Source organism: Sorex araneus, chromosome 3 (genome assembly GCF_027595985.1).
Source record: "Sorex araneus isolate mSorAra2 chromosome 3, mSorAra2.pri, whole genome shotgun sequence".
Classification (NCBI taxonomy): domain Eukaryota; kingdom Metazoa; phylum Chordata; class Mammalia; order Eulipotyphla; family Soricidae; genus Sorex; species Sorex araneus.
Window position 1 is genome coordinate 158,379,400 of NC_073304.1, and position 285,740 is coordinate 158,665,139.

The window sequence follows — 285,740 nt, forward strand, 5'->3', positions numbered from 1 at the left end:
GCTGACGCCCTGCGTGCCATTCCCCTGCCCCGCTCCAGTCCCTACCCAGCCAGCCGGGCTCTCTGGGCTCTCTGGCCCGCACCTCCCCTAGCCCTGTGCTGGTTCTCAGAACCCACTCCCTGCCAGGCAGGAAGGGTCCCCAGAGGGCTCAGGCTGGGCTCCTGGCTCCTGGGGTGTCTGTCAACAGTCCGGGAGCCACGGAGTGGCTGGGGCTTGGCAGCCCGCACTGTTTGTGCCCCTCTGGCAAATGGTTGATGTCGAGAGAGCGGGTGGAACAGACCCCAGATTGTCCCCGCCACGCAGACCTTTCACCGTCATCAATGAGCCCCTTTGTGCAACAATACAAACTTTGTGGCTGCTTGAAAAATCCATTTTTTCCCCTTGAAAAGAGTTCCTGCAGCGAATGAGCTTCTCCTCTGGCGGCCTACAGCTGCCAGCCTGCCGCCCGCACCGGGGCGCTCCCCAGCCTGCTGCTTTTGCTCTGGCTCAGCCAGGCCCCCGCAGCGTCTCCCACTGGGCCCCTGTAGGCTTTGTCATCCAGAAGGTTGCCCCCTTGCCGCCCGCCCCCCCTCCGCCGCCCCGCGCAAGGAGAGTGCTTACTGGGTCTGCGAGAAGGTGCAACTCCCTGGTGCCCGGCCCCTGGCGGCCCCTGGAGCCTAAAGTGCTTTAGTGGGACTCTGGGATGTGGCCAGGCGGCGCGAGCGCGTCTAGCGTCTAGCCTGGCCGAACTGGAGCCGGAGGCGCTTCCAGTGGCTGCAGTCCCCTGGCGCACGCCGGGCCTCCCACGCCCCGCTGAGTCACTGACGGATACTCCGATACACTGAAATCGATCAGACCATGCGTTGATTTCACCCTCTTTCTGTTCATTGATCATTAAACCGATTAAGTGCCACGTCCGGGACAATCCCCGGAACTCGGGGATCCCCAAAGGTCACAAGAGCTTCCTGCCGGCCCCTGGGGCTGGGGCGTGGGTAGGCTGGGGGGGCTTAGAAAGAGGTGTTCTTTTGAGACAGTTGGCGGGGAGGAAGCCTAAGTAGCTCTGCACCCCGTCCAGGGCCCCACGTGCCAGCAGGCAAGACCCCCAGCTCAGGCGGTTTAAGGTGGGCTACGTGAGCTCGTCTGGGGCGGGTGGGGGGCGTGGGGGCGGAGTTGGTGAAGGAGAGGGCGGGGTCCTGACCTAACAGGGTGTGAGGGGTTGTAGAAAGCTGGGGATCCTTCCTCCTGGTTACTGGGAAAGGTTGAGACAGTCCCGCGATCCAGGCAGCTCCCCAAAGACCCGGGGTCACGCCGAGAAGGCGGGAGGACCTGGACGCTGTCTCCACCCCGGGGCAGGGCAACGGGGTGCGCGCCCTCAGCCCCGCCCCGCGGGCGGATTTTCATTAAACGTGTAACCCAGATGTCCTGGCCTCGGTTTGTTTACATTCTTGGGAACTGTTGTGGAAAAGAAGAAAAAAAACCCTTCCACATGCTGTCAAAGAGAGCAATTCTGCGCTTTCCTGGGGCGTGGGGGGCCACGGAAGGTGAGGTCCCAGCGCCCGGGGCTAGGGTAGGGGGAGCGCGTGGGAGAGGCAAGTGGCGCTCACACACAAACCCGCTTGCACCCCTCTACGCACACCTGCACCGTCACGCACTCTCATCTCCCCTGCACACACCTGGAAACCTGGGGAGCGGCCGTGAGCCCCCGCCACAACCCCCCCCCCCAAGCCACGGCAGCGCAGAAATCAGGGGCGCCCTCCCCCCTACTCCGGACGCACCCGTTTTCCAACGAACAACAGAAGCGCCTCAGCAAGAGCTACTCCTTGACCCAGGACTCCGGGCGGGTCCGCGCCCCCTGCCCGAGGTCCAGAAGTCCCGGGAGCCCCAGGCGCTGGGCAGTGGGGAGCGGAGAGCGAGTCCAGAACCATCCCGTGGGCTTGGTGGGGATGCTGGCGGGGGAGCCAAAGAGACCCGAGATGGCTGGGACCATTACCTGCTGAAAGAGGTCGCCAGGTCTTACCTTGACGTAAGACGACGTGTCGGGGACTGTCTGAAACATCCTGGGTGGGTGAGGAAAGGCCCGGGAAGGTTTCAGCACCGACCTGGGTGGGAGGGACGTGGGTCACAGCCAGCCGTGGAGGTGGGTCAAGGTGAGGAAGGCGGTCGCACACGGAGATGACAGGAGTGCTGCCTGGCTGGCACCGGGAGACTGGGTGCCAGTCGTGTAGGACTGGGGGGGGGGGCGAGGGTGGGGAGGGGGTATAGCAATCCCGATCCAGAGCCTCCCAGAGGATGGAGCTGGAGGAATCCAGGTTAAGGGAACTGAAGAGTGAGTGCCTGTGTAGGTCTTGGGTATCCCCCCTCCAAATCCTCACAGCAGGTACTGAGAGCCCACTCTTCCCCTTGCACCTCTGGGCAGAGACTAGGGCCAGGGCAGAGGTGGGCCAACATCCCCCAACCCCCAACTCCAGCAGGAACACATATTTATAGCATGGCATAGCTAGCTTTAGCCTGACCATCCCTCCCCAACACCACTCACACACACACACACACACACACACACACACACACACACAGCATCCCCGCAGCCACACTAGTGAATGCAGATACTTCCCCCCCCACCCCCACCTCGGCCAGGGTCTAGCCTAACTTCTTGCTGGCTCACGGTAGGGAGGAAGATGAGCTCAAGCCCCCGCACCCTAAGTCAATGGAGATCGCTCTCCCAGAGCCTCCCCCTCCCCCTTGCAAAATAAAACAGGTTTTCTAAAGGGGCCAAGGGACAGCCTGGTTTTTCGGGATCCGGGGACCTGGTATCCAGATCTGTCTACTTGGGAGAAAGGTACAGGAAGCACCCCCCTGTGCCAGGTGCCTCCATGGGAGGCCCCTCCCTGTCTGCCCCCCTGGCAGCCCTCTCTCTCCTGGCCCCTGCCCCCCTTTCTTCTCCATCTTTATCGAGGCCTCGCACAGTTTCCCCGGCAGCCAATGTGTTTCTGATAAAGCACTTTTCTCCTCACTAACAAATTCCAGCTTTTTTTGGCTCCTGAAGCCACAGCGAGCCCACAGGAGTTCAGGGACAAGGCACCTTTCTGCGGGTACCACATTCCCGTGCACAGTGGCTGTGCCCCTGCCCGGCCCCCCCCCCCACCGCCCCATCCCCTTATTTTCTCTAAAAGTTCAAGAGAAATTGTAAAAACAAATAGACACGGAAATAAACAAAAACAAACACCGGGAAGGAAAAAGATGGTTGGGGGGAAGAAACCCCCGGAAGGAAGGAGAGAAAGTTTCCCCAGAAACCTTGTGTTTCCCCGAACAAACAAGAGAGTGACCCCATCCTGCTTGCCCCCAGCCCCTAAATATCCCTCACCTTCCAGAGGCAGCAGAGCAGCGAGGTAACTATAGCAGCAGTTGTCAGATGTTTGACTTTCTTGATGCAAATTTTTTGCACCCCAGACCTAGCAAGGGAGAAATTAAACCTGCGGCTTCCTGGAGTCAAAGTTCACTTTTCTTCCTAGAATGCCCAGATAGGGGCTCTTAGTCCCTGCACATCTTGGGGGTGGGGGCACAGGAAGCTCCCGGTCCTGTTTCTCCAGCAGCCTTGCCTCTCCCCTTCAGCTTTCTCTCTCACACACTCTCTCCCCACCCTCTCCCCACTCCCTCTTCCTCTCTCCTTTCCCGTCTTTTAATGCCATTTCCGTTTTCTTATCAATTTTAAACTGCTGTCTGACGAATTGTTCTAATAGCCCCCTTCTGCCCCCAGTTACTTTTCCAGAAACTTCCCTGGGCTCCCAGGAAACGTCAGGGAACCGTCAAAACCACTCACATAGAAATGTGAAGCTCACCCCTAGGTAAAGCCTGGCAGAGGCAAAGGAGGCTTTGGGAAGCTGATGCTTCAGAGAATCATTGTGGGGGAAATCAGCCTTCCTCGGTGGCCACAAAATGAGTGGAGTCTTCTTGGAATTTTCAGTATCTTACCTTTTGTCTATTTCAAGGTTGGTTTCATTATTCTGCGCCCCTTTCCCCCTTTTGGTCCCCTTATTCGGGGTCTTCCCTGGGAAGGAAGACCTCTTTCTGACCAGGTTTTCTAGGAAGCACCTATCAGTCAAGTGGATTGCAAATGTCAGAGAAACAACCTAACTGCAGAGTTTTCATTCCAACACACACACACACACACACACACACACACACACACACACCTCCCACACAATGAGCACTCTCAGTCATTTCCAGGTTCTTGAATTTGTGCCTTGTGGACATTTTCTTGATGATCGCTGTGTATCACTTAGATTTGGAATCCTGCCCTTGGTGGGCGTACCAGTCTCTGCATCCACACTCAGCTGCTGTGTTTCCGGAACCCTATCCCCTTCAGCAGTGTCCTTTTCCCCAGGTCCAGCAGCCAGGGGGCACTGGGAAGAGCAAGTCTAGACTCCCTCCTGGGGAGTGAAATGCCCTCCCTGTGGCCTTTCCTGGTCCTCAGTAAGGACAGCTTCTTGTCCGGTCCTGTCCCATGCGCATCCTAGGGACCAGATGAACCTGGAGGGGTGTCCTGGGAAGAGGAGGTGACAGGTTCCAGTAGAGAGGGGTGGATGTGCCTTTGGAAGCAGTGAAGTTCTGTGTAACTCCAAAATTTGACCTCCATTTCTGAAATTTATCTCCCACCCCCTTTCTTTCTTGGGTACCAGACATCTGGTGCTTAGGAACTGGACACTGAGAACACACATTTAATACCGCTTCCCCCTTCCCCACCCACCAGAAGGCAATTGTGAAAATTCCATTTCAGGAGAAAGCACACTTATCACCCAGAGATCGCCCCACGTGGGGGGTAGGAGGAGCCGTGATTCCTTATTTCCTTCTCAACAATATCCCGATTTTTCTCCTCCTCCCTCCCCCAAAGCTCCACATATTGAAACATTTTGCTCCTTAATAAGAGCAGCCTAGAGAGCTAGAAGGTGAAAGGGCAGCACCAGACCGTGACTGGGGCTGCCCGCTCTGCGCTGTGGGCCACGAGCCCCCCGCCCAGCACATTCCTGACCACAGCTTAGGAAAACAAGAGCAAGACTGGCTGGGAGGGGAAGGGATGCAAGTCCAGGAGCCCCCGGGCTAGAGGTGGGGGTGCCTCAACCCGCACCCCATCCCTTCTGTATTTTTGTTCATGTGATTCTTAGAGACATCCTCTTCCAAAGGCAATCAGTATACTCTTCCCAACAGCCACAAATAAAAATGAAGGTGCACATATATCAGATAGTGCATCCTAGACTGATTTCATGCATTTTTAAGTCAAGTCCTTTCAGAGAAAGTTGGTTTCAAAATGAGGGCCTCAGCTATGTAAGAGAGATACACGAGAGAGAACCCAGAAAATGGTCTTATAAATAGTCATCTTTCAGATGATGGTTTCTTGCCTCTACATTTAGTTTCTTTCCTTTAAAACAAAAAAGAAGGAATAAGGCATTTTTTCCCTAATTTTATTGAGAAATAATCAACCTACACTGCTGTCTTTCTTTTATTTTCTCCTTTTCCTTTCTCCCTTTTTTCCTTTCCCCCATTTTTCTCCCCCTTTCTTTCATGTCTCTCCATCTCTCGCCCTCCTTCCCTCCTCTTCTTTCTCACTTTTCTTAATGGAATTTCTAAGAAATCACCATGTACCCTTCTCTATATTTTGAAAACTTTCTCCTCCATGTTCCACAGTGACTGCAATTTCTGATTTGAAATGCTGCAATGTGTCTTCCTGCATGGAACAGTGGCCTTGGGTCGTCAGTGTCCACACTGGAATTGTGGACAAGCTACAAAACAGTGTAGTTGCATCCCTTCTTTCTGATCAATACTGAAGAGAATATAAGACAAACCATGGAGATTATTATGGAATAACCTACAGGAACATTTCACCTGGGTGAGGCTGATTCATTTTCTGCCTTGCAGGAAACCAGAAATCGTGTTGTTATGAGGTTTATTCCTTAAGCCTGAGATCATGCTTCCTCCCAGGGACCCCCCAATTTCTCTACCAGACTCCTCGGGAGTGTGCGTAAGTGTGTATGTGTGTGTGTGAATGAAGGTGTATTATGAGTATGCATATGTACATATGTATGTGTATATGAGTGTGTATGTACATGAGTAGGTATGTGGGAATGAGTGAGTTGAGGGTGTATCAGTATGAATATGTACAAATGTGTATGAATATGTATGAGTGTGTATGTATCTGTGAGTGTGTGTATGTATGTGCCTGAGTATGTATGTATGAGAGTGTGCATAGGTGCATGCTCCTGTGTCCCTGTTCTTCCTATGATTTTAAGACCAAGAATGGGTACTCATTCCAAGTCATGCAAGCCATAAAATCTCAGTGACCCTCCAGAGAGAATAATCTATCCTAGATGATGATTATTATAGCCCCTTTCACATAGGGCTTCAGGACTGTGTCTAGCCCTCGTAGGCTCCCTCGCTTATATGGCCATGGGGAGCATTGCAGATGCCCATTGGGAAGAGCCTCTAGCCTTAAATACCGAGTGCAGGAACGGGGTGGGAAAGGGAAGGACCCAGCTCTTATTCTCCAGGAGGATGTGGCTAACTCTTGCCCCTGGAGCTTCCAATTTGCCAGAAGAAGATGGCTGAAATGAGGGACAACTGCCATAGGGAGGAGCAAGAGAGAATAGGGTGGGGAAAGCTCAGAGAAAATTTGTGAATGCCTTCTTATCCCTCCAACTGCTTCCAAAGCGTTTGGAAGAGAGAGCTGTGGGGCCGTCTTGCTCCCTCCTCAGCCACTAAGCTCCTTCTTGGGGCCCTACATTTGCAGTTCAGCGCCTGGGCAGTCAATGACCCTGATATAGGTTTGGAAGGGCAGGAAATTAGAATCTGAAAGAAGTTACCATTTGGGGAGGCAATTAGACTCTGTTTCCTTGTTTGGCAAACAGGATTCCACTTAGATGACAATGATGGCAAAAAATGGCTAGCACTTACCAGGCTCCTGTGAGATTATGTCACTCACTGGCTGGCAAAGTGGGTAGAAGCAAATTAACATTTCTGACATTGAAACTTGGGGTTCCAGTTTTGATTCTGCAGCTTCAGACTGGCTGAGCTAAAATTCATATAATAAACCTCTACCCCCATGATTCTGTAATGTGACTATTTGGAGATGGGATCTGGAAAGAGATAAACAATGTCAAAGGTAGGCCCTCAGCCAACATGACTGGTGCCTTTGTAAAAGAAGAATTGAAACATGAAAGTGTAGTAGCACGGTAGAAAGACCACGAGGTGCACCTGGAGTACAGAACTGTGGGTACTGAGCAGAGAGGAGAGTTGGAGAAGGAAGAGGCACCCTAGTCTTAGGGTGACATAGGGACAGTGGTGGAGGGTCTTGACACTTTGGTGGGGATTGTGGTATCTTTGTGCACTGTAAATATTAGCACTGTTCATTAACCATGTTACCCAAACTATAATTTTTTTTTTGCTTTTTGGGTCACACCCGGAGATGCACAGGGGTTACTCCTGGCTCTGTACTCAGGAATTACCCTTGGCGGTTCTCAGGGGACCATATGGGGTGCTGGGAATCGAACCTGGGTTGGCCGCATGCAAGGCAAACCCGCTGTGCTATTGCTCTAGCCCCCCGAACTATAATTTAATCAATAATAAATAGATGATCTGGTGAGGTAACCAGCTATAAAGAGAGAGGCCAGAGGGAAACCCAGACTTTCACTATGATCCTAACAAATGGATACAAGTTAGGGGGCTATAATTTGGTTTCTCTAAACAAGTAACAGGGGATTAATAATGCTGATTCATGTTCTTCAGCTCTGCTAGAAACTTCTTTGTTGATGCCTTGTTGCCTCTCTATCACTTGTTGCCTCTTCCATGTTTCTGGTTATGAACAGCTTGTGTATAAAGCAGTGTCCAGTCTTTGGTATTCTTTCCACCCTAAAAAAAATCCACAGTCACGCTGTCTTTTAGCTATCTTCTATGTGGGTTTTCTATTCTTCTCACTTTTATTGATGGGGAGGGAGGAAGTTGCTTTCTGTCTTCCAACAAGCAATTTCAAATTTTGAAGGACAGCCAACACGGGGTCATACTCTTGATCTCTCATTATCTGCATCTTCATGCAACCCCCCGCAGACTGCAAACTTCGATTGCACTCCTGGAAATTATAAGAAGACAGATGGAACAGGAAATCTGTTCTGGGAGATAAGTCCAGGAAACAGACATGGTCAGTGGAACAGAGTCCAGGAGATGAGTGGGCAGTGGGTCTCTTTGGCTTCCAAGACCCGGTTATGACCTGATCAGATCTTTGATGCTTGCCATGTGCCAACACACATGTACACAGCACACAGACACATGCACACCTACATATAAACCATACCACGCAGCACACACATAGCTACAGCCACAAACACACATTTCAGTCTCAGTGTCAATGGCATCTTAGGCCAGCTAATATGGAAAACAAAATAAGGAGCATTCAGAACAAAGAAAGAAACTTGTTGGAGCAAAAGATTTGGAATCCAATAACAGCAGGAAGAAAAGGCTCCCATATGTATCATACTCACCCTTCAAGACTCATCTCTTACCCCTGTAAAGACTTATTCTTCACCCCTGCATAAATTCATCCCTTGCCCCTGTATAGACTCACTCCCCATCTCTGCACAAACTCACCTCTTATCCCTGTATAGACTCACTCCTTACCCCTGCATCCGTGAATACACTCACCCTCACCCCTGCATAGACTAAACCTTCAGTCCTGCACAGATTCACTCCTTCTCCCTACTCATGGATTAACTTCTCACCCCCCCCCCCACATATAAATAAGAATTACGAAAAGTTCCCCAGTACTGGAGTAGGATTACTGAAGACTAAATGAGACTGTATGAGACTATACATGAAGGCAGTGGGGAGTTGTTTTTGTAGACTAGATCATCATGCCTCCAGCTCCTTTAGCAAATGTCTCTTCTCCTTTAGTTGTTTTATTGGTGTCAGTTAATTAATCCTTGAGGTCTATTCTATATAGAGTGTCATAATTCTAAAGAGACTGTGACTATCTCATCTACAGTTATAATTTTCCAAATTATTGGGAGGTGTTCTCCACTCTTGTTCCTGTTTAAAAAAGATGGAGTAGATACTTTATAACAATTTTAGTGTGGTTCCAGAAAGCGTGAAGTTCTTTCTAATGAAAGGAAATCATTCCTTCATGCACAAATTCCTTCATTCATGGGCCAGGAGTGGGAAGACCTGTCTGAGAAAGGATCTGAGTAATATCACTTTGCTCTTCCTGAGAAGGCAAGCTCGGCAGTCTGTGTTATCTTGGCTTTATCAATCTGGACTTACTCAAGCCTAAAAAAGAAGAAAGAACAGAATTAAAAGAAAGCACCAGGTTCAGGACCTCCTGTCGAAAATGTTACCATCAGTTTGAAGGGGAACGAGTCTGTGACTTTAAAAACTTTACCACTTAATTGCACAGAGTGGGACAACTGGTCTACCGTTGCAATTTAGAGATGTAAGTAAGATTGTGCTTAGATGTAAGATTGTGCTAGTTGAAAGAAAGATACAGTCCTTTGGGATCCCAATAAGAAATAAACCAGAGAACTAGAAGCATATTTCCTCTGGTTACCGCAGAGAATAGTGGGCAGCTTGCTCTAAAGCACAGATCCATGGTGTTTGCCTCCTTCCAGTCCTCCTGATCCTAATTTCTTAAAAAAGATTTTTAAAAGGGACAAAAGTCAGGTTATGTCAATGCCTTGAAATGTGACAAAGTAGGCATGGACCTCTTTGAATGGCAATGGCTGGAGTGGCATGAGATGTGGGAGAGAGCGGGAGGATGGTACTTTATATGTAAAGGCTGATGCTTTGCACTTTACACTCCACAGCTTTCAGACCTAGGCCTACTGGTAGTCTTCAAAGAGCCAGAATGATTTTGTACAGGAGGTTCCAGTTTCTAGAAGAAGAGGCTGACGAGATACTTACCAGATACTGGTCTGATGTGTCCTTATTAATTTGATGATGTTCAACTTTGACAAGTAGGACACAATAGGGTCCCAGAAAGTAGCCACAGAAGATCACTTCAATGCATTTCCCAGCTGAACACAAAACAATGCATCCCCCTTAATACAATAAACAGTGGGGACTTGCAGGCTTGCAAGCCCCTCTCAGAAGGAACCTGGCTTCCTCAGATAAGAGATCAAAGGTGCTGGGTGTGTTTTCATTTTCTTCCTATAGGTTTTCAAATCGGACTTAGTGAACTAAGGTGTCTCCTAGACTTGTGAGGGAGGGATTAAGAGGACATGTGCTTATTGTAAATTTCATTGTTTTGCTTTTCAAAATGTCAGACTGTGAGCAACACAGAGAGGAACTGAGCGTTCAACTCTGAAATTCTTTTTACAAAGTGTTCGCTAATGTGGAGCTGGAAAAGGTAGAAAATGATATTTGACTATCTGCCCAGCCATATGCTGCTGTTGAGGCAGGGGGGCAGGGGGACATGACTTTGGTTATATTTACAAAGTTTGGTTAGAGGAAAATGAACTTAAGAAATAAGATTCCCCTTGGAGTGGGAAATGCCCCTGTCCCCCAGCATGACCCTCTGCTCCCTTCCTACAGTTCTGCCTGAGCTCTCAGAGTAGCTGGGATTTATTTATTTATTTATTTATTTATTTATTCATTTATTTATCTTTTTGGGCCACACACAGGGGTTATTCTGGCTCTGCACTCAAGAGTTAGTCCTGGCAGTGCTCAAGGGACCATATGGGATGCTGGGAATCAAACCCGGTCGACCACATGCAAGGCAAATGCCCTACCTGCTGTGCTATCACTCCAGTCCCCGAAGCTGGATTTTAAGTTGAGCCACAGCTAATGTTTGTCTTTTGAGTTTCCCTACCCCTCTCATCCTGCTAAACTTCTTGTCAACATAACAGGAAAAAGCTCTGTGCCAGGGAGCTGCGTGCCTACTGCAAAATTAATAAATGGGCAAGTCAGTTGAGACAAGAGCTAAGTCGTTTGCCATGACTTCAGCTGCTAGCTGTGAGGACCAGATACAGCCGCCCTTCCATACAGCACTGCTCCCAGCACCTGCCTTTCCATCCCACGCACAGCTCTGGTGGATTGTAGCAGCTTTTCTGAATTTGTTAGGGAATTCCCACCCACCATGGGGTCCAGGCATGAAAATTGAGGAGGTTTCGGGTGTGCTTTCCTCTCCAGGACTGATGGAAGCTGGCAGGAGCTCCCATTGAAGGGGGCCGTGGGGTGCCCTGATGGAGAAGCAAACTGAACTTTGGCCTGGCCCTCGAGCAAATAAATGGGTCCTGACTGGGGCGCCCAGAGCCTGAGAGATGATAAGCACTGGCAATCTTGAACACTTATCTCCTCCTGTATCTGGCCTTCTTGCATTTATAAAGTAAATCGGGAAATCTCACCGCAACAGGCTTTCCTGTGAGAAGGCTGGCATTTCCTGCCTGGCCTACTGGGGCCCAGCCAGAGGGCACACATGGCTCAAACGTAGGTCTCTTCCAGCTAAGAGCTGAGTAGGAAAGAGGCAACACCACCCAACCACAAACACCCATTGAGGTGCGAGTTAGAACCCAAGAGGGAATATTTCCTACATACATTTTTAGCCTTCCTTCCTTCCTTCCTTCCTTCCTTCCTTCCTTCCTTCCTTCCTTCCTTCCTTCCTTCCTTCCTTCCTTCCTTCCTTCCTTCCTTCCTTCCTTCCTCCCTTCCTCCCTTCCTTTCTCCTCCCTTCCTTTCTGTTTTCTTCCTTTCTATTTTCCTCTCCCTCTCCCTCTTTCTTTCTCTTTTTCTTTCTTCTTTTTTTCAGGGATATGAAAATTTAGTACTACTCTTTTTTCACCATCAAGACACGATTTTGGTCAGAGAAATAACACACGGGTTGAGACATTCACCTTGTGCTCAGCCATCTCCAATTTGATCCCCAGCACCTCACAAGATCCCCTGAGCCCCACCAGGATTGATCGCTGAGCACTATCAAGTGTGGTTAAACCCTTCAAAAACAAAAATATTTTTATCTTGGTTTTTCCTATTGCCTCTCTGCAATGCTGGAGAAACAGTGGTTATTTTGACAATCTTCAAGCAGACTCGGGGACATCACAGCAGCAAGCAGAACTTCATCATTTTACTCCATAAATTTGAAGCAGCAATCACCGGGGTACAAAGGCTCGGAAATTTATGCCAATCTTCCTTTTTTTTCTTTTTTCTTTTCAGGGTTGGAGGTCAGACTTGGCTTACTCCTTGGCTCTGTACTCAGGGGACCACATGTGGTGCCAGGGATCGAACTTGAGTTGGCCGCATGCAAGGCAAATACATTACCCTCTGCCCTATCTCTGTGGCCCCTTTTTGCCGACCTTGATCAGCTGGGTTTGGACACACTTTGGAAGAGCAGCATTCAGCTCTTGAGTTTCAACCGGACTTTCCCCAGCATGACTGTTCCCTCTGCTGCCTGCAAAAGTGCTGGGCTTCAGGGCTGTGTCCTATGGGGTTTCGGACTGTTTATCTTGCCACTCTGATTCTGGTGGGTGCTGCCAAGCTTTTGGACAGTATGAAGTGCAGAACACTCGACCCATCCTGCTGCCAACATGGGCCTAGGGAAAAGAGCATTACACCATTTGCTCACACGGGAAAGGAGTGTCAACCCTAAGTCACTTGCTTAAACACACACACACACACACACACACACACACACACACACACACCTTCAGCATCTACGTCCTGCATATGGGATCTGGGGCTTGGACTGATGGCATTTTGACAGACCACTATCACACTGACTGGATGGAATGAGGTCAGGTCTCAAGGTCCCCCAAATTCCAGGGCTTTAAAAAATTTTGTAAAAAAAGTGATTCTTCTGTAGAGAGAATTCCTTCCCTAACTCTCACATTGATCTTTAGGGACGACTTGACTCCAATTTTATTGCATGCATCATTGAACATATCTTCCAAGCTCAAAGGAAAAAAAAGGAATTCAGGGACCAGAGAGATAGTACAGTGGGTGGGTGCTTGCCTGGCACATGGGTGACCTAGACTTGATCAATAGCATCCCCAATAGCCCCCTAAACCCGTGGGAATAAGTCCTAACTGCAGAGCCAGGAATAACCCCTGAGTATCACTGGGTGTGGCCCAAGACAAACAAAAAATTTATTCTTGCTTCATCAAAGAAAAATAAGAAGGTATAGAGCAATGCCCCTAGTGTCTGTAGATGTGTCCAGGAGCATAACATTTGTGTGGTACATTTTAAGCAGCGTTTGGAATTTTGTATGAATTGGAAAGGGCCTTAGAGCACATTTTGTCTCAGTTTACAAATGAAGAAACAGAATCTGAAATAGAAATGACTTCTTCTTTTTTTTTTCTTTTTGGGTCACACCTGGTGATGCACAGGGCTCACTCCTGGCTCATGCACTCAGGAATCACCCCTGGCGGTGCTCAGGGGACCATATGGGATGCTGGGATTCAAACCCGGGTCGGCCGCGTGCAAGGCAAACGCCCTACCTGCTGTGCTATCACTCCAGCCCCAGAAATGACTTCTTGTCTATTTGCTTGAGGAAGAGGTTCCTGAACAATTCTCAGGGGGCGCTGGGGACCCCTTTGGGCAATGCTCACCCAATCAGCCCAGCAATTTCATGCAAGAGTTCAAGACGCAGTGCTGATCAAACCCTGCAGTGCTGGGGGTTACTTAGGTCACTTTAGTGGTGCTGGAGCCTCCAGGGATACTCCCAGTTATGCTCAGGGGACCATGTAGTACCAGGGATCAAATTGGGTCAGCTGTCTGCAAGGCATGCACCTAAACTCTTATACTATTTCCCAGGCTGCTTGTTTACTTTGTTGTTGTTGTTGTTGTTGGCCATTTCTGACAGTCCTCTAAGGCTCCCCCTGGCTACAGAGGTAGCTCCTTATCAGGTGACTGTGTAGTGTCTGGGATGAGAATCATATGCTCAGCCCACTGAGCTCTGTGTCCTGCCCAGAAATGACTTCTCTTTTTGTGCTGACATTGATGTCAGATATGCTATTTCAGTGGGCAGCATGATTATGGGCATCACTCTCTTTCAGTTGGTAAGAACCAGTCACATGTGAGAAACTCCCGAGTTAGCCCTCAGACCTTATCTGAGTTTTGCCTTTCCCCATTTCCTTTCCCTTTTGTTGGTGCTGTTATGGCCATGAATGAGGGTTTATTAAGGCACACGCTTGGCCGTGGCCCACAGAAGACAGCACTAGTGGTGCCACACCAGAACCGCAAACAGCTGGGTCACATTTGGCATGTGAGGTGGTGCCAGGAGCAAAGACCGAGCTTCAGGGCTGTAAGGTGGGAGTTCTCCCACTGAGCCACATGCCTGGCCCTCCAGAAATGCTTTTTAAATCTGTTGCTTAGTTTGATGTTTAGCTAGACATCTCTAAGGGATGTATCGAGCTTAGCAGAGCAAACTGCAGGTTCTGGCAAGAGCCCACATGGCATCTCCTGACTCCCTGTTGAGTTTCTAACACCGTGACCCTTCAAACTCACGCATGCGCCATCTCTCTTAGATGGTGGTGTGTTTGCTCACTGTCAGCACCAAGTCCCTTGTGTCTCTTGTCCATTTGAAATATCCGACTCTGTCTTCTGAGGGGAGAGGTGCAAAGATGCTAGAGATAGTTCCCACAAGCCCTTCACGCCTCTTCCCTAGGTTGCCCCACTCTAGAACTATGATCTGACCATCTGAACTTGGTGGCTAGTTCAGAGCTCTGACCCAAAGGACAGGCCCCTCACATTTTATCCCACTTCCTGCCCTGGACCTACCCGCTCTAGGTGTCCTGTCCACCTGAGGCAGGAAGGACATATACTATCTCCTTGTTGGGCCTGGCTCGGCTGCCCCCACTGGGAATTGGCCCTCCTCTTCTCTACAACCCTGACGTTTGGGGAGCGTGTCAGGCAGCTGGGGGTTGTCTGATTAGACCGGAGGTTAATATCCCAGAGGAAAAGTCCTCTATAGCCCTTTGTGTCAGAGGGCCCATGAGGTCATCCAGTCTCCTGACACGCTCTCACTCTCCTGGTGCTGACCAGGTATCCCAAAGACAAGTTTCTTTTTTTCCTGTTGCAAATTAGCATTTGAGGCAGACATTTTGTCATTTGGGGAAGTGCTTGGAGGCTTTGCATATGTCCTGGTTCCCCTTACTCTTATTTTGCTCATTACTTTCAACATCCATTAATAGATCTCACCTTGAGTGTGACTGCCTGAGATGCCCCAATGGCAACTCTTTGGACTCTTTCTACTTGGCCATTTGGATATATTTAGTGAGACAATGGTCTCTTCTTCTTCCTCCCTCCCATCCACTTCCCTAGGTCAGTGTGGACTCTTGGATATTTTGTTTCTTTGTGTTGTAACCCATTACTGGAGTTAATTTTGTTGCTCTATTTGGGCTTTTGCAGCTTTTTTAAAGTTGACACCTACATTCATTTTTTTCACTGTATCACATCCCGTTGCTCATAGATTTGCTCCAGCGGGCACCAGTAACATCTCCATTTTGAGACTTGTTACTGTTTTTTGCATATCAAATACACCACAGGTAGCTTGCCAGGCTCTGCCATGGGGGCAAGGTACTCTCCGTAGCTTGAGAGGGGCGGAAGAATCGAACCTGGGTCAGCCTCGTGCAAGGCGAACACCCTACTGCTGTGCTATCACTCCAGCCCCCCAAAATAAAAACAAAAATATTCAGATAATTATCTCTACAATATTTTAAAAATTCATTTTTTTAAATATCAAATATGTTTTATTTGAGTATGCATTCTTCTCAAATTATGATATCAAACCATCCTGCGGTTTTTCTTTTTTTTTTCTTTTTCCTTTTTCTTTTTATGCAGCATACTACACTACTGTTAATAATAGAATTTCAGGGATGCAATGTCCCCATTCTATACCCATCACCAGCTGTCAGTGTACCTCCACCAATGTCTCATGGTCCCCTGTCACACTCTAACCTCCTTGACAACTCTTTCCTTAAACATTTTTAATGGTGGTAGCTTGAGCCCCGGACTGAAGTGATAGCACAGCGGGTAGGGCGTTTGCCTTGCACGTGGCCGACCTGGGTTTGATTCCTCCGTCCCTCTCAGAGAGCCCGGCAAGCTACTGAGAGTATCCCTTCTGCATGTTAGAGCCTGGAAAGCTCCCCGTGGCGTATTCAATATGCCAAAAACAGTAACAAGTCTCACGATGGAGACGTTACTGGTGCCCGATCGAGCAAATCGATGAACAATGGGGACAACAGTGCTGCAGTGCGACAGTTTGAGCCCCTTGCTTAAAACAGCATTGACACTTGCATTCTCACACTAGGTCGGAGGGTTCCATTTGCTCCTAATAATTACAAAAGCTTACTTTTAATATGCATATGCCTGGTATGCATATTTCATAAACGTGCTGGCATCTATATTCTTTGCTTTGAAGAAGAAAAAACACTAAGATCTTTTCTGCAACATTTATATATTTATGGTGGGTGGTTTGGGCCACACCTGGCAGTCCTCAGAAGACCATATGTAGTGCCAGGGGTTGAACTGGAGCCAGCTGCATGCAAAGCAATTGCCGTAACCTCTCCACTGCCTCTCCAGCCCTCTTTGTCCAATAATTTCTTGTTTTTCTTTCTTAGGTGGAGGGAGACAGGGCTGGGCCACAGTTGACAGTGCTCAGGACTTACTCCTAGCACTATATGCAACACAACCACCTTTACTCTTGCACTATCTTTCTGGCCCTTTTGCTTTTGTTTATTGTTAAAGAGTTTTTTCTATAGTAAGGAAATGCACCTTTTATCAGATTTATGTGTGCAAGCATTTTCTTCCCCTTGTGGCTTGACTTTTGATCATTTTGACATTGTTCTCAGCAGAACTTTTATTGGAAAGTTTAATGTATATGTTTTCCTCTGCTGAGTCTTATCTTTGCTGTCATGGCTATAAACTTTTTATCATGCCCAAAGTCACACAAAGAGTCTCCAATGTTTTCTTCTAAAAACTTGAGCTTTGTAATTTTCATTTTGAGAAAAATTTCATTTTGAGTCTCAATTTTTGAATTCTTATAGATTCAAATTGTTTAATTTGTGTGCAAAGTATAAGATATTTAAGTGGTTCTCTTTTTGGTTTATTTATTTTGGTTTTTGGGCTACACTCAGCGATGCTTGGGGGTTATTCCTGGCTCTGCACTTAGAAATTACTCCTGGCAGTTTTTGGTCCATATAGGGTGGCAGGGGTAAACTTAAGTCAGCTGCATACAAAGTAAGCTCCCCACCCACTGTATATCTCCACAACCCCCTCTTAATTTATTTTCTATGGAATATGCACATTAGGTTTGGGGAACTGATAGCTCAGTAACAGTAAGAGGGATAAACATTTGAGGGCATCTTTCAAAAGCGCTCATGGGCAACTTTGCTGTTTACTGTTACCTCTTGCTGTGTCATGTGGGTTTTGCTCCACTTTGTCAGTAATGGCTGGGAAGAGCCACAAATACCAGTAATTAATGTCATATAAATGGTTGAGTACTGAGACACACAATATACCCATATTTTTGGCCTGAATTAGTAAAGGATTGGGGGGGATAAGCCCCACACTGAAATGCCAACTGTTGTCTGATCATCACTACACAAAGACGTACTCTCCTATGTTTATTCCTCCCCCTTTATTTACACACCATGGTTTACAAAGCTGTTGATGATTGGTTGCAGGCACTCAGGAATCCAACCCCAGTCCCACCACTGTCACCCTTTCTCCACCCTTGTCTCTGTTCCCCAACCACCCCTCAAGCCTGCCCCCTAGCAGGCCCACAGTTCTTTATTTCACATCACATCACGACAGGGCTAATGGAATGATCAAAACATATTTTAGTGAAAGAAAATGTGTGAAAGCTGCTGTATCTCACCATGGGGATAGTAAGTCCTTGTCTGAGGGTTTACTAAACTGCTGTTGCTAGTTAAGCCTCCGTGTTAATGTTTTCTGTTAGTCAAGATCAGTTGGCTTCTTCGTTACATCCCATCTAGGCTGGTGTGCTCCTACTGGGATGTAAGCATCATAGTAAAACTCTCCTTGTTTTGATTACATTTAAATATAGACAGAGGGTCCTGTAAGGTTACTCTGTACTCACTGTTAGCAAGCATTTCTAAGCCTCAGTTTCCCTCTTATTTAAGTAAAGAAAGTGACAGTGAGGGGGTCCAGTATCTCAGGGTCTTAATATTTTAAAGGACCCCAAATTCATACATTAAAGCACCTAACATAGTGCTTGGAATTTAATTTTCAATAAATGTTGACTATATTAAGAAAGTATTAATATTATATGTCATATGCATTGTTATATCACACACAATATTGGTATATTATATAGAAATTTATATATGGTACAGAAATGTATATATGGTATATATTGCATAGATATAATATTGATATCATTTATATTATATAAATGATTTTACTTTAAAAATTTCAAAGATATTTTGTTAAAATTGATAAAATATAGTTTTACCAAGATCAAAGAACTCAGTAGCAACCATTCCATGTGTGCCTATTCTGAAATAGAATAATGTTTCTGGAAAAACTCCTAATTAAAACAAAACCCTTGAATCATTTTTATTGAAATAAGAGGGTTTTTTTATACATATACATATGAGTTTTTTAATAAATTATTTTATACATATACATCTGAATTTTTTCATAAAGTATTTTATGTGAAAACTAAAGATTTTGGCCCGAGATTTATTTATTTATAGTTTGGGAACCATTCTGGTGGTGCTCAGGGCTTCCTTCTGGCAGTGCTCAGGGGTCGCTCCTGGCAGTGCTCAGGGGCCCACATGGAGTGCCAGGAACTGAAAGCTGACTGGCTGCATACAAGGCAAGTGCTCAACCCAAAGTCCTTTCTCTGGCCTCATTTATTGATTTATTTACGTAGGTGTTTGGGTTACAACTGGCAGTGCTCATGGCTCTGTGCTCAGGAGTCACTCTTGGTGGGGTTCCAGCTACCGTATGTGGAGCTGGAGACTGAATCCTAGTTGGTTGCATGAAACTGCGGGTAAGTGTCCTACCCGCTGTGCCATCTCTCTGACTGAGTTTGATATTTTATCTGTTTGTTTTTTGGCTTTTGGGGTCACACCGGTGATGCTAAGGGGTTACTCCTGGCTCTGCACTCAGGAATCACTCCTGGCGGTGCTCGGGGGACCCTCTGGGATTCTGGGGACCGAACCGAGGTTGGCTGTGTGCAAGGCAAATGCTCTGACCGCTGCACTATGGCTCTGGCCCCCAAACAGCCAGATGGTCTGCTGGTATTTTTGTGCTAGTGATGATCATAAGAAAGCTTGAGACCAGAGACCTGGCCCAGGGACTGAGTGCAGGCTTTTCATGTGGGGGGCCCAGGTTCCATCCCTGCCACCACAGGGCCCTCCGGAGCATCCCTGGGAGAGACTCTCCCCAGCACGGAGCAAGGAGTAGCCCTTGAGCACTTCTGGGGTGTGGCACTAAAATGAAAACAAAAACAAGCATAAAGTTGAGATCCAGTTTCTAGGCACAAGCAGATTGACAGTTGTGTGGGTTGGGAAGGGGTTGTTTTGGTTTTCGGAGTTGGCATAGCTCAGTTTATAAACAATCCTGTTCAGCTAAAAATACCGTTTTTGATCTCAGTGCTCTTGCAAGCTTCTAAGAGAAGGAGCCTCTGTTGAGCCCCAAATCTTCATCCTTTAGGTGCATGGTGGTTTGGATTGCAGAGGTTCCCTGGAAACAAACCCCCACCACCATCGACACGGGACTCAGCACTTCCTCCCTTCCCACCTATGACCACACAAGAAACATATGGACACCCGGTGCCAAGGTGAAGTGATCAGGGTTTTCCTTTGGCGTCTGCATGGGACTGGGCTCCCTCACCCAACTCATGACCCAGAATCTGGCACAGAATCTACGCCCTCAAGCCCACGAGGGCTATTTCAGGAAGCTCAGGGCCAGCAACTCTGCGGCTCCAGATGCAGAGTCCCAAACAGCACAGGAAACGCAACAGGCCGTGTGAGCACCTGAGGGTTTGTTCAGGTGCAGACTCGGCCGGGAGCAGCCCGGGAGCTGGGCCCTGGAAGAGCAGACAGCCCTCAGCTCTCCATGGTGGCTAAGTTTCACTCTCTCTGCTCTGGTTCCATTTCCTGCCTCTAACTGTCACAGCCTGATCGTTGAGACTTAGCCACCCGTGACAGTTGGGGGAAATAGAGGGAAAACTGAACCTCGACATTCATCTCCTCTCTTGGCGTGGGGGTGGAGAGTGGGGGGGGGGGGAATGCAGGGCCTCTGGGAGAGCCCCCGCCTAAGGAAAGCCCATTAGTCACAGTCATCTGGGGTTTCAAGACCCTTTTCTTGGGCTCCGGAGTCTAGGATGTTAAGAATCTTCCTGGTTTTCCCTGGGAGCTTAGGGATGAAAAACCGTCCGGGTGGTGACAAAGCAATGCACATTTCAAGGCCTCCTTGCTTTGTAAGGAGAAAACTGACAGGCTGAGGAAGTTGGCCTGGTAGAAGTTCGACCACAGATGACACCTCTACTCATCTTCCCAATGCAAGCCGCGCTGCTTCTCTGCTCTTTCGGGGCGGGGGTACCATCCCTATTGGAAAGGAGGTGACGATAGCCAGCAGTCTGGAGAAATGCACCCCAGGTCCCCGTGTGGGGAGCACGCCAGGCCCTCAGACCTGACTCTAAAAATCCACTGATAGCTAAAAATACCCCGTTGACACAGGCCTGTCTGCACCCCCTGATTTTTCATTTTATGTTGCAAAAAAATGTATGTTTTTCCATCAGCATTGGCCGGCCTGTGGCTATTTGAAGGTAAGCGTGGATGGTCCTTGGAGGTTCCATGGGGGACTGGGGAACAGAGATAGATTTTCTCTCTAGAAGGAACTTTCATCGAAGGTTTTTTTTTCCCCCCTTTTAAAAAAGAATGTTTAGGCTCCGCTTGCTACTGTAACCTCTAGTCTTCTGCCAAATGGCAGGACAACAAAGAAAGCAGCCTTTTCAAGTTTCTGGTTAATAAAACAACACAACACAAGACAAATAAACAGAAACAGAAGGCTTGATCGCATCGCGTGGGGAGCACATGTGGAGAGAGGAGGAGGAGGAGGGCTCGGTCTCTGGTCCACTGCGCTGAACCCCGTGCCTTGGTCTCTGGTCCACTGCACTGAACCCCACGCCTCACCCCAGCCTCCAGGCTTGCTGGGCCCCTCAGGATACTCAACCGTGGACCCGAGGCCATTCCCTGCCACCAGCAGCTCCTTTCTGCTGCCCTCAGGATGCCCCTTCTCCTGCTCCGTCTAGGATCCTGGAGCCCTGAGCTGGGCAGTGAGGGTTTGGAGGTTGGGTCTTCACCCGTGCTGCTGAAGTGGGTCTGGACTTCTTGCTAGAAAGAGAGGAGGTGACGGAGGCGGGGCAGGGGCTGTCTGAAGACTTTGGGGTGTTCTCCAAGGAGATTTCTAGAGACTGGAGATATAATACATTGGATAGGGTGCTTGCCTTGCATGTGGCCAGCCCAGTTTCCATCCCCGGCACCCCGTGTATCCCCTGAGCCCCGCCAGAAGTGATCCCAGTGTCTTAGGAGTAAGCTCTGAGCACCCAGAAAAAGAGGCCCAAAGGGAAGAACTGAGATTTTTAGGGGCTGGGCGATAGATGGTACAGTGGTTAGGGTACATGCCTACCATGTGCCTGATCCAGATTTGATCACTGGCACCATACAGTCCCTGAGCATTATAGGGTGCAGCCCTGGAGACCTCCAGCACCACCGGGCTGTCCTGGGGGTCCCCAGCAGTGCAGGACCCAGGGAACATACCCTCCCTGGGCTACTAAATAAATGGCTCAACTGCCTGAGAATCACTCAGGCACTATTTTGGACTTACAGTTGGGGGAGGGTCTCTCAGCATCTCCCCTCATGCTCAGGAGCCATTGTGGGTCTGTGTGGGTCTCTTAGCATCTCCCCTCCTGTCACACGCAGGGGCCATTGTGGGCCTGTGTGTGTGGATGTCTCTCAGCATCTTTCTCCATGCTCAGTAGTCATGGTGGGCCTATGGGATGTCTCTCAGTGTCTTAGCCCTTGCTCAGGGGTCATAGCAGTCCTGTGGGGGTCTCTCAGCATCTCCCCTTGTGTTCAGAGCCATTGTGGGTCCGTGTGGGGATCTCTCAGTGTCTCCCCTCGTGCTCAGGGGCCATTGTGGACCTGTGAAAGGATCTCTCAGCGTCTCCAGTCTCCACTCATACTCAGGGGTCATTACGGGTCTGTGTGTGGGTTACTCAGTGTCCCCCTCGTGCTCAGGGGCTGTCTGCAGACCTTTAGGAAACAAACTCCGGCTCAGCTGCTGCTAACACCTAACATCTACACCCAAACCCCACACTCACAAAATTGCTCAGGATGTGTTGTGTTCCAGAGGAGAAAATTGTTCCTCCGGAGCCGCATAGCCAGCAGCAAACCTGGGGTGCTGAGCTGCTCTTCGCTCTTTGGAGCCCACTCAGAGGCAGGGAGAAGCGTGGAGCCGTTGGGGGGATGTCTCAGGCTTTGGAATTCGGCGACATGGAATTTCCATCTTTTTGGAGAATGTCACGCATCGCGTTTCTCTTCATTTAGACCACTCGCTTCCTCTATTCTTGGGAAATATATCCAGGAAGTCTCCTGGGCATCTGTCAGTCCCCCAGAGCTCTCAGACCCATCTCCAAGACCACTTTTCTGTGGCAGTCTGGATTAGATTCTTCTAGAAGCTGTTAGGGCTGGTCATCCGAGAGGAAACACAAAGGTGTTTTTTTTTTTTCATTTTGGGTCACACCCGGTGATGCACAGGGGTTACTCCTGGCTTTGCACTCAGGAATTACTCCTGGCAGTCCTCAGGGGATGCTGGGAATCGAACCCGGGTCACCCGCGTGCAAGGCAAACGCCCTACCCGCTGTGCTATTGCTCCAGCTCCCATCCTAGAGGAAACAGAGAATGCACAATGCCCCTGCCCTTTCCAGAAGCTTCAGTGTTGAACATCATCAAGTGCTCGATGGCCTACCTACTTTCCCTTCCTTCCCGCCTTCCCTTCCCTGGACGAGCAGAGTCGATTTTCCCTGTGCTGCCTCTGGTCCTCAGGGATGACTGAGTCCTCCTCAGCGCAGGACTGGGCTGGGATTTGTGATTTGTTGATATCACTCAGGGCACAGAGCACCCATGTTACCTCACCCGGCTGGAGGCCATGTGTGTAGGAGTATCCAATATTTCTTTCTTGTCATCAATTGCACACACCTCCCCCTCTCTTGCCCTCTGCCCAGAAGAAGGCCGAGATCATGTATCATGTGGCAAGCATAATCTTGTAAGATGCCCAATCTTTGGACATCCAGTTGGATGAGCAAGTGAAATTCCAGACAGTGTACACCCAGAGTGATCTGAATCACCCTAGAGACTTTAGGGTTCTAGACACATTGAGCCTGGGGTAAGCTGGACCTGGGGAAAGAGAACTCAGGTAGGGCACCAAGGATGCCGCCTGAGCATTAGTGCACCAGTGTTGCTCATGTCATGGGGAACAACCTGGTCCATGATTAATCCCTGGTACAAAGAGGGTGAGTTTCCCTGCATCTAGGGCATTTGGCTGAGTGAGGGCCACTGAAGAAAACTGCAAAGCGCCCAGAGTAAAAAAAAAAGAAAAAAAAGTGGCTCTTACCTCACGGGGTGGTTCAACCCATGATTCCGTCTCTGTGAAATAACCAAAGCTCACTTTACCTAGCGATAGCCTAGCAGGTAGGGTGTTTTCCTTGCACACGGCCAACCCAGGTTTGATTCCTCTGCCCCTCTTGGAGAGCCCGACAAGTTACCGAGAGTATCCCGCCCGCACAGCAGAGCCTGCAAGCTCCCCGTGGCGTATTCGACATGCCAAAAACAGTAACAACAAGTCTCACAATGGGGACGTTACTGGTGCCCACAAATCGATCAGCAATGGGATACAGTGATACAGTGATAGAGTGACACTTTATCTAGAGATCATTGGTGGGTCAGCCTGCTATGATCGAGCCCCTAAAATCTGCAGCAAAACCCAAGGAAGTGTGTGATCAATCCATCTTATAGACCAAAGAAAAAAAGCATTACAAAGTCCCTTGAGGCCTCCATCTGGACTTTGAGGAGGCAGCTGACTTGTGCCTCTTGGAGAGGAATGAGCATAGCCCGAGAGTGTTTTTGAGAAATTGTCACTTCCCTCCAAATTGTCACCAGTTCCGAATTCTGTGTATGGCGTGTGCCCGTGCTCAGTGCTTGATGCTGGCACCGTCAGGATCCAGCTGCCCCTGAGTCTTGCCACTGACAGAATTCCCTTTGCAAGCAGTCACTGGGCTTCCTTGCTGCACAGCAAAGAATCATCTGCACAGGAACGGGTTTCCACCCGTCCTCTTAAGGGGTGTGCATGTGTGTGTGCGCATGTGCACATGTGCATACGTGCGTGCGTGCGCATGTTTGGATAGCAATGGAAACAGTGGATGCTGCAAATGTTTGAAGACTGTTGGCACGAACACTTACTTTGACAGGACACGAGCATCTGAGAAAGGAGCTCCTGCCCCGCCTTGCAGAGCCCCATGTCTTGCCCTAGAACATTGAACTTGCATATTGTCAGTGTTCCAAGCTTGTCTCCTTCCTGTGCCCTGTATCCTATTGGTTGGCCCCTAGTCTGGTGCTGTGAACCCCCATTTATGGATTTCTCATTTGTGGCTCCTTGGAATATCCTGGACCCCATGGATCTGTGCCAGGCTAGAGAGGTGCTTCACCAACAGAGGCAGGTTGGCAGATTTCCCCTTCTGAGAGGCCGTTGGCCAGATCTGGAGATGTTTTGAGTCAAACCTCTTATTTGGGGGTGGGGTGGCTCTCAAGCAGTGCTCAGGGAGCCCCTCCCGGGGATTCTCTGCCAACTGGACTTCTGATTCCAAGTGAGACCCCAGGAATGTGGTGCCCCTCAGAACCTGTGGCACTGTGGGCTACCCACCCCCCAACCCCGGAGTTTCTGTACTGCAGAGCACGGTGTTGGATGCACACAAGACTTGTGCCTTGGACTGGAGTGATAGTACAGTGGGTAGGGTATTTACCTTGCACGTGGCCAACGCGGGTTAGATTCTCAGCATCCGATATGGTCCCCTGAGCACTGCCAGGGGTAATTCCTGAGTGTAGAGCCAGGAGTGACCCCTGTGCATCACCAGGTGTGACCCAAAAACAAAAACAAAAACAAAAGACCTGTGCCTTCACCCTTGTACTGTCTCCGGCCTCGAGAATCACAGCCATCAGCATGTAGTGGGAGAGTTGAGGATACCGGTGAATATCCTTCAGACACGGGGGCCAGAGTGATAGTATAGTGGGCAGGGTGCTGGCTTTGCATGCTTCCGACCTGGAATCCATTCCTGACTCCTTGCATGGTCCCCCAAACACTGACAGGAATGATCCCTGAGTGTAGAGCCAGGAGTAAGCCCTGAGTGCTGCCAGGTATGACCCTAGAACAAAACCCAGCACAGTCCCCCACCCCCAAGGAGTGACCCAACGCCAACAGTGCTGAGGCCGAGAGACCCCAAGGGCAGAGTCTGGGCCGGCGCTGGGCTTTGCTGGCTCACCAGTGCTGCCTGGTGAGGGGGCAGGCGAGGCCACACCCACTGCAGTGAGGCCCAGAGGAGCCTCCTCCAGGAGACTGGGATGGAGGCACTGACCTGGGAGAGCGGGGACCCCCGTGTTCTGCCCTGCAGGCACAAGGGGACCCCACTGCCACTCGCTCTTCAGTAGGAACATTCCTGCTCCTCCCATCCCCCACCAAGTGCTGCAGCTTTATTGTTTGGACAGGCCCTGGCCTCAGAGCCTCTACCCCTCCTCAGACCCCCCCCCCTCCATCTACCACCACTTTTCCTGGGGCAGAAGCTACTCAGCTCCCCCCCTTCCGGTTGATTCCCACATGTACTGTGGCATGCACAATTCTTTTTGGTGGGGGCACACCCAACAGTGCTCAGGTACTCACCACTCATGCTGGAGGTTCCTCTTGGTGGTGCTAGGGGACCAGGTGGTGATGAGTATTGAACCCCCCACAGGTAAAACCCGTACTGCAGCCCTTTGAGCAGTTGAGCAGTGTCCCCAGTCCAGTCGCCCAAGTGACAACTGCCTGCATACTCGTCCTCTCCTGCGATTCCCAGGCCCTTTGGCCGGAATTTTAACAGTGCTGAAAGGGTAGACTTACTTTTCGCTTTCTTCTTTCCCTTTCCCTTGCAGTCGCTGTTGTTTAAGAGGGGTGTGTGTGTGTGTGTGTGTGTGTGTGTGTGTGGTTGGGGGGGCAGTACATGCCACACACCTCCTTGAGGGGCTTTGAGGTGTTCCCTCTCCATTGCAGTGCTCAAGATGTGCCACTGGGGGTCGCACTTGCTATGGTGCCCTCCCCAGAGCTCAAGCTCAGTCCTGCAAGACAAGAGCTCAGGTACCGTCCGGCTGTGTGCCCTGGCCCCGAGGGTCCTTTCTTGCCAGGAGGAACCATGTTATTCTTTACAGTCACGTAGAGACCTCAGACCCGTGAAGAGAGAGTCGGGACATGCAACAAAGAAAGGCAGGGAAAAAAAAATCACAGAGATGAATATGTGAGGATCCCATTTCATGACATCTGAGATTTCATAAGGCCCCCCTGCACTCTGGAGTTCGGGAGGATAGCTTTATGGGCTGAGCCAGATGTTAGGGACATCTGGCGACTGGATGTTTGTTTCCTAAGCATTTCTGCATGTCATTCATGCTCTGGGGAGGGCCATGGGGAGTTGAGTCGTGGACCCCTAGTGGCCAGTACTGGCGTTGAGCGTAGTAGCAAGCAGAAGAGAGAGAGGGGCTGGGCCAGGCAGAGGTCATGCTTTCCTCTCCCAGGGTCTCTTGTTCCCTTGTTGTCGCTTTTGTTTGTCTGTGAGCAACACCGGGCAGTGCTCAGGGCTTACTCTGGGCTTAGGAATCACTCCTGGCTCCGGAGACCATATGTGGTGCTGGGGATTGAACCCAGGTCAGCCACAGGCAAAGCAGGTGTCTTCCCTGCTGCGCCATGGGTCTGCTTCCTTCTCTGAAGGTGTGTCTGCCTGTCCCTGGCGTGAAGCATCGCTGGTTTTTGCTCTGACTCCCATGGTGCTCAGAGGCACCATCTTAGACTCCCGGCCCACGTCTTCCTTTTTCTTTTTTGGGTTTTGGATCACACTTGGCAGTGTTCAGGGCTTACTCCTGGCTCTGTGCTCAGAGATTACTTCCTGGCAGTGCTAGGGATAAAACCAGGGTTGGCCATGTGCAAGGCAAGCACCTTACCCACTGGCAAGATTTCTCCAGCCCCATGTTTTTTGGTTTATTTTTAAATTGAATTTATTTTTTTTTCCTTTTTGGGTCACACCCGGCGATGCACAGGGGTTACTCCTGGCTCATGCACTCAGGAATTACTCCTGGCAGTGCTTGGGGGACCATATGGGATACTGGGAATTGAACCCGGGTCAGCCGCGTGCAAGGCAAATGCCCTACACGCTGTGCTATTGCTCCAGCCCCATGTTTTCTTTGTTTAGACCCATCTTTCTGAGCCCAGAACTGTGAGACTGGAGAGCTGGCTCTTCACTTGAGAGAATCAACATTCTCCTTTCCTTTTCCATTATTCGTTTTCACATTTAGAATTTCACTGTCACTCACCCCAGAATATCTTTCTTTTTTTTTTTTTTGGTGGGGAGTGGAGGAATGGAGGCTGGTTAATTTTCTATATGATATTGATGAGTTGTCCTCAGTGACCCACACTCTTCAATGAAATTTTCTTGGAGAAGTGGCGAGATTCGTGGCATGATTTGTGGCTGTGGGGGTCTGTGTGTGAAATGAACTTTGCCGTTTCGACGTTAAACCTTGGCACCTTGGTTTCATAAATCCCAAGTTCCCAGGAGGTGAATCCATTGATGTCTTTGAAGAGAGAGCTAGGTTTTCTGGAGGATATAACTCTTGGAGTTGAGCCTCTGTGCCATCAAAGGCAACCGAGGAAGGCGTTTGGGCTCAGATATGCATATGGTGCTCAGATTCAGACTTTAGGGCCAGACACGCAGCCACGGAAAGCTACATGCAATCTAGATTTGAGGGCTGATGGGAAAAGATGGGCCACAGAATTCTACCTCGTCACCATCTCGGAGGCCCGCAACCTGAACCTGTTGGCTCAGGCAAGAAAGGTGACCCATAGAGGGAAATTTTCTAGCAGTGGTGAAAAGGAGAAAGTTCCAGGGGAGGAAATAGTAAAGAAATAAAGAGGAAGGACTTAAGTTGAGAGGATCAAACAAATGCAGAGTCTTCCGAGGAAGAGAGCACTGGGTTGAAAATGAGTAGAGGAGAACAATCAAGGCATTGGGAGGTGGGGAAAGCTCTAGATGAGTGTTCTAGTCATTCTAGAAATGTCCGGGGGAGCCAGAAATGCATGTGTGATGTCCCACGTTGGATTCCTGACACCATGAAGGAAAAACAAGAAGAAAAAAATATATATATTATATGCAGATATATATGATATATACATTCATTATATGACACATATGCATAAATACACAGATATATATTAAAACAATAGAAGAAGATGGGAGATGCAGGTTCAGAATAGAAACTGGTCAGTGGTTAAGATTCTGCAGGCCTTTCAGAGACCTCTCCCCAGCACAGCTGATGCAGTGCCATCACTCGGGATGGGGTCGGTGCAGGACTTGGTAGGGAGCAAGTGATGCCAAGGAGCCTGGCTAGGCCCTGATGCCCATCCCAGGCTCTTTGGTATCACTTGCCCATTACTTGCAGACCAGAGATACCACAGCTTAGAGGTGTAGCAAAAGTTTTTTACAACCACGTATGAGCAGGTTGGCTGCTTTGCCCAGACAGATGCCAGAGGGTTTGACTGGCCAGGACCGACCAGGGCTTCAGAGAGTGGCAGGGCTGCAGAGGGAGTGAAACAGAACTAGGACAGTTCCTAAAAGATGCAATGTAGTCTTGAAGTTTCTTCTCCCAACATCATGTGTGTCCCTCTCTGCCTTTATGGAAGAAAGCTGGTCTTTAAAAAAAATGGATAGGGAACTTGCTTTATACACAGACAACCCTAGTTCGATCCCCATATCCCCAATCCCTCCTGAGCTCTCTCCCGAGCCAGGAGTAAGTCTTGAGCACCGCAGGAGGTGACCCCCAAACAAAAGTAGCAGAGGCTGTCTTGAAAATATAAAGCCACTCTGAGATCTAGAGACCCCAAATAATTCACTTCTACTTCTGTTTTGCTAGGACCCTGGTTTTTCTCAGTGGAACAGCCAAAGATGTGAGGTGGTCATACCCTATAGACAAAGTTCTTCAATAGTGTGGAAATCTTAACAATCCAAAGAATGGTTTGTGAATGGTTCGTCACAACAAAGGAAAATAGAATGACGTCCTACCGCGGTATCAAATTTCACATTCAGTTTAAAAGATTCTTACAACTTCAGACCAGCTAAATATTTTCAACTCTATAAAGATTCCAGTATTCATGCCAGAGAAAACTACCAACTGATACTGTACTGCACCCAATGATATTTTAACTGGGACGTTCAATGTCTCTCTAGTTCAAAGAGATGATAGAGTTCATGGATTAATACTTTTCTGCAAGAAATATGGATGAGTTTCAGGATTCACTGGGAATTCTTTCTTTGTCTATTGGCTGCCTTATTTTAGACCCCTGGGGATGTGCTTGCAGGGGAGACCACTGCCCTTTGCTCAGTCTAAAAGGTTCTAGCATCTTTCTACTCCCAAAGATCATTGAAGATGAAAAGCATTAAAAGAAGGTAGACTTAGTTGTCCAAGCATGTTGAGTACAGACCCTCTCTCTCTATTACTTATTTCTGGTGTGGGGGCATCAAAGAAAAAAAAAAAGAAAAGTCGGCACTGTTCTCTTAAAAATACGCCCAGGGCCTCCAACTCTTCGACAACACAGGAAATGTCAAATATTATATGGATATAAATAACTCAGTAAAACAGGGTTACAAGCACATCTGGCTTTGCACACTTCCACGCACTGGGCTAGCGCAGAGATATTTCAGTAATTCTCTCCAGTCCTGAGTTTGTGTGAGCTGGTGGGGCACAGAGGGAATTTAAGTGCCGAGTGAAAAATGTGCTTGTAAAAGGGGCTGAGTTGTTATCTGTCTAATCCGTCCTAATCTGTTCAGTCATTTGCTCTGGGGGTTCTGAAGACGGAAGACTGACCCCCTCTGGGCACTGCTGGAGTCCTAGGGTTAGGAGGGAGGGCAGAAGGTTAATGCCCCTCCAGACACAGGCGGCCCCAAGGATGGCAGGAGAGCTCATTTTTAAAAGGGACGTCTCAATTTTCCGAGGACCTTGTAGTTTTATTTCAGCTCTAACTTGCTGAAGACCAGTTGAAGGAGGAAAGGGGTTCGGTTTCCTTCTTTGTTCTGGCTTCTACATTTGGGGTCCCACTGATGGGTCTGGCTTCTCTGCTCCCAGTCTTCTGTGGGGGCTGTTCATATTCCAGCACTACCTTCTCGGGCCTTGGGTAGAACCCCACTCAGGAAAGGTGATTTGTGAAATTCTGTGAGCCTGGGATTCCTTCTTTTTGTGCATGCTGCCAAAATGCAAGTGGATGCACCAAAGCAAATGCCTATAAAACTGTCACACAGGCATATCAGTGTTTTGGTATTTTCCCTATGTTTAAAGGTCAGTGTTCATCTTTCTGTAGAATAAGGAAAAGTGATCTCTATCTCCAAGGAAGATGGATCCAATACAAATGTGACTCTCGTCTTGGCTCTTTCTGGCTCCTTCCTGAATGGCGCTTTGCCCCCCAATCTAAACACTAGTTGCCTAGCGCAGTGGTAGGTCAAAATTCAACACCCTTCCTTGCCTTCAGGGACCCCACAGTCCTCTGGGAAGGCTCACAGAAAAATTAACAGTTATGATAAAGAATAATGCTATATGGAATGTTGGAAACAAGCCATTAAAAAACAAGAAAGGCCACACTTAAATATCTCCTACCCATCTTTGGAATATGTCTTTATATTGGTACCTTTTCTCCTCCTCAGAGTCTTTCTGGGAATCACGCCACCCTGTTTTTAAAAACCAAGTCTTGGGGCCTGAAGTGATAGTACAGAGGGGATGGTACTTGCCCTGTATACAGTTGTCCTGAATTCCATCCCCGGCATCCCATATGGTCCCCTGGCACCCCTAGGAGTAATTCCTGAGTGCAGAGACAGGAGTAATCCTTGAGCAGTCCTGGATCTGCCGGATGTGGCCCAAAAACAAACAAACAAACCAACAAAACAAGTCGTGGGACAGTTAGGTCTTCAATGGCCTGAGCTCATGCTTCGCATGCAGGAGGCCTCGGTTCATCCCTGGCATCACAGGGACTCTGAGAATCTCCAGCAGTGATGCTGAGCACCAAGTCTGGAGTAGCTCCTAAGCACCGCCAGGTTTGGTCCCTAAACAAACACAAATCAAATCTTACTGGGGCTGGTGTTAGAGAGCACAGGGAGCTGAGCAGCTGCCTGGAGCAAGACTCTTCCGGCTCCAGCACCAGAACAGGAAGCAGAGGTGAGAGTGGTTCCTCTGGGGGTCAGCTGGGGAGCCTGGATGGCGCTGAGGGGAGCCCCTCTACTCAGAGTGTGGCTGGTGGGCAGCTGCTGATCTGGTTCCTGCTGTGTTTCCCGGAGCCCCCAAGGTGCTCCTTTAAGCAAATATCTGGTATGCTTTCATCTTCATCTAGCAGGCTAGGTGTGTGGGGGTGACAACTCCTTGATTTTAAGACCAACAGCCAGATGGGTCTTTCTACAGACGCAGCTCCAGCTAGAAGCAGCGAGGGGTGTTGGGATTCCGCTCGGACTCTGCTCTGCAGTCAGATCGAGGCTGCTGGGTCAGGCTGGTCAGGCGTCCTCACACAGGCCAGTCACCACTATTCAGATGGTAAATAGGTAAAAGGCCTGTCCCCTCCCCAAGGAGGTGGCTGCGGGATGACTGGAGCTTCCCTGAGAGCACACAGTTGCAGGGCTGAGGTGCCCTTTGGGGAACACAGCGGGTGGGGTGCTCTTGCAGTGGCCCTGGTGCTGGCAGAGGGTCCTTCCTTCTTACCCCTGCTTCACCCTTTTCATCTCGGTACAGCCATGGATGGACTCACCAGGGTCCCTGCAGTGCTCACACCGTGCTCCCCAGAGGTAGCATTTCCTGGCTGGGACCCTCATGTTTCTTTTATTTTTTTCTTTTGTTTGATTTTTTGGATGGCTTTGTGGAAATCCCAGCAATTTTAATTTTTATTGTGTTGAGATACTGTGATTTATAATACTGTTAATGATGGGTTCTCATGCATATAATTCCAACACTCCCCCTCCCCCATGCCCCCTTCACCATATACCCACCTTCAAGGAAGCCAGTGTCCCTATTTCTCAACCTCCCACCCAACTCAATTATGTGGAGCAGTTCTCTGATAGTGTTGCCTTTGACCCTTTCTTGCTCCCTTGCTGTGTATCTTTAACTCCCACATGGAGAGACACTTTCCTGTTTTAATCTCTTTATTATTATAATAATATTATTAAATGGACTGGAGTGATAGCACAGTGGGTAGGGTGTTTGCCTTGCACCCGGCCAACCTGGGTTCGATTCCTCTGTCCCTCTTGGAGAGCCCGGCAAGCTACCGAGAGTATCCCGCCCGCATGGCAGAGCCTGGCAAGCTCCCCTTGACATATTCTATATGCCAAAAACAGTAACAACAAGTCTCACAATAGAGATGTTACTGGTGCCTGCTGGAGCAAATTGATGAACAATGGGATGACATTGCGATGACAGTGCTACAGTGCAATGATAATAATAATAATAATTATTACTATCATCATAATAATTTTTATTTTGGCTTTTGGGATCACACCTCTGGCAATGCATAGAAGTTACTCATGGTGGTGCTTGGGGGACCATATAGGATGCTAGGGATTGCAGCCTGATCGACCATGGGCAAGGCAAACATCCTGCCCTCTGTAATATCTCTTTCTGACTGACTTCACTCAGCATGATCTCCTCTAGATCCTTCCATGTTGCTGCAAATTGCATAATTTTATTCTTAGAGCTGCATAGTATTCCATTGTGTGTATGAACCACAACTTCTTGATTCATTCATTCATAGTTGCACACTTAGGTGATTTCTATATCTTGGTTATTGTACTAAGTATGGTGATGGACATCAGTGTGGGGTGTGTGTGTGTGTGTGTGTGTGTGTGTGTGTGTGCGTGTGTCTGTGTCTGTGTGTGTGTGCGTGCTTTGGAATGAATGCTTTTGTGTTTAGGGGAGAGATGCAAGAAGTGGTATCACTGGGTCATAGAGAGTTCCATTCCTATCTTGGATAGACCTCCATGCTGCTTAACATAGAGGTTGAGCCAGGTGACATTCCCACCAGTGCCATAACTGTGAGTCCAAAAAGTGTGGGCATGCAGGATGCGTGAGTTCGGTGGCAAGAACTGTTCCTCTGGCCACAGATGGATGAGGGATGGAGAATGGGGGAATGGAGGAATAGGGCCTCAGGCTGGTTGATAGTCAGTGACCATTTATTTCATCCTCACCCTCATCCTTACAGCTTCATTCTCCTACAGCGTAGTTGTTTCTTCCCCAGCGTATTTTCCTTCACCAGCATAGTTAGATCTCTTCCCCCTTTACAGCATAGTTATTTCTCTTCCAGCATCGTTATTTTCTTCCCTTTTAACAACATAGTAATTTTCCCCCCAGAATAGTTAGATCTCCTCCTACCTCTCCCTCCTTACAGCATAGTTATAAGGAAATCATGAAGGGTGGGGGTACACATAGTTGGGGTTGAACATTATCATAACAACAAACAGAGGTAAAGCCACTCCTTCAGGTGAAGTTCTCAGAAATTAACTCAGGGACAAAATCTCATCTGAGGGTTCAGCTCTCTAGGTTATTAGGAGATCTGGTCGAGGAAAGGATTCCATCTAGGGCATTGCTTTCTCCTTTCCTCAGATATTAACCCATTTAAACAATCAGAGTAAATTTACTTCTTACTCTATTTCTAGTCATTTTGTATGAACACAGTAAGAGATATATTAAGCTTTAAGGATGACTCTTTCTGGGGACATCTCGCTATATATCCCAGACTACTGTCCTCAGGCCAGGTTAGTCTTTCCTAACCCCAGCAGGGTCCTTATTCAGTTACTTCTTTCCGGGTCATGACAGAGTTTGTTCCATGACTGTGCTCTTACTTCTTATGGCACTTAACTTGCTCCTTTTTGATGCCAGGATAGTTTACAGCTTGCCCTTGGTCCATCCTTGTCCCTCGCCTGGACCCTTCTTTTGAGAGTGCTAGAAAGTAAGGACAAATGAGACTTAAGTCAGGTAAATATAGTGGATGTCCAGGAGTAAATATTATTTGGAGTCAATTAACTCCCATGTTGCAAAAGCATAGCATCAACTGTCTTCCTGTGTATATACAAAAAGGACATTGCTAAACCATGCAAAGGACATCAAAGAAAGAGAAAGACAACATAGGATTATTAGTGCCTGATGGAATTGGGTGTGCCTCAGGAGTGGGAATAAATAAATAAACCTAAACTCCTTGCAGGAGGAGCAAGGACAACCCAACGTTATTCAACAGGAACCTCACCAACAATGGCATTTCCAGACATTTTGATATGTGTTCTTCTCACTGACATGAAATGACATCTCAGTGTTGCTTTGATTTGTGTTTCCCCAATCACGAGTGATGATGAGCACTTTTTCACATGCCTGCTGGCCATTTATATGTCTTGTTTGGGAAATGTTTAATCACTTCTTCATCCCATTTGTGGATGGGATCGTTGCATGTTTTTTTTTTCTTGTTGGGTTTTGGTTGTTTATTTTGAGTTGTGGTGCTCACCTGGAGTCACAGCCCTTTGTGGGGTGCTCACTCACACTCACAGTGCCGGCAGTCGAAGACAGCGGAGCTGCCAGGACTGAGCTCAGTACAGAGAGACACCTGGCATTTGGACCCAGGACTGTCTGCTTGCACAGCAGGTCCTCAGCCTGTGCGCTGTTCCTTTGGGCATGAGAATTCGCATTTTCTTCCTTAAAAACTACCCTGATTGGTTATACTCCTTGATTCCATTATAAGTGGGCAATTTCCCAGTTCCCTTTCACCGTGTCCTCAGTAGTCTAGTCAGTTCCTGGAATCTGGGACACTACCCACACTTCTTCAGCACCTCACACTGAGAAGGTGCCTTCTCAGGTTTGCTTGCTGATGGGGGACCCCTGCCACATTGCCCGACCCCCATCTGTAGTGCATTGCCCTCCTTGCCAATGAGGTTCTTCTACCTGGTTCTTGGCTCTCTGTCCACTTTTTCTTCCTGTTGGCCCCAGGGATTTGGGATACAAAGTGTCCAGATGGGTCTGGGATGCTGACACAGGTCAGAGCCCTCCAGGAAATGCAAGTTGACAGACCCTGCTGTAACATGGCCACTGCAGAAGCCGCGTGGTGGGCGAGAGGCTGGCTTTGCCCCATGGGCTGCCACCAAAGTTTCACTTGGCAGAGATGGGAGTCTGGGAAGTGGGCTTTGGCAGGCTGAGATCAACACTATGTGGAGACACTTGGCGTCTGTGTGACCAGGTGTCATTATATTGTCAAGCATAACTGCATCACTCCCAGGAAGTGCCATGTGTGCTCAGGCAGAGTGGCCTGGAGCAAGAGCTGGCTTTCTCCTGTGACGCATTTCCCTGAGGTGGGGAAGCCAGGTGGCGGCTTTTTCCGGGATGAAGGAGACCAAAACCTCCCAGAGTCCCGGGAGATGATTCTAAAGGCCCTTCTCGTAGCCCACATGCCTGGTGGTGGGGAGAAGTGGAGGATAGACATCATTTTGCTTACAGCCTGTGAAGAGGACTTGTCTCTTGGCTGCCTACAGAGCTGATCCCACTGGTGCCACAGATCTGCCACAGAGTTGATTCTATGGAAATAACCCTGCGTGACTGTACCCACACAACTGATCCCACAATGTTGATCCTATAGAGTTGGTCCCACAGGGTTGGTCCCAGGCAGTTGGTCCTACAGAGCTGGGCCTAAACAGTGGATCCTCCAGAACTGACTCCAGAGTTTATCCCACAGAGTGGATCCTCCAGAGCTGATACTATTGAGTGAGTCCTATAGAATATATCGGTAATGGTCATTCTATTGCTCTCCCACTCTACTTTTACCGATTGATTTCTGGAAAATGACAGTTTATTTTTATTTCTTTTTAAAAAATAAATAATGGGCAGGGCTAGGGAGTTGGCTCAAGAGTTTGGAGTACATGCTTTGCATGTGGGACCTCCAGGCTAGGTTCCTAACACCACATGAGCTGAGCACCACTGGGAGCAACCTGTGAGTGTGGCTGGGGGTGCTCCCTACCTTAAAAAAAAAACTTTTTTTTAAATTGAATCACCGTGAGAACAGTTACAAAGCTTTCCAGTCTAAGTCATACAATGATCAAACACCCATCCCCTCACCAGTGCACACCCTCCACCACCAAGAACCCCAGTATACCCCCATCCCACCCTCCCCCACCTATGTGGCAGATGATTTCCACTTTACTCTCTCTCCGCTTTGATCACATTCAATATTTTGACAAAAGACCCACTGTTATTATTTGGAATTTCCCCCAACATTCAGACCTGCTGAAAAGGCATCATTAGATAATTTGTTTTCTATTGCTGATATGAAGAGCGTTTTGGATTTCTGATATTTTAGTAAGAAGTCTGGAGGGATTTCTGCCAAAAGCCACTGGTTTTCGAGATTGGTCTGTGTGCCTCTGGGATCATGGCCGTTCAGGAGCCAGGAGCCGTTTGTGGGTGGCAATTCGGGGTCTATTTGGGGCGGGGAGAGGTAAAAACAATTTTAATTGATAGCTTATCAGGTCTTTTGCTAGTTGAGTTAAATGTAACAGTTGCTTATTACTGAGAAAGCTCCAAGTTAGGTAAGCTGGGGCTAGGGAGCTAATGCAAGTAATGGATCTCGTACCTGGCGTTTGTGAGGCCTGAAGCCTCTGACATCCTCCCCTGTTCCCCCCTTACCTCCCCCTCCCTACCCCACCCTGCATCACACCAAGCTCAGGACCCAAGCTCCGAGACTCCCAAGAGTCATGCCTATACAAGTCTGTCAGGTAAGTTAGATAACTGGCCAGTCCATTCCACAACAGCCTGCGTGGTATCCACTGGTGGTAATTGCTATGAATCACCACTTTAGAGAGAGTCACCGCCTATAATGGTATGATTATTATAGAGATAAAAAGAGATAAACAATGGATCCTAAAAAGCACCAAACCAGTATTCTGTCAGTGAGTGTTTTATATGTACTCTGCATTTCACACACACACACAAACACACACACACAAGCCCTTTTTGTTTTAACTGTAAAACTCTATGATGTAGCTTTAAAAATGATATAGGGGGCCGGAGCGATAGCACAGCGGGTAGGGCGTTTGCCTTGCACGCGGCCGACCTGGGTTCGATCCCCGGCATCCCATATGGTCCCCCAAGCACCGCCAGGAGTAATTCCTGAGTGCAAAGCCAGGAGTAACCCCTGAGCATCGCTGGGTGTGACCCAAAAAGCAAAAAAAAAAATGATATAGGTATGCAGAGTCTGAGCGATGGTGCAGCAGGTAGAGCACTTGTCTTGTACACTTCTGACTTGGGTTCAGTTCCTGGCATCGCATATGATCCCCAAAGCATCGCTAGGAGGGTCCCCGAGCCCAGCCAGCATGGATCTCAAACAAAGAAGCAAGAGTTATGAAGGTGTTCTTATTCAGAAAATACTGAGTGGTGTGTAAGCTCTTACTCATTTCCTCTCCCTCCCTTCTTTTTTCTTTCCATTTTTTAAAAAATGTAGGCACCATGCTTGTAGTGATCAAGTCTCATGCATACAACATTCTGAAGCCGCACCCACCCCCAGAGGGGATGATGGCCTCAGACCTTCACTGCTCTCCACCCCCCAGCCCCATGGTCTTCCTCCTTCACCTCCTGCTCTACAGGTACTGGGGTTCCTCTTTACTAAGGAGCTAGAAGCCTGCATTGGGCTCCACCTCCCCTTCCCATTGCCCCTCCTAGGGGAGCTGATGGCTCTCTCCCATCAGTGTTTCAGAGGAGGAAGCACACCCGTGACATCTGTCTAGTATTTTATACTGATACTTTGTTCAATGGCTGGAGTGATAGCACAGCAGGTAGGGCATTTGCCTTGCACGATGCCGACCCCGGTTTGATTCCTCCATCCCTCTCGGAGAGCCCGGCAAGCTACCGAGAGTATCCCACTCATATGGCAGAGCCTGGCAAGCTACCCGTGGCATATTGGATATGCCAAAAACAGTAAGAACAAGTCTTACAATAGAGACGTTATTGGTGCCCACTTGAGCAAATCGATGAATAACGGGACGACAATGATACAGTGTTACTTTGTTCAATATAAATATATATTGTAACAGTGGCATAGTTTGAATTCTTATCTTTTCACTTGAGGTTCCCATGTCCCATTTTTCTCCTGTTCCATTTAATTTAACTTAATTTAATTTAATTATATTTTATTTTTTGCTTTTTGGGTCACATCCAGTGATGCACAGGGGTCATTCCTGGCTCATGCAGGCAGGAATTACCCCTGGTGGTGCTCAGGGGACCATATGGGATGCTGGGATTCAAACCCGGGTTGGCCATGTACAAGGCAAATGCCCTACCCGCTGTGCTATCACTCCAGCCCCACCTGTTCCATTTTAAATGCACTTTATTTCTATATTTTATTTTGTGGGGGGAGAGGGCTTAGGGTCACACCTGGTAATTCTGGGGTTTAATCAAAGCTCAGTGCCCAAGGGTCACTCCTGGAGGTGCTTAGAGGAACTTGCAGTGCCAAGGGCTGGATTCAGGGCTCCTGCTGGAAAGGCAGATGCTCCCTTTTGAGTCATCTCTCTGGCCCCTAGATTTTCTTTTCTTTATAGCAGCTCTAGATTGCTAATAACTCTGGGTTTTATATACATATATATCACAAATACATACATACACATATGTAAACCTTAGAATCAGATTGTTACCATCCATGGAATAACTTTGCTGGCTTTTTTTTTCTTTTTGGGTTACACCCAGCGATGCACAGAGGTTACTTCTGGCTCTGCACTCAGGAATTATTCCTGGCAGTGCTCGGGGGACCATATGGGATGCTGGAAATCGAACCTGGGTAGGCCGCGTGCAGTGCAAGGCAAACACCCTACCTGCTGTGCTATTGCTCCAGCCCCTTTGCTGACATTCTGATGAGGATTGCTTTGGATCTACAGACAGAGTTGGGAGGAGTTGTCATCTTGGCAACGTTGTCTTCGTGTCCATGTAATTTAACTGTTTTCATTTCATTCGAGTTTATAGTTGCTAAGAGTTTCTGAACTTGGTTTCCATGTGACGATAGATAGAGGCTTCCCCATACCCACAAGCAACTCCAAGACAGCTCCTCGGAATTCAGAATCCAACTCAGCAACTCCGGGCTGATGCCAAGAAGCAGCGTGAGAATCTGATTCAACAGATGAGCACTCAGTCTTCCATCACCACTCTCCAATGCAGGGGCCAGTGCCACGCCAGGACTTCTGGCCAGCTGGATAGATGGGTCAGGGAAATCCAAGCAACTGACGGATAGTCCAGAGTGCCACAGACCACTCTCGATTTCATTCCATTGTTAGCATTTCATCAAGAAACACTGGGCTATCACAAAGAACAGAACTCAGAAACAGGCTCAGATAGAGAAGGGAACAAGTAGAGGATGTTGGGAGGATCTATTCGGGTTGGAAGATGCAAACTAAAAGTAGACTATAGACCAAACATGAAGGCCACTCAATACCTCTATTGCAAACTACAACATCCAAAAGGAGAGAGAACAAAAAGGAATGCAGAGGCAGGGTGGGCTGGTGGGGGATGGGGTGGGGGTGGTGAGAGGGATACTGGGATCATTGGTGGAGGAGAATGGGCACTGGTGGAGGGATGGGTAAATGATCACTGTATGAGTGAAATGCAAACACAAAAGTTCACAAGTTTTTAACTGTACATCACAGTGATTCTCTAAAAAAACAGTCTAGTGTATAAGCCCAGGGTGAAGGTGTGGGTAATATGCAGAGTTTCCGTGGTCTGATCAGGGCCTCTACTGTCCCCTTTACTTGCCAAACTTTCTAAAGACCCTACTTCATGGTGTTTAAGTGGCACGGGCATGGTTGGTCAGTTCCTTGACCCTTAGCAATCCATCAACATTCAGCAGTTCCCGCCCCAGCCTGGGAGACCTGCGGTGGCATTGGAAGCCTCAGCCCTCTCCTCACATGTTAGGAAATTCCAAGGTTTGGGGACCAGTGAGCCCGGAATGAGGAATCAGGAAAATGCCTTACATGCATGCATCCTGGGTTCAACCCCTGGTGTTGCAATTTTTCCTCCCTGAATAATAAATAAATAAAAGTGCTGCTGACACTTGCTTTTAATTTTCTAACCACAGTTGGAAGCAATTATTTGCGCTTGACTATTTGTCATTCATGTCAATGCTGCTGGCCGTGGAGATGGGTGGAGGAGCTGATACCACAAGAGCCTGTTCCTGGAAAGTTCGCTCTGCTCCGAGAGCCCCCTCTGTGTTCGGGTGAGGACCTGCCGCCGCCGTGGCTCTTGTGGACACGGACTTTATTCCTGTGGGACGGGAGTCCACACTCAGAGCAACTATAAAGAAGAGATGGATGAATTCACTCCAACAGCATTTTACAGGGACCGGGACTATGGCTCAGAGGGCTGGAACACTGGCGGGACCCTTGAGTTTCACCCTGGGCACTGCTGGGAGTGACTCCTGAGCACAGCTGGGTGTACCCCCCACCCCTTGCCCCCCTCCTCAGGTAGAAGCGAATCGAAGCACACAGTGGCCCCATCAAGCTCTTTGACTTCTTCTGGGGTGGGTTGGGAAGGGGGCAGGTGCCTCTCTGTCCTGCGCTGCCCAGGACAGGGACCACAGACCTGGCTGCGGTCTTCAGCCTCTGTGCTCGGGAATAAGTCCTGGCAGGACTCAGGGGACCATAAACGTGATGCCGGGGATCAAACCCAGGTTGGACATGAGCAGGTAAGTACGACACACTGTATTATAGTTCCAGCCCCTTCTTGGCATATTTCTAGGGAAGGATTTGGGGATGGACTCAGAGGGCCTCTGGACAGTGACCCTGGAAGCTGGGGCCCCTGGGGGAGCCCCGGGCCCTCGGAGCTGAGTCCCTAAATCACAGGTGCTCCCCACTAAGTCCCAACCCAACAACCCGGCCAGCAGGCGCCCACACACACAAGCAAGGGGAGGGGCCAGAGCTGTGCTGGGGTGGAGGGGCAGAGGAGATGCTCAGGCATCCAGAGTCCGGCTGCCCTGAAGGGCAGGAAGAGCCCTGGGCAGCGGCTTCTGGGCACCTGCCAGTCTCTCTCTGATTCTCTTTGTACTGACGAGACCCCTTGGGGGACCCCGCCACTGGCCACTAGGGGTGCTAATTTCTCTGGGGCACTGGCTCAGCCGGAGCCCCCTCCTGTGAGTGCTGATTATCTGCCCCAACCTGCCTTCTTCTTCCAGACGTTTCCTAGCAAACTTCCTGTTTCTACCTAGACGGCCATTCCGGGAGACTCAGGGATGAGCGGGGCTGCAGGCACGTCGGCTCAGCGGAACCCCAGGGGCTTTCTTCTCTGTTTTCCTTCCTCCTGCACCTTATCTCTGGGCTCCATCCTCCACGTGCCCCCAATCCTCAGACTTCCTCTGCAGGTTGTAAACCAGGCTGCCAGACTCCAAGTTCCAGGGCTTGAAGGAGGCTCAGGGACCCCCTCCACACCCCCCTCCTACGTCATGCAGCCCCATCACTCGTTCAGCATTGAAGAGAGTCCTGCTTTGGGGAAGCGGGGCGGGGGTTGAGGGGGCAGGCTAGATTACTTTACAACAAAGCGGAGCTTTAGCCTAACTGGATGCTGAAATTCCCACATTCATGGGGCCGGAGAAATAGAACAATGGGCAAGGTGCTTTCCAACTGTCTGGATCCAGTCCCGGAACCACAGGAGAGATGCCTGAGCATCACTGGGGGTGCAACCCCCCAAATTCTCATGTTATCTCTGTGATGGTGACTATTGGCCCCAAAACTGCCACAGGAAGTTGCCTCTCAGCTGCCCCCACCCCTCCACGGGTGCTGAGAGCAGGAGACCCCAACTATGTGTTTTTACAAGCGTGGAGGAATTAGAGGAGGGAGTTCTGCTTGTTTTGCAACCATGAGTGTGGTGTTGGGGGGAGTGTGCAGTTCCACAGGTTGGACTCAGAGACCCCCACGCAGAGCACATGCTGCAGCCTTCGAGCCCAGGTTGGGGACGCGGGGGGGGGGTGGGGACAGGGTCAGAGGCCTGGGACAGGGGAGGGCCCTGCTGACCTGAAGAAACGGACACTGGTTTTCCTTTCTTCTCCTTTTGCCCCTTCCTTGGCCCTGGTTGTGATGGCCACTGTGACGGCCAGGAGCCCACAATCTCAGTATGGTGCTCACACACCCCTCTAAGATCCTTGCTCAGGCTCACATTGCTTGCTTGCACGGACTCTGTTTAGAGTGCTCACTAAACAGGGTCACTGCTCACTAAACAGTGTGGTCTCCAGTGGCTGTGCCCTGGAGACCACACAGTCTGCTGCAGTGCTAGAGATTCCAGCTAGCTCAGCTGCTGTGGGTCACGCTTGGCACACGTGGGTGGCACCGGGGATTGAACTTGGAACCTCATGCTTGAAGGGTAGGTGTTTCCTGCCTCTGAGCATCTCTGTCTACATAAACAGGGAACCCAGTGCATGCTCATTCTTATTTATCTACTTATTTACTCGGCTTTGGGCCCACAGCCGGTGGTACTCAGGGCTTATTCCTGACTGTGCTCAGAGGTCACTTCTGGCGAGGGTCAGGGTGGTGCCAGCGAGCGACAGAACAAGCACTTGAATCTCTGTCCTATCTCCCACCTCCTCTCTAGGTTTAAGGTAAGGACCTGGCAGGGGTGCAGGACAGGGTTCTGCGGAGGCCAGGTGCGGGGGGGGGGGGGGGGAGAGGGCTGGAGATCTCTGGGTGGGTCTGGCACTTCCAGAGAGCAGAGGGGCCGGTCCAGCCGGGGGCTCTGTCAGACAGATCGAAGTGCCCGAGTGCCCGCTCACCCAGGCCCAGGCCCAGCCTGGAAGGGGATACTGTGGGCTCGGTGCTGACCACAGTGTGCCGAGGTGGTGTCTTCGTCGCTGGCTTGGCCTCCTTGGGGTTCACTCTGCAGAAGCGCAAGAGCCAGCGGGGAGCCAGCCGAGGGCCACCTGCATGCCTGGTGTGGCCGTGGACCCTTTCCCTTCGGTGGCAGCGCGGCTCTTCTCTGGGTGGGGTGTCTCTCCTGGTCTCCCAGAACCCGGGGGAGGGAAGGATGCTTCCACGTGTCTGTCCCTGTGGACCCCGAATGTGCTCTCCGAGGGCCGGAGGCCGAGGCGGCCGGAGCACGCGGCGGGCAGGGCAGTGGGGAGAAGGCAGCGCGTGTGGGCAGCCTGGCTTTGGGCATCACCAGCCGCATCCCCGCCCGGAAGGGACGCTGGGGGACGCTCAGGTTGCCGCCGCTCGCTGTGCTATTTATTTACTCTCGGACCGCAGCGGTTTCCGGGTCCCGGAACCAGGTGGGTGGAGAGAGGGGAGAACGGGGTCAGCGGCTGCCAGGTCCGCCGCGCGCGGCGGACTGACCTGCGTTCCCACCGGCAGGGCTGAGGGCTGGGGTGGACTTGGACGCTGCAGGCAGAGCACATGGCCACCAGGGGGCGGGAGAGGGGCTGAGTCCTGGGACAACCTCTCGTGAGGGTTTGCCAAGGGAAAACTTCCTGAAATGCATTAGGGTGCCCTGGGGAGGGGGTGAGCAATGCTTGTTGGTGGGGCTAAGAGCGCGTTCCACAGCCTATGTGAAAGGGGCTCGGGTCTCAAGTTGCCCCCACATTCCCAACCATTTAAGGACATTGTCTCTGGACGTGCTGCGTCTTCCCCCCCTCTCCCCCTAGCCTAGCAGGATCCGTAAAGGCCTGTGGGGGCTGGTAAGCTTTGAACCACCCGAATGGCCTTTTGCACCGATTCTGAGCTAGTGCCAGTTTACCAGCAGGCTGCAGCATGGGCTAGTGCACCTGTGTCTTCCTCCTGCGCCAGGAGCACTCACGGGCTGGGGACAGAGGTGTTTGCAGGGTGGCACATGGCGGTCATGACCCAGCCTTGCATGTGCCTGAGCTATCCTGACCACCAGAACTCCAAGGGTTTTGTCCTGGGCCCCAACTTGCCAGTCTGGTCCTGTTCCCAGCGAAGATCAGGCCGTCAGCACAGACCCTGGGGACGGAGGATGGACAGGACCAGAGCCTGGAGTTAGAGCAAGCTGATTTTGCTCTGATGTCTGTTCTTTGGGCAAATTTCGATATTGGTGGGGAGTGTGGTGTCCTGAGGCATCACCAGAAAGGCAGACCTGGAGCCAGAGAGCTAGGAGAGCAGGTACGGTGCTTATGTGCACAAAGTACCCTGAGTTGCATCCTCAGCACAGCATAAGGTCCTTGAGCAGCACCAGGAGTGATGCCTGAGAGCAGAGCCAGGAGTAAGCCCAGAGGACCACTGGGGGTGGGAAAGACAGAAGAAAGAAAGAAAGAAAGAAAGAAAGAAAGAAAGAAAGAAAGAAAGAAAGAAAGAAAGAAAGAAAGAAAGAAAGAAAGAAAGAAAGAAAGAAAGAAAGAAAGAAAGAAAGAAAAGCAAGCAATCTCTGGGGGAATTGGGGGAATCCTTCCTTCCTTCACTCCCCTCCCCCTGACCCCGACCACCTTCCGGCCTCAGTTCCCCCTGCTCCCCCCGCCCCGCCCGCCCTTGCCCCAATCCTGGGCACCCCCAGGGCCTCCCGAGTCTGCCCCTCTGCCTCTGCGTTCTCACTTCTGTCCGCTGCCTTTCCCCTCTCTTAGGCGCTCTACACTTTGGCAAAGCACCTGCGCCTGCCTGATGGGCTGAGACCACCGAGGCCGCTCTGAAGGGTCCCCGGACGGCACAGCTGACCCCGGCTTGGTCCCCTGCACCCTGCTGGCCCTTGGGCTCCACGAGACTCGGTGTTTGTGCGCCTGGCCCAGGGGGAGCCCTGGCGCCTGCAGAGACACCTGCAGCGCCCGGGCAGTGCCGCACTACCGCGTCTGGGCAGAAGGGGTCGCTGCCGCGCGGGCCACAGTCCCAGGCACACCGGCACCTCCGGGGGAGGGGGCTCCTGCACTGCGGAGCTGCCCGCCCTCACCAGCCCCAATCAGAGGGAGCGCTTCCTCCCCAAGCGCCCCAGATCCGCTTCATCTTCAACAGATGGTTCAGGAAGACCACAACCGGGTCTTTCCCCTCCCGGCCCCCTTTCTTACCCATTTTTGTTGTTCCTGTTGGTTTGGGGGCCACACCTAACGGTACTTTGAAGCTACTCTCAGCCCAGTGCTCGCAGGTTGCTCCTGGTCGGGCTGGGGATGTAATCCAGATCTCCAACACGCAGAGCCTGGGCGCCAGCTCCCCCCACCCCCCTGGGCTTTCCTTCAAGTGTGAGGAGTTTCTCCTTGTGATGTGTGTGCGCATGCATGTGCATGTGTGTGTGTGTACATATATGCACACACATGTTCACGCGTGCATGTGTAGTGTGTAACAGATATCTCTGGGAAGTTCTTCCTGTGATGCATTTCCCTGCCCTCCCCCCCATTGTCACAGAGAGACATTCCACAGGCCAGGCACAGACTTTGCACCAGGACTCTGGGTTTTCCCCCTGGGCCACATGCTGTCTGGAGCCTGGCTGAGCACACCTTTGGCAGAGCCAGAGGTAAAGCATCGCTGAGCACGGCCCCCCAAAATGTGAATCCGTTTTAAAGATGCTACTATCCACAGTAGGACCGTATAGTGTGCGACTCTGTTCTGCTGTGGACTCTCGGCCGTGGTGTGTCTTTACTCCTTCCCCTCACGGTTGCTGAATGCCCCAGGGGTCAGGTAGTGCTTGCTGGGAAGTTCCCAAGACACGGGGTTCGAGTCTGCTCTCTGGGGCAGCACTTCTGGCCTTGATGCTTGCTGGGGTCTGGTACCTTCCTTGTGCTGGGCCATGTGTGCTGGACCTGGTACCCTCTGTCACGATGTCCAGGGGCATGTGGGCGGCACCGGGGATCGGATTCACAGCCTCGAGCTTTCACCGTTAGCTCCACACTCTCCTTTCATGCTGTGCTGACCCACAAGGAGAGACCATCTGACTTGGACCTGCACGATCATTCACAGAGAAAGCAAAGACAAGCATTGGGCAGAATGTAGAGAAGTAGAGCCCATAAATATTGCTGGCAGAGATGCCAAAGAGGCCTCCCGTGGGAAACCACAGTGAACCATGGGAATATTAACAATAGTGGTGTTCTGTGAGCACTCAGGATCACACATGGGTGTAGAAATAACACTGAAATGTGTGAGCCCACAGCCAGGGTGGGGAGTGCAGAGCTGAGGGGAGAAGCCAGGCTCTGCGTTTTATCCCTGGTCCTGGGTGGTGGCTATGGCTCTCCGGGATCAGCAGAAATGGGTGAATGACCTGGATCTGGTGGTCTTTGAGACTCACCCGCCACTGCCATTTGCAGCTGAAGAAATCCTCAAAGGGCTCATGATGGACTGGTAGATCCAGTGAGGTACTTAGTTTAGCATGGAAAAAAAAATGCTCAGAAATTGCTGAGGATGGCGACACTTCCCTAACACAGTCTTCCAGTGGGGAAACCGAGGCACAGAGCATCTGTTTTGGATGCAGCTAAGGAAGGGAATTGCAGCTGCTGGCTACAGTGCAGTATATGGTGTGGAAGCCAGGCCCAGCGCCAGAGTGCAGGTGTGTCCCTCCCATAGCCCAGACCTGCAGGGACAGACATGGCGGGAAAGCTTTGCCCGGTCTCTGGCCACAGTTTTCTCGCTAGCACACACAGTAGTCAGCTTCCAAACCTCTCACTTCACATCCGATACGTCACATAAAGAGAAACTGAGTCAGGCAGGCCAGGTGATGTGTCTGTGCTAGAGTCAGAAGCGCTTGCTTTAACCGTCTCACCTCTGGGCCTGGATACTGACTTTTCTGGGCTGTTCTAAGCCTCCTACTCCCTCCCAGTCTGCTCTTCCGTGACGTTCTCCCAGTTTGCCTTCAGGGGGCGCCATTGAGCCGCAATCTCCGCGTTCCAGGCGATAGGACCAGCCTTTGAAACTATTAGCCATGGAGACCAAAAATATAAAAGAAGAACCGCAGGTTTGAAATTCAAACTGCTGAGAATTTTCTCTTTATGAGAAAACAGCTCTTAAAAATAAAATCGGCCCCCTGCAGGAATGAGAGAGTTTCTCAGAATCAAAGTTATTTCACTGGGTGCTGTTTCTTTTCTTTGCCCAGAGTACTTTTGCAAGAATACTCAACAGCTATTTTAAAACACACACACACACACACACACACACACACACACACACACACACACACACACACACACACACACACACACACACACACACACACACACCCATGCACTATGATTTTTTTTTGGCTTGTATTTTTGTTCTGGTTTTGGGGCCACACCCTGTGGTGCTTAGAGGTGATGGGCACTGAGCCTGAACTCCATGCCAGGCGTGCCCCCCAGCCCTGCAGGCCGCCTCCCTGCTTCCCTGCTGCCTTGAAAAAGCTTTCTTTCCAGGAATGGGGATTGAACTCGGGGTCTCACGGCTGCAAGGCAAGTGTTTTGCCGCCGAGCCAGTGCAGCCCTAACCGTGTCAGAGACGGTGCTCCAAGGCCGGGCTGCACCCCCGCTGCCTGAAACAAGTGTTTGGCTGACGCTGACGGGAACCTCACACGTCAGAGAGTGGAAGCCTTGGAAACTAGTTTGAGGACTCATTTTTCCTTGACTTCTTTGCCAAAGGTTCTAAATTGGGAGCCTTCTTTGGACGCTTGTAACAGGAAAGTCCCAACTGGGAGCCTTGGCCAGGGCCATCCGGGGTGGCATTGCCACGTCTGTCCCCTGCTCTGTGTCCTGACCCCATCCCAGCCTCACCTTTGGCTTTGTCTTCCCGGGGTCTTGGTCTGAGCCCCTTTACCGGATAGCTGACCCGCTGTGGGGGCTTGCTCTAGCTCTGTCCTCACAGACCCCACTGGCGGGAGAGGCCTGAGGGTGGCCTGGGCTGTGGGTGGCCCTGACTCACAGTTGCAGGTGCCGGGCTTGTGTCCCCCTCACTGCTGTCCCTAGCATGGTTCCTGTTGCCTGCCTGGGTACAAAGGGTACGAAGGCACGAGGGCCCAGCTGTCACAGAGTCATTCCGGGGGTCCTGGAACTTACTCAAGTGCTGGGCCTCAGCCTCTGGCTGAGCAGAAACCAGGCAGAGATGGGGGTCACACAGCAACCGAGGGGCACCGGGCTGTCTGCAGGAGCGCCAGGGCATGTGGCCCTGGGCTGCCCCTCTCCAGGGCCGTGGACCTGGGGTTTCCATTTCCAGGAGTGTGTGGACCTGGGCAGCCCCCAGGGAGCCTGTGGTTCTGGGGTGTCCCTCCCCTGGAGCGCGTGGCCGTGGGGTGATCCTCCCGGGGGTGTGGTCAGTCCTCTGGCCTGGCTCCCCCACTGCTGCCTCCTTCTTCACTGCCACTCTGAAGCCCTCAGCTCCCTCTGGCACAAGGACCCTTACACCAGGGGCTCCCCACAGGCCCCTCGGCCGACTCTCAGAGTTACCTCAGCAGTGCGGGGAGCCATGAAACTGCGCCCCAACCCCCCCCCCCCCCCGCCGGGACTCTCCGTGAGCTGGTCTCCAGGGGCTGCGGGGAGCAGAAGCAGCACCTTCTGGTTGGTGCTGTGGGAAACCCCCAAGAAACTCACAGACAATGGAAGCCGCTGGTCTGGCACCCCCGGCTCTGTTCTCAGATGCTTTCTTGGAAAGAGGGGCCACACATACAGGGGCGGGGCCCAAGGGCTGAGCACAGGATTCACTGGCTGGAGGCCCCAGTTCCAGCCCTGGAAATGCACGGTCCCTGGAGCACTGAGCTGGGTCTCACCTCTGAGCAACGGTGGGTGTGACCCCCAAACAAACGCAAAACCTTGAAGGAATGCAAAGGGTGAAAAAGCAAACCTTTAAGTTTCTCAGAACTCAGCTCCAGTCCATCGGCAGTCTCGAAATCATCCATGACAGAGTTAATGGTTCCGGGGGTGGTTTGAGCTGGGGGTTGGGGGGGGTCCTGATGTGTGCTCATGAGAGGTTTCTGCTGCCACCTTCCCATCGCCCCTCTGCAGCATCGGACCCCGATTTTCCTCCCAGCTCATCCCAGGGGCGCTGGAGGGGGTGTTCCCACCAAATGCCATCCTTCCTTTTCTAATTTTGCAGGGCTGGGGTCTCCCAAGCAGTGCAAGGGTGGGGTCCGGAGCTCCCACATCTGATTCTGTGCTCCAGCCCTGAACCTCTCCCTGGCCCCTCAGATGTATCTTTAGGACTTTCGTCTTTTAGAATCTTCTAGCAGTTAAAAAAATAGCAATACTCCTACATTTTAAAAAAAAAGAAGGATCTTCTAGCAGCAAAGACCTTGCTGTCCATCACTACTCCCCAAAGCTTACCCTTGTGCAGGCCATTGAAGCTCTGTGTGCCAGGGATTGGATGGACAACCCCCCAAATGTAGCCTGGTCAGGGGGTGACCAGGGATACTTCCCCCCTCAGGCCAGAAGCTGCTGGACTCTCACTTTGTCCCAATGACTCTTACTTAGAATCAGTCCACTCCCAGGCGGACTCTCCTTTGCCTCCTTCATCCTGGTGGTCCTGGGGACCCAGAATCCCCTCCATAACTGCTCGGAAGGTGGGGGCGGGGGTCCTGGCTGTGCAGCTAGAGCCACAGAAGCCCCAAATGTGAAGGAGATATCCCCTCCTTCCTCCTCACCCTCTTTCCCACCACGTGACCCCCTTTTCCTGCAGGCAGAGGCCCCTAACACCCCACTTTCAGTAAGGACAAAGGAGAAACCGCCCCCTCTTCACGTCCAACCAGCAGGGATGGACACGCACGTGCTCTGCCTGGCCAGGCTTAACCTGTCACCTCCCCCCATCACCCTCACGGTGGTGGGAGGTACCAGTAGCACCAGCAGGGCCAGTGAGAGTGGGCCGAGGCAGAGGGCAGGCTGGGCAGGGGGCGGTGCCCGTTCCTGGGTTGCTTCTGCCCATCTGCGGCGTCAGGCTTGGCAAGCAGCCCCGCCCGCAGAACAATTCATGGCATCTGATTGCTCTTTCTTTTTCATTTTCTTTAGCAACTGGGCTCAGCCCAGGAAACGCTGGCTTCCAGTGCTCGAGTGTTTTGACTCGCAGGCCGTAAACTGTCTGATTTCTTGGACAAACACAATCTTGAGGAATTTCTCTTGCTACACAATGGCCGGGCTGTGAGACTGTCACGGTGCCCATTCAGGGCCCTGGCAGCTCCCCACCCCCTTCCTCCCCACTCAGGCGCCTGGGTTTGGGGGCCCCTCCCTTTGGAGCACTCGCCCTTTTCCCTGGGATCAGGGAGCAACGGGAAACAGGGACAGGGCCCAGCGAGAAACAGGAGCTAGAACACCTTGAGAAAGCCTGCTTGGAGCTGCTGGGAATCTGCTTCTAAGTGGATGGTCATGGAGAGTATCATGCTAAGCGAAATGAGTTCAAAGACAGGGACAGACATAGAAGGACTGCACTCATTTGTGGAATATAAAATATCATAATATGAGACTGACACCCAAGGCCAGTAGAGACAAGGGCGAGGAAGATTGCTTCATGGTTGGAAGCCTGTCTCATGGACTGGGGGAGAAGGCAGCTGGGATAGAGAAGGGATCACTAAGTCAATGATGGGTGGAGGGATCGTTTGGGATGGGAGATGTGTGCTGAAAGTAGATAAAGGTCCAAACATGATGGCCTCTCAGTATCTGTATTGCAAACCATAATGTCCCAAAAAAGTAGAGAGAGAGTCTGGAGAATATTGTCTGCCATAGAGGCAGGGGGAAGATTGGGAACTGGGGGGGGGCGATACTGGGGACATTGGTGGTGGAGAATGTGCACTGGTGGAGGGATGGGTGTTTGATCACTGTATGACTGAAACTCAAACATGAACGCTTTGTAAATGCATCTCACGATGATTCAATTTAAAAGCTCTCAAAATTGTCAAATCTAAAACCAAAGAAAGTCTGCTTGGGCCTCCAGATGCTGCTGTTGAGAGTGCGCAGCCCTGGTGAGGTTCTGAGGTCAATTTTCACATCTCAGAATGAGACCCCCGAGCCCTCCACCACTGTGGGGGCCCCCGGCATACAGCAATGACAACTGGAAGAGAAGAGGAACAAAAGTATATGGACGCAAGCTGACTTTTAACTTGCAAAGGAAATCAAGTGTCTCCATGGGGAGGTTTGTGAGGCTGGAGTTCACCCCTAACAGTGCTCCTGCACCAGTCTGGACGCCCCTGCATCTTCTGGTCCTCTCACTGTTCCCAGCTCCCACCCCTCTCCTATGGGTCCTCCTGCGGCCACCCGAGTCACTTGCTGGAATGTTCTCTTCATATTCCTACCACAACTTCACTACCGGGAACCTCTGAGCACTGAGATCAAGTGCTCCTACCTGGCCAGGCACATGGAGCACCTCACAGAATAGAGCACCTTGCATAAGGGAGCACCTTGCAGAATGAGGCACCTACAGAAAGGAGCACTGCATTGCTGTGCCACTTGCATGTCCTCGTGTCCTGCTCCTGTGCATGCCACTTGCATGCCTCACTGCACTCACACTGCATGCATCACTGTGCTCTTAATGCACACTGGAATGCATGCTGAGTGCACAGCACACTGCAGCATTGCTGCACAGCACACGGCAGCCTCACTGCACAGCACACTGCAGCCTCACTGCACACCACACTGCAGCCTCACTGCACAGCACACTGCAGCCTCACTGCACAGCACACTGCAGCCTTACTGCACAGCACACTGCAGCATTGCTGCACAGCACACGGCAGCCTCACTGCACAGCACACGGCAGCCTCACTGCACAGCACACTGCAGCCTTACTGCACAGCACACTGCAGCCTCACTGCACAGCACACTGCAGCCTCACTGCACAGCACACTGCAGCCTCACTGCACAGCACACGGCAGCCTCACTGCACAGCACACGGCAGCCTCACTGCACAGCACACTGCAGTTTCACTGCACACCACACTGCAGCCTCACTGCACAGCACACTGCAGCCTCACTGCACAGCACACTGCAGCCTCACTGCACAGCACACTGCAGCCTCACTGCACAGCACACGGCAGCCTCACTGCACAGCACACTGCAGCCTTACTGCACAGCACACTGCAGCCTCACTGCACAATGCACTGCATTCTCACCGCAATGCTGCAGCCTCCCTGCACACCACACTGCAGCCCCACTGCACACTACACTGCAGCCTCCCTGCACACCACATTGTGGTCTCCCTGCTGCTACACTGCACTTGCACTATTTCACAACAACAACAAGAACGGCAGCAGCCGAATATGCTAATTACAGTCTCCCTGGGAAATGATTTTAATTTTCATTTTGGAGCTACACATTTAGGGGCTACTGTGGGCTTGTGGAGCAGGGCCAGCCACACGCAAGGTGAGCGCCTGAACCTCTGTGCTCTCCGGGCCTCTGGGGGGGCTGGCATCCTAGGAGAAGGAGGCCCCCATGCGGCATCCCCAGCTGTCTGCAGTGCACACACAGGCGGAGAGGCCCAACTCCTGCAGGAGTGCGAGGGGAATGGGACACAGCACCAGGAAAGTGACATAAATGTGGTGTGAAGGAGGGACAAATGTCAGTGGGGATGCCTGAGGCCATATCGTCCCCAGGCCCTGGGGTGCTGATGGACACCCCGAGTGGAAGGCCTCTTGGGTGTGCGACAGACACTGCCCGCGGTGGTCTCCTGCTCTTTGTGGCATCCCTTTCACCTAGACTCAGACTCCCAAGAATCATTCGTGCAGGTTCATCAGAGCAACTGTCTGTCTAATGGGCCCAGGGCAGGCACGACAGAACCACCAAGGAAAGTTCTAGAAAAGAGTCATCCCGGAAGGAGATGCAACAGGCGCCTGCCCGAATCCCTTTCACCAGCCGATGGGTCACTCCACTATGTTCTGGGGGTAAGACGGAGGAGGACTCACTGGCAAGCCACTCAGGTGGGAGCTGTTGGGAGAAAGCAAACAGGGCAGGGGACATGCAGCAGAAGTCAGCGGCTTCCCCACGGCAGAAGCAGAGGTGGCCTCGTGGGGCAGGGCCCCTGCTGACCCCGAGTCATATGCCAAGGGTGCCCGGCTCCCTGGCAGCTTCTCCTCAGACTCATGTTCATGCATGCTGCCAGCATGCAGCTGGGTCTTACCCAGCAAAGCCAGCGGGCTCGGGGCGATGTGCTGGGCCATGGCTGAAGGCCACAGGAAGAGAGTGGACACTTGTGCCCGGACACCGCTCAGAGCCTGGGTACCTCCAACTGTCCCCATTGCCCAGTGCCAGGTCTTTCTGTGCTGTGAGACGCGGAATAAGCCTGAGAAAACCAGCTCCCAGCAGCCTCTGGCCGCCAGCTTGGCCCATGTTTCAGATCCCAGACGCTGCTCTAAGCCCGGGAGTTGGTTTCAGACTAAGAATGGCCAGAGGAGCCGGGCAGCCTCTGCACTGCCCAGCACCCCTCCACGGACTTGACCCCTAGGCTGGCACCCCCCTCTTGCCAAGGCTCCTGCGCCAGGACCGTTGAGGAACTGCCTGACAGTCGGGGAGGAATTCTACCTCACTGTGTCTGCCTGGTTCTGCAGGAGTCGCGGCAGGTTTGGTTGGTCAAACCGACTATTGCCCAGAACATTCTCTGAGCTCCCGCCTTCCCCTTCTGTCCACCACAGGCAGCCAGCCCTGGCCTGCTCCGATGGGCTGCTGCAGCCCAGGGATTGGGCCTCGGGATGAGCCCTCGGGATGCAGCCGGGGGGGCAGGGGGGGAGTCAGACAGCTCCCTGGTTCTCCTCGGACCCTGGATTTCCCTCATCCCTGAGTTCTGACGGGTCTTGGGGAGAGTGAGGAGCTGAAACGCGGTGGGTTTAGGGACTCCCTTCCCCAAGATGGTGGAGGGGGTGGACGCCTGCTGGAAAGGAACTTCCTTCCTGGTCTGGAGGACTTCTTTTTTTATTTATTTTATTTTAGTTTAGTTTTGGTTGAACCATTGTGAGATAGACCCTGCCAACGCTGTTCATGGTTTGGAGAACTCCTGGGTGCGGGTTTTAGGAGTTTGGTTGACCAGAGCACAAGCGGTGCAAAGGCCAGGTGGGAAATCCTACGCAAACGCCAGGTTTGCTCTTTCATTTTGTGGAAAGCTGATGCGTTTAGGGTGGAGGTTCCACCCAGAGGTGCTCAGGAGTCTGTGTCTGCTCAGGGTTGCTCTGGGTGGAGCTTGGCGGGTGGGGGGGGTCCATGTGGTGCCGGGGAACCATCAAACCCAGGACCCCACCGTGCAGAGTCTGCATCCAGCCCCCTGAGGTGTCTCTCAAGCCCGGGAGTTAAGGTGAGAGGGGCGGGTATCGGGCTCTGGGACAGAGACACGAGAACTCGTGGGCCTGGGGAACAGGGCGGGAAGTGGGTCCGGAGAGCCCTCTGCAGTGTCCGGGGGAGTCGTGAGCACTGGGCCTGAGTCTCTGTGGCTGAGTGCATGCCGTCCGTGCGTGAGGTCCTGGGTGCGATCCCCAGCACAGAGAGAGGGAGAAGCTGCATGCCAGGTCCCCGAACACACCCCAGGAGCTCCCCCCAAGGCATCAGCAGGGTTGCCCCACCTCACCTGCCCTCCAGCTCCCAATTGCCACCCCTTCCTCACCCCAGTCTCTGTCCATTCGTTCTCTCTCCTCTCGGAATTCCTCCTGTGGACAAGAAGGGCCAGCAGAGCAGAAGGGGTGGGGACCGGGAGCCAGTGGGTTCCTTGGTTCTGCCACTGGCTGGACCTGCCCATCCCCACCGTCCCCCATCTCAAGGTGACCTGGGAATGCCCCTCGCTCTGAAGAAGTGGGTGGAGGTGGAGGGAAGGGAGAGGGTAGCGGGAGGTGTTTTCTGCGGGTGGGCTCTGGGCCTGGGACCCCAACTCTTCCTGCGGAGATCACCTGGGTCAGAGACACTCCCCTAACCTTGTCTGCCTGAGACCTTCTCAGTGACTGCCTGTGTGAGCCTTCATGGGAAATCCCACGGGGTATAGCGGGTGCAAAGGTCAGGAAGTCTGGACTCCTTGTGCCAGGCCACGGATGGAGTGGATGTGGGGTTTCCTCCCAACCATGCTGAGGGTATGAGCAGCCATCTGGGGTCTGGGGGTGTGTTGGCTGCAAGGTTAGAGCACACCGCGGCGGGGACCCCCCAGAACCCCACCGTGAGCTGGGAGACACGAAGGTTCTCAGGCTCTTAGGGCCTCTGGGAAGTGGCGAAAAGCCGGCGCCTGGGAAAGTGACTCAGAGACAAGAGAGTGACTAACGTCCTGGGGGACCCTGGCTGGGGTCAGTGTTACAGCTCCCCTGAGAGCAGCACCCCAGGGAATGCCGTGTCCCCTGGAAGGAAGGGACACTCTGGGCTGGACTCTGGGGCACAGCGCCCCACCCCTCGCCCCGCGGTGGGCTGACACGTCAGCTCAGATTTTCTGCCGGGAAATCCTGAAGGCTGGGGGACTGTGGTGGAGAAAAGGAGAGGGAGACGGACAGATGGACGGACAGACAGAATCAGGAAATGGTCCTGTAGAAGCTGGGGGGTTCTTCGACCGCAGAGACAAGCCAGGGCCTGGACAAGGAGCTCAAAGGACTGCGAGGAGGCTCTGGGTGCAGGAACCCTGGATTTGCTCCCCAGCAAGGGGTGGCCTCCAAGAGCACAGCCGAGAGGAGCCCCAGAACATTGCTGGGTGGGGCCCCCCAAACAAATCAGCAGCAATGAAAAGGACCCAGTCCTATTTGACACCACACAACAACATTCCATTTCATTTGATTATTGGGGGGTCACTTCCGGTGCTGTTTGGGGGAGCACGCCCAGTGCCAGGGACTGGAACTCAGGGCTTCCACCTGCAAAGCCCTTTGAGCGTGTCGCCCGGCCCCCTGCCCTTTACTCCTCATACTCTGAATAAGGCACAGGAGCAAAGTCGTGTTCTTCCCTGCGGGGTGCTGGTGGCATTAGCCGGCTCCCGCTCAGAGGTCCAGGCTGTCAGGGTGCCGAGCTCGCACCCACTCAGGCTGGGCTCAGATTGGTTTTCCCTCCTCCCTCGGTGCTCACACACAAGGCCTCGCTGCACCCATTTCCTGTGGTGCTCACGCCCGCCTGGTGCTGTGCGGAGAACACACCCTTTGGTGCTGCGCCCGAACCCCAGGTCCCAGGATCCCCTGGACGTGGGCGCGCAGCAGCAACGCAGAATTGGCGACTCCACACTCGCTTTCCCTGCCCCGAGCTCCTCCCACCCGGGGCCCTGCTTGGGTTTTGCGGCCCGGCCCTGCCGGCGTCTCCCAGTCTCTGACCACTGCTGAGCCCTCGGCACGCTGAGTTTCCCAGGATTCGCTGCGTCCCTGACACTCAGGAAGCTGACACGCTGATTCGCAGCTCCTGGATGGCACCAGCAGCTGCAGCTCTGAGAGCCCAAGACCCGGGAAGGGGGTGGGGGGCGGGCGGGGGCGGAGAGCAAGGGCAGGGATGGGCCAATGCAGGAGATTTCTAATCCTGACTTCCAGGAAATTCGCTAATAGATGGATGAACATGGAGAGCATCATGCTGGGTGAAATGAGTCAGAGGGTGAGGGACAGACACAGAATGACGGCACTCATTTGTGGGCATAAAAAAAAAGTATGAGACTACTTTTTTTTTAATGATTTTTTTTAATGGTTTTTTTTTTTTCCAAAGACAGTAGAAGCAAAGGCCAGGAGGTCTGGTCCATAATTGGAAACTTGCCACAAGTTGGGGCGTGGGGGTTGGTGGCAGTTAGGACAGAGAATGACCATGATAGTTGGAGATAAGCACTCTGGTCAAGAACTGAGTGCTGAGAGGAGGGAAAGTCACATACTTTCAGTGTGTGAAAGTATGTGACATTTTTTTAAATAACTTTTTAAAAAATAACTTTTTAGTAGCTGTATTGCAAATCATAATGCCCCAAAGGGGGGGGAGAGAGAGAGAGAGGGAGAGAGAGAGGAGGAGAGAGAGAGGGAGAGAGAGAGAAAGAGATAGAGAGGGAGAGAGAGAGGGGGAGAGAGAGAGGGAGAGAGACAGAGGGAGAGAGAAGGGAGAGAGACAGGGAGCTAGAGAAAGGGAGAGAGAGAGGGAGAGAGAGGAGAGAGGGAGAGGAGAGAGGGAGGGAGAGAGAGAAAGAGATAGAGAGGGAGAGAGAGAGGGGGAGAGAGAGAGGGAGAGAGAGAGGGAGAGAGACAGAGGGAGAGAGAAGGGAGAGAGAGACGGAGCTAGAGAAAGGGAGAGAGAGAGGGAGAGAGAGGAGAGAGGGAGAGGAGAGAGAGGGAGAGAGAGAGAGGGAGAGAGACAGAGGGAGAGAGAAGGGAGAGAGAGGGGGAGCTAGAGAAAGGGAGAGAGAGAGAGGGAGAGAGAGAGAGGGAGAGAGAGGAGAGAGGGAGAGGAGAGAGGGAGGGAGAGAGAAGGAAAGTGTCTGCTATACTGCTATAGAGGCAGGCTGGGATGGGTGGCAGGAGGGAAGCTGGGAACATTCGTGGTGGGAACTGTACACTGACAAAGGGATGGATGTTGGGACATTGTTTGACTGAATCCCAATCATGAACAAGTTACTCATGGTGAGTCAATAATAAATAAATAAATAAATAAATGTCAAACTTTCAGACTTAGAAAAAGACTCTGACTTGCTGGTGCCTGACTGCCCCCTTCGCCCCCTGCTCTCCTTGCCCGAGTGCCCACGGGAGCCTGTGCGCCGTTGGCTGTTGAGCACAGACGCCCCGGAGAGTCTAGTAGAACCATCTACACCTGTGAACCTGGAGCCTGCCCGCTGCTTCCGGCAGACGGGGGTTTCTGGACAGGCCAGGTGAGCAGAGTGGACAGGGCACCCAGGGGCCTGCAGCACAAGGCTGGGTGCCTCTCCGGGCCCCAGGGTCTGGCTGCTGCTCTGCCCTCAGCCCCCCAGACAGCTGGAGGGCTTGCATCTTCTCCCCCCTCGGAGAGTTCTGCTGAGTATGGGATGCAGGTGCAGAGAGAACTACCCGGGGACTGGGGACAGGGAGGGCGGAGGGCAGAGGGATGCGGAGGGGTGGGGCTGGGGGGGCTTTGGGAGGGGGGTGAGCTGTCTGCTCCTCCCAGCAGAATCTGAGCCTGGGCAGGACTCGTGCATGAGCTCCCCGCCCCCTTCACCCCTGCAGGCCTGATGGAGGGGGCTGATAAGCCGCCTTCAGAGATGAGCTGGAGCGGTCTGCGCCTGCTTCCTTGAAAACTCCTGACTCAGGAACTCGTCCACATCCTCAGGATGGCACGGGGCTAAAAATAAAGCGTGACCAGAAAGCCCCCTGGGGCTGGGGGTGGGGACGTGTCCATGCTGGAGGCTGGGAGGTGAGGGGGAGGAGGGGAGGCCAGGAGGCAGGAGGGAGGAGGGCAGGAGAAAACTGCATGAGCCTGTGAGGCTGAAAGGCCAGTCCCGTGGGGGGTGGGTGGGTTGCATGTGGCTCTCCTCACTGGGAGAGACCCCTCAGCTCCCCGCAGGCACAGGCGAGCCTCCCTGGGAGAAGTCACAGGTGTCTTTTGGGCTGGGCTGGGGACCCAGAGGTCTTAAGCTTGACTGTCACCCAAATTTGCTCCATTGCTTTCCTGCACTGCATTGCCCCAACTCCCCTCCCTGCCCCCAGCTAAGGCAGAGTGGGAAGGGGGTGCTGAGGGACTGAGCTTCCCTTCTCAGGCAGGATGTCGGCCGAGCCACACGTACGGCAGGGCTCAGGGGCTACTCCAGTCTTGGTGCTTGGGGTCTCTGCTGGTGGTCCTCAGGAGAACACGCAGAGCTGGAATCAAGCCCAAACCCAAGTGTGCCTCCTTTTCAGTTTATTTTATGTGTTAGGTTTTGTTTGATGCTTAAAAGGAGGTGGCTAGCAGGGCTGGAGAGAGATCTCAATGGGCGTATGCTTTGTATGTGTGAGGGTCCAGGTCCAATCCCCAGCACTGCTTGGTGCTCTGAGCAAGACAGAGAGTGGCCCCTGGGAACCCAGATGGCAGTAGCTTCCCCCCGAAACTAGGCAGATATTGGCTTTTTGGGAGGGATACAACGGATGGTGCTTAAGGCTAACTCCTGGCTCTGTCCGCAGGGATCATTCCAAATGGTGCTTGGGGGAACGTGTGTGGTGCCAGGAGTTGGACCCAGGTGGACTTAATGGAAGAGGCCAATTGGGAACAGGGGCTAGAAAACAGCAAGGGGAGCTACGCAGCCCCCAGCAGCAGGGTACCCCCTGGGAAAGGCAGAGGGTCACAGCCTGGGTAATATCTGGAAGGGAGAAAGAAGAGGTGGAGGGTTAGTGATTTGTCTTGGGTGACTTTGATGCAATTGGTTTTCCACATGCCCCCACATTGGGCGTGGTTAGGGTCTCCCAAGCAGTGCTAAGAGGCCCCGGTGGGGCCACCCAGCAATCCTCATTCATCTGGATCACTGTGAGTCCCCAGGATTCCTCATAGCTCAGCGTGGTGTTCACAACCCACAGTTTTCGGGGGACACTGTGATGCTGGAGATGCCACGTGCAGGGCATGCACCCCACCCCTGAACGAGCTCCTTTATGTGGAGACTAACCGGGTTTAAACACATGGACCATCCTGTTGGTCTCAGCAACTCAGGGCTAAGTCCTTGGGCAGATCAGGGATCGGGGAAGGCTGGTGAAGGCAGATTCCCAGGGAGGAGGGGAAGGACTGGGAGATGGCGAGGAGTCTGGCATTTACAGAGCTGACAGACAGTTCTCTGGTGACCCAACCCAGGACAGAAACATCCGAGAGACACGCTGGTCAGTCATGCAGGTTTGGTCCATCCATTCTTCCATTAATCCACCCATTTGTCTACTTACGTACCCTCCCATTCACCATGCGTCATTCATCCATCCACCCTTCATTCATCTTTCATCCAGCTCTCCTTATTCCCACTCGTTATCCATTCGTTACCCACCACCCATCATCCATCCGTTCATCTCTCCACCCATCTCTCCTACTCACCATCCACCCATCCAACCCATGCCCACTGCGTGTGAATATCCTTCCTGTCCTCACAGCTCACCATCCAGCCAGGACACGGAACTCCTAAAGAGGTCAAGAGACTTCAGAAGGAGCCTGCGGGAGGGGCCCGTTGCTCAGGACCTGCAGACTGAGGACAAGGACAATAAACAGTGGATCATCAGGAGTATCTAGTTTCTGTATTCCACCCTCTTGGGTGGGCCTCACTCTCTCTCTCTCTCTCTCTCTCTCTCTGCTCCCTTCCCCTGTCCTCCCCTCCCCTGCTTTCTTCTCCCCTCCCCACCCATGTCCTCCCCTCCCCTCCCCTTGTCTCCATCTCCTCTCCCCTCCTCTCCCCTCCCCTCCCCCCCTCCCCTCCCCTCCCCTCCTCTCCCCTCCTCTCCCCTCCCTCCGCTCCCCTCTGCTCCCCTCCCCTCCCATCCCCCCCTCTCCTCTCCTCTCCTCTCCTCTCCTCTCCTCTCCCCTCCCCTCCCCTCCCCTCCCCTCCCCTCTCCTCCCCTCTCCTCCCCTCCCCTCCCCTCTCCTCTCCTCCCCTCCCCTCCCCTCCCCTCCCCTCCCCTCCCCTCCCCTCCCCTCCCCTCCCCTCCCCTCCCCTCCCCTCCCCTCCCCTCCCCCTCCCCTCCCCTCTCTCTCCTCTCCTCTCCTCTCCTCTCCTCTCCTCTCCTCTCCTCTCCTCTCCTCTCCTCTCCTCTCCTCTCCTCTCCTCTCCTCTCCTCTCCTCTCCTCTCCTCTCCTCTCCTCTCCTCTCCTCTCCTCTCCTCTCCTCTCCTCTCCTCTCCTCTCCTCTCCCTGCCCCATGCTCACAAAGTCAAGACCCTATTTTCTGCTTCCCAGCTTCTCTCTTCTCCCTGTGGTCCTTGTCCATTGTCTGCCTTTGGTTTCTATTTGTCAGAAGGTTTGGAAGCCCATTGGCTTTATCCAATGACAGCCTGGAGTTCTAGGTCTGGGCCATCCCCCCAAGCCAGTCCTAGACTTGTGGGCTTTGAAGATGCCTGAAGTGGAGGAATCCCAGCGCTCTCCCTCCCTTTCCCTCTCCCCTTCTCCACGTTTGTTCCCCCACCCCCACCCCAGTCCTTCTCTTTCTCTGTCCTGCAGGATGCTGGGGGCAGCCCAGTGCATCTGGAAAGCCTTGTTCTAATTAGCACCTTTTTGAAATGGGCTGGGTTGATTTGCCACACTTCCATGCCTGTCACATCATCCTTCCCGCTCTTGTCCCATGCTCTTTGTTCTCTCAGACTCCGGGAGAAAGGAACCGGGCACTTCACTTTTCCTTTTCTGGAGAAGGGAGATACGGCCAGGAGGAAGGATCGAGAAACATCTGGCCCGTGCTGCCCACTGTGAACCCCCTTATCTTTCTGTTCTGTTGTTGTTTTGTTTGGGTTTTGGGGTGTAGGGACCACACCAGTAGTGCTCAGAGATTGCTCCTGGCTTTGTGCTCAGGCTCACTCCTGGTGTGCTTGGGGGACCCTTGGGTGCCAGGGATTGAGCCTGAGTCTGCTGCATGCAAGGCAGGAGCTTTGCCTCTGTCCTCTCCCTCTGGCCCTTTTCCTTTGACTCAGGAGCAGGCACTTTGCCAGCTGTGTGGGAGCACCTGTCCCCTTCTCCCCTGGCATCGAGGACCAGGCTTGGTGGGTGCCCAGGAGTCAGTGCTGGGTGGGGAGCACAGGGGCTCTGATGGGAGCTGTGCAACCTGGGGGAAATGGCTTCATCTCTCTGGGCTTCCTTTCTTCTTTGTGCAAGCAGGGACAGAGGGGATGCCACTTGGCAGGTCGTGTGTCAGGACGGACTATAGAAGGTTCTGGAGTTCTGATTGAGTGGAGGAGGGAGAGGTTGGCAGTCTGACCCCTCCCCTGGAGCAAGGGTGCATCTGACACCCCTGCCCCCCCAGTTCCTCAGTCCCAGGAACCTGTGGCCTGGCTGTTTTAGAGCCTCCATCTGATGTTCCTCCTGCTCAGCTCAGAACCACTGAAGGACCAGGGAGGGGCTCTCCTCTGTTCCCGATCCCTGGTGCCCTCCCTCTCTGCATCAACACCCGGGGAAGAAGGGGGCCTGGATGCTGCCCTCCACAACACACACACTGCCCAGCGTCGGCCCACGGGGCAGTGCCAGCTACTGACAGGGCAGAATCCTTGTCCATCACTTCTCCGAGTCACTGTATTTGACGCCTACAGCAGTCCTTGAGTAATAAGTTTGTCTCCCATCCTTGGGCCCGGGAGAAAGTAGGGATAAGATGCTTGTCTTGTACATGGCTTACATGGCTGTGGCGGGCTTGGTTCCTGGCATCACCGATGACCTCCCGAGACACATCAGGAGCGTTCCATGAAGAAAGTGTTACATGCTGGGTGATGGGTGGAAGGGTAGAAGGAAAGGAAGGGGAGGCAAGACCAGGTGAGGGCACGATGGATTGCTCTGGCTTTGTTGGGGTTCAATCCAGACCCCGCAGATACGAGGTATATGTTCTCTCCCTGGACCACATTCCAGGCCTAGCACCTATCTTTTCTGAATTAAGTAATTTAAACTCAGAAAGATTAAGGAAACAGCCCATAAGTTAGGGCGCTTGCCTTGCCCTGGTTTAATCCCAGCATCACATCTGGTCCCCCAAGTATCATCGAGAGTGATCCCTGATCCAGGATCTCTGAGCCAGGACTAGCCCTTGAGCACTGATGGGTGTGTCCCCAGGATAATAATAAATAAACAAAATCTTGTTGGAGAACCATGGGGGCTGCTATGAGGAAAATTAGGGGGACAGGAACCCCTCATTCAGCCCCAATCAGACCCAGAAAAGCCAGCTGGGCCAGTGGCCGTGGCCCCTACAGTAAGGGGGTCTAATTCCAGATGAGAGTAAGAGCCTGGGTTCCGCCAGCCTCCGAAGCACACAGGATTTGCCTTCCTCATGGATTAACAGCCCCCAGGATGTCCGTAGCAGCCCAGACCCCAGACCCGGCAGATGCTCTGACACGCAGGCGGCACTGGCTTGTGAGCTGTGTCCAGCTGTGGAGAAAGACTTGGTGGAAGGGCGCTCATCTCTGGTCTCCCTAGGAAGCTGGCGGAGCGCTAAAGAGCAAGTGAAAGGAACCTACGTCCCAACTTTCCTTTCTGAAAGCGCCCAGGTAGGTCCAAGGTCATGGCCACTATGGCAGGCCAGGCGTGTGCTCTTGTCTCCCTGCGGACAGACCCACTAGCAGTAAATCGTCACCCAGACCTGACTGTGTCTGGGGTTAGAAAGAGTGGCTGCAGGCCTTTGAGGGAGACGAGAACTCAGGAGTTGGGGGCACTGATCAAGCTAGTCACCTTGGTCCCTACTCAGCTAACACGTAAACTCTCATGCACACATGCAGGCACACTCACAAACATATACACAAATGCATACACACACAAACACACATGCACACAAATGCACATGTACACATACCCACACACATCACTGAATTTGCAACCTGTGAAGCAGCCCAGGCACGTTCTGCTATTCTCTCAGTGCCTGTGGTTCTATAGAAACGGGTTTGCATTTGCTGTAGACGGTGACAAGCGTGCAGACAGAGCTTCACAAACAAGCTGGCATGTCGGCTGCTCTCGCCCCCGTGGTTCAGCGGAGGCGTCGGCCCGATTGTGGGTTTTCAGGCCAGTGATATGAGGGTTTTACCACAGTGTGAGGAGCCTTTTTCACTTTAACTAGTTTCTGACTTCATTATTGCCGTCGTTTCTCAGAATCTGTGTGATCTGTGTGTTCTACTTGGTATTCTAACTGGCATTTGCTGAGAAGAAGGGCGGGACAAGAGAAAAGACAAAAAGAAAGTAAGGGAGTGAAGGAGAAAGAAAAGAAGAAGGAAGGAAGGGAGGAAGGAAGGAAAGAAGGAAGGAAGGAAGGAAGGGAGGGAGGGAGGGAGGAAGAAAGGATGAAAAGAGGGAGGGAGAAAGGAAGGAAGGAAGGAAGGAAGGAAGGAAGGAAGGAAGGAAGGAAGGAAGGAAGGAAGGAAGGGAGGAAGAGAGGAAGAGAGGGAGGGAGGGAGGGAGAGAGGGAGGGAGGGAGGGAGGGAGGGAGGGAGGAAGGAAGGAAGGTCTACCCTTTGGCTAACGTCAAGGTCAGTTCTCAAACATGAGGACACACTGGCCCTTGGTCCACTCTGGTCAAACTGGCAGCCACTGAGATGCCTCCTGCTCACCAACCTCCCTTGCCCGGAGCTCCCGCCACAGCTGGGAGGGACTGACAGGGAGACACTGGTTTCTCTGCAGTGTCGGGGCCTCGTGGACTGCAGAGACAGGAAGGGCCGCAGGCACGGCGCTGGGGCTTGGCTACTGGTCCCCGACAGCTCTGTGCCAGTCAGAGTGTGGCAGCTCCTCTCTGCTCATGCCACACCCACACCTGCCTGGGGCCCGGAGGCCGTGGCCTGCCACGCCAGCCTGGTAAGGGCACCTGGTCTGCCGTGATCGTGGGCCTCATCCGTGCAGGCCAGCGCCGGGTAGGAGCAGCCCTGTGTCTCGAGAACCTCAGCTTCCACGGCTCACTTTGCCTAATCCGCCATGGCCTCCCCAGGCGAAGAGGCCCCAAGGCCTTCTCCGCCTCTGAGGCTGACCAGAGCCAGGCCCCAGGCTGGCCTCCGTGCAGAGGCGACATAGGCCCAGCGCAGAGCTGGCCCAGGCCCAGGGCCTGGGTGGGGCCCTAGGCCTGCATCCTCTGCCACCTCCGGCCCATCTCCCAGGCCACACCAGACAGAGCTGGTGACACAGAGCAGTCACAGCTGTCGGGGCCAGCAAGGGACCTGCTCTGCCAAGGCTTGGGCGCCAGCTAGCTGGATGTCTGCACAGAAATGAATGCATCTCTAGCTCTGTGTGTGTGTGTGTGTGTGTGTGTGTGTGTGTCTGTATCTGTGTGCTGTCTGTGTTTGTGCGTCTTTGTATGTGTCTGTGTATGTTGAGCTTGTGTGTGTATGTCCTAACCCTAATTCGTTGTGTATTTGTATGTGTGTTGTGTTGTGTGTTTGTATGTGTGTGTTGTGTGTGTGCACTTACGTGTGTGTGTGTTCGCACGAGTGGTGTATATGCATGTTTGTGCGTGTTGTGTTGTATATTTGTGTGTTATGCATATGCACGTGTGTTTCTCTAGGGACAGCAAAGGTGGGGGGTCTTTGTGCACCACACGACCAAGAGAGAACCCCACGAAGAAGACACAGACCCCCCAGTGAACCCAGTCAGACCACCCACCCAGCCCCCAGAGCTGCCCCGTCTCTGGCTCTTGCTCTCGGCACATGGGCCCCGGCTTGCAGGTGCTACTTTGCATGGCCCAGGCGCCCTCCCTGAGGTTTTGCCTATTGAAGTTTCTTTTCTGTTCTGAAGAGATGACTAGTCTCTCTAAAAAAGAAAGAAAAACACGCATCCCTGTCTTCTCGGACACGGGCCTGAGGTGTTTCAAAGCCGCGGGGGCTATTTCTGGCCCCATTGTCGTCGGGGGTCTGGGCGGGAGGTCCTGATGGCGAGTCTCTGCTTTAAAGGCAGAAACAGAACATTGTTTCCCGGGCTTTGATTTAAGGGCCAAAAACAGTTCGAGGAAACTGTTGAGCAGATGTTTCACCAAGCCCAGAGCAGATCGGGCCTTTGAGAAGGGCTAATTTTAGACCCAGGCTTCCTATCACGGCGCTTTGGTGCTCCCAGAAGGGACAGCCGGCGCAGAGAGGGGCTCCGGGCCGCACCCCACGTTTCCATGGTCCCCTTCCCCTTTTGCTCCCACCTTCCGGCGGAATGAAACAGGGATCCGTGGAGTACGGATGTGGAGGGGGCTGCGGGGGCCGGTCCTTGTCATTTCCTTTCTAGAAGGAAGGTGGGCTGGGTACACGTGTGCAAACACCTCTTGGTTGGTGTCCCAGCCAAGGGGCTGTTTGCTCCCTGGCTTCTCTCCTTTCTGCCTTTCTTCTCCCCCTTCTTTTTATCTGCCTCCCTCCAAGCCTTCACTTGTCCTCGGAAGAGGCTTTCTTCCTCCGGAAAGCCTTCCCTGAATGCTGTAGGATGGACTAATGTCCCCTCACCCAGACATACTGACCCTGTTCTTAACACGGTTCCCAGCACAGCCATGGCTGCCCTCTTAGGATCCACTGACGTAGTTGGCCCCGTGGTCTGCTCGAAGCTCCTCGGCACAGGCGAGTGCGCCTCGTGCCTGCTCCTCGTCACCGTGTGATGCAATATTGGAATGGAAGAAAAGCTGAGTGATGGTTGGAGGGGTGAATCAACCAAGAGTGTGCTTGAGGGAATTCTAGACACACCACAGACAAGGGTTGGCATCAGTGGCAGGAGCAGAAAATACTTTTTTTGTCCTTAGTCTTCAGACCAGATTCTGTGACTATTATAATAGTCAGCAGATAGTAAGAATTCGACGCTCAAAGGCAGATGACATTATTTTGAGGAAACTATGGCCTGTTACTGTGAGTGAAAGCATTCAGATTCAGAAACAAAATTACTTGATCTGGGACTCTAAGGAAGTCCTGGGTAACACCTTCAGCCAGGAAGGAAGGGGACACAGGAAAGGAAAGGGCCAATGAATGTTGACTCTTGACTGCTTTTGGGGGGTTCATTTCCCACTGGAGGAATGGCCAATGACCTCAAGTGGAGAGGAATGGGACACAGGCTCATCCTCTTGGACTTTCTGGGAGGTTCTGTGGCTCCATGGAGGGAAAATGACGCGCTCTCTCTATTGGGTTCTCTTCTCTCACCATCTCCCTGGTTTCCGAGCCCTGAGCACCCTCTGAAGGCTATTGACATGGAAGGAGTAGCCCCTAAGTACTACTGGGCGTGACCCAAAGCCCACCCTAAAACAGACATTTCCTACTGAAGGAAAGTGGCCTCAGAGTGGGAGAAATCCCACCCGATATAGAATGTTTGTGCCTGTGGGGGTGCTTTCTAGAAACAGGATTAAGAGCATGTGAAAGAGAACTCAAATTGCCTGGGGAGCCAGCCTCTTCCAGGGCATTGCCAAGACCATACCTGGCCTCCTGCTTACCTGCTAGAATGGAGTCTTTGCCCAGAGCTCAGCAGATACCTGTGGGCCCCTTCTGTGGGCCGAGCTGGGTTGGCCCAGGCCATGGGACAAGCGCCAGGCTTCCCGCTCCTGGTGCACAGATATAGCAGCTGAACAGGGGTTTGGCTCCCTGAGGTGTCCGATACAAAGCCGCTGACACCTGACCCTGGCCACGAGTCCCCAGAATGGTCAAAACTTGTTTCCGAATTCTTCAGGCTGTTGCTAGAAAAGCTTGAACTGCATCTGTGGTAACAGCCTATGATTACCCCCTTGTTCAAGGTACGAGACATGCGATCCTGCCGGCAGCCCAGTTTGGGGCAAACTGTTTGGTGGGCAGATGTGGCACGCTGGCCATCGGGGTGGCACCCTGGGACAGACAGAGCACAGAGGCCTCCCAAAGATGAGGATGGGGAATGGGGCCCTTCCTACACATCCCATGGTCGAGAGCCCGGTGAGCTGGTGCGAAAGGACAGAGCTTCCAGACCAATAAGGAAGGCACTCAGGATTCCACATTCCAAGGCAGCAAACAAGCAGATGTGCAAAAACAAAACCAAAAAATCCTGAATGAGGTGAGGGAGCTGAGACACAGAGCCAGGCTCCAAGATGGGAAGGGCCCTTAGAGAGGATCAGACTTCTTTTCCCCAACCCCTCCATCCAGCACACGTTCCACACGTCTGCCCATTGTAGTCCATGCTCCCAAAGCTCTCATGAACAGAACTTCCTTTCTCTGGGAGTCCAAGTTCTTATCAAATGTCTTGAGAGCAGGTATGGTGTGAGTTGTTCAGATGAGCTAATCTTCAGAGTCATTTGGAAACAGGTTTTCTAGAAGCAAGAGTTGAAGACCACCCAGAGAGGGTCTCCAGCATAACACTGAACTCAGGGAGCTCCTGGCTCTGCAGACTTGCGGGTGGCCTATACCTCATGGTAGTCTCTTATCCTGGCATCTGAACCATGCCTTCTGCTTGGCCTTCCTGGCCTTTATCAATGGAAGTTGTAGAATTATACATTCCTCCCTCAGATCAGACTCTGAATGGCCAAGAACCCCAAGAATGTTGATACTTCATGTTGCGGGGGTTCTTTAGGGACCTCAAGCCTGTTGCTGTTGATTCCTTTGCAGAAATTAAGATCTGAAGTTCTTAGGAGATCCTCCTAAGATTTTGCAGAATTCACCATGAGATCCAGCCTAGACTTCAGTCATGTTTTACCGTGTCTTCTATTTAGAGATGCTCATTTCAGTTCATACTTACCGATAACTTTACATTTCTATGAAGTCGGTGTTTAAAGCAATAGTGAAATGACTCAATCAAATAAAAACCTTGTGGTTTGCATGCAAAGAAAAATCCTGAGTCTCATATAAGTGAGAGCTGGAAAATCTTATCTCACCCAGAAAACATCACCTTTACAAATGACTTCAGCGTTACCTGGGGAGGATCCGTAAGTCCCGGATGGAGATCTTTATATGCTGGGAAAAACAGGCAAAGCTCTGATTCTCATTATAGGCTTCTGCTGTTTTGTGGAAACAGATGCCTTTTGAAATCAAATAGGATTCAAATCCTGGTCATTGGTGATGTCTGAGCTTGGGTTTTGATATCTGTAAATCAGGTTAAAGAGTTTATTTGGCCTGGGCTAGATGATAGTTTCACCTATCTGAGAAGATGGCAGAGTGAAGGTGTCAGATGAACATCAGCAGATGAGTATTAGCTGTGTGAGGCCTTGATCCGCAGGAAAAAACAGCCAATGGAAACTTGCCCTTGGGCCTTGAGGCCTGGCTGGTCAGGAAGTGTGTCATTTGAGGTCATCCCTGCTCCACACCTGAGAGTTCCTCATCAGGAGGGTTCCGGGGGGAAAGAGGGAACCTAGACAAAAGAGGAGTGAGCCAGGGAAGACCCGGGAAGGGGTCTAAAGGGTGCCAGGGAAGGCCCCTCTCTCCCTGCTGTGAGGATAGAGCTAGTAGCACCTGCAATAAACACGGTCTCTGGGAACAGACCAGGACTAGACAGCTAGTAGGGCGGTGAGGTCCACCTCTGAGCTGGACTTAAGAGTGAGACCAACTGGAGCAAGTCCAACTCGCTTGTTGACTTCAGTAAATCATGGAACCTCCTGTAGCCTCATATTTTCCCTTTCAGCTCAAGAGGAATACTAAGTTCAGCACCCTTCAGAGGCATTTTCCATGCTGTCCAATTTGCTCAGAGTCAAGCAAGCCGAGTGTTCGAGAAGAGCCAAGTGTCACCCAGGGAACACTTCCAGAGCTGTAGCTGAGGAGTCATTCACCCCTACTCATTCATACAAATGAATTCAGGAAGCTGCATGTATTTTTCTCCCCCACCCCCAGACCAATAAACTTAGATTCCCTTTTAAGCCCTTTTAATTGAGTTTTAATTGACCTGGCAGGGCTTGAGAATGGTGCAAGAGAACAAATAGTTGACCTTGTTCAAGGCAAGCAACTCGCCCTCTTACCATCTCTCTGGACCCCCCCTTTTTCAATTTTAATTAATTACAATTTGGCCGAGGAGTGTTGATTTTTTTTTTTAATATTTTCCCTTCCTTGTGTTGTACCCACTTGGTTTCTGTAGAGGGATGGGACACTCAGGGGGAGGCCCTGGGAATCCCAAGAATAAGAGTTACTGGGACCACACTGGGACCACAATGGGGCATGAAGGGCACTGCTGGGGATTGAACTTGTAGCTTCTCACTTCACACAAGGCAGGTGCTCTACTGCCTCGCTCTCTCCGGGGTGGGGCGAGGGGGAATGGAATATTTCTGAAATGCCAGGCACCATTGAATGAGCCCATCTGTCCACAACTTGATCAGTGAATTCAGTTCAATATGAGTCTTGCAAGCCCTCATGACTGTCTGAATTTCAACCGCCTTCTGGATCGCAAGCATAGGACAGACCCTATGCCCAAGAACTGGCACAACCTGCCCCAGCTTCAGGATCGTAGAGGAGGTTCCAACACAACCTCATATGGAAGTCCCCCTTTTCCAGAACACCACCCCGACATTGTTCTAACGGGCATCCTAATTAATTGAGATGAGACTTTATTTCCTGTTTTGAAGCCATCTTTGCTATGACCTTGAGTAACCAGTGTTTGCAGTGGTCCCTAGACCAGGAAGCACGTTTAGGGCCTATATCCTGTCCTGGCAGGGTGATGGGGTCAAATGAGCTCACGGGTCTTTCCATGGTCAACAGCTACTGCCACCACCACCATACTCACTCGTCGTGGAAACTGTCACCGCCCAGGAGCACAAGGGGGACTGTTGGTGCAAGACCATGAGCTCTCCCTGTTGTTTTTGTTCCTGTGGAAATCACAGTCAGAAGAGGGTGTCACTGCCACCCACCTGGTCTAGGAGTCATGACCAGAGAGGATAAGGAACAATAACCACCACAACAAACCAAAATAAAATATACTAAGAACATACAAAGAACCCTCTTTCCGGGATGTTTTAAATATCCAGGCAAAACCTGGCCACCCACACATTCCTGCTTGGTGGCAGCGTTCCATGAGAGAGATCTGATGTCAGAGAGGCTTGGCCAAGAAGCAAAGGCAAGAGATGGCTGGGAGGGGTGAAGAGTTAGCTCAGTGGTTCTGTCCAGGGAAGGCTCTCTGTCTCCCCACCAAGCAAAGCGACCCTGAACCTTAATGTGTAGCCACATGCCTGGAACGTCTCTGGCCAAGGTTCTGTGAGCCGATCAGGAAGACCCTTGACCAAGAAAGCCCAAGAGTTAGAAGGCGTCCTATTGAAACAGATATGAACCTTCATTTCCTTGCGTTATTAAACAGAGTCAACAACGGGCCCCCTCCCCGCAACTCATCTGGAGTATTAGAGGCAGGAGTGTTTGAGACTTGGAACAACACGTGTGTGCCTGAGAAGGCTCCTTCGACCTTACGGTCAGCTCCTCGGCTCAAGGCCTTTGCTGGCTGGGACGGCAGAATTTTCTGGCTGTCTTCTCCAGCTACATTTTGGCTGCAGGAACATTGGGCAGGGCCAGTTTGGCGTTGGAAGACAGAACGGAGCCCCTGGTCGTGGGTGGCATGTACCAGAGCCTGGACAATTACGACTTTGCTTGGCTGCTTGGCTGTTCCCAGCTCCCGCCATGGGACCATTTTCCTTCTGCTTTTCCAGTGCGGAATTGGGGAGTGCCTGGGTTCCGCAGAGACCTCGCTCCTTGCAGGAGGCTGACCACAGCCCCTCCAGCTGTGTGGCCATGGCTTCGGACTCCCTCTGACCCGGGAGGGAAGAGAAATGGGTGTCAGGCACCTTTTTAAAAGCCATTTCTATAAAAAGCAGGAGGCTTCAAGTCAGCTCTTAGCCTCCACTCAGCTTTCCAGGCAGGGTTTGCCCGAGAACAAAGGTCTGATTCATGCATCTTCATTGACTGCTTTATTCGTAATTTCCTCTCCCTTAATATTATACATACAGGCGAGCAGGAATGTGGGCTTCCCCGATCAGGACCGACACAAATCATTTTTGTTTCCCACTTTCTGTGTGCTTCCTGTCCGCCCCCTTCCCCACCCTGGCACACCATGGAAATGCCAGCACGTGGGGAGAGGAACTGCACACTCCTTTGTTGGGAGAAACAGAGTGAGTGCCAGGGCATGGGGGACAGTGTGAGGGGCACAGACCACTGGCCCCCCACGATCTCCCACCAGCAAGTGGTAGCTAACCGCATGGGTTGACAAGTGCCTGCAGCCAGACATAGGGAGCCGAGACCTGGAAAGAAGCTTCACCATCACCCCAACACCCCTTCATGTATGATGTGTGCTCAGAGCTGAGTGGACCTGCAGCAGCGAGAGTCACAAAGACTTCCTCAGATGATCCTCAGGCAGAAACTGGATTCTTCCACATGACAACCTGGCAGTTGATGGCATCAGAATCAGAGCAAGTCATGGCAGCAGCTTTGGGTACTTCCACAGGTGTGTTGAGAGCATCGGCAAGCAGGCCTGCTCCTCTTTAAATCCTGTGGGTTCTTCCGATGCCAAACCACCGAGGAACAGTTTTTGCTCAGACTTTGAGCTTCGCCCTGAGACTTCTTGTCTCCATGGGAGCCAGAGTCCAGTGGCAGAAGCCAACGGTCAAGGAAGCAAGGAAAGCAAGGAGCCTGCAGCTGTCCAGATGCAGGACAAGCTTGATCCAGGAGAGTGCTGTATCTTCCAGGTTCTAGAATCTTCCCTGAGGCCTTGCAAGTTATACCAGAAAAACATTTTGGGCATCTGTCCCCAGAATTGAAAAGCATTCATTCTAAAGTATGTATGCACACCAGTATTCATTACTGCATTCAGTACAATAGCTAAGATGTAGAATCAACCTAGGTGTCCAACAACAGGTAAATGGATTATGAAGATGTGGTATACATATAATTTTTATTATAATATATAATGAAAAACTGCAGCTCCAAGGAATGATGAAACCAGGCAATTTGCTGAAATCTGCTTGGGACCAGAAGATATTGTGCTGGGTGAAGTAAGTCAGAAGAAGAAAGACAAATACAGGATGTCCCCACTTATCTGTGGTATATAGAATAACTTCATGAAGACATGTAATATAGAAAAGAGAGGTTGCCCAGATCACCCTTGACTCCAGAGCTTAGGGAGGAGAAAGACAGAGGAGGGAAGAAATCAAGGGGATGAAGGAAGAAGATGAGAAAGAGACATAATGGGGAGCAGGGGTCGGGGCCCCTGATGTGGGAGATCGCCCACTGAGATTAGGGAGAGTGGTGTAGTCAGATATACAAAACACGAACTGAACAACTCTGAAAACCGGAGACCCAAGCTGCAAACCATCAGGTTTTGGAATGTGCCTGTCAAGGTGCCAGCTGCAGGGTGCAGGAGGTGGCGGGTGAAAGAGTATAGGAACCCTGGTAGAGGGAAGTTGACACTGGTATTGAAATATATACCTAAAACTCAACTAATCAATAACTTTGTAAGTCATGGTTGTCTAATAAAATAATTTTTAAAAATTTAAATAGAAAGACATGGAGAAAAGATAAGCATCATTAATGATCCAGGAAACGCCAAGTTAAAGAACTGTGAAATGTCACCCTGCACCTTAGGCAATAGCCTTAAGGCTGCTGACACACATCAGGGACAGTGTGGAGAAAAATGGTACCTTTATATGGTAAGTGGGAATGACAGTTTGTGCGGAATAGGATATTTGGAGGCTCCTCAAACTGTGAGAAGTGGGGCTTTCATAGGGTCCAGCAATTCCACTTCTTGCTCTGGAGCGATAGCACAGCGGGTAGGTCATTTGCCTTGCATGCGGCCGACCCGGGATCTATTTGTATGTCCCTCTCAGAGCCCGGCAAGCTACCGAGAGTATCCCGTCTGCACAGCAGAGCCTGGCAAGCTCCCCATGGCGTATTTGATATGCCAAAAACAGTAACAACAAGTCTCACAATGGAGACTTTACTGATGCCCACTCGAGCAGATCGACGAGCAGTGGGACGACAGTGCTCCAGTGCTACAGATGTCTGTCGGAAGACTCTCCTGAAACTAGTTAGAGAAGTGGAGCCAGTTACATAGTATGGGGGTCACGGCACATGCCTTGTGTGCAGCTGATTCCAGTTTAATCACCAGAGCACAGAGTACCCTGAGCAGAGCCAGGTAGAGCCCCGGGAGCTCCCAAGCCCCCCCTGGGTGGCTCCTGGAGTCGTTCACTGCAGAGCTGGAACAGTGCCACATCCTTGGGGCCTTTTGCTGAATTGCTGCCAGCTTGGTTGGTTGAGACTCACTCGGCAGGGCCCACGGTGTCCTGGGCCAGGCACTGCTTGACTCTTCCTCTTGATTAAATGCTCTTTCTCATATGGCATGACTTGAACACATTCTCTATTATAGGAATTTTAAGCTTTCTTTTAATCTTCCTAATATTTCTGATTGATCTTTTTTAAATCAAAGAAATTTATTTTTCAGTTTTCATGTTTGATTTTTTTTTGCTTGTATTTGGGCCCATACCTATTGGTGCTTGGGGTGTTCCGTGTGGTGCTGGGAAATTCTGCATACAAAGGAGAATGTCCTCTAGTCCTTAGAGCAAGTCTGCTCCCTCCCTTCCTTCCAAATTTTGTTATTGTTATTTTTGTTGATTTTGCACCACATCTGGTGATGCTCAAGGGTCACTCCTGCTCTGAACTTAGGAATTGTTCCTGGAGTTGCTCTGGGGACCACGGGGGATGCCAGGAATCAAACCCAGGTTGGTTGCATTCAAGGCACACACCTTACTTGATGTAAGTAAGTACAGCTTACTTACTTACTTACAGCAAGTAAGTTACTTACTGTAAGTTACTTACTGTAAGCTCTGACCCCCCTCAAAGTTTTAAATGATGATGTTACATGAGAATTACCTTGTCTAAAGACTTCTGTTCTATGATAATTTTTAATACACATCACCTACCATGGTCTTCAAGAAGACCCTCTGTTTCTGGGATCTAATTTCCCACTTTATTTGTTTTCATTTTAATTTTAGTTCCACAGAGGAGTTTTAAGGGAGACAAACTTTCCCATTTTTTGGGTGTCTTGATATTTTCATGTGCTATACTTGACTGAAGCTCAAATATAGAATCTTGTGTTCAAAATCATGTTTCTTCCAAGTTGTAAGGCTTTATTATCCTGTGGCATTTATGTAACTTTCTGCAGTTTTTAGCTTTGCCAGGGATGGAACCTGGAGCCTCACACCAGCAGGTGCTCTTGTGCTAAGCCACCACTGGGATTTGCTCATCGGAAGCTGATCCATCTTTTCCTCATTCTTCTATAGAGAGACCATATGTCACCAACTTCCTAAAACCTTTTGTATTATTTGATATCTGAGAGGAAATTCCCATTGAAACATGGTGGCGTTCTAGTTCCTGTGTATTTTCTTGTTTATTCTCCCTCTCTTCTCTAGAGGAAAACCTCCTGGGTGGAGGGTTGGGCATTCTAGATTCCTGTTCTATGTCTGTTTTCTTGTTGGCTGGCTTGCTTCTCTTGACGTGTTTAGATCTTGGTTTGAAGTGACGTCTTCTCTTTGTGCCCCTCCCTTCTGGATTGTGAATGTTTTGGTGATGATCAGGGCATCCCATTTGGTCACGGGACCAGGGATTGTAAAAGGAAGTGACACTGGATTTCTCACCAGTACTGAGGGTGATGAGGGGAATTGAACTCTGCCTGCAAGGAAATTCTTCCACCAAGCTCCATCCCCAAGTCTGAGACTTATTATTGTTTCCTTTCCTCTACTTCTTCTTCTGTGTTTTTTTTTGGGGGGGTCACATCTGGATATCCTTGGGGTTTCCTTCCTGCTCAGGGCTCAGGGATTGCTCCTGAAGGTGCTTGGGGGACCATGTGGTTTGGGGTGTTGGGGGAGAAACCTGGGCCTTCTGCTGAAAAGGCTGTGCTCAGCCCACCCACTGATAGTGCACCAATAAAAGCTGGCTCATGATTTCTTTTTCTTTTATCGGGCCTGAATTTTATTGGGCAATCATTTAAAAAAATTATTTTCCACATTCTTACATTCACTCATTTATTCATCCAACTATCCTGTAGGAGCTGTTTTCTGAGCCCTTGTTAAATGTAAGGGACTTTTTGAGGAGACAGAGTGAAAACTAAAACAGCCCAAAACCCCTGAGCCTCGATGAGTGGGATCACGGGGAACTAGAGAGATAGCAGGCAGCATGGCAGCTGGTTTGGGGGACCAGGCTCCAACAGTGTGACTTGCAGGGGGAGGCGGGGAAACCCCGGGAGAGGGATCTGGCTGCACCCCTCTGGGGACACTGCGGTGAGGGAGGCAACGGTCCCAGGCAGGAAGAACAAGAGCGTGGGGTGGGTGTGCCTCCCTTCAATTTCCCATAGTTCTCTAGGGAGGGGTGGACGCAACTGAAGATGCAGAAATAAATAAGGAAGTCCTAGGCTTCCCCTTGGACCTGAGTTATCACGCCTAAGAGCTTCCTGGAGTTAGATGCCAGGTGACTGAGGCCACAGTGAGACTACGGCTGGATCTGGGAAAGAAGATTCAAGAGCAGAGGTGATTAAGGTGGAGGAGCATTGTGTCTGAGGGAAGCTGAGAGAAATTACAGAGGAATCCCATGCAATCCCAGCAATTTATAGAGCATTCCCATAGAGAGTTCCTTTATATTTTTTGAGCCACACCTGTGTTCAGGGCTTATTCCTGCCTCTGTGCTCCGGGAACCCTCCTGGCAGTGCTCGGGGAACTAAATGGAGTTTTGAGGATTTAATGGGGTTGGCTGTGTGCCTTACCCACTGAAGTGGGGGCCCCTTATTTTAGCAGCCAACTCTAAAGGTTCAAAAGTACCTGCCCAATTTGTTTTGTTTTGTTTGGGGGCCATACTCAAAGGTGCATAAGACTTATTATTTTATTTTGTTTTGTTTTATTGAATCACTGTGAGATACAGTTACAAAGCTTTCATGTTTGAGTTTCAGTCAGGTCATGATCAAACACCCATCCCTTCACCAGTGCACATTTTCCATCACCAATGACCCCAGTATCCCCCCCCCCCATCCCACCCCTCCTCCTGCCTGTATGGAAAACAGTTTCCCCCATACTCTCTCTACTTTGGGGCATTATGGTTTGCAATACAGATACTGAGAGGCTGTCACGTTTGGTCTTTTATCTACTTTCAGCACACATCTCCCATCCAGAGCGATTCCTCCAACCATCATTGACTTAGTGATCCCTTCTCTATTCCAGCTGCCTTCTCCCTCATCTCATGAGACAGGCTTCCAAATATAGAACAATATTTCTTGCCCTTGTGTTTACTGTCCTTGCATGTCAGTCTCATATTATGTTATTTTATATTCCACAAATGAGGGCAGTCATTCTATGTCTGTCCCTCTCCTTCTGACTCATTTCACTTAGCATGATACTCTCCATGACCATTCACTTATAGGCAAATTTCATGACTTCATCTTTCCTAATAGCTGCGTAGTATTCCATTGTGTAGATGTACCAAAGTTTTTTAACCAGTCGGAAGACTTATTCTTGACTCTGCATTCAGGAATCACTCCTTGAAAACTTGGGGTCCAATGCTGGAGATTGAACCCTGGTCAGCCATGCGCAAGACGAGTGTCCTATATGCTGTATTTGGGATATTGTTCAACCCCTCATTTGCCCATTTTGCTCTGAAATATGCTTCTCGATCATATTGAGCTGAAGATCAAGTTTTGTGACTCTTGTCCACCATGAGACCCTGGTTTCAATGAAAGATTCTCACATCAGTGGCCAGAGGCTAGGCAGGATTCATCTGATCCACCTTCAGTCACACTGGGGGCTTTTCATAGGATTTAAATTTTTACTTTCCAAGCATTTTCTCTTCTCAAGTTCTCATTCTCTCTGCCAACTTTCTTGAGTTCTAATTTTCTTTGCCAGCATCTCCATGAGGGGGATTTTCTCTGAAGAACAGGCATGTAGGAGAGAGTGGTACTAAAAGTGATGCACCCTCTAGGTTAGGTAAGCCTGTCCCTGGCCAGCATGGCCGAATGAGAAAGAATGGTCTCAGGGGCCCCTTCAGGATGAAATGCCTCACTGTGGAATCCTGCCTGCTGGCCTGGAAGTGAAGGGGTGGGGTGCATGCCTCACTCATCCTCCACTTCTTCACACCAAATTCTCCAGTCCCTGGAGATGATGAAATTCATGATCAAGGCAAAACATCAGACGCGTTGCCACAGGGGAGGATGCTGAGAAGATCCATGAGCCAGATGTGGGCTCCTCCCCCACTGCCAGACTCCAGAAAGAGGTGGAGGTAAAATTCAAATCTAAACTTTAGCTCCAGATCCTTCATAGGCTTGGTAGACTTGGGCCGGTGGCAAAAGTGGCTCCCGGGGTGGGGAGAGAATGAATGAATGGAGGAGGCTGGGGTTCCTTGCAGGAAATGGGCATGAAAGCACCATAAGGCTTCACTTGTGTTGGGTTGGATGTGGGCATTTCAAGAAGCCTGGAAACTGTCTCTGTGAACGATGTCTCTGACCTGTGGGACTATGTGGCACTCGCAGAATCACAGGTATGCTGAGTGTCCCAGCCATTTGCACAGCCTACGGTCAAAACCAGCCTTTTCGTAGCCTCTCTCTCTCTCTCTCTCTCTCTCTCTCTCTCTCTGATCTTTGTTTTTGGGCCATACCCAGCTGACTCCAGGGTTACTCCAGGCTCCATGTTCAGAGGTCACTTTTGGTGGGCTCAGGGGACCATCTGGTTGCTAGGGATCAAAGCCAGGTTGGCTGCGTGCAAAACAAACATCCTACCTGGCACACTATCGCTTTAACCCTCTTAGCTTCTTTTTGATGTGGAGCATGAAATACTGACTGACTTAAGAAAAGAAGAAAAGATAGGAAGAGATGAGCATTTGTTTCTTGTCCAAAGGAAGTGAATGTGCCCATGTTTTCACAGTCTGTTTGATTGGAGCCTTGCAGAAGGCAGAGACCTGCAGCTCCAAGACTTTCCATGCCAAGAATGTGCAGCTTAGACCGGCCTGGAAGTGGGAATGGTGGGAACGTGCATCTAAGGCTGTGTCTGGCACGTGGCTGCAGACACTGCCTCACAGGAGAGCGGCCAGTTTGCAGAAGCGTGGAAGAAGTCAAGTGCCCTGCCTTCTGATGCACAGATCAAAGGCTTTGCATTTCACTGGCAGTGGAAAGGAAATCGGAAAATGAAAGGAAATGAATCAAAGAATGAAGGGAAAGGGGAAATCCCTCGCATGTGGTGGGGATGTAAGTAGGCACAGTGGAGTTGCTTTTCTAAACTGCATTTGATGATTTATATATCAGAGTCTTCTTCATGGATTTTCTGGAAGTAGACTATGACATCCTTTATCTCTTAGATGTCAAAACCGAAGCCCAGAGATTTCATGCCACACACACGTCTGACACATCTACTGATTCTTCTCACAACTACAAGAGTCAGTACAAAATGAATGTGTGGTTCTAGGCTAAATATCTCTTATATCCTAAGTACCTCTTTTAGGATGCTTAAGAACATTTTCTAAAAGGCAGCTATGTCAAAGGATTTAAAGTAGGTCTCGAGAGAAAGCGCAATGGGCAGGATCATGGACTTGTCATGCAGGGGTTCTGGGTTTGATTCTCAGAACTACGTGGTCCCCAGAGCACTGCCAGGAATGACCCCAAGTGCTGAGCCTGCGACTAGACCCTGAGCATTGCCAGATGTGGCCTCCAAACAAACAAAACAAAAATTTAAACAAAATTTAAAAAAGGATGGACATTAAAGGTAGCTAAAGATTTGTAACTAAGGAAAACTATGTTAAATGTGACATGTATTATCTGTTTTTATTTCACATAGAACATATAGAATATCTGTCTCCATAGAAGGAACTCAAACTGTGGAAATACTATCATTGGTTATCTCTGGGTTTCTCTATTCTTCACTTGTTTGCTTTGGGGCCACACCCGGCAGGGCTCAAGAACTACTCTAGACTCTGTGCCCAGGGATCATTGTTGGTGGGGCTTGGGAGACCGTATAGATGGGGGGTACAGGGCAAGTACTTTAGCAGCCATAATATCTCTAGCCCTTCACTGCTTATGTCTGAACGAGGGGTTACAGATAAATCACATTTTCTGTGTTTGCTTTTTTTGGGCGATGAGAGAGGATCCCCCAAGAAGTGCTCTAAGTCAGAAGTGCACTGACTCCTTCTAGCATTTCTCAGCCCATTGGGCCTGTGGGTCAGGGGACTCCCCTGGCTACCCCAGCAGCACTCAATCTCCAGCACTGCATCCCTGTCCTGGAGTCCATGTCCTGGTGCCCAGTCATGGGACTATGGGTGACAGGGATTGAACTGAGTCAATCACCTTAACCCTTGATTTACCTTTTCCCATTGTCCAAATTTTATAAGGATATTACCTTGAAATTGAGAGTATAATCATTGTTTAGAAAAGGACATAGGAGGTAAAATTGATCTCAGATTCGGGATTAAAATCCTTGGGTTCCAATCTTGTAGAGATTTTGATTATTTATTTTTGTAGGGAGAGAGATATCCAGTGATGCATGTGGTGCTGGGGATTGAGCTCAGGGCTCCCATATGCAAAGCACATGCTCCAACCCGTTGAGCCCAAGACTGTACTTGAGAACCACTCGTGTGGGTTGTGTCTCCAGCCTGGACAAGCCCCAACTGAACAGCACAAGATTTTGCCTAACTCTAAACAAGGAGCAACCAAGCCTTTCCACCTTCCAGGAATTTTTTTCCCTTCCTTCCTTCCATTCCTTCCGGTCCTTCCTTCCTTCCTTCCTTCCTTCCTTCCTTCCTTGCCTTCCTTCCTTCCTTCCTTCCTTCCTTCCTTCTTTCTTTCTTCTTTCTTTCTTTCTTTCTTTCTTTCTTTCTTTCTTTCTTTCTTTCTTTCTTTCTTTCTTTCTTTCTTTCTTTCTTTCTTTCTTTCTTTCTTTCTTTCTTCTTTCTTTCTTCCTCCTTCCTTCCTTCCTTTCTTTCTTCCTTTCTTCCTTCCTTCCTTCCTTCCTTCCTTCCTTCCTTCCTTCCTTCCTTCCTTCCTTCCTTCCTTCCTTCCTTCTTCTTTCCTTTCTTTCTTTCTTTTCTTTCTTTCTTTCTTTCTTTCTTTCTTTCTTTCTTTCTTTCTTTCTTTCTTCTTTCTTTCTTTCTTTCTTTCTTTCTTTCTTTCTTTCTTCTTTTCTTTCTTCTTTCTTTCCTTCTTTCTTTCCTTTCCTGCTTTCTTGCTTTCTGTTTTGTTTTTGGGTCCACCAGGGTTTACTCCTGGTTTTGTGCTCAAGGGTCACTCCTGGCAGTGTTCAGGGAACCATATGTGCTACTAATGATCGAACTTGGCCAGGTGCATGCAATGCAAGCGTCTTACCCACGTACTCTCTCCCCCTCATCCCACTCCCCCACTTTGGCCTTCATTAGAATTATTTATTACTCAAATACACAGGATTTCCATGAACTCATTTTAATATTTAAAATGACACCAAAATAAGATAAAAATTGGTGGAACAATATCACGTTGGGTTCTGGCCAGGAATGAGCTGCGCTTGTGAGAGACAGCCCTCGTTTCCTTCCATTCCCATCGACTCCCGAGCCCGATTCTCTTCGTCATAGCCTCTCCCGGGGAGCAAGCTCAGCGGTTTGGACTGTTCCTGATGCCTTCTGGTTTGTGCAAAGGTTAAGTTCAAGCTTCTGTGATTTCCTTAACTGACTTTGTGTTGTTTTAGTAGAATGATAAGTAACTGAATTTACTCTTATTGGGGAACTAAAACAACAAGTTGTATGACCAAAGTGTTTCTTTCTTTCAGAATCTTAGCTTATCCCACTCCAGATCACTCCCTGACTCCCATTTTGACCCACCCGTGCTCATGGGAAAGGTGTTGAGTAGCCAAGAAGAGTGAAGGACAGATTTCAGAGGGAAATTTTTTGATTTGAAACTCTACAAAAACAAGCTAGGAAGGAAATGAAACACAAATGCCTAGAATCAAGAGTTCTGAAATCCCAAGGCAATCACTTTCTGATACTTATCCTTAAGGAAAAATATAATGAGGAATGTATTGAGGCAACTGCTCACATAGCAAAGGAAAAAACACCCAGATGCAGACGGAGCTGCCCAGATAACAGACAAAAAAATCTGGTGTGAAGTGGTGAGTCATTCTGTCTGTTTACACAGCCTGAATTTTCTGGTTAATTGTCAGTTCTTCACTTTGTGCTAGGTCAAAGATAAATTAGTCTCCTGACAGGTTTATTTTTGTGTTGATTGGGAAAAAGTTTATGCTACCCTGGATGTGTGATGTGGGCCCTAGGGTAGAGCTGGGTCCCCAAACTTGGTATCATGTATGGCAACAGCAGGACCAGCAGGAGAAGAGTTAAAGACCAAAGCACCCACTACTCCACCGGGAGTACAGGTGGGGCCAGAGAGACAGTTCAGTGGCCCAGGCACTGCCTGAAGAGAACCTCAAACACAGAACCAATGTGGCCCCCAGCACCACATCGGAGAGATATGGAATAGCAGGTAAGGTACTTTCTTTGCCAGCTGCTGATCCCAGTACAATCCCTGGCATCACATATAGTTCCTTGAGCACCACCAGGATTGACTCCAGAATGTAGAGCCTAGAGTAAACCCTGAGCACTATTGGTGTAGTCCCAAAACAAGAAAGAAAGAAAGAAAGAAAGAAAGAAAGAAAGAAAGAAGAGAAAGAAAGAAAGAAAGAAAGAAAGAAAGAAAGAAAGAAAGAAAGAAAGAAAGAAGGGAAGGAAGGAAGGAAGGAAGGAGGAAAGGAAGGAAGGAAGGAAGGAAGGAAGGAAGGAAGGAAGGAAGGAAGGAAGGAAAGAAGGAAGCAAGCAAGCAAGTAAGAAAGAAAGAAAGAAAGAAAGAAAGGAAGGAAGGAAGAAAGAAAGGAGGGAAGGAAGGAGGGAAAGAAGGAAGGAAATGATAGGTAAATTAGAAAGTATATAACATCATTAACTATCTATGTCCTCATATATTCATTTGTTATGTCTGTCTTAATCCATCGATGCAGCCATTTGATAGCTTAAGTTTCAGGCAATAACGCACAGCAGGTAGGTCGTTTGCCTTGCACATGGCAGACCCGGGTTCAATTCCTTCGCCCCTCTCAGAGAGCCTGTCAAGCTACCGAGAGTATCCCTCCCACACAGCAGAACCTGGCAAGCTCCCCGTGGCGTATTCGATATGCCAAAAACAGTAACAACAATTCTAACAATGGAGACGTTACTGGTGCCTGCTCGAGCAAATTGATGAGCAATGAGATGACAGTGACAGTGACAATGATACCAGTAACAGGGACAGTGGTCAACTGGGTTGATTCAATTCTTGTCCTTATGGTTTTATGATAAACAAAGGAAATGGACATGAAACAAAGACCATCTAATTCTCATCTCACAAGAGAAGAAGTGCACTATTGAAACAGAATGAGAAGACAGAATCCCGGGAGAGGAACAAGGGAGACAGCGTGGACAGAGAAGGCACCCCCCACCCCCGAACAACAAGCTGGACAGGAACAGCAGAGAGATCTGCGTCGTCCTAGTGTAGCTCCCTAACCCTAAATTCACCTGAGCATATGGGAAAAGAAGAGGGAAAGGACACAACTAATGATAAAGGCAGCTAGAGAGATATTACAGTGGGTAAGGGGCCAAGCTGAGTTCAAGCCCAGACACCATATATGACTCCTTGATCCCACCAGGAGTGACCCCTGAGGGCAAAGCCGGCAGTAAACCCTGGAGACTGCTGGCTGTGGCCCCAAACCAGAAACCAAAAAAAAAAAAAAAAATGGTGCCAGCAGCAAGCCTAGCACCTGTTTCAAATGCCGTTCCAAAAGGCTCACAAATAAGCCGATTTGCTTCTAATCATTCATCAACCTCAGGCAAAATAATGATGGTATTAATTATGGATGGATGTGGCATTTTATAAACCTCATGCATCCAGGACCTGGATAAATGCATCACTACTCCTAAACACTTTACTTTTATTTAATTTTTTGTTTGTTTTGGAGACACTCAGAGCTTATTCCTGACTCTCTGCTCAGGGAACCCTACTGGCAGTGCTCAGTCGTGATGGGATGCTGAGGATCAAACCCAGGTTGACCACATGCAAGACAAGTACCCTACTCACTGTACTATCTCTCCAGCCCCTCCACCCCCTGCCATGATCTTTTGGGGTCCAAGGAGGATTACTCTTCCCTGGTCCTCTCAGCTGGGGCCTATGCTAACCATGGAATTTCTAGGCACTTGCTGTGAAATGGAAGAAAGAATTGCCTTGCCAAAAGGTTAATTAATTAGAATGTTACTTCTTTGGTGCTGGTTGGACCTAGGGCTCCAGACATAGACCTTAGACTCGCCCACAATATTCAATGTGATGGTGACAGCCACCGGATAAACTGATCACCATGAGCTGGGGTGCTAGATTTTCTTAGCAGCTTTCTCTGAATTCTGTGATTCACCCTTGATTCTGGGTACTTCTGTGAAAGGCAATGACATTTCAGAATCCCTGAGTATTCTAGAACAGCTGGTCAAAACTATACAGTTCTGAGAAGTGTGCCATATCTAGCTCTCTTTCTCGGGTAAGTGAATGCATAGGCCGAGAGAGAGAGAGAGAAAGAGAGAGAGAGAGAGAGAGAGAGAGAGAGAGAGAGAGAGAGAGAGAGAGAGAAAGAGAGAGACAGAGACAGAGACAGAGACTGAGACGGAGAGGGAGGGAAGGAGGGAGAGAGAGAGCAGCTGGGACACTGGACACTGGGGGCAGCTTCCTGGGCAGACCTCAGACTGTCTCCACAAGCCTTTAACTGCATGCCAGGAGGCTGGTTTTTTCTACACAGATGAGGGTGTCAACAAAGGGCCTCAGTGTCCCCCCCAGGATAAGTGGGCTCTCTCCAAAGGACAGTTGGTTATGAAATGGGATCTAGGAAGCAATGTTGGAGAAGTTCTGTTGTCTGGTAGAGGATGGTCTGATTCCAAGAATAGACTCAACCTGCAATCAGGGGGCTGTTCTAGGGGGAATAGTGAATGCAGCGAATACCATGTTATATATTTCACTGTAGCACAGTGAGCCATCAAGACACCACTGCTGTTCATCTCTGGACTCAGCAGGACATGTTCTCAACACTGAGGGATGATGTCATGCGGGGGGGGGGGGCAGAGGGAGGGGCAATCTCCTCTCCCAACCACTGACCCAGCACTTCCGCCAAGAGGCAGCATCGGCCCCTGATTTTCTGAAGATTTGAGTGTGGAGCTTGTACCAAGTTGGGGAATGAAAGTATGGAATTACTCTGTCCCTGCCAGTGATAATATATAATTGTCTATTAAGTAAAAATGCTATGCATGAAATACTTAGACTTACCCACTACCTCTTTAATTATAGCCACCACATCCATGGGGGAGAGTGTCATTGGCCTCAGCTTACATAGGTAGAAACTATAAAGGTTAGGTTGGTCAAAAGCCCATGGTGATCAGAGCAATCAGGGGCTAAATTTGAATTGGGAGCAGCTTCACCCAGAAACATGCTATAATACTGGACCCCTGGAGGCCTTGAAGTCACAAAATTAAAAGTACAACTTCACTTTTAGTCTTTTTAAAAAACTTATTATTGAATCACTGTGAGATAAAGCATTACCAGTTGTTCATGATTGGGTTTCAGTCACACAATATTCCAACACCCCTCCCACCACCAGAGTAAAGAAACTGGCATTAATGTACCCAGTTTTTCTCCCCTTCACCCCCAACACCCCATCCCAGCCCACCTCTATGATGGACACCTCTCTCTCTCTCTCTCTCTCTCTCTCTCTCTCTCTTTCATTTTGGGCATTATGGTTTGCAATAAAGATGCTAAAAAACCCTTTATGTATTTTATGTATATCTCTTTCAATACTCTGTTCTTGTCCAGTACTTTTAATCTTATTACAAACAGGAGATGGTTTTGAACAAAAAAAAAATCAGAAAAAATATTCTTACCACCATACCACCAGAAGTGACCTCTCTCTATCCTTGGGTGCTCAGTGCTTTTGGATTTAGAAACCATCTGACTGGACTGGGGAGACAGTCCCGGGGTGAAGGTCTTGCACGAAACTTCTCCCGACTTGCTCCCTGGTACCGTAAGTTCCCCTGGGTATTGCAGAGAGCAACCTTTGAGCACAGAGCTAGGAATAGGCTCTCATCACCATTAGCTGTGTCCCTACTCTTCCCCCTACAAAAAAGACAACAAAAAATAACCCCACTATGATATCATCCTCCATTTGACCTGCCCAGCTTTGGCTTGTCACATGCCCGCAATCCACAATGATGTGCATTTTGTTCAAGGGAATCTGCCAGGACCATTGGCATGAAAACGCTGAGAAATGTTCTAATGGGGAACAAGACGGTGGGTCTATAAAAAAGCACAGGGAGGGAAGCATGGGTCGACACAGTCTCCGGAGCAGCAGAGAGAGGGGCTGGAAGAAAGGAGTAAGGTTGGTTACCTGAATGAATGGCATCATTTCCTGGTACATTAATTTGGCCCAGACCCGGATGTGCTGAGTCCTTCACCCAGGCATGGCAGGACCCATGTTTCAGTGTGAAAATGTCTTGGAAGACCCCAGGGCAAGGGGAGTCGAGCTGGCTTCTTGGTGTGAGGCTGGGGGACAGAGGCATTACCCAGTGTGCATCGCCAGTTCATAATTCATGCTCTACCACGTTGTCTCAAATCTGCTGCATTCATGCTATCTTTATTCAGTAAAAACTGAGAGTTACAAATTCCTTTTTTTTTTTTTGCCCCACCAGGCTGGGTGCTCAGAACTTACTCTTGGCTCTGTGCTCAGGGATCACTCCTGGCAAGGCTGAGGGAACTATAATGGGGAGCTGGCAAAATAACCTAAGGCAAGCTCCCTACCCACTATGCTATCTCTCCAACCCCCTGCACATTATTTTGTGGGCTTGGGCAATGACTCAAAGGACTGGAACGCAGGCTTTGCTGCGAGGACCCCAAGTTCCATCTGCAGGGCACTCATGGTTCCCCTCACCCCCCCCCCCCCGCCACAGCGTGGCCAGGTGCAGCCAAAATCAATCAATGAATTAAGAGAGTTTTGTATAGGTTGGTGGAGGGAGAGGAAAAACTAGAGGCATTTGGGGGGAGCTGGACCCAGATATAAAGAAATACAAACAAAATTGAACCCAAGGAGCTTGTTTTTAGTGGACTATGAACCTACCCTGTAAAAACTTGCAGTATGGAAATAAAGAAACCTTCATCCACTGGTGGTGGGTCATTGGCTGCCTCAGCCTTTCTGGACAAGAGCATGGAAAACTCTCAAAAAAGAGAGAAATTGAGCTTCTTGATCCAGCAATTCCACTTCTGGGCATCTACCTCAAAGGCCCAAGACTCTATTCAGAAAAGACATTTGTGCAGATACATGTATACAGACCATAAAGAAACTAACTTGACCTGTATCCTCAATGAAATATCACCATTATGAGAAAGATGAGATCATGCAGTTTGCTGTTACTTGGATAAGCCTGTGACGTCCTATCACGCTGCGTGAAATTAGTCAGAAGGAGTGGGACAGACACAGAATGACCTCGCCTGTGTTGGGTATAAGGGAGCATAGGAAGGAAATAGCAACAGGATTTGAGAACTGGTCAATGCATTGGGAGAAGAATGGGGTGGATGCTGGGGCAGCGAACGAAGGAAGTGGGACATTGGTGGTAAGTGTGGTGCTGGACCTCTACCATTAACAGTATTGTAAACTATGGTGTGTAACATTTAAATATATATGTAGCACTGTAGCACTGTCATCCCGTTGTTCAGCGATTTGCTCGAGCGGGCACCAGTAATGTCTCCGTTGTGAGACTTGCTGTTACTATTTTTGGCATATCGAATACACCATGGGGAGCTTGCCAGGCTCTGCCGTGCGGGCAGGATACTCTTGGTAGCTTGCCGGGCTCTCCGAGAGGGACGGAGGAATTGAACCCTGGTCGGACTTGTGCAAGGCAAAGGCCCTACCCCCTGTGCTATCACTCCGGTCCATATATATATATGTATATTATTTTTCAAAATCTGTGTATTAATTTATGGAACCCTGGGGATAAGCAGCAATCCCCAAAGAACAGGAGGGAAAAGTATGGTATTTTTTTAAATTATTATTTTCTCTTTCTGGAAGCAACTTTCAGGGATATCTACCAGGACCACCAGTCCAGGCCCCCTTTACAAACTAGAAAGGGGCAACTGAAGATTTTAATACAAGCAAGAAGGGAGCAACCCCCAGGGATCCTGGTGGGACTCTGCCAAGAACTCTGGCTAAATCGTGGGACTGCTGGCACACCCAGGGACCCGCACCTGGGGGCCAGATGTGCACACACACACACACACACAAACACACACACACACACACACACACACGTGTGCCACTGCTAATCATCTGCGGCTGAAGACAAAGGCTTGGCTTTGGATCACGGGCGGGCAAGCCCCACGTTACAAAGCACAGGATAAGAAGTTCCAGACTAGAGCACGATCGGCAAAGGTTCTCCGCTCTCTGCTTCCCTTTCATCTTATCTGGGGCTTCTTATGTATTTGGTGAGGATGGGCCTGGGGAGGGTGTCTGGATAGTGCCCTGCTCAGCTCTGATAATTTGGTTAGATCCTGCCTGCCTGCATCCCTGGGACCTCCAGATGCTTGTTGGAAGGGAGAGGGGAAAAGAAGAAGACATGAGAGGTGACGTGCTGGAAATAGCCAATATTTTGCCGTGTAGCTCATCAAATGTCACCCGTTAGTTCTCAGAGAACTCTGTGAGCTGACCCTTGTCTAAGGACTCCAAGAGGTGGCTGTGAAGGTGAGTCATGCATTTTGGCAGGGGTTAGGTATGGGAGGGAGGGAAAGTGGCTAGCACAACCCACCCCCACTGAGATTTTAGGGGTCCCTCTTTGTCTTCCGTCATAAGATGCATAGAACTTGTTATACTGAAAAAAGGACAAAAGCTTATCTCCAGAGGGAGAACAGCAGGTAGCTTGGAGATTATCCTAGAAATTATGGGCCCTTTCTGACTCCATCTAATAGAAACAGGAACTACCATTGTGGCATCTGAGCCTTGGAGATGTTTCCTCAGAGGAGCAAATGCTTTTCCCTGGGGGCAAGGCAGCCTGTCCTGAGCCACCAGGCTCTCACTGGTTTGAGGAACTAGAATGCTTTTAAGCCTTGGTCGTTTTCCTGCCTAAAGGTTGCCTCTGGCCCAGCATGGGAAAGTCCGGGCTCCGGGACTGGGTCTTCAGCGTTGGCTGGGACAGCGAGGCTGGCTGTGTGGCCGTCCGCCCTGACAGAGCCAGTCCTCCTGGCTGTAGGGCCATGTTCTCTCCTCTGGAGGAATTTGTCATTCCTGAGGACGAGGGTTGTGGGTCAGGAAGTTTTCCCTTGGGGTCTCTTTAAGAGCATTTAAAAAACTAGGACACTGTGATTTACAAAGTTATTAATAGTTGAGTTTAAGGCGAACGATGTTTCAGCACCACCCCCAGTGTCAGCTGCCCCCCACCTATCAGTGTCCCCAGGTTCCTTCCTGCCCCAGCCTGCCTCCTCGACAGGGACATTTTTTATTTGTATTTTTAAAATTTTTTTGCTTTTTGGGTCACCCAGAGATGCTCAGAGGTTTCTCCTGGCTCTGCACTCAGAACTCACTCCTGGCGGACACCTTACCTGCTGTGCTATCGCTCCAGCCCCTCGACAAGGACATTTTTAAGTTTGGCTGTTGTGGCTTGGATCTCCGGCCTTCAGTATTGTTGACTCTGGTTTGGATACTACTCCTCTATGGCTGGGTACTGGAGGTCGAGTGAGAGAAGGAATCCGGAGTTCCAACCTCCCTTGACCGTCAAGAATCAGGGACACTGTCTCATTTGCCAAGGCGTCAAAAATCAGATGGGCCGGACACATAATGCGATTCAGAGATGACCGCTGGAGTAGAGCTGTTACCGACTGGATTCCACAGGACGTCAAAAGACTGTGTGGCCGCCCACCAACGAGATGGTCAGACTTCTTCATCAAAATCCTGAATGAACTATTTGAGGCTCTTCATGTTCCTGGAGCGAGCAGATATCATTGGGCTACACTAGCACATGACAGGGACAAATGGAGACGTTACTGGGGCCTGCTCGAGCAAATCGAAGATCAATGGGATGACAAGTGATACAAGTGATACTCCTTTATACCACCAATGTACCCACGGCCCTTGGCGCCTGTGCTCCTGTTATTTTCTATTTTTTTTTTGCTACCCTCCTGTTATCTTTCCCTCTGTCCTTCTTCCTATATTCTGGGGTGAAAGGTGATCGAATTAACCCGCCTTTAATATCTGGCATTCCATCTTTCTTTTTTAAATGGTGACAGATTAAAGAAGACAATCACAGACAATCCATTTCAACCCCTTTCAGTGTATGCTTTAGAAGCATCAAGCAATTATCACCTTATCCAGCTACACAACTATTTATTCATCCTGTACTGAAATACAAACAAATCCCTTGCTCCTGGTCATCCGTCCCAAACCCCCACCCTGGGAACTTCCAGAATGCTTTTCATCCTTGTGAATTTTTCCCTGGTAAAGAGCCTCAAGTAAGTGCCATCTGATAGTATTTGTCATTTGGCACCCCACTTTTCATTTAGAAAATGATCCTCAGGGAACATCCATGTGTAATTTGTATCAGAATCAATTCATCTTCTGTTTTGTTGTTGTTGTTTGGTTTGGGGGGCCATACCCAGCTGCGCTCAGGATTTACTCCTGGCTCAGTACTCGGGAATTACTCCTGGTGGGCTGGGGGTAAGGGTGGGGTAGAGTTGGGGATGAAGAAACTATATGGGATTCCAGGGGTTGAAACTGGGTCAACCACATGCAAGGCTAACACCCTACTCACTATAGATATCTTGGCCTGAAACTATCGATTCATTTTGATGACTCTTTGAATAGATCCCATTTTTTTGCTCATCCCATTTGATGGGTGGATACTTTAGTCAATTCTATGTCTTGGCCCTTGTGAATAATGTGTGGTATGCAAAGACCAATTTGAGTTCCAAATTTTACTTTTGGGAGGTGTATATTCAGAAGTGACATTCTGAATCGCAGGCAATTCTGTTGAATTCTACCAGGCACCACCATATTCAAGCTTTACCCTTTTGCTTTCTCATCTACTACCTGAATGAGTTCTGACAGCTCTTCAGGCTCAGGGACCCTTGCTTCATTCTGTTTTGATTGGTTTTGCTTTGTTTGGGATAATAGTCATCTGAAAGGTGTCAAGTACTATTTCATTGTGAGTTGAAATTGCATTTCCACGATGACTACTGATGTTGACTATCAATTCATGTGTTTATTGACCCTTTTCATACCTAGGAACAATTGTCTACTTAAGTCTTTTGATCCAAGTTCTAATTGAGATAGTTGGGTTTTTTCCTTAAGGTGTGTGTGTGTGTGTGTGTGTGTGTGTGTTAACACACTTTGTTTTAACTGGGTTTTTGCAAATATTTCCTCCATTCTGTGGGTTACCATTCCACTTTGTTAATCATATCCTTTGGAGTAAAAACATTAAAAGATTTTAGTTATCTTATAGATTAATTTCTTATGAATTTATATCTTATTTTATTTAAAAATGTCTGTGCTTTTGGTATATTATCTGAAAGATTCCTGCCAGCTCCAATGTCCTAAGTCACCCTCCTGTGTTTTCCTTTAAGAACCTTATAGTTTTATTCCTTTTGTTCAGTCTTTGATCCATTAGTTCTTGAATCTGAAGCACAGCTAGGGTTCATTGTCACTTATTTTTTTTTTTTTGCACACAGATAAACATTAAATGCAATTAAAAAAAACATGTAGTTAGGGGGGAAATGTGCTGTTTTAAAGGGTGAGTGATTGTTTGCTAGATCATTTCCAGCAGTGATAGTTCACTTTACAACATCAGATTTCTTGTCTTGACTCTTCAAGACCATGATAGGGAAAAAGGTAGAGCTAAGGCTGGAAACGGTTGCCTAGATAAGCTCTGTGTAGACTACCCCAGACTCCAGAGTTCCCCAATATTTATATTGTATGTACTATTATGGTAAGAATCCAACTAAACTCTCCATTGGGTTTTTAGGTCATCCAGTTGTAATTGTGATTGGTAACACTGAGCGTGGTCATGAATTAAAGAGGGTTTAATCCAACTTTAAGCTCCAAATTTCTGTGGTTCTCTTTCTTAGTTTCCCAAATAGAGAACTGACTGAGACCGTTGGTCGATGTGTCTGTTGTAGTTACAGTGCAATTTATTGTCCTGTTTCCTAGTTCTCTGGCTGGCACAGGCTTCCAGTGAAAGGAAATGGGACCCTTAGCAAGTTCTCTTCCTTTCTCCCAAGTCAAGTGAATGTGCAAAGGCCCAGGGAAGCCCTACAGTCTTGTTTTAATTATGGCACCACCTTCACTCCATGGCTAGCTTCATGCAATGACAGATAATGAGCTTGTCACTCTGACATTAGTGTCAAAGACTTTCCCTGTTGATCATTTGTGTTTTCATTAGAAGGAAAAGGAGCATCACTGTATCACTGTATCACTGCCATCCCGTTGCTCATCGATTTGCTCGAGTGGGCACCAGTAACGTCTCCATTGTGAGACTTGTTGTTACTGCTTTTGGCATATCGAATATGCCACAGGTAGCTTGCCAGGCTCTGCTGTGTGGGCGAGATACTCTCGGTAGCTTGCCAGGCTCTCCAAGAGGGGCGGAGGAATCGAACCCCGGTTGGCCGCATGCAAGGCAAACGCCCTACCTGCTGTGATATTGCTCCAGCCTGGAAAAGGAGCATATCATGGCAAATTCTAACTCATATTCATGACTCAGAGAAAATGGAATCCTTTAAAACTTGGCAATTACTGAATTCTCCACACCCCAAAGGTTTCTATAATAAAAATAGCACTGTGCCTAGAAATCACAACTATACTGTCCATTCTTAGTTGGTTTTCTAAATGTGCGAATGAAAGAATTTCTACCTAGAGAAGCTGGGGAGACAGGACAGGGTTAAGGCTCTTCTCTTGCACTCCCAATCCCAGCACCCCATAGGGGCCCTGAGAACCTTCAGGAGTGACCTCTGAGCACAAAGCCAGGAGCAGTCCTCAGCACTGCTGACTGTGGTTCAGAAAACAACAGGACTTGCAGAGAGATGTTGAATTGAAGGATGGGGCTAAGGGCATGGTTTGGCATCACCTCTGGGAACAGCACTATTCACTTGCCATGTGGATCACAGAGCTTGCTGCCCCGTGGTCGGGCGGGTGCAGCCCAGCCTGTTTCCAGCCTTCCCAGACTTAACCACACCTCCCAATTTAAGGAGGCCGTGCTATTAGGAACATTATGGTCCCTGCATCCTCTTTAGCCACCGAGCAGAGGATTCCCGCAGGTAGTTGGAAAGAGACCACAGTTCCCGCAGGACCATCGCTCCGGCAAAGGCGTAAGTGAGGCAGAAGTAAAGCTCGAGCTTCTGCCTGAAACTCTGCAGTCCATTTTCCTTTCTTTTCCTTTTTTTTTTCTTTACAAAGATCCTGGGAGTTTGGAGTAGATCGTGAGGCACTTTCGGGAGACAAATGAGGTTTCTCTTTCTCTGCCTCCCCCTGTTTCTCATTCATCTGCTAACTCCCAGTGTAAAAGTGAGGTGCTAGGCGCTGCTCAATGGGGTCTGACTCCAAGACTGGAACTCCCCCTTCGCCCTGATTTGTAGCAGCTAAGCCACGCTGGATCGAGACTCCTTCAGATGGCTTGGAAGGGACCTCATGTTTTCTTACTCACACCGGAGCCTTTCCAAAGACAGAAAGAGTCGTTAGCCACAGGGGGGGTCGCCCTTTTCTGTCTGTCACCTCTAGCAGCCTCTGCCTTTACTTCTTTTCTTTCTTTTTCTAAAACGTCTTGCTCTTGCTTCCCTTCTCTTGTTTGCCTAGCAACTCTAAACACTTGCTTTCCCAGGGAGCACACTTTTGAAGGGCTCATTCTGGTCGGTGCAGGTCACCTTGAGTGTATTTCTCCCTGCCTTGGGGCTTGGGGCTTGGGACTGTAGTAAAGTCAAGGGGAGAGGGAAATCTCATGATCAGGGGGCCCTGTCCCCCTTACTCTGCACACCGGGACCTCAACAGCTTTTCTAGTACAGAAAAGCCAGATCCTTGTGGTGGTGGTAGTGGGGAGGAGATTGAGCCCCATACTTCCACACTGAGGTTTCCCAGCCCCATGCAGTTAGTTGTCTGTGAGTGCCCGTTAAGCAGCCAACTGCTGGCAAAGTTACTGCGTGACTTGCAGGCTTTGCTTATCAACCTTTTGGAGAAGTGTTGTTTATTTTTTACAACTTCAAGGCGACTTCTCCTCCTCATTCAAGCCGTTTCTGGGCAGTGAACAGCAAGTGCCCTTTCCTCGGTCAGGACATACGATGCTAAAATGCTGAGAGTCCATGGACAGCAGGGTGGCACTCCCCAAACTGTCACTCTCCTTTTCCTCTCCTCTTCTGAACCCCAGGAGCCAACTCTTGGGCTCCTCCCGGGGTTCTAAGCCTGGTGGGGGGTTGGGGAGGGGGCACTGCTTGGGGGGGGAGGACCCTTGCTCCTTGGGAGGGGCTTCCTTACCTGTTGGCTCCTGAACGGAGGGAAAGGACCCCCCATGAGTTCGAGTCTGCAAAGTGCTTTGAAGATGAAAAGGCCTTTTCATGTGTTGTGCCTTGTCGTTATTAATATTAATATTTGAAGAGGCATGCTGGTTCTAATTGTAAAGCTGCAGCTCCCGTCTTTGCCGGCTCAGGAATGAAAAAACAAACAGGGACGGTCACTCCACAGCCTCTTCCGGACCTGGTTCCGGTCGTGGCTCTGTGAAGGGGGCTGGGGGGTTGGAGTCTGATCACCCTGGAGCACTTTGGTCTCACAGGCTCCTCCCAGAGGCATGCTAGTTGGCAGAAGTGCTAAGAGAGCCTTGGGCACAGGGAAGTCATCCTTCAAGGTCAGCAGTGGCCTCGTGGATGTGGCTGAGAGCGTGGATGGAACCAGTAGTGGATGGAGCCTGGGTAGTCTTGGAGTTTCAATACCAATGGGATGCCATGGGCCTGAGCACTAGATCTGGAGTCTGGAAAAGAAATGTACTTACAGGGTCTGTGTTATTAAGAGTTATGTAGCACGAGGGTGTATTTATTATTATTATTATTATTACTATTATAATAGTATATAATAATAATAATTATTATTATATACTATTATAGTATAATTACTATACTACTATTAGTAATATATATTACTAATATATTATTACTATTATTACTAATAATTTTACTATAAAATTATTAAAATTATTAATTTTAACTGGAGCAATAGCACAGTAGGTAGAGCATTTGCCTTGCACGCGGCTGACCTGGGATCGATTCCTATGTCCCTCTCAGAGCCCAGCAAGCTACCAAGAGTATCCCGCCCGCACAGCAGAGCCTGGCAAGCTACCCGTGGCATATTTGATATGCCAAAAACAGTAACAACAAGTCTCACAATGGAGATGTTCCTGGTGCCTGATTGAGCAAATCGATGACAGTGCTCCAGTGCTCCAGTACTATTTTTATTAATTTATTTGTATTTGATTTCTATTTGGTGCTGGGGATGGAACCCAGGGCCTTAAGTCTGTCAGTCAAGTGTTCACTCCCTGAGCTATTATTATTATCATTACCACCCCATGAGCATTCTTATTCTTCTTTTCCATCTCTAAAATGGGTGGCAGGCCACCTATTTCACCCAGGAGAGGACAGAAGTCACCAACACAGAATTTGAAAGGCTGAGGAAGTAGATAAGGGTTGGGGGGGGTCCTCTGAAGGAGCCTTGTGGCAGACTGAGGGGCTAGGGGGCCCTAAGGGTGGGGAGCAAACAGCATGTGCTATGGCATGTACTGCCACTGTTCCCCTGGACAGGGCACAGCTCAGCAAGGGCCCCGTGTCTTACTGATGGTACAAGCGCTTCTCTAACCCCATGTTTGTTAGTTCTTTAATTGTGCAGGGAGGTCTCCCAAGCAGGGCTCAGAAGATCTGGCTAGGGGCTCCACTCCCTGAATACTTAGCCCCCTCCTCTTCAGTACTCAGCCTTGTAATGCCGGGGGATATTCTATTCCAGAGATCAGACTTGGGTTCTTCCACATACCAGGCCCACATCCCTGGCCCCTGAACAATTCCCCAGCTCCTTGCTACTTCCTGACTTAGTTCTTGGTGGCCAGATCTGCTTCTCCAGAAAGTCTCTTTTTCAAACCACCACCAAAATGACTCTTTCTCCCTCGGACTGCAGAAGGAAAGAGACTTGGTATCCTTTTCTCCTCCACCTCCCACCCGCCACCGTCATCTTTCTCTCTTCTCTATGGACATTAGGAAGCAATTAATATTTGAGCAGAATCAACGGAAATTAAGGAGCAGTTAGTATTTCAGCAGAATCAATGCTGTGGTGCATTTATCGGGTGCATTAGTTGCATAAATGAAACTGAGTGGCATTTGGGACACATTTTTTGAGTTTCATCCATGCTGGGGAAACTTAGCTCTGAGGACCGCTCACTTCTTCCTTCTTCCTCTCCTTTGCCCCTATTCCATTGACTAGCTAATGTTAGAGAACACAGCCATTCACTCTGCCTCTGGACATAGTTCCTGCCTTTCTCCAGAGGAAGGATTAGAACTCGAGTGCTTAATGAATGTCTCCTAGTTTCCAGGGCCTGGCTAGGAGCTCGGGATAGGCACGGCATTTAATCTACCATCAAGTCCTAGAGGTGGGTGCCTTGCTATTTGCCTTCAACCACAGGACCCTGGGGTCCCAGATTATGGCCTGTGTATGGTAGGGACAGGTTAGAGTCTTGGACACATGAATCCAGAGCCTGGGTTTGGACTGGAAATCTCACAGGAAATCCCTTAGTAGCTTGAGACTCTTAGACAAATAGAGGCTGGATTTTTCTGCTTATTCTGATGATTTGCTTATCTGCAAGAATACTGTGTATTTGTCCTCCCCCACACTCTGAAATAAGTTTATTCATTGTTAGGAAACTGCTGACATTGACTTCTAGTTTGGTCTAGTAAATCTCTCCCTCCAAACCTCTTGGGGCAGATACTCGCTGAATCTCCAGTCTGTACCTACTTTACATTGGTGCCATGTCAACAGAGGGGTGGAGGGATACGTTCAACACTAGTGTTGCATGAGGATTGCTTATTTTAGAAGTCAAGATGGGATCTGCAAGGAGGTTAATATTAAAAGACAATCTGCTTTGTTAATGAAGTGAAGCCATTACTTTGGGTGTGAGGTAGGGGTTGGATCGATGGGGACAGCTGTGTCCAGAAGCTGCAGGAAAACACATTCTGGCTTTTTTTTTTTTTGCTTTATTTTGTTCTGTTTTGTTTTTTACTTTTTGTTTTTTACTGTTTTTACTTTTGGGTCACACTCAGAGATTCTCTGGAGTTACTCCTGGCTCTGCACTCAGAAATTACTCCTGTCGGTGCTAGGGAGATCTTATGGGATGCCGGGGATTGAACTGGGTCTGCCGCATGCAAGGCAAACACCCTACCCACTGTTCTATCACTTCAGCCCCAGGAAAGTACATTCTTTATTTATTTATTTATTTATTTTATTAATAGTTTATTTTTAATTAGTGAGTCAACGTGAGGGTACAGTTACAGATTTATACATTTCTGTGCTCATGTTTCCCCCATGGAAAGTACATTCTTGATCAATTCCTTCTCCTAGAAGAAGGAGATTCCATATTCTGGATGACCAAGTGACGTTCTTGTCTAGGGAGCTTATCGGATAGAGTTTGGAGGAGGCACTTGAATGGAAGTCAAACTCAGAGGGCAGGTGCCAATATTTTCAGCAGGGAGAAATAAAATCTCTACATTTTCCCAGAACCTTGCCAAGGCAGAAAAATAAACAAAAGATCTCCTTGGATCTAAATATATTTTTGAATGTAAATTTTAAAAAACATTTTGCTCTGAAATCGTCTCCGATGCATGGAATATTGCAAATGGTGAAAATATAACTGGAGAGTAGCTCAGGGGCTGAGCACTTGCCTTGCACTGCAGAAAAAGAAATAAACTCTAAGACATAATGGGGAAAAGCAGAACATGCATTATTCTCCTTAGCCACCGTTGGGATCTCCCACAGATTCTTCATTCTGAAGGAGTCCTGGTGGTGGGGAGGAAGAGGTGAGGCCAGCTTCTTGACTGCAGAATCTGATCGCTAAAATCTGAGCTTTAGGACAAGAACAGAAGACGGATGGGATGTGCTTTTCATCTGGTCCTTGACCTGAGGGGCCTGCACGCTCCTTCTGGCTGGGCTGCACATGCAGATAAAAAGTCAAACTTCTGCTCAGTGTATAGCTCTGGTGTCTTTTGGTCTCTCCTTGTGTGGTTCTGCCGCCCTGTGACAGTCGTCCTGTTATAATCGCTAGTGAGTTTAGCCAAGCCAATGCGGACACTGCCTTTCACACGAAGTTGGAGCTCTCTGAGGAGCAGCCTGAGGATTCTGTCGGAAACACAGAGCGTCTGGCAGCCCCCGGAACTGCTGGCTCAGGCTCTGCCCTGTGGCATGATTCCCAAGTGATTCCTTTGCTGTTGGGGAAGCACCCAGCTAAACAACAGCAAAAACAAAACAAAGTGTACTCCCAACAAGCAACAACTCCTGCAATATTTTCTGTAGCAGCTTTTTCCTTCCTTTTATGTTAATCTTGTCGCCTATTATTCAGTCAAGATGGACATCTATATCCAAACCCAAAAGATGTTGGTTTACCTCAGAAACTGATGGAGTTCTCCCTTTGTGAGTTTGCTTCCCATTAAAAATAATGCTTGCTTATTTTTTTAGGCATAACAGTGATATAAAGGGCCTCCACTCAACAGAAATTATAGCTTTTTTTCCCCCTTGTAAAATTATTTTATCAATTTATTTATTTTTGGCTTTTTTGGGTCATGCCTGGGAATACTTGGGGATCATTCCTGATTTTGCACTCAGGAATTACTCATGGCAGTGCTCAGAGACCATATGGGATGCCTGGGATGGAACCCAGGTTGGCTGCATGCAAGGCAAATACTCTAGCTGCTGTGCAATCTCTTCAACCCCTCCCTTCTGTGAAATTCTTGACTAGTGATGCTCAATCTGAGATTAGGGAAGGGAATCCATTTCTGATGATTTAAATAACAGCCTTTTAGAGAAAGATAAGAAATTTAGACCATCTAGGTCCTAGCTTGAGTATCTAAATAAATATCTTCTGCCACTTTGATCAGTCAAAAATAACAATAAAAATGCTGGCTACTATTTGTGTATGGTAAGTAATGCCAGATTGTTATTAGCACTATCATTAGACATACTAGTGAATATTGTTCCTTGACCATTTGTGTAAAGTACTCTGCTGAGCACTTTCACTCGATAGGATCTCATCAGCAATCCTAGAATGGTTTATGTGATGATCTCCATATTCCAGTTGAGGAACCAAATTGAGGGCTTAAGAACTTGCCCTGTGGGCATCCAGTAAGAATGGTACTCCAAGCTCACCCAACTTCCGGACTCCAGAGCTACCTACCCATCTGCTAAACACTACTTTCTTGGGCTCAGTTTATTGAAATTTTTTATACTGGTAGACTAGATGAGTGGTTTTGCAACCCCCCCCAAGTCATGTAAGTTACAATCTCTCTCCTGATAGAAGAATGTTGGCAAGCTGTTCAGCATTATACGGAGAAATGGGAACCTTCCAATTTGGGCCATCAAATAAATGAAACTCCACCATGAAAATCACAATCAGACATAGTCCCAGAAGTTGCCTGCTGGATTGGAAAGATCTAAGGCAGCTGCTGTCCTTTCATTCCAATTGAAAAGGGTCTCATTAAAGGGCTCCTGCTCCCTGTCATTGTTCTCCCAATCTCTCTCTCTCTCCTCACAGTTTTATTGAATGCTTCTTAAGAGCCTAAACCATATCTAAATTCTAGATTACATCTAACAGACCTCCTCACACAGAGTTGAAAAGTCATTATTTAAAAACTCTACCCCCCTTAGGGATTTCTCTGATTGCAGCTATTGGGTTAGAGTTGACATATTTGGCTTTGCAGCCCGTCTTTGTTTGGGTCTGACTTGGCATAAAAAATCTATGAACTCCACTACCTCCCTCCTTGTAAAGTGCACATAACATCATTCATCCAGCTATCTCTTGTTTCTAGCATCTTGGTGAAATAAAAATACACACAAAACACCCTAATGTATTTATTTAATTATGTATGGGGTGCCATGGGGTTCCCAGTACTGCAGGACATTTGTTTGTTTAGTTGTTTGGTTTGGGGGGCACATCCAACGGTGCTCAGGGTTTACTCCTGACTCTGTGCTCAGGGATCACTCCTGACAGTGCTTGGGGGGACCATATGCAGTGCTGGGGATTGAATCTGGGTTGGCTGCATGCAGGGCAAACACCCTATCCATTGTACTATGGACCCTGCAGGACATCTGAAGGTCAGCTGTTACCATTCACTGAATTCCACAGACAAGCACTGGAAGATAAGGCTGTGACCACATTCCCAGTAGGATGGTTTATTGGCAGTTATAGGCCACAGGCACTGGGCACCAAAAATTCCTGGACATCGAGGGGCAGGCTGAGCCCCCTGTGCTTACGAGAGTCAGTAGCATGGGGGACTTCATTCCAATGTTCTTCCAGTCGTGGACACTATGGGACTTATTTCCATGAAGAGAAAACTTAATGGGAGGCACTCTCTCTCCTGATGGTTACAGCACAGTCAGATAATGTCACCTCTGCGTCTCTCTGTTCAAGAAACACAAATGAGTGACTTCTTGAGGAAGGACAGAACAACGCACTCTTGTAAATGCTGAAACAAGTCCACTTTAGTATTCCGAGTCAGATTAGTCCATCACCTTACTTCACACAGCCCCTGAAAGTGTTTTGCTTCATTAGGAAAGGGGATCCTTTCAAGTTTTCTATTGGAGTAAGGATTGAGGAGCTGATTTCCTTGTTGTTGGAGAAAAGCAGGACTTGAATATTAAGGCTATTATAAGAGGTTGATTTGCATAATCAGTAAAAGAACTGGTGAATTTAGTGTGAGATGGGGGAAGTCACTAGTCCGTAAATCAGAACCTCACCTTCGTCCTTAGTTCGTGGTGGCTACTTGAGATAAGAAGGGATGTTTATTCCTGTCATGTTGGCAACTCAGACAAGAAAAGTCAGGTTCTTAGAGATAAGCAGTCAGAGAAAGCATCCTGAGTTTCTCTACCCACATTTTGCCTTTGCTTATTCTAGCTACAAAGATTCCTTAGGAGAGCAAATTGCGCCACGTAAATATGCTTATCTTAAAATTTTTGAAAAAACTGAATTTGGTGGCTTAGTTAAGTTAGCTGCCAGAACAGGGAAAGGAGTGACAAAACGGACTGAAAAATACAAACTAAACTCTCATAAGAATTAGGAAGAAGTAATGAAAGAGATGAGACAACAAAGGTATCTATCTGGTACAACTCCAGATTTCAAGGAAAATACACTTCTTGTAGTGAGTACAGAGGAAGTCTCACTTCAGAGGAAGCTGCCTCTCCACCCCCACCCAATTCTATTTTTTTGCTTGTTTGTTTGTTTTTGGTCCACACCCAGCAGTGCTCAGAGCTAATAAATTCCTGGCTCAAGGATCACACTGAGTGGTACTGGGGACCATATATAATACTGAGGATTTAATGCAAGTGCCTTAACCCCTGTACTATTTCTCTGACCTCCTCCTTTCTTTTTCATATCAATGAGATCTACATGTTCTTGGATATTCTTGGGCACCAAGATATAGTTCTTGGACATATTAACTGTTTCATGTTCAAGTTTCTTCTCTCATTCCATCAATGCATGGGTAGCCTGTCTACTATCTAGAAGGATACCGCCCTGGCTCTCAAGCCATTCATGACTCTGAGCAGAATGACCCATACACCAAGAAATACTGTGGACCTTGTACTATAGAGAAGGAGGAGAACTTTCCCCTGATCACTCTGGGCTCTTCCGGGGCTTGTTGAATCATCAAATGAATGGTCACACAGGTTATTAAGAGAAAAGAAAATGTAGTGGCATATATATGGGAGAGTGACATAAATGTGGAGTCCAAGGTCAGTGAGGGGAGATAAGAGTATGTCTGCATCTTGATTTAAGGAATGGCATAGAGTTGGGTTCTAGGAGTGAGAGAGAGAGGGGCTGTTATGCTGCAGAGGGAATTCTGGAATTTGACACTAGATATAGATTTTTGCATTTTGACATTTCTCCAAAGGCAAAGCCCTGATTACTGACCCTGATGGTTCTTCTCATGAGCTTGCAGGCCCTGACTGACCTCAGCTTTAAATAGTCCCCATGCTACGGAGACTGAACTTCGGGAGGTCGAGTAGAACATCTGAGAAACAACATCTCCTTTCATGTTAGAAAGAATCCTGTGCTAGCAAAATTAGGAGCCAAGAAGGTTCAAAGAAACCTTCCTGAAAAATGGACCCAATGTAGCATTTGGAGAGACGGAAACTCCTGCAGGTGAAGGATGTGGCCTTGTAAGAGGTGGAACTACTTCCTTTGATTTGGCAAAGGCACTGTTTGCTCCCTTGAAATGGCTGGTCCTTTAAGAATACGCATGCTTTTTCTTGGGCGAGAGAGATAGTACAGTGGTTAAAGTACGTGCATTGCACTTGACTGTCACAGGTGCAATCCTCAGTACCAATTATGTTCCCCTGAGATCTGCCAGGAGTAAGCCTTAAGCACTGCCAGGTGTGGCCCCAAAGCCAAACCAAACCAAAAGCAAATACTTTTACTTCTGTTATCAAGATCAAATGCATCTCCTTTTTATATCTACTGGTAGGAACCTTAAGTTATTGATATTAGGAGAAGAAGTATTTGCAAATCTATTCAATATTTTGCATCATTTTTGAAAGGGGGGAAACTAGGAACTAAGCTTTGTTGCCTACATGGCTGACATGGCTTTATCATACACTTGCAGTCTGTTCAGCCTTTATACTCAGTTTATGTGTTAGTTTTTTATTTCTTATCTCAGGTCAAAGATTAGTGTGTAAGGTCAAATTTAAAACCTAATAGCCTGGACTTGGGAGAAAGCTCAGAGGGCTGGAGCTTACGCTGGGCTTACCTTGGGTTTGATCTTTTCCACCCCTACCCTCAGCATCCCCAAGCATAGCCCTCTTGGATCCAGGTATCCCCAGGTCCAAACGCTGAGCCATCAGTGTCACACAGTCAGACTTAGTCTCTCTGGAGTAACTCCTCCCCAAACCCCTACAATGTCCATGTGGTTTGCAGTGTGATTGTGGCTTCTCCATCAATGAGCATTCGAATATAGGATGCATACATCCTCTGTCTCAACATCAGCACTTGAAGGCATTTAAGAAGATGCATATTTCAGGAACCTTCATCATGTCAAGGAATTTGGGGACTAATTGCACAATCATCAGAGGATCATTAAGAAAAGCATTGTGCCAGGGCTAGAGAGAGAGTACACTTGCCTTGCATGCACCTGGCCTGGGTTTGATCTCTGGCGTCTCATATGGTCCCCTGAACACGGCCATGAGTAATCCCTGAGTTCCGAGCCAGATGTAACCTCTGAGCATTGCGGTATGACCCAAACACTCAAAAACAAAAACAAAACAACAATAACAATAAAAAAAAACAGAAAAGAAAAGCATCACATCTAAGGACAATTAAAAAAAACAAACCCAGCCCCCCAAAGAAATAAAACTTGGCAGTTGTAAACCACAGCGCATCAGGTTATATTGTTGCCATAGAAAATGCCCCCGGCATTGTGCCAGTGACTATGGCAGGTGACAAAGAAGCCTGTCTTCCTTCTGGGCCTCACTCTGCAGCCCCCTGGAGGGTCCTGCTGAGCCGGTCAGCCCATGGATCCCATGGCCTTCAGACAGCATCTTCAGAAACAGCTTCTCTCTGGCAGCCAGAGCTCCCTCTAGGGTACACAGAAATCTCCTCTTCTCACCCACTCTGTCATCTTTTTTTTTGTCTTAACTTGGGGGCCACATCCAGTGGTGCTCAGGGACTACTTCTGATGATTTGGTATCACTTCTCATGGTGTTTAAGAGACCCTAAAATATAACTAGTTCTTCTGTAGACAAAACATTCTAGAGGGGTCGGAAAGACAGCACAGGGGGTCAGCTGCTTGCTTCTCATGTGGCTGACCTGGGTTTGATCCCCAGAACCACCTATGGTTCCCTGAGCTCTGCCAAGAGTGATCCTGACACAGAGCCAGGAGGAAGCCCTGAGCACAACTGCTGTGCTTGAATCTTCTGCACTATGCCCTCATCCCTTAGACAAACTTTTCTGCCTTCTTTGCAAATCACTCATTTTTGTGGTGTTTTGTTTCGGTTTGAGGGGTGGCACCTGGCAGTGCTCGGAGCTCACTCCTAGTTCTGCACTCAGAGAAAATCTCTCCTGGTGTTGCTCAAGGGACCATTTGCTGTGTTCAGTATTCAAACTACTATCTCTCTGGCCCCAAATTGCTTATTTTTGATCCTGGAAATTTGGGAGAGTGATGACAGAGAAGCATGGGAGGAGCAGGGGTCAGACACTCTGTAGAAGGTCTCTTTGTGACCTGCTGTCGAAGTCTCTGAACCTTTCTGCTCCTGTGGGCAAACAGGGGCAGTTTGTGGGGCTGTAGACATGTGCTCCTATAAGTAATGACTTTTATGCCATCTGCCCATAAGCCTTTCCCTAACCCGAGGGAAAGGAGGAATCTTGGCTGTACAGGGCTTACATTCTATTACCACTATATTATATCTGGGACAATGGGCACATTGCTTATGCAGAGTGGTAGGAAAAGGCTTCTTTGATAAGTTAAATGGTAACATTAAATAGCAAATAAAGGGACTCAGATCTCACTTAGAATACAAGCTCATATAAACCTCTTATTTCAAATGGATCCTTAGTCAAAGATTCAACTTTGTAGCTCTCCATCCAAAAAAAAAAAATCAATGTCTTCCCCTCTGATATTCCACCTACACTTTTACTTGTGAGATTCCAACCTTGTTAAAAAATAAATTCATTCATGGGGCTGGAGAGATAGCACAGCGGGTAGGGCGTTTGCCTTGCACGCGGCCGACCCGGGTTCAAATCCCAGCATCCCATATGGTCCCCTGAGCACGGCCAGGGGTAATTCCTGAGTGCAGAGCCAGGAGTAACCCCTGTGCATCACCAGGTGTGACCCAAAAAAAGCAAAAAAAAAATAAATAAATTCATTCATTCATTGATTTTAAAAAGCCCAAATGCTGCCCCACATGCAGCTGACCTGGATTCATCTTCAGCAGCCCGTATGGTCTCCTGCGCCCCACCAGGAGTGGTTCCTGCATCTAGAGTCAGGAGTTAGTCCTGAGCACCAGCAAGTGTGGCTCAAAATCCAAGCAAAGTCCCAATTGCTCTTCTACCCATGTGATGTCTTAAATTATAGAGATAAAAATGCAAAATGCATGGCATACTTACCCACCAAACACAAAAATATTAATTTGAAAAGATACATGTACACTTACGTTCATTGGGACAATAACCAGGATATGGAAGAAACCCAGATGTCCAACAACAGTTGAACGGGTCAGGTAGTTTCTCTCTGCACAGTGGAATACTCTGCAGCCACTATAAAAGTAAAGTCATGCAGTTTGCAGTTTGCAGGGTGGAACTGGCGAGTATCATGCTGAGTGTAATAAATAATCAAGAGGCAGGAAGACAAATATAGGATGATCAAACTCATGTGTGGCATGGAGAGAAACAAATCAAGGTGTGGACAATACTGATCAATAACACATATCAGATAGTGGAATATAGACTTCAGAGTGCCAGGTTTGGGAGGAGAGGAGGGAAGGTGGACAAATAAGTTTCCGGGAAGTAACATGGGAACAAAGACGGAGGTTCTGGGGGAATAGGGGTGATGCTAAGGCAGTACCAGTCTGCATGATAAACCATAAGCAGCAATCACCAAATAATGGGGGGAGGGTTGGGGGAAAGGAACTTTAGGTTGGAGGTGACACAGGGATGCAGGCAGTTATGGGCTTGTGGTGGGGGTGCAGATGACTTTGAACATCAATACCAGAAAGGTGAGCACTATTATAGCCATGTTGCCTAAATGATAACAATATAAAAGCATATTTTTTAAGGCACAGAACCCACTTTCCAGGAGCTCCAGTGCTAGTGGTAGAGGTTATTGTCTGCCCTGTGTGGGCCAGAGAAGGGGCCGGCAGGTCCTGGAGGGGGCAAGGCTGCATTAGGAAGGGCTCTGGTAGCGAAGCTTTCTGAGATGAACCTCAACACTCGAGAAAGGGGTTCACTTGGAGGAGGTGGAGCAACATTTCTGTCACATGTCTATCAGCAGTCACAGAGACGACACCCATTGGGGGGCCTGGGGGTGGGTGCAGGGGAGCCAGGGGGACCCTGATTCTGGAGACCACCCCGGGACTGGGAGCGTCCTCAGCCATGAGCGTTCTGCTTCTGCTCTGTCCGTTCCGTTTAAGAAACGTGGGGACTGAGGGCGTTGCTCAGACCCTTTGCCTTGCAAGCATGAGACCCTGGGTTGGAGCCTTGGCACCATCTAAAAAGAAAAAGCGAGAGGGAAGAAGCCTGAGTCAGCTCTTCTGGATTCCCCCTTACCAATGTCACCTTTCTGTGACCTGTCAGCGGCCTGGCCTGCGAGGTTTAGCAACTCAATCTGAAATCGCCCTGTGGTCCCGTGGTACGGGAAGAATCCGGGTCGGTATCGTTTGAGAGGAACTTGCTTGGACAATAAGCCAAAGAAAAGAGGGACCATCCCGGCTCTCCTCCTGCTCTCTCGCTGCTTCTGACGTCTGCAGCAGCTGTTCCGTGTCCTAATCGACAAGGGGGAAACGGGTTTTGTTTTACTGGTGTTTTTTTTTTTTTTTGTGCTCCAAGAAAGAATAAGGCGGCAATCCATTTTTGTCCCTCAGTTATTTCCTGAGATGAGAGCGAGCCCTTGGGAGGCCGGGCAACTCCCTCTTTCCAGCTTCCTCCCTGGGTGAAGGGCACTGCCTGGAGATGCTGAGGGCGCTCAGCCCTCCCCAAAGCAAAGCAGTCTCTGGGCGGGCAGCCTCCCACCTCCCCTGAGCAGACAGGGAGACAAAGCTGATTTCCACAGGCTCTTTTCTCCCTTCTACAGTGTATCATAATGAAGAGGAGGAGGGTTTGACAGCAGATGGAGACGCTCAGAGCCTTGGAGCTGGGCTGAAGGATGGCAATTCCCAACGTCTTCCTCCTACCCAACTCTAAGTTAAATCAAACTTCAGAAGGGACGAGTCCTCTTCGGCCATTTGGCTAGTTTAGGGCTGGCTCCGAGGGCCCCGTGAACATACCTCACACCCTCTGAATTCCTGATTTCTTCTCCCCCACGCAGGGCAGGGAGGAAGCTCTCTGTTTTCTCTCCACAAGGTTGGAAGTGCAAGTGCACCGTCCAATAAGGCCTGTTCCCATCAGGCGGATGGCATTGATGGTTGTCGGATAAGCAGCGAGATTCCCGAACAAGGATCTGGGGTTCCCGGTGGGGCTCCTGTGCCCATCACAGATCCCAGGGATGGGCAGACACCCGGAATTGTTGCCTGAGTGGGCATGCTGTTTTCACCAAGGTGACCTTCAGCATTTGTAAGGACTGAGTGAGGCCTAGACTGTGATGACTCAGAGACTCCGGGGTTTTGCAGGCGGAAAGCAGAGGATGCAGCTCTTGTTTTTTCCTGGAGACAGTACTCAGAGGTCTAGGGCTCCCTGCAGGGGACCCCACCATTACCCCCCATGAAAACCATCCTGATTCCATGGGGGTCTTATGGCATGTCCCTGTGCTAGCCTGGAAGTCTCATTCTTGTGCTGAGGGAGGATTTATTAGGACTTCAAAAATGTGATTTCAAGATGAGAAGTGAGGAAAGCCTTGGGGGGATGTGAACACGGCACTCCCATCCCACAATGCTGTGTGCTGGCAGGGCAGGACCAGGCCCTCTCCCCGGCCCTTGTCTCCTGGTTGACATTCAGTGTTGAGTGCAGAGCTTCATAGAGGGAACTGCTCGTGCCTGTGATGGTCTCATCTGAGGTGGGCCTCAGGGGCTGCACGACCATGCCCTGCTCTTCCCTGCCCTCCAACTTTGCGTTCTCGGGGGACCACACTCCTGCAATGGAGATCCATGTCCTGAAATGCTAGAGGACCAGATCTTGTGGCTTCAGGACTCACTTTTAAAAATTTTAGATGGAAAATTTAGTAGTGCTTCATGGGGAGAGATATGAACTTTGCCTTGCTTATGAAAGATCAGGGTTTGATCCCCACATCCTGGATGATCCCCTGAGCCCTCCCAGGAGTAATTTCTGAGTGCAGAGCCAGGAGTAAATCCTGAGCACCACTGGGTATGGCCCCAAATCCCAAATAAAGAAATAAAAAAATAAAAGCTCTTTTATTTAGTTTTATGCCACTTGGGGGAGAAAAGACCTCCAGAAGGTAAAGCGTGAGTGGCAATCAGTCCCCACAGCCCACGGTCCTTTATGTCTTCAGAGACATAGAGCTCGCTCTCAACCCAAAGACACGCCCATCAGCATGTCCTGTCCCCGCATTCTTGGACCGTAGGACTTGAGGACATCTCTCATGACAGAGGACTTGCTCAGAGGCTCTGATGCTGAATCCACATCAGCACCTTTTGAAACCATAAACGGAACCAAAGACTCTCTCAATGTTTCTTAAAAGGTATCAGCAATTTAAATTTTTGCAGGAATGAAAAAAGGACAAATAGAAAATGGAAAGCAATGAAGTTGAAGCTAAAGCACATACTTCTTTCTTCCTTTCTTTCTCTCTTTAACTTTCTTTTCCCCCTTTCCCTCTTCCTTCCTTTCTACGTTTCTTTCTTTCTCTCTTTCTTTCTTCCTTTCTCTCCCTCCCTCCCTACTATTTTTTTCCTTCAGAAAAAGATCACTCCACAATGCCTTCCCCTAATTGCTTCAGCGGCCATCCCTGCAAGATGCCATATCCTCCACTTTGGGAAACACTGATAGCATGCATTGAATTTATGAGTGCATGAACTAGGGGCCAGAGTGATAGTATAGTGGGTAGGGCACTTTACTTGCATGTGGCTGACCTAGGTTTGATCCCCAGCATCTCAAATGGTCCCCTGAGGACCACTAGGAGTGATTCCTGAGTGCAGAGCTAGGAGTAACTCCTGGGTGTGGCTCCAAAACAAAAAAAAAAGTGGGGGAGGAGGAAAGCACTTTAGAAAGCATTGTGATCAACAGGGATGTTTGTTATATAAATGATTTTCCTGTGCAGATGACTCACTGGAAAACCCTCCAGCCAGAACCTTCCCCACGACACCTTAGATCCATCCCCAACTCAACCAAATGCCAAGGCCTCTTTTTAAAATTTTTAAATATTTTTATAAAGTTTTTCACAATAATTGATTACATTCAATATTTCAATACCAATCCCACCACCATTACACCTTCTCACCACCATAATTTTGAGTTTTCCCACCACCACTCAAGCCTGCCCAATAGGCAAATGCTAGATAATTTATTTTGTATTGCTTGCTATGAATAGCATGAGATGTTGTGCAGCCGCTTTTGCTCCTGGAATTCTAAATTTTAATAATTGGGGTCCGGAGAAATCTCTGAGTCAGCTAATTAGTTCTGAGATTCATTTGTGAGTCTCTGGATCATGGCCATTAATGCACTTAAATGGTACCTGGAGGCAGTTTGTGGGTGTTGGCAGCTAGGACCCCAAGGGGAAGGGAGGTGGGAAGGAGTGGCCTGTCCCTGGTCCCTTGAGGTCTGGAGTTTGCAGCCACTGGTCCCACGTACCTGGGTGTTTCAGTGTTCTGGAGGCTTGAGGCTGCTTGGATTCATTTGGGGCAGGTGGAGGGATGACACCTGTTCCCATCTGAGGCTCCCAGTGAAGTCAGCCTGGTCCAGGGACATCTCTGGGTGAGCCGCTCAGTTCTGAGATTCATTTGTGAGTCTGAAGGCCATGCTTCTTTTATAGTTGCCCACCCAGAAATGGAGTTTTCAGGTCACGCTGTGTGAGTCAGGAGGCTGGCTCTGCCGGCTTCTAGGGGCTAGTGTAGGGGGCCACTTTTTCTTTCTGACTTTTCCTTTCTTCTCTGTGACACAAGGCAATGAACTCCATGGTTCTTAAAGAGACGATTCCCCCCAGCTCTGAGTGCACCCACCCCCAGTTTCTTGTGCACCCATGGGTGCTCTCCGCAGTCCAGTGAATACTCTCCCTTCTCTCACGCAGGTTCTGAAAGCACCATGAGCTATTTTGCAGCCCCTGCTGTCAGTGGCCCTGCTCCTTATCCGGTGGCACGTCCCACAGTGGTGGTAAGTGGGGCCCTTTCCCTTGTCCCTCCCCAGCTTTCACATCCTCCTGAATGCCACCCCCCCGCCCCCCCACACACACTCAAAGGAGCAGGGGCCCAGCTCCGAAGGTGGAATCAGATGGGAGTTCTTTGGAGTCACTTGTGAGGTTGTCCATCTGCATTTGGATCAAGGGGATAACTGAGATTGACAGATTTGTCAGGAAAAATTTCCATGTATGTGCGTGTGTGTGTGTGTGTGTGTGTGTGTGTGTGTTTCAGAGGCTTGACATCATTAGGGTCAATGTATTTTGACTGCTCGGCTCATTTATTTATTCATTTATTTATTTTGCTTTTTGGGTCACACCCGGCATTGCACAGGGGTTACTCCTGGCTCTGCCCTCAGGAATTACTCCTGGCGGTGTTCTAGGGACCATATGGGATGCTGGGAACTGAACCCGGGTCAGCTGCATGCAAGGAAAATGCCCTACCCACTGTGCTATCACTCCAGCCCCGCTGCTCAGCTTACTTAAGAGTCTGTACATCTGCATGAACCTTAGATAAAATAGACACTATAGTACTCAGGACTAAAGCACTAAGGATAGAAGTTTAGTACTAGGGTACTAAGGAACTAAGTATAAAGGCACTCCATTCTCCTTTTTTTTTGTACTATAAATTTTATTTATTTTTTAATTTATTGTTTTTATTAGTGAATCACCATGAGTCACAGTTACAAACTTTTAAACTTTCATGTTTGCATTTTGTTTATATCCCTCCACCAGTGCCCAGTCCCCTCCACCAATGTTCCCAGTATCTCTCCCACCCTCCCACCACATCCCCCCCCACCCCACCCCACCTCTGTGGCAGGGCATTCCCCCTTGTTCTCTCTCTCTCTCTCCTTTTGGGTGTTGTGGTTTGCAACAGAGGCACTACGTGGCCATCGTGTTTGGTCTATATTCTATTTTCAGAGTGCATCTCCCATCCCGTATGGGTCCTCAAACCACACTTTACCTGGTGTTCCCTTCTCTATGTGAGCTGCTCTTCCTCCAGTATGTGGGGCCAGCTTCCAAGCCTTGGAGCCAACTTCCTGGCTTATCTCTACTATTCTTGGCTATTTGTCTCCTATTCTGTTATTTAATTTTATATTCCACAGGTGAATACAATCTTTCTATGTCTGTCTCTCTTTCTGACTCATTTCACTTAGCATGATACTTTCCATGTTGATCCACTTATATGCAAATTTCATGACTTCATCTTTTCTAACAGCAGCATAGTATTCCACTGTGTAGATATACCAAAGTTTCTTTAACCAATCATCCGTTCTTGGGCACTCGGGTTTTTTCCAGATTCTGGCTATTGTAAACAGTGCTGCAATGAACATTCGAGTGCAGATGTCATTTCAACTGTATTTTTTGCCTCTCTGGGATATATTCCCAGAAGTGTTATTGTTGGGTCAAATGGGAGCTCAATTTCTAGTTTTTTGAGGAGCGACCATACTGTTTTCCAAAAGGGCTGAACCAGTCGGCATTCCCACCAGTAGTGTAGGAGGGTCCCTTTTTCCCCACATCCACACCAACAGCGGTTGCTTTTGTTCTTTTGGATGTGGAGGCACTCCATTCTTCACTTTATCACTGTATCACTGTCGTCCTATTGTTCATCGATTTGCTCGAGCGGGCACCAGTCACGTCTCCATTTGTCCCTGTCGCATTCAGGAGAATGTGGCCTGTTATTGTTACTGTTTTTGGCATATCGAATATTCCATGGGTAGCTTGCCAGACTCTGTTGTGCAAGATTCTGCATTGCTCTCTTATGGAAGCTTTGTTTTATAGTCTCTGGATCTTGGCTGTTGATAAGATTACATAGCACCGGGGGCAGTTTGTGGCTGTGACTGCCAAGCTACTGGAAAACTGGGGATCTGGGTGGAGAAAGCCCAGTCCCAATCTGAGCAGGCTTGGAGATCTCAGCCACGGGTCCCACATACCTGGGTTCCTCGGTCGGTTCCTTCATGGCTGAGGTTTGTCCGAGTGTGTGGAGAGTGGCCTTGAGCATGGCTGTGGCTGGGTTCTGGAGCTTTTTGGCTGCCGGGGCTCTGCTTGGGGCAGAGAGGGAAAGTCAACTTGCCCCCATCCAAGGTGCCCCAGTGAAGACAGCCTAGAGAAGGGGCAGGAGATTCTCTGCATGAACCTTAGATGAAATAGACACTATAGTACTCAGGACTAAATCACTAAGGATAGAAGTTTAGTATGAGGGTACTAAAGAACTAAGTCTAAAGGTACCCCCATTCTTAGGTACAAATATGTACCTTAGACCTGTTCAAAGCATACTTTCACTTAATTTTGGTCCCATGCAAAACCAATAATTAACATGAGCTTTCTGATCACAGAATTTAAACCAGGACATGAGAATGACAAGAAGTGTGCAGAAAAATTGCACACACCTTAGAAAAAGACCAGGAAAAGGAATTTTCAGTAGGGATCAATAAAGGTTTTGTCCCTTCTCTCTGAGAAGGAAGGTACTCACTCCAACCCTGTAGGACATATTCCAATAGATTCTTTATAAAGATATGTGTAGGGTTAGGGAGAGAGCACAGATGTTAAAGCACTTATCTTACATGTTGCCAATCCAGGTTCTATCCCCAGCTTCGTATATGGTCCTCTGAGTACTGCTGGGTATGTCCCTTTTCCCCAACAAAGACCTTATACATAGATGATGAGAGAGTTCCCATATGTTGCTGTGCTTTATCCCAATGTTAAATGAAGCTGTAGGTTAGCAGACATGCATTGGAGTATCTACTCTAAATTCTTGCAAAGGGAACCATCATGTTTATTATTAACCCCTGTCACTATGTTTATGGGTCTTTAAATAGACACCTGTTTCTGCTCTGGTCTTTTCCCCACCTGAGGTTTTTACATAGGTACAGGTTTGATGCTGATCTCCTAACCTTCACTATGATCTCTCACTTTAATTATGTATTAAAAGACAAAACATTGCTAAAAATTGTCCTCTGTAGCACTGAAAAAAATTGCTCCGAAGTTGTTCTGTACTCAGAGATGATCAACACATCTTTATTTACTGGCATCTCTTTCAAAATATCTTTTTCCAAAATAGAATCCTTTGCTATGCTGGAAAACTAGAATTGGGGAAAAGTATAGATCACACTTAAGGTCAGGAATCTATTAAACATGTAGGAGTCCAAGAAGGGGAGAGTGACTGAATTGTGCCGGGTAGACACTGTACTTGCGAGAGGTGAGGGTTTCATACAAGAAACACAGGAGAAACCCCTCCTGCTTCTCACATCGATGTTGGTACCTGCACAGAAATGACACAAAACTGTGCTCAAGGATGCTCTCTTAGGGGGTTGTTGAAATAAGGAAGGATGTTGTGATTTCATGGCCAGATGTGTCATTGACTTGAAAAAATTGATTAAAAAGTCAGCCCTTGGGACCAGGGAGATAGCCCAAAGGGCATTAGTGCACGTGTGAGGCCTGGATTCTGTGCCCAGCACCCCACTCCCCCAAACACCCACTTGGAGTAACCCCTAAGTACTGCTGGGTGCAGCTCCAACATTTTTTAAGAGTCAGCTTATGTTAGTTTTTTCTACCAATATTGCAATCAAATTCAATGAGATTAGCAATGTGTTAAAAATTAATGCCATAGAACCTTTAGTATTTTGGATACTAAAAATATATTTTAAGTATGCAAGTGGCAGATTTAGTATAAAATGATCCTAGATCTTGAAATTATATGTGAGACTAAAAACACCAAAAGAATAAGTTACTGTACACACATGTTGTCATCTATAGAATCCTCCCCTGGAGCATTGAACATACTGAACATTTTTAATGCATTTGGAATGTTTCTCTCTGGTTTCAAAACAAAGAGTCCATTTATTCCCCATCCCTGACAGCCATGTCTGAGATGGAGCATCAGCATGTGGCATCCTCGAAGGGATATCAAAGTTGCTGGGGTGAAGGCTGAAGATGCAGAAGAATGCTGCTGAGTGGTGGTTCCAGCACTTTCCTTCATAGCTCTCTTTGGGCCACCATTTCACCATCTCTGGAACTGATTAAGCAACCTTCAGAGTACAGAAAGAGCAGGAAAGTCCTTTATCTTCATCAAAAGCTTCCTTGGAGACATAGAGAGGAAAGAAAGAGGAAGGGAGAGGAAAAAGAAACAGGGAGAGAAAGAAAAACAGAAAGAAAGAAAGAAAGAGAGAAAGAAAGAGAGAGAAAGAAAGAAAGAAAGAAAGAAAGAAAGAAAGAAAGACAGAAAGAAAGAAAGAAAGAAAGAGAGAGAGAGAGAGAGAGAGAAAGAAAGAAAGAAAGAAAGAAAGAAAGAAAGAAAGAAAGAAAGAAAGAAAGAAAGAAAGAAAGAAAGAAAGAAAGAAAGAAAGAAAGAAAGAGAAAGAAAGAGAGAGAAAGAGAGAAAGAAAGAGAGGGAGAGAAAGAAAGAAAGAGAGAGAAAGAGAGAAAGAAAGAAAGAGAAAGAAAGAGAGAGAGAAAGAAAGAAAGAAAGAAAGAAAGAAAGAAAGAAAGAAAGAAAGAAAGAAAGAAAGAAAGAAAGAAAGAAAGAAAGAAAGAAAGAAAGAAAGAAAGAAAGAAAGAAAGAAACTTGAAGGAAAGGGGGAGAAAGGGAGGGAAGGCGGGCCAGAGGGAGGGAGGGAGGGAGGAAGGGAGGAAGGAAGGAAGGAAGGAAGGGAGGAAGGAAGGGAGGGAGGAAGGAAGGAAAGAAGGAAGGAAGGAAGGAAGGAAGGAAGGAAGGAAGGAAGGAAGGAAGGAAGGAAGGAAGTTTGGTTTACTTATTAATACAAACTGAAGTTGGAGAAACATTCTCCTACAGAAAAGGCAGAACTTTAGATTGTCTCTGTAGTATACCTTTTTTTTAAAAAAAAATTATTTATTGAATCACCGTGAGAGCAGTTACAAAGCTTAAGACTCAGTCTTAAGACTCGGTCATACAATAATGAAACGCCCGTCCCTTCACCAGAGTACATTTCCCACCACCAATACCCCCCGTATGCCCCCCCCAACCTGTGTAGCAGATGATGTCCACATTACTCTCTCTCTACTTTGATTACATTCAATATTTCGACACTGGGTCCACCATTGTTATTTGAGATTTTCCCCAACACTTAGATCTGCCGAAAAGGCAACATTAGACACTATGTTTTCTATTACTGATTATAAATAGCATAGGATGTTGCGCGGCCGCAGTAGCCACCGTGCAGTTTTGGAATTCTGGAATTTTAATAATTAAACCTGGAGGGATTTCTGCCAAAAGCCGCTGGGTTCCAATATTTGTTTCCGAGTCCCTGGGATCATGGCAGTTCAGCAAACTCGATCAGGAGTCAGAGAGGCCGTTCGTGGGCAGTGACTTGGGGTCTCATTCCGGCAGGGAAGGAAAGGGCCAGCCCCACCCCCATCCCACATCCTCACTGCGGGCCTAAACCTGTCTGTCCATTGGCCTTTGGAAGATGGTGACCCCTGAGCCTCCAGGGGGAAAAGGCATGTAATATGTCTTTGGACCCCGGGACTTCTAGGAGCCAGTCCACAGCCGACACTCTCCCCTGTCTCAGACTCCCTGCAGAAAGACCCTCCCCTTCCTGACAAGAGGGTCCAAGCTCTTGGCTCCCCCAAGCTCCCCTCTGCCACCAGTGGTCCCTCAGCAAGTAAAGCAAGGCCTCCCCCAGCAAAGAATCCTCTAGCCAGCTGCCCCAGTGCTGCTGGGGGCAGGATGGGACATCTCTCACTTAAATCGCGGTAGCAGTGGAGAGCACCTCTATGCAGGGAGGAGCACAACCGCAGTCTCGGCCCCCCAAGCAGCCGTCTTCATCGGCCTGTACTGCTTCCGCTCCTGCGAGTGGCCGTTCTCTGACCACTCATTCACACAGAGAGGACTTAGCAATGGTCCACGCTCTCAGCCCGCGGCCAGCAGCAATCAGGCTAGCCACGGCTCAGTCATCTGCCCAGCGTCAGGTTGGTAAAATCAGGCCTGTGCCCCCACCCCAGGCCAGCCTCAGGAGACTCCCGTAAATGGAGTGAGGTCACAGCTTGAGGCGGGGAGAGCCGGGCCAGTGGAAGTCGTCTGGCCATTGTGTGTGGAAGGAGTGTGTGGTCAGGTACTTATATGGCCATGTGTGTCAGCCACCCTTTCATCCATAGGAGGAAGCGTTCCTTCCTGTTATGCTGCCTCCAGAGGCCCTTGAGCCCTGGAAATCGCCGGCAGCTCAGCCGGGCCCTTCTCATTTCATCAGGCCGGGGTGGAGGAGGGTGGGAACGGGGAGGAAGGGCCGTGCTTGGTTTGGGCCAAACAGGTGCTCATGCTGGGTCCCCTTTGGAGAGGATGGAGGGGTCCTGGCTGTGGAGGCCTCTTCAGTCACGTGACTCTTAGGAAGTGCTCCCCACTGCTCACTCCTACCCATCACTTCCTGTCAGAGCTCAGGCTCTGTGTGTGTGTGTGTTTGTGCGTGCGTGTGTGTGTGTGTGTGTGTGTGTGTGTGTGTGTGGACCACACAGAAAACACCACTGTCCAAGAGGACAAAAGGATATTTCAGAATGCCAGCCATTTCCGGAAGAGGCGGGATGCTTCGAGGTGGGCTGGGAACTGCATTCAGTCGTGTTTCTCTTCAGCTTGCTTTGACTGGGCTTCTCGCTCATGTGGGGTGCCTGCGCTTTTGGAAGCGTGTAGGAAGGAGGGTTCCAGGAGCAGTCCAACAAGACTTTTGATGGGACGGGTGAATGAATGCATACAGGAAAGACGCCAACGTCGTACCAACAGGATCCAGTGCATGCATGTTGACCCCCGTTGCCTGGAGAACGCAGAGCAATGAGGGTGCGAGTCAGGGCTGGTCCCCCATCTTTCCCTGTGGCCCTTGGGAATGCTGGGGATGGAGCTGGCCGAGGTGGCCAGCAGGCTCCAGCTGGCTGGGCTCAGGCTGCCCTGCCCTTGGGCACAGCCTTGTTATAGATGCTTTTGAGGCTGGCCGGCCTGTGCGCAGAGGCAGGAGCAAACCCTCTTCTGCACCCTTTTTCCTTTCTGTCGACAGTTGACTTTGGGGGCATGCGTGACTCTGTTTCCTGCTTCAGAAGCTCTGGAGGTGCAGAAGGGGGCCCCTGGGGCCTCTGATGGAAACTCAGCCCCAGGTCAGGCAGTTCTGAGGGGACTCCTGGGTCTGGGGGCTCACTCAGGTCAGCTCCACAGCTGTGACCCTCGGACACAGTCTTGCACCTCACTGAGCCTCATTGTCCCCATTGGATGAACCAGGCCGCAGGGAGGGTTCGGGGAGGAAATCGTCTCTATTCCGTCCCACAGGGGACCTGTTCCTTGAGCTCTCCTCACTGTCTTTTCTTTGTTTATACATTTGTTTTGCGTGGAGAGGGCCTCCCGAGCAACGCCCAGGAAAGCCCACCGCCCCTCCTGGTGATCTTGTGAGCTGCACGAGTGTCCAATGCAAGGGCTCCAGGGGCACAGTTCTGCTCAGGCCCCTCTGTGTGGGGGACAACCAGGGACTCCTTCCACAGTGCTCAGGGACCATGGGAAGCCGGGGATCAAACTGGGGTGTGAGGCTTACTAGGCATGCGCTTTCAACCCCGTCTTCTCCAGTTTTCCCCAGACTGTTGGGGTGTCAAATGGACTCCTATGGGAAGATGAGGACCTGGCCCCACTCTCTGTCCTTATAGGGTGTTGCTGGCTGAAGATGAAGCTGTGTGTGGCGGGGTGTGGTGGGGAGGTGGGGGAGATGGCGACACTCTGTGGAGAAACGCTTTGCTTCCCCAAGGCCTGCTGGAAACAGCCCCTTCCTTGCCGCCAGATCAAAGTTCTCTTGTAATGGTCTGGTGGTTTGCAGTCCCTGTTGTGTAAACAGACCAGGTCCTCTTATCTGGTGTAATTGCAGTTTAATTGGGCTCCCTGGGAGAGAGTCTGCCTGAGCTATCCACACTGCCGCTCCTCGCACAGGGACCCAGACCCCCATCCCCGCCTCAGGCTCAGGGCCAGACCAGGTGCTGCTCCCCCAGACTGAGGGGCTGAGTCAGATCCCAAGGGGCTTCAAGGCAAGGCAGACTCCTTTCCTTTAGCAATCCGGCAAGCAACGGAGAAGATAGTGGAGACCAGAGAAGTGGTGGCCACAACCCCTAAAGTACACTTACGTGTGCACACACACACACATACACACACACACACACATAGTCACAGACAGACACAGATACACACAGACACAAACACACAGACACAGATACACACAGACACACAGAAACACAGACACATACAGATATACACAGACCCACAGACGCAGACACACAGAAACACACACACAGATACACAGACACACAGACAGACAGACACAGACACAGACACACACAGATATACACAGACCCACAGACAGACACACAGACACAGACACAGACAGAAACACAGAAACACACAGAGATACAGACACACACACAGATACACACAGACACACAGAAACACACACAGGTACACTGACACACAGACAGACATACACAGACACAGAGATACACATACAGACATAAATACACAGACACACAGACACACATACACACACATCCAGAATGTGAACAGAATCGGGAAAGGAAATTCTTTTCCTGGTTGCTTTATCTTTGGATAGATAGGTGAATATCATATTTAGGGGAGTTTCTAGCTATAGTTCTCAGTGGTTAGAAAAATTAAAATTAAAAGGAAAACGAATGATGATCACTATTTGGGTTTTGTTTTAGTTTTGGGGCCACACACGGCTGTTATCTGGGCTAACTCCTGGCTCTGTGCTCAGGGATCACTCCTGGTAGGCTCAGAGGACAAAATGGGATACCAGGGACTGAACCCGGCTGGGTGCAAGGCAAGAGTCTCACTTTGTATTATCTCTCCATCCCTGCCATGACCTCTTCCTCCAGCATCTTCCACAGTGGGGACTTGCTAGGTTCAGTCACCATCCCTTGAAGTAGGGGTGGAAAAGGTCTTGTCTATGGGGCTGTATAAGCCACTGAAATCCTGGGGTCAGGTCCAAGTGCAGGATGGGTCAGATATAGATCCTCTCACCCCTGCGCAAGGCCAGTCTGTCTGTAGTGTAATTGCAGACAGACAATTGTAGGGTCGATCCATGACCTTAGAAATTCCCAATGGCCCCTGGCAGGAGAAAGTTTCCCCACCCCTGCAGAGAGTAGAAACCACCACCACCAACTGTCCCGCTTAGAAAGAAGTCCCCGAGAAGGGGGCAGGGATAACCCGAGTTACAAAGTTGGCAGGAAAAGGACTGCAGCCCAGAGTGTCCCGGAGTCAGTTTTTTGAAACTTGGTCACATCTGAGAACTCTCTTGGCGGCGGGGGATGGAGTGTGGCACTCGCTGCAGCCCTGAGCCTCGGGCGGGCGGGACTGCAGGCCTGTGACAGACTTTCACTCGTGCATCCGTGGGACATGTTCTGTTCCTTATGATTTATTGCTGTCTTCCTAGTTTGGGGGCCGCACCTGGTCATGCTAGGGGGCCATTTCCGGTGGTACTCAGGCGGGACCATAGGTGTGGGTCTCGAACCTGGGCCCCCTGTACAGAGCATTGCCCTCCAGCCCCGTGAGCCCTCTCTCTGCCCGAGGGCGACCTGGCCTTTACTGATGTGGGAACAACTCGGAGCTCCCCTGCGTAGACTGCTAGATCTTGAGAACACCATCACCGCTCTGGCATGCCTGAAGCTCCCCCCAGCCCCCTGGACCCTAAAGTCACTAGAAGTCCGAGGGCTTCAGGCCCCGAGGAGCAGCAGACGAAGGTCCCATGGACCATGGAGAGTCGTCAGCTAACGTGCCAGGACTGTGATCCCTGGCCCTTCCAGCTGGAAACAGCCTCTGGGGCAGTTCAAGGCTCAGTCTGATGTGGCCTGGGTGCCCGTCACCACCGGCTTGGGGCACCACGCTGGGTGTCTTGAGGGGACATCATCTCTTGCATGGAAACCAAATGAGCTGTTGGGGTGGGCTGACGCCCCCGTTCTCAGCCCTGCAGCACCTCCCTGCCCACCCTTCCCCGGCCTCAGACCTGCCCTTTCCCCAGGGCCCGAGCCCATTGCTCTTATTGTTTTCAGAAGAATTTCCTGGCCTTGAGTCTAAAATTAGCTGCCCTTTGAGAGTTTCCTATTTGGTCTGTTCCTGCCTTTCCTGGTGGCGGCCCCTCGCCCCCACGCCCTGCACGGTCCCGCTGGGCCAAGGCACGTGTCAGGGGACGCCTTCCCTCCGGCCGCTCCGAGGAGCAGGACAACGCGCCTCCTACAGCCCAGGTCCTTGGAAGGCGGGGAGGGGGTCGCCCCCTTGGGAAGGGGCATGGCAGGCCCCACAGAGAGACTTGCTGCAGAGACGTGGCCCACGCATCTCACACTGTTCCAGTCCATCCTCGACTGGAGGGAGTGGGGTGGGGACCAGGACCTCCAAAGCATCATTTTCAGAGAAATGAGGCAGCTTTAATTTTCCTTAGTTTTAGTCTTTTTCGGGGTGGGAGCACACTCAGCGCTAGTCAGGGACTACTCTTGGATCAGTGCTCACGAGTCTTTCCCGATGGTTCTGGGTGACCACGTGGTGTAGGCGTCAGGCCCTGGCCATCTACCTACAAGGCCTGAGTTCCAGCCCACTGCGCGCGCCATCAGCCTCTCTGTATACGGGGAGAGTCTAGGCTTGCAGGGGAGGGTCAGGCAGCCCTGGAAGACTTTCCTACGCTGTCAGCCGCCTGAAGGACCATCCAACCTTTGGTCCGCGTGTTTCTCTCCTCCAGGATGGGGGCAAAGGAGGGGAGGCCATGGCTGACAAGTGAAGGTGTCCAGTCGCGAGACCAGGAGAGAAAATGTGGAGTACTCAGATAAATGTGGATGCTAGGAAGGGACTCGGAGATCGGGGGACGAGCCCCTCAGGAGGCGGAAGCTCAGAGAGGCAAAGCGGCAAATCCACTGATCCCCTTTCCTGGGCATCAGGAGGGCTGGGAATCCTGGTTTCTGGTCCCAGTCTTTCTCCTAGAACCTGTGACTCTGCAGGGGTATTTCCAGAACAGGACATTTATCCCTGGGGTGAGGGTGGGCAAGCCATGATACCTATAAGAACAGCAGTAGCTTAGCTTTCTTGCTGAGTTTAAAAATATTTACCTATTTCGGGGCTGGGGAGATGGCGCCAAGGACTAGAGCATGTGCTTTGAGCTTCCTGGGGGTGGTTTCCTGAGCACTGATGGGAGGAGTCTTCAGGCCCCAGTAGGCCCTGAACCCTGCCTGGTGAGGTTCCAAAAGATACCCCTCCTAGGAACATCAGCAGTAATAACATCAGCTTCTTAAGGATATTTTGTGTGATCTGATGACTGTGGCCGTGTGCTCAGAGTAAAACACACATTCTGAGGTCGATCAGAGAAAACACAGATTTGCTCACAGTCATGGGACTGAGAAACAAATAGGACTCAGGCCAGAGAGAAAACACAGTGGGAGGGGACTTGCCTTGCATACAGCTCACCCCCATTCAATCTCCTGTACCACAGATGGTCCCCGAGGACCCTGGCTATGTGTCCTGAACATAGAGCCAGGTATGCAAACCCCCAAGAAACAAAAGCAAAAATAAAAACAAAGAAATGAAGAGGAAGCAGACTTCCACAGTCTTGGAAACACAGGCTCCTTACATTTGTGACTTGGGTTGAAAAAGGACTCCCCTAGTTCTACTTGTCCGTTTCGAGGAGTCTGGGGGGGCAGAGGGGAGGGAGATGATACACAGCAGTGATGGTTCTGAGGTTCGGCTGGGCTGGGGTGAGGGAGCAGAGTCAGCTTTGGGGCATTGGCCAGGAAAGTTGGGGGCTCCTGACTGCAGTGTGGGCAGCTGGACAGGGACAGGTGAGAGAGTAGCTATGACCTGACCTGCAGGGGTGGGGTGACCATTTGCACATGAGGGGCGGGGGTGGTATGGAGGTGGCCACGGCAATCAGGGGGAGCTGGGGGTGACCATCAGCAAGAGGAGACAGATCTGGCTCCAACAAGGCTGTGGACTCTCCCGAGAGCCTCAACGCCCAATTGCTTCAAGCACTTGAGGGGTTCCCAGCTCTCACCCCTCCCCTTGTCTTAGTTACTTGCCAACCACCCAGTCCTGGAGCTCTAAGCATGACTCCAGCCCTTGGTGCCTTTCCTCAGTTTCCCTCCTGTTTCTGTAACTGGCCCTTTCATTGCTGCTGTTTTCTTCCTCACTGTAGGCAAATTTGCAGGCTTTTTCAAATTAATCCGTTTATTTGAGTGATTTTGGTTGGGGGACCATACCCAGTGGTGCTCAGGGCTCTGTGATGATGGTGCTCAGTGCTAAGGACGGAACTGAGGCTGAATTGCCAGCAGCACAAGTGTTTTACCCCCTGGACCGTCTCTCCAGCCCCTCTCTTTTCTGTTTATGCCATTGGCCCTGGCTCCATACTCCTATCCAGATCTTGTAAAATCGAAATCTAACTTGACTCCTATCTTCTACCAGTTCTGCTATGAAGAACATGCCCAAGAAAAGTTCCTTCCTCCTCGCTAGTGAAGGCTTACATGCGGCATTCCCACAGCATCAAAGCTCACACTTAAAGTCTTAGATCCCCCCTTTCCTTCATTCTCTCATCAAACCAGCTTGATTCTCCCTTGAATTTACATTTCTTGCTTCTTCACCTCTGCACCCACAGCCCTATTCCTATCCTCTATCCTAGAGCACGGGCAGTCTGGGGAGACGCGTAAAACCCTCACTGGGGTGTAAAACTTATGACGTACCATTGGGGCTGGGGAGGCAGTACAGTAGGTCAGGCTCTTGTATCGCATCCAGCTGGCCCAGGTTGGATCCCTGACCCCCATAAGGTCCCCTGATCACTGTCAGGAGTGTTTCCTGAGCACAGAGCTAGGAGTAAACCTTGAGCACAGTTGGATGTGGCCCCCCCAAACCCAAAACTAACCAATGAACAAAAACACTGAAGGGGTACTCCCCAACTCAGTCATCAGGCCAAGTGACATCTAAATGAAACATTGAAGCGATTAAGCTAAATTCCCAGATCATGATAAATAGAACTAAAACAGAGATGAGTAACACTGGCTGTTCCTCTGTGCAGGCTGTCTCGCCTCTGAGGCTCTGGTGAGTGCCTGTATCTTTCTTTTCTGCTCTGCTCCATCCATGTCACGCAGTCCTATCAAGCAGAACTTTCTAGAATATATTGGCACATTATGTCACTACCACTGAAGCAAATTCTTTCACCTGGGAGTAAATTCCTGTCCTACTCCTGGCCCTCAAGATTATGACTAGGGGTGGGGGGCAGAGGGCTAGTACAGCGGGTAGGGCATTTGCCCCGCATGCAGTGACCCGCTTTGGATCCCTGGCATCCATATGGTTCCCCGAGCACCCCCAGGAGTAATTCCAAGTGAGAATTGAGTGCAGAGCCAAGAGTAAGCCCCAAGCATCGCAGGGTGTGACCTAAAAGCTAAAAAATAAAAAAGTAAGGACTATGAAATGAATATCCCTTGAATAACCCTTGAACTTTAATCCTTACTAATTATCCTCCCTGACGTGCATCCTCAGTGGCCAATCACAAGCTTCCTGTGGTTGTCCTGCTGAACAATAGTCTTCATCTCTCTCCAGCTCCACCCTGCCCTGCTCATTCCTTCTGACACGGTTGATATGAGTCTCTCCACCTTTCCATGGACAAGTCCTTCAGCAAACGTTCTAGGCTAGTGCTCACCCAACCGTACTTAATCAGAGTCCTCCAGAAGGAGGTCCTTCCCTCCTCCCCTTGCACAATGTCGCTGAATCCTGTCACCTCCCCCCACCCCATGTCATCTGTGTCCTTGTCTGTAGCCCCCATTGCATAATGTTTGCATCTTACTCACTTTGTGTCCTTAGCATCCAGTACAGTTGGCTTAGGATGGGCACATGGCCTAGATTTGTGCCGTGGATATGGAGGCTAGAATCCATCCCACACCAAATCTTGGGACTCTGTCCCCAGCTACAAAGTTGTCATGTGCCACAGGGAGGAGAAAAGAGTCTGAAATGCAATAGCCCTGGGCTACCCTCTCTCTGCTGGTTATTGGCTGCGGAATCTCCCTGGTCCTCTCAGACCTTCAGCTGGTCGTGCGGAAATGGAGAGATAAAGGATGCCAACCAGGCTGGGATCAGGCTAAAACGTGACCCTCTGTGTACCCTGCTGAGCAGGTCAGCTGGCATGAAAGGGGTGAGTAGCCACCTGAGGTTCTTTCCAAAATCACGGGCGTGGAGTAGCCAATGGGGACCTGCCCACAGGTTTCCCCCAAACCCTGGCAAGGCCTGGCAGTGCGCAACCCCCTCACCCCTCACCCCCCCTCTCCAGGAAAGAAGGAGGTTACTCTGGAGACTGGAAGTTGCTTCGGGCATCGCCCTTGCAAAGTGGTGGGTTGAGGCCGGGTTGCCCCAATTTCTGACCTGCTCACAACCTGCTGCTGCTTCTTCTACCGAGACAATTTCAGAATGAGTTGGAAGGGGGCCTGCAGTTCTTTGAGTAAAAATGTCCTTTTCATGCTCTGCAGAGTCACGGAGTGACTCTGAAGGTGGCTTGGTGACCGAAGGGAACAGCTTTGAGGAATATCTGCAGGAGAGGCTGGGGGCTCCTGCTGGGGCCACTGTCTGATCTCCTCATTTGAACTAACAGGGTCTTCTAACACCATGGAGTCCCACTAAAGAGGGAGTGGCTCAGAAATACAGTCCCGCTTATCAGATGGTCAAGGAACCCCCTCTGCCTGCCACCAAGAAGCCAAGTTTGGGGCTGGGGCAGAGCCCAGAGTGGTGGGGGGCTGCCTGGTCTGAGAGCAAACCCAGGATGGAACTTGGGGAGTCCAGAAATTCCAAGTGCCCCCGCTTGGTCCTGCAGGTGATGAACTTCTAGCTGGCAGGGGACCACCTTCCAGGGTGCTGCCCCAAGGCTCCTGGGAATGAGCTTATAACTACAGTGGAAAACTGGCTGCAAATGAACCCATGCAGAACCCACCCAGGCTTGGGGGCCTGGAGGGTGACTTTTTCCTTGGTGCCAATATGCTCTCTTCTGCTATTCAACTGAGTTTATGAATAATTGCCGGGGGTGCAGACATGCCAATGGTGGACTCTAAGCACGCTGACTTTTTGTTCAGAAATCTGAGGAACTCAGTGGGCTGAGGAGGTCTTTCTACTGGGGGACTTTGGGGAACTTGCAGCCTACTCTATACCACCAAGGAGCAACATATGCCAATTATTATTGATCAGTTTAAACACATGGAATGCTAGCTAATTTCAGTCTCTTAATAGGCTTTTTGTGGTTACAGGGAAGAGAAGGGGAAGGAAGGGAAATAGGAAGTAGAGAGGGGACCAGGTGGATTTAACTCTTATTCTCAGTAAAGTCTGAGGATTGGTGCTTCTCTCACCGAGGCTTCATGTTTCACCCTCTGCCCCAATCCCAGGACTGGTACGATTCTTATATTAAAATAAAAATACCCAGCATGCTCGAGGCTTCCCGGACAGGATATAGTAAGGCACTTCATATTATTTACAACTCACCTCATAGATCTTTTTTTGCTTTTTCCTAAGTATAAAGATTTGTTTGCTGTTCCTGTGTTCACAGGCTGGGATTGGTATTCACATTTTACAATTGAGTGAACCGTAGTTTAGATGGACAAGTATTAAGAGGGGTGGAGTCAGGATCTGAATCCACATGTCCTTGTAAGAGTGAGGTCTGAACATGCAACCAGGCCTCCCCAGTACTACATTTGTCTTCCCTAGAGGGTATTGGGCATGAATTGTCTTTGTGGATTGCATAAACTTGAGAAGAGTGAGCACAATTTTTCACAAATATTAAGAGGAGAAAATTCCACTTAGCAGTTGATGCCTGGCGTAGTGGTGTGTGGGGTGAGGGGTGGACAGAGAAATAACTCAAAGGACTAGTACACAGGCGTTGCATTCAGGAGAATCCAGTCCCATTTGCAGCTCTGCGTGGTCCCCCAACACTGCCAGGAGTGAGCCCCTGAGCTTGGAGCCAGGAGTGGTAGATCAGGAGCCACTAGGTATGATCGTCCCCCAAACAAACAAGGCAAACCAAACCAGTGACTATAAACCATTAGGGGGGCTTTGGGGAACTCACACCGTACTTTGCAGGGAGGAGGATACCTCTAAGAAGTGACATTTGCTAACGAATGTCGATCAATTCAGACACATCAAATTCGAACTAATTTGGGTATCAGTTGATTTGAGAAGGATTGATGCTAAGAATGACCACAAGGTGAGGTAGATGTGCATGCTGGCCAGAGGAGTCTCCAGAGAAGGAGACAGATGGCAGCAAGGGGCAGTGACAGGATTCAACCCCGTTGATGCAAATTTACATACTTACTCATACTGTAAAGAAACCAGGGCCTATTGCTTAACTGAAAACTGATTTCAGTTATGTAGGTGCTTCTTTGTTGATGCTGTTTTGGCCCTATTAGCGTCACCTGTAGGTGCTGTGGTATTAAAATACAACTTGTAGGATTAAGGGCATAACTTAAGCCCTGGGTTTGACCCCCAAGGACCACAAAAATACACACAAAATAAACTAAAACTCAAATTACATTCAAATAGTTCTTAAAGAATATTCCTTCATGGTGTTAAATAAAACTTTTTAATGGAATTACAGTGAAATACGCAGTTACAAATTTGTTCATGATTGGGTTTTAGTCATATAATCATTCTTTTTTTTTGAGTGATATAACAAAAAAACAAAAGCTGGGAGCAGATAAATTGTAAATGGCCAAAATTCTGTTTTGCTGCTAATCACAGATACTTATTTTAAAATTAGGAAAAATTGTGTTCGAATGACTAGATTAATGGGTGAATTCAATAAACTGAAAGCCAACTAGAAGACCTCAGGTCCTGTGACTGTTTGGGTTGGAGGTAGAAGATCATCTGTTCTGTCATCTATGGGTGATTCCCACTTATGAGTATGTGGATGAATGATAAAGTCACCGATCCATAGGAGTAAACTAGAGAGCTTTTCTTCTGAATATGTTTCCTTTTTGTTTATGATCACAGAGGCAGGGACCCACCGGCTCTTATGAAGATCCACGCATGACCTGTGGTTTCCCGCCCAGCTACCACCAGCAAAGAGCTTGCTACCCACTCTGGGAAGAGATGGCCACCCAGGAAGTGCCTACTGGTCTTGAACACTATGGCTCAGGTAGGGACAGACTCTGGGGCTGAGAACACAGAGAACCAAAGGGCAGTGAAAGGCTTTCTCCGAAGCCATAGCTCATGGCACATGAGGGTTGTCTCTTATGGAAAGTCCCAACTCTTCTCTGTTATGTTGAGTTACTCAATTTCCCAGTGACGGGAACACTCAGCTCTAGGAGTGGACCTGCAGGACGCTGCTTTGGGTCTTCGTTTGGTCAATACTGTCTACTGTGCGCTTCCTAAGGCTTACCCACGTCAGCCTGGCTGTGATAAACTACCTAGGTGTTTTGCAATCAAAAAGCAGGAATTGGATAAACAGAAAACACATTCAGTTTCCAAGGACAAAACACAATTCCTTTCATTCGTCCTCTTTGTCATTCTTCCACTTCCCTGCCCAAGTTCTCCTGCTCTTCTTTCCTCCATCCTTGGTTTGCGCTCTTCCCTCAAGCCCTCCTCTCCTCAGCATCCCTCCTGGGTTTGCTGAGCGCGGTGCTGCCCCCTGGTGGCCAGGAGCCATTTTCCTCCCGAGAACTGGGCAGGAACTGACAGGGATCCTGGGAAGTTCAGCATCCCTGCCCTATGCCCACGAGTCTTCATTTACTTACTAGTTTCTGCTTCTCCTTTCTTCCTTCCTTCTTTCTTTCTTTCTTTCTTTCTTTCTTTCTTTCTTTCTTTCTTTCTTTCTTTCTTTCTTTCTTTCTTTCTTTCTTTCTTTCTTTCTTTCTTTCTTTCTTTCTTTTCTTCCTTCCTTCCTCTTTTCCTCTTCCTTCTTTCCTTTTCCTTCCTTCCTTCCTTCCTTCCTTCCTTCCTTCCTTCCTTCCTTCCTTCCTTCCTTCCTTCCTTCCTTCCTTCCTTCCTTCCTTCCTTTCCTTCTTGCTCTTGCTCTTCTTCTTCTTCTTCTTCTTCTTCTTCTTCTTCTTCTTCTTCTTCTTCTTCTTCTTCTTCTTCTTCTTCTTCTTCTTCTTCTTCTTCTTCTTCTTCTCTTCCTCCTACTTCTCCTCCTCTTCTTCCTTCTCCTCCTCCTCCTCCTGCTCTTCCTTGAAGTCAGAGAACAAAAGTGTTTTGCTAACTTTTTGTTTGTTTGATTTTGTTTGGGTCTAAACTTGGTAATACTCAGGAGTTACTCGTGGCTTTGCGCTCAAGAATTAATCTTGGTGGTGTTCTGGGGATCCTATGGGGTGCCAGGGATTGAACCCAGTTCAAACGCATGCAAGGCAAGTGTCCTCTCTGCTGTACTATTGCCCTGGTCCTAACTTTCTCTGTTTCCATCAGAAGTAGACACAGAGAGAGATGCTGTGGTCCTATAAGGAAGGAGTGTTGTTTCTCTGCTGCCTGGTTCTCTCCTAGTGCAGGCTGAGCCCACCCCACCCCTCATTACCTTGGCACACTTGCCATCCATCTTTGTAGTAGTTTAGGGACCCCACCCCTGGATTTCCAACCTCACAATCATTACACTGTGCCTCCTTCCTGAGGCCTTATTTCCTCCAAGCACAAATAGAAATGATGGTGTGTGTGTGTATGTGTATGTGTGTGTGTGTTGGGGGGGGGGCGGAAGGTTCAAAGAGTTGAGCACATGCTTTGCATAAGGAGCCCTGGGTTGGACCCCTGGTACTGCCTGGTGCCTCCCCAGCACAGCCGGAAACCATGCTGGGAGGGGCACCTTGGCACGGCCAGGTGTGGCTAGAGAACCAACAGAAAACAAAAATGTCTTTGCAATCGATCTTTTTTTTTTCTAAAGGGGGCAGGAGAGATTCTCTGCACCTGTTTACAGTTGAGATTTTTAAGGGCTCAGAATTTTTAAGAGATGAAAAATGTGCTCCCTTGAGTGTTAAGCACAACAAAATAAAAGCTTTGTTTGCTCGCATCAGAGCTCAACCTGATGGCACCTATATCTGTAAGATTCTTTTTGCTGTGTTCTTCAGGGGCCACACCCGGCGATACTTGGGGGCTATTCCCATCATGGTGCTGGGGTTGATCCAGGGGATGCTTGGGGGTGCTCAGGTGAGCAAGCACAGGGCTCTGCACGCGAAGCCTGTTCTCCAGTGCCTGAGCTCTCGCCTCCGCCCTAGCGGTACAATTCAGAATCCCATTCTGCACGGCCATCCGTGAAGCTCCTGGGACTTCACCAGCCTCACTCCTGGTGAGCCTGGGGGACTCTGCAGTGCTGGGGATTGAGCCGGGGTGGGCCCTGTGCAAGGTCAGTCCCTTATCCTCTGACCTATCACTCTGGCCCCAATAGCTGCTTGTCTTCACACTCCCTCCTTGCAGAACAAGACCACCCCTCCTCCTGGTTAGCTGGGTGCACAGGCGCTGTGAGTGAAGGTGGGGTTTCTGGGGTGTGCAACTGCCCAGGGTGTGGACAGTTAGCAGTGCTGGGAGGTTCTATTATGCTGGGAGAAAGCTGGGGTGACCCAGACAGACCCGTGGCTGGTGGCAGAAGGGGGGCATGAATGAATCATCAGTGGATTATCATCCACGAGAGCTCAGAAGGGCCAGAAAGCCCCCAGTTGGGCTCTGCCGTGGTGGCAGAACCCATGTCCCAGGTTCCCTCCTGCCGAGTCACCCCTGATAAAAATATCTGGCCAGAGCCCAGAGCCCTTCCAGTCCACCCCCTCGCCTTAAGAGCTGGCCAGACGAAGGAGCTGTAGTGATTATTTCTGGGCTGCGGTCCAGCTCTCCTCGGTGATGGGTGTCTTGGAAGGAGATCCTGGGGTTCCAGGGAAGAGGGTGCAGTGTGAATCGCCCAATGGCTTCTCCAGCTGCAGCACATTTCCTTGGAGATGTGTTGAGTAAGAAAAAAAGAGAGGAAAAAAAAATACTCGACATTTTTCCCCTCTCCTTTCATCCTATTTATAACTCCCGTTTCCTTCCCTTCTCTTGTCTCATTGCCGCCCCCTCCCACCCCACCCCGCCCCGCCCCCCTCCCCAGCTCACGTTGGAGCTCTCAGAAGGGATGAATGAGCTTCTTTTCCAAGGACTATACACATCTGTCAGAGTTGGGCTGGCCAACAGGAGGGGCGGGGAGAAAGGATCGGGCCAAATCCTGCCTCCAAGTGTCCTTCCTCTTCCCCCCTGGGGTCAGAGGCTTGGAGGGAGGCAGTAGGGAAGGAGGAGTAGAGTTGAGAGCAGCCCCCCCCACCCCCCACCCTCGAGAGAGGGAGGCAGACAGTAACCCCCAAGGAGTGGAGGAAGGTGTGTTGCATGGAGCCCAGCTGAGGAAGGAGGAAGGCCGGGCTGGGGAGAGATCGAGGTGGGAATCAGCGGGCAGGTGGGGGCAGAGAAAATGACAAATGAATGGGAAGGAGACAAGAAGGGGACCCAGAAAAAGACAAGGCAAGGAGAGGAGGGGGGGGGACATGAAAGAGAAAAATAGACGAATGTGAGGACGTTAACTGGGCAGCTAAAAAGGGAAGATGCGTTTGCATGCAATCTCCGCGCAGCTGTGCATTTCTTGGCGACAATCTTGGAGTCATCATTTTCTTTCATTTCTACCTCCTCCTCCAGGCTGCCCCTTCCCCCCCCCCCCCCATCAGCCCAGAGCCATTAGCGGGAGCCAATGGGGACGGAGCGCTGGTGCTCGGCATGAATGAATGGGCCCTTTCTGTCTGAGCTCTGATCGGCATCCTCTGTCGGGAGCCGGCGAATCAATGGAGCCCCTTACACCAGGCAGGGCTGAGATGTCTGTTACTGTTTATAGTCTGGAGTGGAGCCCGCTGACCCTGCCTCGCTCACCCCCCTCCCCCTGCCTCTGTCCTGTCCCCAGCTTCAGCCCCTTCCCAACTGGCATTGCAGGAACCTTACGTTCTGTCCGTCCGATGAGCCTTGCCTGAGACCTGCTCCACAGCTTTCCCAAACAGCTCTTGCGACCAGTCCATGACCAGTCTCCTCTTCTTCATGGAGAAGGGACAGGGCAGAGGGTCAGCCCTTCCCAGTCGGAGACGGTCACCCTCCCCAGGGCGTCCAGTCTCTCCAAAGGCACACAATGGACATCAGGAACCCAGCTGAGCCCCAGACCCACAGTGACCCCTGTCCGGAGACAGCCCCTGTCCAGATCTGTTGTCAGCCTCCTGGGTGGCACTGTCTTGAAAGGCCTAGCATGTGTATCTGAAAAGGGAACGCCCCCTTCTAGAACGTTCTCCACCCAGTTCATCTTTTGCAGTTCAGGGATGGCCTTATGTTGAGTGAAAGGGGTGGAGGGGGGTGTGGGGGCAGGATGCCTCCTTCAGTGGGAAGACTTGCTTAGAGTTGGGAAGCCGGGTAAGTCGAAGAGCACTGCCACCCCCACATCCCCTCCCGGGATCACTCCTGGGCTTACCCTGCTCCGGGAGCTGAGACCAACGCCGCTTCTCTCCTGAGATAACGCGTGTTTTCTGGGGCACTGAACAAAATGAAAGCCCCGTCTGTGCAATCGCTGCTGACCTCCGCTTCTCCCTCCTCGTGAGCCTCGTGAGCGGGAAGGCATCCACACAGTGACGGGGAAAGAGCTGAGTCTGCAGCCAGGCCAGACTGGGTTTGAGTGATAGTAGAGTAGGTAGGGTTGTGCTTGCCTTGCACGTGGCTGGGCCAGGTTCGACCCCCAGCACCCGGGAGCACAGAGCCAGGAGTAAGCACTGAGCACCACTGGGTATGGCCCCACAAACCAAATGCAAAAGGAAGCTTTGACTTTCTCCCCTGGCTCTTCTTGGGCACCTGTTCCTCAGAGTCAGCCAGGATCTACCTGGACGGCTAGTGGAAGTGGGGGTCTTGTCCCAGAGTTTCCTTCTTCGATTTTGTTTGTTTTGTTTGGCTTGGGGGCCATATCCAGCAGTGCTCATGGTGTACTCCTGGCTCTGTGCTCAGGGCTCACTCCTGGCAGTGCTCGGGGCACCATATATAGTGCTGGGGATTGAAGGTAGGCCAGCGGCCACGTGCAAGACAAACGTCCTACCTGCTGTACTATGGCTCTGATGACCCAGTCTCAGAATTCCTGACTGGCTCAGTGAGTCTAGAGGGAGGCTCGGAGGTTACAGCGATCGGGAGGTGCAGTTGCCCGGGGCCCAGAGGCATGTTCTGAGAGCCCACACGTTCGCAGAGGTCAAGCCAGCCTCAGGGCACCGCCACTCTGCGTGTGCTCTGAATGTTCGCTGTCACTGCACTGCCCAGAAGCGCCAGGGTTTCTCCAAAGTATCTGTGAATCCTCGAGGCAGCACGTGACCCCCTGATGGACTTTGGAGGACCAGTGCCTGGTGCCAGAAGCCGGAAAGATGTAGGAGAAAGGGGAAGCCCTGGGTCCTGGCCCCTGAGTAGCTTTCATTCTGGGGTGTTTGTGGGGTACAAATCCATGTGAGAAGATGGTCCCCAGGGGAAATACTTATTGATGAAATGCGTGTTGGCAGTGTGTGAGACTTCATGTCTCGCTCTTGGAAGGTTCTCAAATAAATGCATTGGTAAAATGGCAGAACTAATTAACTTTCTCAAATAAACGTTGGGCGTTCAGGGGCGAGATAGATTGCGAGTTTGGAGTTCATGGTCTCTCCTGGGACTTTCTCTCAGACGGCCAGGCGGCTGGGAGCTATCAAACCTGGGCCAATGTTTGGAAAGGGTTATCGACAAGCAGGTGGGAAGTTTCAGCAGGAGAACAGATGCCTCAGAACTGGCTTTTAAGTGGTGAGCACACGGAGGGAATGCCAGAGAGACTTGTTAAATGGAGATTCACCTTGCGCTGAAATGTTTATTCTCCGAGCAGGTTTATTCTCTCAACTCAGACGGTCCTGGGCCTTTCCAAAATGGCCTTTTAAACTCTGTTGCACAGACCTCTCTCTCTCTCTCCTCATTCTGGCTGTGTTGGCCTTTTCTGGAGGATCTGTTTTGGGCTCGTTTTTCAAAAGGGCTCTGCTCCTATGTGTATACGTGCATGTGCATATAATTGTGCATGCATGCATGTGTGTACCTCTCCACGTGTGTACCTGTGCCTGTGTACATGCATGTGTGTACCTGTGCCTGTGTGTACACATATGCCTGGGCATGCATGCATACATGTGTACCTGTGCATGCATGCATGCATGTGTATATATACCTCTGCATATGTGCATTCATATGTGAACCTGCACATGAGTGCATACATGAATGTACCTTGCATGCAGGTGTGCATGTGTGGATACCTGTGCACGTGTGTCCATGTGTGCACTCTGCATGTGTGCATGTGTGTACACATATGCACCTGTGAAGGTATGTATGTAACTATACATACATGCATGTAACCTTATATGTATGTACCTGTGCATTCATGTGTACATATGTATGTCTGCATATACCTCTGCGTGTATGCATGCATGTATGTACCAGTGCATGTGTGCATGTGTGTGTACCTGTGCATTCAAGTGTGCATATGTAAGTGCCTGTGCTTGTGTGATGCATGTGTGTGTGCATATATGTTTCGGGGATGCTGGCCTATGGACTATTTCTCAGGGAAGGTCCTACCTTTGAGGACTCCGACTTCAAAGGTAGTGGCTGTGCTTGTGGGGAGAAGGTGATGGCTGCTGCAGCCTCACTCAGCTTCTGCCTTCACAGACCTTAGGGCTCAGCCCAGCTGCCCTGAACTGCTGCTTTCAGGAAACAGCACCGAGGGAAATTTGGTACGGGAACACTCTCCCACCTGCACCCCATCTCCACGCTGCTCGGAGGCTCCAGGAGGAAACGCTAGAGGGTGGAGAAGCTGATCTGGCCCGTGTCCTGAGTGTAGGGAGACTTGATTTGCACACAGCTCTCCCCCACCCTGATCTAGATTCTTCCAGGACCAGCAGTGCTCCTGGTCTGCACAAAGGAAGGGTGCTTCTCCAGGGCAGCCAAAAGCTGTTCCAGGTTACAGTCTGCCACTACCCCCTCCCTTTTCCTGGTTCCCCCCCACCCCAGAGACTTGTTATCATTTAAATGTTTTTATTTGGACACATGATTCATGAACTTGTTTGTAATCAGATTTCACACCCATCCTGTGCCCTGGGTAAGTCTCCAACCTGTGCCACTTAAAGGAATTTTTGAGGATAGCTTTGGTGTCTACACTGCAGGGTGTCTGAGCCTAGGGTTTAGCATAGCGGGAGGGAAGGAGCAAGAGCAAGTCCCTCACCCTGAGCGGGGGTGTCCTGACACGGCTTCACGCCACAGAGGACCCTGAGCTGTGCGTCCCCTACCTCTGCGGGGATATCGGGGAGCTCCCGCGTTGCCAGGTGCCACTTGCCTGCTCCCGTCCCCAACATGGGTGCTTTTCCCATGCCCGCCAATGCCCCCCTTCCCGATGCCTCACTTTACCCATGAAAGGAGAGTGGAGGGGCCGGAGAGACAGCGCAGGGGCTAAAGCCGTTGCTATGCATGCGGCCAACCCAGGTTTTGATCCCTCGCACTGCATATGGTCCCCCAGGCACGATCCCTGAGCACAGAGCCAGGAGTAGCACCAGAGCACTGGTGTCAAAAGAAAGAGGGGGAGCTGGAGAAACCTGCAAAGGGACACGCCTGGGCTAGGGCTCCCCCCCACCCCACCCCAGGGTCAGCTCCCCAGGCTCCGGCTCCCTGCAGAGAGACTTGTCCAGGTCTTGACAAATGTCCCCCGGGGTGGCAGGTGCCCTGTGGCCACCTGGCTAGCTGGTTAGCTGTGGCTGCGCCATCCCCAGGCCCCTTGCTTCTCAACAGCCTTGGCGGTCACCACATCTCACTGTTCTTCCCAGGGGGACACAGAAAAAAAAAGTTCTCTTTTTCAAACCACAAATATTTAGTCCTAGTTGGGAAAAGGTCCCAGGGGCATGGAGCTCAGATTCGAAGCAAGCAGTTTGACCCTTCTTCTGGAACTCCCTGGCGGGGGCTGGGGACAATGGGGGCGCCCTGGCGTCAGCCCCCGCCTGGCTGGGCGCTGTGAATGGAAAGTTCTGGAGCGGGGGTGAATGTGTGGGAGCTAGAGGCCCGCAGAGGGCGGGGGAGCCAGCAGGGTAGGGTGGGGGCTGATGCGCAAAACCAGCCTGTTTTTCTCAGCGTCTGGCCGCCCGGAGCCTCTTCCTCTCTCTCCAGATGTTCACTGTGTTTCCAGCGGCTGAAGCAGGAGCCCCGAGTCCCTCATTAATAAGTTTCCTTCTGGCACAGCTCACGGGTCCAGGCCGCAGCCTGCAGCTGGGAGAGGAGAGTGGGAGAGAGGGAGGAGCGGGCTGCGGGCTGCCCCCACTCCGTCCCCGGGGTCCCTCACCCCCACCCCGCCTTCCTCCTCTGCAATCCTCCCAAAATACACGAGCATACAAAAAAGAAAAACACCAGCAGATTTTTTATTTCAGAGAGTAAACACTTGGGCCATGGGGGTCCGGAGGTTATGGGAAAGAGGAAGCCATCAGGCTAATCAGAGGACACACACTTCCCCTGCTGAAATAAAACAGAAATCATTGCTGTTAACCCCGCCGCTGCCAGCCGCTGGGCGCTGGCCCTCTGGCCAGAGGGGGGGCACTGGCGCCCTTGTTTTGCCACTTAGATCCGGTGGGGAGAGGAGGGAGAGAGGACAGGGGGCTGCCCGTCTCCCCTTCCCTCCATGCCGGCTTTGAGAGAGGCCATTAGAATGGAACTGACTCTGGACTCGGATTCTGTTATGTAAAGAGGGAACGGTCCAGAGGATGGGGAGATGGGGAGAGGCAGGGGCAGAGCAGAGCAGAGGGCACAAACGCAGAGATGAGCACCAGGCGGGGGGGGGGGGACTCACGTGGGCCGAGGGTAGCACTGTGTGCGCCGCCAAAGCACTCGCCGCTCTGGGCCTGGGGTTGTTTCCCGACATGCAGCATCGTGGGGGCCAACACTGAGTTCCAAGGTATGTGGCAGCTCTAGTACCAAAGCTCGAAATTCCTGATTGACAGAGTTCTTTAAGTTGATTGGGCCTGGGGCTCCTTCCTCTTTCCCTCCCTCCCCCCTCCCTCCCTTCCTTCCTTCCTTCCTTCCTTCCTTCCTTTCTTCCTTCCTTCCTTTCCTCCTCCCTCCCTCCCTCCTTCTCTCGCTTCCTTCTTTCCTCCCTCCCTCCCTCCCTCCCTCCCTCCCTCCCTCCTTCCCTTCCTTCCTTCCTTCCTTCCTTCCTTCCTTCCTTCCTTCCTTCCTTCCTTCCTTCCTTCCTTCCTTCCTTCCTTCCTTTCTCCCTTCCTTTCCTCCTCCCTCCCTCCCTCCTTCCCTCCCTTCCTTTTTTCCTTCTTCCTTCCTTCCTTCCTTCCTTCCTTCCTTCCTTCCTTCCTTCCTTCCTTCCTTCCTTCCTTCCTTCCTTCCTTTCCTCCTTCTTTCCTTCCTTCCTTCCTTCCTTCCTTCCTCCCTCCCTCCCTCCCCTCCCTCCCTCCCTCCCTCCCTCCCTCCCTCCCTTCCTTCCTTCCTTCCTTCCTTCCTTCCTTCCTTCCTTCCTTCCTTCCTTCCTTCCTTCCTTCCTTCCTTCCTTCCTTCCTTCCTTCCTTCCTTTCTCCCTTCCTTTCCTCCTCCCTCCCTCCCTCCTTCCCTCCCTTCCTTTTTTCCTTCTTCCTTCCTTCCTTCCTTCCTTCCTTCCTTCCTTCCTTCCTTCCTTCCTTCCTTCCTTCCTTCCTTCCTTCCTTCCTTCCCTCCCTCCCTCCCTCCCTCCTTCCCTCCTTCCTCTTCTCTCTCTCTTCCCCCCCAACACTAGGTGCCTTCAGCTTTACTCTTCCACCCCCTTGCAGCCTGTCTTGAGAGCATAAATATCTCCTGGGTCATAGGTCACAGGTCAAGCACGAGACCTAATTGCAGCCCAGAGAGAAGTGCCCTCTCCCCCCATGTATCGAGTGACCTTTGGCTCTTTCTGGGGCTGCCAGTCCGAGGGGCCTGTCAGTTTTGAGTGCAGACTGTCCCCAAGTCATGGTGTCCCTTGGCCACCTCCCCAACCATGGCCACTTTTTCTCCAAGGGGGTCATCCCTCCACTCTGCTCCCAGCGTCCGTCCCAGCTAGGGTCACTGCAGCCTTTGAAGAAATGTTGGCCTCTCTGGCGGACTCTCTCGCCAGTGCAGAAAACAGGCCTTTGGTTCTTCCTCCAGGTGGCCTTGGGGAACCACAACAAAGCGGCTGTTTGGGGAGTTCTTTCCCTGGGCGCTGGAGAAACGGGAATACCCGAGACCTCAGTCCTCTCGGAACCAGGGGTCTCGCTGCCTTGGCTTGATTTCCTGCTTCCTGCATTTTTCTCTTTATTTTATATTGGGGGAGGGGTTTGGACCACGCCTGGCAGTGTCAGGGCTGACTCCTGGCTCTGTGCTCAGGGCTCACTCATATGGGGCTTGGGGAACCATATGAATTGCTGGTGGTTGAACCAGGGTTGGTTGTATGCTAGACAGGCACCTCGATTCCTGTACTGTATCGCCAGTCCCCGTGCGGCTTTCTCCCCCCTCCCCTCCCCCCCTTTCCTTCCCTCCCTTTCCTTCCTTTTCTTTCCCCTTTCCTGGCTCCTTTCCCTACCACTTTTCCTCCCCTCCCCTCCCCTCCCCCCTCCCCTCCCCTCCCCTCCCCTCTGCTCCCCTCCCCTCCCCTTCCCTTCCCTCCCCTTCCCCTCCCCTCCTCACCTTTCCCCTTCTTGAGGACCCCTAGGCAGCTCAGAGGTTGCCGAGTCCCTCCCAGTGATCTCCCAGCTCTGCGGCCCTGAGGATTCGTTGCTCAAACCCTGCAGTGCTGGGGGTCACCAGGCCCCCACTCCGTGATACTCGGGGAACCATGTGGTGCCAGATCAAAGGCAGAGCCTCCACAGGCAAGCTGGGCACTCCAGTCCTCTGAGCTCTCTCTGAGCTCCCTCCCTTTACCCAGCTTTGCAATTAACACTGAATAAAGTTCTGACCTGCAGATTCTCATAGACCTGAGAGGCTTTGCCTGGGGGAGTTTGGGAAGTGGGTGATCCATCTAAAATCAAGGGTAAGACATTCTCTAAAGAAATATGTCTTGCCTCTGATGATCAGGGTCAGCTGAGATCCCCAAGGGGTATAGCACTGCTGCCCCAAGGGGACAGGGACCCTAGGGTGGGAGGGGTGAGGGTGGGGGGTGGGAGCATTTATCAGCTTGTCTTCGCAGACCTCACCAAGCTCGTGTCCCTGATCAGAAATGCATCCCTTGGTGCATGCATGCATCCTTTCTCCATCCCCTCTCCCCGCACCACAGGCCCCCCAAAAATGGGTCCGAAAGCTGTTTCTGCCTCAGAATCTTGGAGACATGGGGACATTCAAAACCCCACCTTCAAGGCCAGCCACCTCAGTTCTTTCTCTTTCTCAGCTTCTTTCATCTCACGTTCCTCCCCGTGGCCTGGATGTCTGCGATAGAGCTAGACTGGATCTGTGGCACCAGCAAGGGCATGGGGGGACCTGGTAGGATGAGCACCTCTGAAGGGTGGGCAGAGACCCTGAGCAAACACCTCCCTGCTGCCACCAGCCCACAGAAAAGCCCCTGGCGGCGGAGCCTTGGCAGGGAGGGGGCACCGACTCAGCCCACTGCCTCCCACGCAGGCGTCCTTGGCATCTTCTCCCTCATCTCTCATCTGCAACGTCTCTGTAGCCGCTGACAGCTCCAGCCACGGCCACTGACAAGCTGGGGGCATTCTCCGAAGTCTCCCATCTGGCCGGAGCCGTCCTGCGCCCAGGCGCTCTGGCCCCGAACGGCTGGCGGAGGTCTTAGCCTCTTGGTGGCCGGTGCACACAGGGCACATTCCACTGGGGCCGGGGTTGGGTGGCGGGTGCAGCAGAGGGGTTCAGAGTGCAAGGAGCTAAGGAGTCGGTGGTTTCGCGGAGGCTGCATCGCCCTGGAGGGAACAGCTTGCTTGGACCACACCTGAGGCCTGCAGCCATTTCCCAGGGCCTTGAAGACCATCTAGCTCAGGGCCGAAGAGCTAGTACGGGGTAAGGTGCCTGTGTGGCATGCCCCCAGTCCAGCACCTCATGTGTTCCCAGAGCATGTTAGCCCCTGGACACTGCTGGGTGTGTCCCAGCCCTACCTACCCCCAATACAAGGAAACCTCTGAGTCTGAAGAGCTTCAGAACCAGCCTGAGCTTTTAGTGGTTTAAGAAGCTTTTCCTTCCATAGAGCCTGTGCTGATGGGTGCTGGCTGCGGGGCCTGTGCCCAGGAGTGGACTCAAGGCCTCACATCGAATTTACAATGATCTCCTTCTAGTCTGGAGAAGAATCTGGGGTTCTGTTGTTTGCTGTTTCCAGGATCCCCCAATCTGATTCCCATTTTACAGATAAAGCTGGTCCCTAACTCTCTCTCTGAGCGGGTATGTTATGTGAGCATTTCCCCCGCCTCCGAGACGCCATCCTTGGCTGCTGTCCAGCCAAACGCCTTTGCTGGCCTTCCTTGCCTCAGACCTTGTGGCCAAACTCATCTTCTAAAACAATCACCCATGAGCTCCTTGGTTTTCCTGCAAACCTGACACCCCATGGTCACCTGCCAGGAGAAATGCACCGTGGGGCATGTTCTCTCCACCCTTCTCTGGGGTGCATTAGATGCAGCCCTGGCTGTAGGGGCATGAAGGCTCACGGCCTCGGTGTCCCGGGCTGGTGTGCACAGGGACACCCACTGAAGCATTGCGCCCCTGTGCCCTTTGCTCTGCCTCCTCCTCCTCCTCTTCCTCCTCCTCCTCCTCTTGAACCTCCTCCTCCTCCTCCTGGCCTCCTCCTCCTCCTCCTCTTGAACCTCCTCCTCGTCCTCCTCCCCCTTCTTCTCCTTCTCCCCCTTTGGTCCTCCTCCTCCTCTTCTTGGACCTCCACCTTCTCCTCCTGGATCCCTTCCTCCTCCTCCTCCTCCTCTTCCTCCTCCTCCTCCTTCTGTCCTCCTCCTCCTCCTCCTCTTCTTGGACCTCCTGCTCCTCCTTCTGTCTTCCTCCTCCTCCTCCTCCTCCTCTTCTTCTTGGACCTCCTTCTCCTGGACCTCCTCCTCGTCGTCCTTCTCCTGGACCTCCTCCCCCTCCTCATCCTCTAGGACCTCCTCCTCCACCCGGAGACTTGTCAACCCCAGAAGCTTCCGAGAGGCTCTCTCCTTGATGTGCCCCACTGTGCGCCAGCGCGTGCTGAAGTTGACACAGACTCCGCAGCCCTCTGAATAGAGAGGCTGATTGTGGGGAAGCTGCCTTTCAGCACACAGGATGGGCTGTTCTCTGTGGGTTTTACTATCAAAAGGCTTTTAAAAGTGCAGTGTAGCCATTGTTGAATATTTCACAATGAATTAAATACCATTTCTCTCCGCACAGCTGTTCCGTGTGAGTGAGTCTAGAGCGCCATTTCCCCCATCCCCCGCCCCTGGCAGAAGACGTCTGCTGTATAAACCTCAGCGCTGGGGTAATGAGATGATTTGTGTGCGAATTCTTTAGGAAAAGCATCTCTTTATTTTCAGCACTACGTGCCGCTGGGCAGCCACGCTGGGGAAGAGAGAGAGAGAGGGAGAGGGAAAGCACAGGGGAGAGGATGAACTTGAAGTAGAGAGAAGGGGGCACAGGCAGGGATGAGGTGTGCAGGAATAAATGGCATAGGGTGAGGAACGCAGGAATGAGGTATATGCCAGCTGAGGTACGTAGCATGAGAGGTGCAGCGGTAAGGCGCACAGGGTGAGAAATGCAAGATGAGGGATGCAGGGGTGAGGAATACAGGGACAAAGGGTGTGGGTTGAGACATTCATGGGTGAGATCACAGGGTGTGGATGCAGGGTGAGGAAGACAGGGCTGAGGGACACAGGGATGAAGGGTGAGAAATACAGGACAAGGGATGCAGGGATGAGGTATACATGGTAAGAGGTACAGAGTGAGGAATGCAGGGCTGAGGGGTGCAGGACAAGGTATGCAGGCAGGGCTGAGGGGCACAGGACAAGATGAGGTACTCGGGATGAGGGATGCAGAGGTGAGGAGGGATGCAGAGGTGAGGTACACAGGGTGGGGAGTGTAGAGTTGAGGTACCCAGCGTGAGGGGCACTGAATAAGGTACCTATGGTGAAAGGTGCAGGGGTGAGGGCCTCAGGGTGAGGGACACAAGGGTGAGCAGTGCAAGGGTGAGAGGTACAGGGTGCAGGGGTGAGGCTTCTAGTCCCTCTGGTAAGTTTATCCACATTCCCCAGGGCTAGTTTATGGAGGAGGGAAATTCTTTCTTTCTTTTTTCTTATTAAACTATTAATCATCTTTCCAGTAACCCTTTCAAATTTGCTTCCTGATCTCACAAGTTCTCAATGGCATAGAAGGAACATTTGTTGTGCTCTCAGTTTTGATCACAGAGAGCCCTGAAACCTGTGCAGTCTGGTTTTGACCTCAGAGAGCACTGGGACGGAGGCGGCACTCAGCTCTCCTCGGCCTCCTGGTGCCGGCCCGGCTGATTCCAAGAAGTGGCCCAGCTGCCTCCCTTCCCCCTCCCGAGTTTCACTGACTTCCCTGGCAATCGAGTTTCAGGTGGGCAGTGAGCTGGAACTAAGTCTAAAATCAATTTAGATGAGATACTCGGGTCGACTTCGCCCTGTGCCCTGTGCGAGTGTCGTTGGGGATACCAGCTGTTCCCCTGGCCGGGCTGGAGACTGCGCAGGACTCACAGGATTTAGAGGAGCAAAGGTGAAATTTGACTCTGGCCTCCTGAAAGGCGACTGAGAATCGCTTCTCCCCTCTCACATCTTTCAGGATATTCCACAAATCCATACGGTTGAAGTCGTTTTGTATTATTCTCGACCTCTATCCCCTTAGAGGCCCCCGCCCAAACAAAACAACGTAAAATAAAGAACCCAGAATCTTCAAGGGAATGTTTCAGAAACTAATAAATGGGGAAACGCAGGTGGAAGCCCAGAGGGGCTGGTGCCCGGGGGGGTCAGGCTGTGAGGTCGGGGATGGCACCCAGACCCTACCAGCAGAGAGCTCGGCAGCCCCAGCCTTAGCACGTCACCTTCCCTCTCTTTCTGGCCGTCTACGGGTTCTTTGCCAATTGCAGAGACCCTATTGCATTTATTCTTTATAATCATCACGATCAAGGGAAAACCTTTCTTCAAAGAAAAGCTGTAGATGAGAGACTGGTTCGGGGAGGAGAGACGAACCTGGATGCTGAGGGGCTGTGAGGCTGCGCTCCCGTGCCGCAGGGTTTGCGCAGGGACTAGTCACGTGGATGTCACACACGCCTTTCACAGGCACACCTGAGCTGCCTGCCCCTCCTCTCAAGGGAAGCCCGTCTTTTTCGTTTGTTAATTAATTAATTTATTTTTTTAAACTGAATCCCTGGGAGATACACAGTTAGAAAGTTGTTCATGATTGGGTTTCAGTCACACAATGTTCCAACACCCTTCACCAGTGTACCTTTCCTACCACCAGAGTCTCCAGTTTCCCTCCTACCATCCCTCCCCTGCCTGCCTCTGTGGCAGACCCTTCTCTGTCTGTCTGTCTGTCTGTCTTTCTCTTCTAGCCTATCTGAGTAAGTGGCATCATCTCCACTAGTCAGCAGCAGCCTAGAACACTGGTAACTTAAGTTAGCTCTTTTCAGGTCCAGCTTCCTGCTGGGTCAGATCTTTCTTTTTGGCCAGGTGCAGAATTAGACACCACTAACTGAACTAAACCAAAAATCATTGTTTGAGATGCTGTGGTTTATAACACTGTTAATGATGATTTCTCCTGCATGCGATAGCACAGTGGGTAAGGCCTTGCATGCAGCCGACCCGAGTTTGATTCCTCCATCCCTCTCAGAGAGCCCGGCAAGCTACTGAGAGTATCCCGCCTGCACAGCAGAGCCTGGCAAGCTATCTGTGGCATATTCGATATGCCAAAAAAACAGTAACAACAAGTCTCACAATGGAGACGTTACTGGTGCCCGCTCGAACAAATAGATGAACAACGGGGTGACAGTACTACAAGTGCTACAGTAATTCCAACACCACACCCCTCTCCAGTGTACCCACCTCCCTCCCCCAAGGGCCCCAGTGCCCTTTCTTTTCGAACACCAGCCCCTACCTGCTTGCAATTGCCAAATGCTGTAGAGGACCCAACTAGGCAACTCTAGGATCTATCTTGTCAGATCAACTTGTCACATCCTGCTCCTTCCACCCCCTTTTCCCCCTCCTCGTCTTTTCTTTGTGTGTGTGTGGGGGGGCAGAGGGTGCGGTTGGCGTACCTGGCAATGCTCAGGGATTTCTCCTGGCTCTGAACTCAGGAATTATTCCTGGAAGTGCTCAGAAGACCAAATGGGATGCTGGGGATCAAACCCGGGTCCACCGCACCTTACCGGCTGTACTATGCTCTGACCCCCTCTCCTCATCTTCGTTCTTCTTCCTCCTTCTTTCCCCACCTCCCTCTCTTCCTCATCTTTCCTCTGTGTCCCCTTTTCTTATTCCTCTCACACCTTCTCCTCATTCCCTCTCTGCTTTCTCCTCCTCTCTAGTCTCCTGCTCTGTCTCTTCCCTCTGCTGCTATCTGCCTCATAATTTCTGCACCCGCTCCTCTCACTCACTCGTGCCTTCGCTTTAGTAGAAGTGGGAAACTAGGAGAAATCCTGTCCTAGAGGAAGAGAGAAAAGCTAGAGAGATCACAGCAGCCACTTTATCTTCCATGTATGTCTTCAGTGCCCCACCCATGGGTCTATTGTCCTAGCCAATGCCCAGTTCAGTGTCCCCCACCTCCCCACCCAGTAGTCGTGAGCACCTGTATTCACCAAGGCCACACCCCGGCACCTGTGACGGAGCTTCCCTGTTGGTCTGTGTGCACCGTGACCTCTTCCCTGTCTGTCCCTAGAATCTAGCAGAACCCTCAGATGGTCACGGTCACTCAGGGTCTGATAGACAGACCAACCATGGTTATTAGTGTCATCCTTTTGGAGGATGGTGAGAACAAGCCAGAATTTTCCCATCAGCTAAGAAATTACTAAAGTTAAATCACCTCAAGCCCCCAGGCCCCCTTTCAAACAGAGTTCCAAGAAAGCTGGGGAAGGCTTTGTACTCTGTTTCCACTCTAAGGCCAAGGGATGTTACCACTTTCCCTCATCATCCTGCTAGTTAGCCCAAGACTTGTGATTGACAGCGGTGTCTAGGGGGTCCCAAGGCTCCCGTGAGTGGGACAGGGTGGGTTGGGGTGGGATGGGTGATGTACTGCTCCTCACTGGCATCAGAGACAGTGCCCAGATTTGGACCAGTTTGAGTCTCTCTCCATCAACCACCTTTATTTTATTGTTTCCTGTTAGCACATATTTATTGAGTATTCAGTTTGGGGCTGGGGACGGAGCTCACCTGCAGTGCTGAGGGGCTTCACCCAGCTCAACTCTGCTCTCAAGTGTCATTCTTGGCAGGAACTCGGGGGACCACGTGATGTTGGGGACGGAACCTGGGTCCTTGAATGCAAAGCCCATGCTCCTGCCCTTTGAACCCACGCCCTGGTCCCCGCCCCTATTCTGCACAAGCATGAAAATCACAAGGTCAGTGACACAGATGGCAGATGTCTTCCACCAGCCTCGACGGAAGCTTGCAGGAGAGACAGGGTGGACAGGCCAGGCCTGGAGAAGCCCAGGAGAGGAGGAGGCACAGAGTAGCTCCACGGCAGCCCAGAGGCCACAAGGCAGGGACGTCCCTGTGGCCTCTTTGCAAAATGCTCCAAAGTCAAGGCAAAGGGGATGTTTCAAGGGGCTTGCATTTCTCCAAACTTGGTCAGCAGAGAGAGAGTTTGATTTGGGAAGGGGGCTCCCTGGGGCTCTGGTTTATGTATCCTATGACACTGTTACACTTTCCTTCTCTGCTCCTGGCTTGCTTTCACCTCCCTGGCCCTGTCGGGCCTCTCCTGCCTTATGAGAGGAGTTTACACTTCCCTCGTGCCTCCCGACCTGAAGAAAACGTTCCATTCGCTGCCTCTGCTGCTCCTCACTTCATTAGCGTGCCTGATGTTTATAAAACCAGGAGATAATATTTTTAGGTTCCATTCGGAGTTTCCCGGGCAGCCTCTCGCAAAACCACTTAGGAAGTTTAGAGAAGAAGGTCACGGAGATGCTAGACGTTTCCCCACTGAGCAGTCATGAAGTGAACGTGGCGAGACGAGATGCAGAGACCCGAGGTGGCCCCTGGGACTCCGGGATGTCTTTTTTTCTCTTTTCCTTTCCCGCCTTCCAGACTGGAGAAGCAGCAAGTACTTCCAAAGAGCCTCCCTTCAAATTAAATCCTCACAATGCAACCCACCTACCCATTTCAGTGTATTGTGGCAGATTTCCTAAAAATAAGCCCAATAGCGTGCTACCAATCACCCCAATTAAATTCAAGAACAGTTTTGCGCCTCCTCAAAGCAATCTGGAACACCTGAGTGGTAAATTGCCTTGTCCTCCTCCCTCTCCCTACCCGACTCCCTATGCCAAGGAAGCTGTGCATGCCTGTATCTTGCCAATGCTGGTCTAACTTTTGTCTTTGTAAATCCACCCATTCTGTACTTGCAAATGGAGCCACATAACATGAGACCTCTGTCCCAGACTTCTTTTTTTTTTTTTTTTTTTTGCTTTTTGGGTCACACCTGGCGACGCACAGGGGTTACTCCTGGCTCTGCACTCAGGAATTACCCCTGGCCGTGCTCAGGGGACCATATGGGATGCTGGGATTTGAACCCGGGTCGGCCACGTGCAAGGCAAATGCCCTACCCGCTGTGCTATCTCTCCAGCCCCTGCCCCAGACTTCTTTCGCTATTTTCACGGTCCACCCAGGTTGCAGCCTACGTCTTTATCTGCAGTATGTAATATTCCATTATGCATCTGGGCCACATTCCATCTGTTCCTCATTTGATGGACATTTGAGTTGTGTTTCCTTTGTGTCTGTTACAAATAATGCTGCTGTGAGCATTCAGGTGCAAGTTTGTGGGAGAACACCCAGTTTCATTCTGAGACTTTACACCTATGACTGGTGTCGGGGAACTGGTTGTGCAACTGCTGAAGCGTTTTCCAAAGCGGCTGCACCCTTCTTACATCCCCACCAGCAATGAAAGAAGGGTCTCATTGCCTCTTACAACCACCCACACCGGCTGTTGTTTCTGAGGCTATTGTGAAGGACAAAGTAGTTGGATCTCATTGTGATTTTGATTTGCATTTCCTAAATGGATGATCAAGAGAGTGTTTTCATCAGCATGGTGGCTATTTGTATATCTTTTGGGGGAACTCACTATTCAAATCCTTTGCCCCCTTTCCAGGTGGCTTGTCTTTATTGTAGAACTATTGTAACAGTTCTTCATTTGCTGGGGATCTAGTTCCTTGTTAGATATATAATTTACAATCTGCAACATTTTCTTCATTTTCTCCCTTAACACAGATTGTCTTTCCCCTTTCTTAATGTTAGAGTTTGCAACACAAACAGTTTGTTTTTTTTGGCCCATTTTTTCTCTCTCTCTCTCCTTTCTAGTGCTTTTGGTCTCAGAGCGAAGGAATCATGACCAAATTCCAGGTTCCAGGTTTTATTTATTGTCTTTTTTAAGAGTTTTAGAGCATTAGTTCTTGCATTTGGGTCTGTGATCCACTTTGAATTCATGTTCATTCACTGTGTGCATGAGAGGTCCTGTTTCTTTTGCATGTTCTTATCTCCTTGTCCCAGTGATATTTGCTGAAAGATTATTGTTGTCACTCAAAACATTTTTAAATACATAGACTGCCTAAATGTAGGGGCAGCCTTCTTAATCTATGGCATAAGTCATCATGGGCTTTAAATGCTTTTTTAACATTGTTCACTTGGATAAATGAATTTATATGTACTGGAACCCTGAGTTCTAAGTCTGGTTTGGCATATGATCTTTTTTAACCTGGAGTAAAACAACAACCACCACCCTAAGTTGCTGTTATTTGTTTTGAGCCAGGTAGTTTCAGATATTTTGCAAGCATCGTCTTATATTTATATCTCACCCAAACCCCTGTGAGTTATTATTAACTCTGCTTTATAGATGAGTGAGCTCAACTTTACATAGTTGAAATCACTTGCCTGAAGCGACACTGTAAATTCTAGATGCTGAAGTTGAACTAAGAAAGCCTGACTTCTCTGGCCAATATTAAGCACTATTCTGATCCTTGAGCAAGTTATATGACATAATTGTAGCCTGGGAAAGGTAACAGAAATAGCCACTTATGTGTGCAGTTCAAAAAGAGCACACAAATTTGAACATCTACTCCTGTGAAACGGTGAGCAACGTTCACTGTGAGCAACGTTCACTGTGAGGTACTGTTATATACTTACAAACTTTCATGTTTGCAACATCTTTAAATAGGAGCTTTTGCACCTTCTCTTACAGCGTGTTTTACAGCGAAACCAAAACAAACAGAATTTGAGTTTTTAAGTCACTTCTCCTGGGTTCCAAGGAGAAAACAAAATTAACGGATTTTTCTAAAAAATATCATCACAACTTTACAAATTAATTGTATACAGCTAATTGAAAGCAAGATGACCATTCAAGACCTGACGATGAACTTGTTTTGTACTTTTTCTGTCTTTAAGGAATTTCAAAGTTGCTAATAGTTGACTGGTAAACATCCTAAGTGTACAGTTTCCCATGCATAAAATTAATGTCCAATTGGGGCATATTGATGAAACAACCATTGTGAAGTTGAAGGAAGTGAAAATACCTCTAGGTTGGGGTTTTCAATAGCTCTTGTACCAGAAATCAGCCCAAGCCTTTTTTCCCCAAGAGACAGCATCTTTCTCCCCCATATTTCAGGTGCATACTTGGCCCTCGGTGAAGAATTGGGGTCCCATGACTTTAGGACAACGGACCACTTCCCAGAATATATGTTTGTAACACCATGTCCTCCTGTTCTGTTGGTACACAGTCTCTCATGGTGTCCACTGGAATTTGTTAGGATAAAATCCCCATGTATATACATAAATGGGGAGGCATGAGGAATGCAGGTTTTGTGACCAGCTGCTCTTATTTCCAGTGCTTCCCAGTACTCCTGGCTGCAGCTGCGCGGGATGACGTGGTTGGCCGAATGTTACTTCATGTCAGCTTCCCTCACCCTAGAGTTCCCCTGGGAAGGGAGCTGAGTGTTTCCTCCACTTTCCCTTAATCCCCAGCCCCATTTCCCATCCCTCTGGGCTCATCCATGAGCACTGACAGATGCATCATGTGGGATCCCGGGTATTGCTGTATCCACCTCCCCACCAGTCCCGCTTATTCAGACTTTGAGTGGAGGTGGGTAGGCATGAGTATATTGCTAATACCTTCTGCCTGCTTTCTCACCTCCTCCCTCCATACCACTTTCTTGGTGGAAGAATGACAGTGTCAATGATGCTTTAGTGTATGTAGTGATAAAAGGTTTAATAAGAAATTCTACACATGATGACGAAAGACTAGAAGGAGAAAACCACATCTAAGGGTTTCTGAGAAGTGGGTGAGAGGGATTGGAACAGATGAATAATGGGAAGAGTTGAGTGATCTCACATGACCAGCGGTCTGCATAGCTCATTTGGATTAGAGTCCTGCAAGATGCTGGAATCTCTCTACCTTGGAAAGACTCTATGAGCCAAGGGCTGAGACATCTGTCCTTTTTCTAGAAGTTTCTCCGAGGTGCAGGGAGATGGAGTTCATGGCAGAGCTTCACGGAGTAGATGCTGCTGTTTCTTTCATTGGACGGGAGGAGCTGTCTTGCTCTCTGAGGTTTTACATGGGCTGACTTTTTATCCGGCTCTCGGAAGAGAAAATGAAATGGATGTCTCCTAACTATTCTTCTAAGGGCTCTCATCTGCAGGATCTCATGGCCAGTTTACCCTGAAGTTCTCGCTTAAGTAACCTGTGAACTGGAGTGTATGGGTACAAACTGTCAGCAGAACTGGCCTGCTCTCAACAGTCTTCCTCATCCTCCTCCTCCTCCTCTGAAGAGGTTTCTGTGTAGTGCCTTCATGCCTATTAATAATGCTCAAAACCCCCATTGAGTTTAGAATGTGTCTATTTCTAGCCCACACAATTTACACGAATATCTAAGATCTTGCTATTGTCCTTACCTAGTCTTGTGCCCAATACTTCCACGACAAAATCCACCTTTAAAAAATATATTTTCCCTTTTTTGAGGGGGTGGTGCTCAGAGGCTATACCTTACTCTGTGCTTAGGGTTGCTTTTGGGGGCCTTCAGGGGGCTGGCGGTGCCAAGGAAAAAATCCAAGTCTTCTGCATGCCACGCCTGTGCTCCAGCCCTTTGAGCTGTCACCCCTGCTTCACAACATATATTTTTGATCTTCTGCCTCTAGTCTTGGATTATATAGAAAGCAGTGATGATAAGTATATGGTATTTTTGTTTTATTAGCCCCGTGGCATTTGCATGTATGTATCTAATCATTCTTCTCTTTACACCTCATTTTTCATTTTCCTCTGTGGCAACAATTCTGCCTGGAAGTTTATCTGATCTGGACTTGGTAAATAAACAAGTGCGACTTATTTTCCCATCTTTATGGTACAGGTTGTTTTGGACTTATATCAAGTGGTGTCTTGGTATGACCCCACCCCCTGAGTCATGCCAAGGGGTATGCATGAAACCCCCTTCCCTGCCCCTGGCATCACTGGCATGGCATGCACCACTGGGCCTGAGCAGCTGGCCAAGCATCAATTCATCTGACCTTGTTGGCAAAATATCACCAGGGGAGGCCCCTGGGCATTGCTCGGGAGACCTCCAAAAAGAATAATAAAACTGAAAAAATAGGGCCAGAGCAATAGTACAGTGGGTAGGATGTTTGCCTTGCACACAGCTGACTGGGTTCAATCCCTAGCATCCCCCCTGAGGACCTCCAGGAGTAACTGCTCAGTGCAGAGACAGGAATAATCCCTTAGCATCGCTGAGTGTGTTCCCCCAAACCAAGACGAAACTAAACAAAACAAAAACAAAGTTAAATGCATGAAAATCAAAACAAGAGAAGCATATCTGAAAAGCACCTGTGACTGAGATCCTGTTATTTCAAAGGTAGGCAACCAGGCCATGGAGTCCTGCCATCCTTTTCCTGGGTCCTCGATCCCGAAGCTGGAGTGGCCTGATTCGATCCTCTCAGTCCCATCCAGCCTACAATGGGGTGGTTTCATGGACTTCCCCATTCCTTCATGACCTTCTTTTCTTAGGTAGTCAGTTACCTATTTATTTTTTTAGTTTTATTTATTGATTTATTTTTATCGAATCACCATGAGATACAGTTACAAACTTTGATGATTAAGTTTCAGTCATAGAATGACTGAATGCCCATCCCTCCACCAGTGCGTATTTTCCACCACCAACATCCTCAATACCCCTCCCACCACCCCCACCTCATTCTATCCCCCTGCCTTTGTGACAGGCACCTTCCTTCTTACTCTCTTGCTCCACTTTTGGGCATTACGGGTTTGCAATACAGATACTAAGAGACTGTCATGTTTGGTCCTTAGTCTACTTTCAGCACGTATCTCCCATCCTGAGCAATCCCTCCAACCATCATTGACTTAGTGGTCCCTTCTCCATCCAAAATGCCTTTTCCCCCAGCACATGAGGCCAACAACTTCCAAACCATGGAGAGATCCTCCTGACCTTTATCTTCAAGTTACCTATTTATTATCAAGCATATTTTCCCTCTGTCCCAGTGCCTGTCGCTGTGTCTGTAGCTGTAAACTGACTCGAGAACACGGTTTCTGCTCAGATTATGTGTGGGGGTGAAGCAAGTGCTCACTCCAAAGCTGCGAGTCTGGACCTGACAGTTGTTGGCTGAGTCTTCGGCAGGGCAGAAGCGCTGCTGCATCTAGAAAGCCGGAAAGCCTTCCCCCAGGGCATGCTGCGTCAAAGCCCCGTGTCCTCGTGGGTGAGTGGGCCAGGCGGGCAGAGTTTTCCAGAAAGAGAAAAAAGCCTGCACAGAGAGTGCCCCGAGGCTGTGCTCAGGGTCTGACTGTGTGAGTCAGGACTGTGGGAGAGCAGGTTAGCAGGTTTCTCTCCGGGGGAGAAGGTGAAATGTGGTTGCAGGGAGAGGCAGGACTTTTTCAGGAAGGGTGTTATGTCACTATGCCACCTGGGTTGAAATGTTTTCGCTCGGGTTTGGGGCCACACTTAGCAGTGCTCAGGGGATACTTTCGGTGTGGTACTTGGGGATCTTTTCCGTAGAGCTCAGGGAACCATGTGGTGCTGGCAACCGGACCCCAGACTCCTGCGTGAGTGTCTGTGCTCCAGCCCATTGAACATCTCCCCAGGCCCTTGGTTTCAATGCTTGATCTTTGCCTTCCTTTCCACCTTCCTTCTTCCCAGGTATTTTGCAGTGTCCTCTTCTGCAGCCCCTGACACCTCTGCCCACATCTGCACAAGTGCCCAGGCTGGTGGCACGTAGCCCTGAGCTATGACAGCATGGATGCCAACTGAGTACATGGTCACAGAAATATTGCTCTCCCAAATCACTTACTTTGGGCTCTGTTGATTTCCTTCCTGGCTGCTCCCTCCTATGAATATTAAAGTTGTCTCCTTGAAGCCGACCAGGGTCTCACACGCACACAGCCAGCTATGCCACACACGCATTTATCGATGTATTCTATCGGGTTTTCTCTAGGAACCACACAGCAGGTGTGAAGGGGCAGTGTTCTTCACACGCATACTTGTCAAAGGTTGGCCCCCTTCCTCCTGTAGCTTACAGAGAGAGACCTGGATACCTTGCAGTGCTGTGTGGGTGGTTGCACACAGCAGAGATGCCGGCTTTGCCACCAACGTCCGTGGCACACTGGGGAGGGCTAAGCTGTGACTCTATTTGAGTCTCTATATTCTAGATAATCCACCTTTCATTGACACCTTTAAATTTAGGAGTAAGAAAGTCTTACAGATGGATGTGAGGCAGGACCAAGCTCAACAATGTTGATTAAGATGACCTCTTTTTAAAAAGGCGACTGAGGGGTGGGAAGGGGCGGAGAAGAGCAGGGGGGGTGGGGGTGCAGACTTGTCTGTCTCAGGGCTCTGCAGAGGGTGAGGACAGAGGAAAGAGAATCAGGAGACCTCCATGGGGAGAGAGGCATGTTATTTAATTAGCTTTACAATGGGCCGACTTGAAGGCACGTGGTGGTTTGAATGGAGGGAGATAGATGTCCTTTTTTGCAGGGCTAATTGTTGGGGAAAAGCAGGGTCTTTGTTCAGGCTCAGCATGAGGACTGTGATCTCTTGGAGCCTAGGGCTGCCCCAGCTTATAATTTTAGACTGAGCTATTCAAGGCTGCCCTGTAGAGAAGAGAAGAACAAGACAAGCATTGTGCGTACAGGATCCGTGCCTAAAGCTCCCCCAAGTCACTGGGGAATAAAGAGGGAGCCAAAGGACCCAGCCATGTGCATGTCAGGGTATTTCCCCATCATTTATTTGCCACGGTTGTTGGAAAGGGCAAAGCTACACTTTCATCAACTTGGAGCTGAGGTGGGGTGACTTAACTAAACTCTCCTCCGCCCTCGGCCCCGAAAACCAATTAAGTCCACTTTCTCAATGATCCGACATGAATCTTGGCCAAATGGAATGAGCAAGTAGTGAGCAGACGGGTGTATTCCACGCCGCCAGCCTTGGTGGCCAGGCGCCAGACCCCGCTAGTGCTGGGATACATATGACATCACAGACACTCCTTCACTAGCATCATTGGGAAGAAAGGGTGCCCTGGGGTACTCTGGGGGCCAGTCATGCTCCACCAGCAAGTGAAACACTCCCTCTCAATATTAGGGGGCAAGCCCAAGCTTGGAAGGGGTGTTAACTGGGGTGAAGATCTGCAAGGAAATGCATGTGGATGGCACAATTCACCAGGGTTTGAGGTTCGGGGTGCAGTGCACATGGTTAGGAAACTTTTGGCCATCAGATGAAGAGTTAACCAAGGAAAATATCAGATAACACAAGCAACGCCTTCTGCAAAATGAATGCCATCAGGTACAACTGAGAGGTGAGGTGGGGAATGCCTCAAGCTACAGGTTCTAGTTCTACACTGGGCAGCGTGGAGGATTCTGCCAAGTGGCTGTCCAGCTTGAGAGGTCTATGGGGAGCTGGGCATCTTCTTTTTATTTAGGCTGTAACATTGGCTGCATTTCAAACCTGCAACCCAGAGCGAGAAGTCAATATTGGCACGGCTCCGAGGGGCTCCGGAGTGCGCCTTTCCTTCTTGCTACTTCTGTGTCAAGAGACACGCTTAGAAGTTCAGCAACCATCGTATTCACGATGGTTATCCACTCCCTTTCAGCCAAGACAGACCGAGTCGGGCTTCTGTGAGATATACAGCAGACTTCAATTTGTCTTTTGAATGTCTGGATTTGGGGAGTGTGACTCCCAAGCAGAGCTCGTGAAGCCCAGGTCCCCTTTAGGAAATTCTCAGTCAACTTGGTCAGCAGTTCAGTGTGTGGGTCCCAGTATTCAGGGCTGTTGCAGAGCCGGGGGTTACCTGGACCACTGCAGGGGAGCTTAGGACCTTAAGGGCCACCCCTATGGGTGTGCTCAGGAGACCATATGATGCTGTGGATTGAACTGGGTTTGGCGACGTGCAAGGCATGAGCCTTAGCCCCTGGACTATCTCTCTGGCCCTATTATGTCTTGATTTGAATGGTATATAACAGCGGGGGATACTATTATGTCCTAGCCCCTTTGTGAGAGCTATCGACTATGACCTGGTTAAATTCTATTACACTAAATAATAAATCCCGCTAAATCCAAAGTCACAGCTCTGAGTCTTTGCATTAACAGGACTAGGTAAGTCTTAGGGCTGCTAACTCTGTATCTGACACCATGGATCCCTGGGCACATGCTCATTTCCTCTTTTGTTCAGCTCTCTGTTGTGGGTGCCATCCACAGACGAAGGAAACAAAGCCTGAGAAATGAGTGGTGATGGGTGTTGGAACCACCTCTCAACTCTCTAGCCCTGGTCTTTCTTCAGTCAGAGCCTGTGCTCTGAACTACTATATCCCACTGAATTATTTTATTTATTCATTCATTTATTTAATTTGGTTTGGGGACTATCCCAGCAGTGCTCAGGGCATACTCTTAGAAGTATTCAGGGGACCCTAAGTAGTGCCATAAATTGAACAAGAATTGACCACATGCAAGGCAAATGACTTACCCACTGTACTACCTCTCTAGCCCAGTAACTTAATAAAGTAAAATATAATATAATACAATATACAATATTTCACATTATATTTTAGTTGAAGGGCTTTGGGTATTGTTAAGAAATCAAAGTCAGAAGGCTCAGTGGGTAAGAACTGTAAGCCTGGAGCTGGAATGTGCTTGCTTGTACATGGCCAACCCAGATTTGATCCCCAGCACCCACCATATAGTCCCCTGGTAATGGGACCCTCTTCTGCACTCTTGAGTGACCCCTGAGTACCGAGCCAGGAGTAAGCACTGAGCATTGATAGATATAGTCCAAAACAAAAAAGTTGTGAAAAGGAAAAGGAAGGAAGGAAGGAAGGAAGAAGGAAGGAAGGAAGGAAGGAAGGAAGGAAGGAAGGAAGGAAGGAAGGAAGGAAGGAAGGGAGGGAGGGAGGAAGAAAGGAAGGAAGGAAGGAAGGAAGGAAGGAAGGAAGGAAGGAAGGAAGGAAGGAAGGAAGGGAGGAAGGAAGGAAGAAAGGAAGGAAGGAAGGAAGGAAGGAAGGAAGGAAGGAGGAAGGAAGGAAAGAAGGAAGAAGGAAGGAAGAAAGGAAGGAAGGAGGAAGGAAGGAAAGAAGGAAGAAGGAAGGAAGAAAGGAAGGAAGGGAGGGAAGAAGGAAGGAAGGAAGGAAGGAAGGAAGGAAGGAAGGAAGGAAGGAAGGAAGGAAGGAAGGAAGGAAGGAAAGAAGGAAGGAAGGAAGGGAGGGAGGGAGGGAGGGAGGAAGGAAGGAAGGAAGGAAGGAAGGAAGGAAGGAAGGAAGGAAGGAAGGAAGGAAGGAAGGAAGGAAGGGAGGGAGGAAGGAAGGAAGGGAGGAAGGAAGGAAGGAAGGAAGGAAGGATGGATGAACTGCAGGCCTTTGTCGGGGCTCTTTGGAAGCAGGAACTTTTGTTTATTGTTGACTCTATCCTCCTGTACTCCAATGCAATGTGAAGTAACTGAAACAAAAAAGTTGTCCTTGAGAGAAAGAGAGAGAGAATCTTGGCTCCAAACTGCCTAGGTGCTCTGGCCTTATTTTGGAGCACAAAGGGTCATGGCCAGTGTCTGTCCTGTTCTGCAATTCCCTGAAAGCAAAGCCCACCTTCTGGAGTCCAGCCACCCTTTGAGTTCAGGGGACTGTCTGTGATGCTGGTGCTGGTGTGATGTTGGAGCACAGGATATACATGTGAATAGCATATGATGGAACATGCATCATTCCTAGAAGGGGCTCACCTCAGGGAACGTGCCACCAGAGGGCTAAGTGTCACTGTCCCTGCATGGCACACTCACCCTGCCCTGCCCTGCCCTCCCCAGCGTCCCACTCAAAGCTCTTGTTGCCAGAGTCTTTCAAGGCGGGGAAACACTTGTCCACAAAACACATTTCCTGGCCCAGGACATGGTGCTTCCTCGCCCCTACCACACAGGAGTTTTGGGTTTGGCGTCGCTCCTTCTTTCAGAGAGCAAGAAAAGGCTTCATGGTCGAGCAACGCACCAGAGAGGGGACTTGGGGCTGCCCCCCACCGTGACTTCCTCTTCAGAACAGAATTTCTGGGTGACAGGCTCAGCTCTGTGGGGCCCCTCGGGGGCAGAGAACACAGTGCCAGCCACAGCCTCAGTAAAGCTGAGATAGTCCTCCTGAGAGTGTTTCTCAATGTGGACTTCTGCCCACGGGCATCGTGGGTGCTCAGGAAACACGAAAAATGAGCGAGCACTTGACTCTCCAGCCTGGCTCAGAGGGTCTCTGGTTCTGCTTGGGTATTGGCTCAAATTCTCTAGGGTACCATGTGGATCAAAAATGAAAATGTTGAAAATGAGGGTTGGAAGCAAGCCAGGAATGTACCAAGGGTTGACACCTTTATTCCTACAGTTAGTTCAGGCAGGGGCAGGTCAGGCCCGCTCACCCCAGGGAGCTGCTCCACGCTGGGCAGTGCTCTAGGGAAGAGAAACTGAGACCAAATACAGCATGGAGGCATTTGCCTGCATGTGGGAAGCCCAGATTCAACCCCCGGCATCACAGAAAGCTGAGCCCTGAGCCCTGAACACAGCTGGGTGTGGCCTAAAGTAAAAGAAAATACTGAGTGGGACGGTGGCTCAAAGGGCTGGAGCACATGTGGGAGCCCCTGCTTCTATCCCAGTGCCGCATGGCCATTCTCCTGCACCATTCCAAAGAGATTTATTTATTTTTGGCTTTTGGGGTCACAGTCTGTGATGCTCAGGGTTATTGGGCCACACCTGGCAGGGCTCAGGGTGTCATACAGGGTTTCGGAGATTGAACCTGAGTCAGTTTCACCGCAAGGCAAGCACCCTGCCCACTGTGCTATGGCCCTGGCCTCTCAGGGCTGCATCTGGCTCTGCACTCGGGAATTAGTCCTGGTGAGGGTTGGGGGACCATATGCGTTGCCGGGGATTGAACCCAGGTCGACCGCGTGCAAGGCAGACACTCTGCCCGCTATGCTATCGCTCTGGCCTCCCAAAGAGACTTTTTAGGTAAAGGTTTTCAGCGGACCTCAGGGTTACCCCAGAGAAGGTGGTGCCTACCGACTCGTCTTGTGTTCTCATGGGGACACAGTCTGTATTTTTTGCACCAGCTTTATGGATCTAAATCTGGAAGAAGGTCCAAGGAATAAGGTGTGGGTGTCATCCTTGTCACAGATCAGAGGCAGTGATGGGCCTTCACCAACTCATTACTGTCTTGCTTTCTGTGATTTAAGACTCCCATGTCTCCCTTGCAACACTTCCATCTCGTATTAGTACTGATCAGTGATTAAAGCTAATTAAGTGTCTGCCACCATCCAGTTGGCCATCAAGTCAGGTGGTCGCAAAGAGATCCCTGTGAGCTGGGATCCTCCACCTGCCCCTTATCAGCTCCACTCAGCCATGGGCATGCCTACTGCCCAGCAAAAGATTTCCTCCAAAACATTGATATGTCTGGAGTCCTGACCGTTCATTAGAGGAGGTTGTGTGTGTGTGTGTGTGTGAGGAGTGTTGGGATAAGCACCCTAGAAGTCTTGAGTCAGAAGGAGAGACAGATATAGAATGACTGCATTCATTTGTGGTGAATATATATATTTATATACATAAATATATATACAAATTTGTGGTATATATATTTATATATATACACCACAAATGAATGCATATATATATATATATATATATGAAGACTAATATCTAATATCCATGACCAGGGTAAACAGGGGTTAGGAGGACTGGTCAATGGTTGGAACTAACCACAAATGTGCATGGGGCTGAGGGTAGGTAAGATAGAGAAGAGACTGCTATGGCATTAATAGCTGGGAATGATCATGCTGGACAAGATCTGAGGGTTAAAAGTAGGTAAAGGGATATTCTTCACAACCTTTCGGTATCAATATTGCAAACCACAGTGCCCAAAAGGAGAGAGAGAAAGAAATAGAGACAGAGACAGAGACAGAGGGAGAGAAGGAGAGAGAAGAAAAGTGCTTGCCATAGAGGCAGGCAGGGGGTTGGGGGTGGGGATGATGGGAGGGAACCTGGTGACACTGGTGCTGGGAAATGTACACTGGTGGAGGGATGGGTGTTAGAATACTGTATGAAATCCAATCATGAACAGCTTTGTAATGCTCTAAAAAATTAATTTAAGATGTAATGAAAAAAAGCACCCTAGAAGTCTATTATCCCCACAAAGGTGGGCACACTGGGGTTCATTTCCACACCTGTTCCTCTAAAAGAGAATGGATTTAGTGATAGGACACCTGACTTTACAGGCGGCCAGGGAATGAGAGTGGCTTAAAACTCAGAAATGCCTGAAGACGGCATATGAATCTCGGAACTGCATGTTTTGTGGGTGCTCAGACTGACAACCAAACAGCTGGCTTGCCTTGTGGTGAACCAAATGCCTTTCCCCCTCTTCTATTTTAACCAACAACCGTCCCCATATGTACTTGGATGAGAAGTGAAATGGAGATGGCGATCTTTGGCACCATTTCTCTATAGGGGCCAAGAGGCTGGGACAGAGGAAAGCAGAAACACTTTTCATAAAAACTTTCACAGAAAAGAGTCATTTAATTACAGCTTTAGTACTAAACTTCAGGTGACTTTGAGCCTCATGTTGGCCCCAAAATAAAATGAATAAATGAATAATACTACACTGCTCTCTGTGTATGAAAGAGCCCCATTGGGAACTCAGAAAGTCTCTTCATTCACCATCAGTCAGGGAGCTCCTGTTTGAACTGACTCCAGGAGGATGTAGCAATGCTGGCCCCTGGCCACAGTCGCTAGACGGTGTTGGTGGTGAGTGTCTAAATAGACCTGGTGTGCACCAGGCTGAGGAGGGACAAAGGACCACTTGGGAGAGGTATGGGAGAGAAACTCCTTGCATACAACAAACATTCATGCAGGGGCCACGATGACAAAGACCCGTATGCCCGGGTTTATTTTTTCAGCGATCTTCTCTTATGTTGTCTATGACCTCCTGACCTTCCAGAACCTCCCAGATGAATTCCATTCAGGATCCATAGCATCTCTCCAGCATGAAGGACATCAATCCTCCCATGGGTTGGTGCAACTGTTCTTCCATAGCTGTTGACTGTGCACGATGATTAATTTGACACCCAGGAAGTATTGGATTTGTGCTAAGTCTTGCAGATTTTGATGTCGGAATGATTATGGCTCTACCTCTTCATGTACCCTCACCCCAAATTATCTTTCCACCCTTATTCTCACAGGAGGACTTTTCTATTGCCCTTTCCTGCCAGGCTACTTTTTCTCCCAGTACTTGTTGCTTCCCTCACTGGCTTCCAATATTAAGAACAGGATTGGCAGGGACGTTAAGGTTCTTGCCTCACTTGAGGCTGACCTTGGTTCCAATCCCCGGTACCATCTGGTCCCCCTGCACAGAGCCAGTAGCAGCATCCAAACACCACTGGGTGTGGCCCCCAAACCAAAACAAAGACTAAAGGACAAGATGGATGATTTCACCATCTCGTCTCAGTTCCTTCACTGCGTCTAGGGTGGGGAGGGCAAGTCTTGAGGATTCCATAACGAAATCATCTTCATTTGAGATTCAGACCACAATCGCGGGCGCATCTGTTTTGAAGTCTGGCTTTGTCTTTGTAACCCAAGAGAAGAGCTGGGTACAATTGAGGGCAGCTTGAGTCTTACAGCTCAGGAGGCCCCCCTACAGCTGTGGGAGGTGGGTGCCTGGACCCTGCTCTGAGGAGCGCCCAGTTCCTTTTGAGGAGCTTGGTTCCCTGCTGAGACCATGTTAGTGAGAGGTGTTGGTTCTCCTGCCATCTAATCCGATGCCACCAACTCCATCAGAGGCCGATTTAGGAAGACTTAAGTTGCAACCCCGATTGCACCATGCCTACATTTCACAGGGTAGCTGCATACTGTATTGTCCAGGACCGGGAGGGCGCGGCCATCCCGGGAAACACTCTAGGTCTGCAGGAGCAAGCAGATGGAGGGCTCGAAGGACTCCTGAGAGGGGCCTTGATTGGCAGTGCTTGCCTCTGCCGCTGGCTCTGGGCGGGCAGGGTCTGAGTGGCTGCGTGGCGTGAGTACGTGATGTCTAAACTGGTGGATTGGAAACTGCCGCTTGGTCTGCGGAGGAGGCCAATCCGTCCCACATTGTTGGGGCTGCAGATGCAGATGGCTCCTAATTACAGTCGGAAGAAACTGCAGACAGCAGTAGAGCCAGCATGGACCCCCATTTCCCCCTCCAGCCCATCCCAAGAGCTCTCTCACGGAAACAAGGGTGCGGGTCTCTAACAAAGTGCTTACACTCCACCCGGGGCAGGGCAGAGGTTAAAGTTCTAGAAATTGAGTCTGGTCATCTCTCTCATTTCCGGGGACCTTGTTTCGGGGGTCAAGGAAATAAGGGTGCTCAGACATGGACTAAGCTGAACAGCAAGTCCGTGCAGTGGTGTGGCATCTAGCCCCAAGGGGATGGCTTAGTGGAGGACCGACAGGATCCTATTCAGGATTGTGAGCCCCACCAGAATGACCCCTTCTCTCAGACTCATTGTCTTTCTCTGGGAAGCAGGAGGGTTGCACTCAGCCACCTGCGATCACTTCGTTCTCCTTTCCTTCCACAGTTGTTCCTTCCAGTATAGGCTGGAGGTATGCCGAGGCTGCTCTCCACAGCTCACAGTAAAAGGGTCTTCCTTCTGAATGTGAACTCTTCCCTTTCTAAGACCCCCTCGAGCACGGACAAATCAGCCCTGTTCTCTCCTAGGGAGGTCATGCTGGAATCTCTCCAGGAGAGGTCGAAGGTGATTACAGCCTCAACTTCAGCGCCCGCAGATTCACATAGTTCTGAGGGTCCCAGCTTCTCTTCCCGGGGCGGGGGGCGGGGGTAGGGCATGGAGACAGGATGAGGCACGCGCTCCCGAACATTCTGCCTTCTCTGGGATCTAAGGGCAAGAACAAGGATGGCACGTTAGTGGGACACCTTCTTGCCCTGGCTACGGGCGTGATCTCGTTTCAGCCTCCAAACCATCTCCAGAGGCGGCTGTTATTATCTTATTATCGTCTCTACTTGAAACAGGAAGTTGAGCACCTGGTGGGGATGGGAAGAAAATCCTTCGCACAGAGCAGAGTCCACATGGGGAGAAGATAAACGCCCACCCTCCCTCCCCCTAACCTGCCCCAGTCTTCCAGGGCAGAGGGGATAAGTGGGACTGGAGCTGGTGGGCCGAGAGAGCTGAACTTAGAGCCTGAGTCTGCCTGAGCCTACACGCTCACTCCACGTGATAGCTTGAGCTTGTTTGGGGGCCCAGAGGCCTCGGACCCCCGTCTGTGCCAGGCCTCCTTGTCCCAGCTCCTCCCTGCTTCCCAGTTAGGGAACCTCTTCTAATGGCTCATTGTTTATTGTACCCTCTCCCGAGAGCTAATGAGCCTGTACCGCAGCTGAGCAGCAGCCAGAGGTGACTGTTCTTTGCAAGAGCCGTGAGGTTGTGACACTTAGAGGTTAAGTGACTTGGGTGGGGTCACAGGGCCATTGGCAGCCACTGTTCAGGGCTGAACCCCCCGCGTGGGCCTTGAAGGAACCCCTCGGGCTTCCGGGCCTGGGCTGGAATGAAGGGAACTCTTCATCCTCCTCGAGCCCCTCATGGAAGCCCCTCTTGAGAGTGGGTCGGGAGGCAGGGAGGGCGTTTCTCATTGGTGCCCTGGGCCTGTTTCTCCCCCTGCTTGGTTTTCACGGCCTCAACTTACCCAGAGAAACCGCCAGCTCTCCAGAGAAGGCGTGGAGGCGCTTCTGTGTGTGATAGAGGCCTTGGTCTTTTCTCAGAGAAAAACAACCACAAACGCAACTTGGGCAGGTGGGTGTTCACGTAGCAGTTTTTTTTTCTTTTTGTTTTTGTTCTTAATCTTACATTTAAACCAGTAAATCAACATCTGTGAGTCAGAACCTTGTTCTGGAGCCGTTAGCGGTCTGAATGTTTTTACACCTATCTCTAAAAAGCAGGTTGTAGCTCAAAATACAGACATGTTTTTGGGCTTTTAAAAAAAATCTGCACCATTTCCCAGTTCACTTCTGTAAAACTTGTCTTTCCATCCAGAAAATCCTTTTTTCCTCCCTCCCTCCCTCCCTCCCTCCCTCCCTCCCTTCCTTCCTTCCTTCCTTCCTTCCTTCCTTCCTTCCTTCCTTCCTTCCTTCCTTCCTTCCTTCCTTCCTTCCTTCCTTCCTTCCTCCCTCCCTCCCTCCCTCCCTCCCTCCCTCCCTCCCTCCCTCCCTCCCTCTCTCTTTCTTCTTCTCTTTCTGCTACACCTGACAGTGCTCAGGGCTTACTCCTGGCTCTGTGCTTAGGAACCACTATGGGCATTGCAGGAGGGAACACATAAGTGCCATGGATGGAACCCAGATTGGATGCATGCAAGGCAGAGATCCTGCCCCATGTCATATCTCTCCAGCTCCTTGAGACTCTTTTATCAGCTGAAGTTGGCATTGGTGCCGAGAGGGGAGACCCATCAAAGAGAATGTTTCTGTATTCTGCTGATTCCATGTGTTATTTGAGTGAACTCCAGCATCAATGTTTCAATATCGATGTTTTCTCAAGTTCATAAATGTCTAAAACCATACCTCACCCCCCTCCCCTCTCATTCTGACAGCCTTTTTTCTGATCCTTATGGACATGTTATTTGCTCCAGTGGAAGCCTCAGGGGACTGGGGAGATAACTGCACTGGTAGATGCCATTCCCAGGTGTAGAGATTCTGATATCTGTCCCCAAACACTGCCAGGCTTAGCCTGGTGGTCCCCAAGCCCTGGAGCGACCAGTGCTGAGACGCTCAGAACTCAATGCTGAAGGGAAGATGGCTCAAGGGGCTGGTGTGCATACCTTGCATGTAGAGGTCCTGAATTTGATGTCCAGCGTGCCACTGGGCATGGACAATACCACATAGTTGGACCCAAGCACTGCATTGTGGTAAGAGGCCGGGGGTGTCACCGAAGATAGAATTCTTTTTTTTTTTCTCTGACGCTCCTAATCTGCCACACTGCAACACCAATGATAAAGTATTCCCTCGACTGATGTTTCAGGAGCGCCTTTAATATTAAGTGACATTTTGGAATAATTGGGGATGGAAGGTAAGGCTAGATTGGCAGTGGGGAAACTGAGTCAGGAATGAATGTGGGTGAGATGGATGTCTGAAGACGGGACTTTTCTCTACCATGAGGTGATCGGAGTCACCTCAGGGCAGGAAAGCTGATATTTTCAAGTCTCTTTTTAATCCCAGAACCTATCAAACTTACTGACCCTTTGGATCAGAAAGGTTGGGGGCAGAGTAAACATCACTGGGGGGAGGGTTCATCTTTCTTAAGACATTTCTCTCTTAAGCCTCTGCTCAACAATACATGTCAAGCACTGGCCTAGCTATTGTTTTTTTTAGGATATGGTCAGATCAAAATGTCAGCAGAAGTCTGTGACCACATTGAGAAAATGCTGCTGGTGCCTTAAAACAAAAATGGCATCTATCAGAATTGATTTGCTCCCTCACATGTGATGCTTGGTTAAACTAATAATATTCCAAATACGTAAACATAACTTGACCCTAGTAAGGTTCCCGGTTTGCAGGGACATTTGAACCAGATTCGAGTGTAGACAGATCACTTTGGATAATGTCAATTGTCACCATTGGCTTTGTGGAGAGGTGACTGACTTGGAGATCTGTGGTCGCCCCCAGCTATCTCCCCAACCCTTCCTTGAGAGTCCGACATTGTGAACCTCTGTGCTCCAGGATTGGGTTTAAATAACAACCAATGGACAGTGGGGTTGTCCTTGTGGAGAGGTGGAAGGGATCCACATCACTGCTGTGGAAAGTGTTTACACTGGAAGCCAGCGGGCTCTTTTCAAGTCTAATTTGGAGGGCTGGGAGCAGCAGTGTTTAGGCTAGCCTGGGAAGAAAGCTGCAGAACAGACTGGAGGAAAGAGAAAGGACTTGTTCTGAAGAAGCTGTGTTTGAAAATAGAGACTGGCTCACACTTGGAGGAAAAAATACCAGCATTTTCTTAAGACAAACATCAATAGCGCAAAATTCCCCCAAAGCGATGCTTGATTTTTGTTTTCTCACTTTGGATGGCTGATATATTCAGAGTGGGTAAGGCAGGCTTGTTGTAGCTTTTTTTTTATTCCTTTGCTGCTCATTTGCCTGTGTCAATGTACCATTCATTCATCAGCTGTTCCCCCCAGCTTTTCCCAGGCTCAGAAGTGTCTGTTCTTGTCATCTGGAGGCCAACATTGTTTTCTCATACCTTTTAAACACAGCTGGATTGCAAAGCTTTTGTACTTCAAAAAATTTAGGCTTCTCGTGTACAAATATTTTCCTCGGATCAGATCCTTGAATCACTGAAGGGGGGGAGGATGGGGGCGTCAGAAGTTTGAAGCAGGAGTCTGAGATTTAGCATCTGTTTCTACACCCTTCCCTGATTTGTAGTAGCTAACCTACAAGTTCCAAGGGTTTCCAGGAGAATGCAACTGGGACAGAAGGGAAGTGAACAGGTGTGTGGAAACTTAGCTGAGACCTAGGGCTCCAGTTACAGGCCAGGGGAGGGAGGCCAACCTATGCTTAGAAATCAGGAAACAGTTTTAAAAATAGCTTCCTCTGAGGTTGTTCAGAAAGATGTGCACTTAATCTTTTCATCAAAGATAAGGCTCAATCCTGGCTCTTGCTATCCAATTGTATGTGTGTGTGTGTGTGTGTGTGTGTGTGTGTGTGTGTGTGTGGCATTTTTGCTGCTCTTCTGCTTGACTAGTGCATCAGGAATCACTTTGCCCTGTAGCAATAGCCCGTATATCAAACCTGGGATCCAGAGGCTGGAATTCCCAAATTGTGTTGCTCATGGCCTTGGAATGATAGATGCCAAAAATTCACACCTACTTTTTTCTCTTTTGGGGGATGTTGGTGGCAGAAGGACTATCAGTTGTATCTATCACAGTCTGGGAAAAGGTTCTACTTTTTCCAAATTCTGGCGAATGGTGACTTAATCTGAGGAACAGAAAAATTAGAAAAGCAAATAAAGTTTCCACTTAAGAGCTGTAGGTCAACTGGAAGCTTATGGAAGCCCACGAGAAGTACAGTTCTAGGTAAGCGTCCTTTTACTAGGATTCTCGATCGGATTCCCATAACTAGGGTTCTGGATAGGGGTCCCATTACTGGGGTTCTAGATAGGCTCCCATTAATAGGGTTGATGGGGGTCTTGTTCCTAGGGTTCTAATTGGGGGTCCTGTTACTAGGGATCTAGATGGGGGGTCACACTACTAGGGTCACATTACTAGTAACAGGTCTTGATGGAGGTCCTGTGACTAGGGTTCTAGATAAAAGTCCATTATAGGGCTCTTGATGGGGGTCTCTTCTAGGGTTCTCAATGGCAGATTTGTTACTAGGGATCTAGTTGGCGGTCCCATAATTAGGGCTCTAGATGGGGTCCGGTTACTAGGGTTCTTGAGAGGGTTCCCAAACTAGAGTTCTCAAGGAGGGTTCAATTACTAGGGCTCTTGATGGGGGTCTTGTTACTAGGTTTCCAGTTGGGGGTCCCATTACTAGGGATCTAGATGGGGGTCACATTACTAGTGTTGGGGGTTACCATCTAGTGCTGGTCCCAGCTCTCGAATCTCCCCATCATGCAAAGGCGTTTTTCCTTTGTCTTGGGGTGTCCGCTAGCTGCCTCAGGTGTGATCCTATCCGGGGCAGGAAGACCAAGGAAGTCTCTGCTCTGGCAGGCTGCGGCCGGGTGGGCTCTCCCGAGGCTGCCTCTTCAAACACACTCCCATCCTGACTCACGCCAGCAGCCACCCAGCTCTGCGAGGACACAGCTCCGAGCGCCCCGCGCCCGCTCGCACGCACGCCCCTTCGCCACCCGCATGCCTCACGTCCTGTGTGTCAGTCTTTGTGAATGAATGATGGACACGCACTGGGAAAACTATGCCGCTCCCGGAGGCGGGCGGGAGCGGGTGACCAAGCCCGCAAGAATGCGTGGCGAATCGGACGGACTGCCCCCGGACGGGTTCGAGGCAGCCCCGAGCGCCGAGCCAGCCCAGTCCGTGCCGCGCCGGGGGCTGCCGAGCCGCGGACCCCCAAGCTCACACCCCGTTCGCCCGCCGACGGCTCCTCCCTGGCGGCGGCGGCGGCGGCGGCGGCGGCCCCGGCTCCCGGGCCGGCGGGCTCGGGCGGGGCGCGGGCTCGGCCGCCGCGGAGCCCCGCCCCCGCCTTCCTCCGGCTCCGGAGTTCCGTGGTCGATTGGCTGGCTGCCCCGGGTCCCGCCCCGGCCCCGCCCTCGCGGCCACGCCCCCGCTCCCCGCCGGCCAGCCGGGAGGCGGGGGCGCGGGGAAGCGGGGCGCACAGAGCCGGCGGCCCAGCTCGGCGCGGCGAGAAACGCCCTACGGAGGAGGGCAGAGCGCCGGGAGGAGCGAGCGGCCGCGGGAGCCGGCGGACGGCGGAGCGCGCGGGGCGAGGCGCAGGCGAGCCGGGGCGCGCGCACCGTCCCCCCGCAGTGCCAACTTCCCCCGAGAGTGCGGGGCGCGCTCCTGCGGGGCGCGGGGGCAGCGCGGCGCGGTGCCGCGATCTGGGGGGACAAGCAAGTCGGATTCCACCTCTCCTCCTTCTCCACCTCCCCCCACATACCCGTCTCCCCCCTTGCCCACCCCACCCCCTTCCCCAGTGACTAATTCCCAGTATCAACAACAAAAAAAAGAAAAACAGCAAGAATCACAGCAAACTTGCTATCAGCCTGTCGGTGGTCCCCCTCCCTCCTCCTGGCACCATGAAGGCGGCCGTCGATCTGAAACCGACTCTCACCATCATCAAGACAGAAAAAGTCGATCTGGAGCTTTTCCCCTCCCCGGGTGAGTGGTGACGGCTGAGGCCCCCCTCCAACCCCCACCCCCCAGTCTGGGGTCCCCTCCACTTCTGCGCCTCCTTCGCTGGGCTGTTCCAGGCAGCGCGTTTCTGTGCTGAGAGCCGCAGTGGGTGCTGGTGGTGGCAGCTGGAGAGAGGAAGAGGCGAGGAAGGACGGTTGTTGGTGGCCTGCGGACCCGTGCCTGGGTGGGGTGGGGGGTGGTATTTATTTTCACAGCTGTGCTTTTGTGAGTAGTGGCGGGTGGGAGAGTTTCTAGAATGTCAGCACCCCGTTACTGCTTTTTAAAAATTGTATTTTCCCAGCCGAAGGAGTGTCTCTGGCCTTATTTCTTAACGCTAGGCAGGACTGGACACTCAGCCCTGTAGTGCTGGCCCGGCTTCCCTGAGAACTGGTGCTGAAGGGGGTCCCGGGGCAGCAGGATCCCAAAGACTGTGTGGCTGGCAGGACTTCCAGCACATTTCAGAAGGTCTGACCTCCCTTGTCACATGTCCCCTCTCTGTCTCCTGGTTTCTGGATGGAGGGCGGAGGGGAGAACAAGTATGGAAATGACCCTCCCAACTTCGGGAAACATCCCTGTTCACTCACTTGACCTGTCTCTCTCTTAATGTTCCACTCCTGCCCATCCCCACCCCCCAGAGGTGTTTAAAAGAGGGGAGAAACATTCGAATACTCAAGGTGACTTTGGGTCTCTGAAGGTGGTCTCCGGCTCTGAAGGATTTCAGAGGAGAGAGGAAAAGAAATTTCAGTCGGTCTCAGATGCAGGTTTGAGTGCTAAGATGTTCAGCGGTGTGGGGGGACTGTAGGGTTCTTGGAATAAAAGCAATTTGAGAGGGAAAGGTGCCGTCTTTGGGGGCAGGGAGCTGCCTGCCCTTCTTGGAGATGAGTGATCGTGGAGGGAAAGGGCTATGGAAGGATCCAGATAGAGGAGGAGATGCTTTCTGGAACGGAATGAGTTGCTGTAATACTGTAATACTCTACCCGCTGTCTGATTATCAGTGAGTTTTAACGACTGTTCCCTGTGTTAGCACTTCTTTGCTCAGGCCATAATTACTGCCCCCCCCCCCCCCCCACACACACACACACTCTTTCTTGTTCCCTTTAAACTTGCAACACAAGCCAAGCTGATGTTTGGCATGGGGAACTCATTCAGAACCTTTCCTCAAGGAAGGGGTCGGCTTCCCTCCTAAGAGTCTGCCCCAGTAACTAACCGGGACAGAGAACGCTGAGTATGTCCCAAGGCTGACGGTAGTCTGAGGTTTTTCCGGCAGTTAGATGAAAAATCCAGAAGCGATGTGGTTCTGATGGATTGTCTTTGGGGGGTCCAAGGTAGACAGAATGAATTCTGTGAGTGACGGAAGTTTCAGATCATATATGAAAGAAGGGAAAGGACAGTTCCCAGAGAAGATATCAACTCTGTGCTTTCCTTAAGGATAGCTTGTTTATATGTGTGTTTATGGGGCAGAGACAGATCGGCCATCTGGGAAATATCGTGCCGCTGTGTCAGCCCTTGTACCTACAGTGCAGCTCCGGAGCGGGGGACGCAGAGGAACCCCACACCACACATGTTTTAGATCACAGCCAACAGCTGAAGCAAGCTTGGGGAGTAACTTAATATTAACTATTAGAGACTTTTAAAAATCTGGTACTATTGTTTTGCTTATTGAAGGAAATAACCCTGGATAAGTCACTTTTCTGAGTGTTTCCCATCTGTAAAATGGGCAAAAAATGGTCCAGTTGGCCTCATGATAACCAGAACTTTCACGCAACTTCTCTTTTTCGAGAAGAGAAAAAGCTTTGCATGCTCTGATCAGCCTTCCATGCAGGAACATTTCCACGGGTCAGAGAAATTCAGCAGCTTTATGACACTCATTGAGATTTTTTTTTATCTCTTACTTGGAGGAAAATAAACTTGAGAAATGCTATAGAACATAATAACTAAGTGTTAGTTCACTTGGGTGGGAGTGTTTAGCAACATCTATGTGACTCATATGCCCTTGCTTCAGAGGGGGGAAATAGAGGCAGAGAGAAGATAAGTTTCTTATCGTGTCCAGGGATCCTGAGGCTCTAGGGCTGTAGTTCACCACATAATCATCACCACCATTAAATGTACTCCACTAAAAATAATACTGGCACATTTTCCCCAAAATGTTTTCGCTTAATGGTTGTACCCCACATTTTTGTCCTCACCCTCCTAAATTTTTTTTGGCCTAAAATCTGTGGTGATTATGCAAGTAAAATTTGGTAAAACCAATCCTGGCTTCTGGTTGCACAGGGGACGTTGCCTTGAGTAATACTGCAAGTCACCTTGCAGAAGAGGGTAGAGAGTTCGGTTGAGACTGTCTTGCAGGTGCAGAGATGGAAGGAACACAGGCTCCGGTTGCTCAGAGGGGAAGACACTGGCCAGGCGGGGATTTGCTTTGCCCATTAGACCATACAGGACCTGTGTTTAAAGTTTAACTTGTTCCAGCGCCCTGCGTGTCCACATTGTGTGTGTGTGTGTGTGTGTGTGTGTGTGTGTGTGTGTGTGTTTTAGTTGTTGAGTTTCCTATGTGTGGAGATCTCTAGTTTGGGCATTCTGTCTGGTTCAGGTGATTACATCAGACCCTCCCCTCCCCACTTCTCCCGGAGGTGAGAGTCTCCCCTCTGTGGATCACGGAGGGGCTCAAGGGGATGAGTCGGTACCCTTGGGATCTTGGGGTCACAGTCCGACCTGATTTGGAACCTCTGTTCTGGGGCCAGTATCGAGTTAAAGCTCTTGCCTGGCATGCATGTGGCCAACCCCAGTTCAATCCCTGACATTGCATTTGCTCCCCTCCCTTCCTGCCCCCCAGTCATTGCCAGGAGTGCTCCCAAGCACCTCTGGGTATGCCCAACACCCTCCTCCCCGTAAGAATCTGTTTATTTTTCCTCCAGATTAAATATTTAGGAGAGTTTTTAAATTAATGTACAGATCGTGATCACCTTGGCTTTGCACCCCAGAGCAGTTGTGTGTGTGCGTGTGTGTGTGCGTGAATGCGTGTGTGTGTGTGTGTGTGTGTGTGCACGCGCATGGGCATGCATGTGCGTGTGTGCATGCACCCCTGTGTTTTTGCTTGTGATGTGCAGTTGCTGGGCTTCTCTGATCTTATATGGGCGAAAACAAACAAAGCTATTGAATGGCCATGAAGTGGCCTCCTGGTGGGGAGCTTGCTGAGAAGGGGTGGAGGCCCCGTGCCAAAGCAAATACATTCCCAAGCCACTTCATTTTCCCTCCCTTCCCTGCTCCACCTTCCCGGTCGAGGAGCCCGGGGAGGAACAGGAGTTCCAATTCTGGATGTTTGTCCTTTTGCCGGAATGAAAGGTCCGGCCCCCGGGACGCCTCCAGCCCTGGAGGGACCTGCGTCCTCTTCAGGTCAGGGAGACGGTCTGTCACCACTCAGTGGCTTAGTCTCATCATCGATGGGGATAGGAGAAAGGGCAGAGCGGGGTGGACACTCCGTGGCTCGAGCTCTGCCTTCAGACGCCTCAGCCCACACTCCATTAGTGGCCAGAGAGCTCCGAGCGGGGGAGACCCTGGAGCCTGTCTGGGTTGGAGCCCTGGCGCTGTCTGTCCGAGCTGTGCCACCTGGGGTGGCTTCCTTCAGCTCTCTGTGCAACAGGCTCTGAGGACTCCTGGCAGGCCCTGGTTCCACCTAGTTGGGGAATGAACTCTACAAAGGTGTGTCCATTCTTAAAACAGAGCCTGCCCTCCCCCAGCCCCACCAGTTAATTCTAATTAGCAGTGAACTTGAAAATAAGCCCAGGACAGCCCAGCCATCCTCACGGAGTAGTAGTCTCCAGGGGCCCTGGGAATATGTGATCAGGGCCACAGCCGTGCTGGACACGGACTTTGTGTCTCCTACTTGCAAGAAGAGAAGAGGAACTTTCCAGGGGGCTTTTTTTTTTTTTTTTATAAAAATACAAAACAAAACAAGAAAACCTGCTTCACTGCGATCTCAAGCCCAGGAAGCACCATTTGAGGCTCCGGGGAGCAAGTGTAATGAGGCATGTCTCTTGGAGCATGGTAGGGCGTCTCCTGGTCCCCACTGCCACAGTTCAAGACGCAAGATGGGGGGATGAAGGCAGACCACCAAGATAGGGTCAGGGGCCAGTTATGGGCTTGATGGGAAAGTTGAGGCTTCCAGTTAAGCCGAGTTGAGAAACGCATGGTGCCCAGTTATTATAAAGTAGCTTACATTTTATTTATTTATTTGGTCGGCAGAGCTTGCATTCCTGGCATTTTTGGTTGGTTTGTATTGCAGGGTTTTTCTTTTTCTTTTTTTGAGGGGGACTAGGGGGAGGCCTGTGTGACTTTTTTTTTTCTCTCTCTTAAAGAGACCAGACCACCCTGGAGGAGAGCCCCCCCACACTCCCCCCCCCCTCGCTCAGAGGCAAATCAGCCTGTGGTCAACCGCCCAGGACCCGGCTTGCTCTGGGCTCCATCAGACTCTCCGTAAAACCCAATGCTGGGTAAAATAGGTCAGGATTTTTTAGGAAAGCAAGACTCCCTATTCCAGAGAGCACAGACAGCGCCCTGAGGACTGCAGTGTAATTACAGTCCCTCCGGGATGCAGAGCAAGCCAGGGTCAGGGTGGCGTTCAGCTTGTGCTGGAGGTAGGGTTTGGCCGCTGCGTGAGGGACAGGCCGTTTCAGAAGCCTGCGCTGAGCCTCCTCCGTTATGTGCTGGGACTTTTGTACCAACTAGCACTTGGATGCCTCCCGCGGCCTTAGGCCGGGTGTGGGATGGAGGTTGTCTTCATCTCGCTGGCAGTGGAGGGGATGAATTGATACTTGCAGAGGTGCATCCTTGGGCTAAGGCCAGGCAAACTGTCCCCGACGTGAAAGCCCCATGCGTGTCTCCCTGGGCAGGCATGCTGGAGGCTGGAGAGGCGAAGGAGGCAGGGAGTGGCGTGCTGTGGGGTCGGGAGAAGTGAGGGTCTTCCTGAGGTGAACGGCGCTGTCCCCTGGCCCGGCCCTGGGCCTGAGACGCCAGGCATTTTGCTTCGGGAAGATTCCAGCAGATTCCGGCTAGGCTGGCCTCTGGTCACCAGGCAAAACACCCGGGTGCTTGTTTTTCCAGATGAACTTGACTCTCCCCTGTGAGAAGGAGAGTCTGCTCCCTGTTTCCCTCCTCCCTGGAGCCTCCCGATTTGGCCCGTTTTTAGCCGCCTTTTCACGGACACAGTCCGAGTGAGGGGAGGCAGAGATGGGCAGTCTTTCCTTTCTGCAGGAAGGAAGGAAGGTTGGGCCACACCCAGCCGTGCTCAGAACTCACTCCCAGCCCCGTGCTCAGGGATTCCTCCTGGCAGGACGGACGGGGGAGTCATACACGGTGCTGGGGATCACAGCAGGGCTGGCTTGCGCAAGGCAGGCGAGCGCCTTAACCCCTGCACGATCCTTGACGCCTCCATCAGTGCTTTCTTAGTGCTGTTTAATTTCCTGGCTCCCAAAGAAACAGTGGGCACCAGCGTTTACTGTCCGCTGTCGCCAGCCCAACACCCACAGCCCAGTAAGATTCAGTGTTTTCGAGTCTGTTTACTGGGTCAGGGCTCGTTGTAGTTGTTTTGCCTTGAGGAGGGCAGGGAAGCACTGAAATTCTCTGTGCAGAGTTGCTAGCCCTCTGCAGCCCCCGTGCGGGATGCACAGATTCCCCAGCTCCTGACCTCTGGGCAAGGTAGGGGCTCCTCTAGCATCGCCTCCCGGGGTGCGTCTTCTCCACGTGATTAACATTGCGACCCACACAAGTCATCAGCCCCCACTGGCCGCGAGCGGTCCCTGGCTGTTCCACATGGAAGAGGGGGATTGCTTACAGCTGTTGGGTGTTTTGTAACTGGGGGAGGACAACGTCAAGGCCTCGGCCAGATCTCTGGCTCTCGCTCTGTGCTCCTGACGCCCTTAAAAAAAATTTTTTTTTTTTACTTTTACTGCTTTCCCTTGCGTGGCAGGTATCTTGTGCAAAGCGTCTGTGATGTTTTTCAAAATTGCAGCATGAGGCTCTTTCTCACCACTCGGGTTGTTTCTTTTAATTTTGCAGCCCAGGGCCTCTTTGTGCACCGTTTTGCTCCTCCTTACACAGTTTAAAGTCTCGGGGAGAGGGGAGAGGCTAGAGGGGAGAGGCGAGAGGGGAGAGGGGAGGAGGTCACAGCTCCCTGGCAGAGAGCCAGGTTTATGCGCACACACTCCAAACAATCTGTTCAAGCCCTAAATATTTTTTTCTTTGACCAACTTTATCTCATTTCCCAGGTGCTGGTTAGTTTCTGGTGCCGGGGTCTAGGCGAGTGAGCAGATGCTTCCATCATGGCTTCCCTTGGCCCCATCCACTTTCCTTCATTGTGCTCTTCTGCAGTGTTTTGTTCTGTCTCGGAGAACTGAAAACTAACTACTGCACCAGATGATGCTTTAACTAAAAACCGAAGGAGTACTGGGAAATTATAAGACTCGTGGCTTTCAGACCTGGATGGTGTGGATAGCAAGGGAGATCAAATCATTGATACCCAAATTGGGATACTTTTGAGAGTATAATGACACAATTTTATTACTCTTTATACCAGAGAGTTTGGCCCCATCCGGGACTTTTTCCAACAAAAGACCACCCCTGGCAGATACTGACTTTGCTGGATGCTATTCTTCATAGTCTCGACTCTCAATGGAGTAACCGTCTTTCAAAGTAAGCGAACAGGCCCAGGCACCGAGGTTGAAGCCATTTAAGTACAAATGTGGTTTCCCCACCAACCATGAGTTATATTCTTAAATTCATTTCTGACGCATAATGTAATATTTCTCAGCGCCTGAGAAACTACTAAAAATCAACCTCAAACAAATTCAGTTTAAGCCCTTGAAACCTCTTGGTAGCTTTGGGGTGCTGGCGAGGCCGTTGATTTCTGCTTTGCAAGGTTCTGGGGTGCAGCCGTAACCTCTGCTTGGCCACTGCGTGTGAATAGGAGTCTCTGGGGGGGGGAATGGTGTTGGCTCATGGTGGAGGCAGGGAAGAGTTTTGTTGGTTTGTTTTTATGTCTCATGTTATCTGAGAGAAGAAATTTGTTGGTATCAAAGTGGTCCAAAACAAAACAACAAACCAAAATTAAAAAAAAACAACAACAGCTTTTGTATCATTAAAATGGGTGAAAACAGGAACAAAAGTAACTAATTAGCAGGGCCTTTGTTCTTTTGGAGGGAAGAAGGGTTGGGAGGGGGTTTTCAACTTAACATCCCCTGCCTGGAGCTAAGAAAGAACAGACTGAAGATGGACCTGGGGGGGTGGGGATTGGGGGGTGGGGGGGAGAAGAAATCAAAGAACTGAGGGAATAATGAGGAATGAGTCAGAGGGACTGAAACCGTACAAGTGATAGAAGTGATATTGCGTGTAGACTTCTGGGGAAAAGCCCTTCCAAGGACCAATCCTCTCGCTGGGGTGGGAATTCCGGTCTTAGGTGGCTGGGTGGGAATCTTGGGTCTGTTCCCATTCTTTGTGTGCTGTGGTGTCTAAATACTTTCAGTCCCAGAGGAGCGTGTGGCTGGTGAGGAAACCTCACCCCACCCCCCCCAATCGCAGGTGTTTCCCTGGCTCCGGGTGTAAGAGGACCCTGGTTTGAATTTACGGACAAACGTGTGCATCCGCCACTCTGGGTCATTTCTGGGCCTCTGGGGTCTGTCCACCCTTCCAGCAGTGTTAGACCAGACTAGTTTCCTGGGCCAGTTTGGGGGAGAACAGGGATTTCTGAACAGGGAAAGAATTCATGATTTCATGGCTGGCCAAAAGTGTGGGGAGCATGTGGACAATTTGGAGTGAAAGAAAGTGAACCTAAACTGGGAGAAACAGACCTTGATTTTGGAGGAGGAGGCGTGGACCCTGGCCGAGGGGCAGCGTTTAGTAAGAAGGGAGGTTTGAGGACAGCACCGAGGTATTGAGTAGGTTTCTGAAGTGACTGTTTCGGGGGCTGGGGAGGGAGCTTCGCCTCCCACTCACCCTGTTGTTAAAACCTCTCTATCAGTTTGATCAGAACAAGCGTTAAACCTCAAAGAAGATGACACATTCGATCAGGTACATATTTGCAAGGTACAAATGGAAAATAAAGAATCTAGGTCAGACAAGGGGATCCTTAACTGTTTTGAGTGTTAATGGATACGCTGCGGTTTGGATAATATTTAGGAACCCCTGTCAGGTAATCAGCCTGCTCAGTTAAGGGTGTTAAGCAATTTTATTTTTTTAAGTTTTAGGTAGGGGGAAATTTATAGTCATTTATATTTAAAATCAGACTGTGCTCTTGAGTTTGACTTTCAGTAGCCTTTAGAAAATCCATCGCTGGTGGACGGTTTCTGTGTGATTCCTTGCATCCTTCCTTCCATCCTTGCACTCCTTCCATACTTCTCGGATTTGTACCTTTTTCCTGTCAGTTTGATATTCTTGGTGTAGCTAGTCCTGCTCTTGAAATGCTGATGAAATATATGGCATATAAAGAGGGTTCATGAACCTCAGGGTAAGTGCTCAGCAGATCAGGAAAAACATTGTGTGCGGTGAAAAGAACAGGATACTTGGGGGCGACCTTCCCTGGCCGGGGAATTTAGGAGGCTTGGAGTCCAGCCGAGATATTGGCTGTGTGACTTAGGGTAGGTTCTCTCCCTTTTGTGGACTTCCTGGTCTTCACCAGATTCTCTGCCGAGGATGACCTGGAGGGTTTCTTCTAACACCAACCCCCTCCTCCATGCCTTGTCACCTCTGAGACACTTCAGGCTTGGTGAGAGAGAGTAGGGAGCATCACTGGAACTCGGAGCAGAGAGAATGGTGTTCCCCCACTCTGCCGCCTTCAGCTCATGCCCGAGTAGTCGCCTGGAACCTCTGCAGAACTTAGGCAAAAGGAAATGGGGAGAACTGGGGCCCGAGTGCCTTGGGGTCAGAGCCCCAAGGCCCAGCGTCTCGGGGTGAGCCTGGCTCTGGAGTCACACCTGCCTTCTACCCGCCTCTCCTCCCGGCCCACCCCCCCGACCCAAGCAGCTTCCCTTTTCTCTAAACCTTGGCTGCAGATGCAGCAGAAAAGGACCTGGTGTTGGGGGGAAGGATGGGAGGAAGAGAGGGAGGCTGGGGGTGCGGGAGGCGAGGCTGGCTGCCCAGCTGCGTCCTCAGGGATGAGCCTGCGGTCTGAAGCCCCGAGTTCGAGTCAGGGGCACCTGCCCTTCTCAGGATAGGCAGGCTGCTCAGCGCCTGACCCCTGGGACGTGGCCAGGGGCAGCGATCCAGCCAGATTTGGGGGCTGCAGTCAACCTTGCTGATGGAGCAGGGGGCAAGCAAGCTGCCACCTGCTTTGATCTCTGCACCCCCACTATTCAGGAAGTTGCCAGTATGTGTTTGGGGTGTGGCGAGCACTGGCTGTCCTGGAGGAGGACACGCTCTTGTCTCTTTGTCTGCACACTCTCACCACCTGCACTTTAGAGTCTTTTGTTTTGGTGGTGCTGGGGATCAAACCCACGGCTTTGCTTGTGCAGAGCAAATGCTCTCTTGCTGAGCCACACCCTTGGGCCCAGTGAATTCTGTTCTCGATGCTATTTCTACTGTAGGTGAAAAGGTCTTCACAGTTACCCTTTTCTTTGGGAAGTAGGACCTGAAGTTCAGCATGCCGATTTGGGGGTTGGGGGGAACACAGGGAAAAATGCCCCTGATAATTGAGTTTATCTATCTGTGCACACCAGAGTGCCTCATCTCTACTCCTCTGGACTGTTTGGTTTCTGATAGGTTGCTAATTTATTCATTTTCTAAGAGCCGATTTATTTAACTCTGGTCCCCAGTAGCTCAGGGATTAGTTTCATTTCACAGATGTAGAACGAGAAGGGCCAGGTAGGCCAAGTAATGACGTGCCCAAGGTCACACAGCTGCCATCTTCAGAGTCAGCGCCCGCAGTTAACAAACACTCAGGCTCTGAGCCTGCACAATTCTCAGAAATACAGGGCTGCTTGTTGAGGTGGCGGGAGTGCAGCGGGCTGCCTGCGTCTCATTGCTCACCAAGTTCACTTGACTCCTGGTTATGATCCTGAGGCGTTTCACAGCCTGAGAGGTCACTCTGCCACTTTCGGGCCTCAAGGCGATCCTTTGAGTCGAACACATTTTTGCAAAAGAAGAAACTGCCCAGCAGCCATGCTAAGGGGATTTTCCTAAGGGTGAGTAGGAGGCAGAATTCACACATGGAGCCTTAGTACTCTCAGGTCCTTAACATTTGCTTTCTGCCTCACACATTAAAAAAAAAATTATACATACACATACATATATAAAATTTAAAGAAATATATGTTCTGGGGACAATACGTGGTGACTGAGGGGGCATCGCATGTGGTGTTGGGAATCACACATGCCAGGCACTCCTGCCTCAGCCACATGCCTAGGCCCTTAAATATTTCTTTGATCTGCTGAATGCATGGCGCAGACACTTGGATAATAGCGGCAATGACAAGGATGATAGCAGCCAGCATGAGCTCGTCATCAGAAGTAGCCACTAAGGCACTCTCCCTTCCCTCCTTAATTCATGGTCAGTCACTCCAGGAAGTTGGCTAAGCATTGCTTATTGAGTGGGTACTGTGAGCACTGCCGTGCAAAGCCCGCTTTGGTGCCAAGCCAGTGGCCAAGTGTTTAGTAACGAGTAGGTTAGTCCTCTCTCCAGAAGTCAGTTACCTCACAGGCTACCAGACAAAGAGGCAGTTTCTCTATGGGGTCGGTTGGCCTTGGATTTTGAGGGGCCAGAGAGATAGTACAGTGGGGAGGGCACTTGCCTTGCACGCAGCCGACCCGGGTTCTATCCCCAGCATCCCATACAGTACCACGAGCCCACCACGAGTGATTCTTGAGTGTGGAGCCAGGACCTTTGCTCACTGCCAAAAAAAAAAAAAAAAAAAAAAAGAAAGAATTCGGAAGCGAATTTCTGACTGACATCTGTTTTTCTGTGTTCCAGTACATGGCATGTTCCTTTGGTCTTCCCTGTCTCAGTTTACCCCCTTAGCGAGTGAGGTCCATTTTAGTGGCTAGCAGGAACTTTAGGGATCTGGAGAGTGCTTCAGGGAAGGAAAACAAAAACCAGAAAAAAGCCTTTGACTCCCACACGGTGGGCAAATGGGCAGGGATTGTGCTGAAGTGTCACCCCCGAGTGGCAGCCATCTCCGTGAGGAAGTCACTTTTCTGGTTCATCCCCATTGGGGTAGGGGCCGTTGCTGTAGCCACACACACTGGTGCTCAGCACAGTGCGATGAGAGGGTCCTGCTCAGGTCCTGTGTGTCCCTAGCCATCAGGCAGGTCCCCTCCTTCTCCCTCTCTCTGTTTGCTCACTTGTCCCAAGGCCAAATTACCAAGAAGTGTCCCCTGGCATGCTGCTGTGCGCCCAGGGGTATAAAATCCCAAGTGGCCGGCCGTGTCTTGGGTGCTGACTCTGAGGGATGAGGAGGTGACAAAGGGAAGTAGAGTTACCTGGTGACAGCCACCATAGCGATCCTAGGTTTGAGGGGGGCGTTTTGTTTGTTTGGGGATCACACCCAGAGGTGCTCGAGGGACCGACCACATGGAGTGCTGGGGATTGAAGCTGGGTTGGCTGCATGCAAGGCAAGCGCCCTCTCAGCCGTACCATCTCTCCTGCCCTCTCCCCTCCCCCCCATAAGGGGGGGCATTTAAAAAAAAAATCTGGTCATGAACTTGCCTTCTTGCTGGGAAAAATTTCATCTTGGAAAGTGGGTCTGAGTGTCTGTGTAGAGCAGGGTTTGGGTTCAGGACTTTGGCTTCATGCTTTCCACTTGGGACTAGATCTGAGATGTCTTCAGCCTGGCCACCTTTCCGTGGTTCTGCAGAAAGGCTGCTGACACCCTGGGCAGCCGCCCACTCCCCAGCTGCCTGTGTGATCTCATCTCCCGGTGGGAGACTCGTCTGTTCCGAGCCCCTTGTGTGTGACCCATCGGCAGACGGCAGTGTGTGCAGGGGTGTGGAATGAGGGCCCTCCTTAGACAGTGGTCTGGGCGGCCAGGGCATCCCTCCGCCGGCGGGAGACAGGATGTGCCATGGTGACCACTAGCTTGTGTCTGCTTTCCCGGGGTAAGGGGCAGGAAACGTCCTCCATTCTCAGATCAGGGGTCTCTCTGTCCACCCTCTGAAACCAAGTGCCCCTGCAGGCCGCCGGGTGCCTGTGAGGGCGCCCAGACACATGGGTTTCCGTTTGGAGAAGTGAAAGAAGTGAAACTAACATGGTAGTGGCTGGCGCGGCCTCCTTTCCCCTTTTCCTCCTCCCGCCACCCAGCACGGTAGCTTGGCAGAGAGAATCTCCTCCTGCACACAGCCCGTGGGAGTTGTGTTTCTAACTTGTGTTTCTAGCTTCATCTGGAAGTAAATGGCTAGAACTCAGCAAAGGTTCAAATAATTCGCCCAAGTCCATCGAGCTTTCAAGTGGTAGATTTGAACTTCGATCTTCCTAATTATAAAGTCTGACCGACTTAGAATCTGTGTGCAGAGAAAATGTGCCAACATTCTCAGCAGAGGCTTTGCTTCTCAGAACATCCTTTTTAATTATTTTTAATTTTTTTTTTTGTGATGCTGTTAAAAGGCTTCTCATTATTACCTCGGGTAAGGGAGGGAAACTGTCATTTTAAAGTACCTACCGCTGGGATATGCGGTAGAGGAGGAGCCATAAAAATAGAGTCACATCATTTCCACGGTGCATTTGCAGGTTCAGAATAGATAGAAAGGTCTCTGCTGGCCACACCGGCACATGGAATGCTTTGGCCCCATTTTCTGGATTGAGAAATCAAGGAGTGAAGTCAGAGAATTCCCCGGGGAGAGGCTTCTCAGAGCCATAAGTCTCGGCCTCCAGGCCACTTGATGCAATAGAAATGCTTGTAGAAAAATAAACACACGTGGGATGAATCAGCCGCTCCGGGCTGCACCTGGTGCTCACCTCTGCTTCCTTCGGAGACTGCAAAAGGAAGAAAAGGCCTTCTGGGTTTGGGGGTTTCCTCTGTCAAGGAAAAAAGCTGGCGGTGTTCTCTGTCCCCTCTCAGCCTCTCCTGGGAGGTGGGTGTTGAGGGGAGAGACGGGAATTCTAGGTTGGCTGCAGGGCATCTCCCGGTGCTCGGGGAGGAGGGCTGCAACTTGGTTCCCCGTGTCCTGCCACTGGCCTTGAGGGGCTCTGCTTGGGGGTGTTGCTGAGGGGGATGCTCGCTGAGCTGCTGCGGGCTCTGGGCGCCCATGCCCCAACTGCCCTGGTGTTTATTTATTTATATATATTTTTGTTTTTTAATTGAATCACCGGGAGATACAGTTACAAAGCTTTCGTAATTGACTATCAGTCACACAATGATCGAACACCCACCCCGCCACCAGTATGCGTTTTCCACCACCAATGTTCCAGCATCCCTCCCGCCATCCCCACCGCATCCCACCCCCCGCCTCTGCACTGCCCTGGCTTTTAAAAATTAATTTTTATATATATATATATTTTAATCATATGAGATACACAGTTGCTAAGCTGTTCATGATTGGGTTTCAGTCATACAGTGCTCCAACACCCCTCCCTTCTCCAGTGCACATTTCCCACCACTGATACCGATGTCCTCAGTTTCCCTCCTGCCACTCTCCCCCCTGCCCTCACTGCCTGCCTCTATGGCAGACACTCAAACACATTCTCTCTCTCTGTCTCTCTCTCTGTCTCTCTCTCTCTCTCTCTCTCTCTTTCTGGTTCTCTCTGTCTCTGTCTCTGTCTCTCTCTCTCTCTCTCTCTCTCTCCTTTTAGGCAATACTATTTGGTTTGCAACACTGTTACTGACAGGTTATCATGTACATCCCCTTATCTCCTTTCAGCACTCAATTCTTGTCCAGAATCATCACTTCCAGCTGTCACGGTCATAGTGTCCCTTCCGTGTCCTGACTGCCCTCACCCCCACCACCACTCGAGGCAGGCATCCAACTGAGGGCCAGTCCTACTGTCCTTGGGTCTTACTTAGTCTCCTGCTTTTTACTAGTCTCCTGCTTTTCCAGTTTTGTGAGCAAACACCTTCAGCATCACGGGAGCACTCCACGCCTTCCCCTCAGAGCTTCCATAAGTGAGTGCCAGCCCCGTGCTTGTTCTGGTCCAGGCTCTCGGGATCCCTGTGCAGGGGGGCGGGTGCGTGATGCTAACTGTGTCAGGAGGCTCTGCCCAGGCTGTGCATTTCGTACTGTCATCACACAAGACAGACAAGCTCGCTTTGGCCCGTTGAGTAGGTGACATCAGAGCTGTTTCTGCATGTTTGGAAATCATAGGGTTTAGGATTCACATCAGCCTGCTCCTGGCTTCTCGGATCACTCACCTTTCCCTGGTGATTTGGTTGGCGGTACAGGTGGCTCAGACCGCAGGGCCTCTGGGCGTCGGGAGGAATAGAGCCCTGGGTTTGGACCAGACTGTCTGCTCACCCGCTTGTCCTGAGGCCAGTGGCTGGACCCTGCCACGTCTCGGTTTCCTGTCCTTGCATCGGGGGTCAGGGGAGACCGTTTCCTGGGCTGTTGGAAGTGCGGGAGAGAATTCCTGTGGACAGACCCTCCCCGGGCCCGACCCCCCGGTGCTGTGCAGATGCACATTGCTGACGGTGCTGTTAGAGCCTTGGTGGTTGTTGAAACTGTGGTTACAGTTAACCTGGTTACAGAAAATTTTCCACTTGACACCCCGAGAAGCGCCGTCTCTGTGGCCAGTGAGATTCTTCCTCCCTCGCACGCATTCTTGCCAAGCTCGACTTAGGGCTGGGGTTACCTTCCCAGCATGGAAATGGGACTCTCAGCCTGGCCTGGCGCAGTCACAGGGCCGTCTCGTGGAACTGTCCTTACCAGGAGTGTTTGCGTTGCTGCAGCACCGCCTCGGGGTCCCTTTAGTGCTGGGTCTTGAGCTGGGCAGTGGAGACTGAGGAGGAAGACCCTGGTGCCTATTGAGGCAGCTTGCAGGACACGGCCTGACCCCTTTGTTCTCACAGCATCCATGCCCCTTAAAGGTCAACGCAAAATTCGCAACCTCTGAACAGTGATAACCAGGGATGATTTTTGTTGTTGTTGTTGTTGTTCTGGGGCCACACTTGGCTGTATTCAGGGTTTGCTCCTGGTTCTGAGCTCTGGGATCATCCTGGGTTGTGTGCATGCAAGACAACCTCTGTGCTACCTCTCTACCTCACGATTCTTCTTCTTTTCTCTTGTTGTTAATTTACTGTTGCTTATTATTTTCTTTTTTAAAAAAATGGAGGGTCCTTTGGGCCTCACCCAGTGTGCTCAGGTGTTATTCCTGACTCTGCACTCATGAATTACTCTTGGGGGACCATATGGGGTGCCAGGCAAATGCCGTACCCACTGTACTATCTCTCTGGCCCCTCCTGTCTTTTCCCTCCCCCCTCCCTTCTATGCTCCATTGATATAGAAGATGTGCTGGGCCCCTCTGTTCCCTGGCAAATGCCCTTATATCTCAATTTTAGCAGACTGCCTATCTCCCCAGAGCTATTACCACTAGAGACAGCTCGAGGAACCCCGGGCCGAGGGATGCTTGGTGCCGGCCCTCAGTGGCCGTGGTCGATTTGTAACCAGACTCCGGCACCTAGGAAAAGGGCTCCTGTATCTTTAAACAGCTGTGCGCCTGTGTGTGTAAAGACACTTGCTAATCCAGTGACTAATTCAGTCTATCCTGACGGCTGCCAAGCAGGGCTGGATCCCGACCCGGGCTGTGTGCAAGGCCCCGAGAATGAGCTCTCGCAGCCGGCCTGCCCCACTGCCGGCTCTGGCACGGCCCAGACTCTGCCTGCGTGTGTGAACTCCCAGCGCCAGGGCCTGTGCCTGCCTGCTCCAGCCCCGTCCTGCCCTCTGACTGCCTGCCCCGCTCTCTCCTCCACGCGCCCCCCTCTCTGCTTTGGGTCAGTTTATTTACTCATCCAAGGGTGGAGCCTTACTCAAATCTGAGTCAGGGCTGCTGCTCTGGGACATTCCAGGGGACCAAACTCATGATCCCCCCCCCCCCCCACCACCTTGGAAGAGAATTTTCCAAAGAGATCCCGTTCGGGCACGGGTCTGGGCTGCCTCCGAGAGTGGGGCGCGTAAGCTCGCCGGGACAGAGGCCCTGTCCACGCACTGCCCTTTCGTGGTCTCCCACCGAAGCTTGGGGAGAAGCCTCTGGAAAGAGTGGGTCCTCGTGGAGCTGCTGTCTCACGTGGAGAGAGCAGAACACGCAGACGTGTCTGGAGGGCGAGTCAGACGGTCTCGTGGGGCGTCTCTGGGGCTGGGCTCTGAGGCTTTCTCTGCGTCTCCCTCTCTGGCATCAGACGAGTGAGCCCAGCGGTGGGGCCAGAAGGCCCTGCTCGCTGGCCACTCTCCCAGAGGCATCTCCCTCCTCGTGTCCCTGCGTCCCCATCTCTCTATGTCAGTCCCTTCTGTGGGCAGTCTTGCTTTCTTGGGACCCGGCCACCCCACTTGGCCTCTGTGGCCACTCCTTTTGTCTTTGTCATTAGCTTTTCTCGTGCTGAGTGTGTGTGTGTGGGTGTGCGTGTGTGTGTGTGTGTTTGCCTGTACAAACACGCAAACAGCCAGGGGGATTCCAAGTGCGTCTTCCAAGCTTTCTGGTCACCCACATCTCGTGCCCTGGGCCCTACGGCCACGTGTGATCCACAGACTCTAGTTGGGAATGGTTTCCTTGCGGACGTATGTAATTCATGTCACATTAAACTCATGTGCTTTGATCAGGTTCACAGGGGTCTCAGAGCGCCTGGGGCGCCCACTCCTGGCTGCACTTGGGTTCAGCGCCTGGATTGCAGTGGTGGGGGCGGGGCTATGCAGTGCCTACCCAGGGGATCTAACTCAAGCTTCACACATGTTAGGCCTGCGCCCTGCTCAGGGCTGACCCCTGACTCGAGCTGTCTTCCAAGCCCTAAAATTTGCTTTTTTGTTTGTTTGTTTGTTTTTGGGCTGTACTCTGCATTACTCTGTCGGGGGGTGTGCTCCCCTCGCTCAGGGGCTGGCCCTCGCTGTACTGGAGGGGCCACGTGGTACTAGGGATCGCAGCTGGGACTCCAGCTCGTGAAGCCGGCACCTCAGCCCTGCACCAGCCTTTGGACAACTAGGTCATTCGGTGCTTTTGCTATCCCCAGGGAGCATTCGGGCCACCACTAATTTCAGGATCTTTGCGTCCCCCCCCTTCCCCAAAGCCCACACTCGGTGGCATTCAGTGTAACTTTGCAGTAGAGGACTGTTGGAGAGGACTGTTGGCCTGATTTGGTCGGGAGGGGACCCAGGACATGGGTGCAGTTTCCTGAGGAGAGCCCCCCCAGGAGCTCAGCTCCTCCCTCGCCCACCCTCCAATATCCAATATAGAGGCTGAACCCTGGTGTCAGGGGCGCTCAGGCGGGCTCCAGCCCTTGCTTCCTCGCCAGCCCGACGCTGGCGTCGCCATGGCCCTCCCCTGTGGCTTTCTTCACAGCTTTATTTACTTTTTTATTTATTTGGTTTTGGGGCCACACCCGGCCGTGCTCAGGGCTGACCCCTGACTCTGCACTCAGGAATGAGTCCTGGCCGTGCTTGGTGGTGGTGGTGGTGGTGGTGGTGGTGGTGGTGGTGGTTGGGGGGCAGGGGGGACCCTGTGGGATTCCGGGGCTGGACCCGGGCTGGCCGCGTGCAAGGCCGGCGCCCTCCCTGCCGTGCTCTCTCTGCTGCTCAGGGCTCTCTCCGGAGGCGCAGGGCGGGCGCAGGGTGTGCGCCTCCCTCAGCTGCACGGGGCTGCGGTGGCTGCGATTTCCTAATGGCTTCCTGAGGAGGCCGAGCCCTTTCTTCCGCGTAGATGAAGGCTGCGCCCCGTCCCACCTGACACAGGCCGAGGGAGCCGGCTCCAGCTCCCCCCACCTTTGCATTGATCCCCCTCCTCTGCTCTCCACCCATTGGCCGGTGGCGCCCATTGATCTGCAGACTGGGTCAGCCTGGCGGCTCTCAGCCTCTCTGGCCTGGCCCCGGGAGAGTGGCCGGGCGGCGCTGCTGTCTGCCCCGGGCCCGGGCCCGGCTTCTGTGGGTCTGGGAGGCGGCTACGGGCTGGGAAGGTGGTCCTGGACTGCGGGACGGGGCCATGCGGAGCGGGAAGGGCGAGACAGAGCCCAGCTAAGGGGGAGAAGGGGTGCCTTGTCCTGGGCCCTGAGCCCTGGGCCCTCCCGTGGAGCCTTTGCCTTCGCAGCTGGAGCAGCGTGGACGGCTGCGGGGCCACAGCCTTTTGCTATGAGACGATGACCTCATCCCTGCGGTGCCTCAGGTCCGGCTCACGGGCAGCGCCCCGGTTTCTGTGTTCTGGCTTGTCCACGGGGTAGGGGGGCCGGACACCCTTGGTCACTGTGTCTCCCCACTCCCATCTTTGGAGTAAAGCGACTGCAGCTGCCTTCTGGACCTTTCCAGTACCCCCTCCCCCCGGCCCTGCCCCAGGACCTCTCTCCCCTCCCCTGCATTCCAGATACAGGTTTCATTAGACCACAGAGCCGAGCAGCGCAGCCTCTCCTTCCGGAGCTGGAGCAGCAGCACCCGAGGGGGTCCCCGGCTCCTCTCCCCCTGGTTCCCGGGAGGTGCTTGCTCGCTAATCCCTGGTGTTCAGCTGAATTGCTGTGGAAATTGTTGCCATAATTTTACGGCCCATCGGATGCTGAGGCCTGTGTGCAGTCAAGCTCAGGGCAGGTTGCTTCTCTCCATCCTTAAGAATGTCGGGGGTGGGGGGCAGTGTGCGTGGAGACTGTCGAACCCGAACTCTTTCAGAGTGAAGATCCCAGGGGGAGAGCCCCCCTCCCAGCCCGCTGCTCTCGGGGAAACTGCCAGGGGGGCTAGAGAGCGCGCCCCTCGGGAAGTCGGGAGGGCTAGAATGAGCAGCCACGTGACCAGGGCACATTGATGTCACCGCTGGGAGCTTCCTTCTGTTCTCCCCATTGGCTAAAAACAGAAAATCAAAGCGCGGGGGCTGGTGATGTCTGAGGCCCTGCAGCCCGTCCCTTTTCCATGCTGGTCAGGGCACCGGACCCCTGACCCCCACGAGCTGCTCCTTCCTGCTCCCTTCCCTTGTTCATCTTGGAATTACGTCGTGGAGGTGCCGGGAAGGCGAACCAGCGTCCGAGGAGTTGTTAAAGTTTTATAGCAGACTCTGTAAATTCCTCTTCCCTGCTTTGTGGCCGTAGAGGAGACTTTCTGCTCCCATATTCCCAGGGAGGAGGGGTGGGGGGACGGAGGACAGCGACGAGACCCAGTAGGGCCCTCCAGTTTGGGGGTTACAGATGATGCTGGGGATTGAAGAGTCAGCCCCCAAAAAGTGAGCGGGGCTGAAATCATAGCGGAGCAGGGTCTGCACGGAGTGGGGGGCAGCTGAGGGACTGGGGGTCTGCAGGCAGCTCCTCGGCCAGAGAGCGCCAGGCATCCCTTTGAAGCTTATCTCTCAGGGCTCAGGAAACAGGGCGGGCGGGAACCATTGCCAGTGTGAAAGGCTCGCTCCCTCCTCCTGGGGACTCACGTTTGGATTCACTGGACTGGGTGGGGCCTCTGGAGCCCCTGGAGCCCAGGTTGCCCCCTTGAGATAACTGTGTTGGAGTGATGTGCAGGGCTGCGTACTGCATGGGGGGAGGCCTAGAGAGGCACAGAGGGGAGTGGGGAGGTGGCATTTCTGCCTCTTCTCTGATGCCCTTCTGCTTGGCTTCGGGTGCCCACGCTGCACAGGCTCTCGGCAATGACCGGGGAGCCTCCAGGGAGCCCATGGAGAAGAAGGGAAGGCTCCCCCCATCTGATGAAGCAGGGGGAGAGGCCAAATACAGCATCTGCATGGAGTCCTGGGCTAGCTCAAGTGGCCCCGGCACGCACTTCGTGCTCTGTGTTGGGAGACTTGCATGTGGGTTTCAGGCCCACCCTCTTTTTGGCACAGGCACGCACACACACTCGTACACATATATGGGCACATACATGCACATGCACACATGCACACAGGAATACCTGCGGCCTGCTTGGCACACACACACATGTACAAACATGCATGCATGCACACACACATGCACACAGGAGGGCCCGCTGCTGGACTCTACTCGGCACACGCGCGCACGCGCGCGCACACACACACACACACACACACACACACGCCCACATGCACAATCACGCCCACACTCGCACACAGGAGGGCCCGCTTCTGGACTCTGAGCTCTATTCTTGGTCTCCCTGGGACTGCAGCTTCTGAGCCTGTCTTGGGTCTGATCCTGAGCGTCATGGACTTGCCGAGCCCGTGACGAGGGTGGGTGGGCGAGGAACACAGGGCAGCTCCGTCCTCCCTTCTGCCCTCGGTCTGCCTGGCTGGCATGCACCTGCCCTGTGCTTCCCTGACTTTGAGCTCAGGAAGCTTTTTGGGCGGGACTGCTCACATCCGGCTAGGTGTGTGGTGCTGGCATCCCCTTGGGGGTCCCCGCGAGACCCTCAGTGCCTCTTACATGGACCTGAGTGAATTGACATACTTGAGGGCTTTCCCCGATGACTGAGTGTTGATGTCGCAGGGGCCAGGAGGTGACAGGAACTTGCAGGCCTGAGTGGGAAGTGGAAATCTCTCCTTGGGGGTCTCTGGATTAAGCCCTGAGTTACTTGTCTTGGGAGATTCCTGCCATCACTAGGAAATTCAAGGTGGCACAGTTGGCATGTCTAGAAGTTGAGGGCCTGGATTAGGGGGCGCAGTGCTGAGGGCTGATGTGAAGCTGAGGATTGTCGGGGGTCCTGGGAAGCAGGTACTTGCTGCTCAGCCCCCCTCCTCAGAGCCCCCCAGGCTCAGTGGCCCCTCCTGACCTTCTGGAGTGAGCCAGGGCAGGAGTAAGACTGTCAGCATCCTGGTGGGGGCGGATTCTAAGCAATGGTCCCCCGTATCCTGGGACAGCAAGAGATGCGTCTGCAGAGAGGAGACTCTCTCCAAGAGGCTGCATCAAGGAAGGGGCAAGGACTCTCCTCTGGGAGGTGGCATGCGTCTGGGCACCAGCTCCAGTGAAACGGGGGGCAGGGGCACTTTACCAGGGCTCTCTCCCGGCAGCCCGGCCCCAACTCCGAAGGGACCGCCTCCCCCTCCCTCCCTCAACCCGCCCCTTCCCCAGCCGGCTTCTTCCGTCCTGGAGGCCGAGCAGAACCCAGGCTGCTCTCCAGGCCGAGATGGGGGTGACCTCATCTTCCTCCCAGCTCCGGTCCAGTTGGAGCTGAGCTCACAGGGCAGTTCCAGTTCCTCCTGTCTGGGACGCACAGCGGTGGATATAAATAGAGCAAGACTGTCTGTGGCCATTGTTCCCTAACTGCCATTGTTTCTGGAGGCTCCGTGGCTGCAGCTTGCTGGCTGCTCTCGCCGTCCCCCCCCCCATCGTTCTGCGCCCCCCCACCCCCGGTCTCTGCCTCAGGCTCCGTCTTTCTGTCTTTGTGCTGAGAGCTACAGCACCCATTTCCTCCCCGCCCCCCCCCCCCCATGCCTTTGAACTTGCCTGCCACTTGGTGAGACCTCAGGGAGATGACCCGACCCTTGTGCCCTCCTCAGAGTCTCCGGACAAGCTGCTCACCCAGTCTGTCCGCGCTGCCTCGTGGCCCAGACAAAGCCATGCATATTCCGTGTAGTTTGCTCCTTGCCACACTCCCTACCACCCTCCCACCCCACCCTCCGGGTCCAGATCCCTGGATGATGCAGGGTCTCGGGGACTGTGGGATGAGACTCAGACTCCCCAGTGCTCATGCCGTGGACTCTGGTAAGAAGAATGTGGGAAGCATGTGACGGCGTGGACCCCGCATGTCAGTGATGGACTCTGAGTGGCTGAGATTCCCGTGGATGGTGTAGAAGTGGCCAGTGTGCCAGATCCCATAGAGCCGGTGCCCTCGAGGGTTCCGAGGGGCTCTCGGGAGGGCAGGCTGTTGGAAAGAGCAGTTCTTGGCCTCAGCTCAGCCGCGCCTGGTGCCGGGGGCTCATCCGTGCGTTCTCATTTTCTCTCGAAGCAGGCATGGACTTTATGCCAGGAGGCCGAGGAAGGGTGCTCGTCAGGGATGCAGACCTGCCTGAGTGTGTCTGGAGGTCGCCCCAGCCCCACCTTTGTCAATGGCGGCAGGAGCCAAGGCATTTCAAAAGCAGGACCGGGGCCAGGGAGCCAGCACACAGGGGCGGGGCAGCGTGTCTTAGGTGCCCTCACCAGATGACCCCCCTGAGCACCGCCAGTTGTAGTGTGCTGGTTGTAGATCTCTAGAAAACAAGAAATAAAACCCTGGACAGAAGTCCGCAGGGGCTGAAGGAAGCGGAGGGAAGGGGGAGAAATGAAGAAAGACGAAGCTTGTCCTGTGGGGCTTGCGGCAACAGGATGCGCACTGGTGCTGAAACCGCCGCAGAGGTGTGGACACAGGCAGTGCCGCACCCGGGGGACGCAGAGTGGCCCCTGCATGGTGGGGGTGGGGGGGCTGCATGGTGTCCATTCTCGTTTCTTATGTGTGGTTTGGGGGCCGCACCCAGTGGCGCTCGGGGTTCACTCCTGGCTCTGTGCTCAGGGCCCAGTGGGGCCGGGGATGGCACTGGAACCTCCCTCCTCTCTCGGGCCCACGGTTGCTCGTCATAGGACATTGGGCCCAGCGTCCTCTGGGGCAGGCCCCCGTCCCTCCAGCAGACCGCCCAGCGGGTCCCTCAGCTCCCAGGGGCTTGCGTGGAGCCTGGCTGCTGGCCTGCCGCTGACGTGGGGTCACGGCTTTGCCTCTCCTTCCTTTCCGTGGCTCCCCCTTGACAGGCACCCTGGTCTCTGAGCATCCCTCCTCCCTCCCGGTGGCTCTGTATTTATTTATTAAAGGGAAAACACATCTGCATAGAAAAACCTTAGAACACAGAAGAATGCGCACTTTGTTTTTCTTTCTGGAGCACTGAGACATGTGGGGTTTTAGCTTCCTCTGACAGGTTTTTGAAGCTGCTTTTATCTCAAACAAGCCTTTCTTTCCCACTGGCATGAGGACTGGGGCGGGGGGGGGGGTGTCGCGTAAAAAAGTGTAAACAGGCAAGAAAGCAGAGAGAGAATTTTCTTTGAAAATTTCGGGGAGACTGGAGTTTCCATTCAGAATTTCAGGGGACAGGCCGCCTGCTGAGATCATGATTGGGGGGCAGGTGGTGCCCTCCCCTGCTAATCCCCTGGCCACTGCCACTTGGTCCTCTGGTTTAGAGTTCTGTCCAGTGGCTGTCCCCTCCCTCCCTCCCTCCCTTCCTTCTTCCCCCCTCCCCTCCCTCCCTCTCTCTCTCTCTCTCTCTCTCTCTCTCTCTGAGTCCCCTTCTGCACCCTCCTTCCTGAGTCCCCACGGGCTGCGCCTCCCCTCTGTCCTGCACCTCCCTGACTGCTCTCTCCACTCTGGGGCGTGGCCCGCCCCCAGCTCCTCCCCCTCCTGCCCCCCTGTTCTCTCCCTGAGCATCTCCCAGGTCTGTGTGGGCCCCCGGGAGCCCTCCCTGGAGGAGCCCGTCTCTGTATTTGCCTCGTGTGTGGGAGGCAGAGGCAGGCCTTGAGAAAACAGTTCAAAAGTTCAGAACAACTTGGCCTGGTCCAGCCTGGAGAAATGGGCTCCTCACCCTTGTTTTGCACTGGAGTTGTCCTTTGCCCATGGAGGAAGCCCCTCGTGGCCCGCCTCGCCATCCCGAGGGTGCCCAGGAACCGTGTTCCCGCCCCCCGCTCCACAGCAGCCCCGCTCCCCGCCCCCGGCCTTTGGCTCGCTGTCTGGGCTCCGTGCTGAGCAGCTGCTGTCTGCAGAAAGGCAGCTGGAGCAGCGTCCGTCCTCCAGGAAGCAGGCGCTGCTGAATGAGATGGAGAGATCGAGGGCTCGGGGGATGGCCCCACGGCACAGGCTCTGCAGGAGCGAGGCCCTGAGTTTGCTCCCTGGCAGTGCCAGGCTCCCTCAGCACCACTGGCTGTAGTCCTGGAGGCCCCCAAACATGGCTGAACCCCAGCATTGGCCCCTCTGGCCTGCTTAATGTTGGGGTGTGTGCCCCATCCTCTGAACAGTGGCAAAGAAACTGAGTCACAAGGCCCTGTCTCCTGCCATCGGCTCAGCTGGCGGGCACGGGCCCAAGGCGCGTGGCTGAGGATTCTGCTCCTCTGCCCGCAGTTGGGTTGGCTTGGCGATGTCTGCCGCTTGGCGGAGCGTTCTGGACCTCCGTCTCCTCCCCTCCGGGCCAGAGCTAATCCCCATGCTGGCTTGTCTTTGTAGGGTCCTTGTAGACTCTGGGAAACAAACATTCTGAAATGTCCATCTCTTGGGTGGGAGCAGGGGGAGGGAGAGAGGGGCTTTTCCTGATCTACCGGCACTGCCCAGGACCCCAGCGACCGAGACCTGCAGACCTGAAATGTCAGCTCAGAGCGGGGAAGCTGGAAGGCGGGCAGGGCCGGGGCGGGGGGGGGGGGGGGGTCAGTCAGACGCATCCTCTCTGGTTTCTTCTTGGCTAATTTCTCCCGGCCGGCCCAGGTGGGGTCTGAAAGCCTGGCTGGATCCCGAGGGTTTCTGCTGAAGGCAGGTCAGCGGTCTCGTCCCTGAGGAGCATGAGATGGGGTGTGTGTGTCACTTTGGGCAGAGCTCTGGGGGCAAAGGCTCTGCTTCCTTCCTCTGAGTAGCTGGGGCAGGGGCAGATCATGTGGTTCTGAAAGACGCTCACTCGTGTGCTGCTGGCTGGGGCCCTCGAAGAGGAAGAGTGAGGAGGAGCATGAGGAGGGGCCTCCGCAAGGCGGAGCGTTCTCTGCACGGCTCAGGAGGATGGGGACAATCCTCCCCACCCAACTGAGGTGGGCTGGGCAGCAGGAATCCCAGTCGCCCCCGTGTAAACGTGCTGTCTGACGGTGACAGGGGCCTTCCTTGGCAGGCCACAGGGGTGGCAGAACGCACCTGGGCGTTAGGCAAATTGAAGACGTACAGGAAAGAGTTCTGAGCACGGTGTTCGACTCCTGGGACTGGAGAGGTAGTACCGTGGGGAGGGCGCTTGCCTTGCATGTACCCAACCCGGGTTCCATCCCTGGCATCCCATAAGGCCTCCCAAGCACTGCCAGGATTAATTCCTGATTAATTCCTGATCAGAAGTAACCCCTGATCACTGCCGGGTGTGACTCAAAAATCTTAAAAAATGAACAAAAACAAAACAAAACAAAACAAAAACAAAAACCCAGCATTTGAGTTTTCATGCATGACTCTCAAACTTAGCGAAGTTGGTCAAACCAGTAGGCATCGGGGTACTGCGGAGTCTGATGGAGAGGTGTCTGATGGAGAGGTGTGACAGGACAGGTTTTCAGGTGATGGCTGCTCACAGTTATGCCCTGGTCAGCAGACTGGTGGGCGCCGAGAGGTCAGGCACGTATGTTCTCACAGCCAGGATCCCAGGCCATCTATTTGTATCCCTATTCCAGAATCAGACTTTACTCTCATATTTTTTCTTTCCTCCTCTTCTCCGTCGCTCAGTTGGACCTTGGGGAAGTGGTCAGGTTCCTCCTGGTGTTTTCTCTCTAAGCAGCGGGGCAGCAAATGAAAAATCTCTCCGTGGTCCACCATCTGGGTGTTTTCAGTTCAGTTCTCGTCATCAGCGCTGGCTTGTGCACCTACCCCGGATTGGCCCTTGGCACCTTCTGACTTCGCTGCCGTGCTGCCAGGCAGGTGGAGAATCCATCCCAGGATGGATTTGCACCTTGGTGCTCTCTGTCCCCCGCGCTCTTGCTTGCTGGGCTGCTCCGGCGAACACATCCTTGGGAGTCATTCCAACCGGACGCAGCCACTCATTCATATATTTCCTCCTTTAGGCCGTTTGCCCGGCATGGAGGGTGGGAGATTTGCACTGTTGTAAGGAGAAAACAAGAAAATGTGGCTGCAGGGGCGGTGGAGAGGGGGGCGGGGATGCAGGGGCGCTGGTCTGCTCTCTGGCGCGGGGCCTGGAACGGAAGAGACTCTGGGTTTCCCTGAACACCTGGAATTGATTGGGGTTTATGCTCAGGTTTCGAAACATTTGCTGAGGTGGAGGAGGGTAGAGGGGGGTAGGAAAGAAATAAATCCAGTGATTAAAAATAGCTTTTGCATGTCAGGTGCCTGAGCGCATTTGGGAACATGCCTGCAACTCCTTTTGTTTGGCAGGTTCGCACTTACAACTGCTTTCATTTGCTCTCCCGCTCCCCTACCATGCAACGGTCAAGGGCTCATTGGAACCATGTGTGAGTCTGGTGAGTCACTGGCTGCTGGGTCCTCAGTGGGAATAACGTGTTAGAGTGCCCTGGGGGAGGGGGCGGGGAGAGGGGAGCGCGCTGAAGTCACTTCCTACAGATGCTGGTCCTGTGGTGGCCCCTCAGCTCCCTCTGTTCCCAGGCCTGGCTGCTGAGCGCACTGTTCTGCGCTCCCAGAGGGAGGACCGGCTCCCTCTGTCCCGGGACAACTCCTCTCTCCAAACTGCCCTTGGAGCATGTCCTGGTGGCCATGTGCACTGGCCATACAACCCAGGCGCTAGTGTGGCAGAGTAACCAACACAGGGGTCAGGAGGCCATTGTGTGTGTAGCTGCTTTCTCCCATCCTCCCTTTTCTTTTGTGGGGCAGGGGTGAGCTGGGGCCATATTCTGCAGTGCTCAGGGCCTCTTCCTGGGTCTCTGCTCAGGAGTGGCCCTGGGCGGTGCTCTGGGGACTGTATATGGTGCTGGGGCTTGGAACTGGTGTTGGCTGCTGCAGGCAAGCACCCGGACTGCCTCTCTGGTCCCTTCCCTTCCCTGGAATAGTGCCTTGCTGGCTGCAGACTTCGAAGGGCTCAGGTGTTTAAACGCAGGCAGAAGCCCCATTGTATGACTTCCTAACATACTGGGGTGCATCGCGGGGCTCATGTCCTGCTGCTTGGGCTCCTGGAAGGCCCGCCAGCTTGGATAGGTGGCCTGTTCATCACCAGGCCTCGCATCGTTCATGCTGGAGCCCAGACTCCTTCCTTGGCTCTGTCCAGGTACCAGCAGACAAAGGACAGAGGAGGGACGTGCATCTCCCTTCTGGGCCTCAAACTGAGCCAGGCGCTTTCCGGGTTCAGCTAGCTCCCCCCAACTAGAAGTCCTACCCTCCAGCTTCCGGTGGCCACTGGCAAGGTCTGGACTCAGGAGTGTGGCAGGAAGAAGAGTTGTGGGCACTCCTTGAGGCCCCTCTCCTGGGAGGCAGATAGGACAGTGGGGATGAGGGCTGAGGTCCCTTCTGGTATATCGACACCTTCTCTGGGTTAGTTCTCAAAGGCAACAGCAGCCGCTGTGCGGGGTTGAGCAGCTCAGGAATCAGAGCTCATGGGAGCCTTTTCTCTCTGTGCTGGCTTGGAGGGGTCAGGACGCTGCCGGGCTTGCGCCAGGAATGCTGGTCACTGCCCTTGGGTCAGCCCGCGCCCCTGGTCTCGGGGAGCTGTCCATCCCCTTGGGTGCTCCTCCAGGAGGGAGTCCAGGGACTGGTGTGGCCTCGATCCCCCTCCTGGGGCGCACACCTCACATCACGATGATGTTGCATCCCTAGAACTGCTCTCAGGGCCCCACCAGTGAGGCAGGGACCTACACGTAAGCCCTTTGGTTACGGGGAAAGGCATTTGAAGCCCTGCTTTCCTTTTCCTTGAGATTACCTGTTTCCTGTAACCTCACATGCTGTGGACCTCCTTTATTTCGAAAATACCCTGCAGTAATCACGAGAAAATAAAAACTGATACTGTTGATGGGTTTCTGACAGGGGTTTCTGTGGCTCTTCTCTCTCTCGCTGCTTTGGGGTGTGTTTGAAAATTTCTCTAAATCAAGTAAAACCTGATACATAGACTCAACCTGTTAGTAGGGCTCCGTGGGTTTCATGACCCCGACACCATGATTATTCTCGTGGTGGAAGGGAGATAGAACCTGTGAGTGGGCTGGAGAGATAGCTCAAAGGCTAAGAACATGCTTTGCGTGCCGGAGGCCCCAGCACCCCTCAGCACCACTGAGCACTGACTAGCCCACAGCACTTCTACGTGTGGCCCGAAGCCCAGACCCCAAAATCAAAGGAAAATAACCCGTGGGATTTTGATGCGTGCACCAAGTCCAGCCCTCTTCAGAGTTCTGACTCTTCATTTGGGATGGTGGCCCCGTTTTCCTTCCTCAGTGGACAGGATGGTTTGTTTGGGTCTCCTTTCACTTTAAGAACCTCATGTAGTTGCCCTGGATGTAACTCATTAACCTGTCTACACTGTGACTCAGGGGTGAGCACGGAACACGGAAGGAAGCCAGGTTGTCATTGTACCCACGGAGAGTTGTCGGGAAGGAAGAAGACTCCCAGCCCTCGGGCCCTGGAAGGGAAGCCGCTTGCTGGGGATGGTTTTTCACAGACTCTTTACAGCTCTCAAGGCTCTTTCTCCGTGGGGCACAGGGTGTGGATGTATTTAATGATTTCCTCAGACGGTTCCGATTGTCCAGGTGTCACTTTCTCTCGCTGAATTGTAAAGATTCTAGGACTTTTGGGTGTCCATCCGGCTCCTGGCAGCCTGTGTTAAAAGTGTTAAAAGCGTTGCAATCCTGGGTTTTGTTTCACCTGGGTCCCTCTTACCTGTCTCTTCATTTCTTGGAATTTTCTTTCTTACCTATCAAAGCGGTTCTGGGGTCAGAACCATTGTACCTCGGGTAGGGTGCTTGCCTTGTATGCAGCTGAGCACGGGTTCAATCCCTGGAATCCACATGGTCCCCCAAGCCCCGCCAGGAGTGATCTCTGAGCACAGAGCCAGGAGTACTCCCTGTGCACTGCTGGATGTGGCCCTAAAATCAATAAAGTAAATAAACAGGGTCCTCTGAGACTTCTCCGGGCCCCACGGAAGTGTCCTATCATGAGGATGTTGTGGGAGAGTCTGTGCAAAGGGTCTTGGCCAGTAGTGAAGTTGTTTTCAGGTGGACACACTTACTTTTGGGGGAGGCGGGGTGGGGTTGGGTCAAGGCTTATTCCCAGCTCACTTTTGATGGTACTTAGAGGCTTGTGTGGTGCCAGGTCTCAAACCTGGGTTGACTACGTGTGGGGCAAAAGCACCTTAACTATTTATTTCTCCAGCCCAGGAAATGCCTCGTTTTGCCTATGATATCTACCTGCATCTCTCTCTCTCACTCTGTGTGTGTGTGTGTGTGTGTGTGTGTGTGTGTGTGTGAGAGAGAGAGAGAGAGAGAGAGAGAGAGAGAGAGAGAGAGAGAAGGAAAGAGAGACAGACAGACAGACAGACAGATAGAGACGGAGACAGTGGTGCCGGAAACCCAGCCCATAGCCTCACACCTGCAAGGCAGGTGCGGTTTTTTCCTTAGCTGCTTCCCTCACCCCGTCAACCTACTTTCCCAGTGTCCGTGAGTTACGTTTAGTTGTATCACTTTCCCAGACAGACTCGGACAGGTCCGGAGACTCCCAGTGCTCACCCAAGGATCTTGATGGAATATTCGCTCTCTTAGGGCCTTTTGGGACGGGGCCCTCCCAGCTGGGCTGCATTGCTGTGGTTCCTTCCCTCTTTAGCTGGTCCAGCACCCAGCAGGCGTGGCCATTCGGGGCGTGACCCTTCCAGAGGCTCAGCTGTCTTGGACTAGGGGTCTCTGTCTTTGGTCTGTTTTGAGAACACCCTCGAGGAGAAACATTTCAGGTCTTAAGGTTCTCCCCAGCCAGAGGTGCTTCAGCCACTTGAACACTTGACTGTGCCGCTGTGTTTTAGTCCACGTTCAGGAATGGTAGGAAAAGCCCTGGCTGACCTGGCAGGGCCTTGGATGGGGACCAGCCCTTCCAGGGGAGGCATCCGAGGGAACGGCAGCACTGGGTATTATACATGTCCACACGTCCTCGGGGTGGCGGGAGGGCTGGTTCCGGCCTAGGGCACAAGGACCAGGCAGCAGCTGTTTCCCTGCATTCAGAGGCCCTGCACCTCCACACCTGGCTTTCCCAGGAAAGCGACCACCCTGCCACCTTGGAAAGAGAGAGTGCTCTCAGTGGCATTGCTCTCTCTCTACAGAACCTGCCAGAGACCAAGAGGGACTCTAGTAAAGATGAGCACAGAGGGGCTGGAGCGATAGCACAGCGGATAGGGTGTTTGCCTTGCACGCGGTCGACCCAGGTTCGATTCCTAGCATCCCATATGGTCCCCTGAGCATCGCCAGGAATAATTCCTGAGTACAGAGCCAGGAGTAACCCCTATGCATTACCAGGTGTGACCCAAAAGCAAAAAAAAAAAAAAAAAGATGAGCACAGAGCGAGGAGCCTGAGCGAGATAGCCATGGGCTTAGTGATCTGGCCTAGTGTCCTGTGTCTGTGTGCAGTTTCTCGTGCGTTGTTTGAACTGTCTTCATGGCATTGGCCCCAGAGTGTTGCCCCATGCTAAGACTCTTGGGGTGTGTGAGGTTAAGGGGTTGTCATTCCGAGCAGAGACAGCTCTAGTCCATGTCCATGAAATACCTTTGATTTATTGCTCTGGATACCTTGATGCTCTTCTAGGTGTTGTTCTGAAATTGAAACTCTTTGGTTCCCTAATACAAATTATTAGGGACAGAGGACAGGGATTCTTAGCTGGGCCAAACTCCCTTGGTAATCTGCCCGGTGCCGTGGTTTTCTGATTGCTGTTGGTCAGTTCACTGAACATGACTGCTGCAATCAGCTTTGAGCTTCGGAGAGGGGGATTTCCACGGAACCTCGTGTAACCAGTGTTTAATATCTTGCATTAATACTTCTGAGTGTGATTATTCTCATTTAAATGCCAGGCCTGAGCTACTGAAAAATGACAACCCTAGCCATTTGCCAATTAGTCGCTCACTTTTAGAGGGAGTTTTTATTTTTGTATTGGTTTCCTGTTTTTTTTTTTAATTTTATTTTTTAAAAAATAAAACGATATTTCATGCTTTGTTTTAGGGGGGTTTGTTTTGTTCTGTTTGGGGGCCACACCCAGTGGTGCTCAAGACTTATTCCTGACTCTGCGCTCAGGGATCTCTCCTGGCTGGGCATGGGGGACCATTTGGGGTGCCAGGCATGGAACCCAGGACGGCCGTGTGCAAGGCTAGCGCCCTCTCCGCTGATCCCGTGCTTCCTGGACAGGAACGAAACTCCTGTCTGAAGCACTGCGGTGTCTCTTTCAGCCTCCCGTGCGGGTTGCAGGCATTCTGTGAGTTGGGGTGCCGCTTCCCCCAGCTGCCCGGGAGAAACGTCGTCAGCCAGGAGCAGAGCCGGGCATGGTGACCAGGCTTTGGGAGACGGGACTGGGAGTGGGGGGCATAGCCAAGCAGTCCCAGCTGTGTCCCGGGGAGAAGACGATGGGAAGCAGCAGGCTGCGTGTGGAGAGCCCTCGGCCCCGCCAGCCCCTGCCCGCCCCCTGCTGCACCCAGGTGCTCTGCTCTTGCTTCTCCCTGTCCGCGCAGCCCTGCCCAGGCCGCGCTGTGCTGCGTGGAGGGTCCTCGGGCCTCCTGGCTCCCGACCCCGCTTCCCTCTCCCCGCCCTGGGCCGGCAGCAGAGCTCGGCTGCCCCGTTTGGCCTGTGCTGTAGTTTCCACATCTGTTGTCCTGACCAATTTCCGCCATCAGCAGAGTTCTTCTCATCGAGTCGTAAATCTCAGGGAGGGAACAGACACCCCCAAACCCACACAGTTCAGGCTGGCGAATGTGTGTTGGATGGACGGGAGCCCGGGGGGTGGGAAGGGTGGGGGAGGGGGTATGAACGCCATCTGGGAGAACGTTTCACTCGCTAACTCACTCGTTGTGGGGGCGACTCCCGTGTTTGCCCTTGGGACAGGGCTCTCCACTCCCTGAGCAGGGGGGCTCTGCAGGGGATGGTGAGCACCCTTCTGCCCCCTCCCCCCAGCCACTTCAGAAGATGCCCCGGGGAGTGGGGTGCACGGGGAGCCTTGCTGGCCTTCAGGGTGACTCACTTGAGGATGACCCCGTTGTTGGAGGGACTGGATGTTGCGTAATCAACATTCTATCCCTCCCCCCTCTCCCCCCACTGAACAATCTGGGATTTTCCATCATTTTGTCAACCTTCCTGGAGGCATGTTGATTTTTCCACTAGAATTTTTTTTTTCCTGGGGGGGGTGCATGTCCCAGGGCAACCCAGACTCATGGCTGCCCAGAACAACAGGTTCTCTGCCCTGGGGAACGGCCAGCGTGACCCCTCCTGCTCCCCAGGGTCAAGTCTGGAGCTGGACCACCTCACTCCAAGGGGGCCCGAGGGAGGGAGCAGCCTGCCTCCTCCCCCAGGCCGTGATGACGTCCCTTTTGACCCGTGGGGGCCAACTCGTGTTCCCTCCGTTCAGAAGACGCCCCTTGGCTTCTTTCCCCTTCCACGGTCCCCTTTGTTTCAGCCCGTGACACATGTGTGCGCAGGGCAGGTCTTACGAGGCCAGCCTCAGTGATGCGAGCTGGGCCAGTGCCTGCAGTGACCACGCCTGGAACCCGGCCATTACAGGAGTCAGATTCGTAGGAAGCCTTGAAGATGTGGGCAGACGACCAGGGCTTCTGGAAGTGTCTATGGAGAGATGCATTGCTGCCGGAAAGGCCTGGGGACGTCAGGGGAAAGTCTCAACTCCCCCACCCCTCTGCAATACACACTTGGTTTTATCGTATTTTATTTTTGGCTCTACCCAGTGGTGCTCAGGGCTTACTCCTGGCTCTGCTCTCAGGCTCTGCCCCCTGGCAGTGCTTGGGGGGCCAGGCTGGCCCTGTGCAAGGCTAGTGCCCTGCCCACTGCACTTTCTCTTCGGCCCCTCCAAGGCTGGGAGGGAGCCTGTAGCCTAGACTAGTTTACCTTGAGCCATTTTCAGACCTCTTCAGTTAGTGAGCAAGAGACCCAGGGGGTTAGTGAGCAGAGGCTGTTGTAGGTGGCCGGGCCACCTCACCGCTCTTCCTCACCACCCCGCTGTCAGCTTCCACGGTGCTCACTTCCTCTCTGCCTACTCCTGAGCTTCCCACCGCCACCTTCCTCACTAAGCCACTGCCTCTGTCACTGCAGTGGATGCGACAGCTTGGACAGTTCCTCCCCACACCGGGCTTGCCCAGAGCGGCCAGGGTAAACTTCTTCCCTTGCCCCACTTTTTAAAGACTGTGGTCAGGTAAACAGGACAGAACACGGGTCCTTCTCCCTAAACCTACTTTCAGACCCGCAGTTCGGTGGTGGCATTGAGAGTTCAGATCACAGTGCTGCTGTCAGCACTTCACCCCGCAATCTTTCCCACCTGGCAGCTCTGCCACCCAGTGCCCAGGGCACGGCTCTTCGTGCACTCCTTGCTTTACTTCCCCCGTCACCCAACACCCACTTCAACTTTCTGTCCACGCACTTCACGTTCCTTACAACCTCCTGTCCTTGGATTTGTCTGTCACTGGCTGGGACTGGAGTGATAGCGCAGCAAGTAGGGTATTTGCCTTGCATGCGGCCGACCCAGGTTCGATTCCTCCGTTCCTCTCGAAGAACCCGGCAAGCTACCAAGAGTATCCCGCCTGCACGGCAGAGCCTGACAAGTTATCCGTGGCATATTCAATATGCCAAAAACAGTAACAAGTCTCACAATGGAGACGTTACTGGTGCCTGCTCGAGCAAATCAATGAACAAGGGGACAACAGTGCTGCAGTGGCTGAGTGTAATGTGAAGGGACACCCAGGTATTGGCACGGATACGCCACATTTGCTAACCCATTCTTTTGGGGGGCTCAGGGCTGCTTCCTCCTCTTCACTTTTGTGGCTAAGGCTGCTGTGACCGTGGTTGTCTAGATGTTCTTTTTGAGATTGTTTTCAACCATCTGGGGGGTCTAAGGTAACTCCCCCACCCTCGCTAAAATAACAGATAACCCTTTTGAAAATGAGCAGAACGCTTGAATAGACATTTCTGCCGAGAAGGTGGCCAGTAAGCACCGGTTAAAGGTGCTCCACCTTAACTCCCCAGGGGCAATGCAAATCAGAGCTGCAGAGCGATGCCCTTTGCCCCCAGCGGGTTACTAATATTAAATGTTACTGTAAAAACACAACAGGAAAGAACAAGTGTTGGCAGGTCCTGGCACCTCGTGCCCAGCTGGTGGAATGTGCAGTTGTGCCCCTGCTTTGGGGAGAAGAGGATGGTAGTGCTTTGAGAAATCAAAATCAGAATTGTGGTGAGGTGACCTTTGGAGGGGAGAGAGGATGCTTGGGCCACACCCTGCAGTGCCTAGGGGCTACTCCTGGCTCGGTGCTCAGGAGTGACCCCTGGCGGTGCTCACGGGACTGTATGTGGTGCCTGGGACGGGGCCAGGGTAGGCTTCGTGTAAGACAAGCGTCTTACCCCTGTGCTATCTCAGTCCACAAGGTGACCTTAAAACATGTTGAAATGCCGTTGTGGCACTCCTCGTTGAACTCTCACCCTGGCTGTCTGTTTCACTCAGGGTGAAGTGATGAGTTCTGCAGCCTTCTCTGTGCTTACTCTCACCTCATCGTGCTCTTCTGCTGTCTGTTTGGGGTGACAAAAATATATGTCCTCTCCATCTCTGGGCCTTCATTTATCCCAGGCGCTCTCTCTAGGTGCTCCAACCCGGGGTGGTATCCTGATCACCCGGACTCTAAAAATGCATGCTTCCAGGAGCAGGAGGTAGCTCATACGGAGCACTGTGTGCCCTGGCTTGGATCCTCCACGCTGCGTACCTCTCCGAGCACCCCCAGCTGTGTCCCCTGGTGGGCCTCACGGGCCTGAGCATGGCTGGGCGTGGCCCTTCTGAGACCCCTATGGGTTTCTAGGGTCTGTTCCCCAAAGGTTCTGCCTCAGGGACTCGGGTGAGGTGGAGAATTTGCATTTCTCAAGGCTGTTCATAGGTGATGTCAGTGCAGCTGGTCTGGGGACCCCACTTCGAGAACTGCTGGTTCTAGAGGACTTTTCCTGTTTTGAAAACCCTGAGGCCGTGCGATCATGGCTCCAGTGCCTCTGGCCCTGGCGCTAGACTTTGAGAAATTCTGGCTTTGTTTTAGCCAGCATCTCCATGTCTCCTTTGAAGCCTGGATTGCCATGGCATTTGTTTTTGGTTTATATGTGTGTGGGGGGTGGGGTGTTGTGGAGGAGAACACCTAGAGATGCTGAGACGACTCCTAGCATGGTGCTCTGGGGTTGCTCCTGCTGGTGCTCAGGGGATCATGTGGTCCCAGAGGTCAAACTCGGGCTTCTTGTGTGCACAGTGCACGCCTAGCTCCTTCAGCCATTTCCCCGCCCAACAGCCATTGTATTTGAATGTTTAAGTGGACTGGAGCTATAGCAGATAGGGCGTTTGCCTTGCATGCAGCCGACCCGGGTTCGATTCCTCTGTCCCTCTCGGACAGCCTGCCAAGCTACCGAGAGTATCTCGCCTGCACGGTAGAGCCTGGCAAACTACCCATGGCGTATTCGATATGCCAAAAACAGTAACAAGTCTCAAGTCTCACAATAGAGACGTTACTGGTGCCCGCTCGAGCAAATCGATGAGCAACGGGATGACAGTGAAGTGGGTGAGTAATAGTTGAGCGCTGGAAGCTCCCACGTGCACAGCCTGGTCTCCGGCTTCTCGAGGGGCGGGATCCTCTCAGACTGACGCACTGCTGCTCTCTCTCCTGCCTCGCACATCACCAGTGCTGAGAGTTGTTTGGGAAATGAGCGAGTGTTGTTACTTTCTTTGTCTACAGAGCTGGATGTGAGCCCGGGATGTGGCTGTGTGTGCGTACGGGAGAGCAAGGGCCAGGGGCTGGGGGAAATTCATAGACTTGACCGGAAAAAAAGCCATGGATGTTGGCCATCAGGGTGCAGGACCTTCCAAACAAGAATTACTTCTGTTTGTTTGCTTTGGTTTTTGGTTTGGGCGCCACACTGGTGGGACCAGGAATCAACACCCCAAGGCACGGGCCCCAAGGTGTTCGTCCCTCTACTCAGGGGTCTCGTGTGGTGGGGCTTGGGGGCCATATGAGGTGCCAGGGGTCAAACCTGGGGTACTTCTTAGGGGACTAGCACGTAAAGGAGGGACCCCTAAGTTTGCCTACATTGATGAGGCTGGAACAGATATTTCTTAGCTGAGGGCCCTCAGACTTCCCAAGGCATGAGTAGATAGTGATCCCCTAAGCTTTTAGATTTGAGCTATAATTGACATGACATCATGTTAGTTTTAGTTCTACAACCCAATGATTGAATATTTGGAGATATGGTGAACTGATCCCTATGCTAAGTCTAACTACCATGTATTTAGTTTTTATTATTGACCTTTTTTGAGGGGTGGCACCCAGAGGTACTCAAGAATGACGCTCGGGAGGTTGTACCCAGTAGTCCTGGAGAACCAGGGATTAAAATCCCAAAGCATGGGCTCCAAGGCATCTGTCTCGCCAGGCTTCTGGTTTTTATTACTCACGTGCTGTTTTTCTTTTTTTTTCTTTTTCTCTCACAGACATGGAATGCGCGGATGTTCCGCTGTTAACGCCAAGCAGCAAAGAGATGATGTCTCAAGCGTTGAAAGCCACGTTCAGTGGTTTCTCTAAAGAGCAACAACGGCTGGGAATTCCCAAAGGTAGGTTTGGTAGTTGGTAGGCCAAAAAAAAAAAAAAAATCCCAAGTGTTGGGAACTGATGTCCAGGTGCATCTTCTCATGACTACTGACCTCCCTTCAGTGAGCAGCTCTGGGGTGGTAGCCGGTGCCATGAGCTCCCCAGCCCCAGGGTCAGCCCCCAAACATCTTGGCCTTAGGACATCAGCTCCCAAACTTCTTTGCATGTTAGAAGGGAGAATCTTGAAAAACTCCACCCAGGCTGTGTCCCAGACCAACTGCTGGCCCGTAGCGGCACCTTCAAAGCTCCTGATTCTAAAACTGTGGACACGTTTGGAAAACACTGTCTCAGTGTCCTGCGGGATCTCCATTGGGTGAACTGAGTGAGCTGTATTTCTTGGCAGTTCCGATTGCTCTTGGCTGTTACTTGTTCCTTGGCAAATGGTGTTTCCACTTGCGTATTATTGTCTGGAAGGGTCCGCTTAGGAATGTTGGGGACTAGATGTGTCAGAAGAAATCACCCAACCACTGGTTGCAGAGAGAGTATATTGTTCTCAAGTTAGTGTAGCATTGTTTGTGGACTGTTGAATTAGAATGCTGCTGTGTGGACTGTTGAATGAGAATAGTGTTTTGGACTGTTAGAATAGTGCTGTGTATGGACTGCTGAGTTAGAGCAGAGGTGTGTATGGACTGTTGAGGTAGAGTTGTGCTATGTGTGGACTGTCAAGTTAGAAGAGCACTGTGTGTGGAGTGTTGAGTTAGAAGAGTGCTGTATTTGGACCAGGTTGCTACTGCTAGAGTTGAGGCCCCCAGTCCGGTCAGGCCAAGTCTGACGTAGAGTCCCTGAAAGTCCCTGCATGCCTTTCCTGCTGGCCCCACATCTCCACCAATACCAGCGTCCGACCCCTTTGTAGAATCACAATACTGTTGAGTGAAGAATTACCGTTAGGTTTTCCAGCATCCCCGGAAGTCATCTGCTAGAGAGAGGGGCCTCGTAGCATTTAGAGTGGGTATGCTGTGAAAACATCAACAGCCGTCAATCATCCCAGCTCTTACGGGTCATTTGCTGGCACTGCCATGTGGAACCCGGAGCCAGGCACGCGGATTCTGTGGCGCCTGGTCCATAGACAGCTCCAGGCAGGGGCTGTGATGTCTGTAATTCAGACACCTCCGCACATTGTTTTTATTAATTACCGTTTGACTGCCTTGTTGGTACTAGGGGCGAGGATGATTACTAGCCATAATTAGCTATGATAAAAATAATTATGGATAATTAAGAACAACGGTCTCAAGTGTAAGTATTAAGAGCAGGAAGCCAGGCAGGTGCAGTCTCCAAGATACACTTGATTTTATTATTACTGTGAGTCAAGAAGGCATTCAGCCTCTTGGGCCGAGCTTCCCAAAGCTGTGTCAGGGGAATGGGGCAGGCAGAGAGAAGAAACCTGGCATCTGGACGGAGGTAGGAGAAAGCTCAGCTGTTACTTTCTGGGTGGTGGTGAGCCTGTAGCTGGGAAGACCATAATAAGAAGGCAGGGGGAGGTGACCATGGCACACGGGGACAGGCTGAGCTGCTTGGTTACAGATCAACCTCCATTATGTTCAGTCTGGAGCCCGAGAGATTGTACAGTGGGTAGGGCGCTGGCTTGCATATGGCTGACCTTGGTTCGATCTCTTACATCCGCTATCGTCCCCCGAGCACCAACAGGGGTCACCCCAGGCCACAGCGCCAGGAGTAGTTCCTGAGCACTGCCAGGTGTGTCCCCCAAGCTCCACCTTGCCTCCCAAAACAGAAGGGGGAAAGTAGGTGTGCTCGGTAGCTGCATCTGACCTGCCCTGTCTTCCTCTGACGTCTTCCCAGACCCCCGGCAGTGGACAGAAACCCACGTGCGGGACTGGGTGATGTGGGCTGTGAACGAGTTCAGCCTGAAGGGCGTGGATTTCCAGAAGTTCTGCATGAACGGCGCGGCGCTCTGTGCCCTGGGCAAAGACTGCTTTCTGGAACTCGCCCCGGACTTCGTTGGGGACATCTTATGGGAACATCTGGAGATCCTGCAGAAAGGTAAGTGGGGTCTGCGAGCAGAGAGCTGGGCAGCATGTCCAGAGCCCGAGATGGGATACCAAGCAGTTACCTGTGGGTGGAAGCGTGCCAACATGGCACCTAGCCTGGTCCAGGGCAGGGACCAGCACCCACCCAAGTCTCTTCTCCTTCAGGTCTTGGGTCCGGGGGTTTGGATATCAATCTTAAGTAGGCTCAGAGGGTTATTTGTGAAGCTTCAGGAGGGGCACCCCACCCACCCCCAGTCCTGGTCTCAGATGCATACTCTGCTCACGTGCTGCTGTGCCCACAGCCAACCACGTTCTCCCCCAGCAGTCCTGCCACCCGCTCCCCGACCCACAGTGGATGCAGCCAGCCGTGCAGGGCACTGTGGTGGCCATCTCTCCCCTGGAGCAGGAGCAGGGGTTATGTTGGGACACAGTGTCGCAACCTTGTAATGACACGGCCTCCTGGACCAGCCTCCTCTAACCTTTTTGGACAAAGTGACTCATGGACCACAGTCCTGGCTGGGGATAGGAACAGCGGCAGGCTGCAAACTTGGGTGTTTTTGCGCTTATTTTTCTGAATGTCTTCTTAAAATAAATGGCAGTTACCAGCAGTCAGCTGTGCCCCGCAGCTGACTGTAAGCCTAGAAGCCCGCTGCCCTCCATGACCCAGGCCAACCCTTTCCCTGTGGTCGCTGGCTCCGACCCTGGGCACAGGCGTGGGGGGCTGGGAGCCCAGCTCCGGATTAGCACTTTTCTTCCCCATAATACCTTCCTTTGTTGGAGACTGTTTCCCACTCTGCCGTGCTCTGCTGAGACCCAAATTAGATCCCGGAGTGCAGCCGCGTTATCTTTATTCCTTCTCTTCAGTTTCTGCTGAGGAATAAATAACTGAGCGGAGCCAGGGAGGAGGTGGTGGTGACTCCTGGCTCAGCTCCAGGGCCCGGCATTTCTGGGGCCTCTCGAAACACCAACATGTGGCCCATGTCACGGTGCGGACGCCCACGCATCGGCGTGGACGGGAGCGACCTGTTTATAGAGGAAAAGATAGGGCAGGCGCCTAGCAGAGCTGATGTAACCGCCGGCTTATAAATACAGCAGACTGTGAACCCGAATGCATCCAGCGGCTGCTCCCCTCTATTTATGGCCCTGGAGAGACCAGGTGTTCCGACGTGACTAACCCTCTGCTCACCTGCGTCCTCCAATCAGTGGACGTATTTCACCACCTCATCGTCACCGCCGTCTCATCGGTGCACCTGTTGGTTTATTTTTCCAATCCAAAAATTAGTTTATAACTTAAGAAGAAAAGACTAAGCTTTGCCCAGTGGTTGCTCACATCACCATTCCCTTTTTGTGTGGAAAAAAAATTGTGTGTGTGTGTGTGTGTATGATACCTACCATGATTTGGCAATGAAATACAGTAGCATCTCTTTCTTCCCAAGGTGATTTGAAGTTGGTTTTCTCTTGGATTCTCCGGTGCCCCTGGGTGAAGTAGGAAGGACATGTTCTCTTGTACTTTTCAGGAGCCCCAGATGAGTGAGGAAATGGTCTCTGTGTCCCTTTGGCCCCCTGGCCTGTGTTATTTATCTGATCCCAGGGACCCCCCTCCCCCAGGTCCCTGGCACAAACTGGTCTTTCTTCCTGCAAAGATCTCACGGAAGCGAAGTTGAAGCGGGTGAGGAAATGACTGAAGTGAGGCTGGAGAGAGAGTGCAGTGGTAGGCGCTGGCCTTCAGGCCGCCACTCCCTGCTCCATTCTTGACACCCTCTAGGGTTTCCCCAGAGCCCTGCGAGCAGCTATCCCTGAGCACGGGGCCAGGAGTAAGCTCAGAGCATCCCTGGGCGTGGCCCCCAAACCCAGGAGGAGAGAAAGAACCGCGCGTGTCTGAGAGTTGAAGTCCTCTTGCCCTCCGTGCCCAAAGCGTCTCGCTCAGACCGGGAGTGGCGAGCCAGGAGGTCTGTGCTCTGACCCAGCCCTGACTCTGAATCAGCTGGAGCCGGAGAACATAGCTGCCTGGGGTGGGGTGCCAGGCCGGAGGTGCAGGGGCCGTTTCCATCTGATAAGCTGCGAAGGCCGAGCGCAGTCGTTTTCATCTCCGCTGGGAGCTGCTGGCCCTGCAGGCCGGGGCTTGCTCCCTGCTGGTCTCTGCTCCCAACAAGCTATCAAATACCTGAGGAAAACCCCACGCCAGCCTTCGCGCTCGGTGTCGGCTTCCACTTGGGCAACAGAGCCCAGACTGCCCCGTCCCACAGGCCCCGGGTGGCCAGGGCCGCCCCACGCCCACCTGGGCGCAGCTCCAGAGCCTCTGCTCTCTCCCCCAGTTGCTCCACGTTCCTTCCTCATTCCTCGGGGAGCTGCGTCTCCTGTCTCAGGCAGGCCCGCACCCCGTCACGGTCCACCCAGCAGCCGCGTTAGCAGTGGCCAGCTTCTGATCCGGCGCCTTGAGCGTGGCCGCCGAGGGCGTGGCAAGACCCCACACCCAAACAGGCAGATGGGAGAAGAACGGGACAGGGATGCCGCTTCCCTGCCTGGCAGTGGCGGGCCATTTCTGGAAAGTTCTGGAACTGGCCCTTTGGAAGTTTGGTCAGGGCTTCTGGTGACTTCCCCAGAGGTTCTCCAGACCTTTGGCGCTAACGTGGTAGCTGCCCTCGTTCCCACCCTCCGAGACCCCGCCCCCCCTGGGGGGGGACTCTCTCCAGGCTGTGATCCCCCTTTTGCAGAGACAGATGATAATAAGCTTCACCGGATGTATTGCTCTTGGTCTCGAACAAACCCCATGGGGACAGGCAGATCCCGCTTGGTTCCTGAGCAGATTCTTGGAGGAGAGGCCGGCACGGTTGTGGGGCTTGCATCCGGACTCCTGGGGGCCGAGCACCATTGGCCTGACTGCTCACTGTCCCCTTCCCTGTCTCTTGCAGAGGACATGAAACCCTACCAGGTGAACGGCGTCGGGAGCTACCCTGAGCCCCGCTATTCCTCGGATTATTTCATCAGTAAGTGCCCTCTCCGCCTTCTGCCCTCTCTCGAGTGTTACCCTGCCTGGGGGGGTGGGGGGGAGGCTGACCACAGGCTCCTTGGTGACTCACCATCATTCCCCCACATGCTTCCATTCAGCCCTGTCGTAGGTTATCCCTGCCCTGCAGGAGATGTTCACCTCCACACCCATTTTATTCTTACTATTTTTAAATTTTTTATTTATTTTGGTTTGGGGGCCACACCTGGCAGAGCCTGGCGACGTACTCCTGACTCTGCACTCAGTGCTTCTTCTCAGGGACCATACAGAGTGCCGGAAAGTCTAATCTGGCAAGCTCCTTACCTGTTGTACTATTTCCTCAGGCCCTTAAATTTTTTTTTTTTTAAATTTGTTCTTGGGCTCTGGATTACTCCTGAGCTAGGGGGACCCTTTGGGGTGCTAGGAATTCAACCTGGGTTGGCTGGGTGCAAGGTAAGAGTCCTTCCTGCTGTACTATCACTCTGGCAACTGCACCTAATTTATTCAGCGGCACATTCCCACTGAGCTCCTCCCTTTCACAAGGGCTGTGGCTTGAGATTAGCCAGAGAGATGAGCCTTTGACTCCCCCTCTTATACCTTTCTGGATCTGTGCCTTGATATGCGGGGGGCAGAGTTCAGAGGTTTGGATCCTGTGCCCTGCTAGGAGATACCTCATGTGATGGAGAAGGGGCGAGGAGGAGAGCTGGGGAGGGGGGATGTCTGCTGCCTTAGCTTTCAAAGGGGGGTTTCACTGCATCTCTGTAGGTGTCCGCACCTCGCCAGCATGCTTGGGGACCCTTGGAGACACTCCAGGGATACTCAGTATCCTGTGCAGCCCTGAAGGCTAATCATCAGGCCCAGTGATGCAGTACAGATTCGGATGCTGGGGTCCCCTGGACATGGGCGTGGAGCCTGGTGCTTCATGCCCAGTGCCTGTTCTCCTACCCTGAGCTATCTCTCAGGCCCTCATTTTGTTTTCTTCCCCTTTTTTGGCGCAGGTTGGGGTGGGAGTGGGGCCGGGGGCACATGCGGCTGTGCTCAGGGCTTACTTCTAGCTCTGCACTCACAGATCATTCCTGGCAGGCCCCGTGGAGCATCTGGGATGCAGAGGATCCAACCTGGGTTGGCCACGTGCCAAGCAAATGCCCTACCTGCTGTACTATCACTCCGGCCCCAGGCCCTCATTTTGCACTCTAAAGATTTTTATTGGAAATAATGACAATAATATGAACAAGGTACCAGACAGTTGCTCTTGCTCAGAGCATGCAGAAAAAGTGGAGATGGGAAAATTTAGTCAGAGAAGGGAAGTGTATTATCCAGGGCCGTTGGGGCCAAGGCCCTTCGAACTGACAGTGAATTCTGTTTTCACTCTTGGGGCATCTGTCTGCCCCCTGCTCCCCTGGCAGACCCCAGTGAGTGAGGGGTGGCTGCAGTTCCCTGTCTCAGTTCCCATCTCCCAATTGCTCGCCTCTGTGTCTGCAGGCTATGGTATCGAGCATGCTCAGTGCGTCCCTCCCTCGGAGTTCTCTGAGTCCAGCTTCATCACCGAGTCCTACCAGACGCTGCACCCCATCAGCTCTGAGGAGCTCCTGTCGCTCAAGTATGAGAACGACTACCCCTCCGTCATTCTCCGGGACCCTCTGCAGACAGAAACCCTCCAGACTGACTACTTTGCCATCAAACAGGAAGTCGTGACCCCTGACAACATGTGCATGGGGCGGACCAGCCGGGGTAGGTGCAGGGCTGCCCGCGCAGCCGTTGCTGGCTGTGCTTTCTTGGTTTGGGGGCCTCACCAGCAGTGGTCAGGGCTGGCTTCTGGCTCTGCGCGCAGGGAACCATATGGGGTGCTGGGGATTGGACTTGGGTCGACTGTGTGCCAGGCTGGTGCCCTGCCAGCCCATCTCGTGCAGTTTTGAGTTGCCCAGCATGACCTGATCTCTGAGGTGTTTGGGTCCTAGTGTTCTTGGGCTGCTCAGTGGACCTCATCTTGGCTGCCTGTCCACCTTAGCCTGTCCCACGGGTAAGAACTTTCCATCGTGGCATGTCAGACACGTCTTCCATGTCTGTCCATGTCTCAGAGACCACAGGTCTGTGAGAGAATGGAATCTGCAGGGTGGCCGATCCCATTTCTCACTGGGGGCCGACACCAGGGGACAGAAAGTGGTGCTAGTCCTGGCCAGCTTTAGCTTTCACGCATGCCTTGGGCTGGACTGTGGACCCTGGGTGTGGTACTTGGCTCTTCAGCCTGGCCTCCCCAGCCTCCTGTAGCTTTCTTGACCTGGGAGGATGGCTCACCCTTGGTTTATCTGTTCATATATGTGTGGCGTTAGATCAAGGACCCTGGAAACACGTATCGAGGTATCTCCAAAGAAAGAGTCCCAAATTGGGGTGACTTCGTGCTTGACACCGTCCATGGGCAGCGAAGACATCTTTTACGATAGAGCGGGCGGGCTTTAGAACCCAGGAATGATGACAAGCCACCCTTGGGGCTCGAACACTCACCAGGGGACCGAGCCCCACCCAGAGTCCAGGTGGTTTCTTTGCCTGGAAGAAAGTGCAGCGCCTGGGGAGGACGGTTTATTCAGCCAGGAAGAACGCTCTGATTTCAGAACATGGGGATATGCGGCTTTGCCAGTGGGGCAGGAGGAAGCGGCCCTTTGTGCAGCCGTGGCCTTTGCCCCTGGCTGGTGGCTCTGGGATGGAGGCCCCCTTCTCCCCTCTGTGAGGGAGCCCGAGACCCGTGGCTTTTGTGGGGTCACTTTTTCAAGCTCCAGGCTCCCACTTCTGCCCAGCAGACCTTGGGAGAAGCCCTAGGCCCTTCCTGGGGAGAGCCCCCCGGATTCATCTGAACCTGGAATCCTTCTCTGTGCCCCAGGTGCTCGAGTTTCAGCCCAGAGGTTGATGGGTGGGTGTTGCCTTCCCCTTTCTGACTCTTGTTTATTGTGCTGCGGTGCCTCTCTATTTACATATGCACACAAGCATGTTCGGGGGTTTCTCCTTTACTCCTAGGCAGATCAAAGCATGAACGAGAGCAGCGTCCTTTGTCCTGAGGCCGAGGTTGTGTGTTTGGGCTTGACCCTCTTGGGACCCCTTGTTTTAAATTTGCGTCTGGCTTTGCACTGGGGTGAGGGTCTTTCTCCCCACTCTTCCCTTGGTTCTTGGTTCTGCTCCTCACCACTGCGTCACCCCCAAAGCGGAGAGCCCAGGTGTGAGCCCCGACCTCAGGCTTCCCCCTGCCTTCTTCCTACTACGTGGCCAGCCATGCATTCCCCCCACGCTGCTGGAGGAAAGACCCCTTTGATCGGGCTGCCTCATGCGCATCCGAAGGGCTGCAGACAGGAAGCTGCTCCGGCTGACCCAGGGCCTGCTGGGCTCGGTCTAGACGAAGAGCGAAGCCGGGAGCTGATTGTTGCTCATAGTGAGCACAGTGTTTGCATCCTGCCTTCCCACCCACAAAGCGCTGCTCTGTCCTGTGCGCTGGACTCTGAGAACGGCCTTTGTGCAGGCCGCGGCTGTTTGGAGGACTCAGAGCTCTGGGCCGGAGCCGGAGATCGGGGCCGGGCTGTGCGTGGCGGGGTGGCGCTCAGAGAAGCTGCATTAGTGGGCACCTGAGGGGCCAGGCGTCCTGCTGGAGCTGCGTTGGCATCACCCAGTGGGTCTTGTCTGACTGCAGGCAGCCCCTTTCGAGAGGAAAGACCCGTCAGCCGAGGGACTGGGAAGTGGAAATGCCGTGCAGGCAGGCCGCCTGCCGCTCCCCTCCGTGGCCTCAAGAACAGCCTCTGGCTTATGTTGCCCAGGTGGCCAGGAGGGGGGTCCCCTGGGAGACTCAGCTGTCCTGCTGATGGATGGTGTCACCCAAGGGTGCAAGCTCCGGGACACAGACACATCAGCTTGAGAATGGCCTTGGCGCCTGTGACTTGGTGACTCTGGCATGTTCTTCCTACATACAGAGGTTCTCTCTCTCAGGCCTCGGGGTATCAGTCTTACAGGGAAATGGGGTGACTCCTGAGCACGGGGTCTGGGAGGACTCAGCACCATTGTAAGAGCTGCAGACACAGGCCTGGCTTGTTTGGGAGAGGCTGTGGACACTGGCTGGACGGGTTTCCCTGAGTTGTCTGATGTGCGTGTTTTTTTTTTTTTTTTTTTTTTTTTTTACGGGGCAGTCAGGAGTGGCGCGTGTGGCCTGGTCTGTGAAGGACAGGCCTCAGTTTGTTTCTGGTGTGCCCCTTTCCCTGCATGGACGGTTGGAGGAAGGAGGGGAGGAGATGGGGCACATCCGTGCCCACCTTTCTGCTGTCAACACTGTTAGTGGGGACACGCCTTTCAGGAACTTTCCAGCAGCCAGTGATGCTGATTTGGCCATGGGAACAACACACTACAGGACGTTTGACCTGGGGGGGCAGGTGGTCTTCACTGCTTCAGGGGGGAAGGTATGGATCATGCTGTTCCCTGGGTAGTGCTGATGTCCATACCCCTCGATTCTCCTCTACTTTAAACCGGGCTCCTGTAAAATGTCCAGGTACAGAGCATTTGAAGGGAAACCCTTTCATCTCTTAGACGTCGTTTTTCTTTCTCCTGGTCTTCAACCCCCACCCCGATCCTGGCTTCCCTTCACCAGCCTCTCTCCCTTCGGGGTTTTTGCCCATGGAAACGTGTCAGAGCTTTTATGCAATCACAGCAGCTGTGTATAACCTGGTCTGGGAAATCAGTGCACTTGTGTGATCTTGTGGCCAGTTACAAGTGTCCAAAGCGAGTCAGAGGCTCTGTGATGGCCCAGGCCTGCTCTCTCGACTCTTCTCTCCTCCACTTGCCCTGAGTTTCCATTCCACTGGACAATTGGACTCAAGATGAGGAAGGGATGGGTTTCTATCGAGAAGCAGGACAGGGCTGTTGGTTTTGTTCTTCTTACACCTCCCGGCAAAAGTAGCTCCCAACATCTTTTCTCTGAGAAAGAACAGGCAGAGGCATCTGGGGAAAATACAAAAAAAAAAAAAAAGCAGCACGTGGATTCCCGGCTCACGGGTGGTCCACCCACATCTCTGAGTCTGATGGTGCTTTCACTTCCAAGGTCCAAAACCCGTCACAGAATTGAACCTTGTTATTCGGTCAGAGAGATAGTTCCAGGGACAGGGCACTTGCCTTGCATACGGTGGACCCAGGTTTGATCCCTGGCACTGCGTAGGTTTCCCTGAGCCCTGCCAGGAGTGATCCCTGACTACAGGGATAGGAGTGAGCTCTGAGCACCATACACTCTCCACTCGCCCAAATCTGACCTTTTATTTTTTTCTGGAGGAAAAGTTAGGGCCATACCTAGTGGGACACTGGGGCTATTCCTGGCTTTGTGCTCGGGGGTGGCCCCTGGCGGTCCGTGGGGGACTGTGGTGCCAAGGATTCAAACTGGTGTAGGCAGGACACAGGGCAAGTGCCTTTACCCTGTGCCATCTCCCCAGCCCACAGTGAGACCTGGGGTATCCCTTCCCCCCTCCCTACCACACATGCTTTCGCTGGGATTGGGAACCGAGCCTGGCCGGGGCCCCCCGTGTTCCTGTACCAGTTGGGTCGGCTCCATTTTCCAGAAACCCCATCCTCCGTGTGCGATCCGCAACTCTCTGCTTTCTGGCTCCGGAATCCCCGAGGCCCCAAACACAGCTGTGTCGGGCCAAGTGCTGGGAAGCAGCCGTCACTCCGCACTGCTGTTCTGGGTGCTAGAACCTAGGACCACGCGGGTCGGCATGTTGGGGAGGGGCCCGGGGGGTGGGGCACAAACGGACCCTCGGACCCTCGTCACCCCCTCTCCCTGGCCAGCAGCCTCTCCCTCCTGCACAGGGATCTGGCGGAGGGTTTGACAGCTGTCTCTCCCCGATCCTCCTCCCGCCTCCTCCTCCCCCTGCCCCCACCCCCACCCTCCAGGTAAGCTTGGGGGCCAGGACTCCTTCGAGAGCATCGAGAGCTACGAGAGCTGTGACCGGCTCACCCAGTCCTGGAGCAGCCAGTCGTCCTTCAGCAGCCTGCAGCGCGTCCCCTCCTACGACAGCTTCGACTCCGAGGACTACCCGGCCGCCCTGCCCAGCCACAAGCCCAAGGGCACCTTCAAGGATTACGTGCGGGACCGCGCCGACCTCAACAAGGACAAGCCGGTCATTCCTGCTGCTGCCCTGGCCGGCTACACAGGTAGGCGCCCCGCTGCCTGCCGCGTGATGGCCAGGCGTGACGTCCGGGTGCATGGGGGCCCCCGTGGGAGAAGCTCCCAGAGAGAGGGAGAAGGGCTGGGGGAGAGGCAGGGGTGAGGAACCAGATGGCTGCTGGCGTCCCTCGAGGCCTGATGACTGTGTCAGATCGGGGGGGAACTGCTGGTCGGGGAAGGGAGCCGTCGGGCCCCTTTCGACGGCAGGTGTTTGGGGTCACCTGCCGCTTGGAGGGGCTTTTCCTAGCCGGGTGCTGGCAGGTCTTGCTGGCCGCTCTCCAGGCCCTCTCCGACCAGCCTGTGCTCTGGACTCGGCTGTGACCAAGCCCTCTCGAGGCCCCGCTGTGCTCGGGAGCGTGTCCTTCCTTCCTCAGCGTGGCCGCTCTCGGCCTTGCAGGGAAATCCCTCCTCCCACTTGGCTTTCTGTTGGGTTTTTTTTCCTTCCGGGAGTGGGGGGCGACCCCAGGATGGTCTTGGGGAGGGCAGAGAGGAAGGGGAGAGGTGGGAAGGGGGACATGTGGGCTGTGCTGGAGAATCTAGGCAGAGAGAGGACCAGCGCCGGGGCTGGAGCCTGACCCAGCCGTAGAAGCCGCCGCAGAACCCGGGGTCGGGGTCATGGATGGAGAGTGAGCCTGATTTCTGTGACTTTCTCGTGTTCTCTTGGCGTCAGAAAGCAGTTCGGGAGTGGAACTGCCTCTGTTTCTGTATTGTTTTCTCTTGTGGGGTGGGGCGGAGGTGGGGCTCAAGGGGGGACCCTCGTGTGGATGCAGACAGGCAGGTGTGTGCGGGTTTCCGGGGCACCGACCTCAGGAGGGCCCTGGCGCCTTATTCCTGGGTCCCGGGAAGGCTCACTGTGTCTGGGGGAACCGGCAGGCCCTCACGAGCACCCAGATGCTTGGAAAACAGGGCTGCTCCTCCCGGGATCAGAAGTGGGGCTTGGCCCCCGCCACAGCCCTGCGGTGCTCGGGGTCACGCCTGGAGGGAGGACAGGGTCTGCGGGTGGGGTCCGAAGCCAGGGAAGGAACTTTGGGGTCTCCTCCTCTGGGGGCTGCTTCCGGTGGGCTCCGTGACCTTCGCTCCTGGGAGTGCACCCGGACCCTGGCCAGAGAGCCGTCTCTGCCGCACCTGCCCAGCCGGCCGATGCGTTGCCCGTTGTCCGAAGGCCAGCAGAAATGAGGGGCTGCAGACTGCGTCTCTCCCCAGCAGAGCGAGCGCCGGCTGTGGTGCATTTCCGTCTGTGTTGTTCAGGACTTGCTCTGTCAGGGCAGAGCTGGGAGAGGAGATGCCTGCTGCAGGGGGTGGGGGGAGGCCCGAGGAGACTCCCGGGGGGCTCAGCCCACATTGGCAGGCGAGTCTCTCTGTTCTTGGGGCAAAGGCAGCTTTTCTGAGCGGTCCTCGGCTCCATGGCTCCTGGAGTGCCGCCTTCCTCCCTCCTGAGGCAGTTGCCACCGTCATCAGGCCCGCCAGCTGTGTCCATGCTGTGTCCCCATAACGGTCTCCCACCCTGCTCCGTACCAGGATTCCGGGCATCTTGTGCCGTAGGACGACAGAGTGAACTGGCTTTGAGTTCTCAAGTCGGGGCCAGGGCTCCAGAAAGCTCTGTGAGGGTTCACACTTCAGCGGTGCTCTCTGGCCTTACTCTCGAAAGTGCAGAAGTTTCTGGAAATCGTGAGGCCTGGGTCCCACATGGGACAGAAACGCCCCAGGAGGGGCACGCGTCTTTGTTCTTCGTGGGTCTCCTCTGGGGGACGCCCACGCACCTTGGGCAGGAGTGACCCAGTGCCCGGGACTGTTTCAGGGAAGGGGTGGGTGAGGAATCGGCCGAAGTAGGGAGGAGCGGCAGGTGCAGGCCAGGGACTTGCTGGGTACCGGACTTGACCTGCGACAGGACAGTCAAACCCGGATTCTCCCATCCCGCCGCAGCCTCAGCGCCACAGGCCAGTCTGTCCAGCCTCTGCACGCACAGCAGCGGCCTGCAGCCCTGTCCGCGAGCCGCAGGACACTGAGACGCCGTGTCAGGTTGTTTCTGATAGGCGAGTTTCCTTTGTCCGCCCCCGCCCCTCCTTCCTTCTTCCTTCCCTCCCTCCCTCCCTCCCTCCCTCCCTCCCTCCCTCCCTCCCTCCCTCCCTCCCTCCCTTCCTTCCTTCCTTCCTTCCTTCCTTCCTTCCTTCCTTCCCACCCTCCCCTACCTTCTTTCTTTCCTCCTTTCCTTCCTCCTTTCCTTCCTCCCTCCCTCCTCCCTTCCTCCTTCCTTCCTCCCTCTCTCCCTCCCTTCCTCCTTCTTCCCTTCCTCTCTCCCTCCCTCCCTTCTTCCTTCCTTCCTCCCTCCCTCCCTCCCTCCCTCCCTCCCTCCTTCCTCCCTCCCTCCCTCCATCCCTCCCTCCTTCCTTCCTTCCTTCCTTCCTTCCTTCCTTCCTTCCTTCCTTCCTTCCTTCCTTCCTTCCTTCCTTCCTTCCTTCCTTCCTCCCTTCCTTCCTCCCTCCCTCCCTCCCTCCCTCCTTCCTTCCCTCCTTCCTTCCTTCCTTCCTTCCTTCCTTCCTTCCTTCCTTCCTTCCTTCCTTCCTTCCTTCCTTCCTTCCTTCCTTCCTTCCTTCCTCTCTCCCTTTCTTCCTCCTTCCTTCCTCTGTCCCTCCCTTCCTCCTTCCTCCCTTCCCTCTGCCCTCCTCCGCCCGCCCTTTCAGAGGCAGTGAGGCACCTGTGCTGGCACAGGCCACTGTTGGTTGAAGGTCCAGCGCGACCCTAGTCACCGGAGTGAGCCGACCCCCTCCAGGCCTCTCGCCTACCGCTGTCCCCCCTTAGACGGGGTGAATCCTCGCATGCTCTGGGGGCTGAGGGCTGCGAGGGCAGCAGAAGGCCCCGGTGCTCCGCCCAGCCCTCGCAGGGCTGCTTGGAGGCAGATGCCCTGTGTGGCCGCCCTGCCCTGCCCGTGGGGAGGCAGAGGCCTCGGGGCCCTGTGGAGCTCTCTCTGAACCAAGCAGAGAAGCGACTGCGCGCACTGGGCAGTGGCCGGCACAGAGGGACGTGGGGGACACGGAGGCTGCAGCTCAGCCCTTCCTGCTATTGTTGCCGAGCAGACGGCGGGGGCGAGGGGTGGTGCAGGCCGGCCTTAGAGACCCTGGCTCGCCAGATGTGGGGTGCCCGAAGCCTCCCTGGAACAAACTGCCATCCTCAGGGCTGTGATCTGAAGGCAGGCCGGGCGGGGTCAGGCCTGTGGGGGGCAGCCTGGCCAGTACCGCCGGCCCACACTAGCCTCATCTGTCTCCCTGCCCTTGTTCCCTCCCAGGGGACGGGGGAGGGCGCTGTCGTTCAGATGCCTCCCAGGACCTGGGGTGGGGTGGGGAGGTGGGTTCCCAGGCACCCGAGCTGCGGAGCACCCATGAAGGAGTCGGCAGGGGAGGGTCTCTGCTTTCCGGCAAACTCTGGTTGCACGCAGTTGGGAATGGCTCTCAGGAGAGTGGGGTCGAGGCGTGGGGGGCAGCATGTCTGGGGGGCGCTGAGACAGTCACACTGCTGCTCCTGCCACTCCTGCTTGCCTGGCCATGTGGCCCTGCTCATGCAGTGGGCACCCCTGTGCTTCGGCCTGGGCAGTGCTCGGGGCATGTGCCCTGGGAGTAGGGGAGGGGCCGTGCGGGGCACCTGGGACTTTGCAGGGGAGAGAGCGTGTGGGGATCCTGGGAGCAGTGGGGAGAAGGTGTGAGGTGCCTGGGCCTTGGCAGGACTGTGCAGGGCGCCCGGGAGCAGGGGAGAGAGCGTGCGGGAGCCTGGGACTTGGCGGGCCTCACTGGACGGCTCCAGGACCGCGCTGTCCATGTGGAAATCCTTGGGGACCCGCGTTTTCAGGTTCTCGCGCACATTTTTTCCAACAAAGATAAGAAAATTGCATCAACCTTCAAGGGCTCCCATGGCAACTTGTGAAATTAGGTCAAGATGTGGGGGCCGATAGCTCGGCTCGAAGGCCCGCCTGGGAGCTAAGTTAAGACATCAGACGGGATCCTGGCTCCCGCCAGAATCGCGCCTCTTACCTCACGGTGAACAGCCCGCCGGCGGCTTTGCAGCCCCTGGGATGACCGTGCCGCGCCTGCTCTTACTGGGACATACACTAGGAGTCACAGAGCAGCCGGACGCAAGGGCCCTGCGTTTCCGGTGTGTGACTGACCTCAGCAAAACACTCTCCAGGCAATGTAGAAGTCTCTGGTTTTTCTTTTCTTTTCAGTGTCGGTGGCACTTGGGGTTCCAGTGGCAGAGCATATGCCCCCGCCTAGCCATGAGGCGTCGGGTTCAGCGCCAGCACTGTCCCCAAACCTCGGCCCAGTGCTCGCGACTGTCACACAGCTCTGCCTCGGCGCTCTGCTCTCACGTCAGCTTCCGAAAGGGTCTTGCTGGGCGCCCTGTCACATGCTCGCGTCTCCTGTCTCCTGGAGGCAGTGCCAGGTCTGTCCCAGGGGTCTCGCCTGAAGCCTTTGGCCACTGTAAAATGAGAATAGCCACTGGTGGGCCCCGTGGCCTGCACCGAGAGGAGGTGGACCCCGTCGCGAGTTACCACTGTGTCTCTATGGGTCAGGGGCATTCAGAGTTGCCAGCTTGTCCGTCAGTGTTTGGAACTTCCTTCCAGGGTGTCAGCTGTTCCCCAGAAGGAGAAGGCGGGCGTCTCTCCGACTTCTGCAGCTGAGCCGGCCCGGTGGCGTTCTTTTTTTTTTTTTTTTTTTGGGTCACACCTGGCGATGCACAGGGGTTACTCCTGGCTCTGCACTCAGGAATTACCCCTGGCTGTGCTCAGGGGACCATATGGGATGCTGGGATTTGAACCCGGGTCAGCTGCGTGCAAGGCAAACGCCCTACCCACTGTGCTATCTCTCCAGCCCCCCGGTGGCGTTCTTGCCGTCCATCCGAGCCTAACGCTGGGCCCAGCTTTCATGCTGGGTTGTGACTCGTATTGTGACTCGAGCACCGAGGGGCTCTTCCCCCTCTTCTTGAGGGCAGTGAGGCCCCAAACTGCTCCCAGCCTGCCATGAAAATGCTGTATGGCGCTGTGCAGAGGCCTGAAGAAGCTCCCTGAGCTCCTGGAAGCTAAATTCAGGACTAATTGGCGTTCAACTTTTAGAATGTTTTAGACTAGGACATCACTGAAAAAAATAAAATAAGGGAGCAGTTTGGGAGCTGGAGTTTAGCCCTTGGCACCGCGGACTGCTTCCCTGTCTCCACCACGCGCTGCCAGGCACGGCCCCTTTAAAAGGCGGCCAGATTCGCTGGAAGGAGGAAGCCCCCCATGCACTAGTGCCCCCAGACCTTCTCTTTATGCAGCTTGATTTCTGTCCTCTTCCTGTTTCCTAGATGGCTCGGGAGCCCGGGGGGTGGAGAGTCGCAAGGCTTCAGGGCCCCAGCAGGCCCGTCCTCAGGCTTTAGGGTTCAGTGACCCCCGAGCTGCTGCCCAGGCATGTTTGTGAAAAGAAACCACCTTGTCCCGTGCGGAAGCCTGCCCGGCCCTTCCACCCAGCCTGAAACCCAAGCTCCCGCCGTGTTCCCTGAAATCACATTTGGGGGAGAAACGCGGGATTGCAAAAGAGCCTCTGCGTGTACCAGGGCACAGGCAGCCGGCGGGCGGGCAGGCGGGCGGGCGCTCTGGGCCTGTGTCTGAGTTCCTGATAAGGAGAGGGGAGCAGCAGCGGGTCAGCAAGAGGAGCCAGGAGGGAGTGTCTGGCCGGGGAGTGCTCTCACCTGGGGCGGGAAGAAGGGTCCCTCTCGCTCTCTTCCCAGACCCCATCTGTGGGAGAGGGGGAGGTGCCTGCCCCTGCCCGCCCACCCTCGAGAGTCTCAAGCTCTGCCAGGCTCTCCTGCACATGGACGAGCTGGAAGGACTCTCCAACCCAGGCAGGGTCCGTGGGCCTTGGCCTCCCTTTCCCCCACGCCCCTCTCGCCCCTCTCGTTCAGCCCCGCCTTTGGTCCCCAAGCGGAGGTTTCCGTGGAGGGAGGCTCCAGGGCTGCCCTGCTTCCGGACAGTGCGGGGCACGTCCCCCGGCTTCTCCTGGGAGAGCCCCGCGTGGGCGCCTGCTCTGTCCGTCCCCCGGCCAGGACGGCCTTCCCCGTGCCCGGCGGCCAGCGCCTGCAGGGTGACTGCTCCGGGCGGCTCCCTCAGCCCTCCCCGCTCCTCCCCGTGGGAGATCAGGGCAGGTTACCTGCAGGAGGCCCAGGATGGGCCTTTGGGGGGCTGAGGTAGAAATGGGGGAGCTCGTCACGCTGGGTGTGTCTCGCCAGTGACACTGACATAGGGTGAGACCTGGTGGGAAGCTAAGGTTCTACCTCGGTCCTCCCTCCTGAGAAATGGGATGGCTTCTCGGTCCTCCCTCCTGAGATATGGGATGGCTTCTCGGTCCTCCCTCCTGAGAAATGGGCCTGCACCCCGGTCCTCCTGCCTGAGGAAGAGCCACAGCTCTGTCTCGGAGGAGGGTTTCTGAACGGTGCTCAGAACCAGGCGAGCCAGCTCATGAGTCCTCCGGTGGTCACCCGGACCCGCGTTCTGCCCCACGTTGCTGCTCTTTCTGTGATGATTCCACATTGCTGGAGGTCGGGGGCGGGTGCGGGTGGGATGCTGCATTCTCCATATAGATTCCCAGCCCTGGCGGAAATGTCATGCCCACGGGTATTTCCTGTCACAGAGCCCCCCACTCCGCCCCCCGTTCCTGGCAGCCTGACCTGCGTGTAAGGGCCTGCTAACAGACCTGCCTCTGCCTGCACATTGTAGTATTACTGCTCCTCCTCCTCCTTTTCCTCCTCCTCCTCCTCCTCCTCCTTCTCCTCCTCCTCCTCCTCCTCTTCCTCCTACTGCTACTACTGCTGCGCCTCCTCCTCCTCCTCCTCCTACTCCTACTACTTCTCTTCCTACTCCTATTCCTACTCCTACTATTGCTACTCCTTCTCCTCCTCCCACTTCTACTTCTCTTCCTACTACTACTACCGCTACTTTTTTTCTTACTCCTATTCCTACTCCTACTACTGTTGCTACTACTCCTACTTCTTTTCCTACTACTACTGCTACTTTTTCTCCTACTACAACTAGTCCTACTCCTACTACTGTTGCTACTACTACTACTACTCCAACTCCTCCTTCTTCTACTGCTACTACTGTTGTGCCTCTTCCTACTCCGGCTCCTGCTGCTCCTTCTCCTACTCCCACTTCTCTTCGTACTACTGCTACTGCTACTTTATCTCCTCCTCCTACTGCTAGTCCTATTCCTACTACTGTTGCTACTACTCCTACTCCTACTCCTCCTCCTCCATCTACTCCTACTCCTTCTCCTCCTCCTCCTGCTCCTACCCCCGCTGCTACTACTATTCTTCTCTAAACTGGTGAGGAAGGTGCGGGTGCTCTCACTGTACAGCGTGGAGTGGGGAGTTCAGCAAGAGCAGAGTAGAGCCCTTCTGTGCCGGCCACCCCGTCTCAAGACCGCCCCGTGCAGGGACCCCCGCCCCCCCCTCACTCTCCACCCCCAAAATGGTGCTGTGTCTGAGTTGGGGTTGGCCGGAAGGCAGATGTTGCGACTAGCCTGGGCTGCGAGATATTTCTGGGGGTGTGGGCAGGAGAGCGAGGAGGACCCAGTCGGGGCAGTGAGGACGGAAGGAGACGGGAGCAGAAGACACCGCCGGGCACAGGCCAGAGAGTGCCAGGTCGGGCTCACCCTAGGGGATCCCGAGGGTCAGAGCTGCCCAGAGGCGCTCCTAGCCTGAGGAGCCCTGAGGGCCTCCCCAGCCCTGACCCCGAGGATGAAGGCCCCGATTCTCCAGCTGGGCTGTCACATCCTTCAGCCCTGCTCCTCCGTCTACTTGGGCAGCCACAGTCAGTGCCAGGGAGTTGGGGGACCCCAGGCCTCGGACCGGCATGGCACAGTCCCCTCCTGGCCTGCAGCCCTGAGAGGGCCTGTGAGTGGAAGTTTCCCCAAACAGACTTTGATGTTCGATGCTACCTCAGTGATGCCGAAGGCCAGGGTTCCTGTCCTTTCTCTCTCAAAGGCAGGCTGGCAGGGTGGTGGCGCTCCCCAGGCAGGCAGGGGAGGGGAGGGTGGAGCCGAGAGGGAGGGCCCAGCCTGCTCTGCTGGCCGCCACGTCTCTCTGTTCTCTAGATTCAGGCCAGCTCGGAGGATGCCAGGTGTTATATTGCCGGCGCCTTCAGAATTATTTGGAGCTGAAAAGCTCCAAGGGGCCGTTAGGATCTAGCTCACTCCTTCCTGCAGTCCACTGACCCGACGTTGCTCTGACCCACTCTTGGCCAGGGAAGCTTTGCCCTAGAATGAGAGAAGTGGGAGGGAGGATGCTCTGGGAGTCCCTCGGCGCAGAGAGCTCGTGTCCACTCGTGTCGGAGCTTCTCCACTTGTTCCTTGCTACCCACACATGGGCGTCATCAGACTGCCGTATCGGTTAGAAAAAGCCCATCGTAGGGCCGGCGAGACCATACAGCAGGCAGGGCTCTGGCCTTCTATGTAGCTCACCCAAGTTCCATCCCCAGCGCCCAGAGCCCTGAGCACTGCCTGGTAGGGTCCAAAAATCAAAAGGAAGAAAGAAGGAAAGGAGGGAGGGAGGGAGGGAGGGCGGGCGGGCCTATCTCAAGGTATAATAGAACTCAAGGCGCAGATTCTCAGATCAGACTATAGGTGACTCATGAAATCAGCAGCTCCTAGGAGATGTGGGGGAAAAACCACGCTTCTTGCTGGTGCTCCCAGAAAGCCAGGCTTCTGCCGGAGCCCCAGGGTCAGTGTTGGGGTGGGGGTTGGGAGGGCATGCGAGGGGCCAGCGGGTGCATGCCTGCAAAGCAGGACAGGCGAAGTCAGACTGAAAGTGCTTGGGGCAGCTGCTACTGCTTTTAACACCTGGAGGGGCCCCTCTGGGTTTAGCAGAGGGTTCTCTGCTCCCCTGGCCACCAACACTTGCGCCCTGAGCCCAAGCAGAAAGCCCATGAGATCCTCCTTCCCCGCAGCCGCCCGGTGCTCAGGCCCCAGGAACCACTAGTGAGTCTCGCTGACATCGTTGGGGGAGCCGTGGGGACAGCCTGGACCCTGAGCCCTGGGGGGCAGCCCAGCCCAGCTTGGACACTGATGTCCACACCTGACACCTTCAGTCAGGACTGCGGGCGTCTGTCACTGACTTTGGGGAGATCCTGCTGAGCTGTTCGGTGGCCCCTTCCGGGGGAGGGGCTTGGCTGATACGGGAAAGAGCCTGTGCATGAGCCGGGGGAGAGGAATCAAGTCTGGCTGTGGCCGTGAGTTCCCCAAGCCGTAAATGTGGGGTGTGCTTTGACGTGCAGATATCTTCTTGGTACTGACCTGCTTTGAATGAGTGCAAAGATTTCAGTTTTCCCAAATGTTTTTTTAAAAAAGTGTCAATGGTTTCCTCTAGTGTACCTTTTTTTTTTAACTAAAAGATGCTTTCCTTCTTTCTTGGGGGTCTTTCATGTGGTACTCAGGAAGCCCCACCTCCCCGGTGGGCCTTGGTCATCTTGGCTAGTGGCTCTGCTCAGACCTTTCGGTGTCGGGATTCCCCCTGGAGCTGGGGAGACCCTATAGTGCTGGGGATCAGACAAGCGCCTTCACCCCACACTCTCTCTGGTCTCTGCATGTACTTTTTTAATTTGCTTTTTGTTTTTTGGGGGACCACACCTGATAGTGCCCAGGGCTTCCTCCTGGCTCTGTGATCAGGGATCACTCCTGGTGGTACTGGGGGAACCATATGGGATGCCAGGGATCAAACCTGGACCAGCTGGTGCAAGGCAAGTGCCCTACCTGCTGTACTATCTCTCTGGCCTGGCCCCCATTTTTAAATTTCTTTTTTTTTTTGGTTTCCAGAAGTGCTTGTGTTTTCCTCCAGGTATTTGTCATTCCTGGAGGAATATTGGATTTTATCTGTGTGTTTTTTTGATTCCTTCTTATTTCCTTCCTTCCTTCCTTCCTTCCTTCCTTCCTTCCTTCCTTCCTTCCTTCCTTCCTTCCTTCCTTCCTTCCTTCCATCCTTCCTTCCTTCCTTCCTTCCTTCCTTCCTTCCTTCCTTCCTTCCTTCCTTCCTTCCTTCCTTCCTTCCTTCCTTCCACTTCCCTCCCTCCCTCCTTCCCTCCCTCTTTCCTGTTGTTACCTTTTATGCCTGGTGGTCTCATGCACACACCCTGCTCTAGTGCTGGGTGCCGGGACAGCTGCTTCCATTTCCCAGGTGTGAGACAGACACAAGAGGGTCTGTGAACTGCGAGGCCCGTCCGTGGCTTGGGGAAGCTTGGGATGGAATGCTGGGCCCTGGACCCCAATTCTTCCCACTGGAGTTTCCCAGTGGTTCTGTGTATGTTCTGAGATGTCAGGAATTGGGAGTCGGCACATGAGGCTGGTCTGGGTCCATGGGAGAACAGTCGTTTGCCATGTTCCTCTTTCTGACATGGGCCCTTCCTGCTGCCTGTTCACACCAGGCCTTGATGTTCTGGGCTTCCTGAGATGCAGGGTTTGTTTCCAAGCCCCCCGATGCCATACCCATATCGGTGGCCAGTTGAATGAGCGTGTGTTCCCTGCTGCTGTCCTCGAAAGAGGGAGGGAGAGGAGAGGAACTTAGACTCACAGCTCTTGTCTCTGTGGAAGGGCTCACGAAGCCAGGGCTGGGCTAGGCAGGAGCTCAAACAGGCCAGGTTAGACAGGAGATGTGCTGGTTTAGGGCAGAGCCAGGGAAAGGCACCCTCAGGCATAAGGACCACATCGGAATACCAAGAAGGCCTCCCTTCCCTGTAAAACACACTCCCAGGGCTTTGCTTGTCATTGCAGTCATGCGAATTACCCGTCTTCCTCGGGGAGAAGGCCGGAAACACCTTCGGCCTGCTCCAGGAGACAGAAACTCTTTCATTTGTCTGTCATTCGGCTTCGGTTCCTGAGGTTGTCGTGGGAGTTGAGAGATTTGGGGATCTTCTGGGAAGGGGGTTGACAGCCTCTCAGACTCGTGTTAACCCATTTCCGCCCTCAGGTGGGCACTCATGCAGGCGTACAGGAGTGAGCACTGAGCAGAGAGCAGACGGCTCATTCTGGATCCAAGCATTGTTTTTGCCATCATCATTTGGCTGGGGGTCGGCACTTGGGTGGCAGGAGAGGCCAGCTGTGCTGTTCCGCGGTTTGGGAGGACCCTGCCAGATAAGTCTGTCCTGCTGCAGGAGTGACCAAACACGAGAATTTTTGCAGGTGAAAACAGGTGCAGGGTCCTGCCTGCATGGAGGGATATGATTTGGCTTGTAGGGCCAGGCTAGAGAGAGGAGCTTCTCCTAGGAGTAAACCCATCCCCAGGCGACTGCAGGAGTGCTCAGGTTTTTTCTCCCTTGGGTGCGGGGTCAGGGGATGCATGTGGGTGAAGCATACCCTGAGAGTCCCATACTGTTTGGTCCCAGATACAGTTTGGGACCCAGGCGCTGTTTGGGCAGCGCTTAAGTGCTGTGGTGCTACCTACGGTCCAAGGAGTGATCATTAGGGGCGTCACAAGCCCTGCCAGGCAAGACCACCTGGGCGTTAGGATCCTGAGCTGTGCGCCCGGAGGCCGGTGGACATCCAGCCACAGACAGTGTTTGGATCGTTGCTGTTTGTGGGTTGAGTCTCCTGATCTTTGGGCAGTGGAGGTGGGCACCAAGATCTCTGCCCTGGGAACTTCGATTCTGAGCATGCGAGAAGCAGACGGAACACAAGGCAGGGGGGTGGGGTCGCCTGGGCCCTGGCCAGCTCTAACCCCGTCAGTTGTGGGTGAACTTAAGGAGTGCAGACTGACAGCAAATGCGCTCTTGTACTTCTGTGTCAGTGCCTCCGGAACCTCCTCGCCCTGCCCTGGGCACAGATGATGGGGCCAGAACACACCCCAGAGCTGGGAAGGAGGAAGGGGAAGGCAGCCCAGCGGTCAGGGCATGCGGGAGGCCCTCACCACTCGCTCCACACACACCAATCTTCTCGGGAGTCTTTCTAAGCTCCAGCCCTGTTCCCACCACTTTCTAGTTATTTCACTTGCTCATTTCTTGGCCTCAGAGTCAGGAGGGGATTTCATTTGTGTCTCTCGTAGAGAAAGATGTGGGGTTTTGGTTCCTCCAGAGGCCATGGGTATATATATATATATATATATATATATATTTTCTTTTTGAGTCACACCCAGCAATGCTCAATGGTTACTCCTGGCTTTGCACTCAGGAATCACTCCTGGCAGTACTCAGGGGACCATATGGGATGCTGGGAATCGAACCCGGGTCGACTGCATGCAAAGCAAATGCCCTACCCACTGTGCAGTTGCTCCAGCCCTGGCCATAAGTATTTTGAAAGTACCCAGATAAGCAGGGAGGGACTGGAAGCATCAGATTGGCAGCCTTGGACTGTTGTTGTTTTGGGGCCACACCCAGTGATGCTCAGGGCTTACTCTTGGCTCTGTGCTCAGGGATCGCTTGGGGCGGTGCTTGGGGCGCCATATGGGATGCCAGGGATCGAACTCGCGCCGGCCTCGTGCAAGGCATGTGCCCTTCCCACTGCACTCTCTCTCCGGCCCCAGCCTTGGGCTCTGAAGCTCCTTGCGGGTGGGAACTTTCTGGCCAGGTCAGCTCTGCCGCCTGGGGTCTGCCGGGTGCCCACCTGGACTTTCTATTCCGTGGTTGTGTCCTGACTCGACTCTTGAAACTTCGGCGGTCCATACTGGACTCTGGGGGTTTCCCTGCGACCCAGGAGCTGGGGCGGGCAAAGCAGGCCAAGGAAATTCCTCGTTTCTGCGGCAGCTGCGGGGGGTAGAGTGGGCCGCGCCCAGGGGCGTGTGGAGGCTGGTGGTTGGGTGTGAGTGGGGGACAGGGGAGACGTCCTTCGGACAGGGACCCCTCTGTTGCGGGCACGGAGCTTGTGAGTGCAGAAGCATACTTTCCCAGTGAGGCCATCGGATTCCTGTCCCCTGACACTCGGGGGCAGCGTGGTGAAGAGCTCTGTTGATGCCGGGGGGTGCCCAGACAGGGAGGCCATTGTGAGTCATACGCAGTGGGGGCAACTCCCTCTTCCCAGGGCCGGCTCTATTCTTAGAGTCATTCTCTGCCTCCCGGGGCAGAGGTCACTGGACCACAAGCCAGTCGGGCGAGTGGAGGGGATGGGGCCCGGGGTGCAGGGAGATCAGAGCCAGAGCCTGGGGGACTTGGGAGGGTCTGTGGGGTGCAGGCCGGAGCACACCAGCTACCCCGCTAACCGACCAGGAGCCCCCCCCCCCGCCCCCAGAGAGTCGCTAGGAGCGACTCCAGTCCTCCTGTGAGCGCATCTGAGGCTTGACTCTGCATCCGAGTGTGCTGGCCGCTGGCCGGCCTGTGTGCCCACTCAGGTGGCCCTGAGCCTGTGCATCCCCAGGCTGGGAGGCTGGAGCTTTTCGCAGCTACGCTTTCATTCATTCTGCTCCCTGGGAGAGAAGCTTCCCGCTTGATGCTCTGACATTTCCCCTGCTGTGCTCCAGTAGGGGGTGGGCTGGGGGAGGAGTGGCTGGACACGGTGTTTTCTGGTCAGCATGAGGGTGTCTGGCCGATGCGTTCATCCACCCCTCAGAAGGTTTCTGAGACTGTTCTGGAGCACGGGGCAGATGTGTTGACAGCGGAAACCGTTGAGCCCCTGTTTCTCTGAGTGCACCCCTACTTAGACAGGAACCCCGGTCTCTCTGCCATTTCTGAGTAGCACGTGCTCCCCAGGACACTTGCATAGCAGCGTCTTCATGGAAGATAGAGCAACTGTGGGACTGTGTGGGGCCTGGCAGGCAGCACTGATGGCTGAGTGGGAAGGGCATGCAGAGGGGGGAGGAGAGGAGGGGCCTGGGGTTCCACCAGCCCGGAAGGAGGGAGGGTGAGACTCCACCTATCGGGGGTCCCAGGCAGAATCTCAGCCTCTCCCTAGAGGTGCTGGCTGACTCATCACCCAGTGGCTCTGCTTCCAGGATAGAGCCGGGGGGGACCCGGGATCGCAGGAGCCTCTGAGCCCCACTGCCTGGACAGTGCCTGACCTTAGTCACTTGCAAGCCCAGCTACCCCAGGAGGGGTGCGGTGACCTCTGTTCCCATCAGAGAAAGTGCTGGGGGGGGTCAGTCCCTCCTTTCCCCTTTCTTACCCCCGAGGTGAAGCTCAGGGCTTTGTTTTTGGTGCCACCCAGGACCATGCAGCCTGGATATCTCCATGGTTCAGCCCAGTGTTTTCAGCCATCAGTGTGGACTGACCTGAAAGTCGAACACAGTCCTCTTACCACCAGCATTGGTCATTCTTATAGACACTCAGCTTGTCCATGCCCACGCTCGGGTCCCCAGACAGGACGGCTTCTCCTTGCTTGCCTGGGCTCGCGGGGCCGAGGGCGGGCAGGGGTGCTGTCGGGGGTCGGCGGTGCGTGAGCCGAGCCCTGTGTCACTGGTGCTTGCCTCCCGTTCGCAGGCAGCGGCCCCATCCAGCTGTGGCAGTTCCTTCTGGAGTTACTCACTGACAAGTCCTGCCAGTCCTTCATCAGCTGGACGGGAGACGGCTGGGAATTCAAGCTCTCTGACCCGGATGAGGTGAGGGGGTCGCGGACACACCGGGCTCAGGAGATTGAGAGAGTTCTGAAAAGGAACGGGGAGGGGGTGTTGGGGACCCCTCTGGCCCTCCATGCCCGCTCTACCACACACTGGTGGCATGACCTCGAGGAGAACCTGTGAGCCTCAGACCATGATTTAGAAAAGAGAAATGACCTCCATGGCCCTCTGTCTGCCCACAGTCATGGCTGCATGCCCAGAGGGAGTCTAGCCCAGAGGTCCAGAAATAAAGGTCTGCCCCTTTAGTTGTGTTTGTTTGGGGGCCACACCTGGCGGTGCTCTGAGTTCAGGACTCAGTCCCGGTGGACCTTGAGGAACTGTGCAGCCTGCCCAGGATCGGGCCCTGGTCAGTTGCATGCAGGGCAAAAGCCAGTCCCACTTTTGCTGCAGCCTGCTGGAGGTCTTTTCCGAAGACTCCCTCTGATTGGCTCCTCCGGCCTTCTGGAATCTGGTTCCAGACTACTCCAGGGCTTTGGGGAGGAGGAGGAACTGGTGGATGGATCCACCCTCTTACCAGCAAATGGTTCTTGAGTGACTGAACTGTGCTATGCTCAGATCTTGTTTTGGGGGGGATGGGGGTTTCCCAGAAATCCTTCTGGTGGCACTCAGCCAGAGGGGTCAGTGATCCAGTACTGGGGGTGCCGATGGCTCAGGCCCTATGGGGGCCATAGCAGCTGTGCTTGGGCTGAGAGCTAGGACAAGGTTAAGATACTGACCTTGCCTGTGGGTGACCCCCAACACTGCATACTTCCCTAAGAATCACCAGGCATAGCCCTGGAATCTCGCACACCCCTCCAGTCCCAGCACTGCTGGGTGTCCCAAGAGCCCCCAGATCACAGGACCTGAGTGAGCGTACCATATCCTCAGGCCCTAGCATGGTGCTACCCCAGCCTGGTTGTCCGAGAGTCACTAACGCCTCTTCCTGTTCTTATTTTTTGGCCAATTCCAGGTGGCTCGGAGATGGGGGAAAAGGAAAAACAAACCCAAGATGAATTACGAGAAGCTGAGCCGTGGCCTACGCTACTACTACGACAAAAACATCATCCACAAGACGGCAGGGAAACGCTACGTGTACCGCTTCGTGTGTGATCTGCAGAGCCTGCTGGGGTACACCCCCGAGGAACTGCACGCCATGCTGGACGTCAAACCCGACACCGACGAGTGACGGCGGCCCGGCCCACGGGCACACTCTGCTGAGACATTCCCAAGCACAACCACGCTGGTTGGACTCTGAATTTCCCATTGTTCTTCTATTTTTAATTTTCCAGAACTCGTTTTTTACATTCGTGGGGTGGGTGGGAGCTAGGTGAGCTGCAGCCGTAACCAGTTGTCCGCAGTTGTCAAAGGAGAACCAGGATGTGTGGGGTGGGGGGGGAATGAGAAATTCTTGAGCAGATTATTTTCAGGAGAGGGCAAAGGGTTTTCAAAGAAGCCTAAAGAACCCCGCGAGAGAGACAGAGAGAAAGAGAGAAGGAAAAGAGAGAGGGAAAGAGACCAGTGGCCCGATCTTAAAAAAAAAAAAAACCATCATTCACAAAAGAAAATATATCTTGAGTTATGGACCTGTTGGCAAAAGGAATTGCTGTGTCAGGAGTCATTAACCCCAGGGAAAGGCTGTTCATTTGACTGATGCTTTTTAGATCTGGGGGGGGGATCCAAAAGAGGGAGATGAGGGCGAAACTTTTTTTTGAGGGGGGGAGCACTGAGAACCAAGAACTATTTCACCTTTTACTCTACTTTCAAAACCAATATGGACTTCAGTGGGGGAGGGGTCCAGACTGTTTTTGTGTTAAGATTTATTTTATTAAATTTTGTGCCAGTATTTTTCTTTTTCCTTAAACATCGTCTTAAGCTCCGAGGTTGTCTCAGTTCGGCAATATCACGCAGGCCTGTCTTTAGTTTGCTGACTGAGGCGTCTGTCACAGCGAAAGGAAACTGTTTATATAGACCCCACTGGAAAGCACCGTCCCTGTGTTCTGGGACTCCAAATTCACGGGACTTAGCTATGAAGGACAAAATCATGCCCCTTTGGGGACCAGGGAACTCTGTGTGTATCTGTCACTTTAAGAAAGAGATTCTCACTCTCCCTCTTCTCCTTTGTGTCCTGTGGATCCTGGGGGCTGGGACTTGACAATGAGCTAAGAAGCATTAAGTCTGGAAACGGAATTGGATGTGCAGCCTTGGTTCAGAATGTAGCACTGTCATCGTCATGGAGAGGTCAGAGGAGGCAGAGCGACTGGACGCTGTGTTGCTTCTCTCCCTGACACACAGACGGCCTGGGTGGAAAGTCGGGTGCGTGGGCATTGCCGCTCAGGTCCTAAGACAGGCGTTCTGATGTGTGTCCTTGCAGACACAGATCTGCTTTCTCCTCCCCTGTGACTTTGCTGGGGCCCTAAGCTCGGGGACAGCTTCCCCCCACCCTGGTCATGCAGGCGCGAGGAGGCTGCAGCTTCTCCTTGGTGAGGCAAGGACTTCTGTGTAGGAAGTTCTAAAGCTGGATGTGCTGGGGCAGGGGTCCCGGCACTGAGGGGCATGTGGGCAGCAAGCGTGGCCTCGCTGGCCCTGGGAGAACAGGAGCCTTCTTCCCTTGGAAGAACGTACATGTGTGCATTGGGTGGGATGCCTGAGGGAACAGCGGAGAGTTTAGATGCCTTCGGGGGTCTCTGTTGTCTTGCCCCAGGGAGAGTGAAGGTTGGTGAGGGCGGAAGGCAGGAATGAGTGTGAGGCAGAAGAGAAGCAAGGAAGGGAGCGTGAGTGAAGGAGTAAGTTGGCCCAGGAGATTTGACTGTTTCCCATCCCCGCCCCCCTGGGTTGCCGTAAGATCAGGGTGGTCAGGGCCTTCTCTTTCTCCTGGTCGTGGTGGGGGATCTGGGACCAAGAGCTAACGCCAGGACAAGTGTCTGAGGCAGCCAGGGACCCGCCTCCATGGATGGCAGAGGGAGCTGCGTGCTCAGGGCTGGACTTTCCGGGGTTCTTGTTGAGCCATGGGGTGGGCTTCCCGCCTCTTGGCCCACCTTCTGGAAAGGAGAGCCCTTCCTCAGGACCCATCTGCAGACCCTCCCTTCCTGGGAGCCTCAGCTTACGGACGGACATGTGGAGGCGTCCCCTTGGAAAGCCGAGAGCCCAGCTGTGTGTTGGCTGCTCTTCGGATGCAGGTGCCTTAATAAAGCTTTAAACATGTCAGGAGCTGCTCAGGGAGGGGTAGGCAGAGCTGGGGGGTGCCATGGTTTTCTCTTAGCTCTTGTGATCTTTATTGAGCACTGAGAAGTAGTGTGTGTGCACGTGTGCCTGTGTGCACGTGTGCCTGAGTGTGTGTGCATGCCTATGTGCCTACTTGTGTGTGTGCCTGAGTGTGTGCAAGCCTATGTGCGTGTGCATGTCTGTATGCATGTGTGCCCATGTGCCCACTTTTGTGTGCATGTGTGCATACATGCATGAATGCCTGTGTGCCTACATGCATACCTGTGTGTGTACCTGCGTGCATGTGTGCCTATGTGTGCATGCATTCATGCATGCCTGTGGCCTGCGTGTGTGCAAGTGTGTGTCTGTGTGCGTTTATGCACGTGTGTGTGCCTACATGTGTGCTTGTGTGCCTACATGTGCGTGCCTGGGTGCCTGAGTGTGTGCATGCCTAAGGGCGTGTGTGCATGTCTGTGTGTGTGCATGCCTCTGTGTGCCTACACGTGTGCTTGTGTGTGCCTGTGTGGGAGCATCCCCCGGTGAGCAGCACCACCGCTGACCCCGGTCCTGAGTTTGCTGGGTATCAAGCCTTTTTGCCTGTCAGTGGTGGGCGAGGGCAGAGCCACACCTAAACTCCCTCCCTCAGCTCCTCAACCTCTTGCCATGATGGATGCTGAAAACTCCCCTGGCGTGAGTCCGTCTCACCCCTGCCACCCTCCTAGCAGAAACGACTTGAGCAAGTGCCTCCTCTGGCCCCACAGCCTGCGAGCTTGCCCAGATGCCAAAGCCCTTGTTGTCAGGGCCGTGCGGGTAGGGTCTGAAAGAAGACAGCTGTGTGCATTTAGCCAGATGCTTCCCATCCCCATCCCCTTCCATCCGAAGGCCAGAGACCCTCCCAGGAAGAGTGGTGGGTGGCGTATACACTGGAAATGTAGCCCAATTGTTGCATTCATGCTTTTCAAAAACACACCTTAGATGGAGTTGGGGGAGACCCTGATTTTCTGGAGCAGCCCACTCCGGGTGAGAGGCAGAGTGGCTGGGATTTAATTTTTCTGCGCAGGGGAAGGACTTCCCAACGAAGAGCCCCAGATTAGTGGCTATGGGGGGCTGGAGGGCATTTTCAAAGACAGGATTTGCCTTTTCTCACTTTGGAGACAAACACTCTGGGGTTTTAGAGCATTAACCTGACCTTGGTGGAGAATCACGCCTCTTTTAGCCATGCTGCGCATGCTGCTTTCTTTGTTGGGGTCTATATAAATGTGTCAAACTCTTCTCTACATTCCAAAGACGTTTCAAGGAACCCGAGATATATGTATGCTTATACATATATAAAGTATATATTAAAAGAATTATCTCTATCAGGAATACTGCCTCAGTTATCGAACTTTTTTTTAAAGAATACTTTTGTTTGTTTTTTTTAAAGTTGAGAAGTACAGGGGTGAAAAAGATGTTATATTGTGTTTGACTATTTTCCAACTTGTATTTTCACATAATTTATATTTTTTAAAAAGCGGAAAATTTAAAAGCAAGATAAAAAAAAAGCAGGTGCTTTTTAAAAATCAGAACTGAGGTAGCTTAGAGATGTAGCAACATTAAGTTGTCTATGTGTTGTTTTTTTTAATGCAAAAAAATTTTCTTATGGGGGAGTTTTTTGTTTGTTTATTTTAGTAGCTGATGCTGGCACATCGTTTTGCTGGAGAGTTTTTTATATACTGTAGCCTGATTTCATATTGTATTTTAAACTGTGTGAGATTAAAAACAAAAGAAATTCATTCATAATGATGTGGGTTTGACTCGGTTCTTTCCTGCCTGGGTCTCGGATATGAACATTCTCCATCCAGTGGTAACCAATCCCCAAACACACACATGCACGGGGTCTGACTTTGGCTCACTGAGCTCACTCACTCTGACCCATTTTGGATGAAAGTCTCCCCAAATAGTGATTCCCCCGCAAGGGGATTGAGCATCCCCACCAGAGACAAGAGACTGTCATCTTTGGAGAAATGCCGGGCCCCCCCCCCCACCCGCTGTCTCCTTTTGGTTCCTGGCTGAGATAGTGCAGTGGGTAGGGTGCTTGCCTTGCCCATGACTGACCTGGGTTTGGTCTCCACTACCACATGTGGTCCCCTGAGCCCTCCGGGAGTGATCCCAGAGGACAGAGCCAGGAGTAAGCCCTGTGCATAGCTGGGTGTGACCCCAAAACAAACCAAAATCATCTATGAGACTACGTAATAGATGGCAGGTGAGCAGCAGGAGTCCCGCTTCCTGGTATAAACACAGACCGTCGCGGGGTGCTGGGCAGGAAGGAGCATGCCTCTTGGCTTCTGAGCTCTTGCACTTCCCCCAGCTCTGCCCTACGCCCATCTGGGCCCAACACAGTCCCCCTGGCTCTACTCCGCCCCCCACCCTCTTTGGACCCTCGGTTTTGCATTGTCACTGACCATGGACATCAGGGCTGGTGAGCTCTGTAGGATTCTCCCCCTCCCCCAACAGAATAAGTCATCAATAAACTCTATGGATAACTTCCCTTGGGGGAGCACCCAGAGACACGGGTGCTTCCCTCTGTCTGGGCCACGGAAGGTGGATGTTTTTCATTAACACCGGCTTTTGCAATATGAATCGTAGCTCGCAGCTGGAGAGGGAATTTTTGCTGAATTGTTCACAAAGAAAGGTCTGTTTTTGGAAAAATCTGCTGCTTGGAACCTGGAACTTGAGGTTTGCTGAGTGCATGGTAAACACCAATAGTGGGGTCTAGTGGGCAGGGAGCTGGACTGGCCATGGGGCGGGTTTGGGGGGCCAGCTACCCGCCTCGACCACAGCCCTCACCGGGAGGCTCCCTGGGTAGGCCACTTGAGGTCTGTCTCGTTTTCAGCCCTCAGCTGCAGACCTGGGCAAAGCCGTGGCTGCCGGGCCAACCTGAGGCCACATCTGAGTGCAGTTCCCGCTGGAGCAGCAGGCCGGCGAGTGTAGGTTTCTGCCTGGGTGGAGGGTTTGGTCAGAGAGTTTCTCTGCCGAGCTGCCAAGTGGCTGTTCTTTCCCCCTGAGTGTCAGGTTTAATGCTGACCAGGTTAAAAAGGCACCAGATCAGCCCGAATGAAAGCAGCCTTGGCCTCTGCATCTCTGAGCCAGGACCTGAGTTTAGCAGAGCAGCTCTGGGACAGTTTGGCTTCGGGGACCTCCCTCGGACACAGCCCCTCCAGGGTTTGCACCATCTCCCCAAACAGCAGTGGGATTGGGGGGCAGTGGGGCAGGGGGAGGCTAGGAGGAGACACAGTGGAGAGATTTGTGCACAAGAATCTGGCGGCCAAAAATCCTGAGCCTAGGGCCAGAGGGGTGGTGTACAATGTGAGAAACCTGCTTTGCGTGTGTGGAGCCCCCACCCCAAACCCCAGCCCCACAATGAAAATAGCAGCAACAGCAACAACAAGGTCAGCAGGCTGTGGGGAGGTTGTGGGAAAGGCCGTTGCCCAAAGTTAATCTTTTTTTTTTGTTTTATTTTATTTTATTTATTTTTTAAATAAATTTATTCTTTTATTGAATCACCATGTGGAAAGTTACAAAGCTTTCAGGTTTAAGTCTCAGTTATACAATGCTCAAACACCCATCCCTTCACCAGTGCACATATTCCACCACCAAGAATCACAGTATACCTCTCCCCCCCCCCCCACCTCCTCAGCCCCCCACCCCACATGTGTAACTGGTAAATTTCACTTTACTTTCACTTCCGGCCCAAAGGTAATCTAGTTCCCCGATGGAACAACACTTGATCTTACTCTCGAGGGCCCCTAAGGACCCGAGCCGCAGAGCCTGATCGGAACATGCCAGTATTGGGTGGTGGGGAAGGTGGGGCAGGATTTTGGCCACGTGGTTTTTTTTTTTTTTTTGCTCTTTGGGTCACACCTGGTGATGCACAGGGGTTACTCCTGGCTCTGCACTCAGTAATCAATCCTGGCTGTGCTCAAGGGACTGTATGGGACGCCCTACCCTACTGCCATTGGAGATGAACACGACTCTTTGTACCAGGTCACATCTGGGTCGGCTGTGTGCAAGGCAAACGCCCTACCCACTGTGCTATCACTCCAGGCCCCCTCCTCCCCATTGTTGCCTTCCTTAAAGCACATCTCGTTCAACCAAGGCATTATTTTTCATTGACTTATTTTTGGTTTGGGGGTCATACCTGAGGGTGCTGGGGACGGGGTGGCATTCCTGGCTCTATGATCAGGAGTGACCTGTGTCACTCAGGGGAACAGACGTGGTCTGGCAGCTCGTGCTTAAGGCAAACACCTTCATCCCTATACTGGATCATTTTTGAAACCTGTGCCGGGTCATTTTTTAAAGCTGATGTGTGATCCGCACTTCAGGTAAACGAAGGCAAGCCAGCTAGCTCAGAGAGCTGGAGCAGCTGCTTTGCCTGCTAGAGGGTCTGGGCTGGACCCCTGGCACGGTCCCTTGAGCACTAAGCCAGCTTTCAGCACTGGGCTCCACCTGCATGGACCCAAAGCTAAAATAAATAAATTAGTTGATTCGAGCAAGGCAGACCAGGTTGACGAGACAGCCCCCTGGGACTGGGTGTGGGTGACTCTGGGTCTTGGCCACCCCGACTGGGGTTCAGAGCAGGGGGACATGGACAGGACCCAGGTCAGGATCTGCATTCCTTCCCCCCTGTTCCTTCTTACCCAGCAGTGCATGACCCTGAGCGTAGCTGCCATTGGAGATGAACACGACTCTTTGTAAAGGGCCCTCCCCATACCTGCTCGGGCCAAGTCCCCCCCAGCTTTGAGGTGAGCCGGCGCTGTACTCTGCAGCTCCAGGCACAAGGCACCGTCTGTCCTGGGACCTTTCAGGGGAGGAAGAAAGAGCCTCGGCTTCCAGAACCATCCGCCTTGGAGCCCTTGGTTTTCCCCCTGATTCTGGGCTGTCCCCCCAAACCAGGCGCTTTATTGCTTTGATGCTGTGGGTACCGGGTCACATCTGAGGGATTTCGGGGCTGGTGAGGGGAAGCCTGTTTCTATGCCAAACTGTGGTCAGGGGCGCTCTCCCAATTCTGAGGAAGCCTTTCTATGTCCACCATCCCATTCGGCCACCTCTGTTCTCCCCACTGGAGATGGTGGCCTGGCCTGGGTCACCTTTTTAGGTCTGAATTGGAAAAACTCAGACCTTGATGTCTCTGAGACTCAGAGGAGCTGCTCCCAGATCCGGTTCAGCCCATTTTGGGACCTGTGGACCCTGATGTTCTCGGTTGTTTGTTGCCTTTCGGGGTGTCTCTGTGCTGGGAGACTCCTCCCCTCAGAATAACAAGCCACAGAATAGAAAAGCATGTGCCTGGCCACTGGTGCCGTGAGGCAGAGGCTGATGCAGCTGATAAACGCCCAGCGCTGGCGGAAGGGTTCAAAGGCTCGCCGTGGAGAAAAAAATATTGAGTGAGGACCTGGAACTCCAGATGAGCGGGCAAAGTGGCCCTGGCCTCTGGCCCAGGGGTCAGTTCCATTTCCCATTGGACTGCGGTCCTTTCCCCTCTGTCCAGTTTCCTGGAAAATATTTCCATCCTGGGAATGGCACTTTCCTGCATGCGATTGGCCCTGGGGGTGTTTCAAAGCCAGTTGGTCCCTAGCAACCCAGGGGATCAACAGGGCAGGGCTGGGAGAGTTGGTGGTCCTGAGCCCTGTGGGGGAGGGGGGTGGCTCAGGGCAGGTCTAATCCATAGGCTGTGATGGCTTCTTGGGGGCAGGGAGGCTGACTGGTCACTGTGTGGGAACAGCATTGGTAGCCTGCACCCAGAGCCGCAGGCTGGTGTATGGGACCCAGCGAGGGGGGTCAGGAGAGAGCTTGTCTCCTCCTACCCACTTCAACTGTCCCTCTGAGCCCCTAGCTGGCCCCGTAGCAGAGGGTTGCATCTGACTTTAGTGCTGGCAAACCCTGCCTCTTCCCTTGGCTTCTGGGATTGCTCCCCTGCAGGGCTGCAGAGAGCTTCTGAATGACCCAGGAGCCCTGTGTGCCAAGGCTGACACTGGCATTCTAAAATTCCAATTAAATTAAATAATTTACTTATTTATTTTGGCTTTTGGAGGCCACACCCGGCGCTGCTCAGGGCTTACTCCAAGCTCTGTGCTCAGGAATCATTCCTGGTGTGCTTGGAGGACCACATGGAGCATTGGGGATCAAACCTGGGTTGGCCATATGCCAGAGTGCCCTACCTGCTGTACTATTGCTCCAGAACCCCCAAAATCCCAACTTTAGAGTCAAAGAACCTTCGGGATGATCTAGACCCACCTCTTGAATAAGACGTTCCTAGACCTGGGGTCTAGAGGAGCCGAGGACTCGCCCAGGTCACCCCATGAATGACATAACTAGAACGTGGATTGGACTTGGATTGACCTTGCCTCTCATGGGTCTTGTCCAGGCTCCAGATTCCACCATAGTCATGGTTGGTCTGAGGTGAGTTGGATCCTAAGAAGCTGCTCCAGTTTAACGGAATCAGAATGTGGAGAGTCTCTGAGCTCGCGGGCCATAGGGTATAGCATGTTCGGTGTGTTTGAAGCATATCCACACACACAATCAGGGAACAAACATTCAAGGGCGCCTGCTCGGGCGCCTCGGGGCTGAGCATTTGGGAATAATTGGCCTTCCTGACTCCCCTGCTCACCTTTTGGAGAAGTCAGGGCCCCAGACAGGGAGAATCTTCGGAGCATGAGAGGAGCCGCAGTCTGGACGGATTCAGACACCAGCCCAGGGATGGGGAAGATCTGCAGGTGGGAGCCAGGAGGAGAGCATGTGTCTCCGTCTCTGCCTCTGGCTTGTGCATGGCTATCGGGGTCGTCACCCGGCATGCTAGGGCTGGTGCTTGACACCTAGTTCAGAATTAGCCCAGCAGTTACCATTTGCCAACCCCAAAAGTCCTTCACTCCATTCTTTGAGAACATAGATTTCCCCCTCAGCTTCCTCAGACCAGGGAAAGGCCCGAGTTTTCTGGGCTAGCAGTCAGGACTTTCTGCAGTGTTGTCCCCACCCTCCCAGGCCCTGGCCATGGCTCCAAGTGCCAAGCCCGCCCCCCCTCACTCCCCCAGTGCTGCCCACTTCCCACTAAAGCTGCAGGTGGGCAGAGCTGCTGGCCCGGAGCATGGAAAGGGAAGGCTGTGTGGCCAGCTCCAGGACTCAGCACTTTCCATGACTCCTGGCCCGGTTCCCCTCTCGGCTGCCCCCACCAAGAGGGCCTGCTGAATGAGGGCCAGCAGCCTGGCGCCCGCTGTTTGCCCACTCCCTGCACCCCAGCCCACCACTGGCCTCCTCCTGTCGGCTGGGGAGGAAGGCGGGGGCCTGGCTGGGCCTGCAGAGGTCTCTGACAGGGAGGGCCATTGTATGGGCCGGACTGTGGCAGACAAATGAAAGGGGTTTCAAAATCAACAGCAAGTTATTTTTATCCCCGAAAGGGCTGAAATGCCTTGATTTTTCCATCTTGGAAAACAAAGCTCCAGGGATGTTTTCATTCACTCTGGTATTTTATGTCCAGGAGAGACGTGGACTCAGCAAGGATGGGGTCAGGAAAAGTGGACACGCTCTGCTTGGGGATCTGCAGGCTGGGGCGGAGAGTGTGGGGGTGGAGGCAAGGATAGGGGGTGCAGAATCCAGCGCACCACGTGCTTACTCCCATCCTGCCAATATACTTGGAGCCATGGCCAGCCCGCCAGGGCCAGGCCATGACTCCTCCAAATCATAGGGTCTGAGCTAGATCCAATCAGGAATGTCAGCTTCCCGCCCCGGGAGCTTACCGAGAGGGTCGTGAACAGAATTAAGGGGAGGGAAGGCTTTGAACTTGGCTTCCATTGCAGGTTAGGTGCTATGCTGCGCTGTGTGCATTTCCAGTGCATCACTGCAGGGCTTGACTTTTGCACCTAATGGGAATCCACTGGGAGGAATTTTCCGGAGCCTCCACCCCACTCGTCTTGGAAACTCATGTTGCCATTCAACCTCATTCCCTATAGGCCGCATACACTATATCTCCATTCTCTGACTTTTTTAAAAAAATTATTGAATAGGCAGAACTCTCCATGACAGTGAAGCTAAAAGCATCCTTAAGGATGAAACAGCACTGACCATGCAAGTGGAAGCAAACATAAACAAATGGGACTCCATCAAACTAAGAAGCTTCTGCACTTCAAAAGAAACAGTGGCCAAAATACAGAAGGAGCCCACAGAATGGAAAGAATATTTACCCAATATCCATATGATAAGGGATTAATATCCAGGATATACAAGACACTAGTAGAATTGAATAAGATGAAAACCTCTAATCCAATCAAAAAATGGGAAGAAGATCTGATTTATTTTTCCCCCAACTAGAGCTTTGGAGGCCACTTCCAGAAATACTTGATCAGTTGGTTCAGAGAGCTCAGTGTTCAGCATTGGATAGATGCCAGGACCACAGGGGACCTCAGGGAATGTTCAGGGAACCATGAGAAGCTGGGAATTCAGGACCCGGCAAACACAAGACATGTGCTTCTGAGTCCTGAGCTTTTTCTTTGGTCCCCAGTTCAGGACTTCAGAAACATTATGTATTGAGCCAGAAGGTAGTTTGCCTTTTACATAGCTGACCTGGGTTTGATTCTCGGCACTCCATATAGCCTCCCAAGCCCCGCCAGGAGCAATCCCTGAGTACAGAGGTAGGAATGAGCTCTGAGCACTTCCAGGTTGTCCCCTTCCAGCCAAAATAAGTAAATAATAATAGAATGCAAACATTATTGATTGATTGATGTACTTATTTATGCCTTTGGTGGGGGGTCATGCTCACTGTATTGTGGGGGTGGGGGAAGGGTGCCATGATGCAAAGTACCATGTGAGCCATGACACTGGGCCTGGCCTTTCCGTTCTATAACTGGAAATTGATTCCTCTACCTCCCTCACCCCTCAAGTAACTCCTGATCCTGTCTTTTATGTATTTATTTTTAAAGAATTGTATTATTTTTATTTTATTTTTAATTTTTTTCATTTTAATTGAATCACCATGAGATAGAGCATTGCAAAGCTGTTTGTGATTGGGTTTCAGTCATACAATGTCCCAACACCCATCCCTCCACCAGTGTAATTTCCCAGCACCAGTGTCGCCAGATTCCCACTGCCCCCAACCTCCCAAGCCACCCTCCATCCTCTCTTGCCTCTAGCAGGCACCTCTCTCTCTCTCTCTCTCTCCTCTCTCTATCACTCCTCTCTCTTCTCTCTCTCTCTCTCTCTCTCGCTCCTCTCTCTCACTCTCATTCTAGGTGTCTATGGTTTGCAAAACAGATGCTGAAAGGTTATCATGTATCTCCCTTTATCTACTTTCAGCACTTCGTTCTTGTCCAGAGTGATCATGGTCAACTAATATTTTCCTAGTGGATGGACCTTCCTCTCTTTATGTGCCTATGAAGTCCATCCTGCTTCATAGCTTCCACCCATAAGTGAAAGCAGAAGCCTTTGTCTGGCTCGTGGTCCTGCCATTCACATTCTCTCTTTGTCACTACATTTTAGCCTATCACTGCTGACTTGACCATGCACACTGGCTCTGGGGCCTCACCTCTACCGGAAGCACTTCAAGGAAACTCAGCATCTTCAGTGTTGGGGTTCATCCCGCAATTGAACCTGGAGACTGCAGGCGAGAAATACCAGTTTGCTTCTTTCTTCTACTCCTGGAGAGAATGATGGATTAGCCAGCTGTATGGTGGGGTGAAAATTTGGCATCCAAAGGCCCTCATGACTCCCACTGTGGACAGTGGAGATCAATGGCATGGTCTTGGCCGTTGACAAAGCTCCAACGATGTTTTTTTTTTTTTTAATTCATCCACACTGCTGTCATTGGCTAGTTCATGGCATTTATAAACATATAAATAGTGCTTACATATTTGCTATCCATTAAATCAGGGGGTCTATCCTGACTCTCCTCCTTTATAAACTCTTTGATTATAAAACCTGTGATTTCTCAGAGCTTCCGGTTCCACCCTATCTCCAGCACTCCACCACGACGCCCACTTCCACACCTCCCCGTCTGGGTCTATTTTGAGGAGCTGTGAAATAACTCCTGCTAAGTGCCTACCACTTACCTCACAGACAGCCGCTCCTCGAGAGAGCATCTCCCTTTCCCAGTTCCATCTTGCTACTGCTGGGAAACCAGGCAGGCCCGGGGAATTTGATATAAAATCCATCCCCTCCAGGCTGGAGATAGCTCCTGGGGGAGGATTCCAAATGTGAGAGAGGGAAAGTCTGTGTCTCCTAACTTCTCCCAGACCCGCTGCTCTTGGCTCTAAGTAGAGAGAAGCTCAGAGTGCTCATGTGTTAAAAACCACTCCCGGTGGGTCTTCCTGGAGGTTCCCGAACAAGGGAGTACTAATGGTGGTGCCTGGGCTTTAGTCCAGTTCCCAGGAGATCTTCGCTCTGGTTCTACATTGAAGGTATAATATAATAGTGCTTCAATGGGCAGAAATTAACCCCGCAGGAGGCCACTCGGTCAGTGGTCTCAGAGTTACATGACTGGTGGTAAGAAGGGAGCCCCATGAAGTGTGGGACCTGGCCTTTGACAGAGGCTGTGGTTCAATCCAGCTCTGTTATAAGAGGCAGAGGTGAAGTTGGGTGGGGTGGGGTTCAGCTTTCTTACTTCCTTGGGGCACAAGGACGCATGATGAAGGGTGAGAATACTCAGGAGGTGATCTGTAACCTTCCTCTGAACCAACTATCATCCATGACTCATTCAAATGAGAGTTTAAATGATCTCACTGAAATGGCATCAAGGAGGTACTTTGAATAGTGCAGCAGGTAGAGTGCTTGCACTGCACACAGCCAAACCAAGTTCAATCCTTGGGGACCCAATATGGCCCCCCAAGCACACCAGGAATCATCCTTGAGTCCAGAGGCAGGAGTGAGCGCTGATCACCATTTGGTGTAGCCCCAAGACAAAAAATTAGAAAGGAAAATTACATCAAGGGCTAGAGGGATGTACAGTAGGTAAGGCACTTGCCTTACAGAGGGCTGAGTTGGGGGTGGATCCTTGACACCACCATAAATGATCCCTGAGCGCAGAGTCAGGAGTAAGCCCTGAGCACAGCTAGGTGTCATATGGCTCCTGGTACCCTCTGCCAAACACACAAACATGAATAAAATCACCTCAAGTTTGGAGACAGTTTGCCTCTCTCACCAGAACTTCTGTCTCAATCCTTTGGCCGGATTTTTCCACACATTACATCATTTCAGGGGGGAGGGGGACAATGCTCATGGATTTCTTCTGGCTCAGGGGTTACTCATGATGTGCTCAGGAGTGATGTGGTACTGGAGACAGAACCAGGGCTGTCTGCCTGCAAAGCAAGTGTCTTAATTATTGTATAATCTCTTTGACCCTGGCTAAAGTCTTAATCCCACCTCCACCCCTTGTAGTTGGATCTTGAGGTCTTACTGGGGGTGTCAGAAACGTCAACCTCAGCATGAAGAAAATGATCCAGAAACATTTCATTCCAGGTCTAAGAGATGCAGTGAAGGTAGAGGTGCATTCCAAAGTCAGCAAGAACAACGGATAGTTGCTGATAACAAACAAACAAATGAACAACAACAACAAAATCAGGTTTCAGGAACAAACCACCTGCCACCAAAGGTGGAGTGAGCTGGTGACTGCCACATCCTCCACAAAGAAACTGCCCGGGGCTCCTGGTCCTTGGATAACCCCACCACCACCACCACCACGCACACACACACACACACACACACACACACACACACACACACACACATGCTCCCAGTCCATTCCACACAGCTGACTCACCTGTGGCCTGGGAGGAGAGTGGAGAGAGGATTTGTCCTTAGCATCAAATCATTGGCCCTTGACCTCAGAGACAAAGCAGCCTTAGTCCTCTCAAGTTGCATGCAGGCTGTAAGACAGGACTGTGTTGTCTTTCCCACCCTCCAACTGCCATCCAGGGTTCTAGAGCTCCTGAGCTTTTCTGAGCCCACCTTCTCTTGTTTTAGTTAGGCTTTCTTCCCTGTCAGATGAGCATTCTGGATTTGTGTGGTTCTTCCTTCACTTTGCTGGGAGACAAGGAATTAGGTCATCCCCGGCAGTGCTCAGGAGCTAGTCCTCAGGAGCTAGTTCTCTGTGCTCAGGAGTGACCCCTGGCCATGCCTGGAGATGCCCTGTGGTGCCAGGGATCAAATGGAGTTTGCCACATGCAAGGCAAGTGCCTTAATCTGCGTGTGGTTTCTCTGATCCCTCAGTTTGGTTTTTTGTAGATGGAAATTCTGGAACCCAGAGTGGCATTCCTAATTCGGCATAATTTAAACAAAATCCCTTTGGGACTTCTCCATCCTGCCAAGGAAAGTTTGATGTGGACGTCACTGGCTGACTTCTCTCTTGAGATCCGAAGATGGTTCTAAGATCAAGTAAAGGGAGGGCTCCTATCATGAACCATCATTTTCTCTTTGCAAATGGGCTTCTCAATTAGATTGTTAGACTGATAAAATTAAATAATGGAATGATGCGTCTTTGAAAGAACCCAGCACATAGCACACACCCAATAAACATTGCTTTCTGCTCCTTCATTCTACAAGGCACAGTCAGCCCCCAACAAATGTTGCCATTTTTCTTTACATCAGTTTTAAGTTTTAAATGGTGTTTAATTTATTAAAAATCAAGACACAAGAATATTCAAAAGACAATGAATAGATCACTTTATATTCTCCAGTATAGAAATTTTGGTCCATGTTCCTTGAGAAATTATATAGTATATTCGATATTAAGTGTGTTTTTTATTTTGACATGTTTATATTCAGTGCTACGCACATATCTTGATTACACATTTTTGACACTTGGGTAAGTAGTACCCTAGGAAGTTCCTGTATTCATCCCTGTAGTCAACTACTATTCCAACTTAATGACCCATAGGTGAGTTTTCTGGTTTCTAAGCATTGTAATTCATGCCACTTTGGAGAGTTTACAGCAAAAGGATTTGTACCCATCATAGAACAAATTCAGCTATAAACAAAATACTATTCTCCTCCCACCTAATAAAGCTGAGAAGCATGACTCAAAAGGGTCAGATCATTTCCAAGTATCTTACTCAAGAATATTTTTAGGAATACAAAAATATCCAGCAAACACAACGTCTGGCATTCAATAAAAAAGAACTACTAGATGAATAAAGAATCAGGAAAATATGGCTAATAAAGAGGGGGAATTAGTTCATAAACATTTCCCGGTATTAAGACATATCATAGAATTAGTATATAAGGAAATAAATATCAATTTCACACATTCAAAAGCAATAAAACAAATCTGAGACAGCTCAGCAGAGATCTAGAACTTACAAAAATAATCTTAAGTCAACTTTTAGAAAGTATTATGGATAAAAGATTCATTGAAAAGACCAATTTAATACTCCAGAGGCAAAAAAAAAAGGATGAACTCGAAAGCATTGCAAAAGAAACTACTGAAAATAAAGTCCATGGAAAAGACAGACTGAGTGCTCTGACCTTCTTCCAGGGCCTGAATAAACATGTAATTGGGATCCCTGGAGAGGCAGGCAGTGTGATAGAAAAACACATTCAAAAAAGTAATGACTGAAATTGTTCCAACTTTGATTAAAGCTAGAATATCATAGATCCAACGCAGAGAAGCCTAGCAAACACCAAGCACAGGAAACAAAAAAAAATGATAACAAGGCACATCATAAGCAGATTACTTAAAAAATCAATGACAATTAAGAAGCTCAAATTTAACTAGAAAAAATACCAGCCCCCATATAAAAAAACCAAAGAATGATGGTAGATTCTCATCAGAAACATACTAAGCCAGAAGACTGTATAGTATCTTTATGTTGGACAAAGAATATATGCCAACCTCTAATTCAATACCTAGTGAAAATATCTCATGAAACAAAGACTTTTCAATATAGTATACTAAAAACTTTTGTCTCTAGCAGACCAGTATTTTAATTCATAAGATCTTAAAGGCTGTCATCCTAGGAAAATAAGCAGTAATTATTGTGGTGATGAGTGCAATTAGACTGAGTATGGCAATCATTTCATAATAACACAAATATGAAATTAAGCAATAAAGAAAATTATTAGAAAGAAAAAGTCATAGAAAGAAGAAGCCACCTTAAAGAAGAAGAGAGAGTACAGCTGGTAAGGCACTTGCCTTACATGTGGCCAACCCGGGAATAGTCCCCAATACCACATATGGTCCCCTGAGCACTTCCATGGATGACCCCTAAGCACAGAGCCAGAAATAAGCCCTGAGCACAGCTAGAAATAAACAAAAAAGCAAAACCAAATCATAAAGGCTATTGTGTAAGGAGATGGAAATTAAGAGCAGATGAAAATTTGGATACTGACAATAGAATTCAGAGTCTTAGAAATGGTAATTTTGTGAAGAAAGATAAACTATTTTTTTCTCTAAGTCCCTTTAGCAACATGGATTACTTAAAGCAAACATAAAATCAATGCAAAATGGAACTATTTAATATGTAGAAATAAAAATACATTACAACAGCAGTACAAAGTTTGGGGAATAGGGAATGGTGATATATTGCTGGAGGATCTTTTAATAGGTATAATATGGCATACGATCTCTTGAAGACTGATGGAGATAAAGACACAGTCTATGAACCATAAATAATCCTCAACATAATACAACTAAAGAGATCAAATGCAATAACAATAAAATGCAATTAATTCAAAAGACAACATAGAGAATTGGAACAGAAAAACCAGATGAAACAGATTAGAAAAAAAAAGTTAAGCAGTAAATTTAAAAGCTAGTCACAATCATGTAAATAGAAATAGTTCAAATATCACAGTGAAAATTGAGATATGGTAGTGATAGAATCAACCAACTCACTATTACCTATAAGAAATGGATTTCAAATAGAAAGAAACACAAAGTGAAAATGGAGAGATTAAAAAACTACGTGTAGGGTTTGTGCTAGTTAAAATAAAGTTAGAGTGGATATGTTAATATCAAAAACGATTTGGAACAAAGATCAGGGATTAAGAAGTTCACTTAAAAGGGTCCGCAAACAGGGAGATATAACAATCCTGAGTTTTCATGTTTCTAAGGGAGACTTACATTTCCTTTAGCCAATCAGAAAAACTGGGAGCAACCTCAAATAAAATGTATGATTCTATTGGTTGTGGTTGCAGAAACGCTTCTGGGTATCTATTGACTGTAATTAGTTAATACATAACTAATTCCATCATCTCAGTAACTAACTTTGTTTGATCACTAATAATCTTTGCAAGCTTTCACATATCATGGGGCGAGTATGTCCTTGTAACACTTGATACAATTCTCCTGTCTACTACGTGCTGTCGACAGCAGTGACCGGGAAGACCCCTGCTTCACTTAGTGTCCATGGCATTTCCTCACATTGCGTTGAGATGAATAACAACATCTGCATTTGGAATAAAAATTAGCTTGGAATTTTTTTCTCCGTGAAAGTTAGAGTAAGAACAATTTCTCTTGAACCTCTGATAGATGGTAGAACAATGTGTTAAATAACTCTCATGCTTAAAACAAAAGCAGTTTTTCTCTAGGGATCTATGAAGATTTCAATAGATGCTGTTCAAAACCTAAATGTTTTTAAGTCCAATTCAAACCTGAATGGTGAGTACAAAATGGGTATTCAGTAAGTGATGGAGTATTGATGATAATCTCTTATTTCTCCTGTTACTATTCCTACCACCACCACCAGAATGGATACTATTACTATTGTGCTTTATTTGACGAAAGTCATATCACTAGCTCATGAAGTGATTGACCATGTGTAACGATTTCATGCAATGCTGTGATATTTATCTTTCCATATACAATTGCATGCCTGCAACCATTTTCTAAGACCAAATTCTTTAGCAGAAATTATGTTTGTGAACAAATTCACTTAGTTCAGAGCAGTAAGACAAACAGTAGTTCTCCTAGAGAACACGTATGATTGATGGGTTCAGAGTTAACGGGAGGGTTTCTGGAACCCTCTAAGAGGCAGCTGGAAGCAAAAGACACCAAATTTTTCTTTAACTCCAGTGAAAAATCCCAAGCCCAGTGGGCCCACTGCCTCCCGAGACCACAGCCAGTTGAAACACGCGCTAGTCTTGTGAGTGGGCGGGCAGAGAGAGAATGTGGGTCGAAGGGCATGTGTGCGGCAATTTGAATATAGATTACTGGGTTTGCCTCCAGCAAGCTCTACTTTCCCACCAATAGTGTATATAAACAACTGTTACTAAATTTAAAAACAGCAATTCTCTGGCCTGTTCCAATACACCCACAGTTTTCAAACGTAATATTCAATTTTGGGAAATTAAGTCTTGGAGAGAGAGGGGAGAGAGAGAGAGAGAGAGAGAGAGAGAGAGAGAGAGAGAGAGAGAGAGAGAGAGAGAGAGAGAGAGAGAGAGAGAGAGAGAGAGAGAGAGAGAACGGGCTGTGGTATCTTTCCTAAAATAGGATTTCTAACTCTCTTCTTCCACCTCTGACTAATTCCTTCATCAGCGAATTTTTTCTTTTATTTTTCTTCCTTACTTTTTAAATTTCCGGTGAGGTGTCTCCCCAGCAGTTCCTGGGAACCCAGGGACACTGCCAGCAATACTCAGCCCAGCAGAGCAAGGCCTGAAGGCTACCGGTCGTGAGGTGAGGTGAGGGGAATTAAGTCCAGGATTCTGCCTGCTTCTTCCTTCCACTTCCCTTCCCTCCCCTTGTCAACCCCTCTCCCTCTCCCCTGTTTTCCCCTTTCCTTTCTCCCCTCCACTTTCCCTTTCCTCCCCTCCCCTCCCCTCCCCTTCCTTCGCTCCTCTGTTCCTCTCCCTCCCCTCCCTTTTGTTTCTCTTCCCTCTACTCCCCTCCCCTGTTACTATGAGAATACACATGGCTGGTGGTCAGGCTTTCTTGTAGTCACACATCAGGGTCCTATGATGATGGTACCCACTGACAGGAGCACACACTGGCTCAGAGGTCACTCATGCAGGGTCTGGGGGACCATCTGGGATGCCAGAAGCCAAACCCACTATTATCTCTGCAGCATCCTAGTGCCCTGCTCGGCATATCCCTGTGACAGTGGCATCCCATGCTGTAATGCCTGCATCCCAGCTGGTTTTCTTACTCATGGGGGTCTCTGTGGTGCTCTTACAGGGCAAGGGGCATGCACAAATTTGGGTTGTGGGGATCGCACTGTCTTGGCACCAGGGATCCCAGACATCAGAGCTGCAGGACTGTGTCTGGGACATGTGGGCAGTGCCAGAATGGAACTCACAGTCTCGTGTTTGCAAGGCAAGGCAGGCGCTGTTTGCCATCGAGACCTTCCCGGGGACCCTGTGCTGGAAATGTTCATATCATCATGTCATGAAAACCTGCCCCAAACATGCAAATAAAGGCAACTTGATCCCCTCTTCTTGGCTTTCATTTAAGTCAAAAACTCACAAAGCCAGTCACCAGCAACTTTTCCAGACTTTCATTTGTCATCATGGAGACATGGAACATGTGAGTTACCTGATGACAAGGTTTGTGGCCTCCAGTCACTAGTACTTTTTGCTGCTGGAGTGACATCAGTAACCTGGGCTTTCCCAGATGGAAGCTGATTCTGGATTAGGAAAAAGACATAGGCAGGATTAGAGGCGGCTTCGCTCTAGCTCCATGCATAGTTCTGGCTGCACTGGTGATAAAAACAAAACTCGGAAATCAAAGTAGAGAGTCACTCTTTGTTGGTGCGCCTTTGAAGTGCTTCTCAGCATTCCAGGCTGGGGTAGAGCGTGGATTCCTCTCTGCCTGCTCCCTCAAGCAACTGAAGTTGTCTTTGGCTTTTTGGAGTATTGGAAACGCCTCACTTGCCCAAGTCCAGTTCAGATATCACCTCTTTTCTGACATCTTTGCCCCACTTTTCCCTCCTCCTCTTCCATTTCTACTGATCTTGCTTCTATACTCAAGTGAAATACCACACTGTGCTGTTTTCAAAATTTAGCTCCTGAGCATTAACTTTCTGCCAAGGGTAAGTAGTTGACTGATACTTATATTGGATGAAATGCACCTTCCTCTCCCTGCCCTCCCCACTCCCTCCCTCCCCCTGCCTCTTCCTCCATCTCCCTGCCCCCTCCTCTCCTTCCTTATCTCAAACCCCTTCCCTCCCCTTTCCTCCTCTTCCTCCCCTTCCCCTCTTCCTCTTCCTCCCCTCCCCTTCTTCTCCTCCTCCCCTTCTTTCCTCCTCCTCCTTCCCTCCTCCCTCTTCTTCTTCTCCTTCTTTTTCTTCTCCTTCTCCTTCTCCTTCTCCTCCTCCTCCTCCTCTTCCTCCTCCTCCTCCTCTTCCTCCTCCTCCTCCTCCTCCTCCTCCTCCTCCTCTTCTTCTTCTTCTTCTTCTTCTTCTTCTTCTTCTTCTTCTTCTTCTTCTTCTTCTTCTTCTTCTTCTTCTTCTTCTTCTTCTTCTTCTTCTTCTTCTTTTTCTTCTTCTTCTTCTTCTCCTCCTCCTCCTCCTCCTCCTCCTCCTCCTCCTCCTCCTCCTCCTCCTCCTCTTCCTTTTACTAACTGTGCCAGGGATTGAACTCAGGGCCTAACACCCGAAAAGAAGCAAGTACTCTGCCACTGAGCTACATCCTCAATCCTAAAAGCTACTCTTCTTGCTCATAGTTCTTTCCATTTCATACAGAGACCAAATGGCAAAACAAAAGAAATAAAAAAAACCCCAACAACCTAGAAATGACCATATAATGCGTGGAAGGACCAGGACCTTCCCTCTGAACTGTTGGTGCTTCCTTTCAGGTGGAAGGAGCATCATGGAAGTGACAGTCTGTTTACCCTTCTCTTGCTCTTCTCCAAGGAGTAGACACTTGATTTCTGGGTTTTGAAAAAATAAACGATTGTGTTCAGAGGAGGTTCATGTTCTTTGCATTGTACCTGGGCGGTACTGCCGGTGGTGATATGGGTGGTTCTGCTGAGACCATCAAGCTTAGCTACAGCAGGGGAACCTCATTCTCAGATGCTCATACCCCCCAATAATACAACAGGTTGATTAGTAATAAGGGGAAAATTTTAATAATTTTTCTGCTTCTGTTTTCCTTTTCCTTTGCATTTATTTCAGAGCTGGGGTATGATAAAGCATGCAATGGGCAAATAGTCTTTTGGTCAAATAAATGGTGCTGAGAAAAGGTGAGTATCATTTACAGAAGAATAGAGTAGGAGTCCTATCTCATACCAGCACAAAAACACAAACAAGCAAAACCCTTCAAAGTGGATTAAAGACTTAAAGCTAGATTCTAAAATCACAAATTTCTAATATAGGGAAAACCATCATGACATCAGTCTTGCCAATAACCTCTGCTAGGCCACCCAGGGTCCAAGAAATTGAAGTAAAAACAGAGAAGCAGACAATACACAATGGAACAGTTTCTGTCTGGTCGGGAAAGTAACCAAGAGAGTATGGGATCACCCTGGAGAAGGAGAGAGTATTTCCAAACTATCTATTCAAAAAGAGTTGGTTAATTTCCCAAGAAAGGTAGGGGGCTTCTACACTCTAAAGCAACATCTCACCCCTCCAATTAAATCACAGTTTCTCCACAGACAAAGGCCTCAAGTAGCTCTTTATCCAAATAAGATAATGAGGTCAGCAGGTATAAGAAAAGATGATCAACAATGCGAATCATCACAGACACACAAATAAAATTCACAATGCACATTATGGCCATTATAAAAAAAATAGAAATGATAACAGGTGCTGATGAGAATGTGAAGAAGTTGGGACCCATGGACACTGTCGGTGGGAATGTGTATTGAGTTAACTACCTCAGGAATCAGAGCCAAGTTTTCTCAGAAAATAAAAGACTCCATCTCCATAGAATCCAGCAATTCTCCTCCTGGTTCATATCCAAAGAATAGAAATGAGAACCTCGGATTTATGAGATAGAACAGCGGGGAGGGCACTTGCCTGGCATGCAGCGGACAGTTTCAATGCCTGTCAGCATCATGTATGGCCCCTGAGTATGGCCAGCAGGGATCCCTGAACGCAGAGTCAGGAGTAAGCCCTGAGCCTCGCCAGGTGTGGTCCCCAAACAAAAACCAAATAAATGAAATCAGAACTTCACAGGGATACCTGTACTTCCTGTTCACTGCAGCATTTACAATAGTCAACCTACAGAAACAATGTTTCATTTGACAGATTGATGGATAAGAAAAAGTATTAGGGGCTGGAGCAATAGTACAGTGGTTAGGCATTTAAAATGCATGCTGCCAACCCATGTTCAATCCCTGGCACCCAATATGGTCCCCTGAGCACTGCCAGGAGTAATTCCTGAGTGCAGAGCCAGGAATAACCTCTGAGAATTACTAGGTGTGACACAAAAAAAACACTGTCACTGTCATCCCATTGCTCGTCGATTTGCTCGAGGGGGCACCAGTAACGTCTCCATTGTGAGACTTGTTGTTACTGTTTTTGGCATATTGAATACATCACAGGTAGCTTGCCAGGCTCTGCTGTGTGGGTGGGATACTCTCGGTAGCTTGTTGGGCTCTCCGAGGAGGGGCAGAAGAATTGAACCTGGGTCCCTGGGTCGGCTTCATGAAAGGCGAACACCCTACCCACTGCACTATCACTCCAGCCCGACACAAAAAGCCAAAAAAAATTTTAAAGAGGAAGAATGAAAAAGGAGAAAAATATAGAGAAAACTATTAAATACAGTAGGTGGAATATTATTCAGTCTTAAAAAATGGTGAGGGGCCAAGAGACAGTAGAGCAGGTAGGGTACATATTTAGCAAGAGTCGAACCTAGTCTCTATTATTGGCATCAACATTCCCCTGAGCATCACCAGATGCAGCTCTGGAGGCCCCTCACCATGCTAGAGTGACCCAGATATTCCTGCACTGCAGGCCTGAACAGTATTGCATCCTCAAACCCTTTCATGGAGACTCCAGCTCAGAGGCCAAGAATCGCCAGTGGGAATCCTAGAAGTCCTAAGCAATGCCCACCACAAAACCCAACCAACCCAACCCATATACATACAAACTGGGGAACAGAGCCCTAGCCATGATTACTGGTCTATCCACAGTCTTAATAATGGTTTAAGTGCAGGAAGTCTGACATCAGGGGCATCACTCCTATCCATGCCTAGAATGGAATGACCACATGGGTGCCCTGGAGCCTGCTCAGCGGACACTGCTGGAGGAACTCCAGTGCATCTTCAACTGAGCGCCAGCAGCTGAGGGCTGTGCAGCACGTGATGCTGTGTCTGAGGGGCAGACCCTGCCCTCTTGCCCTGGCCGTTCAAGTCTGTCTCCCTGGCAAGCCTGCCAACTCCTTGGAGGCAAGGGTTGGATCTAACAGACAGCAGAGCACCCGATGTTCATGAATTTTGCCTAAAATCAGAGCACGATGGCCCAATCAGGTACATGCTCCATGCAGAGTGTCAGAAGAGCCCAGATGATGGAGCAGCAATCACAGGGTCTGGTGGGGGGCTGGGGTGGGGGAACGCAGGTAAGAGCCTGTTCTCGAAGACCAGCCCTTCTCATCTCCTGGAGAGAGGGGGTCGGGCGGAGAATTCCCTGCCAGCGAAGGCTCCACATCTGTTTCTCATCTCACTCTCCATTTATGATTTTCTCCCTCTTCCTCCCTCTGACTCCTGGGGTTGGCTGCAGCCGGAAAGCCCATGTGGAAGTCAAGTTCTCGGTAAATCACTGAGAAGGCTCCAGGGCTTTCGGGCTCATTTTTCACTGGGAAGAGCCAAGTCTTGCGGAGGCTGGTGAGGGCTGGTCAGCGGAGACTGGGCTGGGGCATCTCTGGCTCCGGAAGCACTACTGGGCCCTGAGAGGGGAGCTGGGTGTGGGTGGACACATGCGTGTGCTTATGTGTATGCATGCATTCATACACACGTACACTTCATGTTCGTGAGTGTGCAGACACATGTGAATGTGTGTGTGTGAATCCATACACTTACATGTTTATGTGTGGACCTGTGCATATGTGCACATGTGGAATACATGGATGTGTGAATAGTGAGTGCATGTGTGTGCAACTGTGTGATATGCCTCTGTGTGTGTGTTTGTATGTCCATGTCAGTGATGGCTCAGAGCTTTTATCCTCAATCTCAGGAGGTGTCAGTCAACTTTTTAAAGTGCTATCCCTGGACAGCCTTCTCCCTGCTGCCCAATCCCTCCCTCTAGAAAGTTCTTTCCCTATCTCATGTGCTGGGGGAGAAAGCAGCTGGAGTAGAGAAGGATAACTAAGACAATGATGGTTGGAGGAATCATTTGAAATGGGAAAAGTGTGCTGAAAGTTGATAAGGGTTCAAACGTGATAACCTCTCAGTGTCTGTATTGCAAACCATAATGCCCCAAAGTGGAAAGAGAGTATGGGGGATATTGTCTGCCATGGAGGCAGAGGGAGGACTGCAAGAGGGGGTATACTAGGGACATTGGTGATGGAGAATGTGCTCTGGTGGAGAGATGGGTGTTTGATCATTGTATGACTTAAACTCAAACATGAAATCTTTGTAACTATCTCATGGTGATTCAATAAAAAATAAATAAAATAAAATGTTAAGTTTTAAGTTCTTCCACACCAAGGCTCAGACTTTGCAGGGGAGAGTTAATGGGATAGGGAAAATGTGCTCCAAAGATTGGGTATTGTGGAGGGGGTTAGGGGAAAGGTTCTGAACCCACATTTGCTGAGCAGGCAGAGGAAGTGGTGAGACACCAGACTTCAGGGTAGAGTGAATACGTGCAGGGACTCTCTAATGCTATTAGCCCAAGGTGTGCTCTTCAGAGCTCTCGCAGGCTGGCCAGTCTGCTCTGCTCTGATGCTTGGGGGTGTGGTGGGGTAACAAACAGTCCTGGGCTAAGAAAATCACAACTGGCCCTGCGGGAGCCAGCCATTTCTGATGAACCCAGGCTGGTCTCCCCAAGATGTGCTGGCAATTGGAAAAGCTCACTTAGCTCACAGCTCTACATTTCCTCGACCTTTGCAGTTGCTGAGGACGACACAGGTTTTGCAAGGAGGCTGTTGCTGGGCGTTCTCTATCTTGATCCCCATGTCCTTGGGAGGAGGGTTTCTCTACAACAGACCATGGCCTTTTGGTGGAGCCCTGACACGATCCAGACTGTGCTAGGGGTATTTTCTATGTTCTCCTCTTCTGATGCCTTCAAAGTCCCAGAGTGGCCAGAAAACCAATTCTCAACCAAGGGCTCTTGCCATGAATGAATCGACCCACTACAGCTGTGGAAATGTCATTTCTAGAAACTGCTAATGGTTTTATTTTATTTTATTTTTTAAATTTTATTGAATTACCGTGAGATAGTTACAAGCTTTCATGTTTGGGTTACAAACACACAATGATCAAACACCCATGCCTCCACCAGTACACATTCCCCACCACGAATATCCCGGGTATACCCCCTTTCCCACCCTCCCCCTGCCTCCATGGCAGACAATATTCCCCATACTCTCTCTCTACTTTTGGGCATTATGGCTTGCAACACAGACAGTGAGAGATCATCATGTTTGGTCCATTACCTACTTTTGGCACACATCTCCCATCTTGACTGATTCTTCCAGCCATCATTTTCTTAGTGATCCCTTCTCTATTCCATCTGCCTTCTCCCCTCTGCTCATGAAGCAGGCTCCCAGCTATGGGGCAATCCTCCTGGCCCTTGTATCTATTGTCCATGGGTGTCAGCCTCATGTGATGTTATTCTGTACTCCGAAAATGAGTGCAGTCCTTCTATGTCTGTCCCTCTCTTTCTGATTCATTTCACTTAACTGCTGATGGTTTTAGGAGAATAACAGACACGATGGAGCATGAGAGCAATCTTGACAACCTTCAACTCAAGGTTACCGTCTTTTGCACAAGTGCTTCTCCTCCAGTGGGGTTCTGGGTATTCCAAAAAAGAACCTGAAGCTATCTGAAATGTTGGCCACAAACGGCTATCTAGGCCCAATTAAATTAAATGAATTAAAGGTTTCAGTGCCTGGTGGAATTCTCTCTGAGAGGCATGGGACTGACTTCAGAGTCTAAGGGCTGCAAGCTCAGAGTTTAAGAGACTGAACTCAACTGTCACCCTGACTACAAAACAAAAGCTGAGTCCTGAGAGGGGCCGTGGTTCCATTTAGAGAAGCATCTGAATCCATTGGTAAGGTTGATTTGGCCCCACCTTTGAGACAGGCAGTTTTCCATTCCTACTCTCAGCTCCAGCTGTTCTGAGAATGAGTTCTAAACCAGACAAACATCCCAGAATTAATACAGTGAGAATCTGGCGGTTTGATTGCTTGCTTGCTTACTTGTGAGGTTGGGTTTGGAGGCCACCCGTAGCAATGTGCATGGAAACATGTTGTACCTGGGATCAGACTGGGGTTGGCTACACGCAGGGCAAGAACCAGTCCTCCTTCCTATACTATCTCCCAGGATGATTTGGGGTATAGCTTGAACAGCGAACTTGACAGAAATACATACACCCACTTGGACTTAGCAGTGTGCCCGGACTAGATCAACTAATGACAGCAATAATGATATCTAACCTCGTCGAGTCCTTGCCCAACTGGACATTGTCCTCAGTCTGCAGTTATGATCCCATTTACTGTCCCGCCCAACAGTGCTAGGAGAAATGGACTCTAACTTGCATTTTGTTAATGAAAAAATAGGTCTGAGAACAGAGGGTAAATAGATCAAAAGTAAAGCACTAATAAGTGTGTGGGGGGACTTAAAGGGAGCAGGGGGAGGGCTGGGCCACACATAGGTACCTATTTCTGGCTCTGAGCCCAGGTATCACTTATGGCAGAGCCCAGGGTACCATATGGAATGCCAGGAATTGAATCCAGGTCAGCAGCAAGCAAGGCAAACGCCTTACCCGCTGCACCATCTCCAGCCCCTTTATTGGGTTTCGATTGCAAAGTTTCCAGCTGGGGTTGGGTCCTCTTAAAAGCAGAGCTTAGAAGTGCAAACTAACACTTAGCCCAGAGTCTCCCTGGAGTGTCCTGACCTCCCACCTGAAGTGGACAGCATGAGGGACGCCAGGCAGGTGGAACTCCGGGAGCTGGCTTCTTCCTTCTTCCCGGACATAACTCACAATAAATCCCCTTCTTCTAGTTTTGTGTCCCTTCCTTGCCAGTGGTGGGCTGTGGGTGGAATGGGAGAGTGACTTGGTAATCACTACCTACTGAAACACACAGGAGAGCATTGCCATGACCACACACTTCATGACACAGTGGCCCCTGAGATACGGGGAGAAGGGGCTCCCCTCCGCCCCCTCCCCTGATGTGAGGAGGAGGAGTCTTAGCACCACAACAATGTGGTTCATGGACCTGGGTATGGAGCAACCAGGACAATGTTCTGGGAGCAGCTCCATGCCCTTTCTCCACAGCCCAGAGGTGGTCACCCCCTAAGGCAGCCGCATTGTCCTTGTTGTAGCACTGTAGCACTGTCATCCCGTTGTTCATCGATTTGCTCGAGCGGGCACCAGTAACATCTCCATTGTGAGACTTGTTGTTACTGTTTTTGGCATATCGAATATGCCACGGGTAGTTTGCCAGGCTCTACCGTGTGGGCGAGATACTCTTGGTAGCTTGCCGGGCTCTCCGAGAGGGATGGAGGAATCGAACCTTGGTCGGCTGCATGCAAGGCAAACGCCTTACCCACTGTGCTATTCTGACTATTTCAAGGGGGAGCACAGCATGCTTGGCAACCACTGTGGGTGCTCAGGGGTGACATGCAGTTCTGGGGAACAAACCAGGACCTCAATGAGGCGAGGCTCACTGAGGAAATGAGCTAATCACTTTCCTTTCTTCAAACCACACCTCTGGCCCATTCTGGGCCCTTTCTATGGAGAAATTCCACACTTTGAGAAGGGAATAATCCTTTCCCTCTACCTCCGGTGCTCACGCCAGTGGTGGGAAGACCTCTGAAGGGGTAAAGGTAGCCAGAGGGCTCCAAAGCCTCTTCCTGAAGCAGTCCCACATTCCAGGGATCCCAAAGCCAGCCTGCCACAGGCCTGGCTATGAGGAGACGACTACTCTGACCCAAACATGGTAGCGCATTCTGCATTCATGATGTTGGTTTGTGATTGTATCAGTGACAATGCACACAGTTAAGAAGTGTTCACCAGACACTGCCTCTATTGAATGTAAGGAAACAAACCTCTATCCGGTGACTTCTTTATGCCAGGAGCTGCAGTCGGAACTGACGATGCCACTGAAGGCAAGACCCAGCCCTGCCAGGCTCTCTCCCTGGGGAGAGAAGCTGCCAGATCCACTGGCATTTGATGGGGACGGCTCTGGACATGAATGATGTATGTGTACATGGCAAACGACGATGAGAACCAAAGTGGGCATCTCCGGGGTGGGGGGCACTGCAGGGTATCAAGGGGGTGTCTTACTGGCTGGAACTTCTGAGACTTGGAAGTCATTCTGTCAGGTGGGTGGTCCTGGGGCAGAATGGAACAGGTTTGTGGGTCCCCGGGCAGATGCAAACCTAAAGGCCAGGAGGAAATGGGGTTGGGATGGCTGGAGTTGATCCACGAGAAAGGGGATGAGAATTGGGGGTCACCAAGTGGCGTGGCCTTGTGGGTCATGGAAAATCTTCCGAGGGAAGGGCCCCTAAGGAAAGTTGCATGTCAAGGTTCGGATTTTAACCTGAGCCGTTGACCCATCAGCACTGGAGTGGGGCCAGTGGAGTGAGGAGGACATGTGTTTTGGAGCAACCTACCTGTATGATCACACCTGGCTCCCCCAGCAAGAGATGGGGTGTTGCTCTCCTCACTGAGAAACCGAGGCCTTAGGGAACCTGAGGGGTCTGCCCACTGGGTGAGCTTACCCCCTATCCTGAGCGTTAGAACTGAGACTTGAACTCTGCCAGCTCTGAGTTCTCTGTTGTTTTTCAGCGTCTGGGATTGAACCCAGGGCCTGACACACCCAAGACCCAGCTCTCTAGCACTGAGCCGCAGCCCTGGCCCTGGTCTCTGAAACTTGAAAAATCGTTCCTCTCATCCAACGCCTTCGCCAAGCGAGTTCAGGGGGGCTGGCCAGGGATGTAGGCAGCGGAGGAGCCGGGAGAAGAGTCAAGATGGGCGTGGTGGCGCGGGCAGCGGCTGGGCAGCTGTTTTTTGCATCACGTCTGGACGCCGGGCCGTGCGGGCGGAGGCTCTCCCCACCCTCCCGTGGGTTTTCCCCACGCCGTCACCGGGTCTCTGCTCCCGCCGCAGGGCGATGCGACCCATCTGTTTGTGTGCGTACCCAGAGTGCTCTGCGGGGGTCTGTGGTCACTCCATGGCTCCCCTCCATGCTTGGCCCTGGTTGTAAGGCCTGGGGTGGGGATCGGACAGTTCTGTTTTGTCCTCATAGCCGCTTCCATGGAAACAGCCCGGGAGATCCCTGGAAAAGCGATTTGGAGGACGACGGAGCTGGAAGGAGAGGGACAGGCTGGAGCAAAGGGGTGCAAGAGAAAGATCTGGGCTCAGGCAAGAACATTTGTCCCTTTGGGGTCTTGGTCATGCCTCGTGTTTGACTCCAGATGTTCTGAAAAATCCTGCTTGGCCCGAGGTGATAAACTTGTCTTCAGGAATCAGGCCCTTGGACAAATGTGTGCCATCACCCCCATCATCTGTGAGTTCCAGACCACCTTCGGGCGAAAGTGGGTTAATGAGAACCAACCCTCCCCCAGGAGCTTCCTGGGGCCATGCCCAGGACGGCCGGATTCGCCGTCCAAAGGACCTCCTAAGTCATCCCAGCAGTCTTTTCTTAGAAACAGGAAATTATCTTCCGCCAAGAACAAATGAATTGAAGCACCCAGAAACCTGCGCTGGGCTCCAGCCCCGGAGACCCGGGGGCCGGTCGGGAGGGAGGGAGGGAAGGAGTCCTGGCAGTGTTTCCCTGCTCGATCGCTCATGAATGAGCCTGATCTCAGCTGGGCTCTTAGCCGCTGTTCACGGTGCGGAGACCACGGCGTGAGTGCTGCTCACAGAACCACGGAGATTGCTGCGGCCGATCCTTGATCCATCCTAAATATATACGAATCGAGGCACTTCTACTCCTTTTTATTTCTCCTCACCTCATCGCTTCTGCCTGGGACAGTTCCCGTCACCAGCACGACTGGAGCGATGGCTGCCTCCAGGATGGAGCAGAGGAGAGAGTTAAATGTAGGTGACATTCCCAAATAAAGAGGGTGGGGATGGAGAGATAGTACGGGTTGGGGTGGGAGGAGAGGGCTTGCCTTGAACTCAGCCAACCTGGGTTTGATCCCGGGCAGCCCATAGGGTCCTTTGATCCCTGCCAGGAGTAACTCTGAGCACAGAGCCTGGATTAAACCCTGAGCACTGCCAGGAGTTGCCAAAAACAAACCCAAAATGAAACAAAACCAAATCTAAACCCCAAACCCATGGAACTAGGTTGGAGTCCAGAGGAAGGGCTGGGTTAGCGTGGATGTTGGCTGCATCGCAGTTGCTGTCAATGGCCTTTTCGGCGGGTACTTCCTGTGTCAATGCTGTGTAAGGCTGGCGAGCTGAGGGCTAATTTTGCTGTGATGTACCCAGCTCCCTCCTGGAGGCCTGAAATCCCATAGCACCTCTTGGTTAGACTTTGGGTGGATGCACAGATGTATGGTGGATGGCATCACTGAAATGATTCGGAGAGCAGGCGCAGGAGAAAGAAGAGAGATGAGGGCACATATCTGGCATCACTTCCCATGGGCCAATTCCTGGCTGCACATGGTGACTTGAGCATCACCAGATGTGGCCACAGAGGCCCCGTTCCTCCGGGGGTGGCTTGAAGAATCCTTGGCATTACAGGGTCTGAGCCAGGCTGGTTGGCAACAAGTTGCCTGGGGTCTCTGACCTCGACTTGGGAGCCCGGATGTTGATAGGAACTGTCAGTTCACCAGGTCTGAAGCCAGTGCTCCAGGGGGAGCACTCCTTGCCTGACTCGGGAGAGAGCTGAGTTGGATGGAGATGAAGGACTTTCTCCTGGGAAATGGGGGGCTGGGAACAGGAAGCTACAAGTCAGAAGAGCAGATGCTGAAATTGGGGAGCTGAGTTGTGTGACTGTGTAGAAACGGCCACTCTGCTGCCCAGCTGTCTCTACAACATCAGCAGCAACACCCACAGTGCTGATGACCCGACCCGGGCAGAAAGGGGGCCTGGTGGGAGAGGGCAGCGGTGGGCACGCAGCAGGGTGAGGGACTTGTGGCTCTGCCGTGTTCTGGCACATCCTAGACTTCCCCTCCCTGGCATGAGCACCCCGTCTAGTTCAGGGCCACCCCCCTGTTCTCCTCTGGGTGCACTCTCCCAGAGGCCACAGAGCCCCGAAAGGCCTGTGCTGGCCCTCAGAGCCCTGCTTCTCGTGGGGGCCCAGCCAGCCTTTGCGTCATCTCTTACAACACCAACTGAGCAGGTCTCCACCCCCTGAATCCATCAGCAGGCCTGTGGGGAGTCTTGGGGTGCAGACCCTGAGGGGAACACCTCTGCATGCTGACCAAAACTCAGCCAGGAGCAGCATCAATGCATGTGCAGGGTGGTTGGTCGCAGCCTCCTTCCTGCTGTGTGCCCCTACCTCCCCCCGCCCCCATAGGTTCTGGGCAGGGCATTCTGGAGCTGCGTCTCCCACACTGCCAGCCCTGGGAGTGGTTTCTGTGGTCTGTCCACCACCACTTATTTTCCATGTGGTCACCAGGCAACGGCTTGAGAGCGGCAACTCCTGACGCCAGCTCTGACCTGTGGCGGAGCTGGGCAGCCTCCAGCACTGCCCTGCCAAAGGTGTGGGGGGCAGTGAGAGAGCTTCTCCTATCCAGGACCCGGGGGGCGGGCAGTGGTTGTGGATGAGGGGACTGAGGGGGCATGGAGAAACCTGGGTTCTCCGTGAAACACCATCCTTTGTCCTGTGCCTGGGGAACATTTCTTTTTCTTTTTTTCTTTTTTTTCTTTTTTTTGCTTTTTTGCTTTTTAGGTCACACCCGGTGAAACACAGAGGTCACTCCTGGCTCTCCACTCAGGAATTACCCCTGGCGGTGCTCAGGGCACCATATGGGATGCTGGGAATTGAACCCGGGTCCGATGCATGCAAGGCAAACGCCCTACCTGCTGTGCTATCGTTCCAGCCCCCTCCCCAGGGGGCATTTCTAATCCAGGAATCATCCAGGATGAATTTATCCCTGTCCCCCATAGAGGGTGAGTTGCCATGTTCAGAGAGATGATTTCCATGCCGGAAACAAGGGAAGGAACAGATTCAAAATGGGACCATTCACGCTAGACCCCAGGCCCCAGACTGAGGACCTAAACTAACTACAATTTCAACCTCTCCCAAAGTGTAAGCTTACAGCTGGATTCTCTCATCAGCCCCCACCAGGCCACCCGTCTCTCCCTCCTTGACTTTCCTGGAAGGGAAGATGGATTTATCTAAAGTAATATTTTCTGGGTTGGAGAGATAGGACAGTGGGTAAGGTGCTTGCCTGGCATTCAACCAAGCCCCACCCTTGATTTGATCCCTGACATCATCACTCCTGAGTATAGAGCCAGATATAGCCCCTGAATACTGCTGGTGTGGCCCTACTACTACTACTACTACTACTACTACTACTACTACTACTACTACTACTACTACTGTTTTATGATGCTAGAGATAACTTAATGGCTGAGTGCTGGCATTGCATACAGGAGACTCAGGAGATTTGGTCCCTGGCACTGTATGGTCCCCTGAGCAATAGCCAGGAGTGGCACCCAAACAAACAAAAAAATAAACAAATTAATTATTTTGCTAATGACTTTGCCTTATCCCCCCCAATTTTTCATTATCAAAATTCTGTTATTTGCAAGTTCTTATTTCACCTTTCTACTTGCTACATGGTCTTCCTTTCATTCGTGAATTAATAAAAAGTCATTGGATATTTAAATGTGAATGTCGTTTTTAAACATATGGGATGTTCCTATTCTTGAGATGAAAAAACTGAGGCCTAGAGAGGTGCTGACCAGCTCAGCATGCCAGCAGTGACTGAGCCTGCTTGATGGAGAACATTCTGAGCTGCCACAGGATCTGCTCCCCCTTTAAGCTGGGGCATTTCTGGATCCTTTCAAATCTGTGTTAATCAATCCCAAATCCATGCTCATCAATCCAGTCATTCGTGCTCTGACCCTTTCCATAAGTGCTCTGCAGTGACTGGGAGAAGCAGTGTGTTCTCAGCGAAGCCAGAGAGGACCTGCTTGCTCGGTCCCGAGGAACCACAGTTCTGGGGAGAGACAAGAGTGAGGAAAGTGTGACCTCACAGTTGGAGAGAGTGAAGCAGTGGTGGAGGGGGACGAGAGCGGGCACTGCTGTGATCAGTGGGCAGGAGTGAGAATACAGCAGGTCGGCTAGCCCATGTTCATTCTCCGGGTTCAATCACCACATATGATCTGCCCAACCTGCCAGGAGTCACCCCTATGTGCAGAGCCAGGAGTAAGCCCTGAGCACAGAGTCAAGAGTAAATCCTGATCACAGAGCCAGGAGAAAGCCCTGAGCACAGAGCCAGGAGTAAACCCTGAGCATAGGGCCAAGAGTAAAGCCTGAGTATCGAGTTAATAATCCCTAACCAGTGCCGGCAATTGCCCACAACAAAAAAAAACCCACAGAGCAATGCTATGAGTGAGCTTCCCTTTCCTGAGCACCTGATGAACAGGCCTCTTGGTGGGTTTTGGCAGCAGTGGGTAACATCACGGGTCAGCCTCCACACTGGACAGCAGGAGATGAGGAAGCAGCAGAGAGCAGCCCGCCCGTGTCCCCGAGCAGCTGTGGGGAAGCAGGGGCAGGTGCAGACGTACCTTCTAAGATCTCCCCTTGCCCCCATGAATTAGACTGGGGCTGGGGATACTCTGATTTCATGCGGGGACATCCTACCCGGTAGGGAGATAGCAGGGGCAAGAACCTTTTTCGTTGTTTTGGAAAGAAAGCTTGGTGGCTGCCAGCACTGCCTCTGCGCTCTCCATAAGGCCACCCTGCTGATCTTATTCTTTTTCGTCTTCTCTATTTCCTGGTCACGTTGCCTAGCAGGTGCAGAACCAGTGTCAGAAGAGCCCGGGTGTGTGGAAGCAGAGACTGGATCCCCAAGGATGGGGAGCACGGCGTCAGAGGTCACCCCTGCCAGGCCTTATGCTACGTTCTGCAAAGGCAGCAAGTCTAACTTCCATCTAAGGGCTGGAGATAGCGCAGGGGTTAAGGCACTTGTCTACCATGTGGTCAATCCCAGTTCAACAGTTCCATCCCTGGCACTGCATTTGGTCCCCTGAGCATGCCAGGAGTCATCCCGGAGCACAGAGTCAGGAGCAGCTCTGAGCTCTGCCGGGTGTGGCCTAAACATTCCCCTCCAATAATAATAATACCCACAAGAATCCTATGATCTAGATACCAATTTTGTCTTCCAGATTATGAGCTGGAGCTGAGTAACGCAGCCATTTACACTGTTGAAATTCAATTCTCCTCTTAATACCATGATCTGTGCTCTTGAAACTCAGAACCCGGGAGGGAAATGTGCGTGACAAGAACAGACAGAGGAGGAGGGCTGAGGGACTAGGGGAGGGGAGACTGGGCAGGTGGGGGGGGCTTGTGGGTGTTACATTTTTATCTAATAGAGCAAAAGGGAGTGAACTGTGACTTGTGCTAAGGAAAACCTTTTCTTCCCTCCGAGTCTGTACTAGAGGAGCATAAAACAAGCATTCACCCACCCTCTGTGAAGAAATAGGATATCCCTGACACAGATCATCTTGGGTTTTAATTGTCCATTTCCCCCTGATTATTAAAATGCAGGCTTTGGGGACAAAAATGAGACCATGCAGAAAAGAGGGAAGGGAAAAGAAACCTCTTGAATCTCTCCCAGGGTGATCAGTACCATCGTCTCCCCAGGTTCTGTCTTCTTCCTCCACCTTCTTATGTAGGTGATTTAGTCCAGACTCTATACCTATAATCAGGAGAGATCAGTTCCTGGGGAAGCCCCACCCCCAGCCCTATCCAGACAGCAAGCACTCTGGCTCGATTGCCCTCTGCTCCCCTTTGCTTATCACCTCCGCATGGCAGTTTATGGGAAAAGTCAGGCCATGCTGTCCCCCCCTGCCCCCCCACCCCACTGTCTCCGGAAGGATTTGAGCTGACCTTGGACCTGAGTAACGCCAAAGGGCATCTGTCTCTGCTACTGAGCTATACATTTCCCTTGTCAGGAGCTCCCCTCTGTCCTCCCGGGATCACGAACATTTGCGAGCCGACAGCAAGATTCACGGCTGTCTGGCTTCTCCCTGTCCTCCCCCAGACGGGCTGAAGCCAGATGACAGGGTGTGAGACAGAACCAGGGAGGAGCAAGGATCTCCCAGCCGCCAAGCAGAAATGGACACTATCTGGTTCCAGGCTGGGCGGAGACTTAATTACCACCACATGAACAGAATGAGGGATCTGGAGAGTGGAGGGGATTAGCATTGTGTTGCCTTCCGGGAGTCTGGTGGGAGAAGACCCAAGGCATGGAGGCTTGGAGAAGATAGCGCACTGAACAGCCAGTTTAGGGACAGGGAGTAACAGCAGAGAACTGGTGAGGTCTTCATAGAATCAGGAGGAGTTCCCACAGCTCACAGAGCAGAGAGAGAGAGAGAGAGAGAGAGAGAGAGAGAGAGAGAGAGAGAGAGAGAGAGAGAGAGAGAGAGAGAGAGAGAGAGAGAGGCCTGTGGTCCTGTCTTGGCAAAGAAGATGCTGAGATGGAGAGAATAAGATCTCCCAGCTCCTAATCGGTGGAGCTGATGTGAAACCAACCTCATCCAATGGTCTTCCATCTCTCCCTCCTGTGCTCATCTCCTGCTTGCCCAGGCCTGTCCATCCATTCACCAGGATCCAAAGTGACGTCAGCTGTCAGAGCCTGGCCTCTAAGACAGAGACTTTTCAAACTTTGCTCCTTTGCTCTGAACTGGTTGGGGAAAGGGAGGTTGGGGATTGGGCCACACTCAGTGGTTCTCAGGGCTTACTCCTGGCTCTGTGCCCAAGGAATTGCTCCTGGCAATGTTCAGGGGACCATATGCAGTGGCTGGGGCTCAAACCAGAGTTGACTTCTTGTAAGGCAAGGGCTTTAGCCCATGTACTATGTCTTCAGCTTCTGGTTAGGAAATATTTAATCCAACAGGTTTGTATGTATTCTGATCAAGTCCTTCTGAGTTAAACATTTTCCCAGGTAAGGCCCAGACTCTTATCAGTACCAGCTGGGGACCCCCGCCCCCCCCCACCACATTCCCTTGCTCCTTTAGCATATAGCTCCTCTCTACCTTTCAGCATGAAGCCACTCTGGCTGTCTTGACCTCCTGGAATGTTCCATGCTTCCTGCCTCAGGGCATTGATAGACTGACCCCAATTTGTTGCCCTAACTGTCTGGTTGTCTGGTACTAATTCTCTGTGGCTTAACTGGCCTCAACTGATAAGAAAACTGGCCACAGTTCTCCAACCCTTCTCCCCATGTCCTTTTCTGACCACAGGGCTTGCTGATTGCCCCTCGGAGAATTAGAATTGGAGTTGCTGCCACCACTGAGGCCGACTGGCCTGAGGTCTTCCTGGCATCACCAGGACGCTGAGCCTGAGCGGGCCTGCCGATTCTTCCCAATTTCTGGGAATCTCACCATTATCATGAGAACAAGCCCCACCAGGCTTCCCGAAGGATCCTGGCAGAGGTTGGAAACAGATCCTGGATTCCTGTGGAAGTCTAGCTAAGGTCGGAGCCTGGGCTTGATCATCAGAAGCTCGCAAATGAGCTGCAGGCTCCTGAGCAGTCGTAAATGGTGCCTGTTTTGAAGCCCGTGTGTTTTAGGTGGGCTTGGGTGGTAGCAACCAATAGAGGATACACCACTTCAGTTTTGATTTTTATTTCTTTCCCGTCTAGTATTTCTCCTGTATGCATCGGATTTGCATTTATGCAATCTAGCGAAACTAAAAATTGCATAAGGAATCGTTTTGGTTTTTTGGGTTTTCCGCTCCCCACTCCCCCGTCTCCTTCCATACAGCTTAAGTTCCCAGAGCTCAGTTTTGGTTTATTCCCTAAAATATTCCTATCATGTAGCAGTTTTGTACACAGTCAAGGCTAAATAAAAATTTGTTATGAAATAAATGCAAAAATGAACGAATGGATTCACAAACATTTATAAAGTGACTTCTAAATATTAGGTTTTATACAAGATGCAAAAGATATACAAATGAATAAGACATGGCCTTTGCTCTTTAGGTGTTCAGTTTAAAATCTAGGCCATGGGGCCGGAAGGTGGTATAGCTGAATGTGTGTGTCTAGCTAGCATCTGGCCTGAGTTTGATCCCATGGGCTCCTGAGCATTGTTGGGTGAATCCCTGGGGATCTCCAGCATCACCAATGTGGTCTGGGCAAACTCTGGCACTTCAGAGCCTGACCAGCACTGCATTCTTGGACCCTTGCATTGAACAGCCAGCTTTTGGCTTGCCAAGATTCACCAGTTATCCCTTGAGTAGCCCTGGGGAGTCCCCCCCATCCCCGCCAAATGCCTGGACCTGACCATCTACTTATAAATTGTAGCTCAAATCAATAAGTGTATTGGAGAGACGAGACCCCGAGCGGCCCCACACGAACGGCTCCTCTGTTCCTGAATGACCCTGAGCCCAGAGGCCCACTAACTACTTTTGGAACCCAGTGGCTCCTTGCAGAAATGCCTCTAGACCATGAATTAAGCTACAGCCCAATGCCACCCCGAGAGGGGAAAGGTTTTTCTCTTGGCCTTTCCTTTCAGCGGCTGTGTGGTGACCGCCATCTTATGGAGCCCAATAAACAGAGGTATGAGCTTGCAGTGATGTGACTTCAGGCAGAAATTTCTCTGGACTTAATTTCTAAAATACCAGAAATCCAAAACCTCATATGCTCTTCATTCTCAGCAATGGAAAACAAATTATCAAATAATGCCTGCCGGCAGGTCTGATTATTGGGGGAAAACTCCAAATAATAATGATGAGTTTTCTGTTGAAATATGGAATGTAATCAAATTAAAGAGAGAATAAAGTGAAAATCATCAGCCACACAGCGGGGGTGGGGGGAGGTGGGATGGGCGGTATACTGGAGTTCTTGGTGGTGGAACATGTGCACTGGTGAAGGGATGGGTGTTTGATCATTGTATGACTGAGACTTAAACCTGAAAGCTTTGCAACTTTTTTCATGATGATTCAATTAAAAAATGTATTGGAGGATATTTTCAGTGTTGATGATACTCTGTGCTACAGCAAAGTAGTGCATAGAGTATAAGAGGCGAAGAGATTTCTGAAGATTCTCCCTAGAGGGAATGTTTGAGATGCTGGTCTACTCTCCAGTGGGTGTGTTTCATGGATTTTCCAAGACCATAAGTGGTGCTGCCATAAGCAATATGATTTTTCAAATGAAGAACAACGTTGGCTGCATTTCCATGTATGACAAAATGCAATTTTCCCTCTAATTACACAGTAGCTGCCTTTGTGGCAAATTCACACCACTTAGGAAACAATGTTTTCAAAAAGTGGAAAAAGGTCAGAGAGGTAGTATAGGGGTAGAAGTACAGAATGCTTGTCTTGACCCAGTTCTAGGCCCTGGGAAGTACCAGGAGTGATCTCTAAGCACAGAATCAGGAGTAAGCCTTGAAAACTGCTGATAAGGCTCCAGTCCCCCAGATAATTTTTTTTGAGGCAGGGGCACACCAGCGATGTAACTCAGGGGTTACATCTGGCTTTGCATTCAGGAATCACTCTTGGTGGTACTTGGGGGACCATATGGGATGGTAGGGATAAAATCCAGGTTGACTGTGTATAAGGCAAGTGCACTACCCATTAAGCTATCTCTCTGGCCCCAGATAAATTTAAAATGTGCAAAAAATTAGGTAGTTTCGGGGTTTCTTCATCTGTGGAATTCTATAAATACTGATAAATAGGTTTTACCCATGTGAATGTCTGGAAAAATGTTTGAAAACCATATGCCGTAAGAGTCCTGTCTGGGTGTTTGGGAGAGTTGAGGTTATCAGAACAGAACCAGACCCAGCCACTGCACGCTCCTCCACTATTGCCACTATCCACTTACTTCTAGTTTCTAGGGGTTTTTTCTCCCAGCATGGAGCCACACCTGCAATTCCTGACATGAAAAGCATTGATTTGACTTTTAATGTTCATGTTTTAGAAAAAGGCCAGGGATGAAGGCGAGTGGTAGAATGCATGCGTGAGGACCAGTTTCCTGGGTTCAATCCAGGCACTGCAGCAAAACAATAATAATTTTGGGGCACTTTTTTCTTTTCCTTATTAAATCACCATGAGATGCAGTTACAAAGCATTTGTGATCAGTTTCAGTCATACAACGTTCCAACACCCATCCCTCCACCAGTGTCATTTCCCACCACCTGTATCTCTCCTGCAATGCCCCCCCCAGTCTGCCTCTATGGCAGACGCTTCTCTCTCTCTCTCTCTCTCTCTCTCTCTCTCTCTCTCTCTCTCTCTCTCTCTCTCTCTCTCTCTCTCTCCCTCCCTCTCCCCCTTTGGGCATTATGGTTTGCAATCCAGATCCTGAGAGGCTATCGTGTTTGGTCCTTCATCCACTATCAGCACACTTCTCCCATCCAGACCGATCCCTTCCAACCATTGTCATAATGGTCCCTTCTCTATCCCAGCTGCCCTCTCCCCCAACCCTTGAGGCAGGCTTCCAGCTGTGGACCATTTGTTGTCAATTTAGGATCAGTATTATTTGAGATGACTTATATTTTTCTCATCTCCAATAGTTCAAATTACTTTTATATTATTATAAAAGATGATGCAACAGACTTTCTGGAAGCAGAAAGAAAGCATCTAATGGCCCATTTCTGTTGCTGGAGGATGTGAACCAAAAGTCCCTCAAGCCTTTGTTTCCACAGCCCTAAAGTCACCCCTCTGAATATTCATGGCCTGTTTCATGCAGGACAGTATGAAAGACTGTTCTGAATCAAGTGAGTCTTGAATCATAATTTAATAATTAAAAAATTTATTTTAACAAATGGGATAGTTTGAATTAGTGAGTGAGGAATCCTAGTTGCTACGAATCAGTAAGCATTTAGCTAATTATTTTTGAAAGGGTGTATGACATGCATACAAACACTCTGAAATTCCTGGTTGGTTTCTTTGAGAGTACAGAGGATCCTAGCATGGGTTTCTGATCTTCAAAGAGCCAACAATATAAATTTGGAGTCAAGAAAGAGTTATGTGCATATTACTAGTAATACTACCCGCAAATGTCTATGGAGTGGAACAGGAGCTGAGTTTGGAAGAAGTTGCAGTGTGGAGAACTAGTGTTTGAGGATATCCTACAGTCTGGAGGATTCCTCAGAAGCAGACAGGACACCTAGAAGAATACTGTGGGTGTGGGGAGGGTCTTCCACTGGTTTCCAGCTGAGAGGCTGCAGACTGGTATTGGTATGCAGGTGTGATAGGATTGATAGCTGTGGGTTGGAGTGATAGCACAGTGGATAGGGCGTTTGCTTTGCACACGACCAACCCGGGTTCGATTCTCAACATCCCATATGGTCCCCTGAGCACTGCCAGGGATGATTCCTGAGTGCAGAGCCAGGAGTAACCCCTGTGAATCACCGGGTGTGACCCAAAAAGCAAAAAAAAAAAAAGACTGATAGATGCTTTCCCAGGTAGTAGCATGACCTGGGGAGAGAGAAGAAAAGGAAAGGAAGGAAGGAAGGAAGGAAGGAAGAAAGGAAGGAAGGAAGGAAGGAAGGAAGGAGGTAGGTAGGGAGGGAGGGAGGTAGAGAGAGAAAGAAAGAAAGAAAAAAAGGAAGGAAGAAAGAAAGAAAGAGAGAGAAAAAGAAAGAAAGAAAGAAAGAAAGAAAGAAAGAAAGAAAGAAAGAAAGAAAGAAAGAAAGAAAGAAAGAAAGAAAGAAAGAAAGAAAGAAAGAAAGAAAGAAAGAAAGAAAGAAAGAAAGAAAGAGGAATGTCCAGTTCTAGAGAATGTCCAGAGACTCCCTAATCTGGCCATACTTGGGAAGAGCTAATACAAAGATTCCAGTGGGCCCGAGAGATAGTATATTGGGGAAGGTGCTTGTCTTGCACATAGCCCCAGTTCATCTCTGGCATTATACATAGTGCCACTATAAAAAGTGAAACTCACTGCATTTTCAGAGGGAATAGATTTCAACTATATCAGTTCAGATGAAGGTGGGGAAATGCAACTATGCTCACAGAGGAACGGGAAGGACTATGTGGGGGTGAGCAGGTTGGAGCTCCCAGGGAGGACTGACGCTGCATTTCATGTCTGAAGGCCATCTATGTGGCAAGATGTTCTCTGGCTCCACAGAAGTCAGCTCTTCAACTGATCAGAAGTGACACCCCCAAACAGTGGGAAATCTGTTTCACTCAAAACTCACCACTTAAAATCTCAGTCTCAGGGTGAAGGAGATAGCACAGGAATTGGGGTTCATGCATTGGATGCTCCCAACTTTGGTTCTATCTGTGGCACTGTATAGGCCCAGAGAATGTCCTCAGATGTAGCCAAGAGGGCCCATGAGCACTGCTGGGTGAGTCTGGTTGTCCTCAACACTGCAGGGCCCAAATGATACAAAATCCTTGGACCCTAGCATTGAACCATCTGTACCAGTTGACTAAAAATGCCTGGGAGTGGCTTCTAGGTCCCCTAACCATAGCTTGGGAGACGCCCCCATTAACACACACACACACACACACACACACACACACATTAATCTTGTCCAAAACACCCACATAGAAACATCCAGAATAATGTTTAGCCAATTGTCTGGACACTGAGGCCCAGCTAAGTTGATATATGAAATTAACCAGTATGCTGTTTCTCAGCACCAAATTCTTATCTATTTTCAAGTTACCACATCTAATTCGACAACTTTTTGAACTGAATTGCCTAAAATCACATTACAATTTTGAGAGAAAATAAGGGCCTTTTTTTTACATCCAATACTATTTGGATGTTCAATACTATTTGGATACTCAATAAAGTCTCAGGCAATCCAGAGTTATGTATGTTTTTGATTTTATAGAATTGTTACAAGTGAGCCAGCAAATTGCTGGTGCTCTGTACATCTTAACTAGCTCAGGGACATTCCCAGAGCTGACTGGGAAGGGTTTTTAAATCAAAGAGTAACTTTGTATCATTACTATTGATGTTTCAGATTGTACAGTTTATGGATCAGAAATTTGGGGAGATTTATTTTTGTCTCACTCATCTTAATATGTTCTCATCCCCAAGAGAAACAGTTTCAATGTTTTATGAAATAATTATGCATTGTCCCATTCTGCCAAAGAATTACATGTTCTTCCCTTTGGGAACTATTGATGACTCCCACCAATGAACAATGCAAGCTATTCCTAATTTAAATCTATCTATTTAAATTAGTTTCTGCTTTCTCTGATATGTATGAACGTGATCACAACTTTTTCTGCCTTCAACCAATGATAACTTTAGTCTAATGCAGAGGATTCTGCCAAGTACTTCTATCACTGATATCTTGAGAGGAGATAGGTCATCAAAACGGGCTTTGGAATTTCAAACTGACAGTGTTTAGCCAATGGATGTACTGAGCTAGGATATTTCCAACACTCTTGTGTGTGCAAAAAACAAATGAATTCCCAAATGCAGACTGCTCTGTGCAATCCAGCAGCACAAGAGTTAATTTTATGAACAGAATAAACCAACGAGAGAGAGAGAGAGAGAGACATAGACAGAGAGACAGACAGACACACACAGAGAATGATTATTTGGTAGGCAGTTTGTACTGGAGCGATAGCACAGTGGGTAGGGCGTTTGCCTTGCACACGACTGACTCGGGTTCGATTCTTCTCTCCCTCTCAGAGAGCTTGGCAAGCTACCGAGAGTATCCCGCCAGCACAGCAGAGCCTGGCAAGATCCTTGTGGCATATTCGATATGCCAAAAAAAGTAACAAGTCTCACAATGGAGACATTACTGGTGCCTGCTTGAGCAAATCGATGAGCAACAGGATGACAGTGATACAGTGATTAAAAACTAAAAGTTGGGGCAGGGGTGGTAGCTCAAATGGTAGAAAACATACCTGGCAGATGCAAGGTACTGAGTTCAATCCTCAGCTCCACCCGCTTCCCAGCCCCACCAATGTAGGACTTACTGGTTCCTGAATTCCACCAGCCCTGAGCACCTCATCAGCACACTCAACATTCTGACCACACCACCTGGCCCAGGTTTGCCAAAAGTGACCCTCCCTGGACAAAGAAATCTTTCAAATATAATGATAACAAAGTCATTACATTATTTTTTAAAATTTTATAAGTTATTTCACAATATTTGATTACATTTGATATTCAGACACCAATCCCACCACCATTACACCTTCCCACCAACTGATTCGGGATGTTTCCATCCCAAGCCCCAATCCCTGTCCCAAAACACAACCAAAATAATATGTTTTGTATTGTCTGTTATGAAGAACTGCTGAACATGCTTACAGAAAAGTGTTCATGTAGGAAACAGGGTGAAGATTGTTCTATTTTGTCAGGAGCCATTCAGATATTCTATAGGATATCACTAATATGTTGTTTAAAAAATTTGGGTGACGTGAGCTTTGGTATATATATCTGAAAATATGTATACATGCATATATGTATATTTCCCTGTATGATTTGTTGCCTACTATCTGAACCCCATCAAATATGGTGTGGTAATTATGGAGAATGGGTAGGGAGTGTCTTAGGATGCATCACGCAGCCACAAGAGTGGCTGTGTGGCTCAGGAATATGTTCACTCATATGTGTGGTTCAGCCCAAGCATGTGGGGAGCAACCATGAACATGGCGGCAGTTGGGTTGTGGAGGTTTTCGGCTGCCAGCCCTTGGGGTGGGGAGGGATCCCCCCCTCTGGGGTGCCCCGAGTGAAACAGCCTGGCGCGGAGCCTGGTAGCATCGCTATGGGGGCCTCATGTTATGCTCCCTTCTGGGAGAAGTAGCCATGCCATGTTATCTGGATGGTGGCCGATGAGAGATTATCTGGCTCCTGCAGGAGGTGGCTTATGGGTGTGACCCCTGGGTCACTGGGGAAATGGGCAGAGGAACTTTGCTCCCAGGTCCCATTGAGCCCAGCAAAGTCATTCATTACATTCTAACATAAAAAAACATACTTTAAAAAGTTTGTTAAGACAAATACTAAGTCACTGACCATTCTAGGGAACATCTGAACAATTGCCTTTGGGATTATCTTCTGTACCAAACAGAAGTACGCTAATTACCCTAGGATTTTATAATGCTGACCTCCAACCAAAGTGGAGTAGAAGGAAGGTTGGTAATTGGGCAAAAGGGGGGGTGCGGAGTGATATCACAGTGGGCAGGGCATTTGCTTTGCATGCGGCTGACCTGGGTTCAATCCTGTGCTATTGCTGAGGGGGCTGGAGCGATAGCACAGTGGGTAGGGCATTTGCCTTGCACTAGGCCGACCCGGGTTCAATTCCCAGCATCCCATATGGTCCCCTGAGCACTGCCAGGAGTACTTCCTGAGTGCAGAGACAGGAGCAACCCCTGAGCATCACTGGGTGTGACCCAAAAGCAAAAAAATTTGGGCAAAGGGGACTGATTAGGGGGTAAAAGATAAAACCGTACTTCTAGTGAAGATCTAATGCAGTTTTTCACAGACTGCTTTTGATTTTATATTTTTTAGTTTCTTGACCATGCCTAGCAATGCTCGGGGACCACTTCTGCATCTAAACTCAGGGATCACTCCTGGCAGGACTCAGGGGACCAGATAGGGTGCTGGGGATTGAACCTGGGTCACCCATGTGCAAGGCAAATGCCCTACCTGCTGTACTAATTCTCCAGCCCAAGGCTGTTTTTTAATGACGCACATCTGAAACTAGCACAGTATTCACATTAATGGAGCACCACTTGTATACAGCAATGCCACTTTCCTAACAGTAAAGTTGAACATAAGCAAATTTCCCAAGAAAAGAAAGAATCCTTAAAGATTAAACAACACTTCTGCATTGGAGTGAAGGAAAATTCCACCTCCCCTTTCAGAATCTGAACAGGATCATCTTAAAATTTCCTTGTCCCAGGTCTATTTGTCTGACTCAAACATATGTAACTTTTGCCAATCAACTCAATTTCTCTTTAATTTCCGAACATAGTTCATTCTTATAGATGAAGTCTTTTAGATACTGGTTTTGAGTTTACAACAATTCCATGGATTTATCTCCTTCTCTCCTCAAGAGAATGGCATATTCTCAGGGAAGAGGAGATTGGACCACACCCAGAAGTTCTTGGGCTTACCTCTGGTTCTGTGCCCAGGGATCACTTCTGGCAGTCAGGATATATGGAGATCAAAGCATCTTACCCCCTGAACTATGTCTTCAGCCCTATGGCATATTATTTTAACACTAAGGGTTCTTGGTCCTCTTTCTTTTTCTGTGGAAGCACACCCAGTGGTGTTCAGGCCATATTCCTTGCTTGGCACACACGCAGTGACACAGGGGTCACTCCTGGCGAGGCTCAGATCCCCCTATGGGGTGGGAATCAAACCTGGGCCAGCTATATGCAAGGCAAGTGTCCTACCTGTTGTACTATTTCTCCAGACGGTCTTTTTTATTATTCTACTACATAATGAACTGTTTTTCTCTAGAAGTGGCTGTAGCTTGAGAACCAAATGCTTCCTCTGAATATACGCAGTGTATAACTGCATATAGGCAGTTTTCTGGGTAGCTGTCCGATTAGCACTGAGAACTCTAAACTCTTCCTTCCACATCTCCCCTTCCAAAAAATAACAGAAAGGATGCACACAGTTATGGGCAGCCTGTCTAGAACTAAGTGCGTTGGGTTTCAGAAAGGAAAAGTATCATCTCAGAAAAGTAAAACGGGAAACACTTTATCTTTAAAGTGTCAAATTAAGTGGATTTTCAGTTTTTTTCCTAATGGTTCACAACCACCTGTCTCTGGACTGGAGCCAATCTGCAGGAGTTAGAAGATTGGAAAGCACAGCCCTGGACTTACTTTCTAAACTGAGACATGCGTGAAAGGCACCACTGTTGTCCCACCTTACCTGGCCCCAGCTCAGCTGCCATGCCTGGAGGGAAGCCACTAGGAAGAATCTCTTCCTCCTTTGATCACACCCCTGTAAAGTCAGCTCAGCTCACATATATGCACAGCATATTCCAGTTCCCGTTTGCTTAGCATTCTGCTAAGATCCATGGTGTTAAGAAACACAGCTCATCTGCAGACAAAACGGCCACAAGCTCTGGGGATTGACTGAGGCTGAAAATCTGACTAAGGTTAAAAATCTCTGAGACCTATAGCCTCCATCTGCCTGTTCATGATGCATTCGTTGAAAGCCAGCCGTGTAATAGCAGGACAAGGCCCTTACAGGTGCTCTCATGGATCATGCAAATCCATGATCCAGACCCCATGGGGTACCTTCACCTACAGGTGTGGTTTTGAAAATTTCAGTCCCTTTCCATATCAGAAAATGTTCAGATCACGGGCTCTTGGGGTCACAGGGAGTGTCGACCACATCCCATTATTTCTTGCTCCAGATTGTATTGCAGATGGGCTATGTGGATCCCAGGCTAGAGTTGAATTAGGTGCTTTTCTCATCACCAGGGAAGTGGTTGGGGAATAAGGGTTAGACATGAAGGTCCTGTGGGCCCTTCTTGAGTCTCTGCCTCACATCAACCTCCTCTGTCCATTTTCCTTCAATAGAAGATCAAATTCAAGGGTACCAGCGCTGGGTAGTTGGAAGGGAGTATGAGGGACAAGTGGGCCAAGGCACGAAGCTAAGGCAGACAGAGTGGGAGATACCATAGAATACAGGCCTGCTCCCACTAGGACCTGAAGCCCGTCAGAAGCTCAGGGCACTGGGCTCATGTTGGCAATTAGGACCTAGAACAAAAATAAAAGCAGACCCCAGTGTCTCAGAATATCTCATTCATGCTTGGCTCCTTCATTCATTCCAAAACATTATGATGTTTCTATGTGCACCAGCATTGGAAAATCACTGTAAACCAACTCATGGTTTCAGTGCGCCTGGAATTTCCAATTTAGTGTGAAATGCCAAAATGAAATAAATGCTTCCCGTTTCATGACTGCTCTAATGTGATAAAAAATAAAAAGAAGAAACAAACAAACAAAAAATCACAAGCTTCCAGGAACCTTTGCTCTTGAAAATAAGAAAAAAATGAAAATTGACTGGTTTAGGCTAATATATATATATATATATATATATATATATATATATATAAAATTGCTCATGTAATTAAAAAAAGGATGTCTTCAGGTTTATCTGGCAATAGGGGTCCAAAGTCTTCTGAAGTTGGTCTTTTTCCTTCCTACATTTCATGACTCTGTTTCTATTTGTGGGTGCTTCTATTTTTAGAAGGAATCTGCATGTACGGAAGCTCTTACATCTGAACTTCAAGTCCAGTGGGGACTTGAATTCCAGGATTCTAAGGAAAAGTCTGATTGGGTACTAAGTCGATCTCTGTACCAATCACTGCTCGACTTCAGTTATAGTACATGGAACACCAGCAGAGACACGGTATTTTTCAACTTTTCTACACCTATGGGTCAGCTTCTGTCCTGTACATTGCTCCACAGACCCACAGACATAACCCAGGCAGAAAGTCAGTGGTTTCCAGCCTTTCTATACCTGTGCCTCAGCACCAGTGTGTAGTTCAGTAGCTAAAGACCCCTGATGAGGAGATCTACACCTGATGGTGAGCATGGTCCTCCCCAAAGGATGCTAGCTCAGGGCAGAGAGAAAGCATGGGTCTGTGTGAAAGGAATATGGGGAGATGGGAGTTTTATGTTAGCGAAGGTCGATGATTTTCCTGACCAAGGGTTCATCCAGTATAGAGATTGTCAGGAGTCTCATAGGAAACACTTTGTGTTTCAGCCAGTGTGATACAAAAATGTTAAAGACAGTGGAGGGTGTTGGAGATAGAATTAGTATCAGATTATATCCAGTCTTGCAGTGGGGGTAACTGGAGAGATACTATGGTAGGTAGGATGCTTGCTCTGCAGCTGACCTGGGTTCAGTTCTCGGCAACACACAGGGTCCCCCCTGAGCACTTAGGAATGATTTCTGAGTGCAGAGCCAGGAGATAGCCCTAAGCATTGTGGGATGTGGAGTCCTCCCAAGAAAAGCAAGCAAGCAAACAAACAAAAAGCCCAAGAACAAGAACCAAAAGAAAATTTACTTGGGTTTCTATAATATTCTATAGAAAACACACCACTATAACTTCAAAGAGTTCCATTCTTTAAAGTTTTCCAATTTTATGATCCAGAGACTCATTATAAATATCTCGGAAGAGAACATAAAACAACACGCCAGAGCCTTGCCGCCGGGTCCTGCGCCAGGCTTTTTCGTTTGGGGCAGCCCCAAGGAGGGAGGGTGAGTTCCCCTCCCTGCCTCAAGGAGCCGCCTCAGCAGCCAAAAACCTCCAGAACTGAACCGCTGCCGTGCTCATGGCCACTCTCCACACGCTCGGGCTGAGCCTCACCCATGAGTGAACCTATTCCTAGATATCGCATACTTCACACCACTAATATTCCAAGAGTAGTGCACCACATTTTATGGGGTTTAAAGTAGAAGACAACCAATCTTAGAGTGAAATATATATATATATATGTATATATATGAAGTTTGTATATGTGTAAAGTTTTTTGTATCATTTTCAGCAGTTTATTCATAATAAACAATACAAAATAAACTATGCTTTGGGGCAGGAATTAGGGTTTGGGATGGAAACATCTGAAATATGGTGGTGGGATTGCTATTCAAATATTAAATGTAAGCAAATATTATGAAAAATAAAATAAAATTTAAAAAATTTCAATTTTGATAGAGCTAATATTCACAGAAATAAGTGGTGCTTTAGCTTAGCATTAGAGATCATTGTATTTGACACAAATGTCATGGGTATAGTCATAACTCCCTCACCAAGGAGCAAAGCTCTCGTGCCCCTGTGTTTTGATTTTAACTCACTTATCCTGTAACACTTTCATCTCGCCATGGTTGGAACTGCATCAGTCTTAAGCAACCATTAAGGCTTAACTCCAAGTAAAGGAGAGTCTGTGTGTGTCATCTTCTTGGTTTAGACGTCATCAAAGTCAGTGGGAAGAGTGGGGTGGGGCGGCAGTATCGGAGCAAGTGTCTGACTCCATCACCTTGGAACTCCAGATATCCTGGAAGATGGATAAAAAATCTTAAGAGAACATGAAACAACAGAAACATCAACCAGAGAATTCTCTTCAAATTACTGCCCAAACTTTCACCTTAACTACACTCTAGATTATTAAGAGATCAAAAGCTACCAGAGAGATAATGGAATCAATCAAAAAACCCTGGTGGCCAGGCCAGCAGTGAAAAAGGTTACAACTGAAAACTGTCCCTATCCCTCCAAAACTGATAGAAGAAATGGTTCCTTTCTAAAGGAAATGGAAAGCCCAGAAGCCATGTAAGAGGAAGACTGGGAAGAGACAAAACCACTCATCTGCCTCTCTCAGAGAATTGGCAACGGGGACTCTGACATCATTTTCTTGAAGCTTCCTTTCTCAGAGCAATGGGGAAAAATTGTGCACAGGGTGAGGGGTAGGGGCTGCTAGAATGGAAAAAAAATCTACCATCTCCAGTAAATAAAGCAAAAAGAGCGCCTCTGTGGGGGTGATAGCTGTTAAAGAAAAAGGGTGGCCATCATTCTGCAAGACACATAGCACAAATAGACACAGAGCACATTACCTTACTCACCCTAAACAAAGGCAATGCTTGCTGTTCATGTGATCACCACAAAACTGAGAAACAAATCAAAACTGGGAAGTGATGAGGCAGTCAGCAGGGGGCTGGGGGTGGGGTGGGGGTGCTCTTGCTTGTGCCAGATGTGTACAGCTGCTGATTCAGAAATATGGGAAGACTTGAATGAAGTCAAAAAGGGAAGAATGTCTATAAATAGAAAGAAGTCTCTCGGGAGTGAAGGGGACGTTGAGTGGAGTCCCAGCTTCTCGAGAAGTCAGACTGTAGAAAATATCTATGGAGTTCTTAGAGCAGATGGAGGTAGGCGCATCTGAGTGCTGTGCTAAGACTCATCCGCACAGAGAAAGCATAACGATGGCCTTCACTCCTGGGGCTTGTGTCCAGCTCAGAATGGGTCTGGCAGGGAAAACAGAGCTGGCTTGAAGGTTTAGGCTAGTGTGGCAAAGGGCCTTGGTGGGGGAGAGGCTATATGGGAGGTTCTGCTTCTTGTAAGTCTTCCTCTCTGCTAACTTGGGAACTAGATAAAAGAGCTCTTCAAGCAACCAAAGAGTTGATTTCAAAATTGTCTAGAAGAAAGAGAGAGAAAAACATTAGAGAAGACTGAAAGAAAATCAGGCTTTGATCCTTCTAGATTTATGTCATGCTCTGAACTCACTAGGGGTGGGAAGCAATTTCTATCTGATGTATCGTTACCGACTTGGGTTTAGTGTCAGGGATCTGCAAGCATTCGGTGTGCTAAGAGGTTTAAAGGATTGCTCTGAGGTTGTGTCAGTCCATCTTTCAAAGATGGGTAGTTATCTTCTTATTTCTCTCGAGGGTCCCCAATGTTTTGCAAAAATGAGCAGTGCTGATCCCTTAATTGTATGGGGCAAGCTGGACCTGGAACAGGGATAGGCTTTTGGTTTTCCTAAGTTGGTGGTGCAAATTGAGGACAGGCAACCAGTTCCCTCCACGAGACCTTTCTCAGTGTCCAGGAACCATGAAAGAGAGAACTCTTGATGCTTAGAGGTTGGCATAAACCACACTGCTAGGAATACAAGAGCAAGTCCAGGGTGTGTATGGGGTGGGGGAGAGGGTCTTCTGCCTTCTGCCAGCAAGGATGTCGCCCACCATTCCTATAAGGTCATTTATGACATCACTAATCTTTCTTTGACCTCTTCTCAGCCTTACTCCAAATCAGAAGATTTGGTCCCTGGGTCCCTGGAAAAAGTTTCCCACCATTCTTTTTGCCTTTATCTTCAGACACGATGGAAGCGGGCAGACAAAATGAGATCTGTCTGCACTCAGCATGACAGTGAGAACCACCCTCGCCCCACACAGACACGGTTCCTTTACTAGAACTGCCGCTCACAAGCAGGATAGGGTGCTGAGGGTGGGGTGTGGGGGTGAGAGGTTATGGGCTCACTCTGGCCAAGGGAAGGAAGAGACTCAGGTGGGCCTCTTGGGACCTGCAAAGGGAGACCCCACACCCAGGACAGAGCTGGGCCTGCTGTGAGGCTGATGACTCTTTCTGTCCTGTCCGTATTGGAGACACATCTTTCTGGCATCTCTTTCTCCCTCCCCCACGGTAGTTTATCTCATCATTCACTTCTGAAGAGCTTTCCCCTCTGACTTTTCCCCTTTCCTTTTTATTTTTCCACCATTGCCCAAAGTGAAAACAGGGCAAATTAGAGAGAATAGGAAACTTAATGATGAGATGGGAGTCCACTGGGGGCTCCTGATGTACCCAGTTTCCTTTGTTAGCTTCTGTCAGCCCCATCCATAACCCATTGTGCTCTTTAATTTGGGTAATTCCTTGTTGGCTATTTATGCTGAATCTGTTACTGCCAGAGACACAGGATCATCTCTCTCTCTCCTCCCCTCTCGATCTCTCTCTACCCTCTCCCTTTCTCTCCCTCCCTTCATTTCCCTCTCTCCCCCTCCCTCTCTTTCTCCCCTTCTCTCTTTCTTTGCAGCAGATTATGGAACTCACATGACTCAACAACAAAAACAACAGCAACAATTTAGCAACAACAGGAGCAAAGGGACAGTACAGACAGTTATTTAAAAAGTGCCACCCAAATGGCCCAGAGGGACACACAAAGGGGCTAATTATGACCAGAAAAATGTGAATCAATGAGATGTCGTCTGCCACCTGTTAGAATGACACTCACCAGAAATGACAAGGGAGAACGAAAGTGAGGATGTGGAGGCAAAGAACCTTTGCACATGGTTGGCTGACTTGTAAACTGGTGGGACCACTACAAAAGCAGTGTGGAGACTGAGCGGTCAGATCATTAAAGCCAAAGCAACCCCATGATTCAGCAGTTCAATTCTGGGAATAAATCCAATAGAAGCAAAGATCCTATGTCAAGGAGAGAGCTGCACCTAAGGCTTCCTAGAAACAGCATTAGCTACACTACCCAAGATCTGGTCACAGTCTGAGAGGATCAATGGATAAAAAGATAAAAAGGAGACCAGGCTCTAGATACTAAGTCAGTCACAAAAAAGAAGGGGAATTCTAACATCTGCCAAACTATGTACATCCTTGAGGATATTCTGCTAGTAAAACAAGGCAGAGAAAGACAAATATTATCTGCTTCTATTTCTATGTGGAATCTAAAAAAAATCAATCAAGCTCAAGGGAAAAGAGATGAGATGTGGGTCACGGAGACGGGTTGGAAAGGATGTGATACAGGTGTGTAATAGCACAAACTGCCAGCTGTGAGAGAATTAAATACCGAGGGCATCTATTATAACTCATGTTAACACTGCTACCTGTTATATTGAAAAGTTGCTAAGACAGCCAGTCCTGATATTTTGCATTTCAAGGGGGAAATTACTTTTTCTTTTTGGAGGATATCTCTGTGAAAAGATGCACGCTAACTTTATGGTACTGATCATTTCAGGAGATATGAAAGTCATCCTTACTCATGTGCCCTCAAATGCAGTGTTGTATGTCAGTGATATCACAATAAAGCTGGCCAAGAAGATCCAGGCCCTCCCAGCACACCTTCTTCCCAGCTCGTGCTTGCTCATCAGGTGAATTGATCTGACACGTGTTTGTGTGGCTGATCCACCCGCAAATGGGTCTACGACACAGCCAATCCCTAGGCTGGGCAGTGTGAGGCCTGCCATTGCTCTGCTCTCCACACTCCTTTCTTCAGCAGATGGTGCCAGGGCATGCTGGGTAATCCAGCTTCCGGCTAAGGAGGCTTGGAAGAGACCCCCAAGGACATCATCTCTGAGCTGCTCTCACAGGTTTGGTGAGACCTCTTACTCATTCAATGTAAGAACGATGACCACCCCCTACCCCACCTCCCAAGTCCACACTCTTAATTCACAGGAGAAACTGAGGATCAGAGCTAAGAAGGCAACAGCTGAGACTGACTGTTTTTAGATTGGGACTGGCACTTAGTCCTCTCTGAGGATCCTTTTAGTCAACGGCCAGACACATGCAGAGGACTTTTCCGCCCACCTCCAAAGCAGGGAGCTGGGTTGTGGACAGGATTTGGGGGCTCCTAGTAATTTTCCTCAGTTCCCAGACTCCTCAGCTTATCCGCTGGGAAACTTCTTTGTAGTTTCATTCCCTGTCCCCCGAGAGCCACGCTTCCCAATCCAGGCCGACCGCAGAGAATACCTTCCCAGGGGCATGTAAGGGACTGGTCAGTGATTTTTCAGCATGTCTGGCTGGGAAGGGGCAGGAGCTCCCACCCCCACACCCCCGCCAGACTCCTGCTTCTTAAGCCTCAGCTCCAGCTGTACCTGACTCAGCTGGGGTTCCTGGCATCTTCCCTCTGCATGCCAACCAAATCTCGGGGCGGCCCTCCACAGAGTCGGGGTGGCCTCTGAGCTTCTGTCACGAGAAGACCAAAAGGAATAAGCAAAAAAGCTGACGATGACCATTGAGAGGGAAAATGTGGAAAACATAAACACAGCATTCTCTGCTCTATAAATAACCCTAATTAAAAGGCAAACACCAGCAGTGGCTCTTCTCTTACATTTTTTTCCCCCTGCGGGCCCTCATGGGAGGTCTCTGCTGCAGAACCCCTGGGGCTGGCCAACAATAACCAGGCTCTGAGCTGGAGAAATTTCTCTGCCGCTTCCATGTCTCTCGCCAGCGCCAGTTCTTGCCCTCGCCCAAATTGCCCTTATCTCTCTTTCTTTCTGTTTTTAAGGTGACGTTGGGGCCCCTTCCCAACTCCACGGTCTTTCCCCAACACTCCCTGCATTAGCCAGCTGATTTATGGAAGCAGTTCAGGGGGGTTTAATTCATCACACAATTAAAACAGTGCTGGGAGAGCTTCCCTTGGCGGGAGATGGCCTGGCAGCTGTAGTCTCATTTTTAAAAGGGACCAGATAACGAGAGACAGAGTGCAGAAGTCACTTTCTCTGACAATCCAGTGGGAGTGGAGAATTGGCTGTGCCAGCGGAGGGGGTGGAGAAGGGTTCTGGACTGATAGAGGAGGCTCAGGACGTGTCCAGTCTCTTGTTCAGGGACCCTGGGGGTGCGGGTGCTGCAGTAACTCATCAGCCTCAGCGCATCCGGCTGCATATGCAGAGCCCACTGAAATCCTTGCCCATGCCTCCCTCTGTCTCTTGCAGCAGGGCCTTGAGAGAAGCTCATCCTAGCCAGTGACGTGGGGGGTGAGGGTGGTGGGGGTGGGGGTGGTGAGTGGGGAGGGTGTCACTCTATAGTTCCAGGACCCAGATGGGTAAGGTGATGGGAGAAGGGGGTCTGGAACCAGAAACATTGTAGCTTAAGATGAGTTTTTAATCGCATCTTTTCATTTGTTTTGGTTCTCAGCGCCACAGTCGGCAGTGCTCGGGGTTGATTCCTGGCTCTGAGCTCACAGATCACTTCTGGTCGGTTCAGAGGACCAGACGAGGTGCAGAGATTGAACCCAGGTTAACTCTGCGCAAGGCAAGCTCCCTACCCTCTGTACTATCTCTCTGGCCCCACATTTCAATTTCTGATATGATTATCCTTCCGCTCCTTGAAAGCCACTGGGGAAAGTCCCGTGGCTCTGCCAACCAGTGGCTGAGCTGGGGCTGCTCAGAAAGGAGCAGACTCTACGTGGTGCCTTCAAAATCACACTTGCATGTGTACACCCAGGCCCCCTCCCACTCTCCAAATACCCACACACAGCAAGGCCACCACTATTCTTTGTGCTCCTCTGAGCATCCAAGTGTAACATGAAGAACTCCTATCTAATGACTGACTTTGTCTGTGTCTGGACCTGCCCCTTAGCAGTAAATGCAGCTGGAACCTATGTCCTGTTCATCCTCAGAGGTGGTAGTGATGCTTACAAAATTTCAGGGATTGTTTTCAGACCAAGCTCTGTTCCAGAGACTTAAGAAGATGATGAAGAGATCCAGCGAATCCCCTTCTACTGCCCAGACTGGTGGGAGGAGGAAGAAATGTACCTCTGAACCTTTTATTCTCGTAGATAGAAACAGCTTCAGAATTTGCGTTTACACATGAAATCAAATTCAAAATCTACAATGTCACATGCGATGTGATTCTCTGCTTGGTCTTATCACCCTAATCTCTCTCTTCACCCAAGTGTATTTCAACTGAAAAGTTGAAAGTTGAGGTGCCTGATGTATCTCTTTGGTCCCTAGCTGAGTTGTTTGCTCTGTGTACAAATAGATGTTCATAATGAACTATAAAAATATGTTCATGACAAGTAAATATATCTGTACCCATTGATGTACATTTACATATATTGAATATTCATGGTATCAGATTTGAAAGTGGACATCTTATGGATGTTAAAGTGTGCAAAGATCTCCTAAGAAAAGTGAAGTGGCAGTGACTATAGATTATATCTCCCAATCAAGGGAGTGTAGACAGGGAAAGAAATTGGTGCTACTAAAATGGAATGGAAAATACAAAAGCTCTCGCTCTACCAGGGCCAGCCTTGGACCAAAGAGCTTCTCCAGCTCAGCTTTCTTCCTTGTACATCTCATACCTATTTAAAAAGAAATAGTGGCCATGCCCAGCCGTGATGGGGTATGGGGAGGTTCAGACCTACGGATGTTGGTGATGCAGCGCTGAGTGGGGAGGGGGCACTGGCTGTCAGGGATCAAATTTGACCTGGCACTTGAGAGCCGTATGCTGACTGTGCCCCCTCTGTACCACTTTCATTATCTTCCCACTCCCAGTATTCTTTTCAGTAAAACTTGTCTAGGTCATTTAGATTTGTTTACCATTTTTTCATTAGTCTGGGCGATGGTGGGGGGCTCGTAGAGTAGTATAAAAGTGAGGTTCCTTGTTCTCCATCATCGTGGTCAAAACAGGATTATATGCCTCAAAGTGTTCTACCCACCCCCAGGGAGCCTAACCACGATCAGCTGGTGAAGGCTGTCTTTTCCAGGTGTTTACACTATAAAGCGATGTCTTCTGAACAGAGAGAAAGAAAACTCATTCGTTTGGGCTGA

At 51.0% G+C, this 285,740-nt stretch overlaps 1 protein-coding gene across 2 annotated transcripts; it reads left to right on the forward strand.

The window, feature by feature from the left end:
• Positions 1-92,803: 92,803 nt before the first annotated feature.
• On the forward strand, positions 92,804-229,990 carry ETS1 (ETS proto-oncogene 1, transcription factor). 2 transcript variants are annotated; one of them, XM_055133024.1, is made up of 10 exons: positions 92,804-92,915; positions 109,710-109,792; positions 126,793-126,937; positions 202,602-202,721; positions 204,556-204,756; positions 207,656-207,730; positions 209,212-209,460; positions 213,640-213,900; positions 228,324-228,442; positions 229,410-229,990. In XM_055133024.1, the coding sequence occupies exons 1-10, from the start codon at positions 92,819-92,821 to the stop codon at positions 229,623-229,625; spliced, it is 1,566 nt and encodes a 521-aa protein (XP_054988999.1). In that variant the 5' UTR covers positions 92,804-92,818; the 3' UTR covers positions 229,626-229,990. The 2 variants fall into 2 exon arrangements, with proteins under 2 accessions (XP_054988999.1, XP_004614169.1); XM_004614112.2 differs by lacking the exons at positions 92,804-92,915; positions 109,710-109,792; positions 126,793-126,937 and adding an exon at positions 165,722-166,226.
• The last annotated feature ends 55,750 nt before the right edge of the window (positions 229,991-285,740 follow it).

Bases quoted from the DNA above. Each gene is read 5' to 3' on its own strand.
- ETS1 (XM_055133024.1), top strand. From the start codon at position 92,819: ATGGTCCCTGCATCCTCTTTAGCCACCGAGCAGAGGATTCCCGCAGGT. The intron at 126,938-202,601 runs GTAGGGACAGAC...TTTCTCTCACAG, and splicing joins TCTTGAACACTATGGCTCAG to ACATGGAATGCGCGGATGTT. The intron at 209,461-213,639 runs GTAGGTGCAGGG...CCCACCCTCCAG, and splicing joins CATGGGGCGGACCAGCCGGG to GTAAGCTTGGGGGCCAGGAC.